Source organism: Falco peregrinus, chromosome 6 (assembly GCF_023634155.1).
Source record: "Falco peregrinus isolate bFalPer1 chromosome 6, bFalPer1.pri, whole genome shotgun sequence".
In the NCBI taxonomy this organism is placed as follows: Eukaryota; Metazoa; Chordata; class Aves; order Falconiformes; family Falconidae; genus Falco; species Falco peregrinus.
Window position 1 is genome coordinate 82,342,659 of NC_073726.1, and position 261,203 is coordinate 82,603,861.

The 261,203-nt window shown below is 42.0% G+C and overlaps 2 protein-coding genes across 4 annotated transcripts; both read left to right on the top strand.

The window, feature by feature from the left end:
* The first annotated feature begins 51,016 nt into the window (after positions 1–51,016).
* On the top strand, positions 51,017–201,082 carry FAR2 (fatty acyl-CoA reductase 2). 3 transcript variants are annotated; one of them, XM_055808836.1, is made up of 12 exons: positions 51,017–51,162; positions 117,472–117,706; positions 162,568–162,743; positions 165,443–165,622; positions 171,379–171,556; positions 172,926–172,970; positions 178,440–178,558; positions 181,326–181,393; positions 186,378–186,549; positions 192,073–192,202; positions 193,975–194,102; positions 195,594–201,082. In XM_055808836.1, the coding sequence occupies exons 2-12, from the start codon at positions 117,518–117,520 to the stop codon at positions 195,754–195,756; spliced, it is 1,548 nt and encodes a 515-aa protein (XP_055664811.1). In that variant the 5' UTR covers positions 51,017–51,162; positions 117,472–117,517; the 3' UTR covers positions 195,757–201,082. The 3 variants fall into 3 exon arrangements, with proteins under 3 accessions (XP_055664811.1, XP_027638709.1, XP_005234801.1); XM_027782908.2 differs by lacking the exon at positions 51,017–51,162 and adding an exon at positions 51,375–51,700; XM_005234744.4 differs by lacking the exon at positions 51,017–51,162 and adding an exon at positions 51,712–51,840.
* A 46,381-nt stretch (positions 201,083–247,463) lies between these two features.
* Positions 247,464–253,234, top strand: LOC101910573 (zinc finger protein 239-like). The gene is made up of 2 exons (XM_055808546.1): positions 247,464–247,831; positions 248,375–253,234. Exon 2 carries the CDS (start codon positions 248,386–248,388, stop codon positions 249,370–249,372), a length of 987 nt encoding a protein of 328 aa, XP_055664521.1. The 5' UTR covers positions 247,464–247,831; positions 248,375–248,385; the 3' UTR covers positions 249,373–253,234.
* The last annotated feature ends 7,969 nt before the right edge of the window (positions 253,235–261,203 follow it).

Consider the following 261,203-nt stretch of genomic DNA (forward strand, 5'->3'; position numbering starts at 1 on the left):
TGCCAGGACATCCTAGTCCTGAGAACAGAACTCTTACCCATCTTATTCATCCTCAGGTCACTAAGTCAAAGTCATCATTTTATAGATCCTTAGATTTTAAGGCCCTAGAATGATCATTCTGAACATTTATTCTTGTCACCTGCACTGTAGTATATCCCATTATAAATGACAAGTAACAACTTCTACACAGGTAGGTAGGCAGGATTTTTATAACCCCTTCTCCACTCTCCATCCCAGGCAACAACAAAAATTACAATATAGTGTAGTGTTGCAACATAAGTGCTACTGAGAAACTTAATATAAACTTAATTAGTCATTGAAGTAGATCACCACCAACTGTAGCTGAGCTTCATTTTATTCATGTGATGATATGGCAATTATCAGGTACACTAGTGATGCACATTTTAATTTACATAATATCTCCAGAAAGAGGAAAGCTGGTTGGGCTGACAGCTTAGTCCAACAGCAAATACAGAGAGATGTCAGAGAAACCTGTGCGAGAGCTGGTGCCTTTGTGGTTCAGAGGCATCCCAGGGACATGTGTTTCCTCTGCGTTGGCACTTCAAGGGAGGATGGATGGTTCCTGAAGGAAACCTTGAAGGGTTAGCTGGTTCCACCAGATTATAATCAGGTAAAACAAATGAGAAATAGGTACTCTTTGAAAGTCAGAGATCAAACAATGCCATACACCTACTTAGGCCTTCTAGGCACCCATGGGACAGAAACTAGAAAGCTCTGGGTTGCCTTTTAAGCTCACACGTGGAAGGCAATTGTCATAAAAAGGTCCTCTGGCAAAAAAGAAAATCTTTACACATGTGGGAACGCCAGAAGGGTTGCTGTGCAGTTAGTTAAAAAGCACATTTGTGAAACCACTGTGTTTCTTTCAAGACCTTACTTCCAAGACTTAAGTAATTTGCCATTCTAACATTTTCTACTGGCTATACATTAGTATAGCTCTCCTGATTTCAGCAAAAAAATATCCCCAAACCTTTCAATGAAAAGATTAGAGCTGCCTAAGTCAGGAGTCAGCCTAGTTCTGATGGACTTCTGTATTGGGCTGTAGGGCATTAAGTTTAGACCTCTACTGAAATGAAGAAAAGTGCTCTTGGTTTTAAGGGGCAAGGGGAAAAACAACAAAATTAATTGACTCTTTAAGTCCCAAAAGCTTTTTTTCTTGTTTATAGCAAGGGAAAGTTTTATCACCTACATTATTCCTTTGCAATCCGTCTCAGTTTTCTTCTCACCCCTAGCCAGATACTACTGAAATTCTTCCTCTTCCTTATTCTACTATTTAGTTTTGTCTTCTAGCTGGAAATAGTTACCCCCTGACAATATAGCTTTGCTTAAAATATATATATGCTTAAACGCACAAACTACTTATGTGCACAAATGTGCTATGAATCCAAATATATTGTATTCACTATTGTCACAACACAGGAATAAGAAGGTATCTTGGAGGTGCCTGGCTGTCATGCACAATTTCCAATTTTGCAACAATGTGTGAAGCTATTATCGCTTATTTGCTTCTGAGAAAATTCTGGGGAACACTATATGGCACAGGCTTTTGTGTAACATACTGCACACTTTGGTGATACCAAGTTGCAGAGAATGTCACACACCCAATATAATCAGGTATATTAAGCCCTGATAAAGGATCTCCTAGGGAGCAAAGCATCTCCAGGGTAGAATTACAGTCTGATATGCTGCTGACTGGATTTTATTATTAAAACTACATGGTAAATTATAGACCCCATATGCTCCCGATTTCACTGATTTTAAAAATAGAAAGTGAAAGCTCCCAGCTGGGGGCACAGCTGCTGCTAAACACTAATAGAAATCATAGCCAGGAGTGTCAGTTGTAAATGCAGCAGCCTGCAGCTGAAGTGGTGGGAGAGTTTTGTTTCTCCTTAGTCTGCAGCTGGATCTTGGAGTGAGGCGGGGGGAGACTTCCACAACGCCTGCAGGGTCAACTGTCTCTCCTCTGAGGCAGATGTAGACATGTTGAGCTGTAAGAGATTCTCAAATATTGACAGTGCTTAGCTAACACTTTACTTCCAGGAACCTGTTGTTATTGTTGCTGTCTTCTCTTAAAATCATTCAAATTTCAGCAGTTAAAAAATGTATCCGTATGGGCTGCCAGGATGGAGCTGGGGTACGGGCTTCATGACACCACGTGCTGGGGTGAAGAGGAAGGCCAGCCATTGAGGACAGTTGAGGGCGATTTTCTTGATGTACAGAAAGTGTGAAGGGAACAAAGGAAGTGAAGAGAGGAATGGAAAGTGGCTCTGTTGTGCCTTTTGTGCAAGTGCCAGCACCTACCCCAGGTAATGTCCTGCTGCCGTCTAGATGGGAGGTCCTGTGGGAAGGAGGTTATCATATGTGGCCTGTTGGAAGGGACAGCTGCAGAGATCAAGCTTCTCCTCTTCCAGCAGAGAATAGCTTGCACTGAGTCATCATTGCCAATGTGACTGCAGAAAAACCTATCCTGTGCTTGTTTGTGCTCTATTTGGATTGTTTAAAATGCACCTAGTTGTCTTATAAATATCAGATTCAGCTTCTTTCCAAGCTTCCGTACAAAGTAGAAGGCTTTTGTATAAAGGGACTTTAAAATGCAAATGTAAACAATCCTTTTGCCTCTTCCCTTTTATAAGACAGAAAAAACGAAGCATGGTTTTAGCCTGTTGGTGAGGCGCTGTGCAGGGTCTGTGTAATGAAAGACTCCAAGGAGAACAGTTTCTACACAGCTGCTGCCTCTTGATCTTTAATGTCTGCAGTGCTCCTGACTTGTACAGCAAGGAAAATAAGTAATGCTATCTTGTTTAATCATGCTGTCTTCTACCTTGCTTAGCATTTAGTGACTGGACTGGACCACCTAACTTGAAGACTGGCTTTAAAGGCAACTCTTTGATGGCAGAAACCCTGCTTTGGGGGATTTTTGAAACAAGGGCACCCTCTAATGGAAAGGAGAAGGAAAGAGCGACCACAGACAGCTACAGTAGGGAACATACATTTTCTCCTTGAGTATTTACGCTAACTTTTAGGCAAGAATCAATTCCTCTCCTATTCTCAAAGGAATGGTTAGATATCCTGCGCTTTTTAATGTAAAATGGAGAAGAACTTTTTTCACTGCAGATCAAAGCTTATAGAAAAATATCTACCTTCTACTCAGAATCCAAAAAACACTTCACCAACCTGAAAGGCTGATAGGATCTTGGTGCCTTCTGATCCCAGCTGTAAGCTAGCACAGGAGCTCTGGCTGCTGAGGAGGCCAGAGCCCACCTTGAGGTTGCTTGGTTAGCTATTTTGCCTGCTGCAAACAGCATCAGCAGCAAATTGGCTTCTGAGCTGCTCTTGGTGCTCTAAGGGAGCAACAACTGGCAAACAACATGGCAGGATACAGTAGTTACTATTATGTGGGCACTTATTCTTGCACAATTAATCTGAAGAGTTCTTTCATATGAACCAGGGTAGGTGCTCAGTGTGAGCTGCAATTGAACTGCTAAGGCTACGTTAGCAAACCCTGTCTTACGTGTCAACAGAAGTGTTTTACAGGTGGTGAAAAGCAAAACAGAAGGGCTGTATCACACAGCTAGGAGGTCTCCCAACAACTTTGCCATCATGTGGTTACAGGGGGCTAAGAACTGCGATAAATCAATTTGTCACCAGGGCCCTGATTTATATGGCCTTATGGTATCAGAGGGCTTTTGAAGGGTGCCACTGCATATGCTTGCCATTTACTCATCAGCCAATTTCATTTTGCCCTGAGCGTCCACAGGTCTGTGTGATACAAAGGATGTGCAAGCCCTATGAAACCACATCAAAAAGAAGAGGTGTGCTATGTCCAGGCATGCCGGCTGCGCCTACTGAATGAAACATGCTCAAGCATTTCCTGAGAAAGTCTGGTGAGTCAACTCAGGCCAGTAGCACATCCCAGCTGTGTGCATCTTCTGTTTTTTCTTGTGTTACTGGTCAAAAAAATAACTAACACTGATTGCCTCAGCTTCAAAAATTGCGTGTGTAAATCAATGCTATGTTTGTATCACAGCATCCACACGGACGCTGACGTAGTATTGTAGTTCAGGCTGCAAAACAGTTTTTGCTCCAAGTCCAGTGTTTTCCCTTGCTCCCTTTCCCTTGCTGAGTTTCTGAAAGGTTCTACTTTCTAGGCTGAAATTTTCCATCACTGAGCTCAGCCAATGGTTTCTGGGAGAAAGCCTGAGGAAAATCCATTTGACTATTCTGTGAAAGTGGAAAACAAAACAAAACTTCTCTGGAAAATTATTTAGAAATATAACTTGCACATACAGTGAGGAAAACAGGAGCAGAAAACACAGCTGTGCTTCGGTTAGGAAGCTGATTCAAATATTTTAAGGACATGATTCTCATTCACTTATACTAGATTTACCCTGATGTATCTCTCCTGGTATCACTCTTCACTTATACAGATTTAGATGACAACGGAGTTAGATACTATTTTACCACGGCAATAGAGTTATCTTTTGGCGTGCTCTGTGAATGCAAATGTGCTGTTTCTTAGAGGAATGTATCATCACTGCATAAGCAGCACGTATATTTCCTACCCTTTGACCTGTGTTGTGACATGCAGAGCTGCCCCACTTTGTGACACCATGGATCTGCCAAAAAAACTGTCCTGTTACAAGTATCATTCAAAACCTGGAAATCCAGAGAAGACACATGAACAAAAAACAAAACACCTCCTCTTGGGTGAATTATATCTAATGCAGAGCTCTCACACGTGATTATGATAAAGTAAATAGTTTGGTATGTACTGCCTCTGTTGATTTGTGTTCATATACTAACCCCTAGGTAATGAGGTACACAAGAGGCAAATAGGTGTTCGCATAGAATAACACTATTCTGTCCACATTTCTACAAATCTCAATAGCAAACAGGCATACATGTCCCCTTCCTTTACCTGTATCTGACTCTGAGCAAAAATTTAATATTCAGATGACCCTAAACATAAGGGATGAGTTTCCCACACTTTTGTTTTGGTCATGGTGCCGCTCAAGTTACCCATAAAATGAGGCCGGCAAGTGGCTGTGGTGTAGTCATTCGCTGCGGTGGATGCTGTGGATCAGGTCTCCAGTGAAAGTTAACAGGGTAATGCTGATGAATTGCATCAGCTGGAAGTCTGGCTTGCTGGTGTATTTGGGAACTGTGGTGATGGAGGTGACTAATGTGTGGCACAGTGTTTCTGAAGCTTTGAGGCTGAACATCCTGAGGAAACTCTGATCTCAGAGCAAACCTGAAGGAAGTGCCTTGTGTATGTTGTGGGAGAGCAAGACTAGGAGGATGGATGAGAAGGAAAGGATTTTTAGGGGATTTCTAATGCTCAAGACTTGGCAAAACCAGGTCTTGGGATGAGCTCACATTAATAAACAGAGCTTGTTTTGCTGAGTCTAGAGAAAAACTGACTTAGTGAGAAATACATGAAAAAGCTTTTGTGTTAGAATTTTGAAGATCTGTTAGAAGTTTTCGTAAAGTAAAAAAAAAAAAAAAAAAAACCAGGCAAAAGTTAAGTTCACATTTCCACAACTCTTTTTTCTGCTTTTTGTCTTCTAGTCTTTAAACAAATGGGTCTTTTCCAAAGAAGATATTTAGTATTTACAGCTTTGGACAAGAAACCGTTTCATAAAATCATTCTGTGGGGTTCATCCTTACTACGGGAATCCTGTGTCAGAGCCTTCAGCACTGCTGAGCTCTTTTATCCTTATCTTACGAACAAAGTGGGCTATGGCATTTCTGGAACTCTGTCTTGCTTCACTGAGCTGCTTCCGAGTGGTCAGCATGGCCAGTCCTATGTGACGGGGAGGCCAGGAGGATAAAGCCATAGCATTTGATTTGCCTGGGGCAAAGAAATTGCTTGGCCAGTGAAAGTGAATTGGGCAAACACAGGCCTCCATCATGCACTTCTTTAAGAATGTCACCCAACTTATCTCCCAAGGAGTTCAAGCCTGGGAATGTCAGGGAATGCTGTAGGTCAGGAGACAGATGATACGACGGGAAAGACATGGAGGCAAGATTCAGCGTAACCTAATGCATTAACTCCTCATAGTAGCCACTATGAGTGGCTCAGAGTACGACTGTTTGTCCCCTGACTTGCCTGAGCAAGACGTCGCTAATGTTAAAGGGAAGAGTGGGGGAAACAAAGCCCCAGGTATTGCCCACACCCCAGGCATTCATATTTGGAAAGCTTAAACGTGGGAGCCCTCCTGTGGTAGTTCTTCAGAAGTATGCTTTTCACCAGGATAAAGCAGTCACCCGACATGCGCTGAAGTCCACGTAGAAAGCAACATGGTCACGAAAGAAGCCTGTACGTGTGCACAGTAGGTATGAGCGTGCATGTCTACACAGCTACTAAATGTCAGCAGGCAAGCCAACCACATGTTGCCTGTGTTGGGCAGGTCACAAAATTTAACCCGACCAACCCCATGACAACTCAGCAAATTAAGCTCAGCCCTGAACATTAAAGCCGTTTGCACCTGCCTGAGTCTGACATGCTTACTGCAAGCACAGAGCCACTGCTCCTGTTTGTTTGAAAGGTTTGAGGCTAAGACATATGCTCCGTGCACCCGGAGTTTCAAGGTGAACCAGGCAGCAGGGGAAGGCTGAATGCTGTGCTTGAAGTTACCCCTGCCCGGAAGTCTGGTCCGAAGCTGATGTGTGACTTCCAGGACTTATTTGAAGCCTGTAAGAGAGACAGATGGCCTGTCTGAGCCCGAAGGCATGCCGCGCTGCTGGTGGTGGATTTGGAGATGTGGCTGAGCAGTTACAAGAGAGCACACAGGGTTAGGAGCCCCCAGCAGTGATCACTGCTGCCTGGAGCTCCATCACATTGGGTGTCGGTGCAGGTGCTGCCAAGGATTGCAAACCACTCACCTACCCAGCGCTCGCCAGCATTACAGCAGGGATAATTACCTGTCCAGCTGTGCAGAGTGATCAGACAGGGCTTCTTGGGCACTTCATTCTCTGCTGAATTCACAGTGGCTGATTTTGCCACGGCTGCTGGCATTACAGTCTGCCCCCAGGGCTTGCGCTGGAGACTCATGGCTCTGGCCACCCTGGGCGGATCATGTTTGTCAGCAGACTAAATACTGGTTTCTTGGTATCTGGGAGGGAGGGAGGGAGGGCAGGAGTCATCCTTTTAGGAGCATCACACATTTAAAACCACATAAGCTGGTCACTTTGTAAGGATGGTGGCTTCACGCCTGCGTTGGCGTGCACAAACCACTGTCATGGCTGTGTCCTATTAACAACGATGTGTTTTAACTGAAACAGATATTATTAATTATTGATACCTCACTAAGAAGAAGACTTTAAAGCATCTCTCTAAAGTCAGTAAAGTCAGGAATATCAGAATATTTATGCCCAAAGTCACAAAATTGTTAAATTTTAATGAACAATCAAAAAGCCTTTTGAACAGAAGTAACATATATTGCCACATACTGCAAATGTACACACTGGTTAACCAGCACCCACTTTTATGCAGGTTCCAGACCGTGTTCTGAAACTCACCTGGTTAAGTTAGAGCTAAAACAAACTTCAGTTTCCCTGTTGAAGGTAGCAGCATCCAACGGACTGAATCTCAGTTTCCAGGAATTTTGATGTAAAGGACCTGTTTTTGTCTTAGATGCTCAAAACAATAATTTTAGTGTGCAGCACTATATGATGACAATTAAGTAAAACTGTTTCTCCAACCTTAGATGCTGTATTAAAGAATATAAAATATAGTTCAGCCATTAGCAAATGTTTGGGAAGATGTTTTAATTTCTCTGGGTTAATGAATTTGCACCTTCGGTAAAGCTAATTGTGAAAACCATTGAAGGTAAGATTTTCCTGTTGTTGTGGATAAACACATGCACAAATATATATGTACAGATGGATAAATAAAAATCTCTTTAATGCTGTTTTCTTTTGATTGTATTTAATTTTTCTTCCTTTATGTCTTCCTTTGCTCTTATGCAAATGTATCTGGCAGAGAAGTTCATGCATGAAGAGATCACATGGAAAAGGCTTCAGTGAAACTTAACTAATGCTTAAGTGTATGCTGCTGAGGAATGAATCTGACCCATAGTGAACTAATATGGTGAGTCTTGGTATTTTGAGACTGGCAACAGCTGGCAAGTTAACAGTCACCTACTGTGCAAGCCCAGGACATTTTTTTCCCAAGCAAAGTTTCACAGGGCTTCCTATTCTGAATTCACACATGCTAATAACGCAATTACACATCTTGTTTGTTGCCACTGCCTAATTATAAAATATAATTTTCCTCTCCTAACAGAGAGGAGGAAGTATAAATATTTTTATAAATGTAAATCTTGATTATGCAGATTGATATTTACAAAATTAGGTCTGATGATGCTGTTGTGTAAGAACAATTTCCCGTCACACACACACACACACAAAAAAAAAAAAAAAAAAAAAAAGCCGTAAACTAAAGTGGAAGATTGGGATGTGCTCTAACATTATAAAGGAAATCCTTCAAGGAGAATAATGGTTCTAGAAGGGTTTAGCATGTCCGACCAGGACTGGTCCAGATTCCTTTATCCAGCCAAAATTCTTTCTGGAAAGGATTTTTGCTGTATGTGATGCTTTAAAGTCTTCTAAAACTGTGTCAAGTTTTTGTCATTTCAAAATTGAAATTAAATTAAATGGAAAAATGAAAATGACAAGGCCAAGTCTTAAAAAAAGTGGAAGCCAGTTTTCTATTCCATGCAAAATGTTATAGTGACTGACATTTGACAAATGCTCTTTCTGATTTAGACAGTATCATATCCTTCCCACCTTTCATGGATAATTGTAAAATGAAGCCTTGCCTTATAATTTTATCAGGGAATAATTACTCATGATCAGACATGACCTTGTTAACTGCAGAATAAAAACAGAAAAAGTCATCTGGCTTCCAAGAGAAGAAGCTCTGCTGCTCATGCAAGTATCTTTAATAATATTTACTCAGAAACGTACGTACTGGCAAGGAAAAATGTAAAATGTTTTCATTTCTGCATGTTTGTCCCAGCATGAAAGTCCCTCTTTAATTACTTGCTACAGCTAGCTCCCTGCCAGAAATGGGGGGTGGGGGGGGTGGGGTGGGGGGGGTGGGCGGGGGGGCACACAGGGGAGAGAGCTATTTTAAGAAATAAGAAAAAGTTTTCAAGGCTCTTTTCCTATTGTTGTTTTGCTGTGATTTTGCTCCTTGAGAGATTTCAAGGTAGGATGGGCTCTTTGCCATTCTTTGTGAGTTGGGTATCAAGCACGTAGACACAGCAAGCCCTGCTGCTGAAGCAAGGAGGTGTCTACCCCAGCTATAGCCTTGTACCTCCTCCTTTCTTTGTCGTTGCATGCTCCTGGAGACTTCAGAAAGCTGAGTGGTCTTTCTCCTATGATCTGTGCTAAATTACCAAGGCTGAAATTGTGAGATTGTGGAGCTCTTTGGATCCCTTTGAGTTTCAGTAACAGCCTGTTCCCTTTAACGTGGTTTTGACAGGCTACATATTGCTTCTTTTTGTACAACCTGTACTTTTAGAAGTAGTAAGGTATTTGTGGGTGTCTGGCGAAGGGATCTCAAAATCCCAGCCAGAATGTAAACAAAATACAGTTCTTCAATAAAATTCAATAAATATTGGCCAATATAAACCTGCAAAAAAATCAGACTGTGCCATGTAACATTAAACCTTGTGAACTCCTGAAATCCCTCACCTCAAACCTTTTTCAAAAGCTCCAGAAAAACTACAGTCTAATGTATACAAATAGTAGAGACTGTGTTAGGATGGTATGTAAAGGCTAATTAGTGTACTTGCTCCATATGTCAGGGAGCAACTTTTGAATCTGTGCCTTTAGAAGATCCAGTCTCTAAACTCCAATTCTATTGTCAACACTGTTTTCTTTGGAAAATAAACTGCCCTGGCTGAATTTGGAACTGCTCCCAAATTCAGCTTAGTGCTTACTTCCTGATAAATGGTAGTAGAAAATTCAGACCAGTTAACATAAACATTAGCATCTGTGTCCATAGAGAGAAGGTAAGTATAATAATACTGGGTGGACATCACTCAAATAATTGTGTAGGACTCTTAAATACAAGAATTCACTGTACTTTATTTATACAGCACAGGAAGATGGTTCATCTGAAAAATTCAGCTGGGTTGTAGGTTAGTGCTGCTCCAATGGCACTTGTCTAGGTCCAGACCCAAAGTATATTTTGCCCAGACCCCATGGAGGCTTTATAAAGGTCATATATCTGTATATCCAGAATTCCTGTGGGAAAGCTTACACTTCTGTCGATATGCTTATTTTTTTAAGGATCAACTTGCGGTGCACGGGTAAGGTCCCCAGGTGAGGGGACAGGTTTGCAGAGCCAGTGGAGCAGGAGATGATACCATCTTTCCTTCTGGGAAAATTTTAACAGCAGCTACTGGGTGCTGATAGGATTACTCATCAAGTAGTGTTAAGATCTAACTGAGCAGCTTTGACTCCCTAACAGAAGTGTGACTGGACCAATGCTCTCAAGTCATGACTGAAAAGGCTATGAGGAAGCAATTTCAGTGCACAGGGAAGTGCTAAGTTAGAGGGATGGGGATTGGGGGGGGGGGGCGGGGAGGAGGAATATATGGAGCTGTCAGAGAACAAAAAGTTTTGCCTTCAAGTAACATTTGGGTGCCTTTGACAACAGCATCCCCACAATATGCACAATTTGTATCACTACTGTCTTGCAGTAGTGCTTGCACTTCAGTCCACGCCTCTCCCTTTATGCTCATGACATCTCCATCTGGAAGGTGCAGGATGTGGGGCTGTGGCAGAGCAGAGGAATGTGGCAATGCAGTGGAGAGGTGGGCCTAAGTTCCTCCTCTATGGAGGGAGGACAGACCAAACTGCTTGGAGGGTTTGGCCTGTGGCAGGAAGGATGGCCCAAAACCTGGACCTGACCTCCACAGCCACTGAGCCCACTTGGACTACTGTGTATCTTTTCTCCCCCAGCCATACTGTACACCTTCCTATGGTCACTCTCCATGCTTGAGTTTTACAGGAAAAGCCGCACTTGTACCATGAGAAGGAATGTCTGTGGTATCTGGCCTTCACATGATGGCCTTCCAGTTGTCATGACAGAAAGACATAAAACACAGGACATATGTATCAAAACTGTATGGAACAGGTTTTTTCAGCCTGGAAAAGAGATAATAGGAAAGGAGGTGGAGGCCCTACAGGACAAATATCCGTTTAATAGTGGCAGAAAAGGAGGTAATTTAGAAATAATTATTTGCTGTTTCTCATAGTACAAGAAGTAGGGAACACCCAAAGAAATTATCAGGCCTAAGGGCCAAAGCAAACAAAGGGAAACTCTCCTTTACAAAGAGCATAAGTTGTGGAACACATTGATACAGGACATTGTGAAAGCCAAAAGTATAGTTTGGTTAAAAAGGGAACTAGGAAAGTTCATGGAGAATAGACCCCTAAGGAGTAATTTAACTGGCATGCTCCAGCTTTAACCTTCTACTGAGGAAGCCCTTAAAATACCTCCTGCTCTAGGCTGCAAAAGTTTGGCATGGTAGAGGTTACCTCCATCTTTGCTCTGGTCTAACACTTTTTTCCAAAGCCTTGACTGTGGAGCACTGTCAGAAGGAGAACACTGGACTAGCTGGACCTTTGGTTTCAGTGTCACGGTTCAGTGTCAAGGCACAGCAGGTTGTGGCTGGAGAGCAGGACTGGAGCTATTTGTACAGGAGGGGCCGTGTGGTGACTGATCAGAGAGGTAATTCAGAGGTGTAATATCACCTGTGCTTTCAGGTCAGGACACTGTGGAGCATTTCCAGCCTCACCACTGGTCTGGTGCTAAGAAGTTCGCTAGAGTGAAAGGTAGGCAGTGGCGTGGCAGGAAAACCGGAGCTGGGATCCAGGTCCCCGAACATAACATAAACAGCTAGTTCACATTGTCTTTAAAATTAAATAATTAAGTGACTAAGTACTATAGACCTGTATCTGGGTTCTGATGTTTATTTTTTGTATTTCCTTTCTTTTGGATGTCCATCTTTAACTTTTTGATACAATTGCTTAGAAAAGGGAAGAAATGTAAAAGTAATTTATTCTCTCTCTTCCTCACCCCCACCCCTATTTTCCACTGATAACCAAGCAGATATTTCCTCCATTTTTTTAAGGAAGGATCCACACATAAAAATTATTTGGGTAGATGTTCTTTTATACTCCTCTGTAGCCAGATTTTTTTTCACTTACCCACAACTTTCTCATTCATTTAATGCAGGAGGAATGATCCAATGGAGGACACTGGTAAGAAAAGGTGAAAATAAGCTATGGTGGTGTTTTTGCTCACTATTTTCACTCAATTATTTGTGTTTTGAGATGTAAATCAAAGATGGGGACAAGTAAGCAACCTGTAAATGTTTTGGTTCCCTTGGAGTTTTGTCATGTCTGGCAGGAATCTGAGAGGTTGTGACATTTATCCAGCATTTCCACATACCCTGAAGGCTGGTCAAAATTATTCTGAGTAAACTAATATGTATGTGGCATGCCCTTTCCATCAGGCAGACCACATGTGTATGGAATAGGGACCACCCTCACCAAAACCTGCTGTGATGTAGCTCATAATTTTCAAGGCAGAAATGCCTTCAGAATGGAATAAAAAGGAAGGGACCAGAGGAATAAATGGTCCCATGGGGACTTGGGAGGGACTATTGGAATGGTTGTTGGCTCCAGCCAGAGGTGGTAAATGAAAGAGCAGGAGTCATCCATACATTGTCCTCAGTCAGCCAGATTTCTCCACATTGTACACTGTTGTGATTCCCTGAGTCTGCCAGCTATTGCTGCTAGTGTTTCAGTTTCTGTGGGAGAGCACTCTATTCACACTCTGCTGTATGTCCTGCTTTAGGCTTAACATGTTCTCAACTGATATCCCATCCAGTGGACAAACCACTACTTCATGTGCTAAAATGGCTTTCAAGAGAAAAGAAACAATTACCAGATGTCAACATTTAGTTCTTCCTTCTTTACAGTCAAAAGACCCTAAGGATTTTACAGGTGGAAAATAATAAATGCAGTCTGGGGAAGGATGAAATGAGATTGAAACAAGTTAAAGAATATTTCAGAGGCAAATGGAGATACTAATTAGTGTATTTTTAAGTCATTCCCTTGTTGTGACTGGCTGAAAATGTTAAAATTCGGTGTAAATGTTTTCAGTGTTTCCTTCCTGCCCCTTCTTCTAAAGAGAGGATACATCAACTTTCAGAAGTTATAGTGATGTTTCAAAAGCTATAGGCTAGATCCTCAGCTATAGTGAATCTGAGCACTTATATTGAATCAGTGGAGGTACAGCCATAGAAACCAGCTGAATATCTGGCCTACCATAAGCTGCATCAGGGAAGTCAATTGAAGTGGCAATGTAAGTTCTATCAGTCTCACTAAACAACATCCCAGTGATGAGAATTTTCAGCGATAGACCTCATCCCTTGTCATTGCACTGTTGTTCTGTATTTTCCCTTAAATGTACTGTCCCCTCCTCTGTACTGACTCAAACGTAAGATGACTTTAGCTGTTTCTTTCATGCAGAATCAATAAATTGCTTGCACTAGCACTGGCTATGAAATGACCATGGACCATGAAATGTTTGTCTGACATTTTATGATACACCAAAAGTATTTCCAAAAATTAATCAGGTCATAAGGCTGAGATAGTTACATATTTACAAAAGTTTGGGCAAACATGCCAGGCCTAAATGAATTTTGGTAAGTAACCACCCTCATCTATCATAATAGCAGTATAATAGCGGCAGGACCAGTGACTGAAGAAAAAATTGTTTAAGCTTCCTGGGAGCAGTAAGAACTGTGAGTGATTTAGTATGTAATGGTTCTCCTGCTGAGTTGCAGAGAGTCAACAAAAAACATTTTGTAAGGAAGAACAGCTAACTCCTCTTCCAGGAGAAAACATGTTTGGAGGAGGCTTGCAATTCAGGAGGAACTGCAGTTTGGAAAAATCTTCACTGAGTAGGCACCTTGGGGTAGACAACAGAGCCTCAGAAATTGATGCCAATAGCCTTTGAGGAAGATTGGGGGTTGCATTAGATGACTTTAAAAGGTCCATTCCAACCCAAACCATTCTGTTTCTATGCTTCTACGATTACTGCTGTCACAGAAAGGGGCTGACAGCCAGCTGCCCACATAGTTTTCCCACCAAGAAATCAGAGAGAGACTTTTAAAAGGTATGCATGGCTCAGAGGGGTACATGTATTCGTTATATTTTTGTTGTTTATGTATTATGTTGTTCTGCTTTTGTCTTCTTTGCGTCCAAGTACTTTTATTAGATTATTTTTTTCAAAGTAAAAACAGATGAGTTAGCAAGTTTCATCTAATTTTCTAAGATTTTGAGTGGAGCTGAGGAGTTGTTTGCTAATGATTGCTACAATGAGCTTTTGATGATACCACATAAGCTTGGTAGAATGGCTACAAATGAGCTCCATCTGTTTATTTTTATTAATGCATAAAATCACTTGCATAAACTTTACCTACTTACAAGTACATCTAACTCACAGGATCACAGAACTACTGATACTGGGAGGGACCTCTAGAGATCACTTAGTCCAAACCCCCGCTGAAAGCAGGGTCAGCTGGACCAGGTTGCCCAGCTACATGTTAAGTCATGTTTTGAATATCCCCGAGGATGGAGACTCCATGACCTCTCTGGGAAATCTCTGCCAGTGCTGAATCACTCTCCCAGTAAAAATGTTTTTGTCTTGCGTTAAATTAATGTATTTCTTTTGATATTGCAATTTGTATCCATTACCTCTTGCCTATCACTGGACACCCCTGAGAAGAGTCTGGTTCCACCTCATTTAATTCCCCGGCAGGTATGTATACACACTGATAAGAACCCCCGAGCCTGCTCTTGTTCAGGTAAAACACGGCAGCTCTCTCAGCCACTCCTTGTGCAACAGAATCTCCAGTCTCTTAAACATCTTTGTGGGTCTCTACTGGACTTGTTCCAATACAACCATGTCTCATTTGTGACGGGGAGCCAAGCACTGGGCACAGAACTCCGAATGTGGCCTCACCAGTGCTGAGTGAAGGTGGCAAATCACCTCCCTCAGCCTGCTGGCATCACTCTTCCTAACGCAGCCCAGGATATCGTTGTCCTCCGTTGCTGCGAGTGCACATTGCTGACTCATGTTCAACTTGTCGAGCATGACCACGAGTCCTTTTCTGCAAAGGTGCTTTCGATTTGGTCAGTCCACAGCCTGAACTGGTGCATGGAGTCATTCCTCCTCACCAGAAGGACTTTGCAATTCCCTTTGTTAAACTTCATCAGAGTCTGTCAGCCCATTACTCCAGCCTGTTAAGGTCCCTCTGGCCATTAGCGCAGTCATTTGGTGCATCAGACACTCCTCCCACTTTTGGCACTTCTGCAAATTTCCTGAGGGTGTACCCTGCCCCATCAACCAGGCCATTTATGAAGAAGTGAAGAGTACTGGATCCAGTATCAACTGCCGGGGTACACCACTGGTGACTGACCCCTAGATGGACTTTATGCAACTGACCAAAACACTTTGAGCTCAGTAGTTCATCAGTTCTTAATTCACTTGACTGTCCACTGATGTAGTCTGATTGTTGAGGAAATTAATGCCACCTGCCAGGAATTACACCATCATCAACAGGGATCAGCCCTAGGTTCCTGCTCAAAGAAGATGAGGTGCCAATATACTGAGTAACTGATTTATTTATCCACCATGCAGAGCACCTCAAGCTGGGTGCCTCTGAAGAAAGACCCCCATCAAAGAAGTCCCTGGGCAATTATACCCTTACAATCTAAATTCCCCACCCCTCATGCAATAGTTCTGATCAGATTAGGGACTGGGGTATTCCCACTCTTCACTGGGTCCCTTCATTGTCTGTGGGTGGCCTGCTTCTTTTATCTCCAGGGTTGCTGCATCAGTTGATGCTTGTAGTGGCCTTCCTTATCTTCCAGCTCAAACCAGCTCTGGGGTCTTCTTTTACCTAACTAGGTAAAAGTTTACCATATCTGAGTTAGCAGCTTGCAGCCTAAGGCTTCAGCAAATTTAGCTACTAAATTTAAGTAGTTATGCTAAGCAAGTTCTATATAAGTAATTACAAAATTGCACAACGCTGTTTGTTCATGAAGGTATGGGAGATACTGTTGACATCATCTGGATGAACATCTTAATCTAGGAAAATTCCATGGTATTAAAAGGACTGAGAACCACTGCAACACCCAAAAATCTCTTGCTCTTTTTCCATGAAACATTATTTTTGTGGATTTGAATCTTTTGTAGTGAATTTTTTGGCTTGGTTAGATGTGTTGAAATGTTTTATCATCTGTGGAATGTGGGCGTTTGTGATGCAGTCATGTTATAGATGCAGCTTTCACAGAATTTAGCTGCATGCAGTTCAGGGAGAAGGCCCTACTAGATGTATGCTCTCCTTTTCCAAGAGCAGTTCTCCTTTGATAATAATTCTGGATAATTTAGAGGGTGTTGTTGATATGCCATTGCTTATGTGTATTCTGTTTCTACAGTAAGATGTGCCAATGTTTCCCATTAAAAAATATTTTAAAATTCTACAAAGTTTTTTCAACAAATTGTAACATAAATATTTGGCTAAGAAATTTTAATCCTGGAACACAAGTTTCAAAAGCTAAAATAAAAATATTGTCCCTCCCATAATGAACAGACAATCACCATGCCCTAGTAGTCACTGTGCTCACCTGCAATCCAGTCCAGCATTCACATCTTCCAATTACTCCTTAATATTTGCAATGAGGTATTTATCTGCAATACCATACAGGTATTACAGAGAGTAGCAAATCAAATTCCTCAACCAAAACAAAACAAAAACACCAACAAAAGTAACAATCAGCTACTTCTGAAGCAACATTAGAATCAGGTATGTATTTCAGCATAAACAACTCAGTGATTAGGTACCTGCCCTGGATTTTACTTAACTCTCTTTTGGGGAGAAGGATGGAAGGAGTCAGCCAGAAATTTTCTGTTTATATGGAGCAGCTATTAAACAGAAATATAAAATGGAACAACTGTGTAAGAGTGCTTACTACAAAGACTTTCATCCCAAAAGATCTCATGTTTGTTCTGCTTGGCTTTCTAAAGCAGTATAACTTCAAAGTAAAATGCCATTTACAATAAACATCGTATGAGCGATTCCATTTTTTTCCAGCTTTCAATAGGAAAAATACATTTCTTTTTGTATTCAATATTTCCTCCCTCTGAAAAGAGAATGCTGCCATATACTGAAATTAAACCCTCTCTACACAAAAGCACTCTGTAACTATTATGATGTCCATAAAAACATGTGTCTCTGAAAAAGTACACCAACAAAGGCAGAGATTTAAAAACAAACAAACAAAACCAAGCAGGAAAATCAGGTGATCACACTGTCCATGTCAACCGAAAGTGACAGAGGAGTAAGAGCCTATAATGAGTGGAAAGAAATGGCTGGGAAGAGTGAGGACAGCCTCTCAGGAACTCACTGCAAGAACAGCTCTAAGTTCCTATGAGACCTTAGAGACTCAACACGGGGGACACACACCCCTAAAATAAGTTTCAAATTTTGCACTCTCTTAACACCAAAAAAACCCATTCTGAAACTGGAAGTATAGGAAACCACATTTCATTAGTTCTGCTGTTCATGAAGGAGCCTGGATTTTTATTTTTCAGGGATATTAAAGCTGCAAGTCATCAGAAAAGAGATAGATTTGCCTGAAGATGGGCAAGGGAAAAGACTCTACAAAAGGGGGTCTGGAGAAGCCCTGAAGTGATGGAGCAACTGAGACAAATCATGACAGCCTATAGGCGGAGGGAGTGCTCCTACATGACCGCTGCAAAGATAGAAAAGACGTTCAATGAGGAAAAGAATAACAGTTTGTGAATTGTACTGATTTTTCTAAAAGATAGCAGTTAAAATGAGGTTTGGCAGAAAGCCTGTTATAAAGAAAAGCTATTGCTAGCTTCCCACTAAGCATAACTCTGTTTTATACAAAAGGAATTGTTCTATGCAAGGAAAAACACAGTGTCCCACTGTTTGTACAACACAGGAACAAAAAGTAGAAGCAGTTTCTGTTTTCCATATTCTTGGGTAACCTCAACAATGCTGGCTGCATCTTAAAAGTTAAAGGAGATATCAGTGCTTTTCTCAGTTTAGCCACTCAGAAAATTAACGAATGCCTGATAGAGAAAAATGTCCTTTCTCCAAACTTTTCATCTTTCACCAACCTATTGTCTCCACCTTTCTTTAGTTCCCAAACTAACAATAGTTCCAATAAAATCCCCTTGTCATAGAATCACAGAATGGTTTGGGACAGGAGGGACCTTTAAAGATCATGTAGTCCAGCACCCTGCCATGGGCAGGGACATCTTTCACTAGACTGGGTGGCTCAAAGCCCCATGTTAAGAGCAAAAAGCAGATGCAGATCCCTCAGAGAAGAAGCATGACACTGAGTGAGTGAAAGCTTTGCCTTTATTGCAAGTGTACCATTACTACAGCGTCAGCCGTGGGTCACCAACACTAGTAAAAATGGTGACCCAAGACAGTGGAGCCCTTCTTGAGGGTGAAGCTCAAGAGGAAGCCCCACAGGGGTGGGTAATAAAACAAAATAAATTAACATATCATGCATATGTCTTGTTTTGCTCATTAGCAAACTAGCTGATGTAATGCAGGTGCTGTTATCCAGATTCTGAGATCTGCAGCTGACCATCACGCTGGCACCCATGCAAGGGTATGTACAGATGGGGGGAAATGAACTATCCTGGGTTACTGTGACAAAAAGATAATATGCGCTTGGGACACTGGGATGGGGGAGGTGAATTATCTTGATTACCAGGCCAAAGTCTTATGCTCTACATGTCATCCAACCTGACTTTGAACACTTTCAGTGATGAAGCATTCTCAACTTCTCTGGTCAATCTGCTACAGTGTTTCATAACTTTCATCATAAAAAATTTCTTTCTTATGTCCAATCTAAATCTACCCTCTTTCAGTTTAAAACTGTTGACTCTTGTTCTGTCAATACAGACCTAGGTAGTCTATCTTTCACGTAAGTCTCCTTTAAGAATTGAAAGGCCACCATAAGGCCTCCCTGGAGCCTTCTTTTTTCCAGGCTGAACAACTCTCAGCCTGTCCTCACAGGAGAGGTGTTCCATCCCTCTGATCATTTTTGTGGGCCTTCTCTGGACCTGCTCTAACAAGTCCATGTCTTTCTTGTGCTGGGGACCCCAGAGCTGGACACAGTACCCTAGGGTCTCACTAGAACAGAGTAGAGGGGCAGAATCACCTCCCTGAACCTGCTGGACACACTTCTTTTTAGGCAATTCAGGACACAGCTTTCAGGCTGTGAGTGCACATTGCCAGCTCATGTCCAATTTTACATCCACCAGTAACCCCAAGTCCTTTTCTGCAGGGCTGCTCTCAATCAATTCATCCCTCAGTCTGTACTGATACTGGGGATTACCCAAACCCAGGTGCAGGACCTTGTACTTGGCCTTGTTGAACTTCATGAGGTTTGCATGGGCCCACTCCTCAAGCCCATCAAGGCTCCTCTGGATGGCATCCCTTCCTTCTAGTGAATCAGCTGCACCACTCAGCCTGGTGTCATCTGCAGTCTTGCTGAGGGTGTGTTCAATCCTACTGTCTATGTCATTGATGAAGATATTAAATAGTATTAGTCCCAGCACAAACTGTTGAAGGGCACTGCTCATTACTGGTTTCCACTAGGACATTGAGCCATTGGCTGTAACTCTTCGGATATGGCCGTCCAGCCAATTCATTATCCATCTAACAGTCCATCCATCAAACCCGTCTGTCTTAGCAATTTAGAGCAAAGAATGTTATGGGGTCCATATCAAAGGGCTTACAGAAGTCCAGGTAGATGATATTCATAGCTCTTCCCTTGTCCACTGATGCAATCACTCCACTGTAGACGGCCACTAGGTTAGTCAGGCACAATTTGCCAGTAACAAATAAGGCCAGTAACACAATAGGGCCAGTAACAGCCTGTGGTATTCCTAACTCAAACGAGGTTTGAGCGCCAAAGCTGAGTGTTTCTATATTCTAAATCTTTTGCATGTTAAAGAAGATGTTGTCTAGCTACGTCCAGCAGAAGAGTCCAAGAGTTTATCTCCCTTGTGGTAAGCTCTAAGCTATTTGATATCATACCTCAAAGTTTAAATTGCAAAATTCAGGGACATGGCTGTCTCAAAGAATATCCACTTAGCTACCCATCATGCTAGTAAAAACCCACAAACAAATCTTGATGAGATGTCAGCTACAAGCCCATGCTAGATACCAAATTCTGAGCTGAGCAGTTTCATTAGTAGAAGACAGGATAATACATTTTTCTGTAAGTGCCATGAGAATTGTAATTGATTTTAAAAAATCCCAAACTCATTAGGACCTCATCACTAGTAGTTAGCTGGTAATAATAACATAAGCCACATCACATGAAGTGCTGCCTACTGCACTTATTCTCTGCTCATGTCCCTCTCTAGCCTCTGGAGCTGGAGCTGAAGCTGTTGCTGTTGCAGATGCAGACCCAGACCCAGACCCTTGGTGTCGTGCTGCATAGCATGTCTCTGTAGAGTTTTAGGTGGGAGACAAAGGATGTAGAAGCTTTGGTTCTGAAGTTAATTCCTTTTGCTTAGGCGTTTGGAGGAGTTAACAGTAGTGGTCAAAACATGTATAGCTGAGAGCAGTCTTTAATCGGGTTGGTAGAAAGCAATACCCTTTTTCCTGTGATACTTCAGGTGCCATGCTTAAATGATTCCAGGAGAGATCTGAGCACCTCCACTTGTTCCAACTAAGCGGAGGCAGACAGAACAGTCAGTCCCTGGGCTTTCACTTCTGGATGATTATGAACAATTTTATAAAGGCTGTGCAGAGATTTGCTGTCTAGTGTGCATTTGTGACAATAATCTTATATCTATGTGGTGGGTTGATGCTGGCTGGATGCCAGATGCCCACCAAAGCCACTTTATCACTCCCCCTTCTCAACTGGACAGGGGAGAGAAAACATAACGAAAGGCTTGTGGGTCAAGAGAATGGCAGGGACAGATTGTTCACCAATTACCATTAAGGGAAAAACAAACCTGACTTGGGGAAATCAATTTAATTCATTACCAATCAAATCAGAGTAGGAAAATGAGAAATAAAGCCAAATATTGAAACATTTTCTCCCACTCCTCCCTTCTTCCTAGGCTTAACTTCTCTCCTGATTTTCTCTACCTCATCCCCCAAGTGGCGCAGGCGGACAGGGAATGGGGGTTACAGTCAGTTCATCACACACTGTCTCTGCTGCTCCTTCCTCCTCACACTCTTCCCCTGCTCCAGCGTGGGGTCCCTCCCCTGGCAGACCGTCCTCCATGAACTTTTCCAATATGAGTCCTTCCCACGAGCTGCAGTTCTTTGTGAACTGCCCTAGTGTGGGTCCCTTCCATGGGACACAATCCTTCAGGAACAGGCCACTCCACTGTGGGTCCCCACGGGGTCACAAGTCCTTCCAGCAAACCTGCTCCAGCCTGGGCTCCTCTCCCCACAGGGCCACGGGTCCTGCCAGGACCCTGCTCCAGCGTGGGCTGCCCACAGGGTCACAGCCTCCTTCAGGCACATCCCCCTGCTCCAGCGTGGGGTCCTCCAGGGGCTGCAGGTGGATACCTGCTCCACCACGGACCTCCATGGGCAGAGGGGCACAGCCGGCCTCACCGTGGGCTTCACCACAGACTGCTGGGCAAACTCTGCTCTACTGTGCAGAGCAACTCCTCCCTTCTTCACTGACCTTGGTGTCTGCAGGGCTGTTGCTCTCACATATTCTCATTCCTCTGGCTGCAAAATGCACAGGTTTTTCCCCCACCTTCTTAAATACTTTCTCCCAGAGATGCTGCCACCATCACTTGGCCTCGGCCAGCGGCGGGCCCGGCTTGGAGCCGGCGGGCGTCGGCTGTCGGACATGGGGGCAGCCGCCAGCAGCTTCTCACAGAAGCCACCCCTGCAGCCCCCCCGCTACCAAAGCCTTGCCACCCAAACCCAATACAAACTAACATAAGAGCATCAGGTTTCTTTGGAAACCCTGGTGCTCCTGGTGAGTGCTAGAAGTCAGAGTTGAGTCTCTGCCCATGCTTCTCAAGAGCATGTCTTCACTGAGCTGGATGCACACCCCTGCCCTGATGCCTCTGGAAATGAAAGACAACTGCAGAAGAAAAAAGCCTCTGAGCAAAAGACACTTAAGCATTCAAAATAAATACAGGTCCAGGGTTTTACTCTCCTTTTTTTTTTGTTCCAATTGACAGCACTGCTGTTGTTTTGACTTACCCAGTACAATGCCTGTTTGTGATGCTAAGAGACTATAAAAATCTCTAGCTGAACACGTGGTTTTCATATTTTGTGGCATCTTGTTCTCTCTCTTCTTGTCTTGTTTAATGTCTTTGTCTTTTTCTCTTTTTTTTTTTTTTTTTCACAAGTGCCATTGCTGAGCTATTAATTAATGGCAAATGTCTTTGTTTATACAGATTCCATCTACTATTTAACATTTATTATTTTTGTAGCTCCTCAGGGCATCAGGGCCAGAACTTCTCTTCCACTTACAAATATATTTAAAAAACAGCATCTCACCCACTAATTTTAAGAGTTTTAAACAATTCTAAAAGGAGGATTTAATCCTCAAATTAGAATTTCCATGATTTTTTTTTTCCAGGAAATGATAGTGCGTTGCTTAATATTTCATGTTTCAGGATGCAGCACCCTAGTTATTTACAGTCCTGAGGGATTTAATTTTCCATTTCCATTTATAGGTTTAGTACTTGAATAAGTTGACTCTGATTGCCAGTGGATGGGAAACACTGAGATGATTTTACAGACAAAGGTTAACTGAAGCAGAAAAGTTGTTTTTTAGCTTTGGGCTCTATGTCAAGAGTAGTTGCTTGTCTGTTAGCATCCACCAAGGGACGTGTAAATTTTCACTGATGTAATGGTGTTGCTCTCACTTCCAGAGTGTTTTCCAAATGGTTATTGAAAAGTATGGCGCCTGTTATTCATGTTCTTCATCACTTTTTATATGGTAGGGTGCGTGAGGGATGTTCTTTGAAAGCAGAGATGTATCTGTCACTGAAGTTTCATTATTTGTCCAGTTTCTTTCAATTAATGTTGAGGTTTGGCCATTTTATAAAAATAATGTTTTTTCTTTCTTTAATGTACATCTTTTGCTGTACACAAACTTAAGTCAAATGTTTAGCTCTAGTGTACTAGCCTACACTATTTTTCTAATATTCCCAAAAGTATGCAGATTAAGAATAGAGGCTTCTAATCATGAGATTGAGTTCAAAACTCACTTTTTTGCTCAAATATGTTTCTTTCCATACTATTCAGTACCATCAGATTTTGTTTTGTCCTTAATATGTCTACGAACCTCACAGGAGAAGCTAGCACGGTAAATGATGCTATTAATTTCCATCAAAAAAGCACAAATTTCTTTCATTGTGGCTCCAAAGGCAGTCATGGCAGCCTCTTTCTAAAAGCAAGGTTCCATACGTTCCTACACAGATATGGAAGTCGTTGTGTACTAGAATCCCTAATGCTCGTGCCAAGCAAGCAGACCTGCATCCTCCAGCCTCACGGATGAAAACATCAGCTGACTGCTGCAAGTATAGCTTTACTTCAGCCATTGGGCGGAGGTTGTGCAGAGGACGTGTGTATTATTCCAGAGTGCAAGCTGGCTTCCTTCAGGGCTTACTCACCACTCTTAGTCCACCTAGCGTGAAGGTCAGGCAAGGCCCTGTGCATCAAGATTCACCCAGCAGGAATCTTTGACTTTCTTCCCCCCACTTTCCCCTCTTCCAGGGCCTCGTTCTGACTCCAGGCAGTTCCTGATGAGTAGCATCCTGAACTAGGAGAAGTGCCATGGTGATCTTCCTTCTAGCAGTACCTCACTGGAAGACAATTTTTTTGGACAGCAGCATACTGCTGCACCTTCCTCAGCTTCATATGGCCTGGAAGGCCGTAGGTATTTGGAATGCATGTAGCATAATTCTATACATACATTTCCATATCATGACTGCTGGTCACATGAGAGAGAGCAACGAGACTCCATGTGTTGTATGGGTAACAAGATCAGCTGAGTCACAGAGGTAAAGTCATGAAAGTGCACACCGCATGTGCAGCATAGCAGGAGCTCAGTATAGAGCAGCTGCAAGGAATCCAAGGTTCAGACCTCTATTTCCCTTGCCCCAAAACCACTGTGGATCAGGGTCCTCTTGTGTTTTTCCATCCCCTCCGCAGCTCAAAGAAATGAATATAAAAATACTTCCTTAGCTTTCCAGTGGTCTCGGATCACTCAGTCAACACCTTATAGAGACATCAGGATGCTGCGTTCTCCCCAGGACCAGGGCACTGTGGGCATCTGTAGACACCTCTGGGATCTGGTCTGGATCTGGCAGTGTGCTCAGCATTGGAATTGCTCATCTGGCCTACCTTCTGAGCACTTGTCAAACTGCTAGAAAGTCCTGTACCTAGCACATGCCACATCCCTCCTGAGCCCTGAGTTCCAAAGGCAGCTCTGGAGAAGGGCTAGGGAGCACCTGTGGCTCTGGAGAACCCCAGGGGAAAAGGGAAGGTCCCACAGTGAGGGATGGTCTTCTAAAGAGACCTGATGGCAGCCCTTGTGCTTTAGTCAGCCACCTTCTGATGTGACCTGATGCATTAGAAGAGAGGGGACAGCAATCCCTTACAGAACACCATTTCTTGTCTGTCAGCTTTTCCTTCACAAGTCACAAGGAACCTGTATGCTGTCCGATACTCCTTTCCTACCTGTCACTAGGCAGACCATGCTTGTTAACTGTGTTCCTCTCTTCTGTTTCTCTGACGGATTTTCTGGATGCTCGGGAGGGGTGGTGGGGTGTGTGTCTGTCTGTCTTTACTATTTGGGAGAGGGCTTGTTATTCCCTTCCCTCCTCTCATCCCCCTTATGCATAAATCCTTTAAAGAAGCAGGTCACATCTGGCTTCTCATATACTGCAGATATCAAGCAAAAATCAGGAAAGTTAAAATGTGGGGCTACTAGGCAGTGTTCAGCAGCCTGTACAAATATCTAAAAGTTTGGTTTCTGGAACACTCTCTGTTGTGGGATATCACCAGCAAGTGTGATACAACAGGTTTTGATGCTGACAAGCATCCTTTCTCACTTTAGTGTCCGTGCTAATGACCAGATAAACTGAAACTACTGACCTCAGAAACGGAAAGGCCCTAAACTTATTTAAATACATTTTAAAAAATAAAAGTTGTAAGGGGCAGCAAACTTTACACCCCTTGGTAAAAAATTTTCTTAACTCCTCAAGTTCCTGGGTAGTCAAAACTTCCCAAAAATGGTTATTTGTCATTGGTACTATTTACTGTTAGCACTCATCAAATCCACTCCTGGTAATGTGTGTAACAGGTAATGGCAATACTGCTCTCTTGCTATTTTTGTTCTTTAGGCTAAGAGTTATTGTTGAGAAAGATCAATCTTCTGAGCATCATTTTAGAGGACTGATGAGATTCTGCACTTGTATGAATCCCCAAAAAAACCCATAAATAATTGCTTATCTTGATGTGTTCGAGTCCTGTCTCCCTGTTGAAAGGCATCTGCTTTTATGGAAACGTTAGTTACAAAGTATGATGTGAAAAAGGTATGTTAGCTCTCTCTATTCCATTGGGATAATTTGGTGGGATGCATGCTGTGTGTCACATGATAGGGAAGAGGCTGCACAACCTCTTCCCCCACCACCCTTGCCCATCAAGCACATCTAATTGTGACAGCTAAAGCCTCTAACCCCAGATAAAGCAAGAGTTGCTTTATCACGGTCATTTAACACATATTGACTAGTAAGTTAAATAATCTGAACACATCTTGTTTGGTTGGGTTTTTTGTTTATTTGGGGTTGAATTTTTGTTTGGTTTGGTTTCAAAAGTAGCCAAATTCTGAAACACTACATTTCATTCATCCTCTTGTGTCCACAGAACAAGCCACAGCCATCAGGCGGGGCTGTTCAGACATGCCTTGTGTGTTGCAAACACAGACCCAGCAAGGGGAAAGATGCCTTAATTTCCTCGACTAACGTATTTTGTTACAAATAGTTTAATTGGACCTCATTGTAGAAACTGGCAGAGCCAGCTGTGCTGCTGATGGATGAGGGAGATAGAAGGTTAGCATTCTGTCTGGGACGGAACTGAGTTAACTAGTGTCCTGGTTTAAACCCAGATGGCAACTGAGCCCCATCCAGCTGCTCACTCACTTTGCCCCTGCTCTGGTGGGATGGGGGTGAAAATTGGAAGAGTAAAAGTGAGAAAACTCATGGGTTGAGATAAAAACAGTTTGATAAGCAAAGAAAAGCCACACATGCAAGCAAAGCAAAGCTGGTTTTGCTGGGGTGGAATTAATTTTCTTCATAGTAGCTAGCATGGAGCTATGTTCTGGATTTGTGCTGCAAACAGGGTTGATAGCACAGGGATGTTTTAGTTCCTGCTGAGCAGTGCTTGCACAGAGCCAAGGGCTTTTCTGCTTCTCACCCCACCCCAGCAGCGACCAGGCTGGGGGTGTATGAGAAGCTGGGAGGGGACACAGCTGGGACAGCTGACCCCAACTGGCCAAAGGGATGTCTCATTCTGTATGATGCCATGCTTAGCATATAAACCTGGGGGAAGAAGGAGGTGCATGGAGATGTTCAGGGTGATGGTGTCTGTCTTCCCAAGTAAATGTTACACTTGATGGAGCCCTGCTTTCCTGGAGGTTGCTGAACACCTGCCCTCCATTGGGAAGTGGTGCATGAATTCCATGTTTTCCTTTGCTTGCACACCCAGCTTTTGTTTTACCTATTAAACTGTCTTTATCTCAACCCATGAGTTATCTCACTTTTACTCTTCCAATTCTCTCCCCCATCCCACTGGGGGAGGGAAGTGAATGAGCAGCTGGGTGGTACTTTTTTACCAGCTGGGGTTAAACCGTGACAGTATTTTTTGGCACCCAACATGGGGCTTGAAAGGTTCGATATAAGAACAGATTTGATTGGATTGTGAGATCGAATTGATAGCTGTTATTGCTGTTTATCTATTAAAGGGCAGGTTTCTCTGCTTGCCATGGGGCTTGATTGCGTTGCTCTGTATCAGAGTCTTTTTACTTTTGCTGCTTGCTGTACCACTGCACTGCTTATCATCTTACTCTAGTGTAGCTGGGACCATTTTGAGAACAGCAATGTTGATGCACCAGGGTGGCAGATGTCCAGGACATCATGGCTGTTTCTGTGCTGCTGTAGCAAACAAGCTGGAACTCCAGCTTGAACTTGAGTTGGGACTGTGACCTGCAAACGAGTCCACATGGGAGCAGGACACCCCAAAGTGCCTGCAGCCATGAATAAGTCCATGGCAGAGCAGGTATATATCAAAACATCTGTGGCTGTGGTTACGGCTGTGCCACAGCATGTATACCTCTGATAGGATTGTGGCCCAAGGGTAAGTCCACCCTGGAGAAGGTACACCTCAAAGCATCTGTGGATAAGTCCACGCTGCAGCAGGTACAGCTTGAAGCATCAGTGGCTGTGCATGAGGTCAGGCTGAAGCACCTCAAAGCGTGTGGCCATGGATAAACCCATGATGAGCAGGTACAACCCTGGAGGAACTGCAGCCAGGGGTAAGGCCATGCTGAACGAGGTTTACTTCTGAACAGACTGTGGCTGTGGGTAAAGCCATGCTGGAGCAGGTCAACCTCTGAAGGCATTGTGCCCCATGGATAAGGCCACATTGGAAAAGGTGCACCTCAAAGCAGCTGCAGCTGTGGATAAGTCTATGCTGTGGTAGACATACCACTGGAAAGACTGGCTTATAGCTGAGGCTCTGCTTGGAGCAGGTACAACCCTAAGGGACAGCAGTCTGTGGGTAAGTCCAAGCCGGAGCAGGGGCAAGAGAAGGAATTCATTGCAATGTTAAACCGTATGGTCTGGTCCAAAGGGACCAGGTGTAGAGATTGTAATGGAAATACCTTTCAATTGTTGTAACTTGGGATTTGAGTTGCATGTTATAAGAATTACTGTAGCAGGAACCCTTTGTTGCTAGCCAGGTTAGGAGCAAAGGGAGGAGTTCATTGCAATGTTAAACCCTGTAACATGGCCCAAAGGGACCGGGATGGAGATTGTAATGGAAATACCTTTAAATTGTTGTAACCTGGGATTTGAGTTGCGTGTTGTGAGAATTACTGTAGCAAGAACCCCTTGTTGCTAGCTGGGCTAAGAACAAGGGGAGAAGTTCATTGCAGTGTTAAACCCTGTAACCTGGCCCAAAGGGACCAGGAGTGGAGATTGTAATGGATATACCTTTAAATTGTTGCAACTCGTTATTTGAGTTGCATGTTATAGGAATTACTATAGCGGGAATTACCTGAACCAACGGAGGACAAGCCTTAAAACAAGCAGTGCAAGTGCAGCAGTGACCCAACCTGAGCTGGCTTTGGTGCCTAGTAAATCCACACAACACACCACCTCTCCTGTCCTGAGCGACCACCACCTCTCCTGTCCTGAGCGACCACCATGACAGATGGATCCTAAATTCATGAACTAGAGTCCGAGTACACATTTTGTGGACATTTTACAGATATTTTACATGGGTGGTCCATAGACTAGGGGAAAGATATTTGTGTGTTATATCAAAGGATGGGAAGAGGGGTGGTGGTTAATGAGGAGGTGTCAGATAGTGTGGGACCTGAGCATGATGTAAATGGTACAGATAAGGGGTGGAGAATGAGCTGATTTTGGCTGGGGTAGAGTTTATTTTCTTCATAGTAGCTAGTATGGGGCTATGTTCTGGATTTGTGCTGAAAACAGTGTTGCTAACAGAGGGATGTTTTAGTTCCTGCTGAGCAGTGCTTGCACAGAGCCGAGGGCTTTTCTGCTTCTCACCCCACCCCAGCAGCGAGCAGGCTGGGGGGGGGCATGAGAAGCTGGAAGGGGACACAGCTGGGACAGCTGACCCCAACTGGCCAAAGGGATGTCTCATTCTGTATGATGCCATGCTCAGCATATGAAGCAGGGGGAAGGAGGAGGAATGGGCAGGTATGTTTGGAGTGATGGCATTTGTCTTCCCAAGTAACCATTATGTGTGATGGAGCCCTGCTTTCCTGGAGGTGGCTGAACACCTGCCTGCCCATGTAGCAGGAAGCAACTGTAAATTATCATTGGTTTAAAAGGAGATATACCCTGCTCTAACACAACACTATCAAAAACTGCTTTTGATGAACTATACAGCAGCAGTATAGTCACCTCAGTGTTCTGCTGAATGAATTTGATTCTGATTAAAAGGGGTTCAAGAGAAGAAAAAGAACAATGTAAAATATTCTGTACTGTTGCTTTGCACCCTATTCAAGTGCAGGTTGGATGCTACTGCTCTGTTTCGGGTAGCAGTTTGTGCTGCTGTAATTGGCCATGCCAAGTAGATGGCAGCAAAGAATCCTTTTAAGTACAAAAAATCAGAGAGACAGTTTACCAAAGCATGACAGGGTAATAAACCGAAACCACAGTTCAAAGGAAGGCATGGCGTAACTAAGAGCATCCTACATCTGCTATGTAAGTGCATCACTGTGTAGTACAATGCTGCAGGTTGATCTAATTTTTCACCTAACAGTTAATTCAGTTGATTAGATCTTATCTGTTTACACAGCTCTGAAAATGGAAAACAGTAGATAAGGCTTTCTCACAGCAGCTAACTTTAGATCCTCAAGGACAATCTTATTAGGCTGTATCCAAAGCAGTGATTTTCGATTTCTTTTAGTTGCAGTCCTTAACAATTTTTCAGTGCAGGTGCAAACTCCTATAAACTGAATTCAAATATACTGTGAACAGGTTTGCTGCATTTAGGTACACCTTGCAGCACCCTTGGAAGTATCCGTGGATCACAGGATGAGATTATTGCTTTACAGTTGAGGAAAAAAGGTTGCTCTAGTGTGCCATTCAGGGCTGAACTGATCTGCTATGTCAGCCTCGGTGGGGAGATTCCCTCTTCATTAACCGTAGAAGGGCTATGTGAAGATAGATCCACTCTTTCTGAAGCTACTCAGTGTTTGTGTGTGTGAGTGTAAGGCGGGGGAGGGGGGGGGGGTGGTGGTGGTGAAGATTAAAAATATCATTTCCTACCCTAATCGTTTAATCATTATCTGCACTTCACAGAAATTTGGCATACACACGTTCCAGGCTCTTCCTGAAAAGGAACAACTTGCTCACAGATCTGAATGCAAGGGTTTATTTATCTAATGAATAGTATTGAGGAGGGCAGAGGAGAGTTATTCCTACGTTGTTTTTCTCATTTGTTTGTTTTCTCTTTCATTTGGCCTTACTCAGATCAGATATAGGACACCGTAATCACTTGGATAAGATGTTCTCTTGATATTCATGTTTTACAACACATATTAAGCATATATGAACTCTTCCAGAACTCTGTATAGTTAAAGGTGACCTTGCTATTTTTGCAGTGCTCTGTAGTGTGACAGATTTACCTTCATACAAAGTCAGTATGGTAAAAGGAATAAAAAGAAGCTGAACAGAGGTTCAGAGATGAGGTTAGGTGGCTGCAGACTGAGGCTTGGATGACATCTTGGGTTATTACTTTTCTACTTAGAACGATATATTTGACAATTAAATGTGGGAATCTGGATAAGAATGCCATGCACCCCAGCTGAGGAACCTTTCTGAGCAAGGAGTGGAAGGGAAGAAAAATGGAGTGGTTCAAGACAACTGAGAAAACCAAATAAAGAGGAAAAGTGTTTATTTCAAAAGAATTATCTAACATAGATAATATTCAGTCCAGAAATAGCTTTGTTTTTTATGCATGGAATTTTATTTTTGCATGATCTTAACGGTGTACTGTGTCATTTCAATGTATGTTTAAAATATTGCGATATTCCTTTTCTCCACAAGATAATTAAATACAGTAGCTAATTAGTACTAGGTGAAATACTTTTTTTTCCCCTTCTAAACACTTGCACATTTATGCTGTAGTAGTACTGGTCTGGTATACTGTTATTTGATTTAGAGAAGATATCGCAGGCATCATTAAGAGACAACTGCCCATAATGCTTAAAAAAAACTCTACTGTTTTATTTCACATCAAGTCAGGTCATCAGCAATACCATTGGTCTAATGTTGTTATTGTTACTAATGAAAAATAAATACATAATAATTCTCCTTTTAAAAGTAATGTTCTGGTTGATACTTCATATTCCAAACTGAACTTTTATAAATGGCAGATTCGCTAAAGCAATTTTCTTCAATGACATTTTCTGAGCTCTGCAAAACAAAACCAAAGGAAAACTGGTTCACCAAACTGGTTTTCATTCCCAGCTTGAACGAATTTCAGACAAAGACAATTTTCAAAATTTAATCAGAAAATAGAAATTCAAATTTTGATCAGCTCTACTAATGAATCCCTGCAGACTTGCCTATTGTACAGCCAGATTATATGGTCCCTTCTTGCTTTTTTTACACAGAAGATCTGCAATAAACCTATCACCTATCAGGGCACAAATGTCCTGAGATATGCACTGGAATTTGGTATGATAAGATATAAAATACAAGCCGACCTTTTGGAATTTAATAACAACCACAGACCTGGTATAAAATTATTTCAATATCTGAAAGTTTTGTCAGCCCTTCTCTTTCTGTTGAGGAAATTGAAACAGCAGGGATCCCTTGGAGGATCGCAGAGGTGGGTACAGAAAGCAGGCATCATGACTTCCAGGTCTTTTGTTACTTGGTCTAGTGGTTAGAGTACAGGTAGTAAAACTAAATGGACCATGAGGAAGCTTTTATTTAAACACAATAGCTCATGAAAGGAATAGGCAACATATTCCAATTTAGAGAAGGTGCTTTAGAGTTAAATAGATTCAGGAGCAATGCACATGAAATCTTTCCTCTTTAAAAAGATTTGTGTTCATGGTATTGATCTTCTAAAACTCACATCACAGTACTAGTAAGCCCTACTGGGATCCAAATCTTTAGTGACAAAAATAAACTGTGTTCAACATGGTGCTTTGAAACAATTTGTTAGATGAACAAGGAAAAAAAAAAACCAAACCTAAATCAAGTTGACATTAGTCTGGCATTTCAAGCAAGTCAGACAAAGCAATGCATTTTTATATTTTATTCATGCTATTTCTTTTCTCTCTTCTCATCTCCACTTAGAATACAGAAATGATTGAGTCACAAAAGCCTGTTTCTAGGCTATCTTACAGTAACAAGCAGAACAATTAAAGAAATGCATTAAAATATTGATCTAGAGAAGATTAATCAGATTTTCCTTATAAAATCTGGAAGAATGGGGCCCCAAAGACAGAAAATGTCCCAGCCTACGATATTAAATTTGACTCTGAGAATGTAATGAAGTTTGTGGTAGCTGAAGGTTGCCAAAACATGTGTCTAAACATCATCACTGACAGTGGTGTATTTAACTCACCCTGTTAACTGTTCTTTTGAACTCACAGCAAGAACTGAAACAGCATCTTTATCTGGTATTTCCTATTGCAACCTGTTATCAAGACGTTTGTGCATCTTGTGCCCAATGAGGCTTTTTCAAGCCTTTTCTTTTTCCTGACATACAGATTTTTTATTTATTTATTTTTTTAAATCCATTTAATAATGACTTTGGGGCAGGTTTTTTAAGTTCTGTGTTGTGTCCTTTTTCAAGCTGCCAAAGCTACTGCTAGGTGTGATTTTAAAGGCTCAGTTCTAAAAAGCATGTCCAAGGTTTACCTGTTATTAATATTTCTAATGAAAACATAAAATAATTTTTACCTAGCTTTCCTTAGAGCCCTGATGGGACATGCATGCCCATATATGTATACTGTCTCTCCTGTGGAAATTCCTTTGAGTTTCTGAAAGTATGTTGTAAACCATTTATTTCACATTGTTTGGAAAAATGCTGGAAGTTTGCTTGCTTGATTGTATGCACAGATTTTATTCTTACAAAACAGAGGTAGTCTTGCTTATTTATAGCAACCCATATTTTAAAAAATAATTTAGATTTTGATCCAACAGGCCTTTAAATCCACATGAACTTGTGCCTAGCTGTACAGTTTTAGCTAATACACTTGTAAAGGTTCACAGTTTCGTTTGTCAGGAAGAGTATATGTCAGGAAAATGTCTGCAAGTCTTCATGTATATTTTTACATCATTGCCAAATTGCTACAGCTTTAGTAAATACAGCTAAGAAAATAAGCTTTGATGGACTATATTCACACATTGAGAGTATTTTTAGAATTTTCCTCTGCTTTAAATTATCTACAGCTTAAAAAAATATTTCTCAAAAGCTGGAGCAACACGTTTGAAAATGGTAGGCAGCTGGGGAAGAAAAAAGTTTATGGAAGTAAACAATTTCAAAAATTCCTATTCTTTCATGTTCCATTTGAGTCTTTTTGTAAAAGCAGATTGATTAATTCTCCTGTGACATTGAGGAGGCTGATATATTTATTTTCCAGAGGGAGAAACTGAGGTTTAAATAAAACAAAGCAAAGACATCTTAGTAAATGTGTAACAGTCAAAAAACCTAAAATACTTTGCGTCTCTACTCACCATATAAAAGGTTCTTCTGTGCTCAAGAACGAAGAAAGCTTTGGCTAATAGTCAGACAAGGTATATTAGAAGCAATTCATTATGTGAGCATTCTAACCCCAAGGGCATATTTTCATCACAGCACAAAGATTATATTACTGTGCAGCCCCAAACACTGATGGCACATCACCAGGGAAATGTAAGAAATGCTGCTTTGGAAACAGCAGAAAGCTTGAGAATTTCATCTCCCCCAGTGAACCTACACCAGTAGAATCCTTACTGAACGTATACTTACAAACCACTGTTGTGTATAAGCATTTTTGCTTTTCTGTAGTATGATGAAAAATGCTGGTTTATATGCAGGGTTCAGATTTCTTTTTCACATGGCTTTGAACTTTGTAGTGATGAATAGAGAAGGCATGTATTTTCACTGCAGTTTAAAGTCATGGCATGAGTGCTCTTTTTTTGTTCCCTCAGAAGCCCCAGGAACATTATGTTAGATTTTCCTTCCTTTCCTCCTTGGACCGCAACATTTCACAGATGTACTCTGAGCCTTCACATTTTTACTGAAGCGACAGTGATGATTGAATCTTGAAAGTAGTATGAATGATGAAAGACAAATTTAATCTTAAACATTTTAACAACCTTTCTCTCAGTTACTCGTATTTCTAACATTGTCAACATGATACTAGTTCTCTCTTCCATGTTAACTTTTGAAGTGTAAGATCCTAGGATAATGTTTTAGTATACTAGTTCTAAGTACATGAAGGTACAATTTTTTCATATAAAATCTAGATATATTTTTCTTGGTTAGTTTATCCTTTTTTTTTTTTTCATTTTATTCCTTTCTGTTTACCTCAGAAGCTCAATTTCTTTTTTCTTTTTTTTTTTTTCCCCAGTTCCCTTTAAGAAAATCTTATTAACATTAGAAACAATAATGAAATGCCACAGATACCATATGGAATTCTGATGAAGAAAATGTCATGCTAGTAGTACAGTGAATAATGATGAATTGATGTTTAAAGCCCATGCCAGATGCCTGGTGAGGATGAGGATTGTGAGGAGTCCAGGAAAAGAGAGGCTACTGTTGCCAAGTAAATTTCCCCTTTGGAGTGGAAAGCTGTCATCCTGCCCCTGTTAGGACTTCTCTTCCTTTCTGCCTGATGATGGTGAGCATGCAATCCATGTTTTTTTAATACTTTGGACATCAAGCAAACGTAGGACATTTGCATATGTCCTGAAGACTCATATCCCCTGCTCTTCACCCCACCACTATAAGAAAGGTCTAGATGGTACCTTGTCGTTGGCATGCAAGGCCACTCAGAGTGAGCTTCTTCTTTTGCTCAATGCTTCAGCATCATTGACTTCAGACCCAAACTGCTCTCAGCAACTAAACAGAAAAGCTGAGTCATGCAATGCGTTTTCCTTCTGAGGGGTAGGCAATTGTTTTCTCTTTCAAATTTCTTTCAAAGCTGAATGATAAATAATTGTCCTTTTTGTATCAGACCCCATACCTTCAGGAAGGAGACCGTTTGACCTTCTGTATTGCAGTTTTTAAGGGGCATGATTTCTAAGCCATATATTGCAAAGCTAGACCTAGCTGTAATCTGAACAAGAAGGAGTGGATAGAGACGGGGCACTCTGCCCACGTCAGATAATGCAAAAGTCCACCAGCCATCCCAGGTGGGGTCTAACAGCTTCTATGGGGCTCTTCAGCCTCTCCCCACAAACTAAACCTGTACTGCTATCTTGATTCCTGTCAAATTTCAGCTTACATACTGATATGTGAAAATCTTCCTCTTGGCCATTAGGCAGACCAAAATTCCTTTGGATGCAGCCTTTCAAAGCATCAACTATTTTGCTCTCACAACTGAAACCTGCTCACTGCCCTTGGCAGCTGTTGGATGTTCAGTTCTAAGCTGGGAAGAATGCTAAAATTATTTTAGAAGCATAAGTTTAGACTCAAAATCTTTAACATTTTTTAAAATTTTGGAAGGCAGAAAAGAATATTACTTGAAATCCTGTCTAACAGAGGCACCACACTACCTTAAATAATGGATGTTTATGTACTTTAAAAGAAGCAGTAGCGTCTGTAGCAAATGTTAAACTTCACTTCTAAAACATAAACCTTTGTTTCAGTGCTAAACACCTCTGCCTCATGCCAGGACAGATTTGCCGTGCGGTGGTGCTGGCTGCTTTTTACCTCTGTTTAAAACACTCAGAATAGGGGCTTTTTCTTCTGCTGGCCACCTTCTGTGGTAAGGGGTTTCCAACAAAAGAAGGTAAGCTTGCCTCCCATCTCTCAATAGCAGGAAGGTGGGGTTGTCCAACCGGATCGGGATGTTTAGGCATAAGGAGATTTACAGCAGCACTCAGCTTGGGTCTAAAACACACTGAGGGGAGATATGCATGTCTGATATGGTCTTATAGAGGGGAGCACTGTGAAGAGTACCTTTAAACATGCTTTCTGGAAGAGGTCCCAAAAAGATGCTTGCTTACTGAGGTGGGACAGGCAAGGGTGGAGTACAGACCATGCTGGCATATAAAGCAAAGTGTGGCTGGAGCTGGAAATCAAGTTGACGCAAGAGAAAGTTGTATCTTAATACCACCCCCACTGGAGGATGGCAGTCTAAAGCCTGAGCCATTTGGGCTGGGGTAGAGCCGGGTAAGAGGAAGCACACCCCATCCTGTGGGGAACAGCAAGGTCTGAGCTCAGAGTGGGAGCAGGTGAACGACAGCAAAGAAGCCGAGATACAATCACAGCTGTGATGAAGACTACTTCATGTTGTGCCCACCTACGGTCACAGCCCTTTGGAGCCAGCTAGGACAGGCTGTGTCTGACACAGAGCAGCCCCTGGTGTCTTCTCACAAGGTCACCCCCGTAGCCCCCCTGCTTCTGAAACCTTGCTACCTACACCCAATAAAATATCATATGGTTTTAATGCTATAAACTTGGTGAATATCACCATGCCCCATGCCTGCAATCCACTTCAGCATTTTATTACTGCAGGGAGTCTGTCTTCCAGGGGACTATGAGCTTGGTGGGGCAGAGACTCCTCTCTTACTTTGTCTGGTGCCTTGACCCATCACTGAAGTCTCTGGCTGTTATGGCAGTAAAAATCAATAATCCACTTGTTTTACAGAAGCACACCCATGCATCTTAGGCCTTTGCTCTCCCTACTTCCCACATAAACAGCATTTCCTGGGGGTTTTGGTGATTTCTTTTTTCCCTGAAGCATCCTCTTGGACATGATGGAATAATTCAGTTCAAGTAGAGCCTCTCCTCCCAGAATTTTTATCTACATTCGTCTTTGCTGTGAAATCTGATCTTTTTCCCAGACTTGATTTAGAAGTAGGAAAAGCAATCTTGCAAGAAGCCTGGATTGCTGAAATTGCCTCTGTTGTCCAGAATTTATTATGTAAGGACTACTAAACTCAAAAAAGCTGCAAATAACAACAAAACTTTTAAAACTTTATTTCAAATATACTTCTTCCTTATTTTTTTTTAACCTTGTTAAGAGTGAAATCCATACAAGCTTACCATTGTGTTGGTTTCATTGCTTTCTATCATTGCTATCTGTAATTTCTGAAAAGTATTTCCTCCCTCTGTGTTTCTGTATGATTATAGACAAGCAAATTTACCATCCTCTCAAGCTTTCTTTCTTTTTCACATGCACAAACAATTTATTTTTATGCAAGAGGGATGGAGTGGGTATTCTCAGTAACCAATTACAAAACCATACGAGCAGTTTGGGAGGTTTTTTTTGTTTTATTCGGCTTTGATTTTTTTACAATTCTAAGTGCTAAAACTCAATCTGGATTTACATACTCGGAAACTTCCTGTGGCCGCGCCTGTACAGTTTAAACATTAGTATCTAACAAGCACCACAATTATCAGTAAATATGTTTCCAGTCCTGTATATGTCCTGCAAGAGCCATGCATCCTGATAGCCCAAAAAAACACTTGGTAAGAAAGTACTTATGTATAGAGGAGGCCGATGCATTTCTCTCCTTGCCATGAGAATGGCTATTTAGTGCCTTGCTATGTTGCCCTCTGACAACCGACTTGTGTTACTTCAGTCAAGGTCTGATGCAGCTTGATTCAATGTGCCACGCTATCAACTTCTGTTATAGCTGAACTCTTTAACACAAGGTAGTCAAAATGAGAGCTTGAGTAACAAACCTCATCGCAAATCTGATAAGCATCACTGAACGCTGAAGAGATGGTAGCATTTTGTAGGCAATGGACTTGCTGGAAGTCCACACACATGTGACTTTCTGAGCTATTTTAGGCTCAGTGCTCTGTTTCATGTGTGCACGTGGTGCCCTGGTATGGAAATGAATATCACTTTGTATTGCTTGCTTTATGTCTCAAAATGAGCTTTAAAGCCATTGACCCTCATGCTTCAATAAATAGTTATTCATTATTCTAATGAGGTATTGATAAACCCAGGTTCTCTCCCCTCTTCTGTCCCCATCCCACCCCCCAAAATGTGTTTGACTTGAACATAAGAGCTTGGCCAGGCTTTGTGCAGCACTAGAAAAATTGCCAGCACGGGTAAATAAACAAAATATATGGATATCTGTTGAGGAAAAGTGTAAATAAATAAAATAGATGGATACCTGTTGAGGAAAAACATCTTTCTGCAGATATATTCCACCGTTTAACCGGTTCAAATACAAGTGAATTTTTAATATCAAAAGACAGATCTTTCATTAATTCATAATACCTAACCATACTGTAGGAATTAAATACAGTAGTATAGAAGAGAATGAAGTAGCTGATTTGGAATGGAATTGTGTGTTATCAGTGATGTTTTCTGAAGGCAAAATACTGTTTTGCCCAAATGATACAAAACATTGCTACCAAACTAAGAAAAAAAAATTATCCTGGGCAGCACTTGAGAACTGTACCTATTATCCCATTGAACTCAGAAGGTTGTGTCTGGGCTGCAATATGTAGGATTGAAAAGTGTTTACATATATATTCTTTCTCTCACTATGTTGCTGTTGAGTGGTAATTAAAAAGGCAAAACCATCTAGTCATCTCTTCAACATCTTAGCCCAGCTGTCCAAATTACCACTGGTACTTGAGCTTTCTGATCTTTGCCTCGGTTCCACAGTTGATTGGATATGGCTTTTTTCCTCTTGTTCTGGTCATCTTTATTTTTGCCAATTCAATAACAGAGCAGTTTGAAAGAGTATAGTCAAAAGAGCTGAGAAACCTATTGGATTCTGAAAAATTGAGAACTGAAAAATCTTTGTTCAATTTTTTTGTGACAAATCATTTCCACAGTTCTTCATAATAAGTAAACTAAGGTTTGTTTTTGTTAAATTGTGGCTATCTTAGTTCAGCTGTGTTGACTGTGATCTACACAAGGACTGGATATTTTACTGCAGTGAAAACAATGAATGATGGAAACTCATCAGAGCAATTTTAGCTGCCTGAAAACTCGACTTGTTAGGTTCAATCATTTTCTACTAAAGGGTTTTATTTAGTTAAGTTCTTCAGGCAGCCCAAGGATTTGACTGTTGGGATGTGTAGAATGTCCCAGTAAAAAAAAGTAAGTGATGAGCAGTGCTGCTTCAGGGTGTCTCCTAAAACCCACACACCTTTTCACTGACTTGTTTATTTTTCTCTATAGTGTTTAGATTAATATATAGAATATTATTTAGATGATATATAGATTATTTTTTTTATATAATAACACAAGGATTGTTATCTACTTTAATATGTTCCTTTCTTTGTTTCTTCTTACTGAAGAGTTAGATTGGGCAAATGTTGAGAACAGACAGCTCCAGAGCCAAAGGAATCACATAAATCTTCTCAAAAAAGCTACTTGAGAATCAAAGCCACAAAACTGGAAGATATTAAATAAGAACAAAAGCTTTCATTTTTCAGTCCTCTATTCATCAAATTTATCACCACTTTTGACAACAGGGAAGAACAAAAAGCTTGTTTTCTCTGTAACACAGCCCTGCTGTAAACTTTTCCAACAGGTACTTTTCTTTGAGCATCTTTCAGTGTGTTCAGAGTTCCTGCAAGCAGGGTTATACTTTTAGGTACAAATCAATCATTTATTGGCTAATACAGTAGATAGCTAGAACTAATGTGATACTAGGCTAAGCACTGGTATGCCTTCCACTCCCGTGCAGGGACTTCTAAAGTCGGCTTGCTGAGCAGCTGACAATCCAGTGGGAAGCTGTTGGTCTGTGCTATTTAAACAAGATCAACCTTATTCTTGCTGAGTTGCCTTCTGACTTTTCAGTGTTTTATCTTGACGTCTGACACTTTCCATGTTATTTTTTCTCTTGAGTCATTATCACTGTCTCAATTTCACTTTGATCTTTACTTTTCTTACCTTGCATGGGATGCTTTTCTACAGCTCAACAATAAAAAAGTCTTTCTGCAAAGCTTGCCAAGATCATAGAGCCTGTGCTTCGCAGAAGGGGGCTAACGGTCAGGGGTAGGTGAGCCCCTGTACTGTAGATCATGCAACAGTCATTTGTTCTGGAACTTTGTATGTGTTCTGGAGCCTTGTAATTAACAATGTTTACCAGTTAATTGGGTTTTAAGCCTGCTTCTAGTGTTTTACTGAGAGTTTGTCACACTTTAAATCCTTTTGCTGAAATGCTGACACCCCTTATTCATGGCAAGACAGTTTATAGCAAGGATTACATCGGGAAACAGAAAATATTTGAAGGAAGAGCCTGCGCTATCAAGCTGCACAAAGAGGAAACATCTGCATGTGTAAGAAATTAATACTATCAAATGAGACATAGAAATGAGTACCAGGAAATCAGATAAATGAACATGTTAAATACTGCCTTTTTTGTAGCAGAGCTCTGTATTTCTGATATGGATCTGGATTTTTTTAATCTGATTTGTATCTTTGCTAGCAGAAGTACTTCAAATGTACCAGAGCAGTTAGGCCTTGATCTACCTCCCTGGTAGCTCCACCAAATTCGTCTTTCTTGGCAAGCTTCAAGCAAGACATCTGCTATATCTTCTCTTTTTTGCAATTCACTTTAACCACCTTTTGTGCTAGTATTTACTCTTGTTTGTCCCTTGTTTTGCAATGGCATTACAAATATTACAAACAACTGAGAAGGGGCTTTCAAATCATCTTGCACGGCCTGCCTCACAGACTTAACACCAGTATGCTTACTGGACTATAACCTACTTGTTTGTGCTGTTCCACCTTGCTGTTAGCTTCCTTTATTTGATTCTCTGGGTTGTTGATGTATCTAGCTTATCTAGACACCACTGCACTGAAGTGGGTGATGGCTCCATCATGGCCAAAGACCTCCTTGTCTAAATACGGCACTGCTGCACAGTCACCTTCAGCTTCGTTACTGTTGCTCTTCCAAATCTGGTTAGACTGTCTTTGCCTTCTTTTGTGTGGCTTTCTCATAGCTGAGCTTGGTCTTGCTTGCTTGCTTGCTTGTGAGGCATAGTGGCCTCACACACTAAGCCATTTCGTTATAGAATATTGCTTCATCCACAAAGGTGTGGACAGAATGTTATAATATTCCATAGTAAATATATGAATAAATTGGGTTTGTGTTTTCTTTAGATTAGTTGTCCAGGTATCTAACATTTTCTCTAGTATTCCTAAGGAATATCTGGTACTCTATTTCATAACCTAGACATCGGTAGGGAATAATGAATAGCATGATCTCATACATATAAAGACGAGTGCCTTCAAAAGATCTAGTGTACATCTCTGACTTTCTGCAAAATGCCACTAGGTGTCCTCTCATAGTAACTGTACTCCTTTAATACGTATCTAATTGTATTCAGGGACTGGAAATCCAATGAATGAAAAATCTTTGTAAATGCATACCCCAGAACTGATTTTTGGCTTTAGTTCTGTAAAGGTTTTTGAAGCTCAGCTTCATTTCTGAAACACAGGAAATATCAGGGTGTTGTCAGCTCATATTTCTGTGCAGTATTAATCTGATTTCCAGATCATACTGTCTTGGATAAAGATCAACATAATTCTGTGAAATAATAAAAAATATGCCATAGGAGAAAACACCTAATATGTGTCTATCACTTGGAGATTTACATATTTACAGATTGGTTGATCAGGAAATAACCAATTCCAGCTTTGGACTCCTATTAAAAAGTTGAAAGGTTACAGCACAAATATGGTAAGGTCTATGATTAAAAAAGTAGGATTAAAGCTCATGTGACAAAGAACTTATTTCTGGCTGGCATCAATCACTTCATGTGAACTGGCTTGACTTTTTGTGGTGTAAGGCACTTCAGACATGTAGAACGTTATTTGTTCAGGCATAATTTGTCCTGAAAACATGAGCTATTTTGTTAATTCTTTGTAGTGCTATGATGTTTCACTGCCGTTCAGTATTCAGTGCTGACATTGAATTGGTGAAAAAAAAGCAGCTAATTTCAAATCATAGAATCATTAAAGTTGGAAAAGACCTTTAAGATCATCGAGTCCAGCTGTAAACCCAACACTGCCAAGTCCATCACTAAACCGTGTCCCTAAGTGCGAGGTCTACATGTCTTTTAAACACTTCCAGGGATGGTGACTCAACCACCTCCCTGGGCAGCCTGTTCCAATGCCTGAGAACCCTTGCGGCGAAGAAATGTTTCCTAATATCTAACGTAAACCTCCTCTGGCGCAACTTGAGGCCGTTCCCTCTTGTCCTATCACTTGTTACTTGGACAAAGAGACTAACACCCACCTTCCTTCAACTGCCTTTCAGGTAGTTGTAGAAATCGGTAAGGCCTCCCCTGAGCCTCCTTTTCTCCAGACTAAACAACCCCAGTCCCCTCAGCCACTTCTCTATAGGACTTGTTCTCTAGACCCTTTACCAGCTTCGTTGCTCTTCTTTGGATGCACTCCAACATCTCAATGTCCTTATTGCAGTGCGGGGCCCAAAACTGAGGAGAGTATTCAAGGTGTGGCCTCACCTTGTACAGGGGAGCTACCTAAGCGTGGGGTCCTGCCCTTGGGTCACAACAGCCCCACGCAATGCTATAGCCCTGGAGAAGACTGCCTGGAAAGCTGCCTGGAGGAAAGGGTCTGGGGGTGCTGGTCAACAACCAGATGAACGTGAGCCAGTAGAGTGCCCAGATGGCCAAGAAGGACAATAGCATCCTGGCTTGTATCAGAAGTAGTGTGGCCAGCAGGAGTTCATCATGGTGTTATTCTGAATCTCTCAGGTTTCTGATTTCCTTGAAACTTTTTAACGTTTAAGCCTCCATGCACAGCAGTTTCTGCATAAGTAAGATTTTTCTTGAAAAAACAACATTTCTCTTTTTTTTTTATTTGCACTCAACATTTTGCCATCTTCTCTGTCTCCTAAGGTATTATGACAGATGAGGAAGATACAAGTGGTTTAGATTACTGTTATTTAAAAAATCAACCTGTCCAGAGCCTTTTGGCTACTTCCCGTTGCAGAACTATGACTTTCCTTCATCATAAACACTAGGTTTGAACTAAATTTACTCAGCATGACAGGTGACAAGATCTGTTAATATCATCTTCTTACTTTTAAACATTAATTGTAGACTTAATTTTTAAGTTTCTTCTCAGACTCCCTAACCTTCTCCTGTACCCTGGGTGAAGGCTTATAAATTATTGGGGAAAAAATGAAAATGTGGATTCCTTGTATGAAAAAAATAAAAGCAACATTACTTAAATGAACCAATTTCCTCCCTCAAACAAACAAACAAACAAAAAAAGCTAAATATATATCAGTAGCAAAATGGTTTTTTTAAACTTGTTTGTAATACGTGGCAAATATTTTTCTGTTTGGAGTCTGACTCATTTAGTACTTTTCAAATGTCTGTTACTCCATTAATGAGAATTTTAGGATTTGTCTAAAAGATAACTCAAAAAACACACCTTCCACTATGTTTCAGTTTGCTTCATTCACTCGGTGTATATTAAAGAATCATAGAATCATTTAGTTCAGAAAAAAACTTTAAGATCATCGAGTCCAACCATAAAGGTGGGGTGGGGTACAGTGATGGGTATTAAGTGGGGTGTAGCGATGGGTGTGTGAACTTTGAAGATTAGCTGACTTGTCCTGGCTCAGCGTGGCCAGGAAAGAGGGGCTGTGCATCTGTGTGACTGCTGTCACATCAGCAGAACTGGAGCATAGTCACAACCCAGAGAGTGTTTGTGTGAGGACACGTTGGCTGAAGTCCCCACAGCCCTGAAAGCAGAGCACGCTGGAAGCTCTGTGCAGGCAGCGCTGTGAGTGTGCTTGCAACCTCCCACATGGGCAGCGGCAGAGCAGAAAGTCCGGTGAACAAGTCTTGAGTCGTTCTCTTTCCTTCATTTTGCTTCATTTGTGCCATCACCCAGCAACACAGATCATGGCACTGACTCAATAAAAATGGTGTTAACAGCACTCTAAAAACTAATGGGATGATAATTGTGTGTAATGTGTATGCACACCGGCCATGTTGTAACCGTGAGTCTCATAAAAGTTGTAGAAGGTAAAGCCTTTCCAAATGCAGTGTAACAACCGTATCAGAGAAAAGATTAGAGGGCAAGCTGACTTGCTACATCAGAAATATCAGAATTATGTACTGGAAGCCATAAAGATAACAGGTGTTCATTTAAGATCTAGTTGCTAAATAAGCATAATGTAAAAGAAATTTCAATCCTGTCCCTTGGATCAAAGAAGCTGGGCAGCCATAAGTAGGAATGAGTGGCTGGTTAAAGTTATTTTAATAAAGACATGATTTTCTGGCATCATCACACAGGGATTAGAATAAATTTCATAGTTATTTCGTTTAGTTTGTGTTGGTGGTTTTTTTTTCCTATAGGCCTCCACCCATAGTCAGGTTTTTCATGGCAGCTGAACTCTCTCTGTGCTGCTCTGCAGTCTGTTTTATACTTGGAGCAGGTGATCCTGCTAGCTGTGGTTCAGAATCTTCATCTGAATAAGCACTGTGTTACCAAAATGCAAGTGAAAGGTAAATATAGAATTATTTATTACCTAAAATCAGCTCCTCTTCTCAGAAGTTCCTTTCCTATACAGCAGTGGCAACAGGGCAACTTCAACCTTGAAGCTACATAAATATCATCGGTCAAACTGCAACTTTTTAAAGTTACAGGTAGAAAAAACAAGGTTAATTAACTTTGTGAGTTTTCTGTTATATTTCTTTTCCTCTCTGGATACCTAGTGGAAAATGATTGCTTTGGTCAGAATACCTCACAAAGATTGAATTGCTCTCATTGGCAAGAATTCAGAGAAACGCTGATGTCTGGGAAGGAGCCAAAGAAAGCTTATATCTTAATAAAATGGAAACAAAACAACAAAAAAATTGATGCTCAAGAGTGAATTTTGAGAACCTGTAGCATGAGTTTCCCAGTCTATCAAAGTACTTGCAGTCATCTTCAGAGGAAACTACAGATCTTTTGACTCCGTACTCTTTCATGCTGTTCATCCTTGTCCATCTTACCCTAAAAAAGCATGTAACATTTGTTTTCTATGCCCTCCCACAAGACTTGGGACAGATTAATATTGCTTCTCAAGCTGATCAGCATCTGGATAGTGCATATGGAACAACCATATCTGAGACCTTGACATACTCTCTCAGGGTTCTTTAGACAGGAATACAATCTCAAAATAAGGCAGCGGTAATACAGATGCTGCAGTTTTTCTCAGCAAGCAATAAACTTTATCATTTATATCCATCATGGTTAGAAAATGGAATTTGAAATAAATATTTCAGATATGGCCTTTTAAACATTTGGTTAAAAAGATTCTCTGCATCCATCTGGGAAAGCTCCATTGTGAACCTGACAAGCTCATGCTGAATGGCGTGCACATGAGTGACTGCACGTGTGTATTGCACTTAGCATCTCCTGGATGCTCCTGCAGGAGATGGTCTTGCATCAGTAACTGTATGTCTCTGCAGCAGTCTCTAAATTGTGGGTTTATACTGCAAACGCCTTGCTGGCTGCCTTTCTCCTTTCTCTTCTGTTATGCCAGTGAACGGGAATTGACAGAGCTGTACCGATCAGCACCAGGTAAGGTTCTGGTCTAAAGAGTGAATGGAGCTCCCGACACTAAGTGGAAACACTTCGGAGGCAGTGGCTGGACCTGCCCCTACCTCTGAGTTACTCTCCATGTTCTGTTTTACTCAAGGGACTTGGAAGAAAATAATTTTTATATGAGAGAGGAAGGTGGTATTAAAACTTACCTTGATGGAAACACAAGGAAAAGACTGACACAGAATTTTCTTAAAGGGTACTTTCAAAACAGTACTCACCATTGCATAAGTTTGATAGTGTGAAACAAGTCCTTCTAACTAAAAGAGAGGACACAGAATTAAGCCTCAAATGTCCTTAGGAAAATAATTTCTTTAAAATGTCATGAATCATCCCTTGTGAACACCAATGTATTTATTACTCATAAAGCTTACTTTCTCAAGCAAGTATAAAACCAGAAATGTTATCACAATGTCTTTTTTCCATTTGCTTAGAAAAAGAGTGAAGGGTGTTTCAAGCAGGCTGTGAAATTTGAGAGTTGTATGGCCTCTTTCTTGCCCAGAAGGTTGTGCCATGAGCACAGTGAAGGAGCTAGAACAGTACAAGCTGTGTGTACTTAACAAGCAGAAGGAGTTTTATAACATGGCCTAATCCTTCCCTACCTGAGTTGTCTCACATGTTTCTTGAGATGTTCTTTGACAAGATCTTGATCCTGGTTAAGGGAGCCTTTGCTAACAGCATGCCTCAGAATGGAGAGATGTTTTGTTTGGGGCCTCTGGATATGATGTGAACCCCAGATTTCCCCACCTACTAACTAGCAGGCAGTGAGTCTCTCTGAAAGTGAAACTTTCAAAGATAGTTGTTAAACCTGCAAAGCGTGCAATATTTTAAGCTCTTCCCTGATGTGAGTAGTGTATGCTTAGGTGGCAACAGGATCTATTGCAAGACAGCATCATTGTAGCTGGAAGCGTGATCTCAAGTGGGGAAATCAGAATATGCCTTTGCCTATATAAAGTAAACCATGGATGCTGGTCAGCACTGCAGCTAAAGCCAGGAGCTGGAGCAGCCTTTGAACTGAGGACCTGCCTTCATACCATCACGTAGCTGAACTTGGGAAGAAGTGTAGTTTATGTTTCTTGCCTTGCTGCTGCTGTTAAAGTTGAGGTCTCCTCTGTTTAGCTCTGGTCTCAGGTAGATGAAACAGCACAAACTCAGAGGTAACAAATAAGATTCACATAGACATTAATAAGCAGGAGTGTAAATGTTGATACTTCCTTGGTTGATCTAAGGGCATCAGATCTTCCTAATTAAGGATAAAGGTGCCAATTTCTACTCTTTTTGAGGTCAATGTCCGTAACACCTAATTCAACCTGTAAAGTGCTCATAACTGAGAGTATATACGTTTCCCAGAATAATCCAACTCAGTTTCCTCAAGCTTTCAATAAAATAAAAGTATTTTTCTCTGTTGAAATGAGGCATGAAAAGGCAAGCTTAAAAGAAGTTGTTAAGAAGGTTAAGAGCCACTAAAAAGCAGGGATAAAATAAATTTCAGCACTCAGACAACTTTGGCAATCTCTACTTCAAAAATAACAGTAATATTAAAATGACTTGAACCTTTACCCTTGATTCCTTTAGATTTCTGATACATTGATAGCCCTAAGGATCTGGATTTTTTTTTTCCAGTTTACAGATCATCTGGACTTTTGCACTGTTTCTTCAGACTAAGCTGCTTTGCCTATATAACAAACAAACCAACCCAAACAAAACCCCATATCTGTGCTTATTTTTCCCAAAGTTGTTGAACAGATTTTTGTGGGTAATAGTAATTCCATGTTCAGGACAACACCTAACCTGAAAACAAGCAATAATATTTTTCAAGAGCTGGTCACAAATGTTCTGTCCAGCCTGTAAAGACTCAAGATGAGTACTATACTGATTTGGGGGGTTTAACCAAGTGTGGGAACCATACAGAGTTACTGTCAGTGATGTTTATTTTAACAGCAATGAAGTTCTTTAGTGCTTATATTAAAAGCCATCAGCGTCATAGAGTGGCTTTTAAAGTAATCAGCTGTTGTAGGATTTTTTTTCTCGTAAAACTAAGATATACCACAGATAAGCTGCAACTAGGCCAGTTACTTGACTATAAATTAATTTCTTAAGAAATTGTATGCAATTCATCTTCTTGTGTAAAATAAGCAGATTAAGCACTTCGCTCCTGCATTTAAATAAAACTTTACTACTGCTAGGATAGGATCCTTTCACTAATGACCTGTGAATTACTTGAGGTTTCTTGTTAGGCATTTAAGTTATTATTCTGTTTAGATGCCTCATTGGGTTTGTGCTCCGAAGACTTTGTTGACACTCTCTTGAGGTCTCTAAAATTTTAATGATGTAAAGGTATGTCAATCAAGCTCCAGAAAAAATGAGTTTCTAAGTTTTTGGCTTTTTTTCAAGGAGACAGTATGTTAAACCTGCAAAAGAGGGCCACTTCGTTTTGAATCCATGGGCTATTTGAAACAAAACTTCCTGTACCTAATCCATACTCGTGAATTTGGCATATGAAGGGGGAAAGAACAAGAAGTCCTCACGAGATGATGTTTGTGCTTTGGCCTGTGTTGAAATGAGATACTGGGTAAGAAGACTGTGTCAACAGGTTACAGTAAGGCATTATTGCATCTGGTAGAGATCAGTAAATGCAACAGAAAGATTATTGACAGACCTTGGAGGTATTAAGCTGCTCAACTGTCCCTAATTTCTGTGAAGCAATTGTTCCTTAGTTCATCATCCATGAAAGATGAGAGGTTTTGTACTGAGACTAGTCTGTTGTCTGTCCCAAAGGTACTCAGTTATGTGTTACAAACATTCAACTCTTTCATCCTGATCTTCCGCCCCTCAGTAATCCATTAGATGTAGAGTTAGGGCACATCGTCAAAGGAAGTGAGGGAAGTGCCATTCCGATTCTTCCAAACTAGCTTCATGGACCCTCACCAGGCAACTTCCCTTAAGCAGTTTTGCATCAAATCATTTAATGGTACTTTGATATAAAATTTAACTTTCCTACCTTTACATTTTCTTTATATTGCTTTAGATACCACTTCAGATTTATGCAATCTCTAACAAGGTTGGTTTCAAACTCATGCCTCATCCTTGTGATACAGACTAAAGTCCCAGGCTTGCATCAGCTCTTTCATCAGCTCAGCCACTGCAATTAGTGACAGAATTAAGAGGGTACTCAAGAAAGAGCAAGGAAGGCTGGTATCTCATTCTTCCCTGAGGGCAGAGTACCCTACAGAGTTTACATTTGGTACTCCTTTTAAGCATGTGTGATGTACTACTATAGCTAAAAGGCATTTTTCTCAGCCAAGTCTAGATTTCCCCCAGCCCTTGACACATTTGAGAGCTGCATTACTACCTTCAGTTCATTAGTTTAAAGGGTAACCTTCTCAGGTTGGCACTGTTTTAATGATTCTTTCTTGTTTCTTCATCTCCTTAATCGAATTACCCCCTAACTTTTCCCAGAGATTTCTGGGAAGCTGTCATGAACTGTCTCTGACACGCTACTTGTTCAATGTCCTAATTGGCTCATAGTTGGGAACTGCTCTTCAAGCCTGCCTGCTGTTTCGAAACTTCACAAAGCAGTTTCTGTAGGTTTGTACATTTGAATGTACTTTGTCTCCCATGCAACATCTCTTGAAAGAGTTTCTGCAAGAACTGATGCTTATCGAGCTCTCTATTCAATGTCCTGAAAGATAACTAACTAGCGACAGTTCTCTCTCTGTGCTTTCCAGAAACTTTCTTCCTGGATATTTTCCAAACTGCAAGATCACAGGCTTTGAACAAAGCCACCTCTGACTGCCTATTCTTTTAATTCACACCTTTGTCTACTTGTTCCCCATTTTGGCGCCAAGTCATCACCTCCAGCAGGTAATTCAGGTGTGGCTTTTTCAGTTTAGCCAGAGGCCTGGCCAGTCTTCAAGGCAGATGTTTATGTTAAAGAGTATGCCTGAGATGTAGGGAACCAAAACCCTGTTTACTCAGAACTATCCAGGGAACCATCAGTCACTCTCTGCAAATAGCTGGGACTTCCTTGGGTAAGAACCACTTCCTCTGGTTTCTTTCCTTGCAAGTTCCCACTGGCTACATTTCCAATGACTGAATCTGAAACTCCTTTGCTAGAATCATTTAGGTTGGCAAAGACCCTTAAGATCATCGAGTCTAACTGTAAAAGAAGGTGTAGGTTGTTTTTCCTTGTAAAGGAAAAAATGAACTTGAACCCAGAGCTTCCCCTGTCCTGTCGAGTGCTCCAGTCCATTGAGATAGGCAGCACCTGGTTGTTTGTGAAGGCAGCAGCTGTGCTTCCAGCCGTACAAATGATGAAGTCAGTGTACTCCACATCCCACCCCTTTGCACTGGGTGAATTCCCTGAAGGGCTCTGTCTGACCCCACACATAGAAGCCTACTCCAACTCAGTAGGTGTAGTGTGGAGAGGGGTCAACACAGATCTTGTGTCCCAGGCGATCTGAACTTTTATGGTCCACATTGATCTGAGACCCCTACACCCAGGTATCACGTTAAGGGTAGCAGGACATGTTCTCTAAAGACGCCAGCCAGAATGAGGTGAACATGTGAAGGTTTTGGAGACTTCATCTAGTCTTAGGCTTCAGCTGCTGGTGCCCAGGTGTGCAGAGGGACGTGCAGGGAGTTGTCATGTGGAAATGGCAGGCACCTGTAGCCTTTCAGCTTCTCGACAAAGGAGACGAGGCCTGGAGAACTGTGGCTGTGGGTGTAGTAGCTAATCCCTTTGTGTGTGGAGTTCTGATGGCTCTGATACCGATTCAGTCATCAGTGGGCATCTTACCCAACCTCTCTGGGACTGGTTTTTTTCAGAACTAATATACTGAAGACAGTAATTAGATAAATGCAATGTTTTAAGATTAATTAATGCTTGTACATACTGTAGGTGTAATAAGAGGATGTAAAAGCGTCATGTCTTGCTGATTCTCACATTGGGTTGAAAAGATCTTTCTGAGGGTGTATTTTCCACAGCCAAAGTGGTAAAACTAGTGTTGGCGGCACAGGTAGGGCTTTGCGGCTCAGGAGGTATGCTGTGCACCTTCTATTTTCCTATTGCTTGTAAGACAAATTGTGTAATTAACTTAATGTGCCGGTTTTATAACTCTGTTTCTGCGTGCAACGTTCTTCCTGCTCACTGTAAGCCCAGAGGTAAATTCTGCTGTAACCTGAAGAGAGAAGGTGTAATCACCGCGGGGGACCCCCGAGGGACCACTTCTGCTGCCCCTTGGTTGCGGATTCAGGAAGGTTTCGGTGTCGCCGTGTCCCTATCCCTCCCAGCCGCGTGCGGGGGCCGCAGCCCAGCCCCCCGCCCGCAGCCCTCGCTGCCCGATCGCGCCGCGCTCCGGGCGGGCGGGGGCGGGGGGCGGGCGCGGGCCGGGCGGGGGCTCGGGGAGGCGCTGAGGAGCCGCCGCAGCCGCCACCGCCGCCGCTCGCCCCCTGCGCGCCGCCCCGGCCCCAGCGCCCCGGGGAGCCCGGAGGCGGCCGCGCCGGCAGGAGAGCCCCGCCGCTCCGGTAAGGCGAGGAGCCCTCCGGGAGGGAGCCTTTTCTCGCGGGCTCCTCTGACTTCCTCCGAGGGCTGCTGCGGCGTGCGCGGGTACCCTGCGGCACGGCGAGCGGGGGGGCGGCGGGCTGCGCAGGGGGGGACAGCGGGACGCGGCTTCGCCTCGCTGCTGCTGGGCGATGCCGGCAGCGGCGGGGACCGGGGGAGAGGGGGCGGCCTGAGGCGGGGGCGGACGCGGCGCCGAGTCCTGCCGGTGATGGCCCGGCTCGCCCACCCCCGGTGCGCCTGGCGTGCCGACCGGCTCCCGCTGCAGAGCCACGCCGCTCGCCGCTCACCCTGAGCGCGGCCACGGGCAAGCGGGGCCGGGCGCGGCGGCGGAGCGGAGCGCGGGCGGCCTGAGCCGCTCCGCATCCCCGGGCGGGCCGGCAGCCGCCTCCCCGGCCGCACGGCAGCGGCTGCGAGCGGCGGCAGCGGAGACGGCAGCGCAGAGGAGCTGCTCCTCCCTCACCCGGCCGGATATATAGTATCAGACCCAGAGGGGGAGGAGAGGTTTGTGTTGGTTTTTTTTTCTTTCTTTCTTTCTTTTTCTTTTTCCTCCTCCGTTTATTTGCCGGGAGTTGCTTTTGTGCTAGGGAAGGTGGGGGCAGCGGTTTGGAGAGAGGAATTGGTCGGAAAAGCGGTAATTGAAGGTAACAACCCGCTGGGGGACGGGGGACGACGACGGGCGGACACACAGGAGGAGGATGAGGCGACGCTGTGGAGGGATGATGCCCAAGAGGCGAGGGGGGCGGCGGGGGAGCCGGCCGGGGGCGGTGGGGCCGGGCCGGCTGCAGCGCCCGCGGCTGTAGGAGGCTCCGCCGGGGCCGTGCCGGGCAGGTACGGCGGGCCGGGGGCGAGCCCCGCCTCGGGGCAGCGCGGAGCCGAGCGGAGCCCCGGACCGCCCGGACCCGGGTGGTGCCCCGGGGCAGCGGCCGCCCCAGCCCAGCCGGCGCTCCGGGCGAGCCGGGCTGCAGCCCTGCGGGCGACTGAGCCCTTTCACCGCGGGTTTAGCTCCGGGTAGCGGTAATCCTCAGTGCGATGCTATAAAAAAAAAAAAAAAATATCTAATATAATTTTAGGGGAGGCTTGCCTTTTTGTTTTCCCTGCTATTAGGCCCATACTTTTTTTTTTTAAAGTGTAGTATTTGACAGCAATACAGTTTTAATCATATGGGGAGGGCCCCTTATTACTGAGCCTTGGTGCTGTTTTCTGTCCCTTGATTGGGAAATTACTGGATACCCCGGCTGCCCGTCCACCCACAGGGCACCACTGAGATCTAACCCAAATGTGGTACAGGATCCTGTGAGGGTATCCTCGGTTTTCTAGAAACTAAAGACACATGACCTTGTCCTGTCTTACAGAGTTCTTTACAGTAATGTGGCTACTCGGAACAATTTGCTTTTAGGTCTTTGCCTCAGAGCCTTTTAAGGGCATAACTAGAGAGACGAATAACTAATGACAGACCATTATCTTGCAGTGGGAAGCAGTAAAGCTAAATGGGGGTTGTTTCACCCAGAAATATTGGACTATGAATTCACTTAAAAGACGAGTTTGAGATCTTTGTTTAGACTGAGATTTTACTGTCAGTGAAGGTCGTTATTAGGCTAGAACAAATATACTTCAAAATCCATATCTGGTCTAATCCTGGTTCGCTTAAATTTGTATTGAAGTAAGTGTAAAATTGAACTATTGGGTGATCTCAAAGGTGTAATAAAATGCATGGCCTTTCAGAAGCGTTTGATACCAAAGCTCACATTGCTTTGGCACATTACAGTGCAACTTTCTGCATGTGCTGGCATTCTGGGAACCTTCATCTCCACTTGATAAGGAGCTGATAGCAGTTTAGAGACCTGCTACTGTGGTTTGTTTTCATTTGCATCTACGGTATCAAAAGCACCGTCATTTCCTGCTTACCTGTAATGTTCTTGAGCAGGAAAGTGCAAGTTCTGTTCATTACTGTATAATGTACTCATCTTCTCTTTAAAGTAACTGCATAGTTTAAAAATTACACTGATAGTTGCTGTAGAGAAGTTGTAAAATCCCTGCTATGATGTAGTGCTTTAATCTCCAGATCTATTGTGTTCTCTTGCTCTGATAAGCTATAGTTTTGTAGAAACAAGTTTTTAAAACATTTCCTCTGTGTTTTGGGGTGTTTGCCTAAGTTGAAGTCACCATAAACTTCAATACATAGGTGATGATAATAGAAAATTGGGGGGGCAGGGGGGAGATGCACTCACTCAAAGGTATCTGAATTAAACATGAAGCAATAGCAGACTTAGGCTGGCCTTTGGCTATATTTAGGGGATGTTGGAGGATGCATCTGATACTGTAACAAAGCTGCAAATTCCTCTCTTTGCCCATTTGGGTTTCAATTCTAATCCCTATTAAGGCTTGTTTAAATTAGTGGTGGGGAAATGTAGTTTTAAAACATCCTGAAGGCTGTGTAAGAAAGGCTGAGTAAAACACATAGTATGTCAGCTGGACAGAAAAAGAAGAATCTAGAGATAAACTGCCTGAAAAGTAGTAGAAAATGACCTGTTAACAGGCACAAACTTTGTGGCTCTGTTAAGGAGGCAGCTTTGACTGATAAATTTCCCATGCTCACCCCAAAGTCAGTTCAGATCTGACAGGCCTGGATCTCCAGGTGGGTGGGCAGGTGGGTGATGTGGGGATGCTGGCAGGGAGAACATTGGTAATCACAGGGCAGAAGAATTATGGCAGGGAACATGGGTATTATGACCAAAGGCACAGAGACTGCCATTTGGTCTGCATGGTATGGTAGAGGCACACAGTGAGTGGCCAGTGTCTTCAGAAATCTCTTGGATATTGACGATTTCAATTCCTGTGGCAGAATGTAGATCCTTGCTCTGAGGGCCCAGTTTGCAGCATTAGACTGTCATTGTACAAAAACTTTTCAATTTTTTTTTCCTTACATTCCACACAGGAATCGATCCATTTGCCAGTTGTTTGTTTTGGTTGTTTTTTTTTTCCCCAGTGACAAATCATTTAGATCTATACAAGTGACAGATCACATAGATGAGGGCATAAGGAAGGAGAAAACAAATACATGTTTTGAAATGGAAAGCGCAGAGGCACACCCTTTTTTTTTTTTTTTTTTTCTTCCTGGTGATAACCACAGGTCTGAGTAGTTAACAGAAGCTGAAGGGCAGTGGAGAGTAACTGTGGGGTTGGGGGAACTCCACTAATAAGTATTCAGCTCACCTGGGGACAGTTGCTTATCTTACTGTGGTGGTGTTTGGGTTTGCTGCATTTGTAGGAAAATGTTGGGGATAATTGCTGCAGGGGATAGTGTTAGCATTGCTCAGTAGCTGCATTATTACTATAAAAAAATTATAGCATTCTTATTCCCTGAGGGTCCTGGGTCCACAAAGGAGGCTTAAGAAATGAAAGTTTCAATTTTGCAATGCTGTCCAATGAGATTAACATTATCTAAGTTGTTAGTGGTAGGTTATGGAAGGAGTTAGGCATCTCCAGACATACCTAGAAATAAGTATCATCTGAAGCATGTTCAGTTTCCTGGCTGAACAAGCTCACACCCAAAGGCAGTCCTTGTCTGGGAGCTGTTCACCTGCATTAATGTGGAGCTGTGCTGGAACTAACCAAAACTGGCCTCTCCACAAGGCAAAGGGTGTGACTCAGTGGTCATTTTAATTTGGCATAAATGTGGGCTCCTGCCAAAGGGTCAGCCTGCCTGCCTCACCTCTGGCAACGCATTCCTGATCTCTCCCTTGTGCTGGTACTATCACAGCCAAATGCAAATCCGCTCTTGGTGTTGCTGTTGGCCTGGCTTTCAGTTGGATGAGTTCCTGGCTCTGACTCAATGCATGACTAAAATGCATCAAGGAGTCAGCTGAGGCATGCACTTGGGGGAAGAGCAGGCCAATTCTCATCGCACTCGGTAGGAGCCCCATTTGGACCAGATTAAAATAAGGGTGGACCTGCAGCCTGACAAGCTCACTCAGTGCTGTGTTAACACTTCTGCATGGCTTCCAGATTTGGTTTGGCTTGTATCTGGCCAATTTGGAGAGCAAGGAGAGGTAGCTGTCTGTCTCCAGTCACCTGTGTAGACGTACTCTACTATTCAAGGGCTTGATGAACCGAGTGGAAGAGGAAACTTGGACGACCAAAAGTTGGTTTAAACACATGTGTTCTTGAAGGAGGTGGGACCTTACTCTGGCATGCTAAAAATTACCTCCTGCTGCTCAGGATGTGGAGCTCTGAATTGAGGTTTGGGGTCAGTTTTGCCAATGACCTTTACCACCACTCCTGTTGCTTCTAAGTCTGCCTGCCCTGTATTTAAATTGCAGACAACTTCAGCTACAGTCTTTCTCTTTTGCTCATGGCCTGTGCTGATAAAGGCGAGGGTTGAGGCATGAGTTCTTTGTTGCTGTGGTGATGCTGACAACAATGATTTCTCAGCACGGGATGGTCATAGCCATAGGGAGCAGTCATGGGGCAGCGTTTCCCTCATTCGCTGTCTTGTGTGATGTCTACTGGACTGCTGTGAATCAGTCCCCATGGACTGCTGTATAGTGTCACCATGCACTTGTAGCATCTCAGCCTTCTTTATATGGAGCCATGTCTGGCAGAAGTCCATTTTCATTTGTTATCACAGCAAAGAGTATACTACAGCAGGTGCTTTGCCTTTTATTGCATTTTTTCCATTTGAATTTTGAATGGTAAGACTGTAACTATTTTTTTTTTTTAGCACCATCTAAGGTAGACATTTTATCTGTTGGTTGGTTGTTTTTTTAAATTCTCATATAAATAGTACTTTCAGACTTTCTTTAGAAAATGTAGTTGTCTTTGGGTGGTATACAGTGTTAAAATTACAGGTAATTAGGTCTTTACATAGTGAAATAGTTAATAGTAGGATCTTGTGTGTAGGCATATAATTTTCTATTGGTAATTATTGGAAACTGGAAATCCACTCTCCCTCAAATCTCTGGCTACATTCACTTTCGTTAAAGCATGAGGCATATTGAAGTTTTAGCAAAAATACCTGTAATTCAACTACAGTTGTGTTTGGTTCTAAGCTTATATTAGCTGTCTTTTGAAAGAGTTGCTTGTACATGTATTTCTCTCTTTTTGTTTGTACCTATGCCTAGGCAGTTTCAAATGACTGGAAATTGCATAGGGCTCTGTTCTTCCACTCATGCTCACAGAAAAGGATACCTTGTGCCATAAGAATATACTATTGTGTTTAACTCCAGTGTTTTCTCCTTCCTGAAAGTAATTGTGGAGCAGCTGTGCCCCTAAGAGATGCATATTATAGGTTTTCCTCATACTTCATTTCATTTTTAACCCATTATGCCAGTATCCATCACATGTATCTGCTTTGAGAAGCAATAAGTTGTCCTGTGGCATTAACAGAACAAATACGAAGCTTAACAACTGGTTAACTCATGCAAGGATGGCAGGACTGATCACAAACCTGGATACTTACAGGTAATTTCTAAAGCTTTCAGCCTTGCCTTATCCAAACCCAGATCTGCATTTTATTGCACCCAAAGGTGAGAGGCGATTTTACCACAGGGTGTTCTCTGGAAACAAATGTAAGTTTTTGATTCCAAGTTTGAATAGCTTGTGTCCACCTTCATTGCAGACTCAGTTTTTACTACTGTTTCTGCAATGCTGTATAAGGTTGGTGCCAGCTAGATTGACAATTCCTTTTTTTTTTTTTTTTTTTTAATTTTACCTTCCTGAAAGCAACCATAAACCCTGGTGACTGAAGGAAAGAAAGGTTCCCTGATTTCCCGTAAAGAGTGTGGATTCATTTTGCCATAGATAGTTCGGGAGGGTCTTTTCTTATTCAGGGGATGCTGAATATAAATACATGGTAGTGTCACAACCCTCTGTAGAATATTCCTTCATGAAATATCTTGATACTGTGATAGAAATTATGAAAATGTAAATTGATTGCAATTTGTAAACAGTGCTATATATGAAAAATAAGGAAAATATTCTTACAAAGCTATACACTTATTCTTATTTTCTACTTGTTTAAGTAGTGTAAGTCTAATGTTGACATCGAGTCAATCCATTAACCTGCTTCTGAGGAAAATCTGAAAAGCAGAGATGCTATGTAGAAAAGGTACCAACCCTCTTCAGGAGCGTAATTCCTACAATATATCTTAGTAAATCTTAAAAGAGAGATTCTTAATTTATTCACTAAATGCTTGGGAATTAAGAGCACAGCAGTCTTCTGAAAGGTTCTTTGAGATGGGCGTGCCGTTAACAGTGGGCTGTACAGATGGGTTTGATAACAGCCAAAGGTGGTACCATTTAGTGATTCATTGGTGGGACATGAAATTGCCTGAGTCATCTTAATAGGTGTACTGTGATATCTCAAAAGGGAGTTACAATTGACTAACTAGTGGTGTGCTACACAGCTGATGCGGCGTGCAGAAAACAACAGCCTGATGCTAGCACTGTTTTCTCATTAGTAGTGGGTCTTTGCTCCCTAAGTAAAGTAATGATAATTTGGAGAAGGTTGTAGCTGCAGCAGCCATCACTGTTTTGGCCAAACACACAAGATTCATTTGGAAATATGTTTCTCTGTTACTGCTCTCGTTGACATATGAAACTTTTTTTTTTAACCTGCTCTCTCTGTTTTGAGATACAGTGTGAATAATTGTGCTTCTCTGAGCATCGCTCCCCATTGCAGTGTCACTCTATGACTAACGAGACAAGATTATTCACCATTTGTGAAAGTTTGTTTGATTATGCAGGGTTGAAGCCTCTGACATGCCTCCTTCATCACCAAAGCCTTCAGAAACATGAGCTAGTGCTTTTGGCAGAGGTCTGTACAGGAAGGCACGTGTTTGCGCCTGGATTCAGCGCTGGAGCATTCAGTGATGCCTCACTCTTAGGTACTGTCCTCTGATGTGGTCCGAAGTAACACGTTCAGAAGCAACTCCCAGAAGCAAAGTGGTCGTGATCCGTGGTGAATCACAGTGCTAGACTGCTGAAACCAGAAGCTCTGCCCCTTCTTTTCCTGGCTGGGACCAGGAAACAGAGGTGGTTTTGTGGCTCCAGTCATATGACGACGTGGCTGGTTGGCCTGTATTGGCTTGCATTTGGCTGGGCTTCTGCAGTAAGGCAGAAGCAGTTTGGAGGTGGGATGAAGAACATGAGTGAGTAAGCTTTGCCGGTCCTATCCTGGCATTGTGGCAGCCCGTGAGGTCAGCTGCTGCGGGTTTTCTTGATTGAGGCAAGGAAAGAAAAGGGGAACTGCTTTTTCTGCCAGTATCCTGCAGAGCTGCTAGGATGGTGGAGCCAGGGACTGCCGCAGATCTTTTCAAAACCATCTGCTTTTACCACCTGTCTTTGCTTATTCACAAACACATAGTCTTACTGGGCATTAGTATTAAAAATCTTTCTCTTGAAGTGTAAAAAAAGTCTCTTCTGCAATTCCCCCATTATATGCCCATAGCTCAAGCATAAAAATGTATGTTTCTTCTGCAATTCCCCCATTATATGCCCATAGCTAAGTCGGGGACTACAGAAGTGCTCTGTTGTGAGGGAAAGGGGGGAAGAGAGAGGAAAGGACTTGCCGGCCAAACATAAAACACTTTCTGATGTTGTACATGCTCACAGTGCTGTCAGTGGGACTTATCTTTGTTATCAGCTGGTCTGAAATGGACGACATGATTCTGCTGAAACCTAATTTTAAGGACAGTTTTGAGGGTGGAATTTTGATACACAAGGAGCCCTTAGCAAAACTTCTATTGCATGCACTGATATCAGCTTATTCATTGCTTCTAGCTTTAAGTCAAGGAGAACATCACAGTGTAGGACCACTTACAGATTTCCTTTGGCTATTGAATTGAATGTTATTGCTGTAAAGCACCCAGCTCCTGTGTTGGATGAAAAATTTTTGAAGAGGCTGAGACTGTTTGTCCCCAGGCCATTAATTAGACACCCGAACTTTCATGTATTCACATTTCTAAATCGAATGTGACAGGCAGAATTATACCCTTAGTTAACCCTCGCTTCATATAACTGCGGCTTCACTGCTTCTCATCCTGCAGACTGCAAAGAAACAATTTACTTGCTTTGCTGACAAAAGATCTGTTTATGCAAACTCAGAGCTCTCATAGCCATGTAGTCTAATGTTACATGCGGTAAATTCCACTTTATTCCTGTGAGTGCAGCTGGAACTTCGCAGCCTAGCTTTTTACGTGCCCTATGATCCTTTCTCCAGTAACGTATGTTATTGCTTTGATATGGTTCTGCTTGTACCTCCCTATGGAGCCCTTCAGTTTGCCATCTGCAGGAAGAAATTAAATCCGAGATCAAGACGTTGCAGACATTGAATGACATTATCTTCTACCAGTGACCTCCTTCAAGCCCTCATTGCTGCTATCTTTATTAGATACTCCACAGCAAACTGACTAAGCTAATACACTCCTAGTGTGGAACAAAGTGTCAGTGATCTCCTCTGTGCATTTTTGTGCCTTTCTTTGCATCTGAAATAAACTTAATGACACCGCTGCAGAGAGGAGAGGGCAAGGAGCCCCAAGGTACCAGGGTTGCTCTGTTGTATGTATCAAAACAACCATCAAATCTTGCACCTTGGTGCAGGAGTCAAACATGTCAACTCAGTGGGAAACTCAGGGTTCTGCAGGTAACTGGTAACTTTCGCTATAGCACTGTCTAGCTGTAGTTTTATTTTTTCTTCATTCTTATGTTTATGTTCAGTGATTGCTGCCTTGTACCATGTACCCTCAAAGCAGCCTGTGGGTTTCTACTATACTTGAATTCAATGTTTCAGAGCATCCTAAACAAAATATTTATTTGATGGGAAATGTTGATCTTGATGCGTTTCTCAGTTAATATTTTACCTCCCCTGTTTCCTAATCCCTGTGTTCTCTCCCAGGATTTTGTTTTGTTCCTTTTCCTCACTCTGCTGTCACTAAACTGAGGAAGGAGATAAAGTATCTAACTGTATCCACAAAGACTGATTTCATGCCTGAGATGTATCACTTCACCTTCATTTTGGCCTGACACTGACCCTTCATTGCTGTGTAGCATCAGGCAAACTACTGGCTGTGCATTAATCCCTGTGGCTCAGAAAAGAATTCAACCCATCTCTACCATGTTCTGAACTCATTTATGCTAAAATGAGTGCTTTACAGACACCTGGCTCAAATCCTGGGTGCTGCAGAATCCAAGTCAGTTGATACATGGAGAAGAGTTGTTCAGTTCCTGGTACTGGAATGCTGCTCCCTACATGTGTTTCAAGGGGCATCAGGTGTTTTGGTCCAGTGGTTTTTTTTCTGCTGAACATTTGTATTGGACCATATACAACTGAGATGCAGGCAGTTGTTGACCTGCAGATGTTAACACTGAATTCTCTACCAATGGCAAGTCTTGCTTTGACTAGCTCAGGGTTTTTCAAGAACTGATTAGGCATTGCTTACTGCTGATGAACTCACCCACAAAGAATTTCCAGCAAGCAAGTCGGGGATCAGATGAAACTATATGCTTCCAAGACGATGTGATAACATCCCATATTTAAATACGAAGTCTCTGGATTCTGCCAACGGAGTAATACTCTTGAACCAACCGCATATGCAAAACTAAACTTTGATCTGACAGCAAGTCAGTCACAGCATACAGGTGCATTAGCTGTTCATACTACACCACCTGGAGGGGGTCTTACTTCTCAGGTTTCTCTCATAAACCTTTTGCCTGTTAATGTTACGTTTACTACAGCTTTGGTTTTCAAGTAATAAATGGTTGTATTTCAGTAGCCACCTTTCTGCTGGTGAATCATAAACAGGCTGAAGTTGCATTAATACTGCACACATTTCTGTCATCTTTTCTGAAGGGCTGGGTTTCCCCCAGACCAGGATGGTGACATACATAGGAGGACAGGTTGCTTTTTGACTGTCTCTCCTTTGTTCTTAAAGCTAAATATGATTTTAAACTTGTAGTCTTAAAGGTTATAGGTTGGCACATCTAACTGTCAATATTTCACCTTAACAAATGGATAGTTATGTTGAAAAATGAAAAAAATAATATGCAGTGCCAGTTTCCGTAGCTGACCATAGATTGCATCCTTGAAGATGGGGAAGTTCTTGCCTTCTGAAGCAACATAATCTGCATTTATCAAAACCCAAGTACTTTACTCATCACTAACATTTAATTTCCATGGCAACCTACATAACTCTTGTTCTGGGAGATGAAGTAAATTGATCCAGAGCCCTTCATAAGAACTGGTCTGTGGTCTAAGGTTCATGTGTTTGAAATGTTAAAACAGTCACAATACTGTAAAAGTAAAGCTGTCTTTCATTGAGTGACAGGGTGCCTTCAAAGAGAGCACTTCTCTTCTTTTCCACATATGTCTACATCTAATGTGACTAAAGTGATTGTGAGCCCTTAAATAAAAATGAAAAGTGGAATTCTAGAAGTAGGTCTTGTAGCATTCCTAGATATATATCAGGAAACTTGAATCTTGTCTCATGGGTAACAAGAGTAAGCTAAAATTATGTCTGATAATTGGAAGTAATCAAGATAATAAGATTCTTTTTCACATGATGCATGCAAGTCCTCATATTTTTTCACTCTAAACATATTTTTTCATTGTGTTGTCTGTGTTTTCATTCTGGAGTAGCATTGGCAGCATTTGGTGCTTTGCTCCATGTAGCTTTATACAAATACCACACCGTACTGCCGACTCTTTAATAAAAAAAGAGTACCTCCAAATTTTCTTTTATTGTCTCTTTCTGTCTTTGAAATTCTTACCTGCTATGTGTAACTGTGTGTCCTGTCCCTGCAACATATAGTGCCCAAAATATCCTTTCAGGGCTACTTTTAATCTAAAGTGCTCAATAATTGCCAGCAGCAGCTTCCTTTAAACTCATGATAGAATTTTTGCTAGGGTGTCCCATAGGTAGTTGTTTTTTTATTCTGTACAGTGCTGTGCAAAACTCTTATCAAAACAGAACTTTCCACTTGTACTGGTAGAGGTATTGCATCTATTTGACACTTGCTTTGAAGGTTTAGGAAGATTAAGGCCAGGAGAATACGCTGTTAACTATAATTCTGTGACAAAGAGGTCATACTTCATTGCTTTATATTTTTAAAATGCCATGTTCTCCATATTTTATGGAAAATTACCTTCTTTAAAAAGCAAATTCTGAATCTCCTATTCATAAATTGTAAACCTACAACTGTAGAAGCCACTTGTTCAGCGCATCTCCATTGATTAAATCATCTCTTTAATATATTGCAAATAAATACCTGGTGTAGTGTTAGCAAGGCACCATATGTTCTGATGTCTTAGGATAAACATAAAAATAATGTGTCTCCACCAGAACTGCATGATGTGAGAACAAAATACACGGGCCACAGGTGAAGTGTCCTCTTATCATCTTGAGAATGTTTTTTGCCAGAACACGTTGATTTTATTGCTATAGTAAGTCTCTTGCCTCTGCACTTTGTGTTTACTCGCATGCTCATTGGAGCTGTGCGTTTTCCTTATAATCGTGCGGCATTAGTCCTTGAAAGCAAAGGGAGCATAGCAGAGGACACGAATGATAATCCATGGTACAAGGTATGTAGAGTTTCAGTAAAAGCGATAGTTTTCAAATCAGATAAAGAGGTCTGCCAGTGCGCCACATGCTAAATGAAGAGTAGTAAGGTAGTGATTTGTGCTTGTTTCCCATTTGACTGTTAACAATGAAAATAAGATTAACACAGTACACACGCGTTGCATTAACATATATGGTAGGGAGTGGTGTTTAAAAGCTGCCTGTGGTGGGAATGGCTTGCCTTCTTTTGTTCCAACCTAGCACTGAGAGCTAGCAGCAGCACAGTGGGGTTTGTCTCAAGACCCCTGGCAGCAGTGCCATAAGAGAACATTCTGGTCCTCATGTTTGTTGACACAGAAGCAAGCAGTGACAACTCTGTGGGTCCCTGGTAAATTCAGAGGGTATGTAGTAGTTGTGCACTGAGCGTTCAGGAAGGTAACCTGGCAGGTTTGCCAAGGCAGCGGTGAGTTCTCTGCGTCAGTGAAGGGGACTCATACTGGGTGTCCTTCCTTCCCGTGTGGTGAAAATTAATTAATAAATTAATAAAAATCAATTAATAAAACTGATTACTACTCTTGAAAAAGTCTTTGTCTTTAATTAGGAATCATCTAACTTGGATAGGGAGCTCAGGGAGCTCAAGAACAACTGTAATGAGCAGGTGGTGTTTGTCCTGCGCATCTTTTGAACAAGCAAGGTGTGAGCAGGACCATCCAGATGATAAATCCTGTGTGCAGCTCTGTCATGACGGTAACTCCACTGCGCTCGGGTGCCTGGCCAACGGCCCCGGCGCGTGTGAACCTTACGAATCATGAGACAGCGCGCACCTGCACTTAGCCTAAACTTGAAAGTTTACATATACTAGGTATGTAAACTATTTTTGTTTTTCACTGAGTATAAAGCCGGGCCAGCTCCGGGACTGGTCCAGAAGCTTCACCTACGGGTGGACAGACCGCTTAGGAATTTTCCCAGTTACCAAGAGACCCCTGGCACCAGCTGCAATGGTGCTGCCCAGCCAAAGTGTGGGCCTAGATAATGCTAAGGTGGGAATTAGGTGACGTATCCTTTTCTTAGTCTGTAACGCTTTGCAGTAATGATCTCATGCTTTGCTCCTATTGCTCTTTTATCATATTGTGCATAATAACTAGTACTATTTCCTTTTATCATATTGTGTGCTGTTTTCCTGTATTATATTATAATAAACTGCATTTACTCTTATATTTGATTTGGAATTCATTTTGCTTGGTATGTAGTCAATCAGCAAAACACCCTGAAGGAACCACATCCTAGCAGAATCCACATAGAGCATAGTAATTTTAGCCCTGTTAAGCAAGTGTAAGGTCATGTGTCAGAAGGGTGAGTTCTTCATTCCTTCAGTTATTTTGGAGATGCTGTTAAGGTTAGGGTCAAAAGTTTTCTCTTTGTGCTGTGAGTATTTCTCAGCTTTCTGTTCTTCTCCCTTAATCAATATTTAGAGGCCTAGTGCTCTGAAGATTTGGGCTTTCTTCCTTCCGATATAGCTGGCTACTTGTGAGAAGTACTGTTTGCTAGATGGCTGTTAATTAAGGTCAAGGGGTACAGCACTTCCATATTTTATAAGGGCAGGGTGAGGATAAATACTTTGTTCTCAGAGCCCAAGCAGCATGGCATTGAGCGTGCGGGCAAGGGATGACCTGTTTTGCAATGTGGCCCACCGAGCCAGAGGCGTGATAAATTCCTATTCCAAATACGATACTGTACAAAAGCAAAGATTGTCTAGGAGAACATAATTAAGCAGTGTTGCACAGGAAACAGAGAATATTTTGCCCTTCAGAACTACTTAGAAAAGCTGGTTATCTTCAAATCCAGCAGGTTGGATGGGATCTATGCTAGGATTCTGAAGGACATGGGTGATGCAATTGTAGTTCTGTTCTAAATTTTGCAATTAAATGACCAACTGTGTGGATGCGGGGACATCAGTGGATATAGCATTGTCTGACTTTGACTTCAGTGAGGTTTTTGCTGTCTCTCACTGAGGAGGCTGTGGAAGAATGGGCTGGAGATATGGATTGTTAGATCCATAGATTGCATGGATATCTGGGTTCAAAGGGTAGTCTTCAATAGCTCAGTGTCCCATTAAGAGACAAGTAATAAGTAGCCTGTGAGGGCTTGGGCCAGTAGTGCTACATCTCTGTTGAACAGAGTGCACCCTGAGAAAAGTCATAGATCACATTAAATTGGCAGGAGAGAGATTTTAATACACCAAATGGTAGAGATTCAATTCAGCTAGACCTTAAGAAACCTGAGCTTTGGACCAACAGAAACCTCATGAAGTTCCATGAGAATAATCACAGTTCTGTGCCTGTGCAGATGAACTCTGTGCAACGGTACAGGCTGGGAAACTGCTGGCTGAAGAGAACATCTGTGGGAAAGCAATGGGATCTTATGGTTGCTACCAGGTGGAAAGTGAGCCAGTGACATGTTTTCATTGCAAATAAGGCAAACGGCATAGTGGTCTACACCAAAAGCGTGGCCAGCCGATCAGGGGGAGTTACAGTCCTCCTCATCACCGTTGTGTACTGTGCTTTTCCAGTTAGTTTTGAGGTTAGTCAAATGAAAAGGACAGTGCTTAAAAAATGGAAAGAGGATGCAACAGAGGACTGCTAAGATTATTTGAGCCATGGGACCCATGAGCTATGAGGAGAGGTTGAAGGAATTGGGCTAGTTTAGTCTGGCCAAAAAAGAGGCTAAGGGGCAGTCTTGTAGAAGCCTGTAGCTGCTTGAAAAGGAGTTGCAATAACTATGGAGCTGAAATCTTATGAGTGGCAGATCATAAAAACAAGGGGTGACTGTCAGAAGTTGCAGGTTGAGAAGTTCAGATTGGCCATTAGAAAAATAGTTTTTCACTAAGGAATAGTGGCAGGACTTTTTTAATATTTCACCCAGAGAGGTGGTGGAATCTTTCCTCGGAGGTTTTCAAGACTCAGCTGGACCAAGCTGTGGATAACCTGATCTATAATTGGTGACAGTCCCTCTTCAAGCAGAGGCTTTAACTGGTGATCTGCAGAGGTCCCTCCCAACCAGCTTTTCTGTGATTCTAACGTCAAAGTAGTTAGAGCCTGCCCAGGGCAGCAGGGCTGTGCAATTTTGTAAGGTTCTGACATTTCTGTGTCCGCAATGGTGGATTTGGAATGGTGGACAATGGAAGTGCCTCTTCTACAAAGATTTCCTCCTTGCCATCAACTTGAATTGTATCTATGTACAAGTCATCCTTAACACTATGTGATATTAGGTAGGCTTATGTTGCTTAGCCATTTTGAAATTTTCTGCCTTTTTGACATGCCTTTGGGAAAACCACTATCTTCACATGACCATAGGAATCCAATTAATTTGTATTTCAGTTGAATTAAGATTATTTATTAAGACTTACATCTCTCTTAGCCACTCCTTCTCTCTTCCTAGGTATGCTGGGAGCTGTAGAACTGTATAGAAATCTGTTGTTCAAACTGATCTGTCCAAAATAAGAGACACATGAGAAAATCAGCTGTCAGGACCATTAGAAATCTGTTTTCATGGATCAGTGTTGATGACTGTTTGTTTTCAATTGAGTTGATTTCTTCTTTTAAATCTGACTGCAATTGTGAGCGCTGCAAGATTTAATTGAAGGAGGCAACTCATGGAAAGGCAAAAAACCGGTCAACTAAAAGCCAGGATAATGGGAGTATGATTTCATCGGTAATCCAAGGTAGGAGTGGAGACAGACAGAATGGGGTCAACCTTTGCACAAGAAAGAAACACCCAAAGTCCAGGTTTGCCCAACCCACAGCCAAGTCCCATTGCCAGAAGCCTGTGGGTGGGAATGCCACAGCATGCCCTGGGCACCAGCACTCCCTGGGGCTGGCAAGAAAAGGTATTGCAGTCCTACATTGGTCACCTTTTGTCATTTACCTGACTCCCAGATTAAGACCAATGCCAGTTGCATCAGGGGTATGGCCGTGCAAATGTGGCTATATCACTTCCAGTCCCAAACCAGTTTTATTTCTTTAACTTAATGCCTGAGCCAAGAAACCGTGCAGACCTGAGACTGCTGGGGGACAAACCAGTTTAGGGGGTATCAGATCTCATTTAGGTTGCTTATGATTACATAGAGAAAAGGAGAAAAAAAATCCTAAAACTAAATCCAAAACATTTTATGTTCTAAATCCAGGACTCGGTTTGGGGAAGCCTGGATTTAAACCCTTGACATTAGCTGACATAAGCTGATTCGAGGGACAACACTGAAGTAACTAAGAAACAAAGCGTTATAATGTGTGGTCGTGGTCTTTCATTTCCTTATTCAGTGTGTTTCTATGAAATATTTTCCAAACTACACCTATGTGATTAAAATAGGCATTGCTATTGATTTACTGCACCCTTTTCTGCTAAAGTGCTATGCCATAAAAATAATGGTATGTAGAAATAATGCTCTCCGTTGATGTGGATTTCCTTCCTATGGTTGGTATTGCTATAGCAACACTTCCCTCCAAACCTTGACTGTAGTTACAAAAGTTGACATTGATTTCAGATGTGGTAAATTATATCTGTATTTAGTAATGAACACCCTAATATCAAATGAAATAAATACTTACTTTTCTAATTCATCCCCCACCAAACCTTGACTTACATTTCAACCAAATAATTCTATTTTTAGGAAATTTCCTTTATCAGTATTTCAGGAAGTTGTTGCTAGATGCAAACACAGTTTTTCACTCTCAGGGTTTAATACATTTGTTGCAGCTCAGTTTAAGCATCAGCATTTGCTGTGGCAGTTTTACTAAAAGATTCTGGGTAGGAATGTCTCTGCCTCTGCTAGATAAATTTTCACAAGAGGGTAATTAGGATCTAGTCTAGATTTCTGTGGAGGCAAATATGAAAAAAGGAATTATTTACATGTGGAATATCTTGAAAATGTATTTCAAAGAGAATATATTTCTGGCTAACATTTCATGTGTAAACTTAAATCTCATGTAATAGGAGGATGTGTATGTTCATATTTGTTTTCAATCCAGAATTAGAAGCAGCAACCAGGGAGTAAGTGTATGCACAAGAGCTGTCTAAATAGAGAGTGTGGGCAGGAAATCAGCACTAAGATACTAGATTTCTTCTGGTGATCTTCACTGGGGCTTCCAGATGTTTTTTATTTAGTCTTGGGCAGTGATAACTTTGCTGAGAAACGTCTGTTTTCTTGTGCGCTTCAGTATTGTGGTGGCAATATAAACAGCGCGGTGAAACAGCCCTGTCTGAGGGCTGCGTTACTCAACTTCCCGTTCCAGATGAAGCGTGCCACTGAGGCGTGCTGGCTCCCGTGCGTGCTCATTCATTGCACTGCCATGCTGATGCATCTCTTCAACCCCTGGAGCCAGTGCTAGCCCAAAAGCAGCTTTGCAGAGTTCCCCTGCAGTCTGAGCCAAAAGCTTGCTGCCAGCTGGGGAGTTTCCATACTCCATGAGAACACGGAGAGCCTGAGAACAGAGGGGATGAGGGGGAAAATGCAGAAGATCTCTGGTTGTTTGGTATTGACCCATACGGTGTCAGCCTTTAGTGGGGCCTTGTAAATTCAACCAGCAAAACTCAGGCTTTTCTGCAGTGTGGTCTGGGAGCCGTAATAGCTTGGGGCTATACCTGGTCTGGCACTGCATCCAGGCAAGTGTTTTTCAGTAAGTCAGAGCTTGGAGCGGCTCACTCACTCCAGCAGGCATCAGCCTGCATTTGGTTGGGTTTGCTGGTTCAGCTGTGCTGCCTCTCCTGCTGTTTGGGTGACTCTGCACTGTTGTCGCTAATATGCCTTTTACCTGTCATCTTGGATGTGCTGCCTGAAAGTGGACTGTATTCGACTGGAGCCAGTGAATCCGAATCTCATTGTTAGACCACATGTATAAACCCCCAAGCCTCTAGAAATCACAGTAAATAAACCTAGTTATGCTTAAACCCCATACATTGTGCAAGAGCATTTATGAAATTAGCTTAAAAATTACAGAGTGACGGCAGCTAGGATAAGAGTGCCATAGCATGTAATCACGATTAGACCTAGAAGCCGAGGGGTCATTGTTGTGAAAACAAAAGCATAAACCTGTTCGAATTCCTTGGTTATGATCTGCTGTTTCATCCACCTCTGAGCAGCCCAGCCGGTAAATCCCCTCTGGGTTTGCAGTCATGAGTGATAGGCACGTAGCTTCGAAATTAATTGTAACTTCACCTGGATTTCTTGCTCCTGTTTGTCTTGTAATATGTAGCTTGTTAGTTTGAGTTGTTTTAAGTCCCACTTTGTGCTTAGACTTTGGAGTGGGTTTTATTTGAGAGATTCAAGGCTTTTAAGTTGGGACGTGGGTAGTATAGGTAAGAAGTGTTCCTGGGCCCCTTGTACCAAAGTGACCCGGTTAATACGATCCCACCCCTTCTATCTGTTTTCAGTGAGTTACTGAGAACAGACTCATCTGAACCTCAGGCTGTAACTTGACTTGCTTCTCTCCTGAAATTGCCCCTGCAGAAGAGCCCCAGTAATGCCTTTCTCTCAATGTGCTTGGCATCCTAGACCATGAAGAAAAAAAAAAGATTGTTGTTATGCCATAAAAATATGTAGAGTTGGTATAAAATCTCTTGTGTCTCTGGAGAGGGAGAGGGAGTGCAGCGAATGGGTAACGCTTTATCATCAGGGAGCATCACATTGCACGAATGTTTTTTGCAACCTGAAAATGTTTGAAACAAAGCTGGTTGCTGTGTGATTAGCAGCAGCACTGTATCAGAAACACACCTTTACCTCTAAATCTTGTAGTTAAGCTGGTTGCAAGCTAGTTATCATAGGACTCAGCATGGATTTCATATATATAATAAGCAGACAGTCTGCTCCATATTTGGAACACTGTTCGTAATGGAATTTTTATATAAATACCAGCATGGGATTACAAAGGATAACACAGCATTTGTAAGCAAAACTTTTTATGTGCAAAAACATACCTAAAAGTGGGTCCTGAAGACAGTGAGCTACCTATTCACACAAGTCTGTCAAGTCCCGTGCTTTACAGGTGAGGCTTCATCTGTTGGTCTCCTCTAAAATTCTGTATTTGTGGATGGCTTCTCTCCAGCTCCAGGCTACACCAGATGGCAAGAGTTGGCAGAGTTGAAAAGGCATCATTACAGGGGACTGCTGCCAGCCAGGTTTTGCCTCCCAGCAAAGCCTACCTGTGTGATGTTGGGCGTTGGATGCTTACTTTTTTTCATGATCTGAAAACTCAATGCATGGGTCACAGCACCCTGCTGTATTGCATCTTTTCTCTATGCTCCTGTGGAGTCCCTCTTTCACATTAGTGTTAGAATAACCTAGATCATGTCATGTAACATTTTGTTATTATTTTTAGGAGTATTAGGTTAGATCTGCAGTGGAAGTTTGGCAGAATGAATTATCTGCATTGGTTTATGGTAATTGAAGATTTTTGTTTTACTTTTTTTCACATGGTTAATAAAGGTGTTATAGAAAACGACAGTTGCAGAGAACTTGATAACCAGGCTACAGAAATCTTTTTTGTGCAAAAATGCAGGATGATTTAGGGAAACAAACAAGTGTCAATTTTTGTTCTGATTTCCTACTAGGGAATACAATATTTCCAACTTTAATGTGACTATAGCAACATTCTAAGCCCTTAGCTCATACTTCAAAAGGTAGGGCTGTAAATGTAACTTTTGCTCTGCTCACCACATTTCTTGGCTGTGAATTCTGACATTGCCAAGTAGATTGTTTTCGTAACTGCTAAGCGACAGCAAAAACCCGAACCACAAAGCATTATTAGACCAGCAGTCTGCGTTTCTATGGCCTTCTACCATGAAGTGGAGTCAGTCTGCACACTCCAAGTGCAGCGAACTGCAGAAATGCAATTTGGCAAAGTTTGAAGGGAATACTTTCTTTGATTTTCCTATACTGTCTTATTAAATCTCCTAATTGTGAAGGCAATCAGTGTGTTTTTGTGAGCCAGAATAATTCCAAAGCTCAGTAAAGGGAGTGCACTGTCCTACCTGGTAGTTAAATGGATAGATTCGATGTCTCAAAAATGCCTTGCATCTCCTCCAAGTGCCAGTAGGTAATAATTTCTGTATGCTGCAGACTGGAAGGGAAATGCATTACAGTGCTGGTTTATTAATTGACTTAAGTAAATAGTTTTCATTCAGGTATTAAACTTGTCAACAGTAGTAGTTTAGATTTTTTTAAAGTTGTCGAAAATGCTTCAATTTCTAGCTTAAAGGAAGTGTATGAAATGCTGCGTAAATACAACTGGGCAGTAAACTTTCACTTTCCTTTTTAAATTTGTCCACTGTAAATTTTACTTTTTTTAATGAAGCCTATAAACTGAGCAGATAATTTGGGAGCATATAACCTTGGAACCCTTCCTCTGTGCCTGACTCGTAGACATTTTGATTTAGCTTCACAGGTGATTCCTCTTGGATTCTGTTATCCCCGGGTGGCAGTAGTTTTGCCAGGCTCAGCTATTCAGGAAACATAAATCACGTCCTCAAAAAAAAACCCCATGAAAAAGTACTGAATAAGAAAGCAATAGGACAAATGAGAAAATCTGTTTGAAATCATGATCTTTAGTCTTCTCTGCAGTAATTGAGGCTATAAAAGCAGAATTCATATGCAATCAAGGAGTCCAGGAACTGGCTACTCAACAAAAACACTGGTGAAAGGATTGTTCTGGTATTGGTAAGGGCAGGAATACTATAATATGGGCATAGTCTGTAACAGTACTTAGCTATAGCTAAACGCAATATATGTTGTGATGGATGATGTTTACTGGTTCTTAAATATCATGCAACTTTCTCCATACATAAGCTGTTAATTCATTTTGCTTATAAGCAAGGCCAAGGGGTTTTTTGGGGTTGTTTGTGGTTTTTTTAGCTGAGGGAAGAAGCCACTGAAATAATGTAATTCATTTATTGCAAAAATTATTATTCTGTGGGTACAAAACTTGCCAGAATATGTAGCTTATTATTTCTTCTGGGTTACTCGTGGTGCAAAATACAATCACAGCTGACACAAAAAGATGATGACAAGGGGCAGCTGAACTTTGTAGAGGTTTCATTTTGATCTTACTGGTTTGTTTGGTTTAGGGAAACTTAAGCACCTTGTTTCCTTTGAGCCCAGCATACTTTGCCTTGTTGGTGTTAGCTCAAAGCTGATACTATAAATAACTCTGAGTTTTTGGTGGTGTGTGGTCAAATGCTCTTTTGTACCCTAGAATTTGATTTCTTATATGTTAGAAGTAGAAAGGGATGAGAAGAGCTAGTTGTTGCAACTAGTTCATGCATGAGCAAGAATCTTAATTTATCATCAGTCTTCTTACAATCTCTTCTTTTCCTCAGTTTTCATTTTAAGCTTGTCTTTTGAACGTTGCCAAAGATGGAAAGGGAAGTTTAACAAGTTTTACTCAGCCTCGCGTGACATTCACCTGTAAACTTCAGATTTAAGAAGTATAGATCTAAACAAATTAGGTTTGGGTAGTTAGCATTTCAAACCAGATTATTTTATGTGGCTTCTAGTGTGAGATTGTAGGCATTGTGCAATTTGATTTTCTAATAAACACCATTTAACTGCTAATGATTTCATCTTAGTTAATCTTACAACTCCTAGAGTCAGGTGTTTCAACACAGTCATGGTGAACTTTTAAAGTTAAGATTTAGCAATCCTATATATAGGCATCTCCTGAGGGGTTTGTTTGGTTATTTCTTTTTCCTGAGAAGGGAATGTTTATTGTCTCTGTTCCAAGAACTTCCACATCTAATATATAATGTTTTGGTTTACAAAGCGATTATTTGTGTTTTCTTTTTCATTAAAAAAGAATCATGGAGTGTTATTGTTTTTAGTTTCAAATTTGGACTGGCATGTAGTGATGTAGTCTTTGTTATGACTATTTGCCACTGTTTGCCCAAGTGAAATGAGATGTTTTGGAACACCTTGATTTTGCTGTCTGACAAGTTTCCTCTAAGAGCAAGCAGACGGGCATTTATCAGGCAGGGAAAGACAGGACTAAAGGGGGGGAATGCACAACAACAACCATTTGGAGTGTCAGCGTAGTTCATTTCATGCAGATAGGCAGTAATTGTGGTCTATATCCAATTGTAAGGTGCAAAGATGCTGAAGTTTATTCAAAGTGCTAATTATCATAGGAGTTGCAGGCAGCATTATATTTTTACTTATAAATACTTTTATGTTTAAGCATCTTGAGCTTTTGAATACTGTGTGTCTTCTGTCTACAACCTGTGATTCGTGTTCAGGTGAAGTCCTGTGGTCTAAAAAAGGTACATATAGTCCTAAATCTCTTTGAGGTGATAACCTTTTAGAACATTGTGATTTGTTTCTATTTGAAAGATGTGCTTCGGATACTGTCCTGAACAGGAACACTTCCCAAAATCATGGATTTAATAAGGTCATCTTGACTTATTCCTTGCTATTTTATGGCATGTGTTATGTCCTTGGAGTTCTCTTACTAGCTCTTTCATTCTGAAAGTCTAGCAGTGATTTTCAAATATGAGGCCAATGAAATTAAACCAGTTTGTGTAGTTGAGCAAGAGAAAGTATGTGCTAAAAATGAGTGGTATGAAATTTCTCTGTAATTGTTTTGAAGAGGTTTCCTAACAACAGAGTCCTTTCTGTAGTGATTTTTTTCAACTCCCTATACTCATAGCAAAAAAATTATGGATTCCAGATGTAAGAAATTCAGCTGCATTATTTCCTATAAAAGAAATGTGTACAGAAAAATAATACGTGAAGTGGAAGGCATCTAACAGTTACGGAGCATTTACAGCAGCTGTGTATAATGTGACCTGTCTTAAAGATGATTGGCAGTCTGCCAGAAATAATTGAAGGACATCCATTTCCAGGAAAAAGAAGTATTAACAATCTGGCTAAGGGATGCTACGATTTTGGTATAGCAGCTGAACCTGTGGGAGTTCAGTACTGCTCTAACCAAGACCACCAGCACCCATTTCAGCAGACCTAGGGCTTTATCATCATATGAATTGCCTCTCTCTTCTCTCTTCTCTTCTCTCTTCTTCTCTCTTCCTCTCTTCTCTTCTCTCTCTTCTCTCTTCTCTTCTCTCTCTTCTCTCTTCTCTCTCTTCTCTTCTCTCTTCTCTTTCTCTTCTCTTCTCTTCTCTCTTCTTTCTCTTCTCTTCTCTTTCTCTTCTCTTCTCTTCTCTTCTTCTCTTCTCTTCTCTTCTCTTCTCTTCTCTCTTCTTTCTCTCTCTCTCTTCTCTTCTCTCTTCTCTTCTCTTCTCTCTTCTTTTCTCTCTTCTTTCTCTCTTCTCTCTTCTCTTCTCTCTTCTCTTCTCTTCTCTCTCTTCTCTTCTCTTCTCTCTTCTTCTCTCTCTCTTCTCTTCTCTCTTCTCTTCTCTCTCTCTCTTCTCTTCTCTCTCTCTCTCTTTCTCTCTTCTCTTCTCTCTTCTCTCTTCTCTTCTCTTCTTCTTCTCTCTCTCTCTTCTCTCTTCTCTTCTCTTCTCTTCTCTTCTCTTCCTCTTCTCTTCTCTTCTCTTCTCTCTCTTCTCTTCTCTTCCTCTTCTCTTCTCTTCTCTTCTCTTCTCTTCTCTTCTCTTCTCTCCTTCCCACCATCATCTTTGTTTGTGTGAGCTTTTATTAGTGCTAAGCTTAAGTTCAAGATGGACTTGGAAACATCCTTCCACTTCATGCCCCAAGGCCTTCACAAGCCTTCTGCGATAAACTTACTGCTGCTCACCCCTTTGCTTCTGCTGTGTTCTTCTAGTGGAAACAGGGTTAACCAACCTGATTATGAGGTTTTTCTGTTTTTGATTTGGTTTTACTCTATTAAGTGGCATGCTGCTATGTAGGGTGCAGTCTATAGCATGCTTGAGTTACTTGCAGTACTTGATTTGTTAACGTGGCACATGGGAAATTTGGAAGACTTCTCAAAACAATTAGTTCAGAGGAAATATATTTTCATAATTTCTTGTCCTTTTACTGTGGTCAACCATGGGCCTAAGTAAAACCATGAAACAAAACTGTGTTTCGCTCCAGGAAGTGTTACACACTGTACCCTAAAATTCAGCAGTTTCATTAATTGAAAATTTTGTACCTTGGATGAGTCTGTGGTGAACCATTGACTCTCCTACTTAGAATTGTGGCTGCACTAATTGCCACTCAACTGTTCTTGCTAATTTGCAATTAAGCCTAGTTTCAGATGTGGTTTGCTCTGGGTTATGTTGTTTTTCTTTTTCCTTGCCAAGCAGTGCATTAAAGCAAAACCACTTTTACACATGCGTGCAAAACATGCTTCAGTGTGATCTGAGTCAAACAGATGTTTGACAACAGAAAGGAATTTTGCACTGTCCTTGTTGAGTTAGTAAACTTTGGGTGCCACAGACAATGTTGTGGAACGGGTTTTAAAAGCAACCAGCTTCCACTGAGCATTTCCCTCCAAGGCTAAAGTCAAGGGGACTGCGAAAAGATGCCTTCCAGCTGATGAGAGCCCTAAAAGTCCCACTGGAGCACGAGTTGCTCTTCTAGGTCACTGTAGACCTTTGCTGCTATTTCTGGATATGGCTCTGAGACAAGGGAGGAACTGGAAGGGTCGAGAGCATCAGTGGTGCTCCTGTCGGCAGCATCTTCTGTCACGGAGTGCTGGAGGCTGAGGCTCAACCTAAAGCGGCTGGCAGGAAGCAGAGCATGCTTGTGAGGAGCTGCCTGTGCCAAGAAGTGATTCTTTCTTTTGAGGTTTGGCTAGAGATGCAACTCCTGGAGGGCAGTTCTGCTGACATGGTGAATACCAAACTGCTATTCAAAGCTGAACAGCTGATACAAATTGAAGATGAGAGCGCAGCACTTTGCAAAATCCATGTGCTTAGCTCTCAAAGCTGTTTTTTGAGAAGATAAGAAAACAGAGAAAGAAGATGCTGCTTCCACCAAGCTGTATGTCTGCATCTTTTAGAATTAAAACTTCACTAGAATGTAAAAGGCCTGCAAGACCTGGTAAATGTGCATTTGGACATTTGGAAGGGCAGCACCCTCTCCATATTCCTAACTAGGTTTGAAGCTGAGCACTACTGTGTTATTGCTGTGATTAATGAGAACAGCTAAAACTACATAACATTATGGAACATAGTCATATCTCTCACAGGCTTCCTTTCAGACAAACTGATCAGGTTTTTACAGCTACTTGTTAAAAATTCATTTTGCAAGTCAGGCTCGGACTAGAAATAGAAAAGCTAGGAATTTGTATTTTAACTGATTCTAAGTGGAACTGTGCAGAAGGAAAAATTCCTTTGAAGGTCAGTTTTCAGTTTGGCTTGAAGAGAATATAGTAACTTGGTTTGTCATGCTGTCTTTCTGATTTTTAACTCTGAACAATTTCTGAATTTATAAACATCAGACAATTCCATATCAGGAAGGTGCCAGAGAGAATGAAAACAACTACCTTAACTTCAAAGTCACTATTCAGAATGGTGCCTTTGAAACTGCTTTGACATTTGGCTGGCTGCTGTGTCTTACAGCCTACGCCGATACATTTACATATACGGCAAAAAGGAGATCTAATAATCAGATCTAGTTAGAAAAATTCCAACAAAACCAGTTTTGCAAATTGTCTGCTCTGGCACATTTCTGCTGCCCTCTGAAGCATCTGCAGCACCTGAACATTGTTGCTCTGTAGGCAGTGCTGCATCACCTGCCCTGACACAGGAGGCTGTTTGTCACGGAGAGGGAAAGAGACAAAACCCTGGGAGCAGCAGCTCGCGGGGAGGCTGTGATCTCAGCCCTCAAATCTACAAGTGTTCCCTCACCTGGAGCATGGTGCAGAGAGCTTGCAGGGTCCCTGGCTGAGGATCCTTGACCTGCAGACTAAGATATTTATGGGTTTTCTTGGGAGGGGCAGACTGAGACCTGAAATTGCAGGTGTTTGGCATAACTTAAAAGGTTTTTTGGTTATTGTCGTCCTTTTTTTGTTTTATTTTATCTTGTTTTAAAGGGCTGTGGGGGTTGTTTTGCTCCCTGGCACCATTAGTCTTCCTGGAAAGGCACAGCAGCTGAGAGCTGCTGGGTGTTCCTTACATTTTGCTGTGAATATACAGTAGCATTTTTGAATACAAATACTGATGAAAATAGTAATTACAAATGATTAGAAAAGTCTTTGCCTAGGAGTTACTGACTATCCACCTACAGGAGCATAGTAAATCTGCAAACTAGCACTGAATAGAGCGTGACCATACAATGTGTATGTGCACCTGCATGTAAGCTAAATACCTCTTTCCTGATTTGTGTAACATCTGTAAGGGGATAGACAGTGGGGGAGCTTTACAGCCCTACCAGGCTGCTAACCCTGTTTTTTTCACCTCTGAAGTTTTTTGGTTCAGTTGAACAGTTGTTACAGTTAATGGTTATTGGAATTAGGGAGAAATGTACCACTTAACCGCAGTGCAAGCAAGACTGTGTATTCAGACTGACTTAATAATTTTGTTTGTTCTTTAGCATTTGTCATGCAATTTAGGGCATACTGCTTTGTCTCTCTTTTTTAAAAATCCTGATAAAACTTTAATTGTCCCATTATCCTCCCACATGTTTTGCTCTCTAGCAGGTCTCAGGGATGGAAATGTACTTAATACAAAAGTCAAAGGTGAATAAACTAGGAAGGGGGTTTGCAATTTTTTTTTTTCATTTGGGTGTGTTTCATATTTGTTACATGCCTTGTGTTTCCTGAGATCTTTTCATTTATTAAGGGATTTTTTTATTTTTATTTTTTTTACCTGTGAGTGTAAGAAAATATGAACAAGAATGCACTCTTTTACCAGCTTTTGAAGAATTTTCACCATAGAAGGGAAAAGAAGAGACTTGTTTTGCCCCCAAGCATTATGCTGTAAAAATTGCCTCAACTTCTGCCAAACATGGTATTTTACCTTTCTTGTGAAAAGCAGTAGTTCTTAATGTGTATGCAGCATCCCAGCATGACAGGCTGAAAAGAAGCAAACTGCATATGACAATAAACACCATGGGAACTTCATCTTGTGTCTCAGTGGTGGCAATACGTCAAGGTTGCTGTGACCTCTCTCTCAGAGAGCCTGAAAAGATAACTGTGTTTATATTTAGTGGTAGCTGTTCATTTCGGGGTTTTTTCATCTTGGACTCTGGTTTTATTTTATATTTCTCTCTAAACTGTGCATCTACCAAAATAGGAAAATTAGAATATTTTGATTTGTAGTTATTAATGAATCCTGGCATTAAAACCTTCAGAGGGGGGTATGTTTAGATAGAGTATGTAGGAGTGATAACATGAGAGCAAGCCTGAATTACAACATCAAACCTGAGGGCAAAGACATGGGAGTTCACGTAAGTGCCAAGACTTGTTGTCTACTCAATTTACTGGCCGTTTTATGTATTTCATGTTGCCCCAAGCTAGGATGAAGTGGAAAAGAACAGAAGGTACTGACATCTGTAAAATCTCCAGACTGGTACCTGATGTTACTCTCCCTGCCTTCCAATCTCAACACCTAATGTGGTACACAGTATGAACCGGCTCCTTTCCCAAGCAGTAAATTGATCAAATTGGCATAAGCAATGTTTCTGAACCTTTTTTAATTTGTGAAAAATAAAACATATACATCTATATATATTCTTTCTACCTCTATATTTTGGCAGTCATTCATAGACCCTTTTAGGAGTAGTCTTTGGCCACAGTCTAGGGCATCTGGATCAGTGGCAGAAAACCAGGGAAGAGATGTCATAAAAGAAGACTGTTTGTTGTCTGCTAATTCAGTAGTGTCGAGCTAAGAACATCTTTAAGATATGCAAAGAGTGATTTCCAGCAAAGAAGACTTGAGTAGCTTCTGGCTCTTCCTTCAGAGCTGGTGATTTTGCACATCACTGGTACTACCTTGGGTTTTATTGTTGCTGATGGGCAGGGTGTGCACATAACAAATCTAGCTGCCAGAGATGGTAAGAAATTAACTGTTTCAGTCACCTATCATGTCTGCCCACCAGCAGGAAGGGAAAATCAGTGACTGGGTTTTTTAAGTTGTGAGGTAAACTAAGTTACTATCCATAGTAGCTGGAGTGCCTCTGTGAAAGATGAAACCTAAAAAGCAGCCAGGCAGGGACAGCTGGAGGCATTCCTTGAATGCTCGTTTAAGATGTTTCATAGCAATACCATAGAAGAGTGGGAGGCTTAATTAGAAGTTGTTAACAAGTCTTTCTTAAAAACAATTCTTAATGTGACTTCCTAATTCTGCCTGTCCAGGTACACGGAGTAGAAACATTTCATGGTATCTGAGAAATGGAAGGAATCCTGCTGTGACTGGCTTTTTATGTAATGCGATATTTTTCATGAATGAGATTTACAGAAAGCTTATCCTTTGCTCCCCCTTCTCCCCCAATGTCCTAAAATAAATAGAAGCCTATGTCTTGTAGATTGCTAGCTTGTGGCTATTTTTTGTTATTGAATAGCAGATATTAAATAGATTTTTCATTTCTATACATGTTTCCCTACTAGCAAAAGAAGATTGCAAATACATGGTATTTACAGGTATGGTTATTTTTTTCCAGGTAGGTATTATAAAAGCTTATGTGATACTGTTGTCACACTGGATGTGTCCAATAGGTACACGCAATTAATTACAAAAACTGCCATACAGAAATCATTGTTCCTGCTATAAAGTATTAAGTAGAGCTAATTGGTATATATGTTCTTCCACATATGCATACTTTCACTGTCAAAATGTCCTTCCAGCTACTGCTTTAAACAGTTGGGGTCTTCTGATCAAGAACTGTGTTCTTGGTTTATGTTGGTGCAGACTTGAATGATGAGTTCCTGGACCCATGTCTGCAATTTAGCAATGCAAATTGGAAAATAGGGTTTTTTTTAATCAGCTTTCTATACCAAGCAGTTAAACTTTGTGAAACAGGTTAACAGAGCGGAAAACATTGTTTCTCTGAAGAAAGACACCTTTTAATTTTCTGCAAGCCATAATGTTATCTCCTTGGGTTTTGGATTTGTGTAGATTCTTAGCTGGGCTGAGAACTGTACCTTTTCACCTTTTTCACCTTTTCAAAAGAGATATTTTTACTCATGTAAATTTACCTATAAAGGAATCATAGTCCTAAATCACACACATGAAATTACGTGATTCATGGTCATCTCCACGTGTTAGGTACAGAAGCCCAAGAGCACACAGAATACCAAACTGTTAGAAGGGAGGTTCTTAAATCACTGAAAAAATCATTAGCATCAGAGTTGGAGCTGTAAGTTCCTTCTCTTTCCTCCAAGATGAGGCTACAAGTTAAAGGTCTTCCTTGAGAAAAAGCATATTTATGCTTAACAAACATGGTGTGCGCTTAGCTTAGCTGCGATATCTTTCCATTGTTTTCTTTGTCCTTTTTTTCTTAAGATACTGGTAGATAGGTGTTTATATAAAAACTTTGCCTGGCAGCTATTTTACTTCTTCTTTTCCCACCTGATTAATCTACTAGTAAGACTGTAATTAAGAGTTAAGGTTGCAGGGGGTGTAAAGTGTGAGAGACTATGCATCTTGTATCAGATATCCATAATGTGTTCTTCCACCCTTTTTCATCCTGATGTCAGGTAACAGCACTAACAAAGTGATGAACCTTTCATCTTGTAATCCTCCACCCTTCCTTATGCATCACTGTCTGTTTTGCACGGTCTTGCTACTCTATCCCTTTATCAGCTGCTATCATCACACCCATTATATCAGCCTCAAAATGTTAATCTGCAGCTTTGATGTTGTACTGGTTGCTTGCGCCTTTCCATGGCACAGGGCTTTCCTTTTGTCAGGTACATGGCATGGGGCCATGCTGCGGTACAAAGGCATGCTAGCATAGAAGAAGATGATAGCTTGTTCCTTGAGGCAAGTGCCTCCAGGCAACTCTTGTCACAGCAGCCATCATCCTTGTATGATGCAGTGTTTGTTACCCTGCTTTTCCATGACGGGAGAAAGTGATCTAGGTGTAGCTGTCAGGAAGAGACTGCTCATCCTTGCACACCAGCAAGACCAGGCCATCATAATTGGGCAGTGCACTATAAACTCTACATTACAAAAGCACTGATGCATGGATTCAGTCCACCTATCTTGGGTTTGTTTGGAAAAAAATTGCTGTTCTGTCTATCCACTTTCTGTGGGTGCAGCAGCACACACCTGTGATAAGGCAAAGTTCCTAACGTAATTTGGGGCACTTGTGAAACACTGGAGGATGTAACAAATAGCGCAAGGTACATGTGGACCAAACAAATTTCATACGCTGCACCACTACGCTGAGCTCTGTAGTATTATCAGTGCCTCACTAAGTACTTTTCAGGGCAGTGCCACAATCATTCCCTTGCTCCATATTTCCACATGCAATGTGAAGGGTTCAGCCTGGTCTGGTATTTTTTCACCAGCTGTGTTTCAGGCCTGATGACGTGGTGAAGCCATGCCACTAGGGAGCCTGCTGCCACTGTTTTCTTCTTCCTGCAGCCTCCTATGGAGATGCTGCTCGTATTACCATATCTAGGTTTTGAAGACCTGTATGCCGAGTGAGGAAAACATTGTTGGGAGACATGTATTATTCTGATGGTCTGTAGCCAGCCAACCACTTTGCTCAGCAGATGCTTCCAACTGGGAGCAGGTACTTGATCTTTCATCAATGTTGTCCGTGAAAGATACACCAAAAATGAGCTTCTGCTTTGGTGTGCTGAGCCATGGGTTGCAGTGTACAAGTCAAAATGAGTGTGTGTGGGCAGGTACCTGTAATGCTTTATCTTGTTCCAGTGGAGGTGAGTCTCATCCACCTTTTCTCTGATTATTACCTGAGAAAGCTGGTTATGTTCTGTACTTAACTGGTTCGGTTTCTGTTCGTCTGTTTTTCCTCTGCCTGCTCTCTCCATCCTTTTTGCCTCTAGCGAGCATGATTGCCATCTGCCATTTCTTTGCTGAAGACTTCGAGACCACTGCCTTGGGTGATAAAGCCTGAGAACATGGCCAAGACCACTTGGAGCCTCTTGGTTGGCTATGCAATGGGCTTCCCCACCTCCCTGCTTTTGGGAGTGCAGCGCAGAGGTGTTTGCATAAGGTCAGCAGAGGTCCATCTGGATGAGAGTCTGCTGCGCACCATACTGGGAGCATCTTCATGCTGCATGTGTGAGGCTCACTTTACCCTCAGAGACCATCTAGACTGAGCAGCAATACTCATAAAACTAAGGTAACATAACCGGTCAGTCTTGACATGCTGTTGGAGGGGTTGTGTGATGGGCAGGTGTGTAAAAATGCTGCCAGCAAAGTCGGGTGCTACTGATGGCAATTTAGTCACCATGTAAATACCAGTAAAGGGCTGGAGAACCCTAGAACTGTGTGTGTGTGGTGAGTATTCGCTTTGTAGATCAGTTGTTTCAGAGGTGATCAGCACAGTCAGGAATGCTAAAAGGGAAAGATTTTTGTATTTCAGATGGTTGAGCACAAGGTGTAACAGGCAAGGGAGGTTCAGGTGAGTTGTGCCATCACTGCTTTCACATCAACCAAGGATGCAGCTGGGTGTACAGAAGCAGAAGGGTGCCCGTAGCCACCTGTCCAGCAGGAGACAGACAACACTGATGCCATGTTAATAATATTTAAGGATAATATAATTGGAGTCAAGGTTAGCAGATATTTACTTTTTTATTAAAATTGTTGCATCTTTGGAGACTCCATGGTCTTAAACTAGAGCTGGAGGCACATACATAATACAAGCGTATTATTCCAAGATGCTAAAATAGCAGAAGCAATACTACAGTTTGTAAATTTTCAGATGGCTAAAGGAATGTTTCATTAACACAGGAGATACAGAAGGGAAGAATCTCTGCTCTTGACAGCATTTTGCAAAGATTGCAGCTTACTATAGCATATCTATTAAATGTCCTCCACCTTGCTGTGCCACGATACTTGCACGGGCAGATAAGAAAAGCCTGGAGATAAGCAAAGAGGCTGTATTCCTGTTCCTGTGTGGATATGCTGGGAGAAGCCAGAGCCCAAGCAGTTCTTTTGTGCTTTGATTTTCACACCCATCTGGGGAGGAAGAGGGAATGCATCGCAACTCAGATGTGGAGGGCTGCGGTACAGGCTGGAAATGTTTCCATCCCTCATTCTGGGCCAGCACCCCCAGTTCTGCTCTTGGTAATGTCTATGTGTGAAGGTGGAAGCTGGGCAAATGAGAAGGATCTGCTTCTACAAGTCTACTTGTTCTTTTCCTTTCCTAAGACAAGTTGGTTTTCTACAGTATTTTGAAACTTGGAAGAAAATGTCTCATCTCTGGGCAGTTTTACGCAGGTGAAGGTGCAGTTGTTGGATAAGGACTATTTGCTAATAGAATTCAGGCTAAGCCATGTGCAGATCCGTGCTAGCTCTGAAAAATCAGAGAGGAAAGATCACTGGCCTGTGAATTTGAGGAGGAAAACTGTTCTGGTTAAAATAAACTGTTCAGGTTTGCTGTCCCACCTCCTCCCAAGTGATAAACAAAAGTAATAGACAGTAAAGGAAAGGTGTTTCATTTAAAAAATCTTGAAATAAAATATTTAGGGTCTGGGGGGCTTTATCATCTCCTTCCCCACCATAACTGTATGAAATTGGAACCAAAAGTGACGTAATTCTAAAACCATTGACATCACCAAGTTCTTAACTTTTCACCAAGAAAATTTCAGTCAAAAGTTCTTGCTTGCCCCTGGTAGCACTTCCCTATAAACTTTTTTAACAAAATGTGGGGAGAAGTCAATGGATGCATCAGATTGCTCTTAACTGTAAGATGGCTGAGCTCAGTGGTGAGGACGGTGTTTCAAGGTACGTGCGTATTGTGCTCTCAGCAACACCTCGTGTCTGACACTTAATATACCGTAAGGAAACCACACTGCATGAGCAGCCTGTTTCACACAATGAAGGTGTACTCTGATGAGCACACCAGGGAGCTAAATCAGGGGCATAAAGGCTGACAAATATGGATGTAGCTCCATGTTGCAGCCCTTCATCTGCCACATCCACCTGTCCCTAGCAGTCCAATGGGGACCTCTTCCAGCACATTTTAGGATCATCAGAGAATATCTGTTTATTTTCCAGAGATCGCAGTGACAGTTTAGATGCTTGTCTGTCTTGGCTTTGCAAGTGAAATTGTGACTTTAAAATCTACTCTATAATATGCTATGGTTTGTTTTTCAATTTCTGCTTGAGGAGCAAATACCCAGTCTTGTGAGAGCATCACATGTTGAAAAGTCTTCCTTTCACACCAGGACAATGCCATAGCTGCCCTAGTAAATGCATCATCCAGGTTTTACATTAAATCAAGCATGTAGACTTGATTAATCCCAGCAGATGGTAAGGAGTACTAGTTCTATCATTCAGTCAGCCCTGAGAAAATTCTCCTCACCTTAGGAAAACTTCCTATATAGCCAGCCAGCTGTTTTTGAAACATACTCCTAACCCTCAGGGCTGGAAACATGTTTGTCTGTTAACTGAGAATCAGACCACATGGCTCATTCCCTGCACCCGAATAATGCTTCATTACAGAGTGCACCACAGCTGTCGTCCTGCTCCTACACCCTTTTTCTTGCAAAACTTCATCTCCTCCTCCGTTTTGCTTGGGACCCCTCCTGCTGTATTTTCAGAAAGGCACTGGCTCTGGAGAACAGTCTGTTAAAGTTCTGAGGCTAGGAAAAGGGTCCTAAGGCAATTCTGGTGAAGTATTAGTTTGAAAAGGGTAAAGAACTTTAATTTCCGTAGCCAAAACCAGATCGTATCTATCTAGGTTTGACTCAATAGCTGAGATACCTGTTTCAAGGTGAATCAAGTTTGGGGAGAGTCCTCAGTGCGAGGGCTGACCTGTAGTGACCAGCTTTAAAGCCTCTGTCACTATGCCCTCGGGACATTTTCTTAGGCATAATGCACTATAAGCACTCACACTGCTGCTAACTGGCATGCAGCTTTTAGGGTGGGAAGACTCCCCTAAATTTATTACGTATTCCATAAATGAAACAAAACTTCTACTTTTGATTTTATTATGAGAAAATCACCAAAATTCTAATAGTTTTCTCTAAAAGTATCATAAACTTTGAAAAAGATAACAGACAGGTTTTCCAAAGTCCTCTAAATACCAGCACTGAGTAAAACTGTGTTGTTTAAAAATCCCTTCTACTATTAATAGTATTTATTTGATTTTTTTTATCCCAGCTGCATTTCCTCCTAAGCAAGCTGCATTTGTTTTCCTTGTGAGAATCTTCTGTTCCGGCCCCGTTGCTGCTGCAAGGGTACCCATGTGGAAGGACTTCCTAGCAAGCAGCATTTACCCTTGTAGTTACACACTTTGCTCATCAGGACATTTACTACATTCAAATAAAGTCGTGACTAAGCAAAAAAAGTTTTATTATTTCAACTTTCTTGGACTTATTGACAAAATCTATCCTGAAAATGCCAGGAGGAGGAAAACCTGCCACCATCCCACCACCCCTAACTTGCTTGGCAAACTCCTGGCAGAATCTGACAAGATTTAGGAGATTTTTTTGTGTGTTTGTGTTGGTGAGCTTTTTCAGCTGTCTTTACAAAACTGTTCTCTGGTGTTGCTAGCGAACAGGGCATGCTGCCATTCCACAGGTACGCCCAGGAAATGGCAGAGGCGTGGAGTTCATTTTGATACCTTCATAAGGTGACATCATTTCATCTAGTCAAAGGCTGGTTTTGCTAAAATAAGGATTAAAAGTTAGCAGTCTTCCTGGTCTGGAAGAGAAATTGTCTCCCTGCTGCAAAGACCCGTTTCCTTGAATGTAGAATAGTAAGGAGCTGCCTACAGCTCTAAGTCTTTTGCAGCCCTTGAAGTCACACATATTCGCATTTATGTTCTTTCTCTCATATCTGTTTGTTTTCCAGCCGTGGCATTTTTCACACAAATCCAAAACCGACTGTGCATGCCTCCACATTCATTGCTCCCCTTGACTTCAGGCAGGTGGGAGGATCAGTTTGCTCCAAGTCTATTACTTTTGTGGCACTTTCTGGCTAAGGTGCTCTCTGTCCCTTGTGCAAGGAGATCACTGTTAAATCAAGACAATAAAAAAAAAGAAAAAGACAGCTAAGAGGTTATGTTAGTTAAGGGTATGTCTGTGCTGCACCACCCGAAGAGCAGTCATTGAGCTGGTACTTCTGTCTGTGTCACAGCAATGCCGTGGGACGTTCAGAGCTGAGATCTTCAAAGGTACGTTCAAAACTGTCAGCTGGCAGCATTGCACATGGGTTATGGGAGCAATGTTAATTAAGCAAGGAGCAGTGCTGCCTGGAGCTGATTTTATCACTGCCAATTCTGAAAGCAGCTTGCTCACAGCTAGACCAGGGCATTGCTGCAATCCTCTGCTGCAAGGTTCAGGTCTGCTCCGTTTTTGCCTTGGCTGGTGGTTCGGGTGCTACAAATGAAAGGATTTGGTAAACACAGCTCTACAGAAAGCCAACTGTTTTGCTGTGGTGAGCGTATCGTTTCTCTAGAGTACTGACGGTATTGGGATAGCCTTCAGGCATTATTATTGTCTTGTGGGGAGAAGGGATTGTCTTTTGGGGTTGGTTTGTTGTTTTCTTACACTGGTGTTTTGGTGGATTTTTTTTTTAATTAGAAAAAACAAAGGATCTGGTTGTTGTGCGTAACAGAAGAGCACTGTGTGAAGAGTGCTGTTAAGGATAGTACATGTGGAATGATGTGTGCTGGCGGTATTTTATTGCTTTGCATACAAACGTGTCCCTCCTCTCTAGCTGCAATCTGCTGATTCAGTTGAAGAAGCAAGGTCAGCTTTCATCCCTCTTTTCCGTTCCTCTCTTCCTATATTCTCAAAATATTTTACAATATTTCTTGTTCACTGCCAGTGAGCTTTGTGCTTTTCTCCATAGCTCTTCAGTCACCCAGGGCTCCTGGTGGTTCCTGCTACTTCTGCCCCACACCCCACTGTGTTTTGAGCTGGGGCAGATAAAAAAAACCCTAACAGCTGGGAAAGAAGGAGAAGGGTTACAGGTATGCTATCGCAGGAGGCAGGGTTGCCAGCAGCAAGATGACAGATTGAGTGGTCACATTTCTATTGGCATGAAAAATTTTAAAACTGGCCAGTAACCCAATGGTTAACGTGATGGTTGCTCACATGCAGTTATGCAGGACTTGCCATACTTCGTGCTGTGAGGGACCACAGCTGGTTCACTGCAGAGAATCATAGCAATTCAGCCATTGATGGTGACATCAGATTTCTGAAGAGCGCAGCTGGTGCTCAGCAAAACGAGTGTGTCTGCCACACCAGAAGAGTCAAAGATGTGCTCCAACAGAAGACCACTTCACTGTGGATCAAGGAGGGCCTTGCTGAAGAGAAGGAAGTAACTCCTTCAATGCCACATGAGCTGTCTTGGGCAACAAAGATTTTTGAGTCTCCTCCCAGTTAGATGACTGTTGCAACTTAAAACAGGCAAATCCACTCCTTTTTTTCCAAGCTATTGCAAAAGGCTGAAGAGTAGTTTGCGGTGGTGACAAATATCAGGTAGCTCAGAGACACGGTGTGAATCCTTGGTCCTGTTGAAAGGAGCAGTCCTTCACCACTGCCTGCATTGGAGCCAGGATTTTTGTGTCTGTGCGTATTTCACCATCTGTCCATCTCAGGAAGGGACTGGGAGGTAAAGTATTGCAAATATTTTCAAACACAGTTGATTTTTCCATGGGCAGCTGTAAGATAAGACCATTTTTCTTTCATGAACTTTTTGGTCATTCACAGCTTTGGTGGCAGGTGATGGATGACAGTGTAGCTGGTAGGGCAGCCAGGCAAATGAGCAGATTTGGAAAGCTGCCTTGCCTGAACAGATGTTCCTTTGCACAAACACATTTGGAAGGCCCCTTTGAACACATAGTACGATCAGATCACCGGGTATTGTAATGGCTTTAACTTTCATGTCAGAGAAATCATCAGTTTTTAGGATAGGAAACTTCTTAAAGTACCTTTAATGTTGTTCTGATTTAATCAACAAGAAATATAGTAAGTACCCAATTATGAAATAAGTGACAGGCCTGTCATAGGATTTTATCCTATTTCTGTCTCTTTCTAAGCACAGCAAGGGGATTATTTTAATGAGGTAATGAGTATTTTATTTTGCAGTAATATTTGGAATTGAGAAATTCAAGGAAAGATTGAACATCCATGCTCAGATGAAATGGTAAATAATGTATCATCATGAAGTCAGTCAGTTTTTTCAGCATTCCAAGGTTTGAAGTATTTCTATAAAAGCAGTCATATGCTGTCTATCTCTGAAAGTCCTGGTACAAGCGATACCTTGCTGGCTGCAACATGCTGCCACTGACTGAACCTTTGCAGTGTGTTCTGACCAGCAGACCTCATCCCCTGCATCCCACAGATGCCCATGCGTGAGTGTAACCTTTGCTGATGTGCATGGAGACTCAGACTTGAACCTTGCCGTGTGTATTGCTGTCTATGCATATGCTTGTTAAACACCTGGCCTGCGGAGGAGGTCCTTCAATGTCTTAGGAACAGGGACAGAACTTTATAACTCCTGTTGTTGCATTTCCATGAGCTTAATGGGATACTAGGCTTGAGAATAGTAGAGCAAGGTCCAAATATTTCATTTAAGGATTAAATATTTATATTGTATCAGGTTTTTTTAAGAGCTCCCTACTTAATTGTTTCCATATAAAACCTTAAATGAACCTGGCTATTAAGAAAAAAATGTTCCCTTAATACTGCCAGAAGATTAAAACCAGTATTTTTAATATATGCTTGATGTCAGAGAAAAAGCCTGTTTTGTCCAGTCCTGCCTTCAGTATACATGTCAAGGCAGTCTGAGGCTTTTCACAGATTCTGCCAGATGCAGTTATCCAGCAAAGTGCATTTCTGAATTCTGGATTACAACAACTGTAAACCTAGGCATGGATTTTTTGGAGCGATTGGCTCAAGAGCATTCCTAGGTCTGCCCAAAGCTCAGCTCTGGATGAGGGATGCATCATGTTGAGTGAGTTTGGGATCAGCACCTCCAGAGCAGCTTCACTGGCAATAAATGTCAGGCTTTTCAACCTTCCTGAGTTTTCAGGTGAATGCTGTTGAAACACTTAATTTTTCTCTGTCTTGTATCTCCCCACCTTGCAGCCTGCTCTCCTTATCCTTCCATGCTCCCTGCCCCATCCCTGGCTTTAATTGGTACTTAATGCTGCGCAGGTGGAGCAAGTTTTCCATCCCAATGCTCAGCTAAATTCATCTTGCTCCTCACTGAAGAGGGGAGTAGCCTCGTAACAGATTTGATGCTACAGGTGATTGAAGGAAACATCACTCTGATGTCACTTTGCCTTAGTGGTTTTTTTATATCTACAGATTTTCCTTTTGCCACTATTCAATGAAATCTGTTTGTATACCAAGTATCTGGTAGTAACAACAACCTCCCTGAGTAGGAGGAGCTGCAGGTACAACTTTATTTTAGATGGCTGGGTTTAAGTGTGTGTAATGCTGTCTGAGTGTGGCATGTTAACCGGGACAGGTAAGGAAATCCTGTTTCAGATTATAATTACTCAGTGTAGGTTGCAGCTGAACATCAACCTCTGTGGCTACCTTTCTACACTAAGTGTAGCTTTGGGGAAAGAATAGACAAACCAACACATACCCTGTCCAGCTGCACTGGCAATTTTAGCTATTTCATTTCAAAGTTAGAAGTAGGGTACACAAGTCTCAGCCTCTACAACTGCAGAATTGTCATGCCTAATATTGGAAAGTCATGAGTCATGTTATCATCCTGTTCCTATTTTCCTCCCTCCGATGAGATCTGAAATGATAAGAAGCTGCGTGCTTCATGACGCCTTTTGAGCTTATTAACTTTGCAGGACAGGCTCTTCAACTGGTCTTTGTACAATTAGAATTTTCAAGCGAACAGAAAAATTCAAGTGCACAGAAAAATTTGTTTTTTTCTGAAGACTCCTCAGAGGTCAGTGACTTTACTTACCCTCCCTTAACCCCTGAGCTTCATTTAGTCTCCAGCAAGCTCCGGCTGCACTCATAGCCACCCTCTGTCCCCCTCCTCGCTCTGTAGCCTTCTAGCCTCCCTGTTCACAGCTCCCCCAAGTATACAGCTGGTGCGTTAAACTGTCTGCCCTGTTAACACTGCCTTGTCCTCTGCTTCTCACTCCAGATTTGTTCCTCCTCCACTTACTCTGGAAACCCTCCTTCAAACTGTATTTCTTGAGCACCAGGCTCTTTTTTTGCCCAAAGTCTCCCAGTTTCACACCATGCCTCCCCAGTAGGATATTATCCTCAGTCCTTGTCCACACATTTTTTGTTTTCTGTAGTATCATTCTTTACTGCTGCACATTCACAGATCCTCTCACTGTCTTCTGTCTAGGCTGTAAACCGATAACAAGCCTGGATTTACAGTAACAGATTTTTCTTATTAGGGCAGGTTCCATCCCCTTGCAGAAGCTGTAAGGGAATCAAAGCCCATTTGGCCTTTTCACCAAAGGTGACCTCCTTCAATCGTATAGAGAAAAAAAAGGAAAAGGGTACAGTGGGCATTTGGGACATGTATGGGAGGAAATAATAAGCTCCTTCCTTTATTAATATCACAAATAATAACAAAAAACACTGCCTAAATTCAGAGGAGGAGGTCACTACTGAGGGGTCAGCGTGGAGCTGATTCTACAGGCAGATCTGGAAATTTTAATCTTATCTCAGATGTCTTCTGTGGACCCCATTTACAGCTGTAGTTTGGGAATAAAGATCTAGAGGAACACATTTACTTCAACTATCATCTTGTATGAGTTCTTCCTGCACTTTCCCCCCTGGCTTCCTTCTGTTGCATATGCAGGATGCAGCCTGTTTTTATTAATTGCCATCAGAATTTTATCCAACAGTTCCTCAGCATCTTCAGCAACTCCAGCAGCTGTTTTCACTTTCTGTATTTTCTCTGAGCAGCTAAGAATGAGGATTTACTCATACCTGGGCAGCAACTAAGAAATGGGTTTGCATATGTTTTTTAGAAGTTTCATGCTTTACAGTGTTCCTAATACGGCAGAGGGATTGCACTCAAACCCAGGTAAGTGCACCCTCATTCCAGCCTGAATGACTAGGCACTGAATGGATCCTGTAGAAGAATGAAATCCACCAGAGCAGATCGTTTCTGCTCCATTTTCTCCCATTTGGTTTCCAACTGTCTCCTGGACTATTTCTGCGCATCTTTGATCAGATCCCTTAATTTCCCACTGCCTAAATATAAATTAAGTACAATAGTATTTCTTTACCTTACAATGATGCGGGGAGCTGGAAACTGCTTTATATTGCTTGGATTAGAAAAAAAACCAAAAACCACAAAACAAAAACAAACAAAAAAAACCCCCAACAACAAAATATGGGAGCTATAGCAAGATATAGTGAAAGTCACAAGCTTTTGTGGATTTGGCTTTGTGTAAGGTTGTCCAGAAAGTGTGCAATGAATAGGATTAGAGCCCAGTTGTTGTCGGGTCTAGCCTGGCAGAGGCCATTCTCGAAGTAAAAGCCCATAGCATGAGGTTAAATTAATTACTACAGTGTGTATTTAATAAATACAGCCAGCTGTCTTGCATCTTTGACCGTTCCAAAAGCAAGTAGTTGTACCTTCACTCATTCTTTAACTGTGAAATTCCTCATAATTTTCCTCAGTGGGGAGGTCAGAGGGTGAAAATATGAAGCTGCAGAGTGATACGAAATAATTTGATGTAAATCGCATTCCAGTGGATACTGTTGCACTTCTTAACAACAAAGATGCATTTCGTGTATTTTAAAGTAATTTAATTAAAGTCTACCAAAGCTATCCAGGCTACCTGGAAACTCAGATTTCATAATTTATTATGGTACCATTTCTCAGCAGTCGTCTTTTGCTGAAAATCCAGTTCTGAGTTTCAACCGTACAGGTTTTCCACTGTACAGGGCTTTTAAATGTTGTGTCTTTTCTGGTTTGACTTTATGAAGACAAGAAAAAATGAAAGGAAAAAAAAAAAGTCAGGTCATGCTGATGACCCAGGAAGCAGCATTTCATTGAAACTCCTATATAGCTGCCCCTGGGAATGCTCTAGGCAAGCAGCAGTTTCTCTATATTTATTTTAAAAGTGAAATATTAGAAAGCTAATGGAAAAAGCACTCAGGGAGAAGGAAGGAAATCTGCAGAAAAGGAGAAGCCCAGAGCAGCAGAAGTGTGATGGCCAGTAGAAAGACAGAGAGCAGCTAAGACAACTAATAAGTATTTCACAAAGCGAAGACAAAGTATCTTTTTGTTTATCTTTTGCTGGTCAGGAAAATATTTTCTCTTCAAAAAACTTCTCAGAACTATTCAGAAAAAAAAAAACTTGCTGATGAATACCTTTTGCTTTTGTTTTTTGACATATCAGAATATCTTAAATTAAGCCTCTTTTTTTGATTCATATAGTATCTATCTGAAACTCTCATTCATCTCTAATCCTCCCTCTGCTCTAGGTGGGAAAAAAACTGATTTATTTCTTCTGTTAGCAGTTAGAGGTCAGTATACCCTGGTGGTTTTGTTGATAGTATTATCTTTATATAAAAGATTTCCCTTCTGCCAAATTCCAGGTGTCCTTTCTTCTGCTTCAGTAAAAGATCTTTCCTTTTTAACATTTTTTTTTTTAACATTTTTTTTATTTTTAACATTTCCTTAATAAATGTCAAGTGGGGAGCAATGGTCTTTGTTCCTGGCTCTTGGTGAGAAGCTCAGGCAGAAGTGGGGAGCCAAGCCTCCCTGAATGTCCCTTGGCTGAAACTGCCTTTCCCAGATGGACTCTGGGGTGGTTTGCTGCCCGGGGGTCCTGGTTTCTTACTTTGTGTACTCTTTTCCCTCTCCCTTTTTGACCCTTTTTGGGCCAGTGTCAGTAACAGTAAAGTAGTACGATGTAGTCGCTCAGCCCATCTGAGGCACCTCAGTTAAGGGCCAAATAGTTCTTGCTCCTCATATATTTGGTGCAGAGAGAGAGGATACAAGTATCCGAGTATCCAACAGATACCAGATGGAGAGTCAGAGTCTCTTCCCATTAGTTTTTGGGTCTTTTTTTTTTTTTTTTTTTTTGGGGGGGGGGTGGGTGGGAAGGGTATGGGGGGAGCTGTCCCCATTCCTGACCTTGGGGGAGCAGACAGAACTATCGATGCAGGCAGCAGCAGAAGGGAGAGCAGTGGCTGTGAATGCAAAGGGACCACTGCTCATCCCAGCTTCCCACACAAACCTGAACGGAAATATGACAGGAGTAGTAAGAAGACGTTTTGGGTTATCATTCTGATAAAACAGCACTTCAGAAAGATGTAAAAATCTGCTCTCAGGGTGAAAGAAATAGAACAAGCCAGCTGACAGGCTGTGGCTTCCAGAGGGTGAAGGCAAAGCCTTTTACTTTCTGAATCAGTCTCCCTGCTCAGACACTCCCTGATTTTAGTCATTCAGTAGCTATTTGGAGGCTTTCCTGATGCTGAAAAGATAAAAAATATTTCATTTGGGTTTTCATAAGCCTGTCATTAAGCAGGCAGTGAAAGGAATTGTTTTCTGGGCAGCAGGTTGAGGCAGGAGGCTGAGACATCTCAGGAAAGCCTCTCTGGCCAAAATAATTATTAGGCTCCATGGTAATCTATTGTTCAAACCCAGGATTTGTTGAAATAAGAAGCTAGATGTCTGATTAGTGCACTAAGAAAAAAATGTATAGACAAGTTGCATAATTCCCTGAAATTCAGTGTTTTTGAAGGTATTTTTTTCATTCTGGAAAGAGTTCTTCATGTACCTTGGAAGAATTTGCTGCGTTTGTGTCTGTCTATGGTGTCTAAGTTGGTTTTACTTAAATGACAGGATAACTTGTATTGGGTTTTGTTCATCATCTTCACAAGTGTTAATGAAGACGGTTTCTAAGGCCTGCACTCAGGGATATTGGCCAGAGGTCACCCTGCCCTTTACATCAAGCAAAACTGAATGCCAGCACAGAAAAAACATCTTCAGCTCCCCTTCCCCCTTTTATGTGGCTTTTTTTTTCCCCCCCTTGTCTTTTTCAAAGGAAAAGTGATATGGAATGTAGTTATAATCAGATTAATCAATAATTATAGAAACATAGTGTGGTATATCTTCTGCCTCTGGAAGTCTTTTTCTTCTTGCCCGTTCTGAAGACGGTCTCGTCATTTGCCTTTTACTGTCCATGGGTCTGTTCTCAGTCTCCATGACTCCCATAACACTAGACTGTTTTCTCCTAGTGACACTGGCAAGCTTGTTCATCCCCCTTGGATGCATCTCGTCTGGTGCCACGGAGCTGTGTAGATCTGTTGTGCCTGGGCCCCTCACGCCGTATTCCTCTACCGGGGGTGACACTTTGCTCCCCCAGACTCTGCTATGAGACAGAGGCACCTGGGAGGTCTGAGGGCAGAACCTGCAAGTAAAGACTGTAAATTTGTATTTTCTACACACACTTAGTAGAAATTTAGAATATTTCCTCTACTGAAGTTATTGTTTGCTATCCAAATATCTCTGTATGGTCATCAGGACTTCAGTATATAAGTAAGAAACAAAAGAAGAAAGTGATAGAACCCCAGTTTCTCAGATCCCATGCATTAGGGTTGGTATTTTTTTGTAAATAACCTAAGTTATTCTCCTCAAACTGGACAAGACTGCCTGTTACTTCATCAGATGTTTTGAAAGATTGCAATTATCCTGGAATGTGATGTGTGAGCTGTCACAGTGTGTAAGCAAAAGGGAAGGAGAAGGAAATGGGGAAACAAAATACAAAGGTAATTAGAAAAAGACAACCTCTTATGTTAAATATACTTTCACATATTGTACAAGAATATGCAATTTAAAGTACTGTATTTTAAATGTAGACACCTCTGTGTGAAGTTGGTCTGAAGAAGCTTGCAAAATTAAGAGTTTTATTTGACCTTTAGGTTGTAGGAAACAAAGTGGTTTTAAAAGGCTTGTGAAGCTATTTTTTTTTTTTACTTCCAAGATGAAGACTTTTATCTTAATCTCCCTTTGCAGTTCTGGCTAATTTTACTTCCGTGATTGCACTATGCCAGGAGAGTGTGGTGCTCAGAGCATCTCCCGTGCTAGGACTCTCCAGTCCCTGTAACTTGCATATTACCTGGTATGAGCGAGGAGACACTCCTCTGAGAGAATGAGCAGCCTAAACCCATTTCACTTCCCACATAGGCACTCCAAAGAAGTTAAAGGTTGACAGCAGGTAATAAAATGCGGTTTGGCTTTGTGGGATGGTGGTGAGAGAGAGGGAGCAGGGATGAGAAAAAGACGGATGCAGCTCAGTGGTAACTGGTCAGGAGAAGTGCTCAAGCTACTGAGAGCAAATGTGAAATTGAGATGAACCCAATATAGTTTCATCTAATTAGGGAAAGACGTTGTGATGCTTTCCCATGACAAAGAGCATGATGATCTGTCTGATCTATCTGTGATAACAGCAAACCAGAGAGAGTTTTTAAAGAGCAGCTTAAGTAAAACATTTGGCTGGGAAAGATATATGAGGAAAATTTTAATAGTAGAATACATAGCCAGCATTGATTGAGATGGAATGAGGAGGAGGAATAACTAGAGCTGATTTAAAACTCTGTGTTTCCTTCCCTCAGGGAATTCTGCTAGCTTCAGCATTTATCTTTATGCTGGATAGGAATTAAAAAAAAAAAATATCATTTTTGTGCTAGAATGGAAGGTTATGGAAAGTTTTGGTTTTCAAAAGGATGATAGGGGAGTTTTTTAAAAGACTATTTTGACACTATGTCTTCCTCCGCTGCTTTTGATGAGTCCTGGGAATGGCGATCCAGAGATGTCTTCACTGATGACTACAAGCTGAGGTCTCCGACCAAGCACTTTTGTCCTGGTGAATCACATTTATGTGCCTCTTTCTCTGCATCCAAAGAGGTCTAGCAGAATGGAGGTCACAGCATACACCAGGATTTGCATGAGTGTGTGTCTCTTGGGAGATGGAGAGGCCCAATTGATAGTGATAATGCAAACAAGACCTACGTAAGCTATACCTGTCATTTGGCACAGTGGCAATACAGGTGGATGCAGATCAATGTCAAAATGAGACAAGATTTGATGAAGTGACAGATCCCAGTTGATTCTGAGTGACCTTGGCTAAAGGAGAAACATTTTGCTTCAGGATTTTTGATGGAAAGAATCTAAATATTACAGTAAAATGACTGAAAATATGTTTGTAAATTAAAGAGGGAAAGGGGAAAAAAAAAAGAGAGAGAGAAAATGACCCATCAATTCCCAAGCTGGCTTTCCCACGTAAATATAGCATCATCAAAGTTATTGTATGTTGTGACATGGTGGAATATTTTCATGTTACATGTGAAAGGTTTAGGAAGCTGTGTGTGCTCTCCAAGGAAAACTGCAGCATGTGGTGGTCTAGGGAGAAAAGGAAAAGTAAAATAGAGAGTTTATTGAAGGTTATTAAGATGAAAAGTAGATTTCATAGAGACAGAAGCAGGACATTTATGCAACAGTTTATAAAGTTCAGGTTGAATTCAACCATGTCATGCAGATCTATCATGTGTAGTTCATCAGCTGTACAATTGCTAACAGCTGTTACCCTGCAATGAATACTTCTATGAAACGGGTATTTATTCCTGTGGGATAGTATTTAATCAGGATGGGCTTTATGTAATTTTGAGGCCTCCATAATAGCTTGCACAAAAATTCTCTCTTCATTGGCAATCTATCAAACACCGGCTCTAGAAGTCACAATAACAGGAAAGAAATAATTAGCTTATTTCAGGTGTCATGCTGCAAAGATATCATACTGGTACTTGATTTTTTTTAGCCTGTGGACTAAAGCAATTCCTGCACGAGAAATGGATGTTATGGTGGATACCGAATAGTGAAGTGCAGAGGGGTCAGAGCTGGCCCCTCAATACAGAGCTTTGCTCCGGTGGAGCAGCATTCAACCAGCTGTCAGGAGCCCCGCAGGAACGAAAGGACCTTCCTGGGTCTCTGAGCAGGGAGGTTCCCCACACTGATGCGTAGCACAAAGAGGAGACCCAGGGTGGAGATCACTGCGCTCCTTTTCTTTTCGAGGTGGTTCATGCCCTTCTCCTCCCATCTTCCTCCCTACAACCCCCTGTGAGTCAAGGGAGGCTTGTTTCAACAGGACATTACGAGCTACTCGGTCTGTTTGCTTAGGATTGTGCTTTAAGGTCCTTATATTGAAAAGAGCTTGTCACTTCTGCTGTGTGGAATATTGCCCTTTGTAAGCAGGAGGACAAATTTTATTTCACTTGTAGTTTGCCAGGCTTTTCAAGAAAGCACTTTGGACACAGCTGAGATAGGTGTATCTTCTGTGGGGAGATAAAGTAGTTTTTAGTTTTATTCTGAATTTCTTCTGCTTTCTTGTTGGACTGACTGGCTTTGCACTAGGATAGGGCATAAGGAAGAACTACAGCCTGAAATCTTTTTGCTCTGATACGTGGAGAAGAACTGAAAGCATCATATTAGGCTATTTCAGTGAAAATGAAGATATAGTGATCTCTGGAATAAAGGGACTCTTTTTTCTAGGCATTAGGAAAGGAGTGCTAAATTATCTTAACAGATTGTGTTGTATGCGCAGTGGTTCTGCTCTCACAGGGTGAAACCTGAGTTATGATGAAGTCTTTTTGTGCTAACATGACTCATCTTTCCGTCCAACTGCAACTTAACAAAAATGCTAAGCCCATTGCACAAAGAACAGGCTATATCGTCTAGAAATAGCTGTCAAATAAAAACCTGGTCGTGTTACCTCATCTTAGCTATTGCGTCAACTTGTATGTAGCTGTTCCAATTCTCCTATTATAGTGTGCCATTACTCTCTGTGTCCAATATATCTTAGAGCCATTTCATTTCCTAATAACTAATGGCTTTTCTACTTCCTGAAAACCTTGCAGTACCTCCCTTATAGCAAATAGAAAGGAGGGACTAGCTGGTGCCTGTCCTATGCTATAAAGTTTCCCATGTTGCTAGAGAGTTTGGCCGACTTCCCTGACTAAGCTAACTGCGTGCAGAGAAAGTTCTGTAAGAGTTGAGTTTTTCAGGTAAGCCATGTTCCTAAATCCTTGCTCTGTAAGTGATGCTAGACCTTCTCTTCCATGCGGAGTTGGGATTCTCCCTTTTAAGTGATCCCCACAGTTCTTACTTCTCCATTACCATCTCAGCTGGGACTCTCTCGTAGATGGGTTAAGGCTGATGGTGGCTACCAGGGTTTTGGGTTACTCCTCCTCGTTTGGTGGCCCTGGAGGATCTGTTCCTATTATAATTCTCCCAGTTCAGAAGACAGCATTGCAGGTTGGACTGAAGCATAACTGAGACGAAAGAAAAGAAGGGCTTTGAAGGGGGATAGCAGAGTATTGGCAAAACACCCACAGAGTTGGAGGGGTGGCCTGATAGTATTCAGGTATGACTTCATGCACATCCTGGGGAAAGTTGCTTCTAACTGTTACGACTGTTAAATTTTAAAATTGGAGTACTTCCTAAGAAAGGGAGATTAAATGTTTCACGGTGTGAAGGCCTTGGCAATGACACAGGACAAACAAATTCTTGTTTTTTCCTGCTCCTACCTTTCATCCCACCACTGTCTCATGATCTCCTCGGTAGTGCTGACACAATTCTTTCTCAAGCCACATTGTAAACCAGTCCAGTGAATTTGTTTAGCTCACAATTTGATCCCACAAGAATTTTTCCTGCACAAGTGAAGGGGCAAGAAAAACACAGCCTGAGTTGCAAAAGGTAAGAACTTCTAAAAAAATGAAAGCTTCTGCCAAACCCTCTGTGTTTTAACCACAGTGCAACTCTAGAGATTCACGAAAGAGAGGAATTGAGCATCAGTGATGGTTTTTCCCTGTGAAACACACTGTATTGATTGTCTCAGTCTTATTGTCAGAACTGAAAAATGTTGCAATTAAGGCTTATGATTGTACACATTTATCAAATTAATCAGCCTAAGCTGTCCCTTGGAGTTAAACTTCAGGTGTTGTAGATTTGGAAGGATCAACCTGCTGTAAAAAAAAATTGTTCCTGTAGTGTAAAGATGATCTAAGAGCTTCAGTATCACCTATGGGCATCTTTGTGCTATATAGTGATTAGTGGCATGGAGCATTTGAAACCTGGGAAACCTGACATCTCACAGCCAGCTGGGAAGCCTGGCAGTGCAAAGGTGCCTCTCTTCTGCTTTCCCTTGCTGCTCATTTTTGTCTTTTAGATCGTAGTTTTCATTTTCTGTGACTGTTTCTAAGGATGATCTACTTGTTCTATGAAATACTCTGAAGTTTTCTCTCTCCTGCTAAACAGTATGACTTTCTAACCTGACTTTGAAGTTGAAGTTTTCTAAAGTTCTTGAAAATCAAAAACAATGCCCAACTTTTCTTTGTAAGCAACCGATCATCCAATCTCTTTAGAAGTGGTCATTTTATACTGTTTGAGTTTTGGATACACAGGATCACTATATTGCATTTATTCTTCACCCCCTCAACATGTATGTCTTGTCAGCAACATTTTTATCATCTGTGTTACTAGAAGATTTCAACTAGATCAAATTATTTGCAAGTAAGTATAATCTAAATTCATTTTTTCTCCAAGCAAGAATCACCTACCATGCCCCTACTTATCTATGGTTAAGCTTTCTTCTGTCAAAAGACTCACATTCTATTTACAGGCCTGATTTCTTTCCTTTCTGGTTATTTAGGGCTGTATCTCTTGCAGGACATCTCTGCCTTTCAATTGTTAAGATCCAGATTTCTTGGGGTGTATTCAATGTAAGATTAAAGAGGATGAACGTGGTGACAAAACCATTAAATCTCCCCAAACCCTACGCTGGCTCCCAGTGCAAATTAAGGGTGCCTCAGTGCATTGTTTTCTGTGTCTTCAAACACCCTTCTGATAAAATGAGGATCCTTGGGTCATACAGTTTCTCTGACTATCACCTTTTTTCTCTGGTCATCCTGTTGGAAAGGTGTCAAGAAAGGGAATTGGCAGAAATCACAGCAGAGCGCCTCTGTAGGCTGTAAGTACTCAGCCAGGGAAAATGCTCAGGAAGCCAAATACGCAGAGGGTTGGGCTGGTTTGCGCTGCCAGGGGAGAAAAAAAAGGTTTCTCTGAAAATAGGATTTTATGCTACAGAGATTTCAAGAAATAGAACTTGGAGCAGAGTGAAACACTTCTCCTGGTTGGGGTTTGTGGGTTTTTTTTTTTTGCTTTGTTTTCACAAGCAGCAGAGTGGTACCACTTCTATACTATTACACTGGAGGGAAAAAATGGTTGCTACTACCTGTAGGCACGTTTGTTCCCAGCTACTCTTTTCCCTAAGAGATGTAATTGAGCAGCAACCTTACTCTGTGTGCTCACTTTAGTAATATCTCTGTATTGCAGGAAGCGTCCTGCCTCAAAGCCTGCTTTTTGGCAAGGTTAGTACGTTTTGGCTGTTAATAACACAAGCTTTTTCTTTTGTGTGGCAAGCCTAATGCAGATAACACTACTTACTACATCCCCGCCTAGTTAAGCTGTGTATTTTGGCAAAGAATTTCCAGCCTGACTATCTGCATGTACCTCACTTCAATCGTTCTTAATAGGACTTTTATCTGGACCAGAGATTAGCAGTACAAAATTCAAGATGGGGGATATGCAACAAATGTTGCAAGGGTTGGAGGTGGATAATTTCTGTCTGCAAACTCGGGAGGATAAGGCAATTTTTGATACTTTCAAGAGGACATTGCACCTTTTGGCTACAGTTGAGAGGAGCAAGAACTGATAACATTTTTTTTATTGAGAGGCCGCCAGCCGTGCATAGTAGTTGTTACACCAGGTCACTTGATATTTACTTTCACAGCACCTCTGGGGTCTGGGCTGAGGACAGGCTGAACCTGTGTGGGACTTTTGATGCGTTGCAAAGATCCAGGGCCTGAGAGATCTGACTTGAGGTGCAAATCTTTTGTGTTCTGCTTGGCACTAGTTGATTAAGAGAGAGTTGTTGAGCTTATTTGGAATATCAAAACTGTAAATACACAAAACTGGGAGATGTATGATAGAGTGAGGCTGTTTTGGGTGTCAGTGCAATGGAGCTAAAAGCACTGAAGCACCTTGGTAGTGTTTGAGTTTCAGAACTAGTAATGTTTGCTTGGTCTTTATAACTTCAGATGGTGAGCTTTGCCTCCAAGATCATGAGGTCATACGAAAGTAAAAAAGAGCATAATTTCTTGGAAAATGCAACAAAAAATTATTGAAGCAGAATTGAACCATGTTATTTTTTCTTAAATGATATGGATAAATCCTTACTTTTAGAAGGGTCCTCAATAGCCCTATATTTCTACTCTTATGTTTGAACAACATTAGTGCTTGTGTAGTCACAACACAGCTAAATACCTTTATCTTGGAAATAACAATTTCCTGTCTCCACAAGAGAGGCTTAAAAAATGTTTTTAACAAAAATAATAATCAGGAGTCACCAACACTGTACTTCCACCTGAGCTTGAAATCACTGATGCACAATAGTGCAGCATTTACTGCAGTGCTTTCTACAAGCATAATGTAATTAATTGAGCGACTTGCATCTATTTTGAGATTTTGCACCTCGTGTATATTTTGTAACTAACTTTCTGAAGCAGCAGTAGCTACATTGATGTTAGGAGAAGACCGTTGTCAAGGGAGAAAGCTGTCACATTTTGATGGACAGTTAGCAGTAAGGCTCAGTACATCTGTAGGCTGTGTAATGCATGGAAAAATCTGGGAGCATACCTGACTTCATGTGAAGCATGCCATGTGCCTTTGCATGATTATTTCTGTGCTCTGTGCTACGTGGAGCTATGCTAATATACCACCTTTGAGTGGTCTTGTGCATTTTGAGGGCAGGAACATATTAATCAATCCAGAGGCGCTGCCACTGGGTAGGCTGTATGGCCTGACATCACCCTGCTTGGGGGGCAGGGATCATGGTGGTGGCAGGAGACTGGCTGGATGCTGGTCCACAAGATTGTGCTTCACGAGCTGTGTGAAATCAGTGCACATGTTTCATTTCCAGGATGTATTTGTGGCTCTGTAACCTGTTTTAAAATTATTCCAAAATTTAAACTGTGGGTTGACCTTAAAAAGACTGTGTGGTATTCCTTGGAAATAGGAATAATTTCATTATCTTATAGATCATGGTAGGATGAAATCTGGGGGGAGGGGGGGAAGCCAGCATTGATAAATCAGTGGATATTTTTCTTTACCAGATAATGAAGATTTTAACTGTTAATTACTGAAGACAAAAAAAGGAAAGACAAAACTTCATTCAGTATAGGAGCATGTAGATTTTCAGTGCAGAGCTTCTTAAGGACAAGAAGGTAATTTGTCATTCAGGAAAACACATGTGCACTAATTGGAACCTGGCACTCATCACAACAGTTCAAGTGCTTTAAACTTAACTCAAATTTTTCTTGAATGTTTAGAGCCAAATCAGCATTGAATGACTTCTTTCCTTTCTTGCATTTCAGTGCACAGAGGATGTATTAGAAAACATTATCACAGCCTGACCATCCTTTCGTGATGCAGCACTTACATTTCATTCAATTACAGGGTTTTTTGAACTTCTATAAATGTGCCTTGTCACCTCGCCTCAGCTTGTCTTCTAAATATTGGAGAAGGGAGGAAGAAAAATATTGGTCCCTGTATGTGGAAAAGGAGGAAAAATTTTCTCTGTGCCAGTATGTGCCAGCCAAGAGGCATTTTCTATTTACGTTTTATTGTCTCTTCTTTCTGGAGAAATGTGTTTCAAAAGTCCCAGTGCTGCAGATCTCTCTGATGCCTCATTATTCAGAGCTGCTGATGTGCTGAGCAAAGTTCCTTAATGCAGCTTTCAGGAACTCCAGGGAATTCTCTTTAGTTTCCTCTTCCTACAGTTTTCCCATTATCTGAAGAGTAAATGTTTGTGTTTCTTGGAGAACTTTGGGGGCAGAAATCTGCTGCCTATCTTCCACAGAAACTGAGTGAGGAGTCTGTGCGAAAATCTAATTTGGAAGGGTATTATTTTCATCTTCTAGTTTGGCTTCTTCCACATATAATTGTTATTTCCTTCCTGAATCGACAATTTGGTCTGTACACTCTTAAGTGAGAGGAATAACTGTGTGGCAAAAAAATAAAAATAATAATAAAAAAAAATCAAGCAACAAACCATAACCCACCAAAATCAAGTAAAAAAAAAACCCCAAACCCAACCCAACAACAACAAAAAGTTAAAGACTTTTTTATTTACATATGCACACGATACCAATGAAATAGCAATACTGCAAGAACTTATTTTGATAAAATCAATGTATCTTACCACATAGATGGTCTTTCCTGCTGTTGTGCTCTTTGGCTTGTGAAACGGCAGTTACTTCTGATCCCTGTTATAGTATGACCTAAGCAATTTCAAACAACTAAACACAACGCACAAAAAGAGCAAAGAAGTGGCTGCACCATAAACTCCAATTCATTAACAGCCTCTGTGAATTGCCTTGTTTCTCTAATCCTGGGAATTATAAAATACACATCTACTTTGTTACTCTGGGGTATTCCAGAGATCGTTAATGAATGTATATAAAACAGTGCATGAGCAAATACACTAACACAAGAAAAGAAAGTATTTTTAACAGAGTAAGGGAGGGATAAACATTGCTATGCTGTGTTTGCTTTGTCCGTTTGCTGTACTATTGATTCACATACACAAATCCAGAAAAAAACTGTTTCTACTCTGGTAACTTCTAGGTGACTCAGCTGTGATCAGCGACCTTTTCTGACTGGTACTATTGCACTTGCTTGGTTCCCATCCCAAATGGCTTGGGATGTAGCAAATCTGTAGTCTCTGCTGGAGGCATGTATGTTTCAGAATATTGCACCTCTCTCTGTATTTTTAAACAGCACACTCAGACTTGCCTCACATTTGCTTTTGAGTTCATGTTTTCTCAGTCTGTTTATCCTGGTAGGATAGGGAGAGATGTACTAACTAGAAGAGTCAGGAATCCTTAAAGATATCTGATAAGGATCAGGAGGTAGCAAAACTACCTTCTGAGAGTAACTAAACTTTCAGAAATTAAGTAAAATAATATTTAGTATCAAGAATGCAATCAGTTGAATTGTTAAAGATTTTGTGAAAATATTCTTGCTGTTAGTAGAATGAGTTCTGCTTGCTTGTGGATGCGTTTCAAGCAATGGAAGAGCTGATGGGGGATAGAAAAAGAATTTTTGGAATATTTATAAAAGCAAATAAGACTATGATTTCTGTGTTTTGTTGATATCTTCTTACGAACTGCACCTTTAAACTATGCCAAAATACTGTGGCAGTGGCTGTCATATGTCAAGACATGAGAGAGCCTAAGTCCATTTCCTACTGCACTAGTTCCTGCTTGACAAAAGCCTGCCTTCACTGCAAGCTGTGAGCAGCACCCATGTTAGCAGACGCTTGCCAGCTAGCCACAGCGTGCCAGTTGGCAACTTCTACAATAATATGAATTTTCCAAGGCACATGAGGAGACCCTTGTAAGTTGTTTTTAATTTCTTTCAGCTATTGGTCTCAGTCTTAAGGAAACTGTTTTTCACAAGAGTTCAGCTTCCATGTCATCAGTGCTGAAGATCACTAGGGTATCACCCAGGGGTAATTTGGCTCAGTGTGTGCAGAGGTCACAGAACTACTGTAAGTTTTTGGCGGCTGTGGGTAGTTCTGGGCATAGCACAGTGCGGAGGGCTTTTGCATTTGCACACCCCATTCATTGTGAGATGCAAGCCTACTGGTAGAAGCTGAATGGGAAGTCCTCTGTAAACAGAATGACTCAGATACTAATCACAGAAAAGTCCTACAGAATTTTCTCTTTGATGCTCTCTTGCCTTTTTTTTTTTTTTTTTTAAGAAGCTACATTATGCATTCTCATCTTTCTGTTGGTAGCAGTCAGCATCCAGGATATGTTCACCCATATTCAGTAGATTTCCTTCAGTAAATTTCAGTAGATTTCCTTCAGTGTTCCACTTTGATCAAACACTAGTTTATTCTGTTGAAAATCCTAGCAGCTACCTTGAAGCTACCTTTTAATACACACCACTCGTTTTCCTACAGCTAGTGAAGCTTCTGGCTTAGCTGGGGGTCTTCTGTACTCCCGGTTCAAGTTTCCAGGGTAGGAGGCATTCTCACTCATACTGCCCAAATGCTGTGGTGGTTGATGCCAAGGAAAAAAAAAAACTTCCAAACTCAAACTCTTAATATTACATTTGCTGTTGGAAGGGGCAGAGGCAAAACTAGTGGTCTTGCTGTGCACATGTAGCCTCTGAAACTTTCATCCTCTGACCCCAGGTTATCCTGCAGCCTAAGGAGGAGCAGCAGGAATCAGCTCTACATTGTAACTCTGTGCTTCTTTTGTCTTGCTGGAAGCAATAGATCAAGGATTGAAGAGGTTGGAAGTGCAGCCCCATGGAGAGTCAGACAAAACAGGGAGAAAAGTCTACCCAGAATGGTGAGGTGTAATGCGAGGCAGAAACACTGCTGCATCTCTCTGAAGTGCCTTCTGTCTCACTGACTTCTGTCTTAAGAACTAGTATGCTTTATGTTTTTCCTACATTTTATATATATATATATATATATATATGTAAAGTCTGAACTTTTTTTGTGGTTGCGTGTCTTCACCCTCTCTTCAGAAGCAGGCAAGCCCCATACCGCTGTCTCCATTGCCCCTTCCCAACGCTCCATACATGGGTCCTTGTAGAAGGAAACAGCCTGCTAGATTACTCTTGCTGGGGTTTCTCTGCATTTCCAAAGGGAGAATGAGATGTTTTGTCAGTCGATCACATTTGCGCAGCGAGAGTCACGACATGGCAGGCAGCAACCTGCCAGACAGGAGCAGCTGCACCTCTGCTGCTGTGGCTTCCCTAGCATCCATCCTTACACCGCCTGTGCGAGGGCGTTATCTTAGTGCCAAGGACTCTGGCAGCAAATTTGTCAGTGTATTGCGGTTCTGATGCAGGTAGTGCCAGAACTGTCTTCAACAAAACAGGGGGTACAGGGAATTATTGGAGCGCTGGTCACTGATGTTGATTTTCTGGCTTGCTGTGGAATAAGCCAGCTAGCGGCATGCACTAAGCACCACAAAACTCCCTGTGGACTTCCTGGAACAAAATTTGCTTTGGCTGCATTTCTTCCCTGTTCCTGGGGAGCTTGATCCTTCTCTGTCTCCTGAAAACTTCACTTGACAAGAGAATTTTGCATAGCCAAAGCCTGGATAGCTTCTGTCCTATTTCAGTAGCTGGACAGAACAAATGAGACTGCTGCTGTTGTCTGGGGGATTGACAGGTGTCATCAAATGCTCTAAGTGTGAACAACAGAGAAATGTGAGAGAAATGAAAAAAAATGTGTTTTTTTTATTTAGCCTATCTGAGTTTTGATGCAGTGATGAGGTAGAAGGCAAAACTGTGGTATTTCCATTGATAATGCTGTCTTTTAGGTTTCCATATTAAAAGAAGACTTGATGGTATCTTAAATCTTTGGTTTTGAAAATATCTATTTGTATTTATATATGTTTTGCTATGAAATTGATAGTATAGACTGTCATATCCATCTGATCATCCTTTTAAAACGACTCCTCTTGGTGGGAAGTATTCCAAGTATTTTTGTCTTTCAGCCCCAGTCAAGGCAAGAGTAGTGCTCTGGGCTGCGCTTCTTAATAAAACCTGAATATAAAAATGCTCAGACTGCTGCACTTAGCTTTTCATTTGAAAGAAAAATACAGTTATTTAATTAACCTTAAACCTGAGTCCGAACACAGCAGGTAATTTTTTCCACTCTGTTAGATCTGAGATCTAAAGTGTGAAATTTCATTTTAGCTTGCTGTCACAGGACTGCTAGGCTTAGCGTAGTCACCACATTTTTCTGGTAAGCAGCATACATGATGCTCCTGTATTGTCTGAGCTCATCAAGAGGTTTCACTGACAACAAACATGTCAAGAGTTTCTCAGCCGATACGTAGTTTCCTCTGCCTTATAGGGAAGGTGTTAGCAAATTTAGACATTTATGGAGGAAAAGGAATTTTTGCTGTGTTATAGCTTGTAAAAGTTTACAGAGGTCTTCTGTAGCCACTACCATGTAAAAGTTAGTTGTGGTTTTGATGACCCAAAAATGGTTGTGACTGGAGGGGAAAAGCAGTTAACAGATTGTTGTATCTGCAGCCTTAAAATGGTTTTCTACGTATGTGTGAATGTACTACACAAGTACATGCATACACATTACAAAAGAAAAGTCTTCTTCAGTAAAAGCCTGTGTGCTTTGGGAAATTCGGAATGATTGAATAGGGAACTCTGAGGTCATCAGAAATAGGAGAGGGTGTGTATGCTTGAATCCCTACAGGTTATTTTTCTTTCTTTCTTTCTTGCAGCTAGTGTTATTCAGTCAATTATTAACTATTTTGCATTTGTTTTGAAGCTTAATCTAAACAAAAAATATGTATGTATTCTGATAAATCTGCACAGGATTACAGAGTTACTCATCTTTTCTGTTTACAGCTTCCACTGCTCATAGCTGTAAAAACAGTTCTAACAATAGGAAGGTAACATGTCTTAGCTAAGTGTTCAGTTTTTAAAGACACGATTATTAAGGGGTCTTCACTTTGACCATGTTCCTAGTACATTGTGATCAGTTTCTTCCGTTGTTTTCTGCATTTTTTAGGTTTTGTTATGAAAACATAAATGCAGTTCTGTTTGATTTCATTAAGACTTCTAAGCATTGTGCTTAGGTATTTGCCTGGTAAGAGAGCTGCATGGAGTGACGGTAGAAGAGGGAGAATTAAGGGTAAAGGAGGAATCCCTTAGGAAGGTAGTCTCTCCATTATTACATGACATAGATTTACTTGCTAGATAATGCTCTACTTGGATCAATATTGCTGCTGACTCAAAATCTGAGTGAAGACCATTCTCCTTTGTGTTGTGACTGCCTTTGTGAAGAATGTGGGAGCTGTAATCACATGAATATTTGCATTTCTACTATCAATCACTACCTTTTTTTTTCATTTCTTACAGAAATGCAGGCAGTTTCTAAATACTTTTGGGTTTAGTTACCCAATCTATTTTAGGGCCACTAAGGAATGGTTTTCCATGGGTGCTGGAATGTGGAAATTGGTGAGGAGGTAGCAGTCCTACTGCTGCTGTCCTTCACACCAGCTGTGCTAGCTGGACTGTTCCAAAAGTGGGGCTTGAAAAAAAGTCCAAAACATTTCAGCCTCCTGTTACCCTCAAACTGTATGCAAGTATTAAACTGGATGAATCATGGAGTCACAGAATCATTTAGGCTGGAAAAGACCTTTAAGATCATTCAGTCCAACCATTAACCTACCTCTGCCAAGTCTGTCACTAAACCATGTCCCTGAGTGCGAGGTCTACACTTCTTTTAAATACCCCCAGGGATGATGACATCCCTGGGCAGCCTGATCCAATGCCTAATAATCCTTTTGGTGATGAAGTTTTTCCTAATACCCAGTGTAAACCTCCTCTGGCGCAACTTGAGGCCTTTTCCTCTTGTCCTATTGATTGCCATTTGGGAATAGAGACTGGCACCCACCTCACTACAACCTCCTTTCGGGTGGTTGTAGAGAGTGATAAGGTTTCCTCTGAACCTTCTTTCCCTCAGCTGACCCTCGTAAGACTCGTTCACTAAACCGTTCACCCACTTTGCTGCCCTTCTCTGGACATGCTCCAGCACCTCCACGTCCCTCTTGCAGTGAGGGGCCCAGAACTGAACACAGTGTTTGAGGTACAGCCTCACCAGTGCCGGGGTGAAGTGACAGGGGGACGGTCACTTTCCTTGTCCTGGTGGTCACTCTTTCTGACACAAGCCAGGATGCTGTTGGCCTTCTTGGCCACCTGGGCACACTGCTGGCTCACATTCAGCCGGCTCTCAACCAGCACCCGCAGGTCCTTTCCCACCAGGCAGCTTTCCAGCCACTCTTCCCCAAGCCTGTAGCATTGTGTGGGGTTGTTGTGACCCAAGTGCAAGACCCAGCACTTCTCCTTGTGGAACCTCATACAATTAATTAGCCTCTGCCCATTGATCCAGCTTGTCCAGATCCCTCTGTAGAGCTTTTCCATCCTTAGGCAGATCAACGCTCCCACCCAACATGGTATCTCCAAGTCCAGCTCTTCCCACAAAAGCCATAAATAGTAACGCCACTGTTTTTTGGTGAGGGGCAAGAACAAGTGGTGGAAAAGGACAGAAAATCTTTGAATACTGTGCTAAGACATGCTGGATGCTAGTACAAAGTTATCAGCTGAGAGCTCTAAAAGAAAATAAATGTGCCAGACCACCCAGATATCACGGAGAGATTCACAGAACTTTGACTTAATCACAGAGAGGCCCCCCTTTTGCAGTGCTCAGGTGCAGTGAGATTGGTGTGCAGTGGGTATGGCAAGGGTTTGGTTTTGGGGTTTGGGAGAGGGCTGCTGGTTGTAGAGATCCCAGCCACAGCTAAAGGAGAAAGAGCAAGGTGATAATGGCTGTGAAGAGGGAACTAGTGGAAAGAGAAGGGGAAGGATCATCTGCAGAAGTGCTCTGACTTAGAATGTCTGTATTTAATTATGCTGAGGCAAAGCAGAAACTCTCTTCTAGTCTTGATTTATGCACAGCACCTAAGCTTTGATCCTGTAACCTGCTCAATGGCTTTGCAACAGCCAGCTCTAAGTGAACACAGCTAAAAAAAAAAAGGGTGAATGGGTACAGATACTGACCTGTGTGATACTGAAAGGAGCCTGCAGAAGCTGCTCCTTTGATGTCTCTGGGAGGTGCTGTTCCTGCTAGTACACTAATTATATAGGGGTGAGGCAGAATATATCCATATCCGAGCTACTGAGAAATATTTGTTCTTGAATATCACTCACGTAGGTATGTCCTTACCACAGTTGACCTGTCTTAGCTCTAAAATGCTTACAGGCTCCTTTTCATCAATTTTAGAGTGAACATAGTGAGATGGAGACAGACTAACAGGTTTCACTAAAAAGTCAAGAGGCTCCTCCTGGGTTGTGTTACATTGGTGGGCCTTGTGCTTCGTTCACTCTTCTCTAATTCTTAATGGTGGCTGAACAGTTTGAGCTCCTTAGAAGAGTCAGACAATCTGTGAACTGTACAGGTAATGCTTAAGCAACGACCAGATCTTGAAATTCAAGCTTTAGCCCTGCATCCGATTCTGTGGGCAGATCTCTAGACCAGAAGCTACAACTCCCAGTGCTTTCCAAAGGAGACTCTGTCTGCATGTCATGTAACATTCAGTAGTTTGCAAGATCCAGCTGTGCATGCTGCTTGTTGTCTCTGGCTCTTAATTATGCTGTCACACTGCACCGTCTCTTTAGATTTAACTGTTATACATTAAATGGATTGCAAAACCAGTCATTTTTCAAGTCATGAAGGATTTCTGGGAGCAATGATAGTTTCTCCTTGCTTGTTGCTACTTGGGTGTGCTGTTATGGCAAACAAAAAATGATTTGAAGTTTATTAGCTGAAGAAAACTGATTCAACCTTCAGGCTTCTAGCAACAACATTTATATTTGTTGTAAATTGGTTGGAGCAAAATCTCTTTTGTAAAGAGGATTATCATCAGGAGTTCAGTCTGGCTGTAAATGAGCCCATCTTCGAACCACAGGATTTTCTTTCTTTGCACCGTATTAGCATCTGTAGTGCCTGTACAAAGGATGGATTATGACCTTCCTTTTAATTCTGTAGCAAAGTGAGAGAAGGTTTACTGTTGCCAGTTTGTAATTGTTGTTAGGTTGTTAGTGCTATAAAATAACTATGGAAGTTTAGCAAATGGTAAGGATTTTTAATTTGTGCCTCTATCAGCCATTTTAACATCCTCTTTGCTTTATTTTCTAGCATTTTCTGGCATCAGTACAATTTCCCCTACCTCTTCCCAAACATCGTGTACTACACAGATCTCTATGTGCCTGGAGACCTTCGAAAATATATTATGTAACTTCAGTGCATCATTGTTGGTACTGTCTGCTTGTTTGTGTTAGCAGCAGCGTTGTCAAAAATGTTGTCAGTGTTGAAATGCAGCCCTTTTCCATTCTGAGTCACTGTTACTGATTACTGAGAAAGCAGAAAATATTTTAAATATAAAGGCTCAAATCTAAGCTAATTCATGTTAACCCTACCTGAAACATTGGTCATTGCAGTGGAACTACCCTGATTGTGAGTTTGGCCCAGAAAATCAAATCAGTGGAGCTGAGTGACGTAAGCTGGTGTTACCAAGAAGCCAGGACTTAAGTCACTGTGATGAAAAGCAAGTCACTACTTCAGCTATTGCTGGGCATGCATGGTTTGGGACTCTGCTCTGTGACTGTAAGGCCACAGCATGCTCTATTACTTCCAGATGTCCTGGGGCTAAAAATAAGCTGTGAAATCTCTGAAGCAGAGCCTGGTGCTCAACAAAACCTTGACATCCATATAAAGCATCTCAAATGATAGAGCGTGCACAACTAATGCACCTGCATACACCTGAGATTTCACTGTGAATCGACAGATGCTGTGATATCCCATGTTTCTAGTGCCAGCACATAAACATAGAGATGCTTATTGCATTTTTATCTTTTTAATTTTTATTCTTTAAGCCTGGAATGGGAATGGAGCATTCTGTTACTCCAGGAATCAGAAGGCTGGGAGGTTGCTTTGTTTCAGACTGGACTTTGCTTCATAGGAGTCAGTGTGCAGATACTGAACTTTTAACACTATTCCTGCCTCTTCCTCCATGTACATGCTGTCCTTGCTGTTTATACTGATTTGCTTCAAACCATATAATTGCTATATATGCATTAGCATTGGAGGAAAACTGTTTGTTGTTCAAGTATCCACCTTTACTGGCCACTGAAGTGAAAAGATCAGGTGGTTCCTGCTACAGTCATAGTCATGAGATTATTTGCTTGATGATGATTAACTAACAAGAAATCACAAACACTTTCAAGCAAAGAACACATATTAAAAAGAAATGCTTTATGTATTGTAATTATGTGCATAGTTTGTGGAGTCTCTGTCACACATCCTGGGGCAAAAAATGAAAAAGAAAATAATTATATGAAGATACATTGCGCAGGCATCCCCAGTGTTCAGTCTATTTTAAACTCATAAAATAATTAATAGACTGAGGAAGCAAACTGATGAGATTGAAGTAGTCTGTGACCACTTTATATTGCTTCTTCTGGCCTCAGCTGTACAAGTTCTGCAAAGCGACAGAGGGAATTTTCTTTTTCTGCATGTGCCAGGTTAATTATGACTCCTCCAAAATTCTGATTAAAGATGACTATCTTATGTATGATTGAATATTTGTACCCAAGATCAAAATTTTATATTCAGAAAGTGGCAAAAATTACTTTGTCTTAAAGGAGCTTTGCTGTCTGTAGCTTTCTTTAAAAAAAATGTTATTTGTCATTAATTGTAATTTTAGTGAAGCTTGTTCATTACATTTAATATGATGTCTAAATGACTCATCTGAACAGCCCGACCCTCTTGTTTGCAGAAATCACATCCCTGCATAAAGTTGTGAAAATGCACCAGACATGAGAAAACTCATCAAAAACAGACTAAGTAGAAGGAGATGCCAGAGAGGCTGTTCGTGAATCTAGATGTATATTTACAGGCATACAGTCTTTTGCTTTTGCACAAAACTAAATATCTCTCTTTTTTTTTTTTTCTTCATTTTATGCAGTTGAGTTGAAAGGGCAAGTATCTCAACAGATAAGCTTCTGAAATGGCCACTGTCCTAGTTGAGTAGGGCACAGAAATCTCAGTAGTGATCCAAACCATAGAGAAATATTAACATGTTCCTGTCTACCCATCCTTCGTTGCTCGTGCTCCATTTTGCCATCTCTTGTTAGCACCCTGCAGCCACAGACCTGCTCTGGACAAAGGCAGTAGCAGCAGGCAGTGAGGTTCAGCTATGCATTTTCCTTCCCGCTGCCATGGCTCTGATAGCAGTCTAACTCCTGGCATTACACCATTGTAATCTGAATGCAGATTTGGCATCATTAAGGTATGTCCAAGATGAGTACCGTGTATTTGTTTTGTTAAATACCAGCTCAAGCGTATCTGCTCTTGGTGGGGGAAAGCTCTCTTTTTTCTGTTGAGGATGTGAGGGGTTTCTTTTGCAGGAGGACAGTATTATGTTGGTAGGATTCCCACCTTTCTCTTTGCTTGTCCTTTGACATATGCCCCTGGCACAAGATCATGGCTTTGTTTGTAACACAGCACTGTAGACCGTCCTCTGTGTCTGATCCAGAGGAGACTGTTACAGGCATCAGCAACAGAGCTCTACCCTTAAAGCAGCTCGGGTACTTGTGTTTGCAGAGATGCTTCGTGTGATTCCTGGCTGACTATCCAAAAGGTGGGTTTTTTTTCATGCTGTGGTTGAAGATGAGTCAGCATCAGTGAGTTCCATACTGCTGCAAAGACGCTGCATTCAGTAATTCAGATGGCATCAGTGATTACTTTCCTGCTCCGATCAGTGCCTAAACTGTCAGGGTTGCCTGTAATTACTCACTTGAATTGTGCTTCAAGAAGCCCTTGTGTGGGCTTTTCTCCACAATTCAGTGGCTTTCTCACCTTCAGTCAGCTTTGGAAGAGTCAGGAACCTCAGGCTCTGAAACGGTCTTTATTCTTCTTTGCCTCAGTCAGGGTCAGCTCACTGCACCTGCTGTGAGACTGACTGGTTCAGACTTTGAATGGTTTTCTCTTACCAGACACTTAATGCCTTGCAGCTTAATTGACTGGGAAATAGTCAATGCCCAGTACTGACTCCTTATTCCTTAAAATGAAAAGCAAAGTATAAGCTTCTGCAGGAAACAACTTTTCTTCATTTGACTGAGCGTAAAAAGTCAGAGGCATGCATGTAGTTCTCTATATTTTGAAGCTGACATCCAAAGGGTCAGGTCACCAGTCATTACTTGCATCACACCCCTCAACCTTAGAAATCCTCTGGTTCCTTAAAATCTCTGTAACTTTTTCAGTACTTTCTTTACAAAGTCTAAGCATAATCAATAGAAACAGAGAAGAATAAATTTTGTTATAAAATCACACTCTTAAATATTAAAAAAACCCAAAGCTGGTTCTGAAAAATAAAGTCAAGTCAAGACTACGTTGAAAGGAAAGTATCTTTAGCAATCCTGAATATAAACTGAAATCTGCTTTTGAATTTGGAACCTAGTAAAAGCCTCTTTAAATTTGCTTGGCTAGTGGAGATTCAGGGATCTGTCTGAACACAGCAGATTGCAGCACTGTGGCTTTTGTGTCATGACCTCAAAACATAAATGTGTTTGTGCACTTTAAACAAATTCACAGATTTTCTTTGCCAATAATTAGCAGGGCATCAGATGGGTACAAATTATTGTATTTTCTTCTAAAGCTAACTTAGGAAAGAGGAAAAAATGTACTGCAAGAAGACACAAATCTGATCCCGTAATAAGCAAACACCATCGCATTCCTTATGGTTTCTTATTGTGTATGAGGCCCTGAGCAACCGGATCCAACTCTGAAACTGGCCCTGTGAGCTATATGCTGCCTGACTTGGACTGCTTTATTATAGAAAATAAAAAGGATGTGACCCCTATAGGGTTAAGCCATTAATCAAGAGGAACAGCAGATTGCCTTAGAAATTAAGTTCTTCTGTGGCTGTGTTTGGTGCTTCCATTTTTGTCATACCAGAATGGTTCGGGAGATGCAATTGTTTTCCTGACTTTTCGGAGTCAAACATTCAAAATGGTCTTAGACTACATGGGGAAAAAAACGTCAGTTATGTGTATGTAGTCCTTGCCAGAAATACTTAATGAAATGTGGCTGCTCAGCTAATTTTAGGGATACTTTAAAGTAGTGTGATTTTTTTTTTTTTTAAACTCTTCTACTAGGTATTGAATGTGGGGCCAAAACAAACGAAGCCCCATTTGGATAACTCAAACAGAACCCAAATGAAACAACATAATAGATTGATATCCACATCTGGAAATCTTAACAGTTATTTTTGCAGTAGTTTACAACTATCGTGCGAAGCACTAATGTTTTCGTGATGCAGGTTAGAAATGTTCTCAACTGCTGAAATGTGGGAAGGAAAGTAATTCCTGTTAAACACTAGTAATCTCCAGGTTTGTGGTGCAGAGTGCTTTATAAATGTACCATTTTTCTAGCAGAGTATTAGGTGAGGTTAGGTAGGTACAATCTTCTGAATATGAGTTCAAAGCAAGTATGCAGTGACTGGAAGTGGTCTTATATTTCACCTTTTCATTTCCTTACGTTCAGTAGAATTTGTACGGGCTGTAGTGACTAAGGATTTCTCTGCTTAATTTTTCTGTTTTGCAGGGCATGTGTTGTACCAAATTTCTTAAGTCTTTTGTCATGTCCATCTTAATCTGGCCAAACTAATACCTGCTTTTGGACTCACACAGCCTTTCACACACTTGCAGGTTCTGCAAGTTCCTCTCTTCCAATGTCACTCATTTTCTTAACCTGAATGAGATGTGACATTTTGTTATGTTAATTATCTAATAGTTTAAACTGTTTGTTTAACTTCCCAAGTGGCCAGCTCTTTAATAAGAACAGGATTTTAATAGGCCTAGATGAGCCTGCTGCATTCATTTAAATTATAATCTAGGCCATGTCTGAAAGTAGGCTAATACCCAAATTCACTGAGCCAGAATACCCACAGCTATTAATTTATAAAATAGTGTCCGTCCCTCAGAAGTTATTCTGCTTGACCCACTTTCTAAATTGGATGCACACCTGATGATTTGTTATGGATGAAGAAATTTGGGGTTTTTTTCATTTGTTTGGTCCTATGTACTGCAGTCCCTGGCAGCACTGGGAAAGAAGAGCAGTATGTTGTTGGGCTTCAGCGCCTGGTTCATGTGTACATGTCATTTAGAAATGCACATTCAATGTTTCCATGTAGCCGCACAGTGACTGCGAAAACTGGTGGATCGGTAGGGATGCAAAGTCAGGTCTGGGTAGATGCATCAGTTGTAGACCCAGATAATGATAGCATATCAACACAGACTGTGGATCACTTTTCACTGTTGTGAGAGGTAACACCTTGGGAATCGCAGTCTAGCTGAGCACATTGCTGGATGTTTCAGTGGACACAACCCTTGTAAGGGTTGACCCATGGTACTTCTCTTGATTCACATAGCTGGTGGCCAGTTTTCTGGGGTAAGATACCTCACTCCATCCTGAGGAAGGAGGGGCTGTAGGACAAGCTGTATTTCTTTTATGGTCCCATGTGGTGAAGCGAATTTAACCTGCCATCACATGTACCCAAGGTTCTTACAGTACTCTAAACTCTTTGGTGTTGTTCATTTGTGTTGGTCCAAGCCAAGAATTCATTATATAGCTTTCTGTATGAAGGCTTGTGGGTTTTGCTCTGTTAGACTACTTCACTGTCCCTGCATGGTTCTACTAGGTTTCAGAAATGCAAGTGTTGCTGAGAACAGGGAATCTTGGAAGACTGCAAAAATGCAGCAAATACTGGATTTCTGTTTTGATGTATTTGCATTTTATTAGCATGCAGTTGAGTCACATCATGTTGAGAGATGTGAAATGGACAAGAGCGTTTCTAAAGTTTCTGCAGGAGGAAGAGGTTTTCTGGGGTACCTGCAGATCATTATCTTGTTCTTGAATACTTGATTGACAGCATTCTACACTTCTTGTTTCTTTTTGTTTCAAATTTACTAGGCTTTTTCCAAAACATTTATTTACACTCTTTATGAGCCTTTTCCTTGCAATGTAAGCAGTTTGTGTGTGCTGTGATCTGCAGCACTTCAAAGACAGCAGGTGTTTTTTTCCTTCCATTAGTCTCATAGAGAGAGGGGCTATTCCAAGAGGATTCAGCCCAGCTTTGTTTGTCATTTAATCAACTTAGAGTTTGAATTGGGGATGGCTGGGGACATGTAGGCCTGAAACCACTGTATCTAATTAAAACAATTAACTGGGACATTTTGTGTGGGAGCCTAGTCATGTCAGCCCCCTTATATAGTCGGTGGACCTCCAAAGGGCAGTTCAAACAACCTCAACTCTCCAGAGAAAGCATATGACATCTATGCTCCTTAGAGTTCAGTGGGATGAATTTTGGCCTTAACAGCCAGTAATGGGTGATGACCTGCACACAGGAGTATGGTATTGCAGTCTTGCAGAGCAATGTCATTGCACTGTCTCTTCCATGAAGAAGAGCTTTCTTCATGGCTGTATTTCAAGACAAGACAACAGGAAAAGATTGAGCGCATTACTGAGTGATGGCTGACAACAAATCCAACAGCTTGGCACAGTGGAAATGAAGTGGGAAATGCAGCATTTGTACCTGCAGTGTTTGTGAGGAGATCTGTTTCAGCTTTGTCTTGTAGGGATAATAGCTGCATATCTTCATGACTGCCACTTCGCAGTGTAGGAGATAAATGCTATTCAACACCGCAGTGAGCGTCTAGTGCTAGGAGTCTTGGACAGCACAAGCTGTGCTCTAAACTGACTGCAGGGTGCAGCTGTGGTGTAGTGTGGAGGATAAGACAGAGCTTGATTTGTTCAGCTTCTCTGCTTACTGTTTTTAATTTTTGTGGTTTATTTTCTTAATAAAGGCTTCTAAAAAAATCATCTTTAAAATTGCCATTGACTGAACTAATGTGAGCTGCCGTAGCTGACTAGGAAGGGTAATCTCAGACTGGTCTATGTCTTGACTCAAAATCCCTTAAAACATTATTTCTGCATCTTCTCAGGTACGTCCTGCAGGAAGCTGAAGGAAGGACAGAACAAGAAAACACCATGTCTTCAGTCTCAGCTTATTACAATGGGAAGACCGTACTTATCACAGGAGCTACAGGTTTCATGGGCAAAGTACTGGTGGAAAAGCTTCTGCGCTCCAGCCCTGAAGTGAAAGCAGTTTATATACTTGTCAGGCCAAAGGCTGGACAATCAATGCAAGAGAGAGTGGCCAACATGTTGAAATGCAAGGTAAGTTTCAGTATTTTATTCTAGAGTCTAATCTAAAATCTGTTTAGCTGGGTGAAGCAAAGGACTTCTGCTTTTCTTTAGTTTCTCTGCAGTTTAGAAAAGTTTATAACTTTTTTGCAGTTCATGGAGAACAAAATACCATCTTCTGCTGTAACAGTTATATATTTTTGTTGTGTCTCAAGCAAAAAAATTGTACATAAATGAACCTGGATCTGTCTGATTTTGATAGGTGATGCAGCAGTTCACATTGTAGTGATGTAATGGTTTTCATTCCTTTTTGCATTGCTGATTCTTGAGAATTAATTTTTTGAAAAGCATGTTACTTTAGCAAATTACCTTTTTGCAACAAGAGCGGCATTTTGCTTTCATGAACGCTTTTCCTCCTCCACTTTCAAAGCTCGATATTCAAACATTACCATTCAAAAATAAAACTGAGTGTGAGCCCATCTCACCTCCTCCTTGCCCTTATTGGGGCATTGAATTTATTTCATAAAACAAAAGTGGGCTGTGCATTGCTGCAGTACAGTAGGGCATCTGCCACCTTCTGCTGTCAGCTCCAGTTTAACCTTAGTTATGAAGTAATAAAATACTGCTGCATTCCAAAGGAGTGTTTTCCAAGGTTGCTTGCAGCAGAACACAAAGGCTAAGACAGACCTGTGAGCTGAAGAACAGACCTCTGTGACCTCCACCCATACAGCTTGTTTCTGCTGAACTTTTAGCTTGCCACCCCAGTGAGGAAATCCAGATCTCTAGTGTCAAGAAGAATGTCAAAGCCCATTGCTGCATTTAATGTAAAGATTTGTAAGGAGAAACTGCTAGACCAGTTATTTAGAGTGGATTTGGCCTGAGGACCTCAGGGTCCTCAAGGTCCTCAGGAGCTTAGTCCAGTGGTGAGGTCATGAACTTGCTCAGACTCCTCCAGCTATAAGTGCCAGAGAGTTCAAGCTAATGTTTACTGCTAGTGTGGATTTGTACGTAGGTGATGTGAAATGAGGGGAAGGGACAGATCTGGCCTTAGTAGGCAAGGATTTCCTTGGATTTAATCTGAGAAATGTCAACGTATCTTTAGAGTATTGGTCTAAAACTTTGAACAAGACTTGACTGGAAAAGTGCTCCTCCTCCTGCTGGAGTCGGAGGTAAAATAGGTCTTCAGATAACTTACTTAGAGACAAGTAGGTCTGGGAGAAAGCATGCATTTTCCCTTCTAATGTTCTGAGGCATCAAGCCAGGAAAATCTTAAGTATGTCCAACAACAGAGTTTGATTTTTTTGTGTGTGTTTTCTACAAAGGGTAGGTTATTTTCATGTTCAGGAAAATTTGTGAGTGATATGAAAGGAAACCATCACATTGGTTGCTTTTTGCAATTCTGTCAGGTACACAATTTTTCATTACTTTTCCTTTGAATGAACATTTTTTAGCTATTTCTACAGCTTTATCACTGAAGACTGTGGATACTGGTTTTCATCATGCAACAACAAAATATGGTGTGTTTGCAAGGGAGTTTTGCCTTTTCTTTTTTTTTTTAACCACTAAGAAAATGACAAACCTCACCATTTTTCAGGACTTCTGTAAGCTTTTTTATTTTTTTGCATTTATGTATAAATATTACTGGCTAATCTGTGCAGTTTGCCAGCACAGCTTGGTGCTGGTGTTAGCTCTAGGTGAGGCTCCCCAGTAACTGTTTTATTGTTGCAGCTGTACTAGGTGAACCCTTTTTTTCTTAGCATGTGTCAGCAATTTTAAACATGCCAATGGCAAACAAGACTTGATAACCTCTCCTTGAACCTTCAGCAGCCTGCTTGGTGTGGTTCAAATGAACAAAAGAAGGCAAGTCTCTAAGGTGGCTGCAGCCTTGAAAAGAAAAAAACTCTAGGGGTATGGTCGCAACTCATCAGGTCCCTTCAAGGAAGAAAGTGTCTTTTTGATGCTGATCTTTTAAAAATAAGGCAAAAATACTTCCCTAAGGCAGAAACCTGACTCTTCAAAGGTTATTTCCATGTGAAATTGTTGACAGCCTTTGGTTTTTTCCTAGAAGTGAAACTGTTAATTCCAGTAACTGTTAATGTCACGGAAGATGAAAACATTATTGTTAACATTTTTGTGGATTGTTTCCAGTTTGCTGTATGTCTTTAAGACATAGTCTAGACACTACATTTTCATTTACAGTTGTGGTTTTCATTCTCCAGTTGGGGAAATCCCTGAGCTATATAACAAATAAAAATGCAGAAAAAGCTTATTCCTAGTCTTCAGGCAACATTTGCATTTGACATTCCTGATCATAATCTCTGATGAAGAATACACAGGAAAATTCAGAATAAAATCGCTTCTCTTCCTTACGTGTACGTATAGAATTTCTAATCTCTACTGCATAATTATTCTTCTCCCCCATGAACCGTTGGATTTAATGCAATACAGTATTTGTATCTGGGTTTACGAGAAATATTTCTGTTTCCGTATGCTACCTATATAATCTTCTTTACTGACCAACCACACATTCACTTCAAAGGTAACTCTTTTATTCTATCACGTTATGCTTTGACCACTTATTATCCTCTGGAATTTCTCATTTTCACATCCAGAAGGGAAGCATCCCAGGAATCAGAGGAATAGAGAAAAAGAGGTTGCCAGCTTCTAAATACTCTAGACAAACAGATAAAAATAGTATTTGGGATGAAGTAAGTTGAAAGCAGAGTAGATTGGCAGGAATTAGTTGCGCTGCATAATGCTTAGGTTCTTCAGGTAAGGTCCTCTGGGCACTCCTGATTTTTGGTAGTACTTGGTATTTTGAAATAAATGGCCTATAATTTTGATCTCTCTTCATATAGATCTGCAAAATTTTTGTCGTTTCTATCATTATAACTACAGGGGTTTTAAACTTTGAGATGTCACATTTGTGAACTCTTGTTCACAGTGTGTACAAGTGAGTATGCTGGAAGACAACTCCTGTTAAATAAAAAAGCAACTGTAATTTACAAAAGGGTGGTGGACTATGAAGGGGCAAAATATCTTCATTTGTACTTTTCAAACTTTTCAAATGTTTATTACATAGAATTTTTCAAATTCTAAATCCAAGATGAAGAGTAAAATATAAAAAAATTGGGCATAAATCAGATTTCTTCCACTGTATTCTGGAGCAGCTGAACAGATGGCATGGAAATGTAATATAATGCTGGTTTTCCTCAGATCTTGTAAAATTAGTTTTACGTGAAGACGTGTTATTGCGTTAATATGAACCATAATGAACGGATACTCAATTATCTCAGCTTCAACTCCAAAATGAGCATGTGCATTGAGGACTGTGTGGTGCATGGTGACCTTGCCTATTTATGAAAGGAGATGTTCTATTTTCCAGCAGTGAGTCCCTAAGGGAATCGGGCTATTACCCTGTGCTTAATGAAATGCCATGTCTGCATGGCACAGAGCACAGCTGTTACACAAAAAAAAAATAATAATTCAGTTTTGGCTTCACCCTGGTTGTGTCCGTAGATGTGGATCACAAGGCAAAGCTCAACAGAACTGTTTAATCATTAGTTGATGGGAGGTGTATATTTATCAGAGGTAGGGAATTCTTTCAAAGAGTGTTTTTTTTGTTGTGTGCAAAAATAGGCAGGAATGCTTGGAGGAGTTGTCTCAGATTCCCTGGAGAGCAGTTACTGGGCTAACACTGAGTCACTGGTTGTAGCTTTCACGTTGTCCCTGGGAGAGCAGAGCATTTTCCATGCCCTGTGTGCAGTGAACCCAGGCTCTTGCTGCTGCCAGGCTGTTTCTCCGATCTGTTTGTTCAGTGCTCCTAATTAGAAAGATCAGTCAAAGTGGGGAGTGGAAAACTCTTGTTAACTTCTCTTATAATTCAGAGGAAAAACGGGGAGGCTGTGAGGCTGCTGAAAATGGGGAACAGATATTGCTGGGTGTGATCAGAAACACTGTAAAATGCTACCGCATTTTCATATTGTCCAGCCAGTTAACCCTTACGGTTAACCCTTATAGTTACACTGGATGGTACAGATAGACCATCTCTTCCCTGCAAAGCTTTGTCTGGAACTACGCAGTGTGATGGGACTGACTACTGGAAACAGCAGAATTTCAGCGTTAGCAGACACTTTTGCCTCTTCAGTATTTCCTTGTCAAGTGTGCTATGCTTATCAGCAAACATACAGCAAGACCCTTTGTTAGACCTACAAATTTCACCAAATCATGCCAGATTTCTCTTTTCCTACCTCCCTTGACTATGCCTTTCTCCACTCCCTTGCTCACGCTCTTGCTCATCACCATAAGCAGTAAAGGTTCTCCATGCCAAACCAGTCCAGTGTCACTCCCTCTGGAACAGCATCCCCTACATCTGCTGCAACTACTACAGTGGTGCATGGATCAGTACCTGGCTCAGATTAATTACTTTCTCTGATTGATGGAACAGAATCCCACTATTCAGTAAGAGGTCTGGAAACTGCTACTTGGAGCAAAACTGAGCTGAAGATGTTTTCTGTTTTATTAATTTAGATTTCCCTCGCTTTTGTAGAGTAAATTATCAGAAATAACTCTGGTATTTGTGTACCTAAGGAACAAATCTCTCATTTTAACAAAAAACTTGTTTCGTACTTGACCTCATGATTTGTCATCCATGTGGTAGAGAGGAGCTAAATCTTAAGGGCAGTAACATAACTGACACGAATGCAGGCAGGGGGCTTGAACCATCCTGTTCCTCTTTCCTAAGCTAATGCCATCTGTTGCCTTGTTTCATTTCATTTCTTATTCTTCTCCAATTTGTGTTTCTGTTTGAAGAAGGCTGGTAAGATTTTGCTTTATATGTTAGCAGCTAATAGCCTGTGTCCTAAAGCACAAGGAAGGGCCAGCAAGACAGCTGGTGCTTCCAGCAAGTTAACCTTTCACACTGGACAAAAAAGAAGCCACCATTAGTCCTGAGCTCCACACTCACTCATGTTACTTTCTGCTGTTGGATGCTTGCAGCCATGCTGCTGCTGCTGCTCCTTGGCTTTAGGCTCTGCTGGCACATGGGCATCTGGAACAAGCAAAGTGCAATGGCATTGCCTTTTCTGGGTGCTGTGCCAAAGCTGCAGCCTGGTATGGTGACAGCTTCTCCTCATTTGATGGACATCCAACCCGTGTCATGACTAAGGGTGTAGAATCTTACCTGTCAGCTTTCAGCTAAGTTGGGAGATCTGGCAGACCTAACTACTCTTTCATCTGTTCTGCATGCAAAGCCATTGCTACCAGGAGGCTAATGGAGAAGCTGAGAAGCACAAAGGCCCATCTTCTTATCAATCAGCATCAGCAGAGCTTTGTTTCCTATAGTTCCTTTCTCCTTTGCGCTTGCATGTCAGTCAGCACAGACAGCACAGACCGCATTCTGCAGAAGTGCTGGAGGTGCAGCTAGGTGGAAATGGCATGGGTTTTTTGTGGTTTTTTAATGCATACTCAGATGTCAGAGGAGAAACCGTGGTGGTTGAAATGGTGTCCTCCATTGCATCCATCAGATAAATTCAGGCCGAAGTCTTCTGAGGAAGAAAGAATGTCTTTGTGTGACTGAGGCGATTTCCAGAGAAAATAGGCTCATTGCAGTGTTTCATAGTCATAATGCAGTTTCCATCACTACTGAGTACACATGGATGCTGCACAGTCATTTAGAATTTCTCCACCTGGTAAGTTGATCACAGATGCATTCAGAGTTATGGATTTAGAACAACCCTAAATCTTGTCTGCTATGCCTGTTTTGTTACACTTCTATGTGACTAATGTCAGTATTAGAAATAATAATAACTATACTTTTCTGTATATAATAAATTCCTTTGCTAACATTTTCCAGTGATTCTGATTCATCTCAGTGCCCTTTTGCAGACTGGTTCCCTTTGGGATACTTTAATTTAGAAATGTTAAAAATGGAGCACCTCAGATCAACAGTCGGTTTTAAAATGCTTGCATATTTGAAAATGTGTTTCTGTGTCCATATTCCTTTTGCAAAACCACAAACTTCTTCTGCAAGGTTCTACGTCCATACAAAAGCTCACATGAAAAAATGAGGGGAGGTATCAAAACGTAAGCCCGCATCTTTTTTCATGAAGCAAGAGAGAAAATGCAGGTGACAGGACTGTGATGCAAATTAGACATCCAGGGACAGAGAGTGGAAGCAGTTAAATACTGAGTTGGTGATACTGCTAAAGCAAGGACTTATGTTTTGGTTACAATGAACATCAAGATATCCAAAAGGAGAGGTCTCCACTAAGCTTAGAGATGGCAGAGAGAAGTGGGTCAGGAACAGTAGAGTAAGGGGATAAGTTTATGACAATGGTGACACCAGTGCAGATCTTAGTAATGGAAGAAAAACAATACAGACAGAAGATAAAAGGACTAATAAAAGGCTGCAGTAATATGAAAATTTAGGATGAGATTCTGAAGAAACAATTGGAGGAAAAAAGAGAAGACAGCAGGTCTGCAGAGACTATCAGAGATAACATTTGGAAAAAAAGTTTGTAAAAAGCATCAGAAGGAAAGTGTCAGGAGTAGACATTATCGTTGGTGAAAGTCAGGGCAAGGATCTGGAAAAGAATGGGGTTGAGAGCTAGATGGAGGAAAAAAGCAGTGGAGAACTAGAAAAGGATGTTGGTAGGGATGAGGGAGAAGAGGAAACCTTCTTTTCTGCTATTGGTATATGATAAAATTTATTTGCCTTATGTTGGCATTCAGGAGCCATAGCTATGCAAGCACAAAAGGTCCTTCTGTCCAAATGAAGAGCTTGGTAAGGTCATGAGCAGAAAGGAGAGTAGGTTAGGGGATAAGAGAGCCCATGGGAATGCATACATTGAAACGCCTGCTCAGAGCAGGTCAGATAGAGCCAGCTGCCCAGGACCGTGTCCAGCAGGGTTTTGAATCCCCAAGGAGAGAGAATCCACAACCTATGTGGGCACCTGTGCTAGCGCTCCATCACTCTCACAGTAAAAAAGTGTTTTCTTATAATCAGGAAGAATTTAATGTGCTTCATTTTTCACCCATTGTCTCTTGTCTTGTCACTGGATACCCCTGAGAAGAGCCTGACTCCACCTTTTTCTTTACTACATGCTGTCAGGTATTTATAAACATTGGTAAGATCCCCCTGAGATTTTTCTTCTTCAGGCTGAACAGTCCCAACTGTCTCAGCTTTTCCTCACAGGAGAGGTGCTTCAGTCCCTTCATCATCTTCATGGACCTTGCTGAACTTGCACCAGTACGTCCACCTCTCTCTTGTGCTGGGGATCGCACAACTGGACACTGCTTTCCAGATGTGACCTCACCAGTGCTAATTAGCAAGGAAGGTTAATCATCTGGGCAGTGCTGCTGGCAGCTAAATGTCGGGCTAATCAGTTCTGAAGTGCTTCCTTCTGAGGAGGAAAACTCCATCCATGAAATCTGACCTCCAGAGCACTCTATAGATTCTCTTTTAACAGTAGCAATGGAGGCAGAACAAGACTGTCCCCAGGAGTTTCAGACTATAGGCCAAGACAGAAATAATATTTTTTCTATCTCTATGTGTTCGAAGCACAAATTAGCTATAGAATCGTAGAACCATTGAGGCTGGAAAAGTCCTTTAAGATCATCGAGTCCAACATTAACCTAACTCTGCCAAATCCATCACTAAACCGTGTCCCTAAGTGCCAAATCTACATGTCTTTTAAATACCTCCAGGGATGATGACTCAACCACTTCCCTGGGCAGCCTGTCTAATGCTTGATAAAACTTTCAATTAAGAAAATTTTCCTAATACCCAATCTAAACCTCCCCTGGTGCAATTTGAGGCCGTTTCCTCTTGTCCTATTGCTTGTTGCTTGGGAAAAGAGACTGACAGCCACCTCACTGCAACCTCCTTTCAGGTAGTTGTAGAGAGCGATAAGGTCTCCCCTGAGCCTCCTTTTCTACAGACTGAACAACCTCAGTTCCTTCAGCTGCTCCTCCTAAGACTTGTTCTCTAGACCATTCACAAAGGCTTCTCCCACTGGGAGAAGTTGGGTGCCTTATTACATGGATTCTCCTTGTACTCCTGCCTGAATGTCTCCCTGAAACACCAGGCTTTGGTCACTTACAGGTGCAGTTCTCCAGTGTCATCAAAAATGGTTCCTGCTGATGCTGTCCCTTAAAAGCAGAACTCACAGTCCTTGGAATCTCTAGGAATGATTATGGCCTGATCCTGTGATGCATTGTCTTTCATTACAACAAGTGATGCTGCTGAAATGCAGATGAGCCATGGGGTCTGCCAAGGCTCTGTCTACTGGTCACAAGTGTGCTAGGTGGTACAGAATAGAAACTTCAGTTTTGTCACTGCTGGGGAGAGTTCACAGCTTAACGCTCCAGCTTTGCAAACTGTCTTTGGCACTTCACAGAGGTATTTGTATACCTGGAAGTATTTGCAGCAGTAAAGTCAACTGTGTTTCTTTATTTTCCAAGAGACTGCACTTTTCAGTTTACTCCAGTTATATATTACTTGCAATAGGTACGCAACAAATCTCAATGAAATCAAGATTGTTTAATTGGCATAAAATACTACATGAAAAACAGACACACTGTTAAATGAAATTGTAGAAGCAAGGTGAATTATTCTCAAATGATTAATTTCTTGAAAGCAAAAATGCTTCACAGTTCATTTCAAGAGTGTTTGTCTTTCATTTTGTGAATTAAAAAGTTTTGGTGTCAAAACCTGGTGCGTCACTTTCACTCAAAACAGCTGTTAGAGGTGTTGATGTGGCACATCCGCTGAGACCAGCACAGCGACAGTAACACTGATGCTTGTCCAGGTGCTCAGGTACTTGCAAGACAAACCCAGCATGAAGTATGGTGACCCACCATCAGGGTCTGGGCAGAGATGCCTGCCTGGCAGGAGCTGCCATCTCAGCAGAGCACTGCTTTGCAGCCCTGCTGTGCGGGAAGTCCATCTCTCTTTCCAGCCTCTTATCACAAGGTGCGTGTGATCTCTGCTAGGTGCATGCACAGAAAATATGTCTTCTGCAAAGAGTCTAGCAAGATCTTTTTCTCGAGCTTTCGATGCGCCTACTTGATTGGCTGCAACAGCAACGGAGTTAATGGTTTCTGTCTTGCGTGTCATCCTACACAAATACCCACCACCTACAGAATGATGTTTAAAAGCTGGCCTTAATTTTTATCTTTACTTCTTGGTTTCTTACGACACTTCACCAGCCTGGACTAGAGTCACAATAAATCATCAAATTTCAAAAGGATTTTTTGATTGGTTGTTTTTTTACTTAAAATCACTTCACAATGTTCAGTAGATCATGGTCTAAACAGGAACGCTTACAGGGCAGAATACAGAGCCTCACATATAAATGTTTCAGAAAAATCCCTCTAGCCAACTCTATGCTAATGTATGTGTTGCTAATGCAACGTAAGAAAAAAACAGCTGAAAACAGAGGAGAAATCTCTCAGTTTCACATTAGATAGCTAACAAGAGACTTATGCACAAGTTTAAATATAAATATTCAAGTATTCTGCTAAATTTATAAAGATATGGTTAATTTTATGCAATTCTTTGAGAAGATGGTCAGGGACCTCCTTTTATCTAAGGAACATTATGGATAAACCTCTTATGCAGTAAACACAGAACTGTGCTCTGCAGTCCAATTAGTCTATACACATTTGCACACATACAAACACACATATATGTATAAAGGTACTCTTAAGCTAGCCATTTTTGGCTTATTTCACGTGGGGATTCACACACAATGGACTCATGTTCTGCAGTGACGAGTTCTGACAGCTGATAAATGACAAAATAAAAAAAGGTTCAGCCCTCGAAGCAGATGAGCAGGCAGTACATTTAGAATGTTGCAATTTAAGAAAAAAAACTCCAAAGTAAGATTTTCTCTTGTCCGTAACAGCCAAAAGGTTGCAGTCAGGCTGCATTTGCTACTGTATGTAAAATGAAATGCATTTTTACTTCTCTATAAGCAGTGATATTTTGGAACACTTGTAGCCTGTATCTACTTCATGATACTTTTTATTTAATGTGCAAGGGTGTCTTACAGAAGAAAGTGAGATTCAGGGAGTTAGCAAACTAAGATTGCAGTTTGAGTCACAACTTTAAAGGATCTCCACAATATTGCTTGAATTTCCATTTATGCCTGCATGCTTTCTGGTTTGTATCCAAGGCCCAGTTCCTGAAATCAATAGAATTTCTCTTGGTATCTTCATTTAGCTTTGGTTGAGTATCTCGTGAAGTGTGGATTTTGAAAAGATGATGGGCCCAAATAAGTAATTTGCAGTTGTCCTTTCAGTTGTATGTTATTGTCGTGGATTTTCTTTTTGCTCTGAATAATTTTGTTTCTTATAGAAAAAATGTATTTATGAGTTTGATTTCTCTGCCAGTGTTTCAGCTTCAGATGATAGCAATTTAAACACAGTAAGAAGTGCTTGATACAGGAATGCAAATGCGGTTAATCACTCTGCTGTACCTAGGAAGCCAATACTGTGTGACCCCAGCCTAAAAGCCTTGGAGGATAAGCAAGCTAGGTAGTTTCTGAGTTTGGAAGCTACCAAGATGCAGTGATTTTATGGATACTGCTGACTCCCATCTTTTGCCCATGTGATTGCATCTGAACTTGACCTTATGTGTCAAGTTGGAAATGGAAGTAGTATCCTAATGTTAGAATTTTGCAAGTGAGTAGAAGGAAGATTTAGATTCTCTAACCCACAAAATTTACTTTCATGCTAGTCAGAGATCTGTCCGTCCAGAAAATCATCCCTTTTTGAATGTCAGTCTCCTTGCAGAGAGCTTTCAGCTTCACTACCACTACTGTCTGTATAACCAAAGTGGTAAAAGTCAAGGAAGTGTATGCATTAGAGGTATGGAAGAAATATGGTGCAGGGGAGAATAATGGTAAAGAGTTCAGCATGGCATTTTCAAAAAGGACAGGAAAAGTACAAAGAGCATTGAAGAGAAAAGCTCCACTCCACAGGCTTGAGATTTTACATCAGTAACAGAAAACAGAACTATGTCCCAGCAGCTTTTGCTAGTATCAAGGCCAAGGAACAACATCATTAGAGAAGTCCTGTTGGGCATCCTTTGTAACCCTCCGATTTCTCCTATATCCCAGTTTTGCTCGGGTACACAAGAGAGCTGAGCTTTTAGGCAGCTGCACAGCATGCTTTGTGTTCACAGTTTTGCCAAGTGACCCATTCACCAACAAGGCCTTCAGCAAATATGTTTTTAAACAATATTTGTCATTTTGCTGGAGCCCATAGCTTGGCTTTTGACGTGTGTGAGCTGGCACAATTTCTTTTTGGGCTGTTGCACTTCAGAACTGCTTTGGACACCAATGGAGCTGCTCATATACTAAGCTCATATGTGGGCTTGGGTTCTTTGTTTTGAATCGGGGCTGAATAAGGACACCTATCCTCAGACAGCCTCTGCTGGGAACGTCTTGGCCTGCAGTGGGTCAGTAATGGAGCTATCAGTCAGCACCCAAAGAGCAGAATTTGCTATTTAGGGATTCAACAAAATATAAAGTTAACTCATGTTTCATCCTTCATGTCTAATTTTATTACATTCTTTCCCCAACTGCTTATTCCATTTTTTTTCTTAAAGAAAGTTTTTCTGTTTTCCTAAATTTGACCCTGACCTTCCCCACCTGTGGTTTTTCTTATTCAGCTGTAACTGAACGGTGGATGCTGAAACCAATTTTATGTCAGAAGACCTTTCAAAGTAAAAAGGGTTTTGTAAACAAAACACTGCGATTTAAGAAGAAATCCTAGGTATAGTGGGCCAGCATCTTTAATCTTCTGTTTTGAAATCCCAGTCAAAAACTTCAGACCTGATCACTGGGTAATACTTTCTACAAAAGAAGTTGTTAGAATATTGGGGAGATGAAGGAGAATACACTGAGCCTTAAGACCCTTAAGAGAGAGCCTCCACCTGTGCCACAGTGGTACATCTTGATACGCACAGCCCAGAGCATTCGACCTTCTAGCTGCCCTGCCTGCAAAGAAGAGCAGCTGGCCCATGCATCATCCTTCTCCCACTCTCTGGCATTGAGCTGTGGCTGGAGAAATGGAAACAAATTCAAGGTATCCCTAGACACCAGAATGCCGTGATTGCCAGGAGGCACTTACAAGGCTGTCCATACAGGTACTGATCATTGTATTAGGCACCAAAACATTGACCCTAAAATCGATTCTCCAGAAAAGACAGCTTTAAAGTTGGCTGAAGGTCACCTTTGACTGCAGTTTATCCTAGCAAATCCAGCCTCTTCTCTTTATTTCATTTACCAAACCCATTAGGACTGCCAGATATATGAGAGAGAATGTTTTAAAAAAGTGAAGTTCTGAATCGCATCACTGCATGCACAAATCAAAATGTCTGAATTGTGCCAAGGAACCCAAGTGTGAAAACTGGGTTTTGGTAATTTCAGGGGGCTTGTATAAGGCCTTTTGTTTTCTTTTAAGGGAGCTGGGGGTGAGAGCATTATTAGTGTTAGCCCGTTGTAAATTAGTTTTGCTTCTTGAAAGAAAAACTGCTGTGGCGAAGCAGCTCTTCCATTCATAATTAAATGTGAATGATGGTGCAATTAGGAGCACCAACTGACTGACTGCAGCCAAACACTCAGAGTGAGCTGGTCTGATTTTGCAGAGGAGAAAACAGTTATTTCTGTGAGCAAGATGAATCACTGCCACGCTCTCGACCGTGGAGGTGGCTGTCCAGAGCCAATGTTGTTTGTGACGACCAGTCCTGTGTTTGATCTGGACCTGGCATAAGGAAAGAGTTACTGGTCTAGCTACATATTTTTAAAATCAAGGCGTGCCTTATGCACTCTGTCAAAAATTATCATTAGACTGATTTTTGATCCTGTATTTGTTTAGTTACTGTAAGCTTCCACTTTAGAAATCCTAACTGTAAGATGACTGCTTCCAAGATGTGTTTTCGGGATTGAATGTTTCCCTACATAACAGCACCTAGTGCCGTGCCATGCCCAGTGGCACTTCGTGTCGGTGTGATGGGGTCTTGTGCATCTCTGTTCCTGCCTGGATGTCACAGCTTGTGCCTGTACTTCTGAGATGGAATTACGTGATTTCCCATGTGTTTGTTGTCCTGTGTATTTATGTCACCTTATCACAGAAAGTTAAAATACTTGCAGATCTGCTGGGAACCTGCAGCAAGTGAAGTGACGGTGGTTTCTAAGCAAGTCTATTTTACTAAGCAACCACTGCTGTGGTTACTGACATGGATCGTGCTGGTGGAGGCTGTGATGCTGAGAGGTACCTAAAGAGTCTGGGTTATGTGATGACAAAAATTTTACGAGCCTTGCAGTATTCGTTTTCTTTGGAGAAAGCTGGTGTATCTTTCACTGGTGCATCAGTCTTGTGCTGTTAGTTTGGCTCTGGTTTATCCTAAACTTGAGGTTTTGTTGAAGTGGGTGGCACTGAAGAGTTAACAGAGCCTTGTCTTGCATTGATACAGACTGAATTGGGTGAGTTTTGCCAAGTGTATGGCTCATTACTTATGGGCGTAATTTAGATGAGAGAGAGAAAATTCAGAATTACCTCCTTCTCATACATTAACCTTTGGGATAATCACTGGATTAAGTAACTAGTTTGCCTGACAGTTCCCAAAATATCCCAGCAGGCATGTGATGGGCAGCAGTGTTGGAAGATTCAGATGTGCCAAAAAATAAATTGGTAGGGTCAACAGCCTGAGCTTGGAGAATCAGTAGTTTGTTTAGTGCTAGGTACAGTAAGGAAAAATCAAAGCTGGGAAACCAGCTGATGCCAGTACTAATCTGCTCCCACAGTGGCAGCACACTGCAATGCTTGAAAGAGTGCAGGATTATAAAGACATAAAACTGGAGAATAGCAGAAGGACAGAGGGTGCACCAAGGGGAATTAGCAAAAGATAAAGGCTGTAAACTGAGACCAAGGCAGGTGTATACCTGCAATGCACAGCACATGCTACTTGTAATAACAAAAACCAAGGCTGGTCACTAGAATGGCAGAATTTATCAAAAGTCTACAGTCATCATTTTTCACCCAGTCTGTTGGAGGTGTACATTTGCTAGGAGAAATTACGATTCTAGTAATTTGCATTTGTCCATGTCTGATTGCAGCAAGATGTAAAGGCAGGGACTGAGCTTGGTGTGTCCAGGTAATAAGAAAACCAAAGAATGACATGTTGCTTGTTTAAAAACCAAACCTTTGATACTAGCTAACTGTGTGTGCACATTTGATCTGCATTATGATGTGTTTTCTTCTCACCTCTTTTGTCTACTCTGCTAGTGTCTCCTTTTGTTGCCATCTTGTCTTAAAAGTGGGATTCCAGGGCTTAGTTTAGGGACAAGGTCTCTTACTTTAGTTTTGTATCTGGAAAACACTAAACTCTGTTTCCAAACCTTTTTACTGTTGCTGAGCTCAGCAAAATGGGAACCCTAATCTGGCTCCAAGCTAGGTATTATTGGGCATTACAACTGTTTAAAATACTAAGAGTATTTCATATATATAGTCAAATATTTATGGTGAACAGTCAGTATCTTCTAGTAGGGAGGGGGAAAAATTCCCCAAAATATTTTTCAGCAAAGTAAACATGGATAAGGACAAGCAAAATGCACTTTTGTATTGAGTTACCTGGATTGCTTTGGTGGAGCTAGAAAGAGGGTCCTAGAAAGAGGGGGAAAAAAACAAACTGCGAAATATTTTGGGATGATCTCTTCTAAAATAGCAATTCACTTCTTTGATTCAGAAAGATTTTTTTTAAAAGTTCATATTTTTATTTTTAAATTGCAGAACCAGAGCTCAAAATTACAGCAAAATTTTCTAGTCAGTTGACAGGTTTTTTCATGTCTTTGAAAATTTCCCCTTCAGATCAAGCAAGAATTAAGTTATATAGGTTCTCTTTTTGATAGTGAAAGCATCTTGAAAAATAAGGTGTCCAGAGGACTCTGTAGTGGTCTCAAGTTTAAACTAATGTTTTGTTTATGAAAGATGTATCAAAAACCGGTAACACACACTGTAAGTATGTAGTTAGACTCCTCACTCCAAATGATCCTGTCTGTAACACATCTTAGTCTAACCTCTTTAAACATTTTTAAAAGTACCTTGCTTACTATTCAAGATATTCAAGTGTAAACTAGGCTGTAAGGACACACAATAGGCATGCAGTAAGGTAACAAAAGGTTTTATTGTACTGTTTTTTGCATGGTTACCCCTGAACCGAGGGGTAAGGCCATGTTTCAGAAGACCAGGTGCATACAGCTGTACTACTTCTGGCACTGCATGTGTACTCACACCAAAGGAATTGACCACCTGAACTATCCATCCACAAATAATTTGAGCACTGCAAAGAGCATTTGATTACAAAGCGTGACAAAATTTTCAACATCAGATCAGTGGAAAACATTTCTATAGTGGGGAGGTTTCTTGCATAAAGGAAACAACCTATTCAAAAATCAGATCTGTTGCCGACTGTGTTGTATCTGTGCTTGAAGGCACTCTGACTCCCTGATGTTTGACTCCCCATTGTACAAGGGCATTTGCCAAGCTGCTGTCCTTCTACAATCTCCAAGTTGACTATTAAAAGGCTGTATGTGTGTATGTTTTGCAGCAAATTTCTTTGCCACAGGGGCAGAGTATGAAAAACTACCTATTTCATTTATTTTGGAAGCCTCTAGGATTTCTAGGTCCTAGGGGGCACTAACGGCTGGAGAAAGGCAAATGTTGTACCCATCATCAGAAAGGGCAAGAGGAGCAGTTCAGGGAGCTGCAGACCAGGCAGTTTCACTTCTGTCCCTGGAAAACATCATGGCGTGTTTTCTTGGAGCACATTTTGGGATATGTGAAGAAGGTGGTGACCGAGACTGGTCAGCAGGGATTTACCCTTGGTACCCTTGGCTTGACCAACCAGATTGTACTCTGTGACAAAATGACTGAATCTGTGGGTGATGGGAAAGCCATGGATATAATTTACCCTGACGTTAGCAAAGCTTTCAGCATGTCTCCAACAGTATGCATCCAAACTAGGATGTTACAGTCAAGATAAGGAAAAGAAACCTGGCTGAACAGTCGGACTGCATGGGCTTAATGGTTAATGCTCTGCCTAGAGGCCAGTTATAAGTAGAAGTCCCTAGGGGTTTATCTGGGGACCTGCCCTGTTTAATACCTTAAAAAAAATCTCCAGGCTATATATGCATTCTCTATGCTATGCTACTGGCAGTGCTTTTATAAATAATATCTAACTTAGGAACCTGGAGAAGGGAAACAGACTAATAACCCTATTCTGCATCTCTGTGCTCCTGAGAGCTGGTAGCTTGCCCTGGTCTTTTTATACATCTCTTGGCTTCTACTTTCTTGCCACTGATGGGCAGTGTTCAATTCAAGGAAGTTGCTGAGTGCAAGGGGTCACTCGCTAAACAGATCTTAGTCCAATAAGTGCTTCCAAGTGCATCAGGCGCATCCTGGCGGGGTGTTTTAAGTCACAGGAATTACTGCAATTTGTGAGTGAAGCGAGTGAGTGGCTGGCAGCAGATTAAAACAGGCGCAGTGCCATCAACAATACTAATTGGAGCTTCCAGCCAAAGGTGTCAATGGCACACCGGGGGGCTGGTGGTATTAAGGTCTGACTCCATGAAGGGACTATGCACCTGCTTTAATGTAGATATGTGAAAGATACATATCAGAACTTCATATTCTTCCTTCAGGACAACTTTTAAATATCTGCGTGCATCATAATTTCAGTCTATCCCTTCTGTCAAATAAATTAATATTATTTTCCCAGTTTTAATGAAGGGCAAAACAGATAACAGCTTCCAGCGTGTCAAAAAGCTGACCTGATATGAAACTTGCAGTGAGTTCCCATTACAATGAACACACTTCAAATAAAATACCTGCTTAGGCATTTTCCTGAAGCAAGGTTTAATTGACCTGTGTCAAGCTTCACAGCCGGTCAGCAGAAAGCAAGGAAGGGAGCTTCTGTCTCATGAGTTCTGAGTTGTGGCTTTAACCTAAAGACCTTTAAAAGCAAGGTTAATCTGCCCTAGCTTTAGCTTCTAAAAGAGGCATTTACTTAAAGGGTGCAGATTCATGATTGACCTAAGCCAATCAAAGTTCCTGCTGACTCCACCAAAAAGGATGGCTTCTCCATGGGCCACGTGATCTGGCTACTTCCCATAAGGTGCTCTTAGCCTTACACACAGCTATAGCAAATTGGGTAAGCAGTTGGTCTGGCTGAAAACCCACAGGCAACACTCTCCATCCCCTGAACAAAAACCAGCCCCCAAACCTGGCAGCAATAACGAGAAATACCCACCCTCTGGCTGAAAAGGCAGTTGCTGCCTGTGCTGGTTCAGCTCCTGCTGTGGCCATCCAGCACTGGCAGCAGTCGGCGGGGAGGCAGGGGAGATGCCCGGGCTGTCAGTGGCAATGTGGAGTTGAACTTAGGCTCTCACAGAGAATCAGGGTAGCTGAGGTATACATGCATTTACTCTTAAGTCTTTAGCCTGATCTGGGCAGCATTTTAGGCTGAATGCCTAGCTTTTGGATACCAAAAGCCAGAAAAGATGTTACAAGTGTGAGCGACATGGAAAAGAACATGCCAATGAAAGAATACTAAGCTGTGATATCTTTTCCTGTGCTGTGGGTAGAAGCTCTTACCCAGCCACAGAATTCCACATTGCACGGTCAAAGATAATCAGAATGTGTTTCAGAGTGTGTTCGTGTGGCAGCTTGTTCAAATATGCTCTTGCCAGCTGCTTTCTCTATAAAACTTCATGCCCAAGATGCAGCTCAGCTTTCTAGGTACGCTATTCAAGATACCCAAGTTTCTAAGAATGTGGAGGTGGAGCTAGTAACTTCTTGTAAAATACTGCCATTGTTACCACTTCACTACCTACTACCTCACACACTTTCCACATACATGGTATTAGGAGAATGGTGCATCTTTTGGGGAGCTAAGTCCTAAACCCACAACACGCCTTCTCTGAGATACCTGAGATGCCTCTGTGAAAGCAGGGCTTGCTATTTTGTTATTTTCAAGACAGTAGAAAAGCTGAAGTGGGTTTGGGGGTCTTTTTGTCAGAAAGGGCAGAGAACCATGAATACATGCACATGTAACTGTTAATGGTCCTTGTCATGAAGAGTGGGGGTAAATACAGAAATAGCCCACGGAGATAACCTGTATTGTAGATAAGAATTTTGAGAAGGATGTGTAACATGACTAGAAATATCCAGAAAGATAAACAGAGAAAATACAAATTTGCCCAAAGCACTGAGAGACAAGACTGTCATCTTCATCTCCATCCTTTTTGTTTCATCCATCTGCTGCGTGTTATCATCGTAACAAGTTCTTCAAGGGATTTTCGCTGCACTGGGCTATGTTCATTAAAGAAAGGACAGTCGGGTTTTGGTTGCTTTCTTTCCACTGATGTAAAATACTAGTCCTTACCATTTCATATCATTATCAAAATATGTGACCATCTTTTTTTTTTTTAATCTGTATGGAATGAATAGAAGATTTAACCACTTTATAAATACATGCCAAAATACTACTTTAGCTTCTCTTCCAAGCGTCAAATATATAGTTGTTTAAATACAATCCATTTGAAGGATTTACACTAAGAAAGGATGCAAAAGAGGCATGGAAGTTCAGAGGCGAGGGAAATTCTTGTATGTGAAGACTTACATGTGCTAAAAATATATTGTTGCATGTTCTCTGTAGATATTACTTTCATTTTAATATTTCTAACTCAGTATACCTGATTCTTTAAAAGCTTGATGTCTGCTGCAAATCCTGAGTGCTGATTTTGCTTGCCTCTGTTTCAGCACCAGCAGAAATACAAACTGTGATCAAAGTCAGTGTGCTAGTTTTGGTAGCAACGTCCAAAGGGCATCGAGACTTTGTATACTGTAGCCTGAATACCAAAGAATAAATGATGTTTTATTGTGTGTATATATATATATAACAATTCAGAATTGTTTATGTAGTGCCTGTATGATTTTCACAGAGTTTTATCAGTGGAGAGTCTCTGAGCCTTTAGGGAGCAGTAATTAGATTCTTCCTTGTCACATTTTTCCATGTGCATGGTACACTGGGTGAGAGGGCAGTAACCATTCTTGGCAGCACAGAGACCTTGAGCTTCAAAAGGGCATGGAAGCAGTAAATCATTTTGTCATCCTTCCAGAATTCTTCCTTGCAGTCCTTCCTTTTGAAACTTGGAAGATTATAATTCTTTCTGCCCTTCCCCTACTGCTTCTTCTGTTTCTTTCCAACAGCCAAGGTTAGCTGCTTCAGGGACTAGCAACCCATTTCCCTGCTTTCCACTAGCCCTGGAAATCTCCAGCGAAGGTTTTGATCACGTCACTTCCCATCAGCCATTCTAACTGCACCATTACATTTCGAAGTCAACTCTGACCCAAATGTTGTGTCCAGCTCTACTTCTGTTTTCTGTTTAATGTTCTGTAGAGCATTACAGCCATCCTCTGCTCGGTTCCTTCTTCCCATATCTCCTGCAGCTCCCAGCATTGTCAGGTCACCTGTCCCTCCCATATATCTCAGCAAGTATAGTCTACAGTAAGTTCGTTCTTTGCCATTTAGCACATCATTGCAGGTACAGAAAGGGGAGAAATCAGAGGTGAATTTGCTGAGATTCAGGGCCTGCCAGCTGTGTGTTCCTGCTGAGAGGGAGCCATCACCACGTTTGGGTGATAGCCAGCAATGCTTCCCAGTTCCCTTTCCTCACCAACCTACACTTCCACAGCTCACGCTCCCCGCTTTCAGAGGTCACCCTTTAAACAAGGTGGTAGAGCGGTGCTCTTTCCTATCAGCAACCTGGAGTTTTAAGGGTTGTCTTTGTGAAAGTTGCAGAAAATGAATGTACGTCTTGGATTTGGGCTGGAGAGTGCTGTTCATCATGCACAACTGATAGTTTCCACCTACCTGCTTCTTCTGAAGAACTGAAATAAAGCAGCTTGCCTGAAGCACTGAAGGCTAAGACAGCTTTCACAGCCACCGCTGGCTCGTTTAGGGCTGATGTGTCAGTCTGAGTGTGCCAGCCCCAGAGGGCTCCCCAAAGAACTTTCCTTACACTTCTTACGCTTTGATATGATGGAACAAAGATGCTTAGAAGGAGGATGTTTGGTTCTATCTTAACTTGGCAGTTGTTACAACTGGTGCACTGTGTGCATATGGCTGGACATATGTCACATTTGAAACGAGGCAACTGAGTGATGGCACTAACCAGGCAGTGTGCTGTCCCCTGGTCCATCCACGTTACACATCCACCTTGCTGAGAGACTGCTGTACTGTTTTCTTCGGCTAGTTGCCTATGCCCTGGCAAGTGTCAAATAATGTTTTTTATAGCCTAGTTTGCAACTCAAGAGGCAGCCATTAGCATCATTGATATCTTTTGAGGTTTGAATAAAACAATGCATTTCATAGAGGGCGAGAATTATGTCAATTGTTCAACAGCAGTCCCTTGTTAGAAACAAAGTCTTAAAATAGCGTTTTTACAGCTGTATCAGGCATGTTCTGTAACACAGTGCTAACTCATCTCATGCTTACTCTCATGGATACTGATCAAATATATACCCAATAAGAACGTGTCCAGGAGGACCTGGCCAGTTGACCTTAAAGGCCATGTCCCTTTAGGAAGCAAAGAAATTTATTCCATACCCCTTTGTATGTCATTTCTCCCTCTCAGCATAATACGCATCCCTTACTTCTGGATGCCTACCCTTTTTCCAAATGGGATTAATTACTTACTATCCTTTTCTCCCTCCCTCAGGTAAGAGTTTTCTGCATGCCTGTCTTCCTGGTACCTGGACATGATAGAAACTTATTTCTCATCTTCGTTTTCATCCTTCTCTTTGAGTTCCTATTTTAATTGCTGTGGCTTGGGTCTGCCTAACCTGTATGCACTGGTTATCTCCTGTGTTTCTGTATTGCACTACAGAGTACAAACACCTGTTTCAGAGTAGAGTAAGATTTCAACTAGCATTGTAATCACAACAGGTCAACCAGCTTAAGTACATTTATATTTTCCAACTGCAGCTGCAACAGAAACCCCATATTCAACCGTGTCAGAGTTTGGTATTTCACTGGGACAGAGGATAATCTTATGAGGTCACTTCCAACCCTATTTTTCTTCATTTATACCTGTAAATGATAAAAAATGCTATTTTTCTTTTGGTACACATGCACACTGAGACCACAGTCTACCCATGCAAGATGCTGTGTCGCTTACCTGAATGCCATAATATGAGTCCAAGAGCCCTTAGCAGTTCTGGGGGGAAAAAGACAACTAGAACTTGTAAAATTTACAGCCCCCTAGAAAGAAAACAAGATAGTCAAATAGTCAAATGCATAGCTTAAGTGCACTGCAGGTATAGTAGCCATGCAGCCCATCTATACTAACCAGAGTAAATGGTATGTGTTTCAAGCTTTTTCCAGTCAGGAAGTCTTCCCAGTAGAACTCCATCAGTATCTTGATACACTGAGCTAGCCCCACATGGGGGCCTAGAACAACTTTTTCACTTCTGCTTGTGTCTTTCCAGAAGTGGTTAAGGCAGTATATATCTCTATAATTGTAGTTGTAGTCATAAAGATATAGATCAGTTGTTAAATTGCCTGATGGAGACAGTTCTCAGTTTTTACATCAGTCAGCTGACAGGTTTCAAAGGTTATCATTTTACTGGGAGCCTTGAAAGAGAAGGTGTTGCCCTCAGATTGTTATCTTATCAGAGACGAATGTATTTAACGTTAATTTGCTGTAAAATATTAACCATAAAGTGATTCCACTACAATGGAATTTGTTGATGGGCATGCTCCCATCTCCTGAGGTACACTGCAAATATATCTCTGGATATAAGGCATATCACACTGAGAACTGAAACGCATAAAATAAATGAACCTGTATAATGTTCACTTTACTATTAACTGAGCAAATTTTGCTGCAGGCTTTAAGCAAAATGACAGCTTTTTATTTCTCTAGCAATTTCAGTGCTGATTAGTATCAAATTATTATAGTGCTCTGCAGCTATCCACAGTTTTTCCATAATATCATAATAACTCCACCTAGTTCAGTTCAGGAGAGGAACGTGAGCCCTTGTGATGTTCTGACATTCCTGTTTAGATGACCTAATTGGAAAAGTTTCACCTTTATCCCAGGTGATCTAAATTGGCTCAATTTATGTGGATTCACACTAGAATAAAATTAGAGCAAAGTCAGAATTTATCAGGACCTCCATTTTTAATTATGCTGCTAGGACATTGTGTCAAAATTTGGTAGATCAGCCCCCAGACCCACACAAATTACTTAAAATTCATCGTGCAAATAGGGGCAAATCAAGCATTAAGCACTGCCAGTGATAACATTAGGATGACAGTTAAAAGTTTTCTAAGCAACATCTCAGTGAATCATAAACAATCGTGTCCATGGGACACGATCCCTTGCCTTTGTCTCCCTCAAGACCATATGCCTTGAAGTCATGGGAGCAATGTGATGGGGTTACCCACATCATCAAGTGGTCCAGTTCTCCTGCATCGGTGTCTTTTGTGCCTTCCCAGCACCATCACACACCTGCTGCAAAGGAAATGAGTAATAAAACAGTGTTTATTACCAACAAAACAAAGCAGTAACAAGGACAGTAAGGGAGGAGTATCCTGGAACAACAAAAAAGCTGCAATAACCACCTGGAAGTAAGGGTACTGGTTGCCTCAGCATGCTGTGCTGCAGGAGCTGCTGGCAGGTACCGGGCTGGGTGGCACTGGGGAAGTGCCAGGAGCAGGCCGGGAGGGTTAAAGGTGGAAACAGCCAGCATCCAGATCATAAGCAGCCTCCCTTCAGCACTGCCTTTGGATATGGGCTCTCTGCTGTCAAAGTTACAGTGATGCGCTAATTATGTCAGTGAAACAAAGTGCCAACATCGGGCACCCCCGTGACCCCTCCAGCCTGAACTCCTCAGCCATCCCCCTGAGATGACCCATCATTTCTGTTTGCATTTCCTTTGGTGTCTAGCACCACATCTTCAGAGGAAGACTCCTTTATCGTCTTTTTGCAGAAATGAAATAGTATTATCCTTTCTCCCCTTCCAGTCTTTTCCTAATTTCAGTGTAGACCACAGAGGAAGGAATTAACTCTGTTTATATATAATAGGAGGGAAGGGATAGAACATTAGATCCCAAATTTGAGGGAAATTGACATAGACTTCTTCTTGAATTATGAATGTCTAAAGGGAAGATTCACAGAGTACATGTTGCTCTGTAGCAAACAAGGTGGCCATTTCACAGGGGCAGGTTCAGCTCACAGCAGGATTGTTGCATGTGCTTTTACACAAGCAGGGCATGTCTGGCTGCAGTTTTGAGGCTATTAGTCCTAATTCGACATCCAGTTATTAACATAATAAAGCGCAGTCCTTAACCTCCTGGTTGCCATAATCATTACAGGGTGCATGAGCTGAAGGTATCCTGGAAAGTACAATGGAAGGACACTGGAGACATTGTGCATGGCCAAGAAGAGAAATTTTGAGCTTTTTAATCAAACGTAGGTAGAAGTGTACTATGCAGAGCAGAGGAAGATGTACACTAGTATGCTATTTAGATGGGAGGAGAAAGGTAGAGAAAGCATGAGCTGGGGCAATTGCTGCACAAGGCACTTAGGAGAAGAGCATATTGCAGTCCAGGAAAAGATTGAACTATAGCTGTTAAAGTGAAACCCAGCACCCACCTCTATGTCCATACTTTATGACTGACGGGGCTTGAGGGGTGACTGGATGTTACTTGGGCAGAGAGGGAATAGCTCCTAGAAATCTTCTCTAGTGTCCAAAGGGTATTAAGTGTCCTTGAAGAAGAGCCATACCAGCTCTTCTTCTGCCAATACAGAGCTTTCGGAAAAGGTAAAAAAGAGCAAAAATACTGCAGACTGAGCTCATGGGAACATCCTGGGAAGAAGAGGAGAGTCTAGTCCCCTTCCACCTGGGAAGAAGAGGGGAACCACCACAATTCCCCGTGTTTTCGCTTGCCAAGGCACAAAGAAAGAGTGAGCAGAAACATGAGTAAGGACAAAGGTAGAAACAGCAGCAGTGATAATGTCTTTGAGTCTGTATAAATCCATTAAGCATTACAAGCAAGGCTTCATTTCTGCGTGCATGAAAATATCCAGCTGCCCTCTCTTCCTCTGTACCAACCACTTTTTTAGTAAGAAACAAAGCCAGGAAGGGACCGGACTAAGGCAGCGTGCCTCCAGGCCAGGTCAGTGCCTGCCTGTGGGGCTGGGACCTCTTTTCTGTCCTAAATATGCACTCCAGTGTGTATTGCCGCTTGTCTTCAAAAAGCAGTGACATTGGTGATTGATTTTCTGCGGTCCTCATCATCTGCTAATGCTGTAATTTTAGCAAATGCCAGTATCCTAAAGGGTTATGAAATCTCACCTCAGTAATGGTGTGTTGGGTTAAAAACCTGTATACATATTCTTCCTTGTTTTGTTTTTGTTTTCGGAATGTGTTTGTACTCCTGAAAATGGCAATGTGGGAGCCCATCTGCTTGTTAGGGATAAATAGTAAAATTGTAAATTATCAACATTGCGCAGACTTGTACATATACAGATCTGGATATCACGTTTGAAATTAATTCAAATACATTCTTTTAATTTATTCTCCTTAAATCACTGCTACTGTTTTTTGAGTGTCTTTCTTTCAGAGAAGCTGTTTGGGAAATAGTGATTCTTTTGTATGTATTAAGAAACCCTTCCCCCTATATTAGCATGTACTTAAGTACAGAAGACCAGATGATAAAAGAAATCAAACTGATGGACCAGGAACAAAGGAAATCATTGGCTTGACAATCAACATGCAACCTCCACCAGTAGTAGCTGGAAATGTTTCCTTGGCAACCAGGCTGAAAACCAAATTCTCTCATATTAAATTTTCCATTTAACTGAAAAGCCAACTGTATGTGATATTAACTCTCTATTGTGCCATTGTGTATTTTAAATAGCAGTGAATAACCTAAAGTAGGGGTACATAAATGGGGCATGTTTCTGTGTTTCTGTGAATCAGAACATTGTCTTTAATTCAGAGGTGAACATTTCCCCAGTGACAGTAGGAGAAAGCAAATAATTAAAGTAGAAGCTACAACTTTTACACAGAAATACATGCTGTTAAATTGCCCTTTGTCCTGGGCTGAATCAGTTGGAGATGAAATGCATTTTTATGTAATTTGTCAAAGTTAAATATGCTGTTAGTTTCCTTGGGAGGTTCCGAAAAGATATTTTGGAGAATGTGCTTGATTCGTTATTTAGCATAAGAACTGGGGAGCTGAGCAACTATTGCAAGAGCGAGCAAATATTTTTGATGCTGAAGGTCCAAAGATATGGCTAAACCAAAGCCTTGCTTCTGTCTGTAATAAAGTGCAAAGGTTAACCTCCTGCTGAAGGGAACACGAAAAAACAAGCTGTAGCAATTTTAAGGCATCAGTTCCCTGCTGGTGTTTATAGCAGTGACATACATCTAGCCTAATGCGATTGAACATTACCCATCCGTTTACACAAAATGGGCAACATGAAAAGCTCCTGAAGAGGTGCTTTTGATACCTGAGATTGTTTCTGTAAATGTTTTCCATGTGCCATTATGCTCCTACTTCAGCGCTGATTTGGCATCCATACGGTATCAAACGAGAGTTGACACAGCTGCCTCTGTGTTGATCTGTGAGTTGCAGAGAAAATTCTTTTGATTTTCTTCCGTAGTTGCTGTACATACGTACATGTGTACTGTCTGCCTCACACATCAGTCACTCCTCAGTCCCTCTCAGACGTGTCCTCTGAGGACAGTTTTTACCGCTTTCCTCTTCTTTAGGTGAAACTCCTGGATCACCAAGTGGCAATTTCCACATCTCCTAACAACGTTAACTGTGCAGAACACACTAGGATTTGTACCTCTAGGCAGTTTTCCTCCACATAGATGTTAGCTCCTGATTAGAATGGGTCAAAACCAGTGCGGGGGAGACATGACAACATGACACGGGGGGATGATGTGGCGACAGCTTGAAGAGCAAAGCAGTTATTTGTACCCTGTTTCTTTGTACGCTCGGAGCTGGAAGGAGTGATCTTCCCAGCCTGCTTGGAGGCAGAGACCTTCCGCAGTTAACATCACCTTTGACTTTTTCCCCACGGGCTGGTACTCTCTGGGCTGGCGTTTCTCTGCCTTACCTATGTGCTTCCACCTTCCTTTTCCCTGGGGGCCTGTGGTCTCCAGGCGGTCAGGCAGAAGAACAATGAGCAGGGACAGAGGAGAGCACGTGGTACCTACAAAAAGAATAGATTCACAGGCCTGTCACCCAGGTTTGTTACTGTTCACCCCAATGTATCCTGCCTTTTATAAAACGCAATTTTTCTTATGCTCCAGTTACAAATAGACAATTATTCCTAATCCTAAAATGTGTGTGCCTTTTTTTTTTTTTTTTAAATGTAAGTTTCACTTTGAGTCAGTGCCGTAATTTTCATGTAAATTTGGCACTCAAATGGCAGCTCTCAGGAAAGAAGCACTTAGTTAAGGAAGGAGTTTCACCTCTTGAAGGGCTTGAAAATAGCTAGGTTCTCCTTCCAGTTCTGCTGCTGCTTAGTTATGTGACCTTGGGTAAATCACCTCAAATCTGTGTGTCTGTGTCCTTCCCTGAAAAATTATGTCTCTTCTTTATAAATAACTTACTGAAGAAAAAGGCTATGTGATTGTTAGGTATTAATGGGATATTTAATCAAAAAAACTATTTGCAATCCAAAAAATATGTCTGGGGACCTTTAGTTACCTTCCTGTAGCTGCCTCAAATCTAATCTGGAAGGTTCAGGGATATTTAACCAGTATCATTCCCTTTCCACTCATGTAGCTTTGAGACCATCCTTCAATTTGCCTTCCATGGGCTGCGTGCCTATGGAAACAGTGAGTTCCTTGGAATGCAGATGCTCTCTAGGAAAGCAGTCAGCTTTGTAAGCTTGGCTACAGATCACTCATGTACTAATAGATGTTCAAATCCCTGGCATCAGGAGAATCAGCAGAATGTGAAAGCAGAGTGGCCAAAGACATCTATGCTAAAAATAAACAAAACCAACATAAGATAAACTTGGTGTCCAGAAAAGGGGACATTCAGTGAAAGTAAAAGCAAGTGCTGAAGAAGGAAAGACTGTTACGAAAGAGTAACTAAGTTTTGAAGGTAATTGTGTATGTTGCTATCGAGGCAATGAAATGAGGCTTTAAACTGTACTAAACATTTATATGGATATAAAATATATTACAAGGAAAATATATAGAGAAATATAGTGTTGTAACTTACTCACATAAACCAATCCCTTCCTCATTTTAACCATGATGAGACCTAACTGGGAAGAGGTGATTTCCCAGCTGCTTGATGCAGACTACTTAGATCTTTCTTTGAAACGTCCCTTGTAGCTATTTTCAGACGGTGGCCAAGAACAAATACACCTTAGGTCTGCTCCTGCACGGTGGTCCTTGTGCCCCTGGATAATTTCTCTGCCTACACCTTGTTTTGTGCTCCTTTCCTCCAACAGGATCTGCATTTAATTTACTCAGCGCTCCTTTTCCCTTCTTTTCATTAGTTTTCATTCTAACAGCAAGGCTAGATGGATTACAGCTCCAAAGGCATAGCTGAGCCCATGCACTGGTAGGGTGCCAGGGCTCCTCAGCTGCAACACTGGAAAGAGAAAATGCCAAGAAATGCCATTTCTATTCTGAAAAAAAGCTAACATGTTGTTACAAGAGATTAGATTTTCTCTAAGGCCAGCAGCACACCCGGGGGTTGGTTCAGCAGGTCGCTTTAGGGACTGAGTGAAAATACTGTATAGGTAAAGTGGAATGTAAGTGCTGTTTCTTTGATAGTATCCCCTTTAATCTGAAAAAAACCCCACAATTGTTTTCCTCACTCCTTCCCAGTTGGTTGAAGTTTGTTGAAGGCATGGCATGTATTTACTTACTCACTTCTCCACTGCAATTTGTCTTCTTGCTGGGGTGACATAGATGAAAGTGACAGCTACCCAGGGCGCACTTGATGCTGGTTTGTGGTGAAGCATGAACATGTGGGGCAGGCTGCAGTCTAGCTACTTGTCCGTTGTCTTCATCCTGCACTTTGGATAAGGCCCCCAAGACAGGGCCCACAATTTATTGTTATTATTTGGCAGATGTAATGGATTTGACATGAGATGATACCTTCATAATAGATCTATGAGCTCTTTCAGTTTAATCTGATTAAACTCTGCCAGACACTTACTTAGGTAAGGTAGATGGGATGAGTCTGAGTCAGAAAGATTAGGTGACTTCTGCATAATCACAAAAGGGTTGGAGGCAGAGGAAGGAATTTGAGGGACATCACCCTTAACTCACATATAAACACACTCAATGAAATTAGGGCGCAGGCTGTGGGAGGGGAAGCAGCGCTGGTGCAGCATCACTCACTTGCTACCCATCCCCACTTCTTGCACAGATCTTGAGCTTTTAGTAGTATAGCAAGAGAGTGGGAGCTGGCGATCAGTACAGAGCAGGGAGCTGAAGCTGTGAATGGGTATCTAAATCGCAGGTCAGTGTGTTAACCTCGGGGCCAGCTGCCCTCTCTAACTGAAGTGTGGATATTTTACTGCAGGGAAACCTTCGATATGAACTTTCACATTAAAAAAAGTAAGAGCTATGTCCTCAGTTCAATACATGCTCTCAATGGAGCTATTCCCATTTGCGCTGGCCGCACAATGACACAGGCTGTGTGATCAGACTGTCTCCATTATGCATGAAGAGGAAGACAATCAAAACACAGTGTTTCCTCTCTTAAATGTTTCTCAGGTGGCTGACAAACAGAAGTTGGACAGATTTCCTCATTCGTTGCTTGTGATGATACCACCATGGCTTACAGCATCATTTCTAGGATTAAACTCTTGACTCTGGGAAGGAAGGGTAGGCAGATCCACTTACCCTCCAGAGTCAGTCCTTGAGTAATGGGTGTTGCACATAAATGCTTTATCATGATTATGAACAAAGACATTAGTCCTTGTGTTGTCTCCCTAAGGACTCATGTCATCCAGCTTGTTATAGTCATTTCTTTCCTAATGGAAGAAACTCATTGTAGGCGTAATTCTGCCATGGTGTGTGGGAGGGAAATCTTGGGGAACAGATGGTTCTTGGTGAACAGACTCTAGTGACTAAGACCAACTCTCAAAAAAGAATGAATCTATCAAGCTGATTTGCTGAAGAATAGAAATACGAAGGATAACCATAATATAAATACAAAAATGAACTATGAAGCAAGGCTGCCTGTTGTATACATGACAGTGGTATTTCTCCCTTGTAAAGAAATTGCTTTTTAATAGCTCTTCTATGGAAAGGATTCTCTGAGCTGTTTCTTTTTAAAATGCTGATGTATTTATCATTGAGCACAGGAGGGCAGAAAACCAGACACTTGAAACTCAGAATGAAAATAAAGAATTTTGTGCTAGCATAAATTTTGCCTCTACAGATTTGCATCTATCTACTTCAAGGTGGTATAGGAAACCACTGAGAATTTCTGATTGTGTGGTTTAACCCCAGCTGACAACTATGTACCTTGCAGCTGCTCTCTCACTCCCCTGCCCTACCCCGATGGGATGGGGAGAGAACTGGAAGAAAGTAAAACTCATGGGCTGAGATAAGAACAGTTTAATAACTGAAAAAAAGTAAATAATAATAATAATGAAAAGGAAAAAGAGAGGAATAAACCCCAAGAAAAATGAGTGATGCACAATACAACCCCTCACCACCCGCTGACTGATGCCCAGCCAGTCCCCAAGCAGCAATCAGCCCTTCCCAGCCAGCTCTCTCCAGTTTATTCTGTGGTATGGAATATCCCTTTGGCTAGTTCAGGTCAGCTGTCCCGGCTCTGCTCCCTCCCGGCTTCTTGTGCACCTGCTCACTGGCAGAGCGTGGGAAGCTGAAAAGTCCCTGACTTGGAGTACGCACTGCTCAGCAACAGCAAAACATCAGTGTGCTATCAACAATATTCTCTTATTAAATCAAAAAAAACATAGCATGGGACCAGCTTCCAGGAAGAAAATTAACTCTATCCCAGCCAAAACCAGGACACTGATGGAGGTCAACATAAGTCTAGTTTTTACATGATATCTCCAAAGATCTTGAGAGAATAAACAGTGATAAATCATACATGGGATGAGCGGTAGGTACCTTTGAGCCACTGGTAGTGATTCAAATGTGGTTGCCTTGCCTGGGATGCCTTCTATGACCAGCAACACAGCTCCATTCACTAGACAACTGCCCCGTTGTGTGGATCCACAAACACGGGAGGAACTGAAGCAGCAAGAGACTGTGCTGCATGTCTGTCCCAGATGAGTCCTGCTGCAGAGCTGTGAGAACTGCAAAGGTGGGGTACTAATTGCCTGTCTGTGAGGCTAGAAGTGTGCCTTCCTGCAGCTCCCCAGGGGAGTGGTGGTTCGCATAAAGAAGGATTTCATAAAACATCATCCTGTAGACCCACTAATACGTACAGTTAGAATGAACAGATTCTTCAGTTAAGCTCATTTTAGTCCACTAGTGGTGATAAAAACATACTTATTCCTTAAAGGTCATGGTTTAATTATCAGTGTTGGTAATTAATTTAATGACCAATACAGAATGATTTCTGACACCAGGTTGCTGAGTGGGTGGGTTAAAGTCTCTCCCCATGAAAGAGATTTTCCTCTACAAAAGAAGTACCCGATACTGTGGGCTATTTGCTCAGTCATGAGTAATCTCTTAAGAGCTCCTTGCCAGCCATTTGATATGTTGGTGTTTCATTTTCAGGGTGTTTAACCATCCCACCAGCTGAGAATTAGATAAACAGCTTCTCAATTTTACCAGTGTGAGAACTGAAAGCGGTTAAATGAATGGCCCCTTCGTACTTGGCAGTATTTTTTCAGGACTCATTTGATCGCTATATTGACTGAAATGCAATTTGAAATCTATTAGGCCTGCAGACCTAGCACAGCTCAAGGGAGGTTATTTTAAAGTCCATATCTACAGCAATTTTTTTCATTTAGAGATGTTCACAGTGTAGTGGGAAATTCTCAACCAGACATAAACCAGTTGTCTAAGATACTCTGCTGCTGCTACTAAATATGAAGCAGACAAGGCAGAGTTTCACTTGGGTTTAATAGGAGCAGTCTGAGACTTAATTCTACTCTCCTTTAGCATCACAGTAAAAATGTCCATTTTTAAAATAAATTACTGTATGTGCTCTGAACCATCCTTAGCTACAATAACTGGTGTTTAACTGCAGAGCTAAAGGCTATCCGTACAAAACATCCTGCAGTAATGTTTTAGAATTGGCATCTGGCCTTGTAAAATCATGTCTAAACTGGCAAGGTCTTTTGAGCAACGTGCAAGGAAATGCATATTTCCATGGCTGCAACCTCTACCATAGATTAGCATCCCTTCAGAAGTTGACTTCAATCTTGGAGAAGATCTCCTGAGCTTCTTTCTTCTGTAATGGCACATTGCTGATCTCTATACTTCATAAGACATAGATGGCTCCGGCATTGCCAGTGTCATTGTTCATTAGTTCTTATTTTTCTTGGTTCAGAGAGCAGTGATCAGATATTACTATATAATTTGAGCCTCTTCAGGGGATGCTTTTAGGCATGTGGGAGGGAAGGAAACACAGAGTTTTGGAGAGTCATCTCTTCCAATGTAAAAGGGAAGAAGATATTCTTGGTTTTGTATGATTTTACTCTCTGAATTAGATAAAATTGCCGTGCTATGAGTGATGAATTGAGTAAATGACGGGGAGATAATAGCTGTGCTATTATCCCTGGAGAGAAGATGCCAAAACTGAATGCCTTTCATTTGAAAGGGATGAGCAGTCATAAAATGTTCAACATAAGGAAAATTGCACAGACTAGGATTTTCCTTGTTCTTTCCTCAGAGCCCCACTAATCCGGTGAGTTAAAAACACTTTTGCTGCAAAAATGAGTCTGAAAACAGCAGACCTCTGAAGTCAGAGAAATCCATACATGAGCTACTTGGCCATTAGTCCCCATACTACTGGAGAATCCAAGACACAAGTTCACCATTAGGGCATGTGCCACCTCAGATATAACTTCCCGCAGCTGTAACAGAGCAATATTTCCACTTTCCTGCTTGGGCACCCCATATGGCTGCTCAGGGGCTCACAAATTGCATGTGGTACTTGGTGTCCCAAAGAGGTGGAAAGGAAGTGATATTGCAGTACAAGAAAAAAGTACTGCAAAAGGAAAGCATAGGGGAAGGCATGGGACCAAGAGAGTATGAGAGTCCTTCCATCACAGTTACGAGTTCAGTGGGGAAGATCTATTCACGCGGTCATGGTTCCCTCAGGTTGACAGGGATGACACCATGAAGACACTGTTGGGTGCGAGTCTGAGCATCCATCTAGAGGTGGGGTGAAGGCTGTCTCTGTTGGTTAATGGATAGAGCTGGCCTTTCAGGCTGGTGAGCCAAAGGTGGTAGCTATATGTTGCTTTGAGTCTGACTCTCCCCTTCAGGTTGCAGGCTTGAGGCATAACTGAATTAAGAGACTATAATGTCTTTAAATTAAGAAATACACTACTGAGAGACTAATAAAGCAATTAAATTATAATTAATCTATAAGCACACTCAACTATAAAGCTACTAATTATCATTCTTAAGTCTTATGAATCACACCCAACTATTATTGAATTACAATTCTATTTCCCTTCCCTTCCCTTCCCACTAGAAGTCTATCCCTCCTTTTTCCGCTCTCCCACACCAAGTCTTTGAAAGACATGATGGACGCTCCAGCAGGTTGTCGAATAGGGGACCCTCCAGCATCATCGTGGACTTGGATTCAAAGATCAGCTTCATCACCATCTGTACATGTCCACACTCCTACCGACAAAAAATCCTGTCCTTTATTCTGTATGTGATTTCATATCTTACCTCCAAGTTTTCTATTTCTGGATGCATCTTTTCAGCACCGTTGCACCTCTGTTTCTCCATCCAAACTCCTCTCAAACAAAGTCTGTTCCCATTTACCAAGTTGGGTGGGTTTTTTCAGTGCTGTTACTTAGGCAATCTTGAATTTCTATGGTATTACTTATATGGTTGCCTGGGTACAGGTGTTGTTGGAAGACTTTGCACCCCAAAACTCCCCTACCAGTGTCCAGTTCATACTGGCATCATATTATTTACCATATGCACTCAGTAAGACAAATCTTTTTATTTTAGCCTTGACTCTTCTACCTAGTTCCAACTAAGCACAAGCAGTTTACCTCGTGTGCAGCCTGCATACCACAGCACCAGGGTAACATGTGTTTCACACTCTGGTTTTGTGCTCATGCAGCCTTGTTGTCCTTAAACTCTTTTAATCACTTTCCTCATTCCCAGTAGAATAATAAGGTAGTAGAACAAGGCTTGATGCTCCATCAGGACCTCCTGCTTAGACCTTATCACTCTCTAGTAGTGTCTACAGAAAGCCATATGCCCTAAAGATGCTGACTTTACAGGCTATCTAGTTTGGAGGAGATCTTTAAGTATTGGTGTGTTTTTTTCTCCAGGGAATCTGGGAAATTGGTAGGCTGCCTCTACCAAATATGGTGGAACAGGTGACTTAATGCAGAGATGAGTTGTACTTCCCTCAGTTAAAAATATAGTTAGGATGTATAACCTCATGCCAGTAGTATTTGCTGAATATTGTGTATTTCTTATTTGTGAAATCACTATGTGGGATGAGAGGTGCTTTTCACTACAGGTAGTTGGTTGTGGTGTGTTCTGCTTGTTACTTCTCCATTCCTTCAGCCAGGGGGTTTTGTTGGTAGATTAAAGCATTAAAGTAATTTATAACCTTCTAGGACTTAGGCCAAGGACACAGGCTCATTAACAGTAATCCCTACCCAGACGGATGGGGAGACTTTCATGTACAAACAACTTTTTGTTCTTCAACCTGGTTGGGAACATGGCTCATTCTAGTGGCACATGGGCAAGTGCTTTGTTACAACTGAAGCATAATTAGCCCAAGTGCTAACTTTTCTGCCTTGTGTGGACTGGGTGGCATAAAATTAATTGGTGCAATCTCAGTCTAGAAGCTAAGGGCAGGACATGCAGAAAACAGGAATCCCATTTCAGTTTACATGAATTCTCTTTGGTCTCCATTGGAAGCAGTATGAGCTGAAAATATACTTGTAGAGAAAAGTAACTTTTCTATTAATAGATGTACAGTATTTGGGGTATTTTGTGAGTGGGATAAAAACTGTATATCTATGTGAAAGATGTCTTGAGTCACATATCCTCTGATCAGAAAGTTTGAATATTATGGCTTTAGCTGGAACAATTGATAGGAGTGCCAGAGATGATGAGTGAGGCTTGTAATGGTTGATTAGCCTTCAACAGTCTCTGAGAGATGCCAGAGCAAGCTAAAACCCGAGCCTGGCTTAAGGACACTTGATAGGGCTTTCCTGATCCTCACAAATGCATGTGTGTTTCCTTCCATATTAAAATATCTGGATTTCTCTACCATTAAAAAAAACAAACAAAAAAAAAAAAACCTCCTACCTGATTGCAAACAAAACTCATTCTTATATTTTACTGCCTTAAAGAGGAACAGACTGGCAGGGTGTGTGAAACATCGTCTGGCTTGTCTCTTGCCATCAGCCCTGTCAGAGCATTCTAGTCAGGTACAACTGCAACGGCAGGGTAGGGAGGAAATTTTCACGTGGTGTGACTAAGCCATCTGCAGCAACGCTCTGATCTTTGTACCGGGAAGTGAGCAACATCTGCTCCTGGTAGAAGTGTTACTATCACAAGCTGACGTTAAATGGCCCTCCTAACAACAGGTATCTTTATTCCAAAACAAGACTACATCTCCTGTTGGATGAGACCCAAGCTAGCGGAAAAGGGAGTACACGTGCCAGAAGGCTGCAATGGACTTCATGGACCAAATTTACCTTTTCTTTATATCAGGATGATTTGATACAGTTCAGTGGCACTGCTTATATTTTTTTATACCTGTGCCAGAAAGAGGTGAATTTTTAGAATGTTTATTATGGGCAGAACTAATTTATCCAAGCACTGTCAAAGAAGGTCTCAAATATAGAAAAGGGTCCATGTTTTGTGTACCGTGCAGAGAAGTTGGATTCAGAGAGAGGGACTGAGCAGCGAATCCAGTTGTCAGGCTTGCATGTGGGCTTCTTCAACCATTTCTGAAGGGTTTCCATGGATTATTCTGAGAACTAGCCATAGTCAGAAGCATTAATTACAGCTGGTGTCCAGTAAAAGCGGTACTTGCAGAGCTACACTGCATTGTAAGTAGCTGGACACTATTTGGACAGATGGTTCTATCTTCTTAAGGAAGTTTGAAATCCCCTAAGCTGAAGGCTCCTTGGATGGAAATCAAGGATTACTTGTAACTCTCTACTTCCTTGCTTGCTTGGAATAGTGACACTACAGAAAATCGGATTATAATGGTTAAGTCATCCTTTATTAGATGTTTTCTTAGAATCTCAACTGTTTTCTTCCTCACTGGACTTCATCTCTTTTTCACAAGTGCCTTTATTTCTTGTAGTATTCCTGCCCTTCCTCTTAGTCTCATAAATTGCATTACCTTCTGATCATGTCCCAGTAATTTTCCAGTTTGTTTACTTGTGGTGTGCGCTGCATGTAGCCTTACTATGAGAATATGATTATAGTTAAGTGACAGCACAGAAAGGAAGCAGGTATTTGACAGGCTGAGGTGCCTGGGCTTAGTGCTTTTCTTTAACCACCAATGAAAAAATTACATTGTCATGATGAACATAACAAAAATATATGTAGAATGGCATAAGAAGGCCAATATATTTGTATCAGACATGAACACAAAAGAAAAATTATGAAATTGGAAATTGTCCTAGGTAAATAATAGAATCATAGGCTGGTTGGGGTTGGAAAGGACCTTAAAGATCATCTAGTTCCAACCCACTGCCATGGTCAAGGACACCTTCCACTAGACCAGGTTGCTCCAAGCCCCCTCCAGCCTGGCCTGGAACACTTCCAGGGATGGGGCATCCACAGCTCCTCTAGGAAACCTGTTCCAGTGCCTCACCACCCCTATAATAAAGAATGTCTTCCTTAAATATAATCTAGATCTACCCTCTTTCAATTTAAAGCCATTCACCCTTGTCCTATTGCTACATACCCTTGTAAGAAGTCCCTCTCCAGCTTTCCTGTCAGCCCTTTTAGCTACTGAAGGCTGCTACAGCATCTCCCCGGAGCCTTCTCTTCTCCAGGCTGGACAACCCCAACTCTCTCAGCCTGCCTTCATAGGAGAAGTGCTCCAGCCCTTTGTGACCCTTCTCTGGACTCACTCCAACAGGAGTTGGGGGACCCAGAGCTGAATGCAGTTCTTCAGGTGGGGTCTATGAGAGCAAAGTAGAGGAGAAGAGTTGCTTCCCTCACCTGATGGCCATTTTTCATTTGATACAGCCCAGGATACAGTTGGGTTTCTGGGCTGCAAACACACATTGCCCAGTCATGTTGAGCTTCTCATCCAACACCCCCAAGTCCTTCTCCTCAGGGCTGCTCACAATCCATTCTCCACCCAGCCAGTATTTTTGCTTGGGTTCAGGCCAAAGTTGTGCTAAGACCCCTCTAACAGTGGAGCAATATAGATGATTCAGTTCCAGTGCCCAGGGCATAATGGGACACACAGTTAAATTTCCAGGAATAGACATTTACACAGAAATCATTGGCTGTCTTGGGTGGTGGAGGTTCAGCACAAGGCTCTTACCATTTGTTGACTGCCTGCTCCTCACATCCCAGAAACTTCTAGCATGGTTCATGCTAGAAGAGTGACTTAGTCTTCTACTGTACTCATTTCCCAGATGTTCAGCTCTCTACGCTCGAGTGCCATCTCACTACAGTGTTTACAAAATATTTTTTATTTGATTAGCTTTAAATATTTGATGTGTTTGCCTGGATTTGTTCACCTTCTGTTGTGTGTGGCATGAAAGGATTTTTACCTCCCTTACACTTTTAATCAAAGTGAACCTCAGTACCCACGTTACCTGTGAACCTCTTCACAATGACATTCTCTCCTTTATGCCTCAGGAAGAGGTCAGGATCTTAAATACGGGTGTATGGAATTGCAGGACATCCACCCTATGCTGCCACAAATGCTGCAGTCATTCCTTTGGAAGAGCTTTTTGGAGGGGCCCAAGTTCAGAGCAGTGTATCTCAAAACTTTCCCAGATGCACTTTGGGGAGTTGTAGGGCCCAGATGCATCCATGGGGTTGTCCTTGAAACAAAGTTTTGGTTTGCATGCTGTGTTATACAGGTTATGTGCTGGTTGCCTCAGCTGTATCTGTGTGACAGCCAATGCGCCTGGCTATCCTCTTTGGAAACAGCATTTTAGCAGGAGAAATACCCTCAAGGTCTGGCTGAGATGAGGTTGCCTGAATGTCTCTAGTCATGGGGATCCCTCAGTGACTTTTCGGCACAGCTCTTTTTTCACTAAAAATGACACTGTGAGTTACTGTGTGGTCTAACGTACAGAGACACTGCCCTGCAGACCCCAAGATTTCTGTGGGGCTCAATCCATTCCAGCCATCAGAGAATATGATTGTTTGTGTAAACAAGGCCTGCCCTGCAGAGCTGGTTGTGTTGTGCTGGGTCAGCGGTTTTGCAGCTGGCTGAGGATGCCATCCTGCTGTATTTCATCTGCGACGGTCACCTTTTTCTCACATCCTTCCATCCTGTGAAGCTTCACAACTGAGAGTGACTCTGCAGACAGGACTGCATCTCACTCATCTGCAGGCCGCACCATGTCTTCTTTCCTTCTGTGTGATCTAATGAGCCAGGCATACCTGGTCGGCCAGGTGTAGGTAGCTCTGTCTGGCCTGTCTCCTCTGCTAAGGCTCCCCCTGAAAGGGAGTCATATCTAAGAGCACACTGCAGCTGCTGCCTATATGCCATCCTCTCACTTCCCCGAAACACAACTCCTCACCATCTGCATGACTATACATATGAAACTTATATTTTCAGAGGGGAGGAACCTCAGAGTTCTACACCTGCGATATATAACATATTTAATGTAATTATAAGTGGGAATGCATTAGAGATCACACTGTCTAGCTGCTGTGCCAATCTCCATAGACTCCTAAAAATCAAATTGATTTTTGTTAGGTACTTTCAAATGGAAAAGTAATTTTTGGTCATTTCTTTAAAAGTCTTTCAAAGTCTTTCTTGGTCATTTCTTTAAACGTCTCTAAGAAGTAGGCATCTGTGTTTGACACAACCTTTACTCCTTGCTGGTTAGCCTTGGGGACTTGGCAAACAACCCTGAAGTTCCTTGGTGCCCAAGCAAATCCAGCAGTGAAACTTCAAAGATCTGTAATTAAGGCAAGGGGTTTGGAAAAGCAGATTGAGAACTTATGCCTGGATAACTCCTTATTTATTAACATTTTCAAGTACATACAGTGATTCTCTAAGTAATCAGTAGTGAATTCTGCATGGCAGGAGTTGAGGTAGGGGAGCTGCACAGGACTCTGGTTGTAGCCAAGTGCTCCTGCCATCCTTTGGGCAACTGACTCCCCTTGTACCTATGCCCACATTGGGGCATAGCTGTGGAGGAAGGATGAGGAGGAAAATAGCTCCTGAAAATGCATGGTAAGAAGCATGTTAAATGGTCTGTGTAGAAAAAGCTCCAAATGTTACCATCCTCCTTCCCTGCACTTCAATTCTTCCCGTTTTAAATGTCAAGCATACGATCAAATGCTGATAGCGATACCTGTTTAAGTACCACACAGGGGCACAAGAAATGTCTGTGATGAATGTAAGAAAGCTCCATATTCTGTCCGTGACTTGTCCACCCACTTATAAGATGGTACTAGAGACCACAGAAAGCTTTTCCATGTCTGTCAAGTCCCCAGCGCTCCTGTCTACAGTGCCTGTCTCTGAAAGAGCTCCTTTGCTCCAGGTACGCTGACACATAACCCAAGTATTCTTGCTAAAGAACAGTGGGCTTTGTCAGCAGCCAATTTTCAAGGAAATTGGCTGTCTAAAACCACATCCTAAGTAGCTGGCTATACATATTAGCCTTAGCTGACCTATATTGACATTTACTGTCTGACATCTCTTTGTTTCTGTAGTCTTTATCTTTAAATAATCAGCTGCTTTGTTTACTAGATGTTGGTTATGGGTACTGTATTTCCACTACATTAGCTCTACTCAGGGGAAAGTAATAGCTCTAGATTGCAGCATAAGCCATTTGTTTTCCTATAATGAGGAACACTCTGCTGCATGCTTTCTAACTGATTAGATGAATTATGCTTTATTTGCCTTGAGAAGAACCATTCTTAAAAGCAACTTTCTGAAAAAGGAAATGAGGCAGAGGGTGCATAAGGGGGAAAAAAAAAAAAGGCTCTATCCCAATTAAAGCTTCATGAGCTGCATTTTCACACATTTCTTGACTGAACAATCCTGATGCTTATTGCTGGAAATGTACCAGGCTAAAAATTAATTGCAGGGTAATTACTTTATGTCAAGAAGCTGCCCAGTTATTTCTCAAATTTGCTACAGTGGCAGTTCTAAAAGTAGTTATGTACCTTCCTTCCTTCAAGACTGTTTTGGAGGATTTTATCAGTGGCAAACACAACTGGGATAAGCCTTTTCATCAGAATAGAACTGCAGAGATCAGGTGTTTTTTAAGGAGTTATTTTCGTCACTTTGGTACCTTCAGCATTTGAAATTTGTGGTGGTCACTTATATGCATTTATGATACTGCCACTGAAATCACAGAGGGATGGATATACGTGGCAGGGTGTTACGTTGTGTGTATATATAGGCTGTTCCCTAGCATTTATACACCAATTCTCTGTTCAGAAGAGGGATTTCAAACACCTCGTTTTTAAAGTTATTCCACACACCCAATTAACACCTTGTTCTTCAAAGGAATTGTTGCCACAATGTTTTACCCCTTGGCCTATGTCTTGCTTAGAATATATTGTATTTCCTTTACAGAAGCAATTAGTGCTTATATTCTCCTGAATTATGCTAAGCAATCCCTTCTGTTTCTTTATCTGAAGAGGCAGAAGCTTTTTGCTTTTTTTTTTTAATTGAAATCTCTCAACCTTAATTTTTTCAGTAGTTCCTCATACATGAGATTCATTTTCTGGGAATTCTCTGATTTTTCTCCATTTTAAATGTTCTCATATAGTAATGATTTGAAATGTGCATACTATAATGTAAATTACCATCTTCTTCTAATCCTCCTAGAGAAGCCAATATCCCAGTACCCATTAAACATACCTGGCCCCACTGTGCACCAGAGAAGACTGTTTTTTAATTGGTCTTAGAAAAATAAAAATAAAAAGCTGGCAACATCTGCTTAAAGTAGTGTAATTTGGATGCCTCCATTGATCATTGGTTTTGTACCATAGGAGGAAAAAAAGTTACTGTTCTAGGCCACGCTTAAAAAGTTGATGCTTTCTGGGTCAGTCACCAAAGCGTTTGACCCTGCCATGACAGAGGAGAGCCGTGAATGCTGCCGCTGAAGAGGCAGTTTGTTGCAGAAAGGAGGCACAGCAAGTTACAGGTTCCATTGATAACGGGATGAAGAGCCGTAGCCCACCTTCACCACAGCTTGCGTTGCTGGGACATATTTATTCAGCACTTTGGAAGATGAATTTAAAAGTTCCTTTCTAAAGTAGACCATGGCTTAAGCACTCTACTTTTCATTATTTTGTATTTGCTTCAGTGAAAACATCTCCTGAGGAAGATGTGAAGCCTTTGGCATTTTACATTGTTCAGTGGTTCCTTTATTTTTCAGCTGTGCTGTTCCATAGATGTGCAATTTGCCCTGTCTTTGAGATTTTTTTTCATCTTTGTGGTATGGAAAAATTTCTGATTGAAGGATTGATGAGCAGAAATTTCTCTGAACTATTACACATTTTAAGTCAAGAGCAGAGAACACAGACAGTTACAGATGTCCTTTGGGAAGGGAGGTCAAAGCTTAAGTGGGCAGGAATAGGGAAAGAGGTGCCCATCAAACACACTCAAATATAATGTTGGAAGAAATTCTAGATGTCCTGGGTTTGTAATAATTGCTTGACAATGTCAGTTGAAGTCACTAAGATTGGATTATTATAAATGGAATTGCCTGGTTTTAAAATAAGAAAAATTCAGCAAATTTCAGAGTGAAATTCTCCCCTCTGTCGGGGGGCAGCACAGCCTATGCAGAACTTGCATCCTATTTTGAGATTTAAAATGAGAGCAAAAGGTATTATGTTCATGTATGTTCTTTTGGTCGAGGCAAGCAGCGTTGCCGCTTGAGTGCATTAGGATGCTCAAAAAGACACCGAAACCAGGATACATTATTCCTGATTTCCATCAGTTTCATTAACATTGGACAATTTGAAATCAAATAGCCTTCCTTTTCACCATAATTCTGTGGCAATTCATATATCACTTCTGGAGTATTGCTGACTTGGCCAGTGTTTTCATGCGGTTCCAACAGTACAGCATGGCAGCCCACTGCTGTCCATTCAGTACGTTTTGTATTGGCGGGCAGCTTCTAAAAAGGAAAGGCAGAACTATCCTTAGGCCTCATGCAATTATTAGGAATTTATTATATTATTATATATGTCCTGGGTGAGTTAATCAGAATTTAGAGATTCAATTATTGTTTCCCTGCAGACTGAGCATCACCTTTATGTTATGCACTCCCTGGACTGTAAGAAACAGTGTGAAATAAGGTGCATTTGTTTTGTCTTTAAATCTTCCTGCACTTCCCTATAAAGCACTGACAAGTCTGAAATCTTGAGATTCCACAAAAGAGGCAGCAGACTTTGATTAAACAGCTGCTCCTGTTATCTGATTTAATGGTGATGATGAACTGAATGTTCTTCTGATCCAGAAGCTTTCCAAAGCAGTATGCTGATTTGTGAGCTTGCGTTTAGAAATTGCCTTCATCCTTCAGAGAAATGTAGTGAATCATTGGAGGGGGTGAAAAACTACAGCTGTTGAGTGGCATGTGGTAGTAGGCAATACCTAGCAGTTGGCACAGAAACTGAAGGGGATATTATCTGCAGTGGGAACATCAGAAGGAGATGCCATGTTGGCAGAATATAACTGTTCAGATTCGAGCAAGGCTGGCACTGCAGAAATACTACTCTCCTTTTTATATGCCACGACTGAAATGGAGAAAGGGCTGATTCATTCTTTCTCTGCCTTTGCATTATTTATGCCAAAGTAAAACAAGTATAAAATAAGTCTCATTGGGTGGAGTTTTACATTCTCTTTGCAGTAGAACAAAAAAAAAATTCCTAAAACATTTCCATTTTGTGTTTTGTCAGGGTTCGCTCAATGTGCAATCTCTCATGAGATGATACGTATTTGGACAGCCAATCTAGCATCCTTTTGTTAGAAGACAAGCTTTTTACAGACATTAATGCTGCTGGTACCCGGTTCTGAACATAAGTTGTTGAGAATGGAGTTCCTACAGCCCAGCTGGCTCTCACCAATGTCTTTGCCCATGATTAGCTTTCTCCGTCTAGAGATCTGTTCTCTGGCCTGGACTACAGCACTGAAACACACATGTAATTGGGTGCAACTCTCATGAGAGAGACTAAATGACATTATCATGTCCTAACTTCTGTTAACTTGCTCAAGTTTCAGGTGTATGATGGATGTGCAGCGGTGTGTTAAAGAAAAATACATGTTGTCAAGTGCATAGTGGGGAAGGGTAATGATTTTCTTGGCTCTTCTTTATGCCTAAGAACATGGAGGTTTATCCAGATTGATTGTCAGAGAAGCAGCCAAAAAGCCAAATAAGAAAATACTGCTATTGGTATCAATGTAATGTTTCATATGTCTTTTTCTTTTAGTACGTTTATGTCACACAATTTCCACTCATACATAAACACTGGGCAAATCAGAGACAACAAAATCTCTAGGAAAACAAGAGGCCATGATAGTAAAGAGATTTACAAACACAGTGTACACCGAAAAAACACAGAGCTACTGAGAAGCCAGCTGGCCCACCCTCCTGCCCCAAGGCAAGTTCAGCTGTTCCCTGCCTTTCCTGGCAATCCTTATCGAGATGATTCTTAAACGCGTCCAAAGGCAGTGGCCCACAGCATCCACCAGCAATCTGTCCCAGTACTTGGACATTCCTGTCAGTAGGCTACTTACCTTTGAATCATAGGATCATAGAATGGTTTAAGTTGGAAAGGACCTTAAAGATCAGCTAGTTCCAACCCCACTCCATGGGCAGGGACACCTTCCACTAGACCAGGTTGCTCCAAGTCCCATCCAACCTGGCCTTGAACACTTCCAGGGATGGGGCATCCACAGCTTCTCTGGGCAACCTGTTACAGTGCCTTGCTACCCTCACAGTAAAGAATTTCTTCCTCATATGTAATCTAAACCTACCTTCTTTCAGTTTAAAACCATTACCCCTTGCCCTGTCACTACATGTCCTACTAAAAAGTCTGTCCCTTCTTTCTTATAAGCCCCCTTTAGGAGTGTGGCTATCCTTTGAAATCTAGATTTTACCTCTTCACATCCCACAGCCTCTCTATTGTATTTATTCTTTCCATCCTTTTTGTCACTCTGCCCCCAAAAGGGAGGAGCTTTCTGGACTTACCTGTTACTATTATTTCAATTGACATTGCTCAAATAAACTAATGCTGGCCAGCAATGCAAAACCCTTGGAACAGACGCTTCTAAAACTTAAGGCGATTTTTTCAAATCGTACCCCAGCAAACTCGCGTAAGTGTTTTGAAATTCAGGCTTCATCTTCTTTGCCTGTGAGATTTACCAAATAAAAGGTCTCCAGGTGGAACCTGCAGCAGCTGCCTGCTTTCACGGTGCAAGCAGAACTGCACCCAGACCTGCTGTACTGTTAGCGGTGACTCTGAGCTACTCACAGAGTAAAAATGGGAACGGAGGTAACTGCTGTTTTCACATAGGCACCTTTCAGGTGATGGCAGTATTGATTCCCTTGTCCTTTCAGAAGCTTTGTGCACAGTTGTCTTGCTGCCAGGGTGCCTCATATTTGCATCTTAGGCAAAGCAGGGTGCCAAATGCTGGGTTTGAACAAGTCACCAGACAGAACAGTATATGGAAATGTAGGGATCTTTTTAGTGGATAGATGTACAGTCTTGCATTCTGCAGAAGGCTGGGCAGAAAATGTGTATTGGAAAGAGATGAGGATCATTATCACAGGAAAAGAAGTCTGGGAGACAGGTTGACAGGCCAACTAGCTGCACACTTGTCATCATGCAAAATTGCTGGTGGCAGTCAAGAGCTTTAGCAGCGTGGGTTATTGAGATTCCCCATCTTTCCATCCCAAAGGCAGTTCCCCACAGGATTCATCTGACATGAAGAGTGACAGCAGGCAAGGAGCAGCAAAGGAAGAGGAGGAGCCAGAATGTGCCCTGTTCCCTCCTTTCCTCAAGTCCTTTGTAGAATTACCAAGACAACCGCTTGCATCTAATGCTTCACAGGCTTTCCCACCCCATACTCTGCCCTTCTCCTCTTTAGCTGCCTCTGGTCCTACAGGCAGCCTTTGAGGTCAAATAGCAAGTGGTTGCAGGAGATGCGGGGGTACAGGAATTTCAGTGACTGTCCCAGGAAATTTGTGGTGCAACGAAGATTCATTCATCTCTTCAGCGCAGTGTGTTACCTCCTACATTTTTGTTCAGTTTCCCCTGTGAGGTTTTCCCGTTGGAGGGAACAAATGAATCAACTATTTTATCATCTCACCCATGTCCTCCCTCCGACAGAACCTAGCGTTCTTTTTTGTGCCAATTTTATTGATTGATATAATCAGACTGGCTACTAATCAAAGTGATCTCAGCAGCCTGATTCTGTATCTGATCTCTCTCTCTGTTTGTGCTTCAAGGTCTTTGACAGGGTCCGAGAAGATTGCCCTAATTTCCATGAGAAGATTAAGCCTATTAATGCTGAACTCACTCAGCCCAAGCTGGCCATCAGTGCTGAAGATGAGGAGGAGCTTCTGACCCGGGTCAATATTGTCTTCCACTGTGCAGCAACAGTTCGCTTTGATGAACCCCTGAAGTATGTCCTGCTTTCTGTATTTGCTAAGCGTGATTCAGAACGCACGATAACCCGTAACACCCCGTTCAGTGAATCTCTCGTAGAACTGCGGTAACAAGTCCCCACTTGGGTTCCCATGCTACATGCGGTTCTGCGCTGAATGTGCAATGTAAATGCTCTGAAAATGTCATGTGCATATGCATGTCAAAAGTGAAGTATCTTGGCAGATTTCCACGGGAACAGAAGGAAGTACTGCAAGCTTGGGTTGTAGTGTAGTAAGGGAGTTAAGTATGACCTAAAACTGGAATAGGAAGAAGTGTGTTTTAGGTCAAGAGGGAGATGTTTTGGCAGGACTAGCTGGAGACAGCTTGAAGTGAAACTATGTTGTGTCTGTCTCTAAAGCTAGTGTTAATGGCCTTTCTTTGTCACTGAGTAACTGAAGAGGGAAATGAGATGTTGTTTAAGAAAATAGCTAGGAAAATAGCTTTAAAATACCCATCGCTTTGTGTAATTAACCATTTGCAATAAATGCTTAGTGTCTGAAGGAGCTCCCTTGGGAGCGCCCATCTAGGCAGACTTTCTATTAAGAAAGAACAGGAGAATTAAGCCACTAAACCAAGATTAGATGTGTAGGTCTTCTGTGCAAACCAAAAAGGTCACCAAAACGAGGGGGTGATTTGGATTGCCAGGTCTTCACAGTTTTTTGAAAAACACCAAAGCTGTGAGAGTAGAAAACAGAGTTATTAATATCAGTCTCCATTTACTCATACATAGGCTAAATAGATACCCACTGTGTCCACCATAAATAATTTTTTTACAACAATTACAGTCACCAGAAAGGAAGCAGTTCTCAATTTAATCTTGAGCAATGTGTAGAACTTGGCTCAAGATAAAAGTAGTAAAGCACTGCACTGTATTAATAGCCATAAGTGTTGTTAAATCAATACACAAATGAAGATGCTATGAAAATAGTCAGTGGCATGTAACATCAAAAGGAAACTATGTTTTTAATAAGGAGAATTAACTAGAAAGAAGTTAAAAAGTTAAAATGGTCAGCTGCTTGCAGGCAGTGTAGAAACTATTTAAAAGCTGATAGCATGTGATCTGTCAGCATCTCTCTAACAGAACAAGGAAAATCCAGTATGATTAAACCGCAAAATACAAGAAGTTGTTAAAATAAAATTATTCCTGTCTAAATAATAAAATATATCATATGGGTAAAAGTTCTAGCAAGTTAAATTTGAAAGCACAATATGGCCGCTCAAATAAGAAATTTGAGCAGCAACTTGCTAATGACACAAAAAAATAAAAATATTTTTAAAACATGGCAGAAGTCCAAAGCCTACTGCAGAACATGTAGATCCAATAGAAAAGGGAGGTGCAAAAGCAGTGCTGTGAAGATACTAGAAAAACAGCAACAGAGAAACTAAATGAATTATTGGCATCAACATGCAGTACATTTAGGGAATTCTCCAGATGGAACTCTTGAGGGCAGAAATCTGAGAAACTCTGTTATATTGAAATATTAGTAGATGTAGTTTTAATCTAAATAGAAAAAATAAAGACTAACAAATCACCGAATTAGATGATATTCCCCTAGAAGGCTAAAGGAACTCTGAAGTGTCAGGAGAAATATGTTCTGGGCCTGTATTCTAAGTGCAATTCTGCTCATCCCCTCTCAGAAGGTATAAAATCAAACAGAAATATACACGGAAGAGTAACTTTCAGATGGAAGGGTAGCTAAAGTAGAAGTATTCATCCTGCTAGGAGGGCAGGAGGAAATAGAAATCTATAGAAAATGCTATTCTATAGTAGCAGGAGGCTAAAAATAATAAGTACCTCTGGCTTTAGATATTGTGATCCAAGCATTAATCATATTCTTAGCTTCTGTTTTCATTCATCTGGACTATTTACAATTTCTCTTCAACATTAGCGTCATTTCTTTCGTGTACACTGTATTGATAGCATTATTCATAATCTTGTATGTGTTGTTGAAAGCTTCTACTCCTGGGCTGAACAGATTGCATATTCCTTAGCCTTTCCCTTCTGTGCAGGAAAGTGTCTTTCTTCCAGTACAAAGCGTGCAACAAAGTGGAACGTCTGTTCACTGAGATCCATTGCAGATAGCCTCTACGACAACTTCTAGCTGTGCTGGGTGCATCAAGATCAACCTTGCTAACCAGGACTCTTTGTCTCTTACTCTTATCAGTTCTCTCCTCCATTCCTTAGGAATTTAAGCTGTTGACACAGCTTTAGACACCTAATTCTGTCTTATTTCAGTATGAAACTGTTTTTCTGGGCCCAAGGACCCTTTGCTGCTTACTGAAACCGCATGTTTATCTGCTGTAGCCGTGGTCCCTTAAGGAGAAGGCTGAATGGGTACTGTAGGAACCATGCCTCAGTGGTCATGTGTGTTGGAAATATTTATTCCAGGAAGGGGTGGCAAATATGACAGATATTGAGACGTTAGTGAAATGTTGCCTCTGATCCTTTGACTTGAGTATCAAAAAATATTTGAGAGACATTCAGTGGCCAGAACAGTGAATCCAACAGCATTGCTCTGAAGGCTGGTTTAGCCCTTGCATTCCATTGAAGCTTTCTGCTCTGCAGTGATCCCTTCCCTTCCTTCCCTTTTCATTATTTGGGGTTTGGATAATGCTCAATTTTTGTATATTCTTTCCAGTGAAATGCATTTTCTTTCTTTCCCCTGCCTTCTTCAGGCATGCAGTGCAACTGAATGCCATGGGCACGCAGCGGCTCCTGGAGCTGGCCCGGCAGATGCAGAACCTGGAGGCCTTCATCCACATCTCCACCGCCTATGCAAACTGTGTGCGCAAATGCATAGATGAGGTCATCTACCCACCCCCAGCTGAACCGAAGAAGCTCTTTGATTTAGTAGAGTAAGTAGGAACCGTGGTGCCTCTTCTGATATTGGTTCTGTTCCATTCTGCAGAAGACCTCTTAGTTGTCCATGTAACGTATCCAGTGGGATTTCTGTGCGTAGTTGCTGTTACTGCTGTATGATCTTGCCCACACACACCCATGCCAGCAAGAAATGCTGTCCATGAGAGTGAGACCAAGGGAAGAGAGAGCTTTCATTCAGAGTGGGTTTGAGGGGTACTGTCCACGGAGTGTCATCCAGTAAGTCTGCCCTTTCTGGATTTTGTCTTGAAACAAGCTTTACTGGGTCTTTATGAAAACAGAAGAAATAGATTCTGCTCTGGAGCCTTTGTATCCAGAGAGCTGCTGAAGTCAACTGCTGCTTTGTAAACATTTGGTTGAGCTTTTTTTCCAAATGCAAAGGTATTGGGCAATAGCCTAAACCACATTTAATAACCCTGTGATTTCAGCTACCTCTAAATTTTTTCACACACCATTTTTAAAAGGACTGTGATTTCATGAAAGTCCAGAACTAAGTTATGCGCTAGTGTATTTACTATGAGGAGTGAATGCTGTGTCGCTGCTTTCTGTAAGACTCGGCTCTGTTGCTTGCTACCTTAGTAAGAAATGAAATTTTTCATATATCTTATATTTGTTTCTTTATCTCTTCAGCTTCCCAACATTGTTTCCACTTATTTGAACAGTCATGTGATATTAAACAGAAGATGAGTCAAAATCAGGCTGGTTTAGAGACTTCAGTGGGAGGAATCCAGGACTCTGAAGGAACAACAAAAAAGCTTGGTTTAACAGAATTTACTTAAGACTAATTAGAAAAAATAACAAAATCTGCTGATAAAGGCCCCGGGAAACCTTCTCCTTAGAAGAATTTTCCCACAGCTGTAACTGTGTTTTCATTTATTTTCTAGTGGTATTTCTCTTGTGTGATATAAGCAACTGACCTGTGAACTAGTAACCCAGAGATCTGATTAAAATCTCTTCTTCTCCTTGATATAGGGTAATAAGAGATGAGATTAATTAATGTCCCCTTGGAGAACCACTGGGTTTGTATTTCAAAAAAATATTTGTTTAAAGGAATAATTTCACTGAGTGCTACTCCAGAAAGTTTAGTATAAATTTGAATTTCTCCAGTAGCCCATATTCTTGGATATGTTTACTTCCAGCTAGTAGTGATCTATCATTTATCATTTGTTCAGCAAGTGGAGCATGATAAAAACATAAGAAATGCCATAGTGCATTAGAGCAGTGGACTGTCTGGCCCAGTATTTTGCCCTCAGCAGTGGCACTGGGAGATGCTGTTCTGAGTAAGTACACCAGGCTGGATACTTTTTGCAATCCGTTTCCCTTGTAGCCTCCCAGAAACCAGAACTGTTGTATTGAGGGGTGTTAGGTCCTATTCTTTTCTGATCTCTTTTTTAATCCACTACTTTGTTCAATTCTTTTTGAACTTTCTAGTCCTGTGCCCCTGCGACTGCCTGTGGCAGCAGGTTCCAGAAGGTTACTAACTGCCGTGTAAAGACAAGCTTTCTTTTCCCTGTTTCAAACTGTCGTGCTAGCAATTTCATAGCATGTTCCATAGTTCTAGCATTGCAGTATCTGCAGCATTTGCCCTATTCTCTGCCTCTCCGGTTCTGTAAGTTTGTATTGCATTCACCCTGGACCTTCTCTTCTGGAGACTGAAGAGTGTCAGCCTTTTTAATATCTTCTCATATGCCAACATATCTGTCTGCTTGATTTTAGTTGCCCTTCCTCCCTGCCTTTTTTTAACTCCATTTATTCCCTGAGGTGCAGGGGCCAGACAGAACTGCATGCAGTACGCAAGGTGTGGTCACTCAAAGTTTTATTTAAACAGCTTCAAATGACACCATTGGTCTTGTTCTCAGTATCTGATTATGTCCAACATTTCATTGACTTTTTTTTGTCTGCTGCTGCTCATTGACTTGGAGATTTCATAGAGCTGTCAGCCGTGCTTCCAAGAGCTCTTGCTGAGCTGCAACTGCCAGTTCTGAGTTTAGCAACCTCTAAAACCACTTTAGACTGCTTTTCCCTAAATGCATTACCACATCTTTATTTACAGTGACTCTGACCTGCCACCTTTTTGCCCACTGATTCGGTTTTACAATGTCCTTTGGAGTTCATCACTATCAATATTACATTTCACTGCCCCAAAAAGCTTACCATTGCTTGCAACTTTGACAACAATTAGGGTTGATGACTCCAATAAAAATAGACTCCAGGGAAGAACTGAATGCCAATCAGAAATGTGCAGTAGTGCCTGGCTACCCCAAAGGTTGCTACTCCAGCTGCTTTTGTATAAGACACTAGAAATTTATTTATCATAGCTTGCATGTGCAGCAGAGAGAATGTTTGAAAGAAAGGTTGAGTGACAGAGGATGGGCTTTCAGATGTGTTTATCTTGGTGGTATATTTGGTTGGTTTTTCTTACCCACATTAGAGATGGGTTTTCTTGCTTTTTTTTTTTGACCAGTTATTTCAATTTGTTTTGCTGCTTGTTCTATGTCCCATACTCCAAAAATTCACCACCTCCCAGTACTGTCAATAACATAGAAATCACAGCATACCCTCACCTAGGATGGTCTGTGTTTCTTTACTGTGGTTGCAGGTAGCATTATATTTGCTCACAGCAAAGGCAACCACTGCTTTCCCAGGCATTGAAATCAGGTGGGCCTTGTTGAAAATAACTTGTCTCCAGGATCACTGATTTGGAAGGTGATCTGCAAATCAAAGGCAATATATGAAACAGCTGTGTGGGGTTGCAGAGCATATGAAGGAGCAAGATTGGGAAGGTCCCTGGGATGGGATGATATGATACAGGCAGAATGGGATAGTGAGAGGTAATGAAAGGCAGGGGATTACTTGGAGGAAGAGAAAAAGAAGACAAAGCAATTGGGAGAAGATGGGAGATGCACCTTTTATTATTCACCATGTAAGCTGAAGAAGTAATATGTGGGTATCTGGGTACAGAAGGTTTCAGAGAAAGGAGATTAACAGATACCAGAATTTTACCTTCAAAAAGGGGAGGAGGAAAAAAGCAGACACGGAAATACAAACTCTCTTCAAAAAGGGGGAAGAAATACAGGTCATGTTTTATGTCAGCCAGCTGTGAAAGATTCATTTCACAAACATCCCTTGTTTTAAAGCGCTCTTCTGCAAGTGCATTAAGAGGCTTGATCACACAACTGGATGCAGTAACAGATGTGTTTAATGATGCTTTTGGCCATGCACTTGAAATATGCTTATGATTCTTTATCCAGTTGAAATCCCAAGCAGGACTCCCAGCTGTTTCTTTTCCTGTTCTTATCGCCCTATTATATTTCTGCTTTCCAGTATTTTGATATTTAACCTGCAAGTAAAGCCTTAGGCTTAATCTGCGTAAACCAAAAGTCACACTTCTAAGTGCTGGCGGGCCAATAGAGGAAACATATAATCTGCCACATCAAGCAAGGTTTGCCTTAATCTAAAGCTGAGGGAAATCAGCTTTGAAGGGTGTGCTGAGGTAAGGAGCACAGCACACAGTGAAGTGTGGGCTGAAGCAGAACTGGTTTTGTTATTGCAGAAAATGTAGATCAATCACCACTTACAAGAGACTGTTTTATTAATACAAAGTGATTAACAAAGGAAATTATGTTTTCCTATGGCAGAGTAATTTGGTGCATATATGTGGTGAAAGAAGAGGTTACTAATTGTGTCTCTTGTTTCTATGGGGCAGTTGCAGCAGTGAGCAAAAGCAGTAGCTTTGTGATTTGGCATTTTAAAATCTTCAAAGTAGGTCACAGAGGAGCAGGAGCGGTCTGCCTCGCTGAACTGTCAGCTCTGTGCTGCTGTGATTGTAATGCTGGTGGATCCGATCACCACGTAGGATGGTACCCTTAAGATATGCAGGAGTATGGTCCTCTTGATGATCACTTAAAGTGATGCAGAGGCCTGTCTGGGAGGATGAGGGCAAGGAGAAATTGCTTCCTCTTGTACTTCTGCCCCTGTCTTTGCTTTGTGAGAATGCTAACCTGTAAGCCCCTATTATTCCAATAAAAGTTAACACACAAAGAAAAAGAAGGGAAAAAATACTTGCATGCAGCTTAATCTGAGTTCCCAGATGAACCTAGTCTTCCTCCAGGCTCTGCAGAAACAGACATCTTCTTTTGGTAGGCTGGTAATTAATTACACGACAGATTCAAACAATGGCAATTTAGCTGAGACCCTGAGGAAGCTGGGTTCAATGGCTGCCTAAATGGACTTTGTAAATTAAGTCAATATTGTGTATTGTAGAATTATGCTTGTAGCCTCTGCATAATTCTACTTCATATTTTATGCTTAAATAATTTTTCTGCCTTATTTCTAAAGCATGGGACTAGGGTTGCAAAGGAAAGTATTTGTGCCTCTATAAGGCGCTTATATATATATATATATATGTAAAAATCTATATACTAAAAACTGTCAGATGCCTTTTAACTCATTCTAAAACTGACTGACTGATTTTAACCCTCCTCTGCAAACTGTTTTGCAGTTTCAGTGAATCAATATTTTCTCATACAACAGTTTTCCTGAAATGCTTCCATCTGTATCTAAGGAGAGTCACCTGAAAAGCAGTGTGCCACCTGAGCCATCAGGTGTTTGCACATTTAAGTCAATATGATAAATTAATTCTTCAGGTGTGACAGTCTCCACCTTATTCCTCTCCCTTTGACCTCCACCTGTTTCTGAAATTCAAGATACGGAGGGGTGAAGCAAGGATCCGCAGGAAGCAGTATCCTTATGATGCCCCTGGGAAGAGTGCACCCATGCAGTCTGGGCTATAAATCCATTGACTTAATTACAAATTGGATTATAGGAGTTAATCTTTGGTTCTGCGGTGTAACACCAGACTGCTGAAAGCCTGTTGGGGATTGGCAGCAGCGTGCAAGTGCTCTGGCAGTACAGCCAGTTCCTGTCCTTTAGACCCAAGTGCTGGCAGGACCGGCGAAGTCTTGGTGGTGTGCCAGGGAAGAGCCTTTGAGCCCTTGCTGCAGCACCACGGTGGTAAGGGCCACCTTTTAGAAGGTATATGCAAAACTACTTCTGATGGATTAGATACTTGAATAACATAAAAAAAAAAAAAAAACAAAAAACCACACACACACCTCAGTGAGGTCTTTTTGGTTTGTTTGGGCATTTTTTTAAGCAGCAGCACTGAGTTTCTTAATTTCTTATGTGGACAAGCCTGTGGAAAACCAGTTGGAAGGAACTTTTAACACTGTAAATAGTCCTACTAGAGTAATATCTCTGTAGTACATTGTTCTAGCATTTGAGAACTTTGTAATCCTACTCGACTCAGTAACTCAAGGTTACCAAGAATCTCCTGAAACCTATTTGGGAGTATATAGGGACTGTGTTGGCTAAGGATGAGTGCTATGTAGTGAGAGTGCTGGGCTGAAAAGCTGCATCAATCTGTAGACCATGGCTATATTACAGATTGTAGTGAAAAATAAAGCACATGAGATTGTGTAGACCTGAAGTTGATCTGGACATCATAGCGTGAAGCTCACCAGGTCATCCATGTTTTGCACTTTGAAGATAGAAGTAATGTTTCTCCCAAAGAGATGTTTTAAATCCAAACCAGTTGCTCCCTGCTTTGTCTTAAACGGCTTTGACTTGCTTATTCTTTGTTTCAGGTGAGGATTCCTGTCTCACTGGTCTCTTTTTGCCTCAGCCTTTTCTCTCTCTGCACGGCGGATAATGACATTTTCCTTGTTTCCTGTAGGTGGTTGGATGAATCCATCATTCAAGACATCACACCCAAGCTGCTTGGGGACTGGCCCAACACATACACCTACACCAAAGCCTTGTCAGAATACCTGATTCAGCAAGAGAAAGGAAACTTGAACATTGCTATCATCAGGCCATCCATCGTGGGAGCTAGCTGGCATGAGCCTTTCCCAGTAAGCATGAATACATAGCACATCCCTACCGAGAGCCCTTTGATACAGCTGGAGCTGCGGTACTGTCGGGCATCTCTCCCTGCTTGTAGCAGAGTCCGCTTGAGAAACAGGTACTCCAGTCCATAGGCGAGTGTGCGGAGGAGGTGGACCAGTGCTGGAGTAGAACAGGAAGCCTCTATCAGCATTTTCAGGAAAGACTCTTGGCTCCAAGTGCAAAGAACACATTTAAGCAATAGTAACAAGAGCTGGGATAATAACGGTGCAAAATGCTGGACTTGGAACTGACAGTCTTACACGCAGAGGATCGTGCCCAGATAGACACACAGGGGAGTTTCTGTGCTAGCTGGGGAAACACAACATCTGAGGGTCAGCTGTAGTCCTGCTGCATTCTGGTTTGAGTCTTTGTGTGGTTTAGGCATTCTATTAATGAGGTCCTGATGAGCACCCTAGACTTCACATGGTCCATGAAAGCATTTGATAATGTCATGTGCAGTTACCTAGTATCTCTGTCTTATGTTGGCAGTCATTGGATTCACTGGATTGACGCTTGTATGGGCCTGTTGCAGATACAAATGTCAGCCACACAGTAATTAAATGCAGCTGTACTTTTGGACTGAAATAATTCACTAAGCTAAATATACTGGTAGGAATAGTGTGCCCTAACATTGCAGCCAAATTGGAAAGGCAACATCAAGTCACCCTTGGCTTTCAAGCTCAAAGTGTGCCAAACAGGCTGAGATATAGCCAAGGCTCTGGGCCAAGCTCCCCATCTTTGAAAGACAGAGTGAACTCTGTCAGGTGTCATAACCTGCTTCAGGTCAGACAGCTCATCACTGCTCTTAACTCCAGCTCCCACAAGTGGCTGTTTCCCTGATGTGAGGTAGGATGGGATTCAAAAGTGGCGTGGTTTTGGGGGTTGTTGTTTTTCCTTGCCTTAGAACTTGGCTGGAGTAACCAAATCAGTCTCAGTGACATCTGTGTGTTGTATGTCGGAGGGTATGTAACACGCTGCCTGTTTTCAGCAAGTGTGACAGCACCAAGGCACTGCAGTGTTTAAAGCCAGAGTTTATTCCTGTAGCCAAGTCATATAGGAAAGAAGTGGTTTCTAAAAACAAAATCAGATTCTGTTGTTGACGGGTAATTGCAGACAGAATGAGGTATCATACAATGTCTCCACTATTTAAAATCAATTAGGTACTTGGTACTGGTTAGCTTCCTGGCAGCTGTCCCAGATAGGCTGGCATCTGTCTTAACTGGTGTCTCATTGCTTCTTTGTCTACACCACAGCGTTATAACCCTTTCACCATTTCGAAGCCTGTGTAAGCAATATATCATCGAAAGAAATAGTAATCATTCTTCTTTCTTGCAGGGTTGGATTGACAGCTTCAACGGGACAAGTGGAATATTTGTTGCGGTATGTCTAGTTACTATTTAAGCTCCCCTTAAAGTGGAGTCTGTTACTAAAATAGCAACTCTGAAGTTACTCTACAGCCCCTCTTAGAAATTGTATGCAAAAAAGAATCATAGTGATTTTCTGAATCTGGTAGAAAGATACCACACGCTTACCATACATCCATGTGCCTGTAGGACCCAGAAGAGTGTCTGTTTATGCTGCACTCAAAAAAGGACACTGAGGGAGTATTCATGTTGCTGGTTCACTAAATGTGAATTGCAGTTTCTAAAAACTCTAAAAAAACCTAAAGTTTTGGATAAATTTGGCCAAATTGTCAAAGAAAATGCAAAAGAGGCATTCTTGAAACTAGGATAACTCACTGATGTCAAAGCTTGAATCTTATAATAGAACTTAATTTTCTAGGCCAGATTACCATACTGTCAATAGGAGGCAGCTTCATTTATCCTTTCACATGTATTGTTTCTAAGTCCACTGCTATAGTTTGTGACCACTCCTCAATAACAAAGATTCTGGGTCTCATTTGCCATTGCTATATACAGGATTTCTGCATGTACAGAGTACACCTAAATAATGCGCGTAACCATCAATACAGACTCTGCCAGTTACATCAATAGTTCACCATATTCTTGCTTAACACTTGTGTAAATAACTATGGTGCAAAATGGTGACTAACAAACCCATAAGATAAATAATGAATAACTTGATAAAAGATTCCCTGTAATATGAAAACAATCATTACAGTTTAACAAATGAAATCAGTAAAGCTGCATACCTTTTTCTCTTGGCTTACATTTCTTTTCTGAACTCAAATTGCTGCCTTAGGTCCGTCTGTCAATGCTTACTGCTGTATAGCTATGGGCAGATATTTTTGTTCATGTAACATTCGTCCAACTCGATTACTTTGTAAAAACTACATTGTAATCGGTGTGATGCAGTGTATAAAAGGATTAGTAGTCTACAATCCTAGGAGAAGAGAATAAAACCCAAATATCATCTTGTTAGAAAAGCTCATTTATACATGAAGTAGAGCTTAAACAGTAACTATTACAGTTACTTCTGGAATCCACAGGACCCGTGAAAGTAGTAGGTATATCCCAGCTAATGCTTTTACCTGAAACCATAGTTAAATGTTTCGGAGAGATTCAAGAGCCCCCAAACACATCACTTGTGTTCACAACGTGTTATTAGCTTCTCTTCATGTCACAGTTTCTTTAAAATAATTATCAACCTCTTACTCATTGCTGACTGCTTATAAAGCTTGTACCACCTCTCTGCTCTACTCCCTGCATCTTGTGCTGTTTTCTGTGTTCTTTCATGATGTCTTGTCATCATCACGATAAAGAAAGTTTTTGCAGTTCCTTAATTTTGCAGATCCACTCCTTAGATTTTCATGTGACAGGTTCTAATTTTTGTAGTGGTATCTCTGATTTTTGATATATTTTTTTTATTACTTTTGAGCACTAAAGATGTCCATCACAAAAATTTGTCTAGAATTGATTTGCAAGGAAGATGTTATACAAAAAAGTTTCATTGCATTGCTTTTCATTCCCCAGAAGTGAATTACCTCAGTAACAATTACAGCAGCTTGCTGTCTGTCATATGTGTATCATATGCCAGTATGTTATGAAACACAGGCCAAATTCATATGCTTTCAGCCATATAAAAACAAGCCAATTAAATCTTTAATTTTTTAAAAAGCATTTTTCCCCCCTCCTTTTTTCTTTTCTTTTAATCTGCCAACAAGTATATAACACTAATGGTTAAGTATTGGGAAATTTTGCCCCCTTATCAGTCTTTTTTCAATAGTGTTCACTTCAGGAACTTACACTAGAGCTTGCATGTTTTATACAGTTATCCTTTGCCACTCATACCAGTAACTAATATTTTCTACTTTTCAAAGCAAAAAATTTCTAACCTTACCAAATGCAACAGCAAACCTAACAGCCGTTTCACGAAGACCAGGTTTCACATGCAGATGCCAGGTTGTGTCTTTATTTCCAGATTAACTCTGTGGAAAGGAAAGATTTTGAAATTCTAGGATCACTGTAGTGAATAACTACCCTTTTGAGTAAAAGCTTTGACTTGCACTGGAATAGTTTTGAAATAGAGGTATTTTTGGTTCAGGTTTGAAGCTCTGAGGTTCTTCAATATAAGAAATAGAGACAAGGAAATTTGTGTCACCTGCACTGAGCTCTCCAGTGATGAAACACGACAATTTGATATGTAACTATATCAAGACTTAACCAAAAAAAAGACAAAAAGCAATGACAATAGGTGCAGGGTGTAGAGACTTTGTAGAGTCTGTGTCCAGTAGCTCTCTGTCCCTGCAGGCAGCAGTGCTGGCTGGCACGAGTCAGGAGCAGAGTCCCTGTGGTGTGGAGAAGTGAGGGGGGAATTGCCAGTGCTGACACAGCATTTGTCTTGAACTGTCTCTGGATGCTACTGAGCTTGATTGGACTGATGCTAGGTTTTTGGAAGTGAAAAGTATTTATTGTTAGGGAGCTCAAGAGATGCTCAGTCATCTGAGGGAAAAAAAAAAACCAACACATGGTTTGAATTAATGTATTGGTATATGGTGAATCAGTAATTCCTGTTTGGCAGTTTGAAAATTAGCCCTTGAAATCCAGGTTATAAATTAGTTTGATTACCTGGAAGTTGTGTGATTACAGCCAGCTCTCATGGCCAACTGTTATTTCAAACTGTATTTATTAGTCAAGTAGCTTTATTTGCCTTAATTAAGGATGGAAAAAGTGAAAGGGAAGTGTTTTGGTGGTTTGGTTGGTTTTTTTTTAATAGTGTCCCCCCCAATACCGAAGTACTCACTTTCAACTTCTACCCAAAGATCATCCTATATGGAGAACAACCTCCAGATTCAGATTTGGTTCAGATGATCTTTGGGATCATCAGGGGAGAATCCAAACTCCAAACCTTGCAAAGACTTTTTTTTTTTTTTTTCCTCAGCTACCACTACAATATTTGACTGATCATTTCATTCCATAAATAGATATATTTCCTTTAAATATTCATGTCGTATGGGAGTTCGGGTTGTTCTTGATTATATAATTATTTCACCTACAGTTGCTCCAGCTGCTGTAGGGAGAAACTTTGTTGATTTAAGAACAAAATTAAATTAATTACATTTTCACTGGACTGTAATTGACGCATTTTGTCTCGCTGCTCCATATGATATGTAAAGACCTTCCTCCCTGCAAGGCAGTGAAGCTGTAGGGCAGAACCGTGGTGTAATTCATGTTCTGGACAGTGGCTGACATCAAAGTGCCTCATCTGGGAGTCTGTCCAGAAATGTCAGACTCAGACTGGGAAATGATTTTGGAGGCTTCAGCTACAATAGCTTCTATTTCACTCAAGAGAAAAAAGTCGGCAATCATAAATAGAAATATTTACCCGGTAATTAAGTACCAAACCATTTCCAATGTAAAAAAGTAACTTAAAACACTTAAACCTGAAGTCTTTACTAAAATACACAATATATTAAATCTCTAATTCATTCATGTGTACACAAACATCGCATGCTTCTTTGAATACAGGCAAGTTTGCAGCACATCCATCAGATTTAATAGTTTTGAAGACCTCAAAAATGTCTTTCGTGTACCTGTGAACACGTGATAGTTTATCACGCAGTGGTGTCTAGTGGGCATGTGTACACAGCAGTGGAAAACTCATGGCTGAGCTTGATTACCACCTTTGATTCTACTTTCTTTTTTTTCTCTTTAAAAAACCACCAGTCAGAACAACAACAGAAAAATCATAGTGTTGTTGCAAGTTAAGGTTTTAATGTCTAAGCATAACTGTGGTTGGGCTTAGGACAGCAGAAGTTAAGTGCATGCCATAGGTTTGAGGAGGATGGAGTTGTGTGGGGAAGCTTACACGGCTGCCTGTGGCTCAGTCTATGATCCTTCTGCCAGCTGCAAAAAAGGATGAGATGTGACTGCTCAGGAGTCTTAGCTCATGAAAATTAAATCAGTCGTAAGTGGTACTGCCTTACTTGCAAGCTATGAAGTGTAACAAAACCGTCTGATTATAAGAAGGGGAAAAGAGGGGGAGAGAGACAGAACAACAAACCCCAGATAAACACCTCCCAAACAGGGGGATGCAGTGTCCCTTAAAATCCCCCAGTGATGGTGTAGACAGTGGTGTGTACTTTACAAGTTGATATCAAGTCTGAAATGCTTTTTCCATCACATCTTTCTTCTCCCCAGACTTCAGGCAAGGGTTTTTCCACAACTAGGCATTTCCTGCCCAGTTGCTGTAGTAAAACTTTGTCTTTAACTGATGGAGAGCTATTTTATCATGAAATGGGAGTCTTGGGTTGTAAGAAAATAAATGCTATAACATTTCCTTTGCCCTAACTTTTAAATATTCGTGGATCTGTAGAGCATATTCTTTGCCCCGTCACTGAGTCCTTCCCTCTGGCTTTGCATGGATCTAAATTATAAGAGCGTTTTTCCTTCCTTGCTTCACTAGTGCTTGTATCCTCCTAGCTTTTCCACTGGGTCCTCAGCATCATTGCATTTTATTTCTCACGTGCTAGGTAACTTGATTGCAACCTTGACTCTGCCATTGGAGGTTTCTTTTCTTATTTGCTCCCTTCAGCCCTCATACCTGACACTAGGTGAAGTTCCTTCACCCTGTTTCACCTCTACATTTCTGTATTATTGAATTGTCCTCCCTGATTTAGTCTGCCATGTTTTTGCCATCTGTTGCCGTGTCTCTGCTGTGGAACCTCCAAAGATTAATTGGTCATCAAGGAAAACCCTTGATAAGCATTCAGGTTAAATATATATATTTTGGGAAGCCTGATCCCCTGACAAATTTGGTACTTCCAACCAAAGCAAAATGAAAATCTTCTATTCTTTGTTGTTGTCTGCCTCTTCTCTTTGGTTGTCAGTACTCTGTATTTTCACTCATTAATCTCCTGATTGTCATTGGGTTGCAATCTCTTCAAGGCAGGGGCCGTGTCTCAACTGTATCTTTGGGCTTAACAGACACAGCTTTGTAAAAGAGGAGAGTGTGAATACATCCAAAGGAAATGGAGTAAACTTTTCAAAAAGCCTATTGGTATCATTTCCAAAGTGACTGCTGTCTTTGAGGGACACTCAGACCTCTGTCTGCCTGTGTCACTTACAAAAATGTAACTTCAGGTATCACTGGGAATTTTACTTTAGTAAATTCAAATACATTTTTTCCTAAGGTATTTTTTTCATATTGAGTTAAATAAGTCACAGCTTTTCTTGTACACAGCACAGATGTTATCATGTTTTAGACATCCTCTGAAAACGCAGAACAGTGGGATCTGCCTGAGATCCATCTTTGTTTTCACAGAACCCAAATAATCTTCTGCAGCAGGTGCCAGCCTGAAAACTGCTAATGTGATGGTCTGTCCTCAGTCCAAGCCGATCAAATCTCACTATGGCCTTACGTTAGTGACCGTTTTCCTTTGTCCCACAGGCAGGCAAAGGGATTCTGCGGACTGTCATCGCCAACAACGAAGCGGTGGCCGATATGATTCCAGTAGACGTCGCCATCAACCTCACCCTTGCGGCCGGGTGGTACACTGCTGTGCACAGGTGGGCAGCTGCTCCTGTTTTGCGGGGCTTGGGCATTTCCTGCCTGCACCAGGACTTGAAAGGGAACCAGAAGCTAATGGAAAACCTGTGCAAGAGCCTGGCTGATCTGTTTTCTGGTTCAGGTTTCCTCCTCCATGTCGGCAAGGGCTAAGAGCACAGCAGAAGCAATAAAGGCAGGGGTTTAGAGTTAGGAAATCTCCAAAGCTGCAGGTGAGATCTGTTTCTCAGTACAACATAGGCTCAGCTGACAAGTCTGTCTCTCAGAAGTGACTTTTCTGAAGGACAAGAACTTTACTGTGGCTTTGCAGCAGCTACTTTTCAGGCCTCCTTTCTCAGGCAGCTGCATTAAGTCATTTTTCCAGTGTCTTCCAGAGTTTTCCTGATGAAAATGCTCTGCCTGTGTTCCTTGGAAAATGCTGCACAATATAAATATATTATGGGCTCATATGATGGGGAGAGGATCTAAAACCTATTCTTTGCATTGTGGAGAAGGGTATGTATAAGTGACATTAAGGATTTAAGATCTTTCCCTGTGAACCTCTAGCTCTGATCTTTAATCGTTAGGTAGGAAGTGGTAGAGTGTAATCCACATGAATTATTCTGGAGGTGTATGTCATTCTGAGAAATCAATACCAGGCAAATAAAAGGCAGAAATATTTTACATGGAAAAGACAGAATAAGCCCTCTGAGCTGAGAGTAGGGAAGAGCTGTGTACAGTACCCTAAATACAGGGATTCTTAAAAGGCAGCTCGCCAGCTCTTCAGATTTATTTTTCTCATCTTTTTCTCCCCCTCCATCAGCATCAGACACAGCAGCACAGGCTGGGAAAAATAGATACAGCTTCCCCTTACCCACACACCTCTGAGAGCCTCCAGATGAAGAGGGCTATGGCCTGTCCATAAAGCTGGAAAAGAAGAGCACATGTTGATGAGCAGTATATCAGCCCACAGGTAGAATTCCCAGCTCTGGCTGTGGTGGGAGAAGGGCCATGTTTTCTAACTTTTCATTGGCAAAAGATACATAGTTTTAGTCTGGTTCCCACACAAATAATTATTAGGCTAAAGGAGCAACTGGGGATCTTGATTTAAAGCTTTGTGTAGCTGGGCACAACCCCAAGATCAGCAATCTGTATACAAAAATCAAGAGCCTGAGCCTTCTGTAAATTTGATTTCTCTGAGAGAATTTTGGGTTTAGGTGCTGTCCTGAAGAACAGCATGTATGGTTTATGATTATTTTTTTTCAAATCATCTAATAAGAAAGTCAGTGTCCTTCAGGGCAGCTGACATTACCCACAGAAATTAGATTGTAAAACTTAGCAGAGAACTGCAATTTTCATTACATAGCATAGAAATAGAAGCTGTACAAACCCCTACACTACCAAGGCCATCAACTCAGCTGGAAGGTGGAGAATGGGAAAAAAAAAAAAAAACCAACAAGGAGAGACTCTTCACTAGAAGCTGGGAAAACAGAGAAATCCTCTTCCTTGGTGTTTAATGGGCCTGACCCATGGAGTAAGTGGAAGCCTGCACTTTCACATCAGAGCGTTTTCCATCAGGCCATGGGCGTAGCTCAGCACTACGTGAGGTTTTGGTATGGGTACATATTGCAGATTTAGTCTGTAGTGAGTTGCTGTATTGATCTGTATAACGCAGTTTCCCACATTAAGCACTACTGGGCGTTTCTATGTTCAACACTCTATCAGACTTGCACTCAGCAATTCGGTTACAGGAGATCATGGATTCGGAGCTTGACACATGTCTTTCAGTCCTAACCATCCCTAGAAGTCTGCTAGGAATTAGTAATAATGACAGTATACAGCCAAATGCCATGAATTCAAAGCATTATTACAAAAAGCACCATTAAAACTGTTCACTATCCAAATGCCATTTTCAAGTTTTGCTGTGTGAGATTTTCTGTCGCAGGTTTAGGGGTTCTGTCTCCCAGTCTCTTCAGTCACAGGAGTTTGTAAAAGAGAGGTTCCTCATGGGCAGCCTCCTCCGGTGGCTCCGGCTCTGAGCACCACGTGCACCCTAGAAGCACTGAGGTGCTGTATCCTCCAGCCACGCTGCCAGCCCCTGTTCAAGGCCAGATCTCACTTCTTTTAGCATTTTGGCAGATGGCTCCAGATGTACTGTAAGAAAAATGCTGTGCTGATGGCATCACTTGCACCCTTGGCAAGGCAGGCTGGGATCGAAAAAGCTGTTTGACTAATTCTTGCCTTATATCAAAGGAAGAAATGAAAAGCAGTATGATCTACGTTAAGTTCCACACCCAAATAACATCGAACTTTATTTGGTATTAAAATGAGAATTTTGTTGAAATGGATTCATAATCACCACCCTAACAAATGGAGTTTGAAAGTAGCACAAATCATATCCTTTAAGTAAATGACTGTAAAATACACAGTGTGTCCCTGAGGTTGCCTTGGGCCTGTTATTTACAATATATTCAGATAAACTATTTTTAAAAAACCCAGAAATGTGTCAGTATGCATGCTTTCCTTATTATTTTTATTTTTTATAAGTGATATATGATTTTTCTCAAATCACATACGCTTTCCAGAATCTGACTGAATGGTATAAAAATGGTATAAAAAAATTGTGGTTTATACTGTATTTTCATATTTATGAAAAATGCACTTTTCTGCATTTTTTTAAATAAGCTGATGTTACTGTTTCTTGGGCTGTTAGATTTCATGCTCCATTAATAAAGCTTTCGGTGCTTTTCTTCAAACCTTAAAATAATAATAATAATTTCTCTTTTCCAGACCAAAAAACCTGTTGGTGTACAACTGCACAACAGGCGGAATCAACCCTTTCTTCTGGGGAGAAATGGGTAAGTTCTAATTTAAATCTAGAACGTGTCAAACGTCAATAGCATTCCCCAGCCAGGGTTTGAAGTGGTGGTTTCCTATATTTAGGTGGCATTCAGCATCTGCCATTCAAACTGCATGTGGGAGACCCAGCTGCAGTCAGTGAGGTCCTGTGGGCAAAGTTCCTGGTGCTGGGCGTTCAGCGCAGGAAAGCATCGATTCGCTTTTCGTTGTGGGCGTAATCACAGAACAACCCAGCAAAGTGCTGCACTGAGGTGTTGCGCTGGTGGGAAAAGGAATGGAGAACCAGCCCCTTAATTCTATGAGAAGATGCTCTGTGTAGCCCTAACACAACATCTTCCTTTTCTGGCTGCTGGGGTTGCTGGGTTTGAGTTTGGTTTTGTGCTTTGAAATCACTTGGAGAACCTTGATAGTAAATCAAAACTAGTATATTATGGAAGCAAAGTAGCATTTCTTCCTCTTTCTGTGCAGAAAATTCTGAACAGAAATAATTGGTGTAGACTTGAGAAGGCAAACCTTGAAATGACGGGTGCGCTTCAAGAACAGTTTCCCTTTTGATCATGAATTTTATCAGTGGAAGAATTCAAATTATTTTTGTGGCTGACTTTTCTTCAAGTGGATGTGCTTCTGAGGCAAGGCAGAGGTGAAAGAAAAGGAGACAAATCCTGACACCTTTACAGTGGAAAACTGATGCTGAAGCCAAGCAGCAGAACTCTGCTCAGGTGTATACTGTAAAATACTGCATACAGTCAGTGCGTGCATGGACTTCTAACTTCTAAACAGCCTTTGCTTTACATTTGTCTTTGCATTATTTAAGTGTCAAACTGTAAGTCAGTAGAGAATCAGACCATAACTGCATGTTCAGAACAAAGCTTGTCTGAAAATCCTATTAATGTCCTAACCATGATATTGATCAGTGATCGAGCAGGGAAGACGTTTCAGCAATCGACTGAGCAGTGAGAACGTCACACCAAGTTCCTGGCTTTTTTTTGGTGGGAGAGATAATGTTGTGTTTAGTCACAGATCTTCTGTGGCTTTTTCACAGGAGTAAATGCAAAGCTCTTCACAGGCTGCTACTTCAGGCAACAGCCACCATAGTACTACTACCTGAGGTCTGCCTTTCTTAACTTGTTTTCAATGTAACTTTACTGATGGAAACAGCAATGTATTAATGCATTGTAATTGATTTTATTCTGTTACTTCGCTTATAGCAGTGGATTTAGCAATGAAATCACCCGGGTGCAGCAGCAGCTTGCATAAGCAGTTGAGCTGTGTGATGGAACTGAAGGCAAAATTTTCTCCTTGGGTGACACTGTGGACCTCTTTCTACCACATGTACCCACAGTTTTCCTGAGAGCAGCAGGCCACAGAGAATTAGGATAGAGTATCAAAGAGCAAAGTTTTGCATATTTTTTTGCATGATTTAAGAAATTATTTTGGGAAAGTTTTATCGCATTAGGATGTTACGACTGCAGCCATCCAGTTTGAATTCTCAATTCAGTCTCCTAGCAATTTCTATTTGGTAAATACATGTAATTCTAAAATCTTCTGTAGTCATTCTGTAGGAATGACAGGGAAAGACAGCAGAGTAGGGATTCTGCAGGAGGAAAGGAGAGAAAAATTGAACAGCGAAATTGAGACTGAAGTGGGCTGAGGATGCCCTGGGTAGGGAACAGAATTGACTGAGATGGGGACATTTTGAGTACAAAGGTGATGAGTTTGGAGGGAGGTGAAAGAGATCTAGAAGATAATTATTTGAAAAATATGTCTACTTAAAAACTTATGTTTAAACGTCCATTGCAAACCAGTTTATTCTACAGATCTCCAGATACAGACAAACCTCTAGTGTTAAAAGGAACGTTAACTGACTTCTTTCTTTTCCAAATAATGCTATGCCCTGAGATTTTTTCTTACTTTCTTGTTATTTTCCTTGCTTTTTGCTGTGGTCAGACAACTGAGTATTAATCTGAAGAAGCGTATTTTGCTTTGCTGCAATGTAAGTACTCGTCTGACTTTGTGAAGTACATTTTGCAATTTCTGCTCAAAACTGAACCTTAAAGCAGGCTTTAAAACGGTGTCCAGTGTGGGAAAACTTAATTTAAACTTATCCTTGACAGTCTGCCTAGGTGAGACTACTGTCTGATTCTCCCTCTTCTGAATCTGCCTTTGGGTTGTAGAAATTGCTGCTGTGTTTTTGTGCAGGGGCAAGACCACCCACCTGCTAAATTGGTTCAGTAGCTCCTAGAGGTGATGTCTGTGGTTTGGGGTTTTCTACCGGCCTGACCCGTCTGTCTGTCTGATTCTTTCTCTCTCCCTCCAAAACAAACTGTTGGAGCGTAGGAGATTTGCTATGCTTGTGAAGTTGAACACTTCCCAGAAATTAGAAGACAGAGCAGTTGAGCTGAGTCGGTGCAAGTCAGGGTAAGGCAGGTTCGTAAAGAAAATGCCCGTAGCATTCCAAATTCCATTCCGTACCAGTCCCAAATTACGCAACACTGGTGTTTTCCTGATGTCCTTCCAGTAAGTCAAGTTGGTCTCATTGCCTTTTTATTTGCATTCTAGAACAAAACCACTGTCATTCCTGACTTTCAGAATTTTTCTTGAGTTTTCAGCAGATACCTGCTCTTGACATATGTGCTTCTCACACCAAGTAGTATCACAGCATAATACTGTCGCTCCTTTACTACAGCTGCATTCTCTGCTACAAGCCTGAAGTAACCAAGATGATAAGGGTGCTGCTGATTTGTGTGAATCTGGTGTACACCCAGTGGTCTGCATTTTCCACTTACTGATCAGTTCTTTCTTGCTATCCTGGCCAAAGATGCCAAAAATGCAAAGCGAAAAGAAAGGCAGTAATGTCTTTAACATGTTTCCAAAAGGAAACCTTCTCAACCAATTTACAGCTGAAAACTAGATTTGCATATATTAACATCACGATATGAGTAAACAGAGCTATAAATATTTGCTGCAGACAATAACAAAACTATCACAATGCCAAAATATCAGTGGTTCCCAGTTACACTGATAGGTTTCCATTAGGAAATGAAGTGACCAAATGAAACTAAATGAACTTAAATATTGATAAGCAGATTAGAGTTTGTAAATAAACTGGGATTTAAAGTGCCTGTTGGAGAAACTTCCTTAAGGGGAGAAGCAGCAGAGTTCATGGGATTGCTCTCCTGATTCATGAGCTACTTGAATGGGCACAGATATACAGCCCTCTCCAACCTGGAAGCAGATCTATTTGTATTTAAGTCAGCTGTGACTTTGTCAAAGTGTAACTGTAGTAAACGGCCACGCTGCTAACACAGATGAAAGAAACTCCTCACGCACTGCCTAGACACAAACTGTGCCAAGAGCTGGGTCAGGACAGCAGCTTCCTTCTCAGTTAGCCCATCCCAAACTGCCTATCGCCACTCCACTGCCAGGAGTAAACACCTTTCCAAATCTTCACTGAAACTGCTCCAGCAAGCCCTCCCTGCCAGGCACAACTACAGGGGAAAGACTAAATAGGATGTTTTTTGCTAATCCTTGCCATTTTGAGAGAGCGTGCTGCAAAGGATGCAAAGGATAAGATTTCCATACCGCAGCCCACAAGATGACCACAAGATAACCACATCATTGCAGTGTGGCCACGTGAAACAGAAAGGATGGCAGTCAGTTCCAGCTATTCAGATGCAAGATGAGTTTCAGGGGAGCTGTTTATCAGCCACTACATTTGCAGCATATGGGACACAAAAACAACAATGAACTTGCACTAAAACTAAATTGTATTTTGTAAAATTCTTTGTTGTCTAAACTTAGCAGCTAAGTGGCTAACAAGTGTCCTCTAACTGCTGTTACTTAGAATGAGTACAGCAAAAGTCACTACTTGAAGTGCAGTAATGAGCCGACCACAGATACATGACAGTAACTGTCTGAATATTATGATTGGAATCTGCTTATCTGAGGATGATCTGGATTTTTCTTGTGACTTGCAAATTCTCATCTGATTTGCTATTTGTAACATAAGCTTAGAAAGTAAACTATAATATGGACACAGATAGATGTCATAACTCTCAAATTCATTTTTAAAAAAGTAAAGAAAGCCCACATACTCTTCTTTGTTGAGCTCACTGGTGCTCAGAAATAGGAGCACCATCTGTTTTTCAGTCCCTAGGATGATAGCCTTATATTCAACTACTGCATTTCTATTAAGCCTCTGCAGTATGCAAATGCCCCAGATATGCATGTCTAGATGCCACTTCTGTGGCACAGTTCCAGCAAGAGCTCAGAATCAGACCAAACCTATTTCGTGCCTTAACATTCAAAGGGAATGAAAGATTACGGCCCTACCATTAGTTTTCAAGTTAATGCATGGCAATTTGCTGCTTTAGTGCATCCAGAGCTCCTCAGAAAACAGGCTGAGGTATTTGGTGTTGTGGGTCAGATGTGGTTTGAAAGGATATAACAAAGTCTTTCTGGAAGCAGCATCCTGTGAGTGCTAGCAACCTGTCCCTGACTCAGACTAATATTGACATCAGCCCTTTTGAAAATTTAATGAGAAACTAGAAATGTCATTTTTGTTTTATGCTAGCGGATAAAAGTTTGCCTTCAGTGATCTGAAGATATATTAGCACTTATCAATTTCTTTTGCATACACTGCGGGTGAAAGCAAAACTGCGGTACCTTATTTTGAAGTGTTTCAGGCTTCCACTGCCTGTTGTTCCTCCGTTACGTTTTGGTGTTTTGATAAGGAAGTTTTTGTGTGCCACTATGAAGTCTAGAGTCGGATTGTGTTTCTAATAGGCAATAGATGGCAATCAATTTTAATGCCAGAAGGGATCGTGAGATGATTCCAACCGGTGGTTACATAGTTAGCAGAACTGTAGGTTGAACATATTAAGCACTGTAACTTGGGCTTTACTGCAGCACGTTGGTATGGTTTTGCCCAACTCAACTGAAATTAAGTGCCTGACTTTAAGTTAAATGCCTGTTCCTTTACAGAGCAGTATGTTATGTCCACATTTAAAAGGAACCCACTGGAGCAGGCCTTCCGAACACCCAACGCTCATTTGACTTCCAGCTACTTGATAAATCAGTACTGGATAACCGTCAGTCACAAGGCACCGGCCATCCTCTACGACCTGTACATGAGGCTCACGGGGAGAAAGCCCAGGTAAGCAGACACATGCTTTCAGCCTCCTGCACATCTGCCACTGTCATGGAGAGCAGACCTCTAACAAGTTCTGAGACCTGGCTGCCTCAGCCTGGAGTCCCTGGTCTTTTTCCCATCTCCTCATCTGGAGGAAATTGCCAAAAAAGAAAAGGAACCGCACGGCTGTAGCTAAGTGTAGTCTAAGGTTCCCACTGTTTCCAGTACCTGGGAAACAGCACATCTTTTAAATTCAACTTTTTACACCTCAGAGGTTCCCAAGACAGAAGAGGAGGACTGGTAGTTACGCTGTCCTCTGTATAGCAAGAGTTCTGCTATTGCAACTTTCTGATGTGGTTGCCTCTATCTGTTGTGAGCTTGCATAAGGACTTGAAACCTGCAAGGTTTAGAACACTCCAGCTAATATTTTTTTTTCCCCATAAATCAGATGCATTATTATCATTTGGCAGCACTGGCTCAGCACCCTGAAATCTAGGAAGCAGTGGTTTCTGAGTGTGAATAAATCCTGAATTGTATTTACAAGGGCAGTTTATCATTGCAATTAGTATATTTGAGCTTTGGCAATGTCGTGGCTAGGAGGAACAGGCAGCACGCATGTCCCGTGTGGGTGGAATGGATGCTGGTGTAAGTAACTTGACTTGGCCAACATCCTCCTTTACTCCCTGCCACCACAGAGGAGAATTTATTGTGCAACACAGGAACGGTATGACAGCACTGTGTTGATACCAGCTGTTCTGTGCTCTTCTGCTAGTTAGAAAGCTGGCTTCAGCTGTTTGCAGGGAAATCCCTGGCTGATGTGTTACTCTGATTTCTCTCTGACATTCTGCTACACAGGGGGATTGGTCCATAAAAAACCTTCCAGTTATCCAGGAATCTAGAAATAGAAGTAAACTGAGTATGAGCAAGAACAGTTTGGAATCTGCTAACTGTTGAAATAAGCAGCAGTTAGGTCTTGGCGTTGCCATTACTATTGACATTTCTTTTCATAAAGTTGATTGGCATAAATAGCCAAATGGACATTGGCTGTAATGCTGTACTTAAACTTCAAATAGAGCTCAGCATGAACTCATGCTGAGAAAGATATCTTCTTCTGAACTTTAAGATTTGCAACCTGAGCGAACATGGCTCAGCAATGAACTTGTGAGCTCACCAAGTCTTTTATCTTTTTTTTCTTATAATTCCCCTTTTCTTTTTACATGCTACATAAGCTCATCCAGGTACTGCTGCAGTGTGGTAGAAAGCATAGTAGCAGCTCATTCATTCTTTTCTTCACTGCTACCTATAAGACATCTGTGGTCTAAGGCCACATCAAATGAAAAAAAAAAGTTGAATGTGTCAATGAACCTGCTTTAATATTTCCCTTTAATTTTTCCCTCTTCTTCAGAGAAAGCAGCTAGGCTTAACTTTCTTCCTATTTATCACTCCCTCTATAGAAGTACGAGCCATCTTCATGGCAGTTTCTTGAATTTTCTCCATGACCCTGTGCCAGGTTTGCAAGCAGAAAGGAGAAAGTTCTTTGCCAGGACCAAGACCCAAACTTCAGTTCTCTACTGTATCCATACTCAGCTCATCATAAGGTGATGGGTTATCATATAGAATAGGCTATCTGGGAGCTGGTTATGGTTCTGCAAATCTACTGTTTATTCAGGACCAGCCTATGACCTTCAATAATTTGAATTGCAGAGTAGTTCAGAGGACCTTGGTTGTAGTTCCTCCTGTAGTAACCGCATGCAGTACCCTGTTTACCAAAGGTTAGGTACAAGAGTCCTCTCCTTCAGCTTTAGCCTTTCCTATAATGCCTCTCCTGAGAAGTTAACTTTAAGTGTTAGATCATTTCAGTAAATTGCCAGATGTCTAGCAAAATTGCCCTAAACGGCTTACTGTTATTGCTGCACATCCATCCATGACTTAGAAAATAATGTGGTTTCTACCATTAGTAGCCTCCTGGGGCAATCTGTCACACCTGAGAATCTGCGCATGCAAGGCTCAGTATGGGAGCAAATAAAGCATTGCTGTAAAGAGTTTTCTAGAAAACAAGATATGTTTCTGAAATGTAATTAATCAGGCTATCAATGACAGCTAATACTTGATTTCTTCCTGTCAGTTCCTCCATAGCGGAGAATAAGATTTTCTATAAGAAATCTGAAGAAAAGCACATTTCTACTCAGTTGATGTTTTTCAGTAGACCACTCCTTCATCCAAAGCAGTCAATATTTTGAATGTGGTCATAACATTTGAGCTCAGTCAGTTAACATGAAACACAGTTTTCATACATGGCTCTTCAGATGCTTCACTTCTCTATTTGACCCATACTTTTAGCCACCCAGATACGTTGCTTTGGGTAGATCTACAGTCAGAGCTTATTCTGCCTACATTGACAGGAGGCAACGTGGATAGTCTATTTTCAGAACATAAGTAGGGACACACAGTTGATTCTCTTATCATTTTTTGATGACAGATTCCATTAGCCTTAAGTGCTTTAAAGATACTGATGGCTTTGGGGAAGCCAGTTTGAGGGGCAACTTCAGATCCTTGCAATCTAGCCATATACGTTGTTTCCCAAGTTCCTAGAAAGTACTAAAATATTTGCAAAGCTTTGACCCGTAGGACTTGCCTACACAGGCACAATCAGGAAGATTAATCTGAAGCAATTTTAAAGTCGTTTAGATAAACTGCATTCAATCAATGTGCACATAATTATTCGGAATAAAGGTTCCCTTAATCTGATGGTATGCTTTGCTTCTAAAATGAAAACCACTTTAATTCTGAGTAGGAGTGCCTGTGTAAGGTTTTAGTGCTTTTTCAATTCGCTTTGGGTAAGCTGTGCAGTTCTCCTCTGAACTGATGTACTCATTGTGTCTTTTCCTGCTATGCTTAGTGCTTATGTCGTGGCAGTCACATCTGCAGGGGGAGAGGCCAGCCTGGCACCATTCTTCCCCAGACTGCTGCCTTTTATTTGTCACAGCAACTGTGTTACCCTCTGGGCAGCTCAAAATTTCTCATGAAAATAGCTCTGTTTTCCACAGAAATCAGCCTTTTAGTGCTTTCTCTTGCCCTTATCTAGTCTGAGAGAACATGGTGTTCTCTCAAAATGGACTGAACACTGTACATCACACTTTAAAACTGCCTCCTGCAGGCCTTTTGTACTCCTGACCATTGGGACAATTGTAAAATAATCCTGCAAGGTAGGCATCCCTTTTATATACAAAAATGAGTAACAAAAAAAGGCCAAGGCAGAGGAGAGATGTGAACCTACATTACCAAAGTCACCGTTACAGTAGCTGTGCCCCTGAAGCAGCTTTCATCTTTACTGGGACACTCACACTCCAGGAAGACATTCAAACAGCTCCCCATCCACCCAAAACCAAAGCTTATGGACTTGGCTGATTTTCAAGGTCATCCACCAGGAGTGCATGCTATGAGACCCTTCCTGTATAAGGAAGGACACAAAACCCACTCCAAACAGCCACTGTATTATACAGGGAGAGGAATGGCTGAGAAAACAATTTTTTTGAGAAAGAGAGATCAAAGAAGCCCAGAGATACAAAAAGCATGCCACCAAGTTATGTGGTGTGGTTGATATTCTAGAGGGAAGGGATGCTGTCCAGAGGGAGGGACCTTGACAGGCCGGAGAGGTGGGTCCATCCGAACCTCATGAAGTTCAATAAGGCCAAGTGTAAGGTCCTGCACTTGGGTCAGGGTAATCACCCAAACTGGCAATGTGCACTCGCAGCCCAGAAAGCCAACAACATCTGGGATGCATCAACAGAAGCGTGGCCAGCAGGTCGAGGGAGGCGAGTCTCCCCCTCTACTCTGTTTTGGTGAGGGCCCACCTGGAGTGGGTTCAGCCCTGGGGCCTCCAACATAAGACAGACGTGGACCTGTTCAAGCAGGTCCAGAGGAGGACAATGAAGATGATCAGGGGCTGGAGCACTTCTGTCAGGACAGGTTGAGAGAGTTGGGGTTGTTTAGCCTGGCGAAGGCTCCAGGGAGACCATATAGTGACCTGGTACTTAAAGGGGGCCTACAGGAAAGATGGGGAGGGACTCTTTATCACAGAGTGTAGTAATGGGGGGGGGGGGGGGGGGACGTGGGTAGTGGGTAAACAGTTTTAAAACTGGAAGAGGGTAGATTTAGATTAAATATTAGGAAGAAGTTTGTTACTCTGAGGGTGGTGATACACTGGAGCAGGTTGCCCAGAGAGGTTGTGGATGCCCCAGTCCCTGGAAGTGGTCAAAGCCAGGCTGGATGGGGTTTTGAGCAACCTGGTCTAGTGGAAGGTGTCCCTGCAGGGGAGTTGGAACTAGCTGGTCTTTAATGTCCCTGCCCAAAGCATTCTACGATTCTATGATTATATCTGAAAAACCGAAGATGAGCAACTTACTTCAGAGCTTGTCCATGCTGCAGATGCAGTCACCTCTGTACTGGAGGTAGCTCCAAAAATCAAAGCTCTGCTTTGGGAGCCAACTCAGGCTTGAGAACATTAGAGAACTTGTGTGGTAGTGTTGTGGTTTAACCCCAGCCAGTAACTAAGTACCACACAGCCGCTCGGTCACTCCCCGCCCTGGTGAGATGGGGAAGAAAACTGGAAAAAAAGTTAAAACCTATGAGCTGAGGTAAGAACAGTTTAATAAAACATATAATGATGATGATAATAATAACAATATAACATAAAATAATAGTGATCATGTTAATAATAAATAATAATAACAAAATGTAAAAAGAGAGAGGAATAAACCCCGAGAAAAGCAAGTGATGCACAATACAGTTGCTCACCACCCACTGACCGATGGCCCAGCCAGTCCCCGACCAGCGACTGGCCCCTTCCAGTCACCTCCCCCCAGTCTATACACTGAGCATGACATTCTATGGTATGGAATATCCCTTTGGCTAGTTCAGGTCAGCTGTCCCGGCTCTGCTCCCTCCCGGCTTCTTGTGCACCTGCTCACTGGCAGAGCGTGGGAAGCTGAAAAGTCCCTGACTTGGAGTACGCACTGCTCAGCAACAGCAAAACATCAGTGTGTTACCAACATTATTCTCATACTAAATCCAAAACAGTGCTGTACCAGCTACTAGAAAGAAAAATTAACTCTATCCCAGCTGAAAGCAGGAGACAGGTAGAAAGAGAGGTCTCCACATCAGGAAGCAAGCAATATACCTTTGTGGGTCTGCAGTGTGCTGTGCAGGCTCACTACTAGTTCCAATGGGCTCTTCACCTCGTACATGGTACATGATGTAGATATGGCCTCCAACCCTTGTTTGGTTCAGACCTGTAAGTTAGGCATCAGTTCTGCCCTGGGAAATGCATATTTGCATCCACGTTTAGGCCGCTAATAGAAGCTGGTTAACTGGAGACCTCGGCTGGAGCAGTTAGACTTGCTGAGCAGGTTCTGTACCTTTGCAGTGCTGATGAGGAATTGCAATGCCTGTTCATCTGGCTTGGTGAAAACACCTACAGAGCAAATCAACAGGTTTTGCATAAGGTCAGAATTCCTCTCCACCTCTGACAATCCTCCTGTTTTGCAGAATGATGAAGATTATCAATCGACTACACAAGTCTATGCTGCTCCTGCAGTATTTCTCCACTCAGTCCTGGGACTGGTCTTCAGATAATATGAATATGTTAATGAGTCACCTTAACACAGAGGATAAAAAGGTATGTCCTGAATATGGATTACTAATCTCCAGTTCTGTTCATCTGCAGCAATTATTTTTGGTGTACCACATGACATTCAGATGACTGGAATTGAATTTAACCTGTAATAACTTATTTCCTCCTTGTTTTATTAAATCACTTCTCAGAAACCTTCCATTTATTACAGGAGAATGTTTTCTCCTGAGGTGTGTTGCTCTTTGTCAGGTCAATCACTGAATTCTTTCCAGTTAACGTGGCAGCTGTGGTGGGTGATCTAGATGGAAATTTGACATTTTCATCCATTGGTTTTAATGGGCACTGCACAGGGAAATTTAGTTAACACATAGTGTCTTTCACTGAACAATATAATAAAAGTTCCTGTTTTATTCAAGTCCCCAAAGATATGTTGTAGTCTTAATAAGTTTGAAATACTCCTTAGGAATGGGATTGCAACTGAAAAACTGAATGAATACAAAAAGTAGACTTGTGACAAGCTTGAATGCACCTTTGGTCAGTATCTCCTTGCAAAGAGACACAGGTGTTCACATCAAATTGGCCTCAGTCACATCATAAAATTCTTGCACAGACTCCCAGTAGCAGAATCAAGAGTTTTATTCCCTAGTCTGCAGAGGGAGTGCATGTAGCAAATTCTGACCTGTAAGGGCAGTGGCAGAGCTCTGACTACAGCAGATGCAGAGGGAACCTAAATAGTATGATAGGAGCTAGTTCTGAGGCATATAAAAAATTACAGCATCAAGGCCTGAGTGCAAGCTAGACAGAGTTTCAAGCTTACCAAGCTGCTTATGAGAACTTTGTGAGATGCACTGCATCCAGTGGTGCCACACTGGGAGCAGTGCTCAAGCTAGATAGTTTGTGGGCAGCACACTTGGCTATACATATCTGACAGACGCTGGGATCTGCACAGTAGCCAGCCCCCTGTGTTAGACCGAGTTAGCTAACCCCTCTCTGCCCAAGCTATTGCTGGTCTGATACCAAAGCACTTAGACCACATCCAATGGCCTGGATGGGCACGGCAGTTAAAGGAAGGTATTTTTCTGAGTATCTTCCCATTAAGGCCCTGTAAATAAAAAATACCATTCACTTCGCTCATTCATTTAAAAAAAATAAATCTTGACAACAAAACCTCTTCCTCTTTACAAATCCTTTCTTTGCTCAAATAGACAGACAACCGCCTGAGAGCTTGCTAACAGTTTTTCCAGTACAAGCATCTGAAACTAACTGCAGTAATTAGCTCTAAAATTAGATATTTTTTTTATGCCAAACACAACAGTAACCCATTTCTTGGACTTCTGTCGGTCTAGCTGCCATGAGAGAAGGCATCCAAGCAGAGAGTAGTACTGACGTAGAGGCACGCATTGACTCAATGTCCAGTTCATTTATTTACATATAATTCTAGTGACACATCGAAAACTGCATGGAGGTTTTCATATGAATCCATTCACCTGAGTGGAATGTCATTTTTCTTCCACAACTGTGTGTGCGTACGTATGTGTGCAAATACGTGTATTTATGCAAAAATTGCCACCTGCAAGACAAACTTACCTTTATTTTCTGCCAGCTAGCACTACATTTCTGCCTGCTTTTCCCAGATTCCCAGCTGGGTAAGACATTAATTGATAGCTGTGAAATATAGTCTGTTAGTGCCCACATCTTCTTGGAAACTTGGCTTTAAGAACTTCAGACAGGAATGGAGGTCAATAAAGAATTGATGCTTAAAGTAAATTTGGTCTGAATCCTGAAAATAACTTCTGCTCTTTGTCTTTAAATCCCAGTTATACAACTTTGATGTTCGTCAGCTGCACTGGTCAGAATACATTGAAAGCTACTGCCTAGGTGCTAAGAAGTACTTGCTAAATGAGGATATGGCTGGCATTCCAGCAGCAAAGCAGCACTTACGAAAGTAAGTCATACTCAGCGACAAGAGCTCTTGGCTACCTTGAACAGCTTTTGAGGAAAATTATTCTAGTTACCTTGCAGTAATTACTGTTGAATAATGTGGATATAAACATATCATAATTTGTTTCTTATGGCAGAGGACTGTCAGTACTTCATTTTTCCACCCCATAAGAAAAGGAGGGCTTTTGATGACACTAACAATTAGAGGTAGTTATTACACCTTCCCAGCAGGTGACCAAGTAACAAAATTACAGTTCATAAGAGGAATACGTGGATACAGATGACCTTGATCATTCAGAATTACAATAACAAAATAAGGGTCGGGATTAAATTTGGTGATGTTCCTAGAAGTTTTTAGTAATTCAAAGATATTGCATAAAAGCTTTAAGCATTTCTATGATTTTATATTTCATTTTAAAGACGAAGTTTCTAATTCCTTGGGGGTAATGGGCAAAAAATCTTCAAAATCAGTGGAAAGCTTATGCATTTAATCCCTGGTGACAGTTTAAGAGAGTCTCAGTGAGCCATTTGAGATTATCCTTCTATTCAGTTAAAATTATGCTCTTCTTCTCCAGCCCTTTTACTGAGAAGTGGAGACAAAAGGAGAAGTAGCAGCTCTCTTGGAGTAAGAAACTGGTTGTTTCCTTTAAGAAAACCAGTCTTGTGTACTTTAAATGCTAGAAGCATAAAACAGGCTGTTGCCATAGCAAGGAATCCTAAACAAGTTCTTTATTCGTGGGTCATTTTAAAGGATTTATAAGAACCTCTGTAACAGGCTCATAACTGCCTCATAGTCCAAACAGGCAGACTCTTACAAAAATTAAACCAGTCCTGGGGACATTAGGTACAAAGTTTTTGTCCCTTGGACACTGAGAAACTGAGAACTGCAGAAACTTTTGCTTGAGAGAAAGAGGACAGAATGATTAGCATCTTAAAGTTCCATTAATACCATTTAAATATATGGTGCAAACTCCATCTCCCCCCACCCTCCAAAACCCCAGTGCTGCAGTACTGCAAAAGTGAAGACCATTTTTGACAATTGTCATTAAAGGCAAGGTTTCACCCAAATAGGAGAACACTATTCATCAGCTGCTGCAAAGGTCCTCTAGCCTGGTACCAATCCTGCAAAGTAAAAAATAGCCAACACACCCAAACAGAACAGAAAGTGTTGGAACTAGACTATCATAAAGAAAAAACTCTCAGTATGACTTCTGTGTGCTCTCATTTCAAACCAGAACAGAACAAGAGAGATTTGCAATACAGGTATTCCACCTATCCCAATAATTATTTGCTATACTCTGACTTCAACGTAGCTTTTGCAAGACAGTAGGGACATCTTAGGCACAAGTTTTTCACTAAAATAGAAATGGCAAAAAGCCCAAGGGCCACTGGTAAACAGGATTTATTACAAAATTACCTGTAGCAAATGAAGCAAGCTGGTAAGCCTTTTGTTGTTTTCATCTTCCTCCCCAAGACGCCTCTTTCTCTTTCTCAGGCTGAGGAACATCCGATATGCATTCAACACCACCCTCCTTGTGATCATCTGGCGCATTTTCATTGCAAGGTCACAGATGGCTCGAAACATCTGGTACTTTGTGGTGAGCCTCTGCTACAAGTTCCTTTCCTACTTCAGGGCATCCAGCACCCTCAGGCACTGAAGCCATCCATCAGAGCAGCCAGCCTCTTCCAGAAGGACCTCCATCTCCTCCTAATCAGCAACTGTGGGCATCGGGGTCTGAAAGTAGCAGAAAAACCCACTCCCTCCAACAGCAGCCTGCATTTACTGTGCACTGTTATGTTCACCTTTTTAGTTTTACCTAATGCTTTAATACATGGTGGTCTTTCTTCCATAGGACCAGGCCAATTTTTTAAGCCATAACTGAAGCTTTAGGAACAGGTCAAGCTGGAACCATTCATCTAGAGTCTCATGTGCAAGAGTAAGGATTAACCAAAGTCATGGTCTTCCCACGTACTACCTAAGCTATCTTAATCCCATCCTCTTCCTCAAAAAAGGCAAATTTAAAGCGTACAACCTTGGACAAAAAAGGATGCCATCAGAGAAGACCCAGCCAAGGAAATTAAGGAAATTAACCTGTAAAAGGTCTTCCTAAAGAGGCTGTTCCTTCATTCTCATTCAGTGAAATGGTACCTTATTAAAAAACATGATTTCACATTTTCAGTTTTTCAAAACTTAGAGGGACAAAACAACCAGTTACACTGGGCCAGTGAGCACACTGAACAGTTTTCAGATCCTGTCTTATACTGCTACTGAGGACTGATACTTTCAAGCCATAACTCAAGACAGACATAGAATTCATGTACCTGTGTTAACTCTACCCACTCACAAGCTGCTTTCTTATGGAGAGGTTTTTTTTCTCTCTGTGGTTAAGGTTGCAATCTATTAAAAAGCCCTGTTCTTGCATTTATCACGTTTGCTTGGAATTTTTTTTTTGGCTTGAAAAATGCTGTATTTAATCTGAGAATGAAGAGAAGGCTTCTTAAAAGATTGAAGAAGAATTCAGAAACTCTTTGTTATTTCCAAGGTCTTTTTCCCCCTTGGATTTGTCTGCAGAAAACCTCTCTCCCTGTAGCTCAAAAACAGCCTGATGCTGTCCTTCACGCTTTCATTACAGCTACATCACTTTGCAGTTGATCACTTCCACTGGCAAAGAAAGTGTAAAGATATGTATGGAGGAACGCATTGGGCCAGTTCTGCTGCCACTCCTGTCATTAGGAATTTAAAAAGTCTGAGATTTGTTTTTGCTGAGAATAGGTTAATGGTTGGACTCAATGATCTTAAAGGTCTTTTCCAACCTAAGCAATTCTATGATTCTATGACTTCTGTATAACAACAGTCATGCACTGTGAAGGCAATGCGTTTTGTCCTACATTGTTGTTTAGAAAGGAACCCAAGGACCTTCCAAACACTTATGGCTATTGGAGATACTTGTTTCACCTATTGAAGTACGAATGCCATTGGGGGAAAGAGAGCCTTCTTCAAAGTAGCTGGTGCAACAACGGCCTCAGTGCAACAGCAACAATTTTATCATGCTATCAGATTTTCAAAGTCACATCTAATATTGGAATATTTTTTATTCAGATAACACTGAATAAGCACTTTACGATTACCAGGCTTAAAAGCAGCTAGTTTTTGAAACAATGCAGCATCCAGTTGCTCTAGTCTTGTATCATCCTAGCTGTCTGGAAAAGTAATGCTACATGGGAAAAAAAAAATGACACAGTTGCTCTTTTGAGAGCCAAGAATAGCAGAGTATTTACAAAGCTGACATTCTTCAAAAAGTATACTTGTTTTTGGCAGTGAATGCAAAAGCAAGTTATGATGACAGTATATTTATATCTTAGGCCTCCAAGCTAGTTCAGAAGTATTTCTAAAGGTGCAAGGAATTAATCTTGTCCTGTATGCCCCAGAGGTCTAGATTCAAGCAATTGCCAAAGGATGTCTGCAACAGAACCCGACCAGAAACATGGTGTCCACAACAGCAGGGCTCTGGCATTCCCTAGCAAAGGCTCCTGTGTTTGTCACACACTACATCTGATCTACGCTTAATTAGGTCAAGCACCCAGTTTGCAAAGATGCAAAATTTTTAAGCTCTTGCCTTGAAAATGTACTTTCAAAATGAAACTGTGCTGGTTGTTAGCTATGTGTTTTCCAACTTCAGACAGCCGGCAGTGCATGCTGTGCATTGCACATTAGCAAGGTGTTGCTGCCTGGGAAACTAGGAGCTCCAGGTTCAGGTACTGGGGACCAGACCTTTCATGTATAGTGCTTCCATAGCAGTGTATGTGGTGAAGGTTAGCTGCATTACGCTTTGCTAACTTGTTGATGCAAAGACTGTGGCTACCTTGGCAGGGTGAGGCAGGTTGCTGTTCGGATTCCTCTAGGAAGACTGCATTCCCCCAAGTACATAATCAGGTCATCAGCCAGCTTCCAGTCTTCTCATAGGAAAGGCTACATAACAAAACAACACTGCAGATTATTTTGAAACAAAATTCCATTAAAAAATGAGGAAAGAGTTTCAACTCATACCCTAAAAGTCTTTTTAAGTGCCTGCCTTATGTACAATGAGAAGCAACAGCCAAGGGGATCATAAGTCTTATGCTGTGCACGTGACAGACAAAAACTTGAGTCTCACAGAAAAGTCAAATACTGCAGACCTGTTACACCTACGATGTCTGGTCTACATCAGCTAGGTCTACTATGAGTAAAGTGTCCTGCCTTCTCTTCCCCAATGCTAGTCATGCCATGCATTCCTCGCCTATGCCTGTAGGCATTCACAGCTATTTGCACAGGCTGTATTGTCCCAACAAGTCTGAGATGCATCTTTGCTCACCTGAGCATATCCAGACCTGTTTTCTGCACATGCAAAAAAAGATGCTTCAGGGTTTCACTCAGAACAATGGTGGTATCGCGTTTTAAAACTGTTCAACATTCTGCTGAAGGTAACAGCCACAGCAAAGCTACTATGCAGCCCTGAAAAAGCAGCAAGAACTGCTTGGGATGTTGTCGAACCATAGCCGTTGCAGATGGTGTAAGCCCTTCTGGAGACCTTTCATAGCCCACGTGGCATTGCCAGCAGCTGGCTCCAGAGCTCTGGCCTTGCCTGGGCAGGGATCAAGCTTTTCTTAACACAGACATAACATGCAGCAAAACTTGAATCCATTTTCTTGTGGCTTGAGGTGTTTTCAGGTGATTGTCTGAACCACAGAAATATTTCCAAAAAACCTCAATGCAGAGACTGACACGTGGCCACGGCCTTTGGTTGCCAGTCGGGACTGTCATCACGGACAGCTGGACCTGGCATAAGTACTTGTTCTCACCTCAAACAGTGACTTTATCTTTGATATTTTACTATGTGCTCCTCAGTGTATTTGTATGTGCTCTGAAAAACCCCAAGCCTTGGGGAAAATATCTAAAAGAGACACTGAGTGACAGCCATGTCTTTTCTTCCCTATTCTCTCTCTTGCTCTTTCACGTATACTCAACAAGCTTTTGACAAAAAGAAAAGCCAAATACGGTTGTTATTAATTTGAAGTGGAGGCCCTGTGGTGACCATGCACAAATCAACGTGAACAGCTCAGGAGCGGGTGTTACTCATGGCTGAAGGCTAGAGCTTTTAATACCTGTAAAGGTTGAAGCAGGACTCGAGGTTGGGTCTTTTCCCCCTACAGAGGCAGCATGGTCAGGGGGCTGTGGGGAGGACAGAGGAGAAGGAGGTGCATTCCTGCAGCCTCTGCTGATGGGCAGCAGAAGCATTGCTAGGCCCAGAGCATCCAGCTCAACGAAGCAAAGGGGGCTCAAGGGACCAGAGAAGTATGAGCTGCCAAACTCGGAGGACTCTGCCTCCCAAGGAGTGGGGGAAGAGTGCCATCAGCGTTTTGTTGTCAGTTTGGTCTCGTAATAGCACATAATGAATCCTTCCCCCAGCTACCAACAGGCAGCATAGAGAACAATACTGGCAGCCCTTCTGCACCACCACAAAAGAAAATACCTGCCACAAGACAGTATAATGGGATTATTTGTACCCTATGAACTTGCAGTGTATCTGCCCCTTCGCGGTGTCAGAAGCCTGCAGTGCTGCTACAGAAATAACATGGACCACTGCTGAACCCAATGTACTAATGTTTTGTTAATACTGTGCATATACACTAGTCTGTAGGCTATAGCTGTGAACTGCTGTGCAAAAGCAATGATACACTGAATATCATTTCACTGTTAAAGAGCAATGGGCATAAGCTTGCAATTAAGAAGTAGCTTTTTAAAAATTAAATTGTGATAACAAAAAAAAAAAAAAAACCAACATTCACAAATCCCTAAAGTTAATCTGAGTTTAAACTGCCTTTTGACTGACTACCAAAGCTGTTTATCTCCAGCATGTCTGTTACCAAAAAAAAAAAAAATTTCTTACCCCTCCACCCTCTATCCCAACAACTTTGTTAAGAAAATAAAATTCTTTCTTGGTAGAGGCAGCAGGGGCTAACAGACATACTGGTATATTACAGGTTGTTGGCCCATTACCCACCTCCTGAAGAAATTTGTTATTTTACATTTTCTAAGAAAACATTATTATATATTCCTGTGTATATAGTTACATCTTTCGGCACCAGCCTTCTCATACAACATACAGAGATGGTAAAAGTAGTAGAGCTCATATTGAAATGCCAGGCTGTACTTGTTTGGTATGCACTGTTCCAATTCAGTTTAAGATGAAGTGATTAAAACCTACCCTAGTTTCCATTGTAAAGGAAACCTGACCTGTAGTACTATTACTCAAATCATCCTCATGAATAAGCAACTGGGAAAAGAGGGAGGGGGGCATTCTTTTGTTTGTAAATAAGCTACAGCTTCATGGTTGAAAGCATGCTGTTGCTTTTCCAGCGTTGATGTTCTGCCGCAGAAAGCAAGGATGAACTTATATTACAATTGGACCCTTTATTCTAGTGCAGAGTAAATAACATTCTGTACATTCCCCAGAAGTTAAATGGTGAACATCCCATTACATGGTGCTAAATATCAGTATGAAGGTGGTACAGACTAACTTAAGAGAATTAAAAAAAAAAATAGGTATTTGGGGAATAATTTAAAGATGTACTATCCCACTTTTCTCTATTGCTTGAAAGTCAACTATGAATTGAGTTGGTTTGTTCAGATTAACATGAAAACTACTTATAAAAAGTTTCTTGTCTTTACATAATCTCAGCAGACCCCAGTTTATAGTAAAATCTGTACTCTTCCACTCTCCAAAGTTTATACGGCTCTATCTGCTATTTCTATTCTCTTGTTAGCTACAAGACCACTTACTGTTACAAATCTTAATTACAAAGTTTCTAATGTTAAGATGTAATCTTTTGAGCTCTCGAATCATATAAAATGGTAAAGTCACAAATTATGAGAACCTCAGCCATAAAATTGTTAATATGATGTTTATGTTATTTTAAACATTTAATAAAACAAAATATTTTAAACCTATGGTCACTTTGCATCCCTTAAGTTGTTAAAGGAGATGGCTACTTGCTGTCCATCTTGCTGAACTCGCAGTTCAGAACAGGCTGCATCAATACCACATCTGTATAGAGCTGTACCACAGCTGTACCACAGCTGTACCACAGCTGCCGGTGTCCCAGCCTGCGTGGCCCGGCAGCCCCACCTACAGGCAGCTGCCCGCACAGGCAAGGAGAGGGAAAACAAGGAGGGGGCGATCCACGCTTTTAAAAGCAGTGCCTATAAGACTTTAACCCGGATACGTAGGACCTGGAAGGGTCCATCTCTGATAAGTGTCCTCCAGAAAGCGATAGGGACAGGTCTTCAGCAAGGACAAGTTGGTAATAACCCAACCAACTTCCTGAACAACATCCCATTTGCACCTGAGAATATTACCCCAATTTCTTAGTTTTACAAGGTAGATAAGGATGTGAATTTACACTTGGTATGAATACCATAATGCTCCATAATATTAATCTGGCATAAAAAGCTTTTAAAGTCTCAAGAAGTATCGTATGCTTTTATTTCAAGACCTCAGCACAAGGTGAGAAAAGTTTTAAAATGTTATTGCATAGGCATGCCTGGAAGGGTGAGAAATAATCATGGTTTATATGTGTTTCCAAGAAGTGTACACAGCAATGCTTCAGGCTGTTGGGTAAACCTAACCTAGCAATTCTCAGGATTGCCAAGAACATTCTGACTTTATGACAACTGTGCTTTACATGATGTCTCCAAAACCATTTGGAAGCAGCAGCACAGTAAGATAATGAAATCACCTTGACAGAGAGCAGGAGTAACTTGAAAGTTGTTTGTTTTACAAGTAGAACAGTTGTTGCCTTTTCCAGTTTGGGGGGGGGGGGGGGGAATAATTCTTTCTTACTGAAATAAAATCTTCACGGTTGGGAACTTCAACAGTCAAAAATCTCAAGGTGCCCAATGCAAGGACACTGTCTGAAGGTGGCACTCTGTCAGTGTATTTGTGGACAAAGAGAATGTCACATCCCTCTGAGGTCTCAGCTATCAATTCTTCAAGAAAGGAAAAAAAAAAAAAATACCAGCCACTGCTTGTATTTTATCATTAAAGCTTTAGTCTAGAAAATGTTTCCAGCTATCTGCATTGGAAGAGCCTGAAATGAAAACACCTCCCTTCCCTTGGCTGCTCCAGCAATTCTGCTTTCAAGTACATAGGCACAGCACAGCCTAGCACCAGTCCACTCACATTCCCCCTAGCTGGCCTGCTAGATCTTGGCTCATTCCCCAACACTTCAGGAAGATTCATGACAGGATTATCTGCGCTTCTTCCAGTGCTCAGCGGGATCACAGCGGGATCAGACACCCTGAGCACTGAGCACAAACTGTAATTGTTCTGTGTGTCAGTACTTCCATTTTAATTCCAGTGACTGCAATGCCTTGCAGTAATCTCATTTTCAGAAACTTTTAATGTTATATGTATGCATATATTTCTAGATACACATGTATAATAAATAATACGTATATTATGTCTCAAGACAGGACTGGTCAAAATCTTTGGCATTTATATATCTATGAATGAATATACAAGTCACAGACACACGCATACAATTTTGGAAAGGAGGAAAGAGGCAGATCTAATCTGAGTAGGGCCAAATCCCCGTATGGCTGGGCTTCTGGTAAGGGAGAGGAAGAGAGTTTTAATATCAATCGCCATTACAATTAGTTGCAACAGGTGGGTAGCAAGGTGCAAGCATGCTGTAAATAGTGGTATGCTGTGCACTGCCAATAGATGTAATGGGAAACTAATTTAACAGAAAATGTAGCCAGAGCTGCCTTAATTTCAGTATAAAAGTAGGCCATATCTTACCTAATTTTTCAAATCATACATACTCAGTGACCAAAACTTTTAGCTTTTTTTTCCCCAGACAGTATTTTGAATGCTAGAAGTTAAAATGTATTTCAAAAACATCTGTTGCTAAATTCCAGCGGGGCTATGGGGGACCAAGACTTGGAGATGGTAGATGTGGATGGATTAGTATTTTTCAGTTTTGGTCCAACACTATTCAAGAAAAAAAGCATTTCATTATCATAATTTTTTTAAAAAACAAGTTTGTTAGTTTTCAAAAAAATTTTTTATCAAAAAGCACACTATGAAATATTTTCACCATGTATTATTGATAAAAATGTTTTTGTCAAGAGATCACTGTACTAACTCCTTTCCAAAAATCTTATTTTTTGTAGAAAATTTATCATCCTGGACTCATTTCACCAAATTGCAAATATATTTTCCTTTAGATTTCTCCAAAAGGCTTTTCTTTTTTTGTTAATTGAGAAACTACATACCTTGATAAAAGCAAAACGGAACCAACCATACAAACTGAAAAAAAGACATGAAAAGTGAGGTGATATTTAGCATGCATGACTAATTCTGGATGAGAAGTCTTTCTTCCTGCCATGTAAACAATCATGCAAGCAGCATGTTCCTCATCATCAGATGGCTGATTTCTCCTGAACCCCGTGGTAGAAGTGGTCTCGTGGAACATGCAGCACATAGAGTGCTGGCAAATACAGGCAGTGACCTCTTCTCAACAACACAGGCTAAAAAGACATAAAAACATGTGTGTAAAGTGTGGGTGCCACAAATTCTGCAGGTCTAATCCACTGCTGCAGACAAGGGAACTTGACCCACACCACCACTACAGCCAAACCCACAGGCGCTGCTTTGCCCAGCCAGCCAGTTTGTCTCTCGTTCTGTTGTCCCCAACCCCAACGATACTGCTACCCCAATGTCACATTTTTTGCATTCTTCCAGAAGTCATGCAGCTCCCAAATTGCCTCCCTCCTCACAATCTGTTCTCTTTCCTCACCCCACACACATCTCCCAAACCCTTTTGATTAAAATTCCTTTACAATAAGAAGATCTTCCGTATCAGAGATGAGGAAGAAATAGAGGAGGGTCCAGAAAGGCCCTGAGGTGTCTGTGGGCCAAGATTAAAAGGAAACTGGCTCGTCACAGCTTCACTGTGAGAGGAGAAGAAAGGATTGAGTTTGACGTTTCTCAGTCCCCAGAATATCCACTTGATTGTCCATAGCTATTTGACGTAGGGTAAAGCCAAAGCAGGGGTGAGGGCAGAAAGAAAAGGGGAGCTGTCCCAGTTTGCATTGAAGGATGCCAGATAAGAGTGACGACTTCTCAACCTTTGCATAAGCTTCTGCACTGCTGTGGCCACAGTGACCTTAATTCCAGTCTCGCCTAACAGAATTTAGCATGAAAAACAAAACCCGACCTATGCTATTCAGATTAGACAGAAATATTATTTCATTCTTCTTTTCAAGCTGGTGGCACTCAGTGCCGTTTGGTATTGACTTTATAACGATGCTCTTTCATCTGAACAGCATTTTGTCAGTCTCACTCTAGGCTTTGTAAGATTTATACTACATGTCCTAGTCCGATAAGAAAAGAGAAGGATGTTGAGGACTTCCTGTTTGTTGGTTTCTGGGTTTTGTTTGTTTTTAGATACCAAGTGAAAGATAAGCTTTCAGCCCTACTAGTTTTGAAAATTATCGATAGAGACCACGGCTCATGATGTTGGTCTTCTCTGAAGCAAGAATAGATAATATCCAGTAATCATCTCTCACTTCCTTGCAACATAGCAGGGTTTAATGAGAGGAAAAAGTCACAGCATTACCATGAGCCTTTCCTTAATGAAGATTATTTCAAATCCTGAAATCCAGGACATACATCAAAGACACTGTTTCCATTTTGTTAGCAAATATTTTCTTAAAATATCATTTCCCATTTTTTTATGTAAATGTGATCTTTAGGGAGGAAAAAAAAATCAATTTTCCGCTAAGATGCATCAATGAATTAAAGCCATCAGCAAGAAGGTTCAAATTCATTCTAAAGAACAAAGACTTAAAGGTCAACCTGCGGACTTCAGTATTTAAAGCTTTTCTACCGACATTCTGATGACATAGTATTATCAAGCCAAATAGTCAATTACATAAACCAGGGAAATTTTATTATTATTCATTTTCTAAGGGAAGCAAAACAGGGATGAGGAAAATTATGTAATGTAGGACAACCAATCCTTAGCTGATGCCCCGTAGCTTAGATGACAGAATAAGCACCAGGTCTCAAGGGAAGGGATCCCAGCCAACTGTCCCCACCTCCCTCAACTCAGGACAACCAGAAGTTACTCGTGTTCATTAAGAATAGATGCCACAGGTCCCACTTCACAACTGCCTGAGTCAGAATTTGGCTCTGAAAAGTGCTGTGGCACAGTAATAAAGTAGATTTTTGGACTCCGGCCTTCATGCCCTACCTATTGAATGGGATACCAAAGCAAAGGAAGAACAGCTGCCTGCAGGTCAGTTGAATTAACCCATATCCCCATTCAAAGCTCTGAAAGGGGCACACACTCGTCTGCTTCTCTTGCCAGAAGTGACCTGATGCTACAAATGCTCCTGACTCCCAGCACTGCAACCTTAGAGGTGACTTGCTTCTTCCAGGGAAAGAACACACACTATGCTGCTGCTCATCTGAGCTTCACCAGACCCAGATGTAAAAACCACATCAAAAGTACGCATCAAAGAAATGCATCTTCTATAAAAATTACTCAGAATGAAGATTAGGCAAGACATCATCAAGGCAATAACTCTGAAGCTGCCTTTGAAAAGCCACCTAAGCAGTGATTTCCATAGGCTGCCAAAACAAAACACAACAGGGGAAAATACACCAAATCGCCTTAACACCATTATTCTGCATCTCTACCCACGGGCCTTGTCTGTGTCCCGGCATGTGTTCAACTACCACTAAGGAAGAGGAGGGAGTGAAAAGAGAACACCACAGATGAAGGTCTGCTGACAGGGATTGCAGGCACATGGATACAAGTGACAAGTCTACCTGCACAGAGACCAGTCTGCCCATAACTAGATTTGGGGCTAGGGAAGAAAGTGACTTTGAATGTTACTGCTCAGCTAAATCCACCCTGCTTCAATTTTCCCTGAACAGAGTATGCAGAGCGCTTTGCAGAGGGCTTTCGACAGAAATTCCCACCTCAGCTGCTGACCAGACTTCTGTATTTCTGATTCACTTCCACTGCAAGCTCCTCTCCAACTGAGCTGTTTGGGCTCATAACCACTCCAGAGAGCACAACCCCTGGAGAGCCACTGGCTTGGGAAGGTACTTAGGGAAAGCTACTGCCGAAGTGCAACATAATTAATTGGATTAAATGTATATAAACTGGTTAGAGAAAGAAGGGCTGATGAAAATGCCAGCAAAAATAGTAAACAGGTTTGTAGGAAGAGGTGGTGCTGGTATGTAGATCATTAAATGTAATCAAGAGAACAGGCAAGATTTGAGGCATGCAAGGCAAATATTTTGCTAGTTATAATGCTGCTCCTTGGCACTGTTTCTGACAGTATCTGCTGTACAAGACTCTGAAACCCCCCCAAAAGAATGGGTGAGTACCCCAGTGCCCCTGCCCATCACATCGTGACAAGAAAGCAATAGAAACCTACAGTATAGCACAATCTTGCTGGGAAAGGAAGGTGGATTGAAATGTATCTTCTTCTTCCTCATTGCCTCAGGCTGTCAAAAATGAAGATGTTTTGGAACTTGAGGAACTGAAGAAAAATTTACAACTATAGATGGTAAAAACTAGAGTTTGTAACTGTAGAGTAATAAATAAAAGTTTGGCTACTTGGAAGTGTGAATGAGTAACTTATTCACCAATGACTATGTTTATGCAGCTCTGAGTGTAAGGGGAAATTTTTCCTTCAGTTAGTCCTGCCTTCACAATTCATGATTATTGATCATTTTAGCACAGTTTTTTACTCCCCTGCCAGCAGAGGCTGACATGACGATTGGTCTGGAAAAAGAGAAATGTCAGTTGCCTATGGAGGTCTCCAGAAAATTTGCTACCACTTAACACCTCTGCGGAAACTTCTTTGATAAATAAAGGGCTGCCAGATAGGATACTTGAAGAAAAGTACTAAAAAAGACCAAGTCAGTGAGTGCAAATTCAGCAGTGAACAGACTAACAAGGTAAGCTAGCTTGAAATGGCGAGTGAGGCTTAAGTGAGGGATTTGACACTCTGCAGGCTGGGAGAACAGTTACACTAAAGCAAAGCCAAATACAGTAAGTTAGAAAGTAAAAGAGAGAAATAAACAAATTTTTCATCTTGCTCGAATGAAAGAAAGCAGGTATACACTACCATAGTACCTATAACTTACAGCTTCATTTAGTATTAAACTCAAGTGACACAGATAGACTTCACGTGCCAGTTTATAACCCCAGCCGGACAACAGACCTTTGATTAGCTGTGACACTGGCGAGCAAGGTGTCATAAACAAAACCTTTCAGGTTCTGGGGTTTGTAATGGTACGTAAGGACTGATTTGGGAAGCCTCCATACACGCTGTTTATCTGCCCTATAGCCACACTGCCGATGCTCCACATGAGCCGTCCCGGGTCTAGCACAGCTCTGCTCCCACACAGGTTAATGAAGAAAGCCCAGTCCCCACGGGAGACAGGGCCAGCCCGCGGTGCGATTCTGGCTGTACCACCTCGTGCTAAAAGAGCCCTCAGCCCTGCTGGCGGTAAACCCTGGTCTTGGCTTGGCAGAGCACTAACCTAAATATACTGCTTTCATATGAAAGCCAACTCATTTATAAGCAAGTCAAAGCACGGGATGATTTGTAATTTTGTGCATCATTATGTCCCAAACACATTTGAACAACTCCTCCCAGACCTGCTAGGGAACATGGATGTGTTCATCCATCCAAGCTGACAGTGAAGGAAGGGGAGCTAGAAAACACAGGTTTCTCCTCTGGGCCCAGATACCTTTATATCCTGCAGTGCCACAGAGAGGGACAGGAAGAAGAGACATCCTCCAAACCCCTTGCTCTGCTCCTGGAGCCCACCCCTCCAGCCCTTGCCCTCTTTGATTGCGTAGGGTGTTAGAAAGCCAGCTGCCTGCCTCAGCAGCAGAAACGAACCTCCAGGGAGCTGTGCAGGACATGCAACCCTTTTTATTTGTGACTCTACTCCACATCACCGATCTGCTGTCTGGGAAGTAGCCAGGGTTGCGTTTCCCAAATACCACAGTCCCCCAGTACAAAAGCACTCAAAGTTACTCACTGCATTGCACAAGTGACTTCTCATAGATACGGCCACGTCCTCTGACGGGGAGCCCTTAGACAAACCTCACAAGCCAGTTTTGGGATTTAGCAGACATTCACATGCGTAAGTAACTAGCTAGGCAGCAGCTTTAAAGAAAATTACATCTATTTGTATCTAGCCCAACAAGTCAGTCAAATGGCTGCTTCTGGGCAGTCTGAGCCACACATTCCCAGTATGCTGTCCTGAAAAATATGTTGTAGTCTTGCATTGGGTTTGTGTTTGTTGAGGTTTTGATTCATATTTTTAATTACATTACCAGGGAAAAAGGCATCAGAGGCTTAAAGTTTCTCCTTTGCTGTGAAAGGAATGTTTTTTTGTTTTGTAAATCCGGTCAGATATTTATGACCGAGAATTAACCCTGGCGAAACTGAATTCTGTGATACAACTGAGCCACGGTGCAACATCACCTACAAAAGGATTTAGTTTATGTTGAGTTTATCTACCACCCATTTACGTTCATAATAAAGCTTGTGGGATGACAATATGTTGAAAATAAGATGAAAGCCAAGCACAACAGTTAGCTTCTGTTCAGTTCAGATTACCCTGAGTCACTAAACACTTTAATCACCTTCCCAGGTTTTTTCTCCCCTTCCATCACACTCTCTTTCCAGCTTGGTCACATACTCTCCCTTGTGAGCCACTGCAAGGCCTCCTTACCTCGACTCCCCTCCTGGAGCTGTGCAGCTCATTATTTCCACCTCAGCACCAAGCCTGAGTGTCTCTGTATTGAATTATCTCCGAGGTCTTCAGGGCATTCTTCCCAATTCATCAAGGTCATTTCAAATTCTAATCACATCCTCTGATGTTTTAGCTCTCACTGCCAGCCTGATGTCATCTACAAAGTTGAAAAGCACACACTGTACTCCAACATTTAGATCATAAATTAAACTCCTAGGCAGTGCCAAACCCTCTCATTTTCCCACATCACCCCTTTTCTCCCTTATCCTCCCCCTTTTACCCTCATGTCCTTCATGGGGAAGCTTGCGCTTAGCTGCTGTTGACAGCCAACGCTCCGGGCCAAGCACAAATCCTTGCTCTCTTCCACAGGAGATGACAGTGCTCAGCAAAGCTGCTTGTGCCCGCGCTGTTGCAGATGCGTCCCTCCCCAGCCCGCACAGCTCCACACGCACCAGCCCCCCTCGCCCCCCCCCCAGCCCTCCTGCCACCACCCACCCTACAGGCATGGAGCCCCTTCCCAAAGGAACACTGCCTGCCCTCGCTGGCGTGGGGCTGTGCCAGCCTGGGGAAGGGTCAGCTTAAAGCTCCCCTCGCGTGGCTCAGTGCTGCTTCGTGAACTTCTGGGGTGCCTCTGAGCAGCTGCTCTTTCCCCTAGATGAGTCTTCCAAAAGGCAGCCAGATGGGTTGGTATTTGCCTATCAAAAACGGGAAACAAAGCATGGCTGGAATATAGCTACTACTTCCAAAAAAAAAATAATAAATACAAAAGGCAGGGAAGCCTTCCTAATTTTTAACTAAACAAGGGGAAGGGAGAGGTGAACAAAACATGCAAAGTAGCAGTAAGGGAAGCCAGGTCTCTTTCTGGAGAAATAAAGTGGGATGGAGTGGAGAACTGTGAGAGTGACAAGGGTCACGGCCATGAGATGGGGACCACATTGAAACCAGGAGATGTACCATTCAGCTTTGGCCCTTCCATTGTGGGGCTGTCTGAGGCTGTGATCTAGCTGCTGGTGATGGTGGAGATGATCAGCTGCAGCAGTGGTAGTGGATACTGTGGGGAGTAGCTGAGGAGATGGGGGCAACTTCTTTCTCTTGAGAGAAGGGGCAGGTTGAGGAGCCCTTCCAGTCCCATCTCAAACCACAAGCACCAAGAGATGTACAGATGGATGTAACACTGACTGCCAGGTTCAGGTCAATTAAACATCCTTTGCAACAAGGGAGGATGGTGGCTCAGCCCAGGATTCTGGCAAGGCCGCCAAGCAGAAGAGCCTCCTTGTGACCAGTTCAACCAGAGAGCAAAGAAATGGTGTGGCAGGCCAGATGAACCAGGGCACTTGAGGGAAAGGCCAGCAGAGAGGAGAAACAGAAAGACTCACCCCATGCTGCATGACCAACAGCTACACAGCCTAAGAGGATTCCTCCCACCATTATAAGGACCTCACCCCAGGAATAGTCCCAAAAAACACAAAAGGTCTTCTCCCTCCCTAGTCAGCACCACCTGCGCCAGGCTGGGTCTGCCCAGACCTCTGCTCTGCTAACCCTGCTCCACCTCCAGACTCATCTGATGCCCCCCTGCCCGGTGGATCTGCTCAGGAGCCAAGTGGCACATCTCCACGCACATCACCGGGAGCACAGAGCTCATCTCCCTAGAAGACAGCCTCACAGGGAGTGCCTTTTGTACCCACCATGCACAGACCTTCCATTTGTGGAGCTCTACACGGTCACTTAGGAGTCGTCCCAAGAAAAAGACCCAGGTTGTCCCATGTCCATTGAGGTAAGGGTCAAAACATATGCCTGAGATCAGAAATCAGCTTAAAATCTTCCCTGAGTCTGTGCTTTGAATCACTGACTGCCAGGTTCAGGTCAATTAAACATCCTTTGCAACAAGGGAGGATGGTGGCTCAGCCCAGGATGCTGGCAAGGCCACCAAGCAGAAGAATCTCCTTGTGACCAGTTCAACCAGAGAGCAAAGAAACGGTGTGGCAGGCTGGATGAACCAGCTTGAAACTCAATGAAACTCAGTTTTCTTTTTCCTTTGGTTTGCTGAAATATATGTGAAATTGAGTTAAGGAACTCATACAAGACATAGCAGAACACAAACTGAAACATTAGAGGATTATTTTATTTTTTTCCCAGTAATTGACACAATTTCTCTTTCAGAAGGTTTTAATTTCAGGTTTTAGCAGGAAAAATCCTTTTATCAAAAATTATTTCCAACCTTCAGATTTTAATACAAGCTTCCCATTTTCTAAAATATGCTAATAATGCATAACCAGGGGATAACTAACCCTCCCCCTCAAATCAAAATACTGCATCACCAACCATTTACTGTATTTTACTTACTTCTATACCGTAAGCATTTTTGGTCCTGTATATATTATTTTGGTAAACAAAAGAGAGAAAAACATTTTAGACATAGTCCTTTTACACTTATCACCTTATTATATATTATTACCTATCTTTTTGTGGTCCAGTGCCTCCCTTACCAGCATAATTACTGATATCAAGTAATACATCAGTACAGTGTTCAAGGGATCAAAAAGTTTTCTCATCACAAAGCCTGAGAATCAATATACCATGCTGTGCTCAGTTCCTTAGCTGATGGAGCCTGCTTATCAGAAGTTCTGAGAACTTCTCTGACAATACTGTGCGTGCAGCCTTATCTGCTCTGAAATACTGTTTGCAGGGATGGAGATGGACAAAGTAAAACTGAATCTTGAGCTAGGATTTCTAGCCTGTGATCAAAACTATCAAAGACCAAAGGCTCTGGGAGAACTTATCAGTAAGGCAGTGAATTGCCGGTCCAGATTTTGCTTCGATCTGTTGGATCTAAGTGGATTTACACAGGTTTTGGCTTATCGCTGGGGCAAGAGGGATACAAACAAACAAATGAACAAAAGAAAAGGACAGGGGAAAAAAATATCCAAGCTACAACAAGCTTAACTCTAGGTTGGTAGCCTAATACTACAACAAATACTAAACAATAAACAGCTAGTGAAAGTTCAGGTCCACCGGCTACATGAAAAGAACTGTTGAATTACCACCAAAACATTTAACGTGTACAATACCATTAGGTAAAACAAGCAGTTTTATCAGAAATAACTCCAGGTGCTTTGTCCAAACATAGTACATCTTAACATTGTTTTGTTTTAATTTATTTCAATGAGAACTTCAGCAGAAGCAACATCATATTTATATTTTTGTTGTTACTATAGCCTATTCCTTTACTAGGTTTCAGTTATGAGTACTAGTTCTGAGGCTCAGTGGTAACAGCCCAAAATATACCCTGTTAGGTCTAGGAGTGATCAAATGGTCTGTACATCAGTGAGCAAAAGAGGATGGTGCAAAAGATGCTGAAGATTAGGATGGAAGGAGCTGATGTTTAAAAATCAAACCATATTCTTAAATTTCTATATATTAAGATTTATTTAAGAAAAAAGTGAAAGTGAGAGATAACAAGATGAAACTAAGAAAGTGATGGTATTTTCCTGATTCACGACCAAACAATCCCTCCATCAGCAAGATTTTGAAAAGAATGAGTAATAGCAAAAGGAAGGAGAAAGCTGGGAGAGAGAACACGAGCTTAGGCATTTGATAAATTGACAATCCCAGAGGTGGGATAATAACAGCAATAGCTACATTATTGTTATTTATTTTTTAATCTTTAGCATTAAGGTAAATCTAATATTTCTAGGAAGACTTTAAAAAAAATCTTTTTCCTAGGCTTTATTCGCATGTTTGCTGACCCAAAATAAAGAACATGAAAGAAAGCAAAAGAATTAACTAGATCTAATATGCATTAAAACTAGGTTCTATTAGAATTTCTTCTGAACAAGAGATTCTTTAGCCTTAGAAAGCCGTATAAAAGCAGCCAACGAGCAATACAAAATAGCAGATATGTTTTGGTATGTAAAGCAAGAATTCTCTGCTGATAAGTTGTTTGTCAGGATTTGTTTTATTATAGCAATTGGCATTTTATTTGGAAGCACTATGTTCTATGATAAATATGGAACTGAGGCGTTGGAAAGTTTTACTAAACTAGACACGTATTTCATTTTTACTTGCTTCTCAGTTACAGAAATGGGCATGAACCCTCTGACTCTGCATGCACTGGCAGTCTTCCACGATCAAGTAAAGAACCAAGATAGTTACACACAAAAAAATGCAGGAACATAAGTTAGAGGTCAAGATGCTCACTACCCACACCTTTTTACACCAGTTACACTTAAAAATACCAGAGCAAAGTTTTAGATCTCATGGTAAATTCAGAGAGACAGAAATAGCATTCTCATGGGAAGACAGATCAGGCTTCTCTAACCGGGCTCTGAGACGTACAAGTAATGGAAGATCCAGTCATCACTGCCATTAGCAAAAACCGACCGAACAATACCTTTTTCAGCACGTAGGCAGTGCATATTTAAGTATCATTCTTAAGAGATGGCATTTGCAAAGTAACGTGATTTTACAGGCTAAAATGGCTTGGACAAGCTCCAAAACTGAGACAAGACGGAACCGCACACTCAGTACTGACAGAAGATGCTAAACCCAAATGTTTGCTTTCCTGCCAGGCTGGCCGTGACTAGGGGCGTGACACTTGCCCTGGCTGAGTGGCACAACTGTGGGGAGCCAGGTGTTAAATCTCATGTTGTACAGGTGTTTTATCATTGTCAGAATCACACCTTTCAGCTGTGCAATTATCTATTTTCACGAACATCTGCATATGTGTCATTATAAAATGAAACAATTAATTACAAACTTATCCCTAGATAACAGTGGAATTCACTTCAGCACACTGATTTTGACAACTTAAACCTTTTCTAGTTTTCTATATGGCACAACTACAAGATCTTTATACGTTAATTACTTTCTACAATAAAATCTAGCCTGCAGCATTCCAAATAAAAAAAAATCAAATTTCCCTGGCAGAAATTACCTTTCTAACCCCACAATTCTCTGGTAAGACTTACAGAAACTGTAAGACTACTCTTCATTCAGTCACCACTATAAAATTATCATCAAAGTCATATGCCTTAGATCATTTCGGGTTTGGCATTTGTTGTTTGGTTTTTTTACACACAGAACCTTCTATATAACAGATCCTTACATACCCCTCTTTTCCTAAGTGTCCAAATATACATAGTTGCATTATGGTTTTTTCATTATTTTAATTAATGTGCCTAGTACTGTAAAAATTATATTCAATTCATCTTACATATTGAAGAATCATTTCCCTCACAGAGAACAAAAATTCATTTTGTTACAACATGAAGAATTTTTACCTGTTCCTCCTGGTAAAAAGAACCAGTTTATCCATGAATTCCACAATTTCTCATTCAGCTAAACAAGAGGGAACAATCCTTCAAGCTCTGGCCCTAGCAAAGCTGGAAGCAAATGTTCCTTATCTGGGCACTAATTCTACTCATTCACTGACACAAATTCAGAACCATAGGTTTGAGAAACAAATTTTAGGGAAGAAAAAAAAAAAAAGAAAAAAAACCCCAAACAACAAAAACCCCACAGAAGTATTCCAAAGAACTAAGTTTTAAACAATATTACTTAGAAATATTAATTATTGACTAGAAAAGTCAAAATACTGTAATAAAAATATTGTATGAAAAAATACAGAGTTTAATTTTATAAAGAAACCGGGGGGGGAAGCCTGTACATATAAATTCTTTTAGAATGGCAATAAATAGCAGTGGGTGACCAGCCAACTGGGATTAAACCTTACCTGTACATCAGTGAGGCGAAGGTGCAAGGAAAACAGAATCTTTTGCTACCTGCAGGTAAAAACCTCAGTAAGAACACGAGTTCACTGCCAGAAGAACACTGCTCTGGGGCAAAGCCCGTCTCTTGTTCTCTAATCACTTATAAAAAGCTGAATTATTATGGATTGAGTTATGGCAAATATGGTAAGTGGATGTACGTAATTTATCATCCTCCCCCTAGGCAGAGAATCTGCAATGTTTTAATTGTTCTTAGAACACGCTGTCATCTCTTGCTCTGCTGCTTCTACTCCACGCCTACTGGACTGATAAAGCACATTAGAAGCACTGCTGAGGACCACCCGGTATCATTATTTATTTTAAAGACTGAATTAATCCCAAAGAAAGATGTTGTAACGACATTTCAAAGAACGAACTCACTCTACACAACCTCCTGTCAACTGATCTTGACGAGGGATGGGATAGGATTTCAGGCTTACAGAAAATCTGTGTCACCATGCCACCAGCAGGGATCCATAGGAAAAGCAAGGAAGGAAAGTAGGAAGGCGGCAGGTATCGTTCAAAACTTGGTGGTTCAGTGCTTCAGATACTGTGGAGCGAGGAGCCTGTGCTACTATTTACTCATTCTTTTCAGTAACTGCTTAATGGGTTTCCTACAGAGTTTAGGTATTTTCCAGATGAGGCATTCGCTAAGCAAGGATGCCAGATGGGCAGCTGCATGTCTAAATTTCAGCACATCTAAAAATCACCCACTTGAAGCCCTATAAGTGACCTGTCCAGACACCAGACTTGAATGGAAGCAGAGGAACTGCAGGACTTAAATTTCCAGGTCTCCTCTTCAAGAGCCTTTGCCACTGAGCCTGCTTAACTCCCATTTGTGACCACTGCAATTGTGTGGAGGGAAACCCTCCACAACAGTGTCTTCTGGCTGTCCTGACATACGTGACAGTGTGGCAACTGCTGTCATTTTCTGCTGCCGGTGGTTCAGCAAAAGGTCTAGGTTTTCCATGTGGAGTTCTCAGCAGGTTTTGTCTTGAAAATGATCTTGGTAACTGGCCTCCTGCACCAGACAGTAGATGCTGGTCAGCCCAAGTCCCTTAGATAGCTGTCCTGAACAAGCAGCTACCTTCCTCAGGTGGGCTTGGGCCACTGCAGTGCAGCAGAGACAGGAGACTTGCATCTTCTCATCCTCCTCCAGAAACACCTATCATGATGAATGGGAGGTCACGGGGGGCAGTGGGAACACTTCCACGCTCTGCTCTGTTTCGGTTATCCAAACGAAACCCGACTTGCCCATGCAAGTGGAAAGGAGTCTAGTTTATAACTGGCAAACACGTCAGGGCAGGGAAGAGCCTTAGAAGAAAAATGGATCAGATTGTGAACATGGCCCTGCACTGAGGAAACTGACTTGAGAAGGCCACAATTCAGGATGCTGAACCTACAGGGCACAGTTTAACTGTCCAGAAAATCCACTAGAATATTACAATCATTAATCTAGAAGTCCCTAAGCCGACTCTTCCTACATGCCATGACATTGTGGCTTTTCTCAACTTCTTGGTTAACAGAGAAATGAGAACAGTAGATGTTTACCTTGTCCATTGCCTGTAAGATTTTTAACCGATCATATGTCTTAAGAAATTGACTCCCACACGTCTTAGGACTCACCACAATTCTCCAGCCTCCAGGACCAAGCTATTTAATGGTGTTGAGATCAAAATCTACCTGCTTTGACATGATGATATTCTTATCTAGTCACCATCATAGTATTGCCCACAAAGCAGCTGCAAGAAAGAATTTATTGGAACCAGTCAGGTTCTCGAAGAAGACCAACATGATGTAGATAGATACGAGTGTGCACATCTCATCACTACATCAGAACCCATCATTCCCTTTCATAGAAAATTTAAATCTCTGTGCTGGCATCATTCCTAAGGCTACATGCCAATACTGCCACCACTTCATGAAAAGAAAGAAATATGCATGGTAACAAGGCACAATGCCACTTCTAGAAAAAAATTACTTTTAAAACTGTGTGCATTTGTTTCATTTTAGGTCCTTTAAAAATGCCTTCTCTTTTACATTTATTGTGTTTTTATACAGAGTGCCATCTGTGTGCTTTCATGCAAATGACAGCAAAAGGAACAAATTTATCTGCAGATAAATTTGAGAAGGTAACAAGAAAACAGAGAACAGTACTGGATCCATCAGATACCCACATAAGGAAACAGGATAACTATCAAATTCAAGAATTCTGCCTATGACTTACGAGAAGTGAGACAAAATGAGAGAAAAGGTCCCAGACAACATCCACTGCCACAGGGAACAAAAGGCTTGTCCAAAGTGTACTCCTCGCTTCTGCTCAAGAATGCAAAAGACATGATGAGAATTTGCTGTCCACCATCCCTTTGCCTCCACGCTGCACACATTGTTTGGGCCAGGCCACACTTGCACACATCTATTTCGGTGTTTGTGAGTACATGTGTGTGAGTATGAGTGAATTAAATCCATGCAAGAATTCATGTGAATGGGTAAAAACAAATTGCTTAGAGTTCATTAAAAAAAGTAAGCCAACAAAACCAACAGAAAAACACCTTCCCATTTCCATAAATTCTTACAATGAGTTATGCTAATATCCTACATTAGCCCTCATCTATACAGCAAAAGGATAACGTGGCTGAATTGGTGCTAAGGAAAGCCATGGAATAGGAAAACGCCGTGTCGTCTTTTCCTGTGATAAGGTAGAAAAGGGGCAGCAGCTGACAGAGGATGATTGATGAGTATTAATGATACACAGAACTACCAAGGGATAAGAAATAGAGGATACCATTCTTACAAAATGAGTTAAGCAAGAGCCTTCTTTTAATCCCAGTAATATTCAGAGACATTCTCTTGCTCAGCAGAAAAGGGGATTACTATAAAAAGCAACTACATGAAATGATCTTTCAAAACTTATAATGAAAGGACTTTTAAAGAGTACACACAGTGAAAGGTAGTCAGATTTTTTTTTAAGCTGTTTTTTCTCCAGATGGCAGCTAAGTAATCAGAAACCCATGTACACTTAATGCAGTTACATTTTAATGGCAGAATTCCCACTGACTTCAGCAGCGAACGGATTATGTTTCTGTGCTATATAAAATGCATATCTACCAAAGCAAAGGCTGCTCACCATCCTCCTTTTACTGCAAAGGAGAAATGTGCGAACTGAATCAAATCCCTGATGCGACAGTCCTTTATGCCTTCCAAAATCTTAAAATTTGGCATGAATTACTTGGTCTATGACAAGGATTATTTGGTGATTGTGCCCCCCCCCCCCCTTTTTTTTTTCTTCTTTTTTAAGAGCTGTGCATGGCTGGTGGGAAGAAACTTAAGAAATGTTTTCTGTGAAACAAAACCTAAATCACCATTCTCACAAAAACGTCATACCAATGTCACAACAATGCCAACAGAATAGTCAATGATCATAATTTAAAAGACCTAGCCGATTTAAAAAAAAAATAAATATGTATTTATTACTGGATAAATTAATGTATTAGTTTGCAAAATTACAGAAAGACACTGATAATATTCACATTTTGTTTGATTTTGATGTAATTCCTAACTTAATGATAATGCTGCCTTGTACAGTAGCAATTAGACACTGAACTTTCTAGTCATAAGTGCTTTATTTTTTTAATAAAATAAGACTACATTTTTCTGCTATGGAAGTATTAGTTCTGCTATTTTTAAAGGTCTGAAGTTTTGTGTCACTGTATAAAAAAAAAAAGTTAGCACTTTTTAAAGAATGAGAAATACCATTTTGTATCTTTAAGGGCTTAAAAGTGTTTAACATTAAAAAAATACATTTGTGAAGTGGGAAGTTGAAGCATGAAACATTTCCAAAAATTGTCATTTCCTTATTCAAAATTCTAGACCTTGGGAATCCAAACCAGTCTCAATTTTTTTATTTATGAGCCAGTGATCTGAACACTTGAGAAAAGCCAAAATAAAAAAGGCAAGGAGATGAATCATGACAGGCTCTTTCCCTGTAGCTTTTCCTTACCAAAAGGCAGCTGGAGCACTTTTGGTTTTCTCCAAAGCATTTTGAAAGTATTTAAGAACAGCTGGACAGAAAGCAACCTTCTGAAAAGTTAGTTTGTCCAGTTCAGGATGGTAAAAGGAGGATATATTTTGCAAATAAAGCAGGCGAGAACACCCCAGGGTTGACAACTCTGAGCCTGACAGCTGCAGAAGCAGCAAAATTACTGATAAATTGGTTTTTGTTCTGTCCATCTGTGGTAACATGTATAACAAGTTTGATTTGACAGTTCTCTATTTCCTAGTCTGGCTATATTTTGCCTTTATAAGACAGACTTTGTATACATTTGTGAACAAATCAGGTAATGTTAATATTGGCCATTATTATATAAACAGTATATTTTAATTTTAAAATAACCAAGGATGATTACGTTGACTTGCTTCAGTGGCTTTAAAATGCAAGGGAAAAGAATTTAAGTATGTTCAGTAGCAATAGTTATTTTGCTGCTTAGCTTCCCTCTTTTCTAACTTTTTATTTGTATGTGCAGATCATATATAAAACAAACTGAGAAAGGTAACTGGAGACAGAAAAACTGCCACTGGAAAGATTGTGTATTATTTTGAAAGAGGTCCCTATGAAACAGATATAAGGAAAGCATTTTATACACGTTATTATAAATGTTCTGTGGAGTGACTCTAAATATAACAACGTGGTGTAAGTGCCTGAGGAATATATTTAAAGATATTGCCATTTGAATATTTGGCTGCGTGATAATGAATATACAAATATGGATATGGGAAAGTACAGCAGGTGTAGCACACACAAGTATTTTCATACAGCGAAATGACAACACAGGAAATACTTGAAGTAAATATTTAAAACTCAAACATATCTAAATGAAAAGAATCCAGTGCACATTATTTTGTTTCCATCTTTCTACAATGATTACCAAACCACTACAGCATGGAAAGATTTTATATCTTCGTATGAAGTCTTGGAAGTTGGCTGCTGGACACTGCATTTGCTAGACAGACAGTTGTGTGTTGTCTTTAAGCACTGTACCATAAAATTACCTAGACTTTTTTTTTTTCCATTTTCCAAGGCATATGAAATCAGTTGCATTTCCCTCACCACAGGATAGTAGTATTTGTCCCTCTTAAGCCTACACTACAACCATTATAGAGCTGCTGAGTGGTATCTGGAAACATGCCTGAACCAATGGAAAGAGGGAAACAATAAAGGACACTTTATTTCCAGAAATTAGTTATTTGCAGTCTTAGAGAACTGACAGGAAAATCACAAGGCAAGTAAATCCTTGGACAACAGGCAGTGGGAAAGATTAGCAGTTTCTTAAGTGACATTAAGTGTGCAAGTATGTGCCATCTCAAACCAATGGAAGGACAAAAGGTGAAGAGAGTAAATCTGACAAGCTACAGATTTTTCCCACTGGTCTGAAGTCACAAACAGGAGCCACACAGGAGGTGACAAGTAGGTCAGCTTATGTAAAATAATGTTTAAAAAAAAAAAAAAGTTAACTGCGAGTACAGCCAGGCAACAAAAGGTAACATAGCTATAAAGTAGAAGAGTGTGAAAACAGTCTGTAATACTATTGATCGGAAGACACGAGTATAGGAAGAGCTGACTGTTCGGTGAGATGGGGGAAGCATCAACAGAAAAGAAAAGAAAAAAATCGAGATCTGTATCTTTGCTAGAAAGAACTGCAGAAATTACATAATTAACACAATTAATATCAGCAACTAAAAGGTAAGAACTTGGGTCAGAACAGATAGAGAAGAAGCTACAGAATACTTAGGTTAGATTTGTCAATGTTACCTGTAGGCTTGAGCAAGCTGAGGTAGGCTGGTGGATGTCATGGACAGCTCAGGAAAAGTGGGCAAGATTGGAAAAGACAGACTGAAGGAAACATGAAAGGAAAAGGAAGAACCTAGAAACTAATTTTAGTTGGCCTGATTCAATACAAGAACAATACTGAAACAAGACTTAGCAGTCACATGGCAGTTAAAAGGGAAATTAACAACAGACAGCATAGATTTCCAAAGCCAAATTATGTCCTATCAAGTTTTCTCTTACAATAGAGAAGCATTGTTAAAACCGGAGGAGTTAAAGTTGGTATGAAGCATACAGTCTATGCTTTAAATGGTTTTCGATACTATCTCACATGATTATTCTCATGAATAAGCTGAGGCAAGGATAATATAAAATTAATACAAAATGCATCAGGAAATCATAATATTTATTTGCAATTCAACGCTAGCCTGGGAAACTATACTATGTGTTACCCCAGAGCAGAAGGATTTGACAGAACCATTAATGATTTGAAGGATGGCATACAGAATACGTTCTTTAAAACGGCAACTGACCACAAGGTGGTAAGGCTGCAATCCCTGCAGCCGGCAGGGGTAGTTAGAACTCAGAATATGCGGGTTAAATTGGAACACTGGGCTTCTACTTAAGTTAGTGAAAATTATGTCTTTCAAATAAAAAATACTTGCACAGGTATCTAATATAGAGTTATTAGGCTAATTTCAGAGATAATTTTGAAAGGGTTTTATATAAATGAACACTGTTAGTTTTCCAGACTCAAGAATTTAAAATCATGAAATGCCACATCAAAGCTTTCTATCCAATCGATGTATTATGACAGGCTCTTTAATTACTTGCGTACTATTTTTGCATGAAGAACCACTGGTTTCTTCAGTGAACTCGGTGGATGGATGAATGAGAAAACTCTTCAAAATCTTTTTTGCACCTCTATTATCTACATGTGGTCTTACAAGTTATCATGCCACGCACTTCAGATTCTGCTAAGCCAACAAAATAATTGATCAGTTTTTCTGTAACACTCATTACTGCAATACCTATAGGCTAGATTCATTTAGAATTTTCTGTAGCCCACAGCATTTCCAGCAATAGCCCCAGAATTATTACATCCCTACCCAGGTCTGGGATAAGGATTCCAGCACCAGTAATGGCTGTGCCAGTGCTAGTTTGATAGATCACTGCAACAGCTCCTTTCCTAGAGTTTGGACAGTGTCTTCTCCAAGTCTATTTTACAGAGGTTTTCAAGATACTATGGTAATGGATATACCACAGCTATGAGGTGAGGTGTTCCCGTTCACAGACACACAATGTCATTCAGGTTGAAAGGGACCTCAGGGGGTTTCTAGTCCAAACTCCTACTCAAAGTAGGCTCAACACTGAGTTCAGAAAAGGTTGCTCAGAGCTTTGTCAAAAGTGAGGTCCTGAAAATCTCAAAGGATGGAGACTTCACTACCTCTCTGGGCAACCTGTTCCTAAGCTTTTTTATCATCCTGGTAAGACACTTTCATTACATACAGTAGGAACATCCCTTGTATCAACTTATGACTATTATCTCTCACTTAGTCTTCTCAATACCCTGTGAGTAGTAGAAGGCTGCTTATTAGGTCTCTCCTATGCCTTCCCCAACACCACCCCTTCCCTCAGTTCAACCAGCCCGGTTCCCTCCACCTCTCCACACAGGTCACTTATGGAGCCTTTCTGGACCTCACTTGTACTCACAGAAGTTTATTAATATATTACTTGTACTAAGGGCCCCCAAACTGGATGCAGCATGCTAGATGCTGTCTAACAAGTGCCAGGTCAAAAAAGAATAATGACTTTCCTGGATCTACTGGCTATATTTGTGCTGAAGGGGGCCACAAAGCTGTTATCCTTCATGTCCCCCAGGCCTGGCAAAGACCTTATCATCAGAGCTGCTACACAGCCAGTCAGGTCCCTGCTGTTGCACGAGGTTAGTCCATCCCAGGTGCAAAACACTGCATTTGCATTTTTTTCATTAATGATGTTCCTGTTAACCCATTCCTCTAGCTTCATTAGGTCTTTCTGAATTGCAGCCTTGCACTTGAGCAAATCATCTTCCACCTCCCCTTCCCAAATCAATGTCGTTCTGGGGACACGATGAGGGAGTCCCACCAACACTGCCAGCATGTGCCTGCCACCAGTCCTTCAAGCTGAAGATGTTGCTGGTGAGCATAACTGTATCACAACCTGTCCTCTAGGCTATCCACTGCTGCAGCTGAATCTAAACAGCACCCCACCGTTCTCCCCGCTCTGCTAACCTCCCTCGTGTGCTTGCCCAGCAGTCTTACCACCTCTGCCTAGTTAGGCTGCTGTCTTTCCCAAAAAGCCCATGTCTTAACTCTCAGTTCAAGCCTTTGGAGGTGACAGTACTGATGTGGTCAGCAAAGAGAGAAACTGTGATTGAAAGCTGAACAGCTGACAGCAGTCAGGCAAGACATCTGACATTCAGAAACCGTGAGGGAAACGGGGTGACCAAGACAGAAGAAAAAAGGGCAGTGGGGACAGAAAACAAGTGCATCGGGAAGGAAACTGAAATCAGGTGTGTTAGACAAAGAGACAGGAACACAGAGCCGCGCGGGAAATATTGGAGATTCCTGCTCCACAACACGGGAACATTGGAAGTATTTAATGAAGAGTTCTTGAGGATATGCCCTTGTTAAAACACAGGCAAAACAATGAGGTTTTCAAATAGCTTCACTTTTTAAAATAGCTGAGCCCTAAGTATTCAAGCACTTTGCTACCATGAAATGCGTACTGGGATCATTTCAACAGAAACATTAATGTGCAGGAAAGGAAAGATGTCAAAACACAATTATAGATGTAAAGTATAACAGTCACTTAAAAGATGATACTTGTGTGTGAAATGACACAGTGGAAATGGTAAATATCTTTAAAGATAAGCAGAAAAAAAGTAAAACCAGAATTTGTGTGCTGTTTTGCCTTTTTTTTGTTAGAAAAGGCCTGAAAGCAAGTAGTTTCTTTTTTTTTTTTCCTAGTCAATGGATGCTGATAAACAGCTGTGCTTCAGAGATGAAAGAAGTGCATGAAATGAAACCTGACTGTGATAGATTAGATTTTTATTTGACCCACTTAAAATTCTCAAGCTCCACCTATTCCAAAAAAAAAAAAAAAAAAAACCCACACACAAAAAGAACCAAAAAAGAAACCACACACAAAAACACACCAACAACCACCCCTTACCACACACAAGCAAGAGGAACGTATTGCAGATGGAAGATTATTATCTGGAACGATACTTTGCCTGTTTAAGGCTCTAGAATCCCAATGACTATCCAAACTTCCCTAACCTAAGCTTGCAGTTCCTTCAGCTCTGCTTCTATGCTCATTTCAGTTGTTAAAATATTAATTGCTCTTTGGGAAAAGATCTATTTAAAGGGTGATAGTACAAGGGACAGTTCTTGCTATTGGATTATTGATTTATTCATTCCCGTTTTAGTTGTGCCTGGTTCCAAGAGGCTACTGTAAATGAATGACTTTTTATCTTGCAGTTCTTATTACTTTCTAAAGATTTCATTATACATGGATTCATAAAAGCATACAAAAAGGAGAAATAAAAATAGGAGTAATTTCACATGAACAAAAGACAAAGAAAAGCTCCTAAAACATTATCAGAGGATGTTACTATGGTCAACAATTATTTATTTGGAGTTGTTGTTTAAACACGTTCTGGCAATCTTACAGACTAAATACTACAAGGCAAACGGCAACAAACAAATGACACGGAAGGTGGGTTTGGAACTGAAGAGAAGTGGAAGAAAGGAATCTGCTAAACCAATGGTAACCAGGAGTAATGAAGAAATACGGGGACCAAGCACTTCCAGAAATGGGGCAAAACCAAAACCTGTAGCTCAATGAGCAGGAGCTTGACTACCACAATTGCGTTGTTAGGAGCATGCCACAGCCATACACGTGTGACCCTGCTGAAGGGCAGAGCTGAAGTGGCAAAATGGAGCGTATTTTATACCATTTGGAATCCTGCATAAATGTGATCAGCAAAAATAAAAGCCTTCCATCACTGACTTCAGCCGCCTCACACAAAACGGTCTGTCAACAGATCCTTGCAAGACAAGTTCTCAAAATGAGCAACATAGAGGATGGAAGGGACTTTTTCAGTAACTGAACAGCAATGTAGGCCACCTGACAGCTCAAACATGGCCTCAGTACAGACTCTTCTCGTCCAGGAAACCATACAACTTCAGCTGTGCTGATACAAAATGGTGCAAAGCTTCCCAAAGCACAGAGCAGCCAGATTAGAAAGGAAGCCCAGGTGCTCAGTCAAGGATGCATCTAGCCTTCACTGCCTTCCAGATGGGATCTGGCACCTAATTACCTCCTAGGAGAGGGACAGGGCAATGCATTAACCCACTTCAGTTGTTTCTGTGCTGTGATAATTACACCCACTAAGATTTCTGTCCATATCCAAACTCACCCTTACATTCCCACCCCTCCAGCAGCTGCAACCGTAGGCTTCAGAATTAAGAGTTAAGGATCCTTATTACCTTGTAAGTGAAGATAAGGACCCCAAAGTTGCCTTGGGGAGCCAAGAAGGGAATCTGAGTGATATGGGAAGAAAGATCGAACTGGGGAAGGCAGATCTAAAAATAAATTTGGACAGACCAGAAGACACAGTGTAAGACACAAGAACATCCAAACATGCACCTCTGAGCTAGAGGGACTCAAAATCCCAGGACAATTGCCGAGCCGTCAGGGAGACATGCTGGAAGAAATCGGATTTTGAAACTTCTTGGCATTCCCACAGAGATTCATTTAAATTAAATTGTTTCTAAAAGTTTTGATTTCTATGAACACATAAACTTCAACAAAAATATGTCTGTTTAGAAGTCTTTTCAATATTTGCTCTCAGAGCAGTGAAATTAGAATTTTTAAAGTCTGCATTTGAAGACACTTAAATAATAATGAAGCCTTATTACTGAAAGGGGTGCTACAGAGTATTTTTAAGATTACACACCTGGAGGAAAAAGCAGGCAAACAAGATTTCTTTGCTATGCTAGCATTTATAAATAATAATTATTCAGAGAACAGTAGGCCTCTGAGTACAGAAACCAAGTCAGCAGGAAAAAATAAAAACAGATGCATCCAAGCACTGACTAAATGCATAAAATCATGCTAATAGCTTAATGTAACACCATTTTTTATTTTTTTTTTTTTAAGTAGCCCCCAGCTCTGCATGCTTTATACCTAGAGCCCTCACAGGTTAGATCCTCAGGATTTCCTGCACAGTCCTAAGGAAAACAGGATATTTTCATGTTGCAATGAACATCAAAAACCTGCCCGCCACTGGAAACGTTTTCTGCATACTTTAATATCCACGCTGAGAAAAGGTTAAACCACAGAGCTCTGCAGCCACAGAGAGGATTTTTGTTCCCAGCTGTTCCTGTTCTCACAACCATGAGCTTTGCCCACTTAAGTGTGTTTCCAGGCCAGCCCCAACATAGAAAGAGGTACCTGTGGGTGACCATCCAGGCTGCAGTGCTGAAGGGGAAGGGCACGAGGGCAAGTGAACTGTGGGGGGACTGGTGGGACTCCAAGAGACGGGCTAGGCATTAAGGCTGTTTGCTAAGGGAACCGGGAAGGGGCTGCCAGGAACAGGGGAAGAGGATGTGGGCTGAAAGCATCAGGGCTTTCTTACAGTGCTACCTCCTGCAGCTTGAATTCTGCGGGCATCAAGGAGAAAGGCTACCTACACAGAACTATCAGCTGGCTGGGCAAGTATTTTGTAGTCATTATACTCTCCTTCTTCAGCTTTTGGAATACAATATACATCTCCTCTTCCGTTTCTCCCAACATAGCTAAGGCTTCTTGAGGCTGCTCTTCCTATGCTGCCTTCTCCCATTTCTTCCCACACTTCCTTTCTTTGCCTTGTTGTGCACACAGGGAACATGCATATTTTCCCAGATTTGCTTTATTTTTCATGGGTTTTTTTACAAATACATAAAGAATGGCTTTCTTTTCAAAACAAGAACTACTATTTTTGTTAAGTACTTGTAGGGTTTATAAAGAGGGGGCACACCAGTTGCTAATTTTACTGTAGTAGGAACAAAAAGTAATGCACTGTAACACCTAGCTAGAATATCTATAAAGAATAAAGAATAATAAAGAGTTACATCATAAGACATGCACCACCTTCTTCCTACAGTAGTTTAATGCTGATCAGATTCTGCCAAACTTAGTGGAGTTTTTATGCATATCCTGCATACTATTTATAAAGGTGAAATCAAATCTGGTAACTCAAGAAAAAAAAAAAACCCTAAGGACAGCAGCAAAACCCCTCTAAGAACCCCTAAAGACAGATACCAATAAAGACAAAGGTGTTGCAGTTCTTGAAGAATCTTGGAGAATATACAACTGAAGAAGGTTCTCAAAAATATCTGGTACCTGCTTTGGCATGTCTTTCTTGGAGTATAGTTCACATGGACTAACAAGGTTGTCTTCTGCAGATGATGAAAAAAATATCTAAAAGTCACATCAAAAACAATGCTTTCATTAGAAAACTGTCCGTGAGCATGATACTAAGTATGGTAAAAAATATCCAGTCTGAATAATACAAGTAAAATGTAGACATGCAATGACGTGAGGTTAGTGTTAACATTATTTCCGATTTCCAGATAAGTCACCAAGGGATTGTGTAACACTGATGGAATTTATCCACTGATCTTAACAACAGAGTTTAGGAATGAAATCAGGGAGAGTGCTGTTAACAAGTTCCGGAGTAAACTCTTAATTTATCACAGAAAACCATTACTATTGCAGCTAAACCTACTTTTTTTTTTTTCCCCTTGTTAGGTAACTCTGTACCCAGAGAGAATCTAGCATGCTTAAGGATCTTGCTGCCACCTTTACTTAGCTGAGACTGCAATTTCCAAATATCTGGAGGAAGACAACATGCTAAGATTGCAGGAGGTGTGGCAGGTAGGGAAACTGATAATGGGATTGAAAGATTAATATGCTTCTGGCACTTTGCAAATGAGCCTTGATAAAGAAAATGACAACAGTAGTCCCCAACTAGTCCAAAATAAGTATCAGAGAGCAGGTCATTCTTGAGCTGCCCCACAGTGAAGAAGACTACCAGATTATCAGATTAATAAAAAGACTGTAGTATAATAATAATTACTTAAAAAATATTTAAAAATAATAAAAATAAAAAATAAAAATAATTTCCTATAATCAGCTGAATTTTTTTAAAAGTATTGGTATTCGGTACTTTTCTTGTCTTTACCTCTCTGCATCTGCTACAACTCTACCCACAGCATCTCATTCTTCTTGTCACTCCTCTACCTGTTTTATACCTTCCTGCACAAAACAGGTCCAGAGACACATTTAGGTCAGCTAGGTACCGCTCTCTGCTGCACTGACAACGGTATTTATGCTGCCTGTGACAGTACAGCAGGATTACTCAGCACAGGCCTGCTGAGTGATCATGCTCCTTCTTGCAGGTACTAGTGTCATTGGTGATAGGGCAGTGGACTTCACCAAGGAGGACTCCTGGACAAAAGAAAATTGTCTCCAAACTCTGACACAACACCCCTCTTCTCAAGGACAAGTCCTTCTTTAAGGACTTCACACCCATGGCAGCTCTGCTCTGATACTTTTCTGGAAACAGCACTGTCTCTACTAGGCACTGAATTTTGATTTGCACTGATTTGTTGCTTGATGTTGGGCAACTACAAGGTGTTTTTACAAAAAAACCCAAAAGCTTAAAAGAAAACAAAACAAAACAAAAAAAAAATCATTGCAGGAACTGAAACAGTAAGATCTGAGCAGAGTAACACAAGTTAATCGTGGAAGAACGAGGTGGAGAAAAACACCAAATCCCCACCTCTCAGAGGCTGTGAGCAAGCTATTTATGGTTTGTCATAAGAACAGTGCTGAGGCAGAGAGGACTTGTATTCACAAATACTTTCTCACTAGCGCCAGGTTCCTGGGATGGAAATACAGATACATGATCTTAGACTCCCAGTTCCTTCACATGGCTAAAACCAGGATGTTTTAGCAGACCTTTTCTTCAGAAGACAGATTGTAAAAAGGACTGCATTTTCCTGCCTGCAGAATTCCAACATTGTGAGCATGGAATGAATTCCAGCCCTTTCCTTGTGTACAGATAGTTGGGTTTGGGTTCTTTAACATGCCTTAGAGAAGCAGATGGACATGATGTAAGATACTAAACTTCCAGTCCTAGGACTTGACAGCTGTCAGAGAATCTCACACCTCCTCAAGATTACCTTTCACTTGTCTACACATTTTCCAGTCCCCAGCATCAAATACACCTGCACAGACCACAGACTCAAAGTTCACCAGGGCAGTATCTCTGGTATCCTCTTCCATATTCTTGGACACTGCAAAGCTCTGCAGTATTCCTGGTAGGCAATCAGATGTTGCCCTGCACGCCCTTTTATATCATTGCCAGAGCACTACAAGAAAGAAAAGGAGGCAAGAAGCATTCTAGATACCTTCCAATATAGTCAAGAAGCCTCCAAGCCCCATCCCACCTAGGAATAGGCCTATTTTTAGCATTAGAGGTGCTTTTCAGAACCACGCAAGTGCTTTGGAGGATAGCAGGAAAAAGACTTCTGGCATCCACTCTCACTTACATAGGCGAGAGAGAAGTAACCCAAAAATAACAAGTACGATGGTTGTTTATGCTTCTCTTTATCAACACTTCTTCCAGTCCCCAGTACATCTGCAGTTCAGAGGTATTTCAGGACTTTATCCTCAAGTTCAGATGGGACCCAACAAACAAGACAACAAACAACACAAACAACACAAACAGGAGATTGCTCCTACCTGGTCTAAGTTGCAGAAGTGGCAGACTTAGCTATTTTTTCTTTTTTAGGAGTTTCCAAAGACAGAAATGTAAGGAGATGCCTACATGCAGGGAAAGGAGAAGATAGAAGGAGAAAAGCAGGAGGAGCCAGAGAAGGCGTATACATTTCAGCAACTGTTCTCCAATTCAAGTATCAAAGTCTAAGCACTGGTGCTCTTTTTATAAAAAGGACAAAAGCTCATCAAAGATTCATTTCTAACAAAAATGCAACATTTTAATACTGAACATCTTTAAAAAAACCCACTAAAATACAAACTTTAACCATTGCTTTGAAGAGGGGATTCTGCTTCTAAGCAACATGAAATGAAACATCCAAGTAATTATAAACAATACCCCAGAGTTTCCATAGAATGTTAACAACTGTTATTGGAGCTCTTAAATCTAGAGCCACATGACTCCGATATGCTCAACTGACAGAAAACACACCCCAAACATTTCAATACAAGTTCACATTGAAGGAGCACCCTTTAAGGCCTCTCAGCTTGGCTTAAGTGACTATCCTACTGAGCTAAGACTAATAGAAAATCCTATCTGGTAAGAACCAGTGTGCGATTTTCAGTCTTTATGCACACAAACAGATTCATACCCGACCCCACAGAGTTTTATCTTTGGACCAGAATCTGACATCATTGCACAGATTACAACAAGATGACTTCTTAAGAGAAGCAGCGTTTCCCATTCTTAAATTCTTAAAATCTAAATCATATGTTATTAATTACCAACAGTGGTTTTTTATGATGCCTTGTTAAAAGGATGCACAAACACAACGTCCATTCAAGAGAAAGACTGTTTGGTATAGGCGCAAGCCCCAGTTTCTTTATCCCACCAGCTGTTCAAAGGTAAATCGGTTAGATTTTTTGCAATTTTGAAGCTCAAAGGCTCCAACATTATTACTAGCCTGTGTCACTGATAGAAGCAATGATGTGGAAAGGACCAACACTTCTTGAAACTGTACTTCATAGCCCTAAAAGGCCCCACGTCAGAGTCCTACAGGAATGGGGCGGTAGAATTTTTTTTCCTCCACAGACTTCACAAGATGGTGCACCTGAGCTGCTCAATATTCCTCCCCAAACAGTGATAATTTATTCCAGTCCTGTCCCCGAATGAACTAATACATAACAGTCAACAGTAATAATCCAAATAGAATATGACAGAATATCTAAAACAGACTCAAGTGAGCTCATCTCTGAACAACAGAACAAGTGTCCTATAAACAAATGTTGCTTTTCCTCTTAAACTCCTAGTAAGCAAGGTGGACCTGAATGGTGGCATTTTGTTTCCTTTTTTTTTTTTTCCTTGGGGGAGCAGGCGTGGGGGGGTGGAGGGGGTGGGCAGCAGAAAGTTGTTTGTTCATTTTAAACAAAAACCAGAAAATATCTTTTTGTAGTTTTAGTAGTGATGCTGGCCTAAGAATCTAAGCTAAGGCCACCTAATTTAAAGCCTTCTTGAATGAAGCAAGCTTTTGCAAATGGATGCTGGAAATTGAGGTGCAGTTAAATTGAGCACCTTTACATAAGCATGTTGCTTACCTCTATAAAAATCAGACTTAATAGGAGTTTATTAAAGCATCCCTGATGATTTTATTATTAGCTTCAGCTCATTAGAAGAGGTCCAAGTGCCCAAGTACATATTAAAAACATATCAAGTAGAAAAATACGCTTCAGGTTTATGCATTATCTTATACATGGATGTTACACTTAACACCCAGTGATAAAGATCTCTTGAACTGCGCTGACAAAATACATTACTGGCTGAAACGTTTGCAAGCTGCAACAAAAGATTTGCCAGTGGATTCATCAAATGCTGTTTGCCAACACATCTGAGGCATGTATCATTCCAAGTCTGAGCACTTATGGTCAGCATCTTCACAAGTACTACAATTTCAACATTACACCACAGACATCACATGTTGAGTGAGAAAACAGTATAAAACAGTATCACATTTGTTTACATTGGACACATTCACAGCACAAAGCTGATCAAATTGTAGAAGTTGCAGGATATTGAGAGACCGGGAGCTGAGTGGGAGGCAGAATTCCAGGAGCAGATGACTGGGATAAGAGACTGGCATTTTCAGGGAGAAGACTGCTGGGATTAAGAAGGGGAAAAGAAAGAGATGCCACTGCAGCTGCCTGCCGTCCTAGCATAAGTCCTAAACTATAGACGTTTGAATTAATGAGATCATTGCCTGGAAGGAGTATATTCAGTTGTTTCTGAATTTCTTGCAGGACCTGCAGCTGACTCTGCTGGTTTAGAAGAAGCATATCCATATTTTCCCTCGTTTTCTTCACTGTACAGAGAGAAGAGAATGTTAACGCTTGCTATGTAAAAATAGTTTGCATGACAGTTTAGAAGCCTTTTTATACTTACACTCTTCAAGAACAAAAGTCAAGTAACCCGTCTCACATTTCTCTGCACTGCACCTTTGCTCTCCTTTATGATGCAGAGATGTAAACCCAGAATTGTTTGCATCTAAAAGGAAGATAGCGTAAGTCAAGAGCCCACTTTATCACCAATTGCTAGGGCATATGCTTTCACACAAGGAAAAGACAGCTCAGTAACAACCCTTCCTCTCACCCACATGTTAATGAAGTTTTAAGTTTAAATCACATGTTGGCTCAAATTAAGCCAAACCAGAACGAAAACTTGGCAGATATAGCTCCCTGAAACATTACAGACATAGGATTTATCACAATCAAGACACCTTCCTCTTGCTTCCCCCATACCTTTTTTTTTGGGGGAGGGGTGGTGGTGGGAAGCAAAGCTGGAGCAAGGGAGCTGTTAAGGAATAAGAGCAGCTGAGATTTAGTAAAAATATACTTAAGTTAAACACATAAACCTCTTCTTTGACAATATATCAGATACAGAATTCAAGTTTCATTCCTAATCCACACATTGCGAGGCCAATGTGGCATATGTTTGATCATAAAAGTAATTTTATTTAGGAGCTTCTGTTACAATTACGCAGTAGCTAATAGTTACTTCAGAATAAGTTTCCACACTTCCTTTTGAAGCTGGTACAGTATTACGCTGATCTGATATTAATTATTGGCCAACTACCAGGCTAAAGATGAGACTTTTTTTTCTTATTAATTACAAAGTCTTAAATCTAAAAAAAACCATTAAAAGCCTTCAAGAAAAAAGTGCGAGCATAAGGTCCCATCTTTAGGGCTCATTAGCAGTTACTAGGCCACCTTCTGTACCTGTGGACTGAGTGGTCTCAAAATCTACCTTAAGAATTCACTTTTGCCATTTCATTACAACTTCATCATTATTCATTATAACTTCATTATTATTTCCATTGTTAAGATGAAAGGCTCTCCTGCTCAGACACTTTTTCAGGAGGAAAAACAATTAAATAAAAAACTCACACACAAAACACCTTCTCATTTGGGGCTCATGTCTTAATTGCCCTGCTGTTACATGTTCTGGTGGTCATGACCCCAACACCCAGAACAATTCTATTGGTGGCTAGGCAAGACCCAAAGTTAAAAATTAAAACATTTTTGACCAAGTATAAAAGGACTGTCCATGAAAAGCTACAACAACAGAAAAAAAACACGTCAGTTTTTATCCCAGAATTTCTGGTTATTACAAGAACATGAAATATTGCAAAATCCAGAAAAACTCCCTACTTTAAACAGTCACCCTGCCTGACAGCTTGTTCTATGCTAAGAGTATTATGGAGTGATGGCCAGCAGACTTTCCACTGCAAATAACTAAAAGTTGCTCATTTAGTATCCACATACAACAAAAATTACCTGCTAGAGATTACCAAGGCCCTGATTCACTCCACTAAGCTTAGTATTTTGTTGGCTAAACACTTTAGCGGATCTACAACTAGACATCAGGCAACACTACGAAGCAGGAACTAGTGGGATCTGAGAGTTGGCAGAGTCTAAGGTCCCAGGCAACCTTCATTGCAAAGTCTAAATTTCAACTTTGGCATTTTCAAGGCACTTCTTCAAATGACAGAGATAAATATATTATATAGGAAGGGGAAAAAATAAACCCCACCCAAATCCACATGGAGGGAGAAGTGTTTAAGAACAGAGACCAGAGTTACCTGATAATCCCCTGTGAGTCTGTACAGCTTGAAATAAAACTCAACAGATCTTAATTCAGTTACCTGCTATGTGTTCACTGTCTCTTTCTCTCAAATGAATTCGTTTACGTTTGATGAAGTTTGAGCACAGAGAGAAGTTACTTCCACACTTGGTACACCTACAGGGCTTTGCATCCACATGGCCTCTCTGATGCTGGAAGACAGCTTTGCTTCCACTGAAGCTTTTCCTGCACATGATGCCGAAGGCTTTCTTTTTTGCGTGGGTTCTGCGGTGAGCAATAAGGCTTGAGGTACTGCAGAAGGTTTTCTCACATTCCTTGCACTCATAGGGCCTCTCCCCGGTATGGACTCTCTGGTGCACAACCAGGTTGCCCTTCCTTCTAAAGCTCTTCCCACATTCTACACACTCAAACATTTTCTCTCTCATGTGGGTCTGCAGGTGGTTCAGGAGCCTGGAGTACCCTTTAAAGTCCTTCCCACATTCCGTACACTTGTAGGGTTTCTCTTCTGTGTGAAGTTTCTGGCCATCAGCGATGAGGGCTTTCTTGGAGCCTCTTTTTTGGTGAGGGGGTTTATTACAGGCTGCCCTCTGCTGCCTTTGCAGACTGGCTGTGTCCCTGTCTGGGCTGTGGGCTTCAGGTAGCTGAGACAGTACATCTTGCTTAAGGTCTTCGGGGATGCCTCTCTCTTCCTCGTTGTCAGGCAAAATGCAGTCCCCTGTTGGAATAATAGAGCAACCTGACACTCCTCCTTCCCCAAGACAGATAAGCTGCTCCTTGTAAAATAACAAGATTCTCAGGCCTAGCATCAACTTGTACCCGACTGCCCTTTCCCAAAGAGGAAGGGAAATAATGAAGATCGAGCCAAGAAGGAAAAGAAGAAGTGGCACAGGGAAGAAAAACAGGTGAGAAACCTATCTCTTCTCCTTCCCCTCCCTGCTTCCTTGTTCTTCCTCCCCTCAAGGAATGACAAAGGAAGACTGTCAAAATGAAGGAAGGAAACAGAACACGCTGGAACATCTCACCCATCACAAATATCTACTCCCAGCTATTTATTCCTGCAGACTTTGCTAAAAAGCCTTCCAGCCTGCTAAAATAGTATTAACACTCTGTTTTAAAGCTGTGTGTTTGGGTGGGGATGGTTCATCACAGAAGTCGTCCCCTTAACCTTCATTAGGCAAAATCAACAAGGAGTTCTAGGTTGTTTCTCACTTGTGTTAATTAGTATTTACTGAAAACTTTGAAATTACTTCTTTTACAGGTGGGCATGTCAGTTTTTATCCCTAATTATCACAAGAACAGTTTTAATTATTATAAGGATACCATATATTCATGCATCATAAGTCAAAGGAGTTAAATCGTTACTGATAAAAAAACTAATTGCCAATTAACTATTACTACCTCTTTCATATCTAGATCTAGCATAACACCTACTTTTCTCGTAGTGACAAGCTAAAATACATTGTATTCCAAAAAAGCTCACAGGAAACATTCAAACATGTCCCCTTCCTTCCTAAGGAATGCAACCTATGTATTTCACAAATGAGTATGTATGATCATGAACCCCACGGTAAGCTTTGGATATCTTACACTTACATCAGTTTGGCATGCACACTTATCCAAGCTTGATTTCTTTCAAATAAAGGACTTAGCCATTAGTATCTCTGATCTAGCATAAAAATATTCAGTTACTCACGCTACATATACTTCCATTTAATACATCAAGTTCGATTATTCCTCTAACAAAACCCCCTAGGATTTCTACATTCAAAGTAAAACCCTGCAGTGCAATTCCAGTCCCACCTCTATGACATCAAGGAATACAATAATACAGTTTTTAAGTAACATGCCCTTGAAGAGACAAAATGCTCTCTCCATATTCACAACTGCCAAGATCTAAATACCTGTGATAAAACAAAACAAAAAAAAAAAGAAACCAGCAACCAACCAACCAAAAAAAAAACCCAAACAATCAAAAAATACCACAAAAAACCACCAAATACTTAATGTGGGAGAGGAGCTCATTTCTTACGTTAAGGAATTATACCCGAGAAGTAGCTTGCATCCAGGAGGATGAAGGCTACTCCTGCAGGAGCAGTCATTCCCTCACTCTACAATCGAGCAGCTGACTATTCCCAGAGGCCCATGCAGGGACCTCAAGTCTAACACCGAAATGGGAACTTGCAGGAGCAAAATCATGGACTCAAAGACCTACCAATATGATCCTAGTTGAAGACGCTTTACTTAAGTTTCGGCAAGCTTATATACAATTTTCATATTCGTACACACATCACACCTTAATTCTATTGGTTACATACACTGTTCAAATGCTGCTATACAGATACTAATTGGTTAAAAGCATACAAGAGGTTGGTCCCATCTTTAAAATTGTTGACATTCCTGCGGTTATCAGCTCCCAACTCAGCTCCTGTTTTCCTGCCTGCTTAACTGTCAAAGATCCTGTTTTCTTTAACCTCGGTGTCTTTCTCACAGAACCTTGCGGCCTTGCTGATCAGACAAAGCTTTTAATGATATCAAGCTGCTAAAGCAAGAGTGACTTTTTGATAGGCCACATGTCCCTTTTCTCCCAAATACATTGCCACAGGAACTGAACCACCCCTCCAATTCCCATCCACAGTTGGTGCTGACTCTGGGGAGTCACACATTTCAGATGTGGCTGTGCAACCCCCTCAGACCCTACTCACCCACGAAAAAGCCTGAAAAAAGAGAAGTGTACTGTCTTTCCTTCACTTCAGATGAACTGCACTGTCTTATTTTAGAACAGTTTCTAGAAACCCACAGCAGAAAGAAACGTAAAATAGCACTGACGGCCTTGCCCCAGCCTAGCGTGCCATACCATCCTAACAACCCAGGGCAGAGCAGCCAGCTGAGAAGGAACACAACGTCCCCAGCACCACTTGGAGCCTCAAGCTTCCCTATTTAGGGATTTAACTAGAAAAGTTCACAACTCACCTGTTCCTGCAATATCACTCATCCCAGGTTCCTGGGGAAGGACTACAGACTCTATTTCTGGCTCCATCTAGAAAAGGAGAGGAGACGTGGAGTGTGAAACCTTCCCCACACAGATGTGAGGGGCAGGGAGGGCAGACACAGGTGCAGCACATTTTGGCTGCCTAAAAACGGGCAAACCTGCACTCACTGGTGGACACCACCTAAACAGAGAGATGAATCTGCTGTAAACACCTGAAGTTTGGTGACTTGCAAGGTGGAGGCCTGTGTGAGAAAAAGCAATGTTTTCCAACCTCTTTCCCCTGCAGCGCCAAGCTGTGCCCTGAGGGCTGCTTTAGCTGCTGGCACCGGAGCCCTGCTCATCCCTCAGCCCTCGCTCGTCCTTCTTCCCAACCTTTAATACACCCCCTCCGCCGCCCCCTCCCAGCTAACAGCTTCGCCCTTCCCTCCAGCGCCCCTCCGCCCCCTCCCGCAGCAGCACCGCAGCCCACCCCGGGCCTACTCCCGGCGCCGCGCCGGGCCCGCGCCTTCCCTCCCGCGGGCCGCCCGGCTGCCGCGCCAGGGCCCGGCCTTCGCCCCCGCCGGGCCTGCTGCGGACTCTCCGTGGCGAGGGGAGCGCAGCGACCGGCAGCGGAGCGCTTGCCGGTCGTGCCGGCCGAGCCGCCCCGGGGAGCCCAGCTTCGTCGGCGCCGCCGGGAGGTGGGGAGCGGGGACCTGCCCGGCCAGGCGGGGCGGCTGCCCCTCGGACCGACCCGGCAGGCGCGGCGCGGGGGGTGTCTCTCAGCTGGCCCGCGGCGCGGCCGCGGTGCGCTCTGGTTGTTGAAGGGTAACTCGGAAAATTTAGGCGGTCTGATGGTTTCGTGCAAGGTGTACTGTGTACGCGGGAAGCTGGCAAGCTCAGGCTGCCAGCGGGAAAGCAGGCAGCTGGCCGCTGAGCCGTCTGAGCAAGGGCCGCCCGGAGCAGCTAGGCCCTGAGGAAGCAGTTAATAAGGATACTCTGAGGGTGCCTTGCCAGCTGGGCAAGAACACTCAAGGCCGTGTATGCCTAACTGAACTACCCTCGTTATAACACTAAAAATCACACCTCTAGGTCAAAAAGACCTTTGGCCTGGTGAAGACCCCTCCCCTGAGCGTGAGTGACAATAGAAATAGTTGTGCAACCGCATTATAATTACATGTAAATTACTAATCAATCAGCATAAAGAGGATGGATTTGGAAACTTACTAACTGCATAGAAATATATCATGGAAGATCCTCTTTGCTTTGTGGAATATCACCTAGCCCCCAACTTTGTACAAACCTGAAGTAAATAAGCAGCGTCTCCCTGATGTATGAAGATTGACTTATTGCACGCCAGGCCACAAACCCACTTTTTGGACAACATATTGACTTTGTGGTTCTTTTGCCTTGCATTCTGGCCACGTCTACCCGTTGGGTCCATCCAGCCCTCGCCATGGCATCACTGTGAGAGGGGAACTGTTTTACTCACCACCTGGACGGCACAGCGCAGGAGCAAGGCTCCGCACCCCCACTGAGGATGGAGTGTTGCCCTAGCAGAAGTGCTAGCTTTTCTCCACAGGCTTCTGTGCCTGCTGGGATGTGATAGAGTGAAAAAACCCTAAAACTCTGCTGCAGACAGGAACTGCATAGCTAACAGAAACATTAACACCCGAGAAAGAAGGAAGGGCGGGAGCTTAGCACTTTAAGAAGGGACAGTTAGTACCAACGTAGATGAGCTCAACAAGAATGTAAAGAAGGAGCCTTCTGACGGGGACGTGCTCTGGGGTAAAATAATTGTGGTAGTAATAGATCAGCGACTTCCTACTCAAACGGCCCCCACCCCAAAGGTGCATCCCCTGCCTGGGGGTCATGCTGCTATAGATTAAAACCAGCCCAGTGGCCATGTATTATCTTGATTGTTTAGAGTGGACTAATCGTTAGCTAGCAGATGTTTTAAGATAACAGAAACTCAATAACAAAGACTGCTAATGTATGCAAAGACAAACAATAACTTCAGGTAACTGCCCAAGGAGATGAAAAGTACATCTTGAAGAGGCGCCAGAGGGAGGAGATTCTGAATAAGGTTTGGAAACCTTATGTATATGCATGACTTTGTATAATAAATATCGGACTGCTTGTTGAAACGGTGTGCAAGTTAGGAGGAGCGATCCCCCTTGCACCCGGTGCAGCAATAAACATACCTGCTTTATAACTCTCCTCAAGTTGTAAGGCTCGATTCCACACGTCAGACGCAGCTTGGCAAGGTGAGAAAGGCAGGCGAAGAGGAAGAGCTGCCCTGTACCAATGGAGAACATGCAGCAGCTACTGCTGCAAAGAGAGGGCCCTGAAACTCAAGATTTCAGAAACAACAGAGAGATGGACATGGTGATCACTCTTTCACGTGGAGCTTCAGGACCTAACAACCCAGCAGTGCCTCTCCCCTCCCCGTGGGCTCCCTTGCCAGCAGGCAGAAGCTGTGGGTGAGGAAACATGCTGGAAGGCATGTGCTGGGTGCTGTGCTCCTCACCCTTTCTGCCAGCTCTTTGAGTTAGTCACGCCTCCCTAACAGCACACACTTCCTCCAAAACATGCCTGGATGAGTGGTGTTCTACAGACTTGCACGTCGTGCTGCAAATAGAATGCTCCAGGCTTGCAGTGAAGGGCAAGAGAAGTGACACTGTGGCTCTGCTCCTTCCTTTCCTGGGTTCTCCGGGTACTGAGCTTCACCGGCAGTTTTCCCACAAGCTGGCCTTTTCCACAGCTTTAATTGCCCCATAGTTATGCTTCCCCATTTTATCCAGGGATATCCTCAGTTCTTTTTCACTGGCCCTCATTTCCATACCATGTGCACACAGATCAAGAGCTCAGTGAACAATCTGAATGTGGAAACAAAATATTCTCCACATGCACATCATAACAGAATATTCTGTTTGCTTTCAACAGCTGTTCCTTTCCAAAAGACGGTTATAGTCTGTCAAAACTGATACATTCCAAAAACTATTTCAGTTTTGTTAAAACAGCTTTTAGAAACAGAAATACTTGCTGTAAAAACTCTCTTTGTTATTATAGCTGAGAGTAAAAGATAATCACATAACTCAAAAAAATTAAGTTAAAACATAAAAATATCATTGTATTTTCTTGCAAAGGCCACAAGACTTAGATGCCACTCCTTCCTACCACATCTCTTACTGCCCTCATCTTCAGGGGGAAGAAAAAAATGAAGAAATTTTCCCAGGAAGTGCCAGTTCACCTTACTCTCAAGGCAAGAGTTCAGAGGAAGACTAAATCTTTCTGACAATCCTTCCTTCTTCTACAGGAGCCTATTCTTCCCTCCTTCTTTCTTTCTGAAAGGCAAACACTTACTATGGGAGAAATAAAGCAGCCAGTGTCTAAGTAGACATCTTGACTGACCTGTCAGAGAACAGAGCCAAGGGTGACCTGCAAATAATTACGGCCATAATAATCCCCCAAGTACAACCCCCAGAGACTGTCCTGCTGTAACCTACAAACTGTTACATTTCTACCCACATAAAGCTTAAAACAACAGCGAGGGAAAGACCTGTGTATTTGCTCTTTGCTTACACAGAGCTTAAATACAGAATGGAGACAAAACTGTTGCAACTTACTATCTTCCCCATTGAAAAGTCAAACTGATTGCTTTTCCACCTCAGCAGTGCAGAGCTGTTTGGAGTGTGGAGGTGCCCAGGACCTCAGTGGCATCTGTCAGGTCACCAGAGGATAACAGATTTATCAGTTTGGGTATTGTGTCAGTCCTTTCTTTCCTTAAATGAAGATGCAGAAGTTATGGCCAAAATAATTTTTTCCTCTTTAAAATTCAGTGGTCTGACTTTAGCTGTAATGCATGACAAAGACCAGCAGATGGAGCCCTACCATTGTACTATATTTGTATTATAATAGCTTTTCGGTGACCTCGTACTGGACAGAGACATGACTGTACTCTGGTCTTGTACAAATACAAAATGGAAAGCTGTTTCCTTCCACAAATAACTTTCAGTCTAGACTAGAATTAATGCAATTCCCTCAAATGGAAAGCAGTTTCGTATATAATAAATTCTAGCATGATTTATTGCATGGTTTTGCCATTTTGCCCAAATTCCAGCTTTCAAAAATCATCCAGGACAAAAAAAGGCTCACCACATTCCCAAGGAAACTAAGGAATTACACAAAGCATGGCTATACACAATGTGGCTATTAGAATAACTGAGGATGCCAAGAACGGTACTTAAAAACACTTGAAAAATTGTAATGTGCAAATAATTGGAAAAGCATCAAAAGGGTTTAAGATTAGGATTAAAGTGTGATTCACCACATTTATTTTTACTTCATGCATTTTGGTTTTGGTAGTATATTGTAGATGCATTTTGGAGTTTGGCAGACTCCCTGGTTTTGAGGATTTTCTTGTTTTTCAAGGAAGAATAAGGAAGTTAATTTCTCAGACGCAAAGGATTTGATTTTTTGTGATTGTAGACCACATTTACAGGATAGGAGAATCTATCATGGGAAGCACAGACTCAGGAAGACTTCAAAAGCCATGGTGAATATTGGCAGAACAGAAGCTCCTGTGGCGATGCTGGGATGAAATGGCTAACATAACCCACAGAAGCATAAAACAGGGAACACTGCATAAAACCAAAGATACTCAAAATATTTACCCCATATTTGTCACTCAAGCAATTACTACAGCAATAACAGATTAGCTGCTGGGTTTGAAGAACAAACTAATACAAAGAAGTTCCTTGGCATGTATTAAGCAAGAAGTCAAACTATCACAGTCATCATTTCTGCCCACCCTCCCTCCCAAAACCCTGTGGCACTTAATTTGCTGGTACCACCTGAAAATCTATGGAAATATTGACAAAGGATACCAGAGCCTTGCAGATTTGACTGAACTTCAGTAGTGGGAAGAAGGTGAAAATGTGGAAAGATATAATAAGTTCTGCCTTCAAGAACTTACTTCTTCAAGGAGCTCCAGAGGCCAGAAGATCGTGTGGCTACACGGGAAGTTCTCATTTAAAAGCTTCAGGGAGCATTCCCAGCACCAATGGACAGATACTTCCTTCTAGGAGCAAGTCCTGACCCACCAGAATTTTTGAAACAATCTGTGGGTTTTCTGTGTGGTACAACAGATGCAGGAGTTACCTCTGTACAACACACTCTGTAAATCAATAGCACTTCATTGGTTTAAATAAGTCAACAAATTAATAAAAAACCCTTCCCCAACAAGTCATTAAACTTTGATTTAGCAGAAATTTAACAAGAAAAATAATGGCAGATAACACTTGTGTTAAGAACTAATTATACTTGAAAGCAGAGACTTTCCATTTCAAATGAAAGCCATTTAAATGGCTTCAGAGGTATGAAAGAGTAACAGTCTCAGAAGAGGGCGTCTTTAACCCATGCAGGAAACAATTCGGTTCCATCGCAAAACAGGTTGAAGACTGATTTCATCTCCTCCACATCTGCCACCACCTGGGCAATCCAGGAAACTGCGTTTCAGTCAAACGCAGGCAGACAATTGCTCTCAGCCTTGCCAGGTCTGGCAGAAAAAAAACCCCGCCAAAGTCATGGGATAATTCTGAAATGTCCCACTTGAAAAGCCAGACGGTTCTGAAAACATTGGTAAATTCTGAAAAGCCAGGTAAGATTTCCCCTGTGTTGAAAACATTAAGTCTGGCACTTCAGAGGTTTCCAGAAGTCATCCCATGTTCCAGGTAAATCTCAGGGGGACACAGGGATCTAAAGCCTTTAGAATCCTTTGGCTTCTCAGCAGGGATGCACTAGCATTCCACACCTACCCCGTATGTCCTGAGACCAGGATATAATTGGATTTATAATCTACATTAATAAAAGGAGTATTTTTAATAAAAGACCAGAAAACGACTCCTTTGCCAGCCTTCCAGTAAAGAAGCCAATAAATTGATTTAGTGTCAGAGTAAGCAAAAGGGCCTCTTCTTTTGTGCTTAAAGAAAGTGATTGAAAGGAGAATTATCTGAAACTATCATTGATTTTGGTGTAGCCATTGTCATGACTGGGGAGACAGAGAATCACTGACAGGGTAGATGGTAATGCAGTCTTGAAGTCACAGTCTGGCCCAACAAAGCCTTGACCTGAAATAGTGACACATCTTCATTTGCACCTGCATACTAGAGCATGTAACTTGCAAAGATGTGTTGTGACACACACACACACATATATATTAAAAAAACAGAGTTGTGCTGTTAGCATTAATCTAGCAGATGCATCCCTATTTCATGTCTGAAGTCCCAGGAAGGTCTTCTCCAGATAATGCTTCTCCAAGTTTGCTCAATTCCAGATAATCAATTTTTTCTGGCTGAATTGGGACCAAAATACAGGAGAGAGAGGGAGTTCCTGCACTAAACAGGTATTTAGTGACACTATACAAAGCCTGACTTCCACTACCCATTCCTTCTCTTTATTTATTCAACAAAAAGAGGGAGTAGGATTCATTCCCAGGTTCTCCAGTGAAGACAGAAGCCCATAAATCTGTGTGCCAACACACACTACGTTAGTTACATGCAAATACACTTGAACACACAGACCTGCTTACAGAACCATCAGCACACTGTCCACCTGTGCTCAGCTATATTTGGATCTGCTTACAGTTTAGGTAAGAAATCAACTGACTCATTTAGCAGTACCTACTGATGGGTACGTGTCAGTGTCCCTGCTCGGGGACTCGCTCTCCAGGACTATAGCACTATTGATACATGCCACAAGTCTCACACAGAAAAGGCACAGGCTGATTCACTAATAATAATACTCATATCCACAAATGAGAGAAGTGTTTTGGGATGCTCCCTACAGGCTCTGGAGTGCCAGCTTCGTTTTTCTGCCCTGCCAGTGGTACCTTGCACAAGCTGTGTAGTGCCAGAGATACTCATATTTAACCATCTGCCATTTGTTGATTGGTGCAACTAAAGCTTAGTCTCTGTTCCCTAGTTAGGTATTAGTAAAACCCACATTCCTTACCTCCCAGGGAAGGAGTAACTTGTCTAAGATTGAGAATATAACTCATCTACAACTGTGAAGTGTTTCACCTACTGCACAGTAAGGCTCCAGGTCCATATTCCAGGAGCAGAGTTGAGTGGAGCAATAATAAGGACCAGGACCAACAAAAAAATCACCTGATGTATCCAGTGCGGAGGGTTCATTGCCTGTGAGATCAAAAATTAACTCTGTAATCCTGAGCTGCATAAGACATCTACACAGCTGGCAATCATTTACTAGCTACATCTGTCCATAACGATGTCAGCTAAACTCTGGATGTGAAAACTGAACCCAAGCACAAGGAAGACCCTCAGTCATCAAGACTGTAGATGACAAGATTATTACTGTGTGGGAGATTCCACATTTCAAACTGCATGGGATGATACTGACTAAAATTGCACATTTTTCATTCCACCTTATGGTAAGGAGCAAGTGTTCCTGCTCCTCTGTGTGAAGGTCTGAGAGACCTGGAGAGCCACAGCTGAATGTAACTGATGGCCACAAACCTGTGATGGATCACACCCTGGGAAACACAGCAAACCACCACAGACTGGTACACATGACACAGCATGAATTGCTAAAAAGAAAGACGGAGGAATCTGCACAGCATTTCAAAGGAGAAGGAGAGGAAGGAAGAACTTGGGGAGCTATCAAGAAGCCAGTATCTGTGACCCAGTCCTCCTGTAAAACCTTATCTTAGTAACAAGACAATTCAGTTTGGGAATTAGAAGGCTGAATGTTATTTGTCAATGTATTGGAGGACACAGAACACTTGAAATGGGAGACAGTCTGGGAAAGGAATGGTGTGAAAGCATGAGCAGCAGCCAAGTTGTTAAGTGGTTCTGGTTTTGTTTTTTTAAACTAGAACTATTTTAATTTATTTTTTTAAAAATTGTGTATTTTTCCCCAGTTACATCTATTTAAATTATAGATGAGATGAGAATGATGAGAAGATGGCCATCCATTTTAAAGCTCAGATTCACAGTAACCTATGAAAATAATTTGGCTTAAGTTACCTTAAAAAATAAATTGAAGCACAGTATACCTATTGCCAAGGACTTAAAGAAAATCATCCACAAACTTAGACAATATTAAAGCCAGAAAGCTTAGTTTCCCCTTCCAATCTGAATAATCATTAGGTGTGGGATTTATTATAATTATCTCACTTTCTTAAGCTTTGTTTAATAAATATCTCAACTTTAAACATAAAACATTTCTTAACTCTAGTCATCATATTGCACTTACAAGACAAATTGAAAATTCTAGTTTTTTCTTTTCCACTGTTCCATTTCCAAATATTTTGTCAAGTCTGGAATAACAGAGGACTTATTTAATAAATAGGAAGTGTAATTCAACAGTTTACAAAATCATGACACTGAAAATTTGTGGGTTAAATAAATAATTAAATGCATGTTAATTTATAGAACTACTTGTGTGTATATGTAGTGTATTCTTCTCACTAACAAAAAAAGGGTTACTGTCTGAATTAGTTTAAGATTTCTGAACGTTCAGCAATGAGAATCAATCTTTCCTGTAGGGAAGAAAACCCTTGAAAAGTATGCCTACAAAATATGATTAACATTGCTTATTCAGTTCAAATTTGCTCACTTGGTGATTTAAACTAGGATTAAAATCCTTATTATAAACTGGTTTGTATGAAATAAAGTACTATAAGCTGTTCACAACAACCCATTCGGCTGTCATCCTCCAGCTTTATTGCGGTTATTTTGATGATGCTCACCTCTGTATTGTGTTTCAAAGCTTTAGCAATGCGTCCCTGGCCATCTTCCCAGCTTTTCCTTACCCAGTGAGTGACTTCCCAGGCTTCACTTCCATTTCCTTCAGCCATGCCACTCCAAAGATATGGAAGTACTTTTTCTGAGCAACAGACATCTGTAGGTCCTCTTTCTTTTTCATACCCACCTCCTTTGTGCCTCTACTCTCTGTGAGGTTGATGTTGTCCTGCCTTAAGATCAGCATCTTCTTTTGCATCGGCACGTACATATTAATGTAACTTTCCTCTGTGCTGCACTCCTACAGCTGCCTTACTGACAATTTGATCCCATGTTCCATCTTCCCTACCTCTAATAATTTTCCAGGTATACATTCCAAGTACCAGATCTCCAACTTGCAAAGAACAGGCTGCACACAATCACTACCACATTTCTCCCATTTACTATTTGTTCCTGAAAATTTATTTTTCACAGCCCCTGTGAAAGACTTTAGCAAACGCTTTCTCCTCCTCCAGCTGACTATACCAGGCACTCTGTGGGTATGTAGTTCACTGGTCCTTCCTTTTGTTTTTCCAGCTCATGAAACACTTTTTCTTATTTACACAACTTCATTTCTCTCTTGCAATAGCTAATTCTCCTCAGCACCACTTATCTCAATGAAGCAACATTTGGGTATAAGGTCTGCAGAACAGTTACTAGACAGAGTTGTTTAAAAGGGACTGGAAATACGTCAGAAAACAATTCAGAGTGCATGGTGGGAACTACAGAACTGTTTTGCTACCATATCAGATCAGAAGGAAAAGTTGTGTGTTCGAGGCCACCAAAGCATAAAAGTCTTTTGTTCCTTCTGCTTTGAATAACTGTGGAAAACACTAACATTTAACTCCAATTATTTAACAATCACAGACAATTTTTAATGAATATTCATGTCAGTATTTAAGCATAGAGACAAGTGTCAGTTCAGGTTCTGCAAATCTTTGCATCCTGAGCCAAAGAATGGTGTGTCCTGTCCTCCTCTTGGTTGACTCAGTACTTCCACATGATGTGACTCAACTGCATGAAAGTCTTATGAAAATCTAGGCTTCTTTCTTACCTTTTGGCAAATCCAAAATGCTTTTATTTTCTCCTATGCGCTCTGAGTTTTCTTTCACCAAAACAGCCACTGTTCCTCATTTATAGAGCAGTATGGGAATGCACCAGGTGCCGGAATTCGGGAATCATAGAATCATTTAGGTTCGAAAAGACCTTAAAAATCATTGAGTCCAATTGTTAACCCATGACTGCCAAATCCACCACGTGGTTTGTAAACACCTCCAGGGATGGTGATACTACCATCTCCAGGGCAGCCTGCAGTGCTTAACCACCCTTTCAATGAAGAAGTTTTTCCTAATATCCACCATAAACCTCCCCTGGTGCAACTTGGGGCCATTTCTTCTTGTCCTGTCGCTTGTTATCTAGGAGAAGAGACACACACACCCCTTTCAGATCAAATGGTTTGGCTTGGAAGGGACCTTCAAAGATCATCTAGTCCTGCAGGAGCATCCTTCACTAGGTAGGTGGCTCACAGCCCTATGCAACCTGACCTTGAACACTTCCAATAATGGGGCATCCACAACTTCTCTGGGCAACTTGTTCCAGTGCCTCACCACCCTCATGATAAAAACATGTATTCCTTATGTTCAATCCAAATCTACCCTCTTTCAGTTTAAAACCATCGTTTCTTGTCCTTTCACTACAGGCCCTGGTAAAAAGCTTTTCTTATAAGCTCCCTTCATATATCGCAAGGCCACAATAAGGTCACCCCAGAGCCTGCTCTTTATTCTGGAACCAGCATAAAGAAATATGAGGGAGAAAACAGAGACAGCTGTGGCACAAAGATACAGCAGGGTGAAAACAACATCTGAGGCCACAGAAAAAGGTGGCAGCATAAGGGAAGGCCGCCGAGCAGAGGCGACGCCGCGGGCAGCACTGCAGGCACTGGCAGCCTGGCACGGGCCGGACACAGGCCAGCCCGGCGAGGCCCGCGGGGCGCCGCTCCCTGCCGGCCCGCCGCCCCGAGCCCCGCGCCTCGCCCCAGCCGCCCCCAGGCCCTGCTGCGCGGCCAGGCCCGCTCCAGGCTCTGCTCCCTCCTTCCCACCCCCGCACGGCGCCAGGGCCCGGCGCAGGGATCACACCCGGGGGCAGGCAGGGCCGAGCGGCAGGGAGAGGCCGGGGCGGGGCGGGCCGGGCCGCACAGCCCCGGGGGGAGCGGGGCCGGCGGCGAGCTGCGCCCCGGCTCGGCAGCGGCCGGCGCCGCGGCCGGGGAGGGGCTCCACCGGCGGCCGAGCCCGGGCCGGCCCAACCGGCCGGCTGGGCTTTGCCCGCCGGGGCCCCCCGCAGCCCCGCGCCCGGCCGGGGGCACCTCCTGCTGCCGCGGTGAGCGGCGCAGGGCAGGGGCCGGGGCCGGAAGGGTTACAGCCACGGAGGCCGGCCGGCCGCCTCCCGGGAGCCGCAGGAAGCGCCGGCGGGGCGGGCCCGCGCGGGGAACGTCCCCTCCCCGCGGCCGGTGGCCGCACCGCGCCCAGCCGGGGCTGCGCCCGGCGCCCCCTCCGCCCCGCCCGGACCGGGCCGGGGCCGTGCCGCCGGGCGGAGGTGAGGCGGGCACGGCGGGTCGCCGGCCCCGGGCCGCGGCGGCCGAGGGACCGGGGGCCGGGCTGCGGGGGCGCGCCCGGGACGGGGGTTGGTTTTCCCGCACCGTGCTGCCCCCGGGAGAGGGCGGCGGGGCTCGGGAGGGCCGGCCGGGGGCCTCCGCCGCTCCGCCGCCTCCTCCTCGCTCCCGGCAGCGCCTTCCCCCCGGCGCGGCGCCGCGGCCTCCCGCGCCCCGGCCCAGCCCCGCAGGGGGAGCGAGCGGCGGGGGGAGCTGCGGGCGGGCGCCCCTTGCCCAGCGCCCGCGACGGTCGGGGGTGACGGGTGGCCGCGCAGGCGGGTGACAGCCGGGGGGGGATGGAGCCGGTCCCGGCGTCGGCGCCTGTCGCCGGGAAGCGGCGGAGCCGGTACGGGCTGTGCGGGGGGAGGCAGCATCTGGCCGGGGGCCGTGCGGGGCCGTTGCGGTTGCCAGGCCGGGGGGGGGAGGAGGGGGTGCGGGCCGCGGGTGGCCGCGCTGGTGGTGTCTGGACTGTCCCTCTGTCCTGGCAGGTGATGGGAGCATGAGCGAGAATGAGGGGGATCTCCAGCCAGATGGGCTGCAGGCAGCTGAGCCCCCTGGGGCCATTTCGGACTTTTTCATGAGGGAAGCCTCTCTGCCAAGCTGCGACGGGGCAGCATCCCATCCAAGGCCAGACTTTTTCCCCCCAGAGCCGGAGCCGGAGAAAACTTCTCGCTGCGGCTTCCGGAAGCGTAAGGAGACGGTGGTGCACCAGCGAGCATTCATGGGAGAGAAGCCCTACATCTGCATCGAGTGCGGGCAGAGCTTCAACCGCAGCTCCGACCTGATCCGGCACCAGAGGATCCACACTGGGGAGAAGCCGTACATGTGTGCTGACTGTGGCAAGAGCTTCAGCCGCCGCTCCCACCTTATCCAGCACCAGCGTGTCCACACGGGCGAGCGGCCATACCAATGTAAGGACTGCGGGAAGAGCTTCAGCCAGAGCACACACCTGGTGCAGCACCAGCGCAACCACACTGGCGAGAGGCCTTATGTCTGCGCCAAGTGTGGAAGGAACTTCTACCAGAACTCAGGCCTGCTCCGCCACGCAAACTTTCACACAGGCGAGAAACCCTACAAGTGCCCCCAGTGCGGGAAGCGCTTCAGCGACAGCTCCAACCTCATTGCCCACCAGCGGCTCCACACGGGTGAGAAGCCCTACAAGTGTGCTGACTGCAACAAGTGCTTCAGTGAGAGCTCGAAGCTGGTCATTCACCGGCGTGTCCACACAGGTGAGAAGCCATACTTGTGCCCTGACTGCGGGAAGAGTTTCAGCCAGCGCTCGCACCTTGTCCAGCACCGTCGCACCCACACTGGAGAGAAGCCCTACAAGTGTGCCGAGTGTGGGACCTGCTTCAGTGACAACTCTACCCTCATACGTCATCGTCGTACCCACACTGGGGAGAAACCTTTCAAGTGCTCCCACTGTGGGAAGAGCTTCAGTCGTAACTCTTACTTAGTCTCACACCAGCGGGTGCATGTGTGGTAGGCAGCATCCCTAGGTGTGGTTTGAGGGTGATCTAGGAAGGAACTCCTGGTCCAGGCCTGTCCACAATGTGCCTAAGGGACAAGGGGGCGGACAAGAGTGTGACTACACTGGGGCTGCTGGCCCGGGTAATGCCTTTGGCCCATGTTGCCCTTTTCAGTCACCTCATCCTCCCAGTGCACTTTGGGCATAGACAGAAGGTGTGTAGTGGTTGTGATGGGTAGTTCTGCATCCCAAGGCCTCGTCATCCTCTTTCCCTGGTACTAGGATTGGATGCCATCTGCCACATGAATAAGTGCAGATGTTTTCTCCCACCTCCCCGTCTGAGGTGTCTGTCTGCCTGGGAGCCTTAGGAGAGAATACACGATGTCAGGTCACATGATGAGAACCTGCTCGGTCATGCAACGTATGCATGTGTAGTCATGTCAAGGAAAGTAAGATGGGAGATGAGGTCCTTACGGGGCTTTGTCCCACTCTCAGATGAAATGTGACCTGTGTAATATCGCACAGGTCTGTGGAAGCTCACCATGCTTGTGGTCAAAGCCAGCTCTGTGTCTCATACAGCAGTCAGGAAGGTTAAAGCTGAGTAAGTCCTGGTGAGAAGCTGGAGACTGCATTATGTGTACACAGTGTGTGGGCCAACTTGAAGCACAGGCAAAGACCACTTGAGTCTGCTTGTGAAAGGAACGTGTAGGCATACCCTGAGCAGAGAAGGAAGGCATGCCTGCAAAGGTTTTCTGCAAATGCTGCTTGGATGAAAGAAATGAGGGAGCTGTAGGATAGGGGCATGGCCTGTTCTGGGATCTCAGAACTGGTGGGTAACTGATGTAGAAAACTATCATACTTGAAGGCTTTAAAAATAAAAAAATATAATTATACTTGTGCTGCTAAAACCGTGGTACGCAACTTGACAGGTGTGTGGAGGTCACCTGTGAGTTTGTGCTGGTAGCCTCCTCATTCTACAGAATTTGGGTTTACAGATACAGTTGCAAAATGGGACAAAGCAATAGTGTACTAGGACAGACCTGATTCCATACCAGTATTTCTCAAGTCCTATTTTGACCAGTGTGTGTGCGTGTGTATGAATAAGATCCGTATGTATGTAGTCACATACGTGTGAACTAGCTTTTATACTACATGTATCTTCACACTCATGTGAGTGATCATGTGTGCACACACCATGGCAGTAGTCAAAATGGTCAGCTGTACGAACTACGCCATATCAGTACTTCTCAGAATGCTAAGCATACTGTATATCCTAGCATTTCTCAATAACAAGCTGGGAGAAATAGGTTTTTTACCAAAACATCTGATTTTTCATATCAGGACATTCAGTTTTACACTGATTACTTTGTGTGTGTGTGTGTATAAGATCTGGAATAGAGTTGTTTTATTTATATATCTATAAAAAATGTGTGGCCTCTGTGGTTGCAAGGAGTGACTTCTAAATGTCATTCAGTGTAGTGCTCTCCCCCTTGTTTTACACAGGTACATGTCAGTGGCATTTGTAGGGTGTACCCCCCTCATGGTTTTAACTACAAGGAATTGCAGTGCAACACTTTACATTGTTTATATTTTTGGCTGTTTTGCTGCTGATCGTTTTAGTGGCGGTACCAGCACTGCTGGAGCTTAGAAAAGATTTCTGATTTGCAGTGTACCTTACTAATCCTGCAACTGGCTCCATGGCTTCAGTAGGTCTCTGGAAAAAGGAATGCAGACTGAAGCCAGTGAAAGGACCAGAGCTGTGGTGGGGAAGAGATGAAGGAAATAAAGATGCTAAGAAGATCCATGGATTTGAGCAGCTGCTGGCCAGGGATGCTTGTGAATGGCTTGCCTTACAGACCTTGCTACTCTCCAAGGGATTGCAGGGATCCTTTCTGCCAGCCCCACTTCTTGACACTTAACTGCTGATAAAATGTTATTTTCGTACAGTTTAATAAAAAGGAGCTGTAGGGGGAGCATGAAATTGTTTGCAGCTCCTAGAGGAACAAGGCACCTTTATTTGCAGCTGCTCAGGGAAGTAGAAGGAGCTTTCAGAAATGGGGTGGGCTTTGTTTACACAGGAACCAAAGCCTTCATTTGCAAATGCCCATTTTTGCTTTTAGTTTTGTGTTTGTGGGTTTTTTTATTTTTTTTTATTTATTTTTTATGAACAGCTTCAAACCAATGACTTCTCAATTTCAGTTCCACTTCTGGAAAGTGGTTTGGCAATGTGACTAAGGGTCATCAGGTTGGTTCCAGAAGCATCAAGATTTTCATTTGCTAGCAGACTTTCAGAAGGGATACTACAAAGCCTCAGTTTGTAGGCTCATTTTTAACCAAATTCAGAGGTTGTGCTTCAGTCCAGCTGTAGAACTGATGTGGGTCTGTCCCATTGCAGATTACTTTCCCTAAAGGTAATCTACAGCACTAAAACTGTTTGGCTAAGAAACCCTGTTTGCCAGAGAAAGGCATCATGTGAATGCAACTTTTCTTTTGGCTATCTGAACAGAGTTGCAATGAAATCAAACCTACATCTGCACATAGCTGAGCTCAACTCAGAGGGAAACCCTCACATCAAGATTCTGGTTTGAGAAGCAAGCTGCCCCTGAATATGCTTTCGCAGCAGTCCTTTGAGCATTTCTTTTCTTTCCTACATGCTTTGTGAAGTGCTGTGTATACTTAACAGTGCTCTATAAATCAAAAGGATTGACTTGCATTTATTTCTAAGATCTTTATGAACTTAAAACTGTATGCCAAATCAAAGTGGCCTTAGGGTTCGCAGCACATTGCCAGTGCAGTATCTTAGCAGCTAGGATTGGATTGCTCATCAGTGTAAGCACATTTCTGGAGTTCCTTTCCACAGCCACTGTTAGTTTTCTCTGTTCAGTGTCACTTGGCTGAAATAATTCACTTCCCCGAGCCTGTCTGCCCTTTACTGTTTGTGATCATCTAGCTGGAGAGAAGAATCTGGGTACCACCCTTCCTTTGCTGTTGCAGAAGTTACAGGGTATGTTCCTCTTCTTCCAGGAATTTAATTGTTTTGTGGGCAGTGCAAATTCATGAGTCACATTCAGAAGACAGAGGTACGGGCATGTGCAAAAATTCAAGAACGAGAAGGTTTACTTCCACAGCAGCTAGCTCACTGGCTTCTCTACCAGCTGTCTCCTCCCCAGGATCATGGTGGGAGACTACTGGAAAAAGGAAAAGGTAATTAGCTACTATCACTCCAGCAGACCATCTGTAGCACACTCCATCCCAGACCCGTGGTCACCAGCTGGTGCCCAGATCCTCCTACCAGCTGGGGAGCTCTGTAGAATACTGTAAATTCCTGTTGTGCTAATTGTGCTTAGATACTACAGTGAGACGATGGCACATTAGAAATACCCAAGATAGACAAATGGATGAATGACATCTCTGAAATAAAATTTTTCACCCTAGTGTTTTTCGTTAGCCCATGTTTTTTTCTTTCTTTCTCCCCAGAGTGACCTCCTGAGCATCAGTTTCTTGGCCCCTGGCAGGACCAGGTTTGGAAATAATGTGTCATCCTTCACAGAGCGATGACTTACTTACACAGCTGCTGTGCAATGCAAATAAGATTCCATAGGTGAGGGGTATTCTTAGAATTCGTCTTAATAATGTGAATCTGAAAAGCCAGAGGATGGCACACAGTGCTCACCATTCCTTTATGAGAGAGTGCAGGACCTTATTCTGCAATGACACACTGTCTTGCTGGTAGATGAACCTGGTTCTAGCAGAGCTGCAGCTGCTCTGAGGAGGTACCTACCCAGTTCTGTCACCTGGGTTGTATGGGATCCAGGTTTCTGTTCTCCTGCTGAAAAAATATGTGTAATAGCGATGACTGAAATACAGCTTCTTTTACATTCCTCTGCTTCATTGTTTATGATTGGGAAAATGAATTTATTTTGATCTTGGACAAGAGGTATTTTGTGTGTGTAATAAATTGTAAAAAGTATTTTATGTGTAATCTTGAAAGCATACGTGCAAACAGCACACCAGCAAACAAAAATGCCCCTGGATGCACAGCATACTGTTCTTTCTGGCCCTGTTTCCCCTTTACCCTAACAACACTGGTTCTGAATAGCCAGAGACACAACAGCAGGAGCCATCACCTCCAAAAAAAAGGAAGATACAGGGTATTACAGGAAATGGAGCAAACAGAGGCCAGAAGAAGCATTGCTGGAGTAGTCTACTTTTGCTGCTTGTGACCCCATGTCCCAGGCTCTGAAGGGCCTTGAGCCTTTCCGTGCCAAACCTGATACATCTCTTGAGTAGGCTGGTCCATGGCTCAGCCATCCCTTTCCTCATTCAGGTGCTTGCTGGCTTTCTTAGTAGAAAACACATGAATCCACCTGATAACACTTCTTTTGCAGTCCTGATGGACTTGTGACAACTGTCATTTTCTTCTCAAGGGCTTGGCCTGCTTGGGACACTCATTTGTGTGAGCCTAAAAACCAGCGAGCACAGGAGCTTCCTAGGGGAAACAGAATTTTCCTTTTTCTTCTTGAGGCTTGCTATGGAGGTATCTGTAGCTGCAGAGAGCTGACTCTGTGCCTGGGGGACACAGTGTGGGGGGTGGAACAGGATGGTCGGAGCACAGTAATTCTTTAAGGGTAAGTGAAAGCACCCACCAGTTAAAGCAGGCCATACTAGGTCCAAACATCCTCATGGATGAAGAGAGTGCAAAGTTGTGCAAACCCCTTTGTTTCCTTCCCTTTGGCACCCTGCAAAGCACAGCTCTCTTGGATGTAAAGATCAGCATTGCTTAGAAGAGACTTGTCTGAGCAGCCATATGCCTGGGCAGTTCAAAATAACTCTGCTACACCGCAGCAAACCTTGGCTGCACAGCCCTAAGGAATTGACTGAAGTAACCTTCCTCCAAAAAAGCAAAGCTACTCACAGGACTCGCAACAAGCCTCAGGAGGCCAGACAAGCAAGCTGCTTTGAAATGCAGCTGGTCTGACCCCTGACAAAGCTTCCTTGGAAAGGTTTCTCTGGTAATAGTGCAAGCACAACTGGCCTGCACAAGACTATCTCCCTGCCCTGGGCATGGGTATAGGGTAAGGGTAATGGCATGGCTTTATTAAAAATGGCAACACAGCCAAAGTAAAGGTGTCACAAGGCATTTTGCATTGCGAAAGTGAATGGTTGAATGAAGCCACCATGTGAGGGGAAAGGGTAAGCAGAAGAGGCTGAAATGGGCTGAGCAGCTAGGAAAAAAGACTGGGGAGTTGGATTTCCTGGTGCTGCTGGGAAGATGAGGTGATTTGGAGGTGGTAACAGCTGCATGGGAAAAGGGTCACCATTCTCCAGAGCCCCCAAGTAATTGCTCCCTCATATCTGGACTTCTTTCTTTTGCTTTCCAGAGCTTTTGCAATTGTCCTGCTGCTGATCGTAGGTTGCTTTGGGCCATTGCCTGCTTCATCTTTACTTCAAGCTGACCTTCACCACAACACTGCTGAACTCAGCCTAGCTATGGTTTAGGTGTTTGCACTTTCCCATCTTTAAGCACAGAACCACAGAGGAGGCTTCTCTCCGTCAGTCCCTATTCTGTCAAGGTTTCCCCTCAAAAAAGGGCAGTCTCTCCTTGCTTACCCCAAATCACATAGAACGTGCATCTTTACACGTGCACTTTTACCAAAGGCAGAGCTCTTGACAGGCCTGTGTCATTTAATTTGCCTTTTCCTAGCCTTAACTGAAGGTCTTTTCTAGGACAGGGCCAGAGAAGTTGCTTCCCACAGCTCTGCACCTGGCTGTTGTGCTTAAGAATATGCCTTTTTGCTGGTCAACTGCTTTCTTTTCTTGTCTGCTTTCTTTAACAGCTGACCTTTGATTTCTCTCTACGCCTTCAGGCAGGCAGAAATACCAAGCAAAACAGGAAAATGGTTTACATATAGTATGCATTAGAGAAATTGCAGACATCTTCCCTATTCACTGGACAGATGACCAAACCTTTATGTGAACCTATGGTCAAACAGGAACCGCAAGCTGCTCTGTTAGGGGTGGGGAGCGGGAAGATCTTTCAACAATGATCATAAGAAGAGAAGCAACAATGGGAATGCAGGGGGCAGGGGAGCAGAACAGAATATTTTGCCTCATGTCTAGACAAAGAAGGATTACAATCACTGAACATGAGTCCTCATGTTTTTAGAAAGGTGAAAGAACATGGCAAAATATGATGGTACTTGTTCAGGACCCTTGAAATAGAAGGAGTTCCCTGGCACCGTCAACAGTGATGTTATGTCTCAGGCCTATTCTGAGCACAGAGGTTGGTCTGAAAGCATTCAGAGTCTGCCTTAGGGCAGCCACATCCTGCCCTAAGCCTCAGGCACTGGTTTTCACTTGGATAATATGTGATATAGCTGCTAATGTTGATGTAACGGTGGGCTTCAGCTGCATCTTCCACCTCGGTGTGTACAGAGCCACTAATGCACATGAAGAAAGGGTCAATTCCTTTCTCAAGAAATGTAACCTAGGAAGATCCTGAAATTCCTCAGGCTCTGAGGCTCTTGATGCTTCAATTTCTCTGCCATCAGTGCTGCAGCCAGCCAGCTCCCAGCAGGGGCATTCCTGGGGAGGGAAGCAGTGAAGTGCCAAGTCAGAAGTAGGAGGGGGAGAAAAAAGGAAATGACGGGTATTTAAAAATACTCAACCCAGGAGGCACGAACCATGAACTGAAGAGAGAAGCCAGAAGAAACACAGGTATGGTTTGGAATATAAGGGAGAATGACAAATTACAGATGTTCCCCTCCAAGCCTATGGGTAGGTGAAAATCATGTCACTTCTGCTGTGATCACATAGGTTAGCGCTGGTGCATCACAGTGGTGGTATTGTTTTTCTAGAGTTGAGAAGAAGAGGAGTTCTGGAATACATCCACAAATTGGTACATCACTCTGTACCATGAAGCTATTAGATTCATGTCTGCAAAGAATACTCTTCTATTCTCTTTCTTGGTGCTAGCGTAGCCCCCATATCTGCAGTATCCTTCCAGCACTTAAAAATCATGGTAACTTTCTCCCTAATCCACAGAGTAAATGCCATACGTCAGCTGAACAGTGTATACTGCCATTAGCTTTTGTTGTAAAACTGTCACATGAAGTACTACTGAAGTAAAGCTTGTGTGAAGGCATTTTGTGCTGGCATCTGTGCACCATGAGGGCTGCTCTCTTGTTCGTTGTGAACATGGGTGAAGGATTCCTGCCTCCTCAATCACAGGGCTCCTTCAACTGGCTGAAAAGTTTGTATTTCTTGTAGTAAATAGGTATCTCTGAGGCTGGGCTTTCATGAGTTCCTGCAGTTGTGAACAGGTCTCACTGATTTGTGATTACATCGGATCGCTGAAGCTCTTGCCATCCCCAGCCACCCTCTGGGTTATTTTTAACTTGGATTGCTTCCCTGCCAGCGCTCAGCACAGCTCCACAAACAGCAGGGTTGGCACAAGTGAGGGAAAATTGCAGTCTGGGGCTGGTGGTAACAAACATCCAAAGAGCTCAGCAGTTCCTTGAGCTGGTATTGCCACCGTGCAATCTGCAGTGTGAAACAGCAACCCTGGGGGAGCAGCGAGTTAAGAGAAAGCAGAACAAAGGCATTAAACAGAAATGTACCTTTTTTTGCACGCAAATATTTCCAGAGGAGGACAGGCTTATGAATCTTTTCTTTTCCAAATGTACATTACACAGCTGGTATCAGTGCTCATCTCTTGCTAAGTACCACTGAGGAGTGGAGCTGCCAGGTTTGTACTATCCCACTGAAGTTATGGTTCCACTTGCTTCTCTGTCAAAAGCAGCATGAGTGTCCCTCATCCCCTCCTCTGTGTGTCCTTGGGGTCGTTTACTCCGGTGCTCTGCTCACTGTGCCAGTGCAACCGTGTGTGCAACTGCTTTATGATACAGATTGGAAAGTTTCAGTGGCTGAAGAGTAATAGTCCCCCAGTCTAGCTTTGGTTATTTTTAGCCGGATTAGTTCCTGATTCAATCCACTCTGCAGACACACAAACAGCTGTGTCAGTATGAGAGGCAAAAACTGTTTGAGGGAAGGGGAGGAGAGGCTTGGACTCGTTAATCATCACTGGTACCAAACAGGAAACCGCAATCATGAATGATTGCTTTAAATGCCCAGCAGCATTAAACTTCTCTACAGCCACCTGTCTTACTCCTTATGCAAGAAACAAGGCCTAAAGAACTTCACAACTCTGTGCCACAGAAACAAAATGGCATTGTGCCTGGTTTAGCTGCATCTTTATCAGTAGTGGATCAAGGGAGGCTGAATGCAGAGAGCCTAAACAGGTCCTCTGGTACGTGTAGTAGTGAGGGTTCTTTGTAGCTTGCTTATCTGCTTGTAGTTTTGCCAGCCTGTGCAGTTAAATGTCAAGTCCTGCAGAGATCAAAGTTTGCCATTTTAGTAGTCTGGACACCACCCGTGAGCAGTTAATGAGAAATGTGCAAAATGTGTTTAGAAAATGCTCTAGAGATGATCTGCTGGCGTATGAAAGCAACGTGTGTTTTGCTTGGAAATGCTCCAAGTGCTGCAGCACAAAAAACAAGTGGCACATTCTCTGCTTTGCAAAGCAGTGGTTTCACTTTGTGCCCTGGGACTCAGGGTAACCCCGACTGCTTCAGCCTCTCCTCCTGCTCCCTTCCTCCGTCTAGTCCACACTTACAGGTTGGGTAAACAAAGTAGAGTCCTCACTGAGCTGTGGCAGCTTGGCTTTGTCTCACGTGTTGTTGCCCTGACCTGAAAGTTTTTCTTGGCACAAGGTGTTTGATGTAACATGGATAGATTTTGGTTTTCACTGTCTCCTTCCCTGAGGCTTTTGCTGCTGGGATGCTCTCCCCTACTTCCTTTTGTCCTTCCCCAGTGCTGTGCTCTGACAGCCAGCAAAGGGAAGGGGAGTCGGGGCTGATTTCCTCCTGTGTTTAGGGGACCATTACCCAGGAGTTACCTTGCCTTCTGTGGGAAAAGCATCTTCTCTTTGTGTTCAGAGTAGTGGGTTAAAACCAGAGAGCTGGTACATCCTCCAGCACCTAGCAGTGGGAACTTAATTAGGGAAAGGAAGGTCCCATGTCTGGACATCTGTCCCCTGCAGCCTCCTTTCCCCAGCAAGGAAGACTGTCTGAAGCAGGAGGACCAAGTGCCTCCCCTTGCACAGGCCTGGCTAAGGAGACAGGGGGGGAGAGCAGCCAGAGCTGCAGTAGGATGGGAGATCCCAGGGGCGTGGAATAGAGAACGAGAAAGAGGAAAGAGAGCGATGGGAGGGGTTGCTGCACTGGTAATTTCCCAGGGGAAAACACAGTTTAGGATAAATTTGTTACAAATACAAGAAGCTTAATTAAGAAGCTATTAATTAATAAAGAGGCAGAGACTGCAATAAAAAAGGAGGGAAAATATTTCACTGCAAAATGCTGAGGGAAAAATAAAAAGCTGCCTGAACCTGTGGATAACTGGCTAGCTGAAAAAGTTCACATAAACATCGTCCAGCTGGCTGGACAAAAATGCGCATCGCTCTCAGCTTATCTGAAGTAAAGCAAAAATACACTGTCTTTGGCTGTCCTTGTTACACAGTAACAGGAAGATTTCGGTGGGAAAAGAATGTTGCAGGTGGGAACAGATAACTACAGAAGAGAAACTAGGGGCGGGCTTGGTAGTTAGGCAACTAACCCATAATGAGCTTAACTTTTGTAATATGTATGAGCTAATTATAACAAGGCATAAAAGGTGACTGTAAGGTACAATAAATGAAATCTGCTGATCACTCATATTGAGTGACTGTGTCTTCCCTCCATCGCGACATGAACCTAAGCATGTGTCCAGAGCTGGGCTCTATGGACAAAGATGCTAATTCTGTACTATTTAATTGTACTACATCAAAATCCACAACAGAAAAAAAGCATTTAAATTCCAGTTACCCAGCCTTTGCTGACACATCATATAGTGGTCAAATAATATGCCTGAGACACATGGTAAATACTGACCACTACCAAAAGACAGTAGTTCTGAAGCATAATTTAAAGATGGGAAGTATAATTAACAATATAAAGTTTTATTCAGAAACCAAAAATCTGCTTAGTCAATTAAAATCCTTACGAGGGTATATGACATGCTCCTCATATAGGGTGCCTGAGCAATTGCTGCTGTGGGCAGGAATGATGGGGATATCCACAGATGATGACTTTGCTCCATCCAAAGACACAAGTACAGAAAGGATTTTTAGAATCATGGAATGGTTTGGGCTGGAAGGGACCTTTAAAGGCCATCTAGTCCAACCCCGCTGCAATAAGCAAGGACACCTTCCACCAGATCAGGTTGCTCAGAGCCTCCTTCAACCTGACCTTGAATGTTTCCAGGGATGGGGTATCCACCACCTCTCTGGGCAACCTCTTCTAGTGTTTCACCACCATTTCATGCAACTGTAGCGACTTCTGCCTAGATTCCAGCCAAAATAATACATAAAGTTGTCGGCCAAAGAAGAAATGCCACAGCAATGATGGTTCAGCAAAACACCTGACCTCCTACAGCATTTGCTGCAGAAAAAAAGGATATGCAAAAATCACTGATTTCATCTGCTGTCAAGAAAAAAGTTTCTCAGGAAGATAATGAGAAAATTATGAGGAATATTGACATGTTATCTCTTTAGAAATGTAGCCTGTCTCTTGGGAGAGTAGTCTTGCGGGAAGCACAGGCGTAGCAGGAATGCTACTGTTTGCCAGGGGACTGGCTGCTGCGAGGCTTGGCTGGGCAGAACCAGCAGGGAAATGTGCTAAGAGAGCGGTCACAGGTACGTGGGGGAAACCAGAGCAAAGACAAAGCAGAAAAGTGGCAGGGCAATTGTTTGGGGTCTGGACTGACTGCAGGCACCAATGCGAAAGGCATCCAAGGTGATCACCTGGTTTTTAGGTGATTTATTATGGATTTAGCACGCATAAAAAGGGATTAAAAGGGAAAACATGAGGCATCTTTTTGTTTCATACACCGACATTTCTGAAGGTGGAACTCTATGGTGCAATCGCTCTGGCAGCAAGCGGTTCTGTCCTTACCTAACCCCAACCAATCCTTCCTACCTCCAAGCAACAGCACATCAGCATCCATTCCTTCCCCAACTTCTTCAACAAAGAACTTTTACAACAGGGCAGTTACACCGGCCATTGAGTACCTGTAACTAAGAGGGCACTCAGCTGTGGTATGTGGCAGAGGGATGTGAGGAGAAGGATGAAACTGGAAAAGGGAACCTCTTAAACCACAGAAGAATTTGTAACCTGGAGCCACAGCCCCCCTGTTGCACATACTAAAAAGAAAGGAGAGCAAAATGGTACCAAGAACCAGGCTGACTGACTGACTGACAAAGCTCAGAGTTACTTTCAGACCAGAGGAAACAAATTGAGTATGTTCATTCACCTCCATGGAGGGCCTCTGAAAGGTTCAGGTGCTGTTAAAGCCACAGAGGAGGATCCATCAATTCATTTACCTGCAGGAGAAAGCAGACTGGCTGAATCCTGCAAGTTTTCCTAGGGAATGCACTGAGTCTAGTAAAACCCTGTTTAGTTTTAACTTTTCATGTATCCTATCAATTTGAAATAAAGATTTAAAATTTGAAAAATTTGAAAAGAAATTTGATTTAAACAAAGTCATGGTTAGGAGTCACACTTAAAAACATACCTTACTAGCCTAAGGCTGTATCTGTTCTTCCAAAAAAAAAATAAAAAATTGGCTGGTGCCAGAAATACGTGGCAGCTAGCCTTTTTCCTTGCTGTGCCGGTATGTGCGCAGCATGCTGCTCACCATATTTTCCAACAGACTGTCATCTTCCAGCACAGACAAGAAACTGCAGAGACCCGTGA

Excerpts from the sequence above, each read along its gene's own strand:
- FAR2 (XM_055808836.1), top strand. The coding sequence starts at position 117,518 with ATGTCTTCAGTCTCAGCTTATTACAATGGGAAGACCGTACTTATCACA. Across the intron at positions 117,707-162,567 it reads CCAACATGTTGAAATGCAAG|GTCTTTGACAGGGTCCGAGA; the intron begins GTAAGTTTCAGT and ends TTGTGCTTCAAG. Across the intron at positions 171,557-172,925 it reads GCTGGCATGAGCCTTTCCCA|GGTTGGATTGACAGCTTCAA; the intron begins GTAAGCATGAAT and ends TCTTTCTTGCAG.
- LOC101910573 (XM_055808546.1), top strand. The coding sequence starts at position 248,386 with ATGAGCGAGAATGAGGGGGATCTCCAGCCAGATGGGCTGCAGGCAGCT.